Source organism: Nothobranchius furzeri, chromosome 4, assembly GCF_043380555.1.
Source record: "Nothobranchius furzeri strain GRZ-AD chromosome 4, NfurGRZ-RIMD1, whole genome shotgun sequence".
Classification (NCBI taxonomy): Eukaryota; Metazoa; Chordata; class Actinopteri; order Cyprinodontiformes; family Nothobranchiidae; genus Nothobranchius; species Nothobranchius furzeri.
The window spans coordinates 47,182,010-47,470,367 of record NC_091744.1 but is presented as its reverse complement, the minus strand read 5'-3'; the positions used below and the strand labels follow the sequence as shown (position 1 = coordinate 47,470,367).

At 42.6% G+C, this 288,358-nt stretch overlaps 3 protein-coding genes across 11 annotated transcripts; 2 read left to right on the top strand and 1 right to left on the bottom strand.

Moving 5' to 3' along the window:
- The first annotated feature begins 48,215 nt into the window (after positions 1-48,215).
- LOC107395515 (alpha-1,3-mannosyl-glycoprotein 4-beta-N-acetylglucosaminyltransferase C) lies at positions 48,216-168,400 on the top strand. 6 transcript variants are annotated; one of them, XM_054737476.2, is made up of 8 exons: positions 48,224-48,452; positions 48,911-49,028; positions 55,362-55,456; positions 84,050-84,179; positions 89,677-89,732; positions 166,369-166,514; positions 166,621-166,762; positions 166,848-168,400. In XM_054737476.2, exons 6-8 carry the CDS (start codon positions 166,386-166,388, stop codon positions 168,014-168,016), a joined length of 1,440 nt encoding a protein of 479 aa, XP_054593451.1. In that variant the 5' UTR covers positions 48,224-48,452; positions 48,911-49,028; positions 55,362-55,456; positions 84,050-84,179; positions 89,677-89,732; positions 166,369-166,385; the 3' UTR covers positions 168,017-168,400. The 6 variants fall into 6 exon arrangements, 4 of the variants coding, with proteins under 4 accessions (XP_054593451.1, XP_054593449.1, XP_054593452.1 ...); XR_011520297.1 differs by lacking the exons at positions 166,369-166,514; positions 166,621-166,762; positions 166,848-168,400 and adding an exon at positions 86,815-89,257 and having other exon boundaries at positions 48,216-48,452; positions 84,050-86,737; positions 89,677-90,040; XM_054737474.2 differs by lacking the exons at positions 84,050-84,179; positions 89,677-89,732.
- Positions 168,401-171,429: 3,029 nt separating this feature from the next.
- On the top strand, positions 171,430-197,833 carry rnf141 (ring finger protein 141). The gene is made up of 6 exons (XM_054737481.2): positions 171,430-171,855; positions 173,870-174,007; positions 177,636-177,744; positions 178,063-178,244; positions 194,866-194,973; positions 195,069-197,833. The coding sequence occupies exons 2-6, from the start codon at positions 173,871-173,873 to the stop codon at positions 195,217-195,219; spliced, it is 687 nt and encodes a 228-aa protein (XP_054593456.1). The 5' UTR covers positions 171,430-171,855; position 173,870; the 3' UTR covers positions 195,220-197,833.
- Positions 197,834-198,160: 327 nt separating this feature from the next.
- Positions 198,161-272,913, bottom strand: ampd3b (adenosine monophosphate deaminase 3b). Of its 4 annotated transcripts, none has more exons than XR_011520294.1 (17): positions 272,728-272,913; positions 246,774-246,841; positions 234,811-235,033; positions 234,522-234,687; positions 234,287-234,452; positions 233,104-233,323; positions 232,834-232,963; positions 232,559-232,753; positions 231,365-231,496; positions 231,064-231,227; positions 230,755-230,881; positions 230,513-230,676; positions 211,368-211,488; positions 211,001-211,174; positions 210,753-210,863; positions 201,952-202,113; positions 198,622-198,762 (listed from the first exon to the last, which is right to left on the bottom strand). XR_011520294.1 is itself a non-coding variant. In XM_070550221.1 (16 exons), exons 2-16 carry the CDS (start codon positions 246,829-246,831, stop codon positions 198,586-198,588), a joined length of 2,328 nt encoding a protein of 775 aa, XP_070406322.1. In that variant the 5' UTR covers positions 246,832-246,841; positions 272,728-272,912; the 3' UTR covers positions 198,161-198,585. The 4 variants fall into 4 exon arrangements, 2 of the variants coding, with proteins under 2 accessions (XP_070406322.1, XP_070406323.1); XR_011520295.1 differs by having other exon boundaries at positions 198,692-198,762; positions 202,016-202,113; XM_070550221.1 differs by lacking the exon at positions 201,952-202,113 and having other exon boundaries at positions 198,161-198,762; positions 272,728-272,912.
- Between the last annotated feature and the right edge of the window lie 15,445 nt (positions 272,914-288,358).

Here is a 288,358-nt window from a genome sequence, read left to right as displayed (position 1 = left end):
TTAGGTAGGGAATTATCATGAGAACCAGAACAAGAGAGCCTGATAACAGTTATGTGAAAATAACAGTTAAAAAGTATGTATGTGTAATAGAAATAAAAATATAGTAGAATTATTGTAACTCACTGTGATCCAAACAATAAATTCTCCAGGCTATCGCTCCTATAGCTGATTAGTAAATATGACATGAGGTCTGGGAGTTTTTAAGTTTCATTCTTTTATTAAATTTTTTTCTTAGATCTGTTTAAAGGTCACCATGGCAGCCTATGTCTCCAACATCAGCTACACAACGCAGCAAGTGTAAGTTCCAAGTACCTGTCTTGACCACTTCATGTATGGTTTTGTACTTTAAACAATTATGACAAACCTGTTATTTTTTCTCCATAGCCATTTGGATCATCGGAGACAGCTACGTGAGGCGTGGTGCCCAGAGAGCTGCAGAGACCCTCGGAGACAACCTTTTAATATTTTACGTTTTTTTAATGTGTCGACACTTTGTGCCCTGTTGTTTTATAAAATGTAGTGTAAAAAATAAATGTTTTTGCTCAATTACTGGAATTTCTTTGGTTAAGACTACAAAGTGAGGAATAATCATTTACAAGTTATTTGTACAACAGGCCCATTTTAAATCCCAACAGTTTCTTAGTAGCCAATAGAAATGTGTTCTTTACTAACTTTACTTGGTTTAAAAATCTTACTAAAATAAACAGAGTGCCGTATTGCAAAACCCAATCATACGTGTTATGTAAACATTAGCTTTGTAGATATTTGTGTGCAACAAAAACCACTAACTTAAATAATTTGTCATTCTTTATTGAAAAACAACAAAATACAGGTAAACAGAAAGTGTTGGAAAATGATAACATGAAAGTATTGCTCTTTAAATGAAACACTTCTTATTTTTAAATAGAAAAACTAAAAATGTCCTGTACAGCAACATGACAGATGAATGGTGGTCTGTCTGTCAGAATGTGCTGAACAGATTTGCTCTATCAAGAGGAGCCTTAATGTGTACGAGGTTCCCCTTGAGTAATATTGGTTTGGGTTATGTATCGCCACATCAGCATGTAAATGCTGAACCAATCTGGAATAAAGACTGCTGATAGAGGATAAACAAGTAAATAAGAGAAAAATTAATACAACTAGGAAACCAAAATAAAAACAGCAACCAGCAGCTGCACCTGTGAAGAAACATTTCTAAGAGTCATCAAGAAAACATGGGATGAACAACCATAAACATGTAAAGCATGAACCACAAACATCATGAACAACAAACATCAACAAGCATGTGTTCGTGCGTGTGCTGGGATGTGAAGTGTTAGACTGGATCAGGTGCACTCTGGAACGGTCACAAGCGCCAGAAAACCTTGCTACAGAGAACTCAGCAAGGCCACATCCAGAACCGGCTGACACAGGTCATGGGCCACAGGACACAGGAATCACACAGCATTTCCACCTGAAACAGAATAATTAAAATTAGAATCAAATACAACAGTTGTTCAGTCTGACATCAAATGGATTTTTAAAGAAGATAATTGGACTTCTTTGGTTTCATAAATATAGGAGGGTTGATCTTAAGCCTGATTCATGCTTCTCATCCAGCTTCATGCTGGATTTTATCCAGAATCGAGACTTTGAAAATATATAGTTTAATTACAGTTTGATTTATTTGACATCTGTATAATGTTTATTATTTTGTTTTTTCCCCCTAAATGCCTAACGTTTTAGTTTAACATGAATATATGTCATTCATCCCAATACATAAAGTTACACATAAAAGACTGTCCAAAAATTAAATTGTTTCTCTGAGTAATTAACCATAGAATTAGATGGAAATTAATAACATGATTGTTTCCCATCTAAACAGCCCTAGTCACAGACAATTCAACGGTGGGGAAGATTTTCTTCTAGTTACGCAGCAATGTAACGTCGGTATGTTATAAAGCTAATGCTTCAATTTTTAAAATCTCAACCAAAATATGAAGTAATGTGTTTGTACCCTGGCGTCCGTGGTGAAGTGATGACTCTCAAAGTGTTCACTGCACAAGCGGGAGAATGAATTGGGAGTCCAGCACTCTCTTCTTTGGTTGCTCACCCAAAGGTCAAGCCTCTCTGGATCACCTAGAGGAAAGCTTCATACAAAAAACTAATTAAGTATATGGCTTTAAAATACTTACCGGAAATTACTGACTCGAGCGTACTGCGCCTCACCCCCCCAAAAAAGAGCCAGTTTATCTGATGGCATACAGACTTCTAACATCAAGCACTATCTACCAAATCACCAAGCTGCAGTATATCTGTGGTCAGGTCCGGCTTGGGGAGAAAATATGACACGTCTTTCAGGATGGACTTCATCTTTGGTAGCTGGCGAAGCTGGAAAAAGCAGGATCTAACCACCTGGCTAATGTGGGAGTCCATCTGCATCTCTGGGTCCAAAACCACCCCCAGGTTAGTGATGGTTGGCTTCACTAAGCTGCAAAAACAGGGTTGCAGGACAGGACTAACTGCAGTGGGAGAGGGAGGAACAAATATTCCAGTTATAAATATTAAATATTTTTAACAAATAAATATTTGTTAAAAGGAAGAAACTGATGATGACTTTAAGATTAGAGGAATGTTGTAGAACGGGTCTGGAACCAATGATGGCCCTTTGGATCAAATTTGGATTAAAAAAATAGCTCCTGATTTTATTTATGGATGGAATAAAAATACAGGTTTTAAGCATCTTCTCAGTATCTTCATGTTGCACGACTTTCCACAGCAGAAGGACACAAAAACTGCCAGAATTATTAGTGTAACGTGAGGAAATATGGGTTTTCTGTGCAAAAGGTTATACTTTGCCCGGCTGAGTCAAGAGCTGGGTCGCTGAGAACTTTCACCCACAGATTAAGACCTGAACGCCAGCGAGTCTGGGAGAAACCATAACATCTGAACACCTGCAGTGCCAGAAGATGTGTTCTCATGGAAAAGCTAGTCATAACATAACAAAGTCGTAAACTTCCTTTTCTTTATTTTAAATAATCATTTGATCACTTTGCTCATTATAAATGTGTTTTAATCAAATGAATGATTATTATGCTTTGGGTAATCATAATAACTAATGAATCAATGCTTAATTAAATAATGTTTGAAGATGTTTTAGTGGTGGCCTTCACACACTCAAACACTCACTCAAACACTCACACACACACAAACTCTCACAGTTAACTCCAAACACATTTGCTGACGCACAAGTTTTGCTTTGAGAAGAGAACTGGGTTTGGTAAGTTTCAGTCTTATGATTCAGTTCGAGTTTGTCAACGAGAGAGTTCGGACGTGTTGAACACGCACCCGGGGAAGGGAGCCTGCGGCTCCTGCCCCCCCCCCCCCCCCCCCCCCCCCCCTCTCACGCTATTCCTGTCAAGCCAGACAGGATAGCTGAATTGCAACCGCTAACGCAGACTCGTCCAGAGTCTTTGATTTTCTGAGTAATTTAAACTTAAGAAAGTGCATCTGCAAACGCTTCATCATCACGTGTACCGAGGTCATCTCTGGACCAGGTCGGAGCACACCTTCATCTTCTCTGTCAGCCAAGGTGTCACCCCTGGATGAAACATCGTCCTTTGACCTCCCGGGTCTAAAAGAGGGTCCTAATACGGTGAGGCAGTCCACGAGAGATAGCGTTTGATGCATCTTTTCCAACAGAACCTAAGTTTATTCAAACCATCACTTTTCACTCAGACACCTGTTTCTTCCTGAAGCAAAATCAGACGCACATCTCACCTTATTCTCAATTTTCACTACATTTTGCACACACGCATCCATAATCACATCACTCTCAATCTTCAGCACATCCAACACAAGGTCTATTTGAGCAAGTTTACAATATCAACTGTTAAAGATTGTTCAACAAAGTTGCCAATGTTGATTGTTGTTTCCTATGCTTGTCATTTCAAAATCATTAGTTTAATTTGAAGAATTAAATCTTTTAACTTTCAAACTTGTCTCTTCATTGAACTGAAACACAGACCCACGGATATTATCGACAGTTTATCGATGAAAACAACCTTTGAGTCTTCTATCAAATTAATATGTAGAATGTTCCCTCTTTCATAAAAGAGCATAAACCATTACTCTACATAATTGACAGAGCCTAATCAGGTTCACTACATTAGATAGATTTACGTTTTAATCTCAGAATCCCAATTTTTCCCAGAATCCTCACATTATTCTATGAGTTCAGAGAAAATATACATTTTTCAGAGGTCTCGCTCCCTTGCTGTGGATATTTCTCAAAATTCAACCATTTTTTCTTTTCAAAAGCTTTAGTAAGAGTTTGGACTCTAAACAAGTTTTACTTTGCAGACTGCTTGTCTACACCTTCATCAGATCTGCTCATAATAAAACATTTGGGTTATATTTAATGTCTAGAGAAGATGCTCTTCCTGGGCATTAAGTTATCAATTTACTGTCTGCCACTAGATGGATTTCCTACCCCCTTGACGGACCATTAGCATGGATAGGCTGGCATTAGCATTGGAGAGGCTAGCCATTAGCATGTCTCGGAGAGTCACTAGTCAGCTAGTGGCCAGCCTAGGCACGCTAAAGGCTAGCCTCTCCAATGCTAATGCCAGCCTATCAATGCTAATGGTCCATCAAGGGGGTAGGAAATCCAGCTAGTGGCCAGCCTAGGCACGCTAATGGCTAGCCTCTCCAATGCTAACACCAGCCCGTCCAGGCTAACACTAACCTATCCATGCTAATAGACAGCAGAGGGAGTGTTTGAACCAGTCAATGACCAGCCGAGGGCTGCTAGTCCCTAGCGTATCTAGTAGTAACACCCGTAAAGGTGCTATTCCTCAGTAAGCAGCGCAAGCCTCTCAGTTATCGGTGCCAGCTTATCATTAATCAGGTCGGTCGTTTTCTATATAGCCTTCTGCTGCTGGGCAGTAGTCTTAATTTCGGCCCCCATACCGCACCATACACAGACTGGCTCACGCTGGTGAGGAGACACCATTAGTTCTAGTAACACCTGGGCTCCCAAGGCCTATTCTGACAGGATGGACGTTACGGGACCCTCAAGGATTCCAGTTGGATGATTGGAGGATTATTTAGGAGGATTGGAATGAACAAACTGATTTCAGTGGTGAAGGGTTAAATGAGTGAGTGAACCCACTACCAAGGATGAACTCTGCTAACTTTAAAAATCAGCTGCTCTAAATAAGCATGAAGGTCAGAGAGGAGTTCTAGGATGGACATGGATAAAGGAACTGTAATGTAGAGATAAAGTAGGGCAGGGCCAACATTAGCAGCTGTCATACGGTCCATCTGAAATGTTTGACTTTCATTTAGCTTGTTATGTGACAAGTTAGAGCACAGTCTCGTGTTTGTCATGAGAACATTGAGATACCTCACATACTTATGGCATCTAAAAAAAATATTTTTTTCTCAAAATAAAGAATAATTTTAATCACAATTGAAACTTACCGTCCTAGAAAAACATTGTCCAATCAATGTGCACATCCTGTTCTCACTGATTGGATAGAAATCCCTCCTTCAAGCCTTGCGGGTTTGAGTGTGTGTGTGTGCGCACACACACACGAGCGAATTGTGAACTGGTATTGTAATTTAGCACTACTTAGATGTAGCCATCCTTACGCTGACAAAAATGTAACTAAGTAACTTTTACTTTGAGTACATTTTGTTTACGATACTTTTTACTTTTACTTGAGTAAAAATTTAGGCAAGTACTTTTACTTGTAATTGAGTAAAAAATTATCAAAGTATTGGTACTCGTAATTAAGTAGAAAATTTTAGTACTCTTTCCACCTCTGCTCCTTCCTTTTCAACAAAGAGAGCAGCTCATGCCCCTGGCTACTGTTTCGTTTTTATTATTGCTAGACGAGCATTATAAGATGACACTTGTCCTAGATGACCCTTAGATGTGACCAGTAGCATGATGACCTAACAAATGTTCTTTGATGGTCAAGTTATTTTGAGAATGACCTGATTGCATATGCATCTAGTAGTTTTTACGTTTGTCAGTCTTTTATTTTGTTTATTTCTTGTTGTTTTCTGAGTATAAATACTTTAGCTGTTCATAATCACACTTAGTTCAACACATTCTCACACCCAAGGTGTCAAAATATGATGCGTGTGACCGAGCCTCCATATCTGACGAATCGGGACACCCCGGCGCGTCAGGAGATGACGATCAGGAACAAACTGCTGACGTAGCGTCCCAGAGCGTCGGTATCTGACGCCGGTGCTGAGACGGACATTAGAACTACTTGTGAACTACTTAACCTTCCCCTCACCCCCAATCCTAACCTTAAGGTCACAGTTTATGGGCCTTAAGGTTAGGATTGGGGTGAGGGGAAGGTTAAATAGTTGAATAATGTCTGTGTGACCGTGCACGTCAAACAGTGACGCCAGTGGAGCCACGTGACCCAGCGTGTCCCTGATCGTCGTCTCCTGACACGCTGGGGCGTCCCGATTCGTCAATTTTTGAGGCTTGGTCACACGCGTCATATTTTGACGCCTTGAATGCGTTGCTTAGTTATATTCCTCTGCTTGACCTTTAAACTAATTAGGGTTCCTCTTCATGCATTTCTTTGTTTCCTGTAATATAACCATTTTAGACCAAGTGCACTTTTATAAATTATGAATTACTTCTTTTGTTTAGAACGTCTTTTCCTGTCCTGAAACAATTATCATCTTTTCAGACACTTTTAGGGTTGTGTGTATCTAAGAACACCATCAGTTGTTTTTTTGGACGTTCACTGTTTCTATGTGACAAATGAGTTTTATTTTCCTTACATAAATCTGTTGTCCAATTTAACTTATGGAGTTTTAATTTAGCAGTATTTATCTCCTGTTGACAAATTTTATGAATAATTTGAGTGACATTATTGGGCAACATTGTACGTTGTTGATGTACTCTGAAGCAACCTTACCTTACTGAATCTATGTGGAGTTGAAATATTATTTTTATAATTAGGACTGGTTTCGTTGTTGGTTAACTCCAGTGTTGGAAGCAAAGAGATTAAATTAAGAAGTCACTTGGCCATATTCCCTAATTTAGCTCTGATGATGTGAATATAGGTGAACGTTTCTGGCATAATGAGAGCAAATGCATAGGGTCTATGATATTATTATTTTGTGATGTGAGCTTGGGGATGATGACAAGCTCACTCTTTTTTCCCAGATGGGTTGATTCTTTTTGTTTTTGTTAGATTACAATCTTCTGCAACAGCTCTTCTACTGCAATTTGTCCTGTTACTTCTAGGCGATGTGAATCACTTTTTATGTTAATTTTCAATTTTCTTTACACTAATTATGGCTTTTTTGTTAGTTGTTTTGTCTTGTTTAGTTTTGTTGTTTTATGCACACTGTGTTGCACGACTCTGCCCCCTGCTGATGTAAACTGGTAATTGCAAGTTTTTTGGGATGCGTATTTTTAGCTTTTAGGGGAAGCATGTTATGTGTGAGGTCCAACTTTTGCATCGGGTTGGCGCAATGCTTGCCGGTATTGGACCTGTTTTGTTTATGTTTTGTTTCTGGTGAGCCCTGAGTTGTCTCATGCCTCAAATGGAGGGATGGCTGACAATGATTTCCTCACATTATTACACTGCCTGGATGAAAATACATTAAATATTGGATGATAAGAATTTTTGCTGAAAACAATTCAAAATCAACAGTGATCTCTCAGAATTTTCTTGTGCTTTTTCGCCCACAGGTTGTGAAACCAGGAAATTGGGTTCTGATGAAAGTGATGAAGCAAGACAATTGGGGCTGCCCAGAGAAGGTCCATTTGACGTACTCCTCATCACTCCCGCTACAAGCTTATCAACGTCAACCGCTACTAGAGCGGCAACGAAGTCCGGCTGCAAAGAGGTGGGTTACCTCTAGGGTCCACGTCTCAACGCCGGTGAAGATAATATAAAGGTAAAGATAAGATCTGCTTCAAGCTTGCTGGGTTCACCACATTGCTGATGTTGGTGCACGTTCATGGCCTGCATTGGGCTGCCCTCAGCACCTGATGGAACAACTGGGAAAGCAGCATTTGAGGGGGTACTAGAACTGGAACTGAAACTACGGATTGGGGCTCCTCCCTGACCACACACCTACATAACAATGTAACCTGCATCCACCTCGGCTGGAGACCCCCTGGACACAACTACAACAGGACACAGCGAAGAAGAGACGCTGGAAAAGGATCAACTACTTCAAGCACCTGCACCCAAATCTCCAGACTGGTTTCACGGTCAAGGACCTGAAGGACTTTTTGGGGACAAGCTCAGCTCCCTGAAAATTGGACAACCACCTCAACACGCCATGGAAGGACCCTGAAGTCTTCCTTTTGAGAAGCTGAACTGTGCGCTCACATCCTGAACTCCATTATTGTACTCCGGACCTGGACTTCAAGGTACTCATCAACGTAAGACTGAAACCATCCTGATCAACGGAAAAGGACTCTGACTTTCAAACCTATTCTCCAACCGGGACTCTCAGTCCTCGGACAAGCCTTTTGATGAAGAACGCCTGGTTACCCTCAGCTCTGCCATAGTTAGAGCTGCGTAAATTAATATTACACCTTCATTTTTTCCTCATTCACAGAAAGCCTCGTCTGCGACTTCAATTTTAAATTAAATTCATCTGATGCCATGTTCTGCCCCTGCCTTCCTGACTGTGTTCCTCTCCTGCCCTGATTAGCCCTTATTGTTCTCACCTGCCCCTCGTTAACCTGCCCATGTGTTCCTGATTTCCCTGTGTATTTATGCCTCCCTCCTTGTGCCAGTCTTTGTCAGATCATTGTTGTTTGTCGTGTTGTTCCTGCCGTATCCTGTCATTAAACCCATTTTTACTTTATCCGTGCCTGCATTCCTGCCTCCTGGTCAGCTCCACCACCCATGGTCCATCATTTCCACCATCACAACATGACATCTGAAGCTTCCATAAATTATAATGATACTTTCTGCGTATTATATGGTTTTGTTAAACCTTCCCAATCTCCTTACAGGAACTGCCATAAAATGTAGAATTGTGCATCACAATAAATTCCTTTCAACATGTATGAAATAGCTTTTCTTATGGTTATAATTGTGTTTATTTAGCTGATTCTATTCTCTATCTCTGTGAACTGCTGTAAGATATTTTCTGTTGTGTTTGCTTTATTGCGTTATTACCTTATTTGTTCTTATTAGTTTGCTGATTTTTGTATTGGATTTTGTATGGAATGATTGTTTGGACAAAGTTATCAGGATTGAGATGACGATCCGTAAACGAAAAACAAATGCAGCACCTCATGCTGTGTTCCCACCTCATCGTGTTGATTCTGAACCTTTCATATCTGATCGTGGTGTTTATTACTTTAATTATTATTTTTCTTGTTTTGATGTTCATCATTTTTGTCTTGAGTTGCTTGATTTGTACCCTATTGGTCCTTTCTTATCCGGCTCTCAGAGAGTACAGACGCTTTTGCTTCAGTTCCCTTATCTGCTTTTCCCTAGGCTCTCTGTCCTGTCTGCCTACAGAGCAGTTCTCTGCATTTCTCCTGAAAATCACTACTTCTTTTTGGAAAATGGACTTAATTAACTGGTCATTCAACGCGATTGATAGGATTTTTTCTACGATGAGAACGGAGAAGGGGGCTCCCAGCTGTCCTCAAGGGACATACGCAGCGGGATATGCACTCGATTCTTGGGAGGTCTGGCGAATCGTGTGCCTCTCTCAGTTGTCCATCGAGGACGTGGAAGATTTGTGGATATTCGGCCTGATGATCACTGGATTTCTTCTGATTGGAGTGGGTGGATATCTGGTTTTCTGGAAATTTGGGAAGACGGGAGCGATTGGAGTGCGACCCGTACCCACGGAATGTGCCGCCCGTGCGGTGACCTCACAGACTGGGACGTTGCTCGAGGTGAACCGTAAGCTGGACAATGTCCTCGTGGCGTTGCCTGTGTTAGTGTGCAAGATGGATGTCATCTCGGAGAGGGTCGCCGGACGGTGTGAGGATGTTTAGAACGTATAATTGGCTTCACTGGTGGACATGAATGATCACTTAAGAGACTCCAAGGCAGAGAGGAAAATTATCTCTGTCTGCCCTAAATAAAGTCTTGTTATCCTAATCCGACGCCAAGGCAGCCTCCAAAGCTGCCATCAATATCAACCCCCACGAAAGGAGGAATGTAGACAGATGCTGTGACCCGACCTTCCCCCCCCCCGCCTTCGGATTGTGACTTCTGCTTCGAGGTCATCAACCTGCAGGAAACTCAGTGTGCTCTCTGTCCCTCTTCTCTCCCTCCCACCTGTTTGACTGCAGCAGGCTGAGCGCCGTACACTGGCAACTCCCGTTGGAGGATTCAGGATCCCCCAACTCCCCCCCCCCCCCCCCCCCCCGCCTCCCTATCGGAGTCTGATGTTTTGTAACTGTGATGTTTGTGCCTCTATGTATGTATGTTGAGGAGTTTTTTGTATAGTAGAGCTACTCCCTGCTGGGACTAACTCTTGTATGCCTTTTTTACCTTACCCCAATTATCCTCATGTAACACCCGTTTCATCTAATGAAATGAGCGCTGTTCTGGCTGCTCTCGTGGACTGCCTGTACCTGTTTTGTGTACATGTGTGTGTGTTTAACCTTGGTCAGGTTGTGTTTGCGGAGTCAAGTTCCTATGCTCTGGGTCTCTGGAGTGCTGGCATGAACATGTTATGGAAATTTTATATTTCATTGCTTTAATCCTGTTTGCAAATGTCCTGAAGCATTCTCACACTCAGACACACCCACACACTGTTCTCCCCCCCCCCCCACACACACACACACAAGCATGCACACACACACACACACACACACACACACATATCGTCTCACAACAACCTCACTCCCATTTTTATCTCTTTGTTTAAATAAACTCTGTGATCAGATGTTCGGGGCATTTTGCCTCAAGCATGTGCCACATTTATAGCTGTTTGACTTGTCTGCTCATTGTCTCCTACTCTCTTCACTACAGGGAATGGGTTTATTGATAGAATCCATGACAGGCGGCATCATTGTTTTGCAGATGAAGAGAAGAAGCTGGTGGTTGTGCCTCCTAACCAGCCAACAATCAAGGAAGGATTAACAAAACTTTCAGCCTCTTTCTTAAAAAAAAAGGCGTTACTTTGCTGCAAAGCTGAATGGCCCTTTGGTCATTTATAACTGGTCAGCCTTTATTTTCATTAAAAGATTACGTGATGGTGGCATAAAGTGTGCAAGGGTGGTCTCTCTTTTAGTTTGGACGTAACTGGTTTAAATTTTGCACGAGCTGCTCCAAAAGGTGGCTGTACTTCAGTCCAACAAGATCTGTGCTCCAGTCTTCCACCTCAGCTGATTCTGTTCACAAAAGTGAAACTTTTGTGTGTTTAACTTTATTTTCATTAAACATGTTTATGCTGAGGATTTGATACTAAAATATGTTGGGTATGTGTTCAGTTTTACATGAATAAAATAGTGGAGCAAAAGTTATTTGTCAATGTTACAAGCCATCTTCCCAAACTAGCTGACTCTTTAATAAACACTACGTCTCAGGGTTGACTTGTACTTCTATTTATGCGTGAGCGTGATTATCCAGTTGACCTGCACACTAATATGAGCTGATCAGCGATCATCATTAACCTAGATTTAGATCCTGGCACACACACTTCTAGCAGCTCAAAGGAAAACTCTGTTCTAACCCAAACACATCTCAGTCACCTGAAGCTTATTTATGCTCAGGTTAATGACTCTAAACTAAGTGTTATGAACCTCTTGGAGAGGGATTAAAAGTAACCAGCACCTCACCTTTCTGCGGTTACGCGACACCAAGGAGACCCCAGGCAGGAGATCCATTTCAAAGCTCCTTATAAGAAGGAACAAAAGTTTTTATTTTATATGATGAAGTAAAAAAATATTCCAAATTCCCGATGCAGCGGGTCAAAAACACCGAACAGGTACAGACTCTTCTCAGAACTTCCTAAGAACTTCTCCAGCCCCGAACCAACTCGGCCCCCCTCTTTTATTGAACACAACAACTCCCCTCCTCACACATCTTCGTCTCCATGACAACTCCCACCTCGGAAGCATTCTTCGGCCTTCAGACTCCTCCCAGCTCCCTTCTTCTTTGTGGGTCATCAGTCAGATGGGGGAGGTCCCCCCCCTTCCTTCCTCTTCTCCAGCTCAGATCAAAGGAAGTCAACCATAAATAATTTCCAGACATGGGTGTCCCTGAAATTCTTATCACACCCTGGACTTACTCCATAAAAGTCAGTAAAAAGCTAAAACTACAACATATATTTGCCACGAATAGCAGATTAGTGAAACACACTCATTATTTACGACATCAGGAGATCAGGAGTCAAGTCACGCACACACATTTTACACACAGACCTTTTTCTGAACCCTGTAGCCTGGTTACATCAACACACAGATTGAGATGTAATTCAGAACTGCTTTTATATGATAAAACAGGTCTGGAGAAATCGAAAATCTTTGTTCAACACCCCCCTTGGAACCAGGCTGAGTTCACCGGCATCATCTGGAACTGTGGAAAATACTGCATATTCAAATTTCCTGGACACAAGCAAACATGTGGATTTATTGCCTTCATCACTGGTGGCACCATGGCCTGGACTTGTAAAGCCGGAGTAGACACAGACGGAGCGGTCTGAAGCTGCTGACGCAGATCGAACTCCAGAGGGCTCATTTCCTGCATCGGAACGTCCACCTGTGCAGGTGATGGCTGCATTCTGACCACACGCCTTGGTTCTTTGCACTCCTGTACGTAGTCTTTGTAGGGCGTACTGATCCAACACCAATCCACATCACCTTCCCTGAAATGAGAGAGTAAGCAGGGCATGCGCGTCTGGCCCCGCATCATATCACGCTTGACACAGTCATAATGCTTAATCAGAGTTGAGCGTGTAATTCTCTGAAGAATCTCTTCCCTCCTGGTCACTCGAGTTCCTTTATGACTATCACCATCAGAGACTAACACAATACGTTCCAAAACATTTGCATTCCATGGACCATTTGGGTTTAGTCTCATGGGTCTATTATCTATTAGCCCGTAGAGGGAAACTCTTTTGGGTGGCATCACACCAGGCTGACGTCGCCTGTTCACCAGCGGCTTCTGTCCACTGGGTGGCAGCTCCAGCATCTCCTGAGAGTTTGGGTCAGTCAGTAAATCCTCTGACTCATTGACCTATGAGAACACACACACAGACATTTAACAGACCCTGGCTCTGTCTCCATTCATGCACGACCTTCATGACCCCACTAGGGGTCAGCAGTACCCTACCATCGTTTGTGAACAAGAGGTCAGGTCTTTCTCACAAAATAAAATCAGACACTTCTCATTATCAATTCTGTTAGTACAAGACATTCATATAATGATATCAAACATGCCACTAATAGGTATGTAAAAGTCCTAGAGGCCTCTAATGCAGACCACAGGTCTTTACTGCTTTCCAGCAGTAATACACAAGTTACAGCATGCAAACTAATGACCACAATATATTAGTGGGCCTTTCCATCCTGATCAGGAAACAGGATGTATCAACATTCTCTTATCATGCATTAAGTAAAAGGTATCACATCAACATTTCAAGAGTCCTCACTTAGGCCTCCTGTGCATCTTATATTAGCATATCCCGCCGGTAAGATTAGCCAATAGAGACAGTCTCACCGAGGTAAGCAGCACATCCTCATCTGCTTCTCCAAATACCTCACGTGGGGTTCCTGCACGGGCCATTACACCTGAGAGCTCTCTTTAAGGAAGATGATACCTGTGTACAGCTCTGTGTCTGAGTGCCCGTCTTCCACGTGGTCTCAGTCTAATTGACTCAGGAAGCTCCTCCTCTTCCTCTCTGGGTAGATTAGCAGGTCTCCTGCTACAGCTGGCAAAACACTTCAAAAGATGCATGAGTTTAACACATACAGATACCATCACCAGAACCCCTCCTACGATCAAGGGGACCTTGGCGTAAAACCATAACTCAGAGATTACCAAGGAAACGACACTCACTGCCCCTTGAGCGACCACCTTAACAGCCTCCCTGACACCCAGGGTCAATCCTTGGCCTATAATTTAAAAACCCTTTTGGATAAATTGCCAATCAGACATTTTAGCCCTCTCACTTAACCAACATGTCCCTGTTCTATTAGGAAAATGAAAGGAACCAGAACAGTTCCATTCTCTACGACCTCCACCAACAGGAATCCATGCCTGGAAGGGCCACGCACCCAGGTCGTTCCTGTATTCAGCAGCATCTATGTCCTCCTGGCAAAAACAAGCTTTGGGGCCTTTCGAGTTGGCAAAATAACCCCATCCTACTCCTAACGATGGGAAATTCTCTGAGTCCCAGATTACGTAATCGCTCCAATTTGAATGCCACCAGTGGGGGTAACCGTGGGGGTCAATAAAGCCGCCCAGTTCATAAGGATTATACACATTTTTCCCATTTTTAACGGCAATTTTGGTTGAGGGCTGGGCCTGAGTTCTGAAGCATGCATCAGACCTGCACCACCTGGTCAACAGAGAATTTCGCTCCCAATTTGCTTCACTGAATCTTAAAGCTCGTTCGCGATATGCATAATCATACTCCAAATCTCGCAGCTCTCCAGAATAATATCCCCACGTCATATTCTTAAACCGAAACTCTGAATAACCTTGAGTGGAGTACAAATCATCTACATGCGGACCTTGAGATCGGACCATAGTCAGTTCTATTAAACTGCCATGCTTCTCCATCCTCAGAAAAGGAGAAGTCATATTTACACCTCTTTCCACATTTACATCTTTAATCGTTGGGACTGTAGCTGGGTTAAATAACGCCAGTAAATTAGCCATCCAAAAGATAGCAGAGCCGAGTCTCTCTTTCGGCCTGCATTCTAACACTCCTTCTGTCAGATTTGTAGCCCACCATTGTCCAAAAAGGACATCGTACTCTGTCACTTGCCCTGGCTTATCGAACCCATTTGGGGCAAAATGTCCCATTAAGCCATGTACATCCTCCGTCCACATTTCATATGACACATTCAGAGCCCATCTCTTCGATGTGCTATTCACAAGCCATGCATCATGACTCGTTTTTGGAACCATTCCAGGGAAAGGACCCCGTATATGTCCACCTAAGGACATTATAATTATTCCACCATGTCCTGGGGTATTTTGGATCACTAGTTAATTTTTAATACATCTCCACACGCTGTCCGCCTCTCCTTTGTCCCAGGCCAGCCGTGGGATGATCATAAAATATTCTGTCATTCCATCTATCAAGCTCCTATTCAGCACATGAGGAGCATGAATGAAGTTCAATTTAACTCCCTTTGGGGTTACATGCAATGTCATGGCTAACAGTTGTTTTCCCTTTTCTAAAGGGATCATTTTGTAAGCTGAAAAAGCTTTGGTCCTATCCAACCAAAGACTCTGTGGACTAGGAAGCCTTCGACCTTTCGTCTGCTCTTTAGCAGCACGCATCTGCCTCCTTAAGTGAGGTGTCACAGCTGTGTCTGTGTCTTGTGGAGCAATCAGTTGTGCCATGGGGGGTAGGGAATCCCCCTCCATAGCCCAGCTGTCATTTCCAGCCGTAGTCCCATTCGGGAATGCAAGGAGTCTAAATATCATGCAATCAGAAACCTTGTCAAAACCAGTTATATATTCTCCCCAGACAGTTAGCACCCCAAAATGGTACATTTTAGTAATACATTCTACAGGTTGCACATCATTTATGTAGTCCCACACTTTAAGTTTTCCTTCCTCCCATCCTAACAGCCTGTAAGTAGAATTATGGCTGTCGGTGACATTACTGAGCTGTTCTAACCACATCAGCCAGCCGGTAGATGTGAGGGTACAGGCCTCGCCTGGATCAGGGATTGGTCAGCCCTGTGTAACAGCCTTACAATATTCCATCCACTGTATGGCATTATAGTTCTCCTCATGAGGAGTCAGGCACGACACCCTAGGTAGGTCTAGGGTTCCTGGTCTCTTGTGAACCCACCCTTTAACCACAGCCGTGGTTTTGAGTGTTACAACTCGTGAAACAGGCAGCGAGATAAAAGATATCGCTACCACACAGACTAATAAGCCGATACAACATAAGATACCTCCTCTCCAACTCTCCCAGCAAGTCTTATCAGGAGGTTGTGGGAGGGGTCGATCTACCTCCTCTTCCTCCCACTCTCCGCAGGAGTCCATGAATCTCTGCTGCCTGTAGAGACGAGGAGAATTAGGCAGAGAGCTTCATCACATACATTTTCTTAATTCACCTGTGGCCTTGGCGCAGCCACGGTGTCCCTTTTATACAGCCTGGGGGTCTCCGCGTGCCGATCCCACTCCAAGTTCACTGCTATCAAAACACCATCACTTTTCTTAAGTGAGTCTCTCCAGACATCCAGCTTCCTCCAGCCTTTCTGTGTTTTAACTAACACTTGCGTCTGACTTCTGGTTATTGACAGATCATTACATGTTGGTACAGTAGCTGAGGTGTACCAATCCTTATCTGTTGTCTCATGACGCACCTGTCTCCTTTCCCACTCGTCAGTGGTTACAGGAAACTTGCCTCGCCTGTCTCTCCAACACAGTTCTGGTTCAGTAGCTTCACACAGCACCTTTCCTCAAGGTGAGAAAGTTCCACTCAAACTCCCTCCCTTTCTAGTACACACTATCTCTTTAAATCAATTATCCCAATATGCCTGGGAGCATGTCAAGCCTGACAGGTAGCTCATCTCAGGCACCAGCAGCACCACAGGGTAAATTCGCACCCCACATGAACTTGAACAACTGGCGAGTCTTCCTTTGTCCACTCTACAACATTTTCTAAATTCATCAACACTATGATGATCCAAACGACCAATCCTGGTCTTGCCTGCTTTACTCATCCAACAATCTCCGCACCATGCCACTTTCATCACACCATGTAATTCCACAGCATTTGTGGGTGAAGGATTTTTTCTCAGAACTTTGTCTTTAAGAAATCTCGGGCCTTCCCATTTTATCTCAGCAACCTCATTGCCGCAGTTTGCGCATGCTCCAGGTCTATAAACTGACCAGCTGAAGCACTCCTCATTACAACTTTGCCCTTGTACTTTACCTAATGTAATTCCCCCTGAACTTGATGCACTCAGCAGCCATATTGGAGATGCAATTCCACCTTCATTTAGTGGGACCCGTTTCCTTACGGTCTCCAAGCCAGACTGTCCTTTGGTTAGGGGTTGCACATCTGATTGTGTTTCCTTCCTGGCTCCCCTCAATCTTTTCAACTTTTCCATCCTGGGGTCTTTTATGCAGGAAGCTTCTCTCTTGTCCTCCCTGTGGAGAGACAGAGGGTGTGTCTTTAGCAGTTTCTTGTCTCAAAGGCTGTTCTAATAGAGCCTTATTAATAGCCAAAACTGCTCCTGGAGAATCCCATTCCTTCAAGTTCAAGGTTTTTATCGCCTCTTTAACGGTGCGAACTGCTCTCTCAGCCACTCCGTTTGTGTGTGGCTTGTAAGGAATGGACCACTGGATTATTAGTCCTTCATTCTCCAGCAGCTCCAGAACAACTTTATTTTTGAAATGTGGTGCATTATCCATCCTGATAGCTTTGATCTGTGGATAACACACCAGGATTCTCACTAGGCAATCTGCAATCTTTCCTGCTGTCATATTGGGCAAAGGAAACATACCTCCTATGCTCTCCCCCCTGTTTCCTTTGACCACCAGGAAATACTTATTGCCCCTTCGTGTTCTCTTTAGCTCTCCAATGTCACAAGAGACAGAGGTCAAACCTTCCGGACCAATACGGTCACCAACCACTTTTTCTGTGGATTGTTTGCCCAGCTCTAAGCATAGAGCACAGTGTGATTTAACATCTCTCAGCACAGAGTCCAAATGGGGAATGCAAACTGCATTCTGCAAGCACCACTTTTTCAGCCTTTGAAAGCCAGGGTGTCCCAAAGTCTCATGCAACTTCTTCACCAGGTCATGGTCAGACTCTGTACTGTCATGCAAAACCAATCTCACCATCCTGGCCTGAACCAACCTGTCCACCTCAGCATTTCCTCTGGCAGCGGAGGTGTCACACAATGTGTGAGCCGGCTGGTGTCGAACCTGGAAGTTACCTTTTCTCAGACAGTTAGCGACCAAAGCCCACTCGTCTGTAAATTTCACAGGGCCTCCAGACTGACCCTTAGTCATCCCATGCTTCTCCCACGTGGGAAGTTCATTGTTCACCCCTTTACACACCCACTCGCTGTCAGTAATGATCAGCGCAGGAGATTTCCCATGTGTTCGCACATGGTGCACCATAGCTACTAACACAGCTGTGAGCTCCGCTTTCTGAGCAGAACCTACAATCCTCCCTTTTCTCTGAGAGGTCTTCTTGTTATGTACATATTTAATCCATGCCCAGAACACCATAACGTCATTCTGGGTTTTTGACCCGTCGGTGTAGTAGGTAATGCCCTTCTCCGGGTCTCTAGGAGGTTCACTCTCCTTTCTTTTCTTAGGTTTTACATCAGATCCCTCTGGGATCAGTGAAATGGTGGGGTCGAGCAACATCGCAACCCATTTCTCATTCCTGGACGTGAGGGCTTTACCAGGAATCATGTGAGTGGATGTGAAGTTCCAAAGCTCTGGTTCCTTTGTGTACAGTAACACAGGTTGACCATCAGCTAAGCACAAGATTGGAAACAAATATTTGTGCCAAGCTGCAAGTTCTCTCTCCCATGGGAGAAACTTGTCCCGTTCTGGGCCTTTCCAAGTACAATCCCACATGGCCACCGCACGCTCAGACCCATCATTTCCAGCATACACCGTGAATCCATCTTCACGTTTATCCGTTCTGACCCAGAGCGGTTTATCTGTGTCTCTGTGCTCCAAAGCACAGTGATTGTTTTTACAAAACTCAATGACCTAACTCACTCTCTGAGTCTCCTCCTCTGTGAGCACACGGTCATTAGTTATCAGTCTTCCCCCCAGTCTGCTTCTCAGACCTCGCTTTAAGGCCTGGAGTGACTGCATTTTCTCTGACAGCTGTGGTATAATTTCAACAAAAAAAACCAGCTTTCCCAGCACTCCTTCAAGCTGTAACAGGGTTTTTGGCAGCGTGATGTTTTCAAAAACTGTCACATCTACCTCTTTCCCCTCAGGAGTGTACTGATAACCCAGAAACTTTATATCCTGAGTCACCAGCTGAGTCTTGTCCAGGGCAATCAGAAACCCTGCTTCACTCAGCTTCCTCATCACTCACAAAGAGTCCCTGAGCAGAAGCTCAGGGTCATCATTCGTCAACAAAATGTCATCTATATAAATGACAACATCCTCTCCCTGTAACACATCTTCCACGATAGTTTGAAACACATTTGCCGAATTGATGAACCCCTGAGGCAATCGTTTCCAGACAAAGGTTTTATTTCCCACCTGGAAACCTGTTAGCTTTTGAGATTCCACAGAAATCGGTACAGACCAAAATCCGTTTGCCAAATCCAGACTGCTCTTGTATTTCCCAGGGCGCACCTGCGTCCGGGCCCTCTGAGGGTTCACTTTATATCTTAGGTCTGGAACAGTTCGTTCATTCAACGCTCTCAAATCATGTACCAACCGGTATCTGCCGTTTGGTTTAGGCACCATCTGAATAGGTGTCACCGTGAGGCTCTCTTTCACCTCTTCCAAAACACCCTGACGTGTCAGGTCAACGAGTAACTCGTTCAAATCCTCCATCCCCCTCCTTATTGGGTACTGAGGTACACGTGGGGGAGGGGTAGCTCTAATTACATATGGCTCACCTTTGTACAATCCACAGTCATTCTTATTTTTGGCAAAGTTAATAGTTTTCAGCTCTTGTTTGAGAAGGGCTTTCTGTTGCTCATCAATCAAAGCTCCCTGAACAATCCTGTCCATTTCTTTATCCACATTTACAACCGCTCCTCTCACCACCACCTGAAAATCATGATTTGGCACAAGGCTTGCTGGATGAGTAAAATCAGACAGATTATTTTGCACAAGCTCCACCAAGTCTGAAATGCACAGCCAACTAGCATCTTTCGGCGCAGGCATGCATAAAGCAGGCATTTTGTCATTGAACACGGGTTGAAAATCGATATCTGACCCATCTGCTAGACGTGCTGAGTGTAACTCATTAACCTCTATTGCATCATGCGTCTCTTCCAACCCAGACATGTTAGCTCCAGTATCAATAATGAATTTCAATCCTCTGTACATGCAAACCAGCCAAGGATACTCTACGTGTGCCACCTTTGTGATAGCATCTATTGCCTCTGCGAGGGTGAATCTGTAGTTTGGGTATTCACTTGGTATGATTGAGACCCCACTGGGAGCTTCTTCGACCTTTCCGCCCTCATACGGCGATGAGCAGATCGTTGTTCCGGCGTTAATTTTGCATACTCGTCGGCCGGAAGCTAATCTTCTGGTAACCCCCGCGGACCTGGGCGTTGCCGGTCCATCGGTCTGTTCTCTCTGAGACCCCCTCTGTGTGGGCCTCCTCCCTGACTCTCCATCTCTCTCCCTCGCCCCTGCGGGCGAGCTGACTCTGCTCCCCCCTGGCCGCCTGATCTCATCTCCAGGGGGGTTCTTGCGTTTTTTGACTGATCATTCAGCTGTCTCTTGACTTCCCATTCGTCCATTTTCTCGACCTGCTGATCTTTTGTCAACCTTTTCCATTTAACAGCGAGAGACCTCGCTCCAGGAAGTGATGTTAACATTCGTTCCTGGTGTATGATTGATGCTCCCTCCTCTTGCATAGACAACATAGCTGTCCTGAGAGGTATCAAGTTTCTCTTCACCTCATCCACCAAACGATCGATAGATTCGTCCATTAAGTCACGGCCTGGTAACCGGGATACGGTTAACTCAGCCATTGTCTCTGCCTTTGGCAATCTCACACCCTGCCTCAACCGCAGGAGATTAATCATGCCAGGATCTGTTAAATCCTCATCTGTCAAGCCAGCCTGCCTCAAACGTGCAAGGTAACGGGTCTGCGGTTCTCCCATCTTTCTATCAGGCTGGAGGCTGGCAAGGGCCGAGAGGCTCCCGGCTCTTCCTATCAGAGATTGATCTGCAACAGTGGGTCTAAAGTGCACCCCTCCTTCACATTCCTGTGAAGCGGAAGGGTGGGGGTTACTGCCCGCTCTGTGTTCTGCTTCAACATCACAATCCCTTTGAATGCAGCCACTTCGGTAAAAATCATAGCCACTGCTAAGGAACTGACTTTTAAAAGGCTCAGTCCAGTTTGGTTGTTGTTTAACATCCATACTGGTTTTGGCATTTCTAATCACATTTGCTTCCCCCCTGGCTGAGTACCAACTAGGCAGGTTATTTAACACTTCTGGTTCACCATCCCCCTCAGTGAGAGGTCTGAATCCACGACACCTTGGCCCACAGAAAGGGGGGTCATTTTGGTTGTATCTTGCAGTATATGCTTTTGGCACAGTTTTTCTCTTATTCTTCAATGCTCTACCTTCAACACCCCCTTCAGGCCCAATCCACATCTTCCTCCTCTCCTCCTCATCACTACTTGAGTGGCATGATGGGTGAGAACTGTCCCCAGAATAGATAGGTGAGGGCGATGGTAATCAGGCCCACTCATACCAGCAGGTATTATTCCTGTGGAATGACCTATCGGAGTCCAAACAGGTGCGGAGGGGGTTAAGGGCCTTGGTGTTGAAGGTTTTGCCTTGACATGTTCATGTGGACTTTTATTAGGAAGTCCATACCTCGCAATCACAGGTGTGTGAGAAGCAGCCCATGTCACCTCCTTTCGTGGGAGGTTATCCGGGTCTGTTTGTTTCCTATCAGCAAGAGCCCTTGCTGCAGTTTCCATTTTGTGCATCCAGATAGCTGGCTCATACACTCTGCCAGCCCACTGACTGGTTATAGCTGCATGCACCATATCATCTCTGTTATGAGTTTGCTACATCACATTCTTCGTACTTCTCAGGTAAAAAATCACCCTAGAAGGTCGTAAGTCCGCAGCCCGCACGGCTCGTTCTGTTTGTATCCGCCAGCGCTTCAACTCACTTCTGGGAGTTGAGCCCACAGCGTTAGAAATTACCACAATAGCTTTCACAGCTAATTCTCCTGGGTCTAACCACACAGGAGTCCCACCTGAAGGTTCAAAAAGTCCCCAGCTCTTAACAGCTTTTCTCCCTGCCAGGCGCCTTATGGGTGCCAGTGCAGGAACCCGACAGAGATTTGTACCTGGCTTTACCAGAACAGACAAGACCCATTCAGGTGCTGGGAGGGTTTTAGCCCCCAAATCTCCTTCTAGCATGACTAACCCAGAGGAGAGGCAAGAGGAATATGTCCCTTGTTTTAACTGTGCTTCTAGCGCTGATATATCCGTCACCCAAGCGCTGGCTTGGTCATCTGATTCATTCCCAGAACTGTTTCCTGACTCATCATCACTCTCCTCGGATGAAGAGATGCCATCTCTAAAGTCTTTGTTCATAGGTTCAAATCTGGCTGGTGCCACTTCACCATAGACAGGTGGGGGTTGTGGGTCGGGAGACAGCTGTGACGGATTGTGTGAAGCAGCTCTATATGGAAGCCACTCCTTTAAATTCAGCTCTTGGCATGCTGCCCTGAATAAACTCTCCGTGGTCAGAACCACGGTCCAAATATTGTCAGTGTCCATATTTATTACAGCTCTTAACGCTTCCAGTGAGGCTCTAATGGTATATTCAAATTCTCCCGTTCCCAGCAAGCAAGTAGCCACATGCCCCGTGTTACTCGCTCCTCTCACACTGTCATACCAGCTAGTTAATTGCTCAACTTGTACATCATGAGGAGTTCCCGGTGCACATGGATCAATTACTATGTGTAATATTTCACGCACCCCATCCCCAGCTTCAATCGCAGACCGTCTGTACACCATTACATTTCCTATAGCAAATGGAGGATTCTGAGCCATGATTGCACCATGACTTTGTGGATACCTGCGCTTTATCACCAGCGCAACACCAGTTTCTGACGTACCATTCACATTAATTGCATTCACCAATGATGTTGGAGGCTCGAAACACACTCTGGAATAGTCAGAAAATATCGCTCGCACTCTAGCTGGGTCATCACGAGCCCACAAGCTCTCAATATCAGCCATTCTCTCACTGCGTTCCTCCTCCCCGGAGCCATATTCGCTTACTGCAGCCATCCCTAAATTTCCCTCAGTTACACGTGTATCTTTACTCATAAAGATCACCTCGCATCAAAATCGTTGTCCTTTAAAGGCAGGGTGTGCGTGCACATGTAACCTAGGCAACGCCGGAGCGGCAGAGCTCCAGCGTCACACAGGGGTTCACAACGACACAGGTGGGGAGCGAGGGTGCAAAACCAGAGGGACAGAGACACCAGAGAGCAGAAGTTTGCCTGCAACCTCTTTTATTAACTAAATAAAAGCCCCCGTCTAAAAATATACAGCTAAAAAGTTTGAGTCCATAAAAGAAATTTAAAACGTTCTTCAAAAAGATCCCAAAAGATAGTTGGGCTCCTCCCAGATCCACAACGTCACGAACAGGATGGGAAAGGCGGCGTCCCGGCTTCAGCGTCCGACTCCAGCAGTCTCTGGTCTCGCTCTCAGCAGGCACTCGTCTCAGGCGTGATCTCCCGGGGGCTCTCGCCGCTCCTCCCTGACAAGGACAGAACACTGGGGCAGAACTTTTGTCTGTACTGGCGCCGTGCAATCTCTTTCTCGTAGGATCGGCCCATACTGCGCGTCACCCAGCATACAACAGAGGAAGCCGTTTACTCAAGGATGCAGGCAGAGGTCCAACCTCTGCCCTGCTGTCATTCAAAGGCGTTGTTCCCACTCGTTGTCGCTGCACGCCAGGGATGAACCGGTCCTCCTGCGATCCAACGCGTTCTGTGCTACGTCCACCTATTAATCCAGTCCATCTGCCTTCTTGTTTCTTTGGCCTCTTTTTCCTCTCTCTTCCTGCAGTTCTGCAGCTTCGTCCCTTTATCAGCCTGCTAACTATGCGCACCTGGTGCGCTCTCCCAGTCACGCCCACCTCTTCAGGTGACTGTCATGTCAACAGTGGCAAAAACAATCTAAACTAAACAGGCACATAAAACCAACAACACACGACAAAATCATGCAATAACACAAAACTGTTAAGAAATTCCAACAATTAATAAAAGAATTTAAAGCAACAGAAAAACACACATTCCACTGTGTGACACACACACACACCAGCAGCAACTTAGCGGTTCTGCCCCGGATTCCGTCCACGAGGTCAGGAATTGCAACCTGCGATTTAATTCTGTTTTGTGAGAATCTTTTACGAGGCCACTCACTTTCCTGCATGTGAGAATCTGTTAAGAGGCTCCCACAAAACCTCCTCGCGCCGTGTGCACTTGGTGGAGGGAACGCACTCCCACAGAACCGATTCAATCGGACCAGGGCATTCCAAACACTTCCAGCTACTGGACTTCAGAATCAAAACTCATAGGCTTCCCTAAGCGGCCCCTTGACCCATATAGCCGGCTCCTTAGGGACAAATTGTCCGCCCTTGCGGAGAATCTCCCAGTTCCAGACTTTCTAAACTCACAAACATGCTTCTTTCTACCCAACTGCGAAATCACCGCCCCACGTTACGGGCGCCATGTTACAAGCCATCTTCCCAAACTAGCTGACTCTTTAATAAACACTACGTCTCAGGGTTGACTTGTACTTCTATTTATGCGTGAGCGTGATTATCCAGTTGACCTGCACACTAATATGAGCTGATCAGCGATCATCATTAACCTAGATTTAGATCCTGGCACACACACTTCTAGCAGCTCAAAGGAAGACTCTGTTCTAACCCAAACACATCTCAGTCACCTGAAGCTTATTTATGCTCAGGTTAATGACTCTAAACTAAGTGTTATGAACCTCTTGGAGAGGGATTAAAAGTAACCAGCACCTCACCTTTCTGCGGTTACGCGACACCAAGGAGACCCCAGGCAGGAGATCCGTTTCAAAGCTCCTTATAAGAAGGAACAAAAGTTTTTATTTTATATGATGAAGTAAAAAAATATTCCAAATTCCCGATGCAGCGGGTCAAAAACACCGAACTGGTACAGACTCTTCTCAGAACTTCCCAAGAACTTCTCCAGCCCCGAACCAACTCGGCCCCCCTCTTTTATTGAACACAACAACTCCCCTCCTCGCACATCTTCGTCTCCATGACAACGCCCGCCTCGGAAGCATTCTTCGGCCTTCAGACTCCTCCCAGCTCCCTTCTTCTTTGTGGGTCATCAGTCAGATGGGGGAGGTCTCCCCCCCCCTTCCTTCCTCTTCTCCAGCTCAGATCAAAGGAAGTCAACCATAAATAATTTCCAGACATGGGTGTCCCTGAAATTCTTATCACATCCTGGACTTACTCCATAAAAGTCAGTAAAATGCTAAAACTATAACATATATTTGCCACGAATAGCAGATTAGTGAAACACACTCATTATTTACGACATCAGGAGATCAGGAGTCAAGTCACGCACACACATTTTACACACAGACCTTTTTCTGAACCCTGTAGCCTGGTTACATCAACACACAGATTGAGATGTAATTCAGAACTGCTTTTATATGATAAAACAGGTCTGGAGAAATCGAAAATCTTTGTTCAACAGTCAACATGAATTAATGTGTGCTGAATTACTTGGAAATTTTTAAAAAGCTATGATGTGTGAAAAAAAAACATAAGCTGTGAAAAAAATGCATAAAAAATCTCCATGACTCAGGTTCCTCATCAGAGCATGGGTTGGAGGAACGTAAGACCTAGTTTGGACGTCCTATAGACGTGGTCTAGACCGAAACAATTGACGTTGACTGCAGGGAAGCACTCCTCAAACTAATACCATCCATCCATTCATTTTTTTCCGTTCATCCTGAGTCGAGTCCGGGGCCAGTAACCTAAGTCGAGAGACCCAGACTTCCCTCACCCTAGGTATGTGGGCCAGCTCCTCCGGGGGAATCCCATGGCATTCCCTGGCTAGCTGAGAGGTATAGTCCCTCCAGCATGTCCTGGGTATACCTTTAGGTCTCCTCCCAGTTGGAACATGACCGGAAAACCTCACCAGGGAAGCGTCCAGGAGACTTCCTAACCAGATGCCTGAGCCACCTCAACTGGCTCCTCTCGACATGGAGGAGCAGCGGATCTACTCTGAGCCCCTTCTGGATGACTGATCTTCTCACCCATCTCTAAGGGAGAGCCCAGCCACCCTGCGGAGAAAACTTATTTCGGCCGCTTGTTTCCGTGATCTCATGCTTTCCGTCACTACCCAAAGCCAGAGCCGGATTAACGCAAAGGCAAAGTAGGCACGTGCCTAGGGCTTGATTGGCTGGATGGGGCCCAGACAGAGGAACAAAATTAAAACTAAATAAATTAAAAATTAAATGTACAAATTTCCTATGATAGAATCTGTACATAGGACTCCTACCTACAATTTATTTCAATATTTATTAATTAACTAAAAATAGTGACAATGTTTATCTTAACCATAGACCGTTTCATTAGCTACGTCACATTAAAGGCACAGTCTGCAACATTTAAATGTAGAATAACTTTTAAAATGTTTGATTTTGACCATCTGACCCAATTTTATTAAAAAAAGTAAATAATCTTTAATATTTCAATTTTCTCCTAAGTCCCTCCCCTGCCCTGTAGAGCTCAGCCAATATTTCTGCAAGCCTAACGCGTTGACCAATAGCGCTGCGTTTCCACCAGGGGGCAGCTGTCAACCATGGAGCACGAGCAGGTCTCAGCGCACAACAGTGTCACGCGCCTCACTCGTCTTACTGCAGAAACATGGAGCAACAAAACCCCAAATTACCGATTCCTCGACTGCCTTCCACATCTCAAAAAACATTTAAAAAGTTTAAAAGCCCTTCTTCAAAAGTGGCTGTAAGACGTTTGAGACAGTCGAGTAGAATTTACATTGGAGATTGTTTTACACACGATGGAGAGATTTTCGTGATCTACACGGCCTGAAAATGGATGAAGAGTTGGCAAAGTATCTTTTAGACAGGTAAGTTATTTATTGTTTTTCGGATAAATTTACTTATAATCTTTCTTTCACTGAAAGAAGTAATAGAGCAAACAAGCTTTGTATGCTTGGTGTCCTATTGGCTAATGTAGCATTAGCTTGAATGCTAAGTCGACATGAATCGATGCTAGTCGAACTATTTATGCTATATTTGGAAGAAGTTTGAGTAACGAAAGGGGATTTTAGGTTTTTTTTATATGGGAGCTAATGATTAGTGTGGCGTTTAACTATAGGCCACATCAGTATATTGTTTTAAGCTCTTGTTTATAACTTCCCCGTTAACGGGGTTCAGTTAGCATCTTGAAAGCTGAATTAGGTGTTTACACTTTCCTGAGCTGCGTGTTTGATTAAAATGAGTAATCAGCAGCTCATGTAGCACTTGTAGAAGTCTGAGGAGATGATTCAGCAGTTAGAATTAGGTGTGATTGATCAGGAACGTATCCAAAACCTTACGTTTCCATTAGCACCGAAAGACATATTGTGCTAACCTGGGTGGGCCACGTGTACAGATTACCATCTGAGTTTGTGGTCTTACCTACGTGAAAACTCCATATTAAAATAAAAGGAATGATAATCAGCTCGTGCAAAAATCTGTGAAGGCTGGGGAGACTTGTTTAGCTTGTGATCACTAATTTTTGGGCTTTGTTTTTTACAGTCATCAGTCCAAATATGAAGCATCAACATCTACACCATTGAAGCGCCAACTGTGTATTTCTCCAACACCAGTGCCAGCTTTGTCTAGCATTCATGGAGAATCATCTGAAAGGTAAATAGCTGCGTAAAAACCTCTACCAGGAATATTATAATTTTGCCTCTGTCTGTTTTAAGTTAGTGGTGGATTATTTTGAAAAAATTCTAGAAATGGGATAATGAATGACTATAAAAAATGTATAGAAATAAATAGTAAAACTACATTTTATATAGCGCCTCTCAAGATAAAACTCTTGAGGCACTTCACAACAACAAAATTTTTGTAATTGAAGTCTTTATTTACTTTTAACTTTTAACCACATGAGAACATAGAAACGAAAACAGAACAGTCAAAAACAAAACAACAACAGAAAAAAATAAAATAAAATAAAAAGGACAGCTTCCAATTCCATGATAAATTCACCTTTGTATTTTTGGTCTATTTTCAATACCTACTAACATGCAGCGCAGTACGCATAAGATTAAACTGAAGATGATCGCTCCAACCAAATAAATTCCAACTGTCTTAGCCAAAAACCCGTCCCCATGATTTGTCAAAACCCTCCCTATCATCATTAATCATAGCCAGAAATTTTTCATATGCCACCATTTTCAGCATATTTTCTTCCCACCTATTATATTCTGGAGGAGATGGTTGCTTCCATACACTGAGGATAACTCGGGCCGCTGCAATCACCCCCACCTTTATAACCACAAAATCATATTTTGATACCCCAGGCAACACCGACCGATCCCCTAATAAACACAATCTTTGTGACAAGGGTATTATCATACCAATCCACCTACCTATTTTGTTCAATACTTTTTGCCAAAAGGGATAAACTTTCCCACATTCCCAAATAGCATGCAGAAATGTCCCTGGATCTGAACTACATTTCCAACATTTATTACTGGTACTGATTCCCATTCTATAAAGTTTGGGCGGAGTGAAGTACCACCTGTGTATTAATTTGTACTGAATTAATATACCCCTGACCTCTCATATATTTATCCGAGAATGACAAAATTCTACCCCAATTTTCTTTAGAAATTGCACAACTCAAATCCCTCTGCCATATAATCCTCAAGTTTTCACATATCTCTTTCTTAGGATTGTTAAACAGTTTGTAGAAAACAGCTGCTCTATGTGTTGTTTGGGCAATTCTAAAAACTCCACCATCATATTTGAGCTTTGACTAAATTTTCCTTTGGTAATACAGTCCCTTATTTGTAAATACTTCCAAAAATTCTTTTCTCTTATCAAACCATAGTTTTGGATTATTTCAGCGAATGACATAAACACTCCCCCTGAGTAAAGAATACTTATCCTGTGTATACCTTTGACAAGCCATTCCTTCCAAAACACTGTTTTTCGCCCAATCTGTACAGCAGTGTTGTTCCATAGTGAGGTGTAAGATTGTCTTAAGTGAGATGCTCTGCACATCTTATGCACCTCTACCCAGACAGCTTTTGAATACCCGAGCACTGGGTTATCATAAAAGTCTTGTCCATTACTTGCTGAGCCCTGTGAGAGAACATCCAAGGGTGTAAAAGGGCTCACTAGTTCCTGTTCGATCTTCATCCAGCTCAGCTCAGGGTCCAAACCTGTCCAGTGCTTGGCCAGTCTTGACATTTCAAAAGCTAAATTATACAACTTCACATTTGGCAGGGCCATTCCCCCAATGTCTTTAGAGGCCCACATTTTCTTTATATTCACTCTTGGCTTTTTGTTATTCCACAAAAAATCTTTAATTAACTTCTCAAATTCACTAAATATATGTAAAGGAATTCTCACAGGTAACATCATGGAAACATAATTGAACTGTGGGGCCACCATCATTTTAATCACATTAATTTTCCCCATAGTGTAAGATTCAATTTACCCCACTTATCCAAATTTGTTTTTATCTTTAGGAGGAGAGGTTCCATATTTGAAAGCATAATATCTTCTAGTTTTGGTTTTAATATTATTCCTAAATACTTCATACCTGAGGGTAAATACTTAAAATTGAATGGAGTAATGCATCCAGAATGACATGATGCTGAAAGTGGCATGCCTTCCGATTTGTACCAATTTATCTTATAACCTGACAACCTTGAAAATGGCTCAACACATGTGAGTAGCGCTGGTAGAGACTGTATGGGATCCGTTAATACTGCTAAGATGTCATCAGCATATAGAAATAACTTGTGCTCCATACCCCCAGCATGCACCCCTCTGACATCCCTGTTAGCCCGAATAGCCAAGGCCAGTGGTTCCAAAAATATTATGAAGAGCAGCGGGGATAACGAACACCCCTGCCGGGTCCCCCGAGTGAGATGAAAAAACTCTGATACCACTCCGTTTGTCAAAACTGCTGCCCTTGGACTTGCATATACAGTTTTGATCCAATTACAAAATCCAGGCCCAAACCCGAACCTTTCAAGGGTCGTCACAACAACAACAAAATTAAACATATTTTAAAAATTATATTTTTATTTCAAAGTTTATGAGAAAAAAATAACACAATTGTGTTTTTAAAAATGTAAAGAGAGAGACAGGAAATTATTTGTAAAGAAGGAATTCAGTGGATACAGAGAAATGCGTAATAAGTAGAGTGAGAAAAATAAGGAGAGGGTGATGATGACGGCCAATAGACGAGGTCTATTACCTTCAAAATGACAAAATATGTATTGATTCTAATCATATTCTTGTGCTTGTATTTTATTTTCATAGGGATGATAATTTGGAGGAGGTGATGGAACAAGGTGAAACTAAAAAAGAAGGATCTTCACAAATGTAAGTACAAGGTTGTATCTGTATATGGCTGTCACATTTGTCAGGAAAAGTAAACAATAAATACTTTTTTAGGTTATCTTGTGTGGGAATTGAAGCAAACATTGATGAGGAAGAGTTCAACAATATTCAAAACTCTGTGTAAGTATTCAGATGTTAATAAAATGTGTCTAATTTTCCATACTAAAAACTTTATATTGTGTATGTTCAGGATAGAGTCATCAGATGACACATGGTCACCAAACAGAGAACCAGAAGTTGATTCGTCTCCAGAGGAGGACGAAACCATCGAGATGGACAGCGGTACTGATGACAGCGGTGATGAGGACTACACACCTTATATACACATAAGGTAATTCCTTTTGTTTAACATTCTATAAAACTGCAATAGCGCATATTTAATAAAAAGCTTTTGTTCACAGGATTGGAGCGGCATTACAAAAAACATTAAAGCTGCAAGCAGCGTGGTTCGGCCCTCGCAGCTCCGCGCCGCTCCGGCCTGGCCGGCAGCCCGGGGCACCAGGGCACGTCTGGCAGAACAGAAACGTAAACCACTCCGACACCAGAAACCGCAAATGGCCTCCTAGTCTGCACCTCACCCTGACTCAGCATCCCCTCTGAGCTCACCATTAAATTGAATTGTAAGGTTACGGTGTTACGCCAGAATTCGCCATGGCATCAAAGCCCCTCCCTTTCTGGAAAGCTATCAGATCTGAATGGTCATTACAGCATCATAAAGACAGTGCATGACCTTGGTGTCACGTTGACTAAATTAGAGGGGACAAATATGAGCATTTCAGCATAAAAAATTACTTCCTGTAGTCAGGGGCCGGGGCTTAGGTGATGTCAGCTGTCCACATTGTCATTGTTTACAGATATGGTCAATGATCACACAGACAAAGTTCGAAAAAGATCTGATCATGCACATGGGAGTTATTAAGTCAAGTAAAGTAATGGCGAAAGTTCAAAGTTTGAGGCTTAGCCACGCCCACACCTTTCAACTTTTGAAAAATCCGACGGTTGAATTTTTTCCCCTACGTCTTAAGAGTATATTGCAGAAGTTTGAAGGTGATTGGTGAAAAGGGCGACGGAGCATCACTCTCCAAACAATGTGTGCGAAAACCACTAAATCGCGTACTTGCACCAAAATGGCCGACTTCCTGTGCGACTTTGCGCTTGGCTCCAAGAGACTTTTTTGTAGGTCCTGAGACCCCACATGAGTGTACCAAATTTCGTAATCCTCAGTCAAAGCAAGGCTTGGGGCTGACCGTTTTAATGGACCTAGGGGGCGCTATTGAAGAAAATAGGCCACGCCCACAAACTTCAGCTGTCTATTTCTCTTGGGGGTCAGACTAGGATCACTCACCAGAAGTTTCGTAGCGATAACACGATAACTGAAGAAATGAGAGGCAAACGTATTTCCATGGCGTGATGGCGATTTTCGTCATGCTCCCAAAGCCCCGCCTTTCTTCGAAACCTGCCAGTACTGGAGACTAAGTAACCTCAACTTGTCTACTGCTGTTTGCCACAGAATCCTGGTGATTGGGTAAAAGGAGTCCAGTAGGGAGCTGTGAAAAAAAGAGTGGCGTGGCGACAGGTCAAAGTTTGAGGCTTAGCCACGCCCACACCTTTCAACTTTTGAAAAATCCGACGGTTGAATTTTTTCCCCTATGACTTAAGAGTAGATAGCAGAAATTTGAAGGAGATTGGTGAAAAGGGCGACGGAGCATCACTCTCCAAACAACGTGTGCGAAAACCACTAAATCGCGTACTTGATCCAAAATGGCCGACTTCCTGTGCGACTTTGCACTTGGCTCCAAGAGACATTTTTGTAGGTCCTGAGACACCACATTAGTGTACCAAATTTCGTAATCCTCAGTCAAAGCATGGCTTGGGGCTGACAGTTTTAATGGTCCTAGGGGGCGCTATTTCAGAAAATAGGCCACGCCCACCGGATGTTGACATCAGATTTTTTGAGGGGCCAGACTAGGATCACTCACAAGAAGTTTCGTGATGATATCTTTAGAAATAATGAAATGGGAGGCAAACGTAAGGCCACGGCGGTACGCCTGACTTCGCCGCGCCGCCACAGCCCCGCCCTCTGCCGAAAACTCCCATAAAGTGACGCCAAGCAACCCCCACTTGTCTTGAGTTACCAGCTACAAATTTGTGGTGATTAAGTGAAATGGGGCAATTTGGGACCTTTCACAGTAAAACTTGACCTTTTTGGTCCTGAGGGGGCGGGGCTTGTGTGATGTCATCATCCGACCATTCAGTTTACTTTGTGGGTGGATGACGAATGACCACAAAAAGTTTGGTAACTCTATTCCATTCATTTATGAAGTTATAGCAATTTAAATTTTTTTGGCGAGTAGTCAAACTTCGAGGCCTGGCCCCACCCATTCAGTATTTACGAAAAGTCAATTTTATTGTCTCATTTTGTTCGCCCAACCCTTCTGAGCAATTTTACACCACTTTTGAGACGATCGTGCGAAAAATGATCGAGCAATCCAATCAGAAACGGACCCTAAAAACGGCAAAAAATCGCCATTTCAACCCAAAATGGCTGACTTCCTGTTTGATATTGACCATGCTTGTAAGAGACTTTTCTGTGCGGACTGTTGAGTACTACAAGTGTACCAAATTTCATAACTGTAAGATAAACTAAGCTTTATGGAGAGGGTTTTTTTTTCACTTTCTAGGGGGCGCTGTTCAGCCATTTTCTTTGCGATTTTATTGGGACCTTTAAAATATCAAATTTTTCACCAGGCCTGACAAGTGTGCAAAATATTGTGAGTTTTGGGGTATGATAAGGTCCCCAAAAAGCCGTTCAAAGCGGCACCGGAATAATAAATAAAAAAGAATAAACAGAGCAAAAACAAGAGGCCTTCGCAGCGCTTTCGCTGCTCGGGCCTAATTACAGCTTGAGACTCTGCAAGAAATTAACATAGAGGATACAGTTCATGACTGTAATATCCCAGAAGCAACTGACCGACGTTTGACAAGCAAGAAAGGTCTTCCTCGACGCTACAAGCTAAGGCCTGAGGATCCAAGGCATTATGGTTTGCTGTCCGGAGTTCCTGCACCATCAACAGAGGAACTTCTACAACACCTACGGACTTGCGGTGATGGTAAAATAAAACATTATCTGCCTTACATCTTCCACACAATAGTCCATTGCTAATTGAGTTTATTTTTTATTTACAGGTAAAACTTTGCCACAGACATAGGTGTTGGGGGAGGCAAGAGAAAACCCAAAACCTTCTTTATATTTGTTTCCTGTGTTTTTTTTTTTTTTTTTGAAAATAAAGATATATTTTGGGGAAATAAGGACTAATAATTTAAAAATGTATGTAAAATGTTGGAGGTAGACATAATTTTTTGTTGTTGTGCAGGAGTTTTAAAATTTATGGTATTTTTACAAATGCAACACAGAGTTGTGCTTTAGACCACTTTATTAGAGCATCAAACAAAAATGTATAAAAACAAACTTATGTAAAATATCAAATATATACATTTATTTACAATCGTCTTGGAATAAAACCAGTGTAGTTACCATTGGGGTCAGGGAATTTTGCAGAATAAACTCTTTCATGTGTGGTACAGTTGAAATACATGTCTGGGGAGGCTGTTGGCAGCATTTCTTTTCCAAATCAGTTGGCATATCTCTGCAGTGGGAGCATACACACCATGAAGGTTGATTGGGTGTTGGAGGTGTTGTGGCAGGTGGACCAGAGAGGGCAAGTACATCAAAGAGAACACCAGTGTCTGTCCAGCACCATGGTAAGGATGCCAATAGCCTGCTGAGGGTTCAGGTTCTGTATGTTTTGCTACAAAAGTGGAAAGAGATGCTACAGCAACAGTTTTTAGGATAATTTAGTGTAATTTTGTTATGCTTACACGTTCAAAGTCTATTCGCTCGGAACAAAGATTCCGAACTCGAGAGAGATCTTCATCTCCAAGGTCCACAGTTGAGTGTCTCACACTTCTTCGGCCTCTGGATGCACCGCAGCCTCTAGACACACCACGGCCTCTGGATGCACCACGGCTTTGAGATGATGGTGGGCATCTCCTTTTTGCACCATGTCTTGAGGATGCAATAGGAGGTTCAACCTCTTCCTCAGAGGATTCCTCAATCACTGAACTCTAAATTGTATTAGAATAAAAAAAATATACTAATATAAAAAGTACTCTTGCATATTAATCAATTTTGACACAGATCAGGTTTACATCTAGTCAAAATTTGGGCTAAACCAACAATAAACAGAAACCCTATGAAAACAACCATGATTATAGGAGGACTTCACAGAATGCAGTGTTTATTCATGATTTCCACATAAATTATTTATATGCTTTGATATATTCATCCCATCTTGAATGGCAAAGCAATTAAAAATAAGCTAGTTACTTGTAATAAAATGCTAACAATTTGATAGGATTAATTTTATTTACAATATAGATTGCCAACTGTTACTGGTATTTTAAAATATAAATATATTTATAGATATTCTTTATAAAATGCCTTTTGTAAACAGTAAGTGTTTAATGTGCTGGTTAAATACAACTTTCTTACCTCAGATAACTCCATTGCTAACACTAGCTCAGCTCTATTACAAGAAGCAATGCTCCGATGTTGACTCTGCTTTTCCTGCGCGTGCACATTGGGAGGCGTGGCTTTCGGCTCTTTCAGGAAGGGCGGGGGAGTGAGCAACAGCCGTTCGAATTTAAAAATCTCCTCCTCCTCACCCTGATGGCGTCATCCTGCGGACTGTGCCTTTAAGGCACCACCCAATTAGGGATGTCAGAAGTGGTCAGAGTCAGAGCGGGACACAACAAAGCTAGCAGGTGTTTTTGAGTAGGCTAACTTTCACGATGCTTTCGGGTGCGGCAAAACGTAAAAAAATAAATAAATAAGTGAAGAGGAACAAAAGAAGAGACAGCGGAGCACCTGAGAGTGAGACATACGTTTTTTAAACTATTCCCCGTGGATGCTCTCACTTCCACCTGTTTTTGATAAATTTTATTCATGTTTTCATAGAACAGATTAAAAAAAGATCAATAAAATAAAAAGTCCAGTAACATTAAAAATAATGAAAAGCATCACTGCACATGATCGAGGAATACTGAATGTGAAAGTGGCACTGTTCTTAATTCATGCATCGGAGGGTTAAGTTGCTTTGTGTGTGTGTGTGTGTGTGTGTGTGTGTTTATTTTCTCACAGAAGAAGAACCCAACACCAGCAGGCTCAGTACTCCAATCCAACAGCCTGAAGAGACACCATCATCAGCTTCAACAGATGTGTGTGAACATGTATGAGCTGCTGGCCCCATGGATCCTGCTGACTGGCCACAGCAGTTGAACAAAATGGAAAGTAGAACTTTCTTTATGATGACACTGATATTTGAGTTTTGCTTTTGATTGCACAGTTTAATGCTGCTGTTGATTTTGCACCCCCCCCCCCCCCCCCCAATGACATTTGCACAACATTTTGAGTTGTTGGTTATTGTAATATTCTCAGGTTACTTATCTATCAAGCTTACATTTACTCTTTAGGCTGTTGACTTTAAAGAGTTGCTGTGTGAATATTTAAAATAAAAATTTGTAACTAAGGAATAAATGTGGAGTTGCTTTTTCCAATGTGTGGTGGGTGGGTGGACTTGGGTTTGGGTGAGAGGCGTGCGGGCGGGGGGGTGGGGGGGGCAAATGGGCAGTCTCGCCTTGGGCACCAAATTACCTAGAGCCGGTCCTGGTTCACACTCAGAAAATTGACACAGAATTTCTGATTCAGCAGAGGCAATAACAGCCTGAATGAGCATAAAGCAAGATCAAAACTTAAGATAACTTTTTCATTTTATTAAAATACTTTCTTTTAAGATTATAGATTGTATAAAATTTATACTGTAATAATTTAGGCTGCGTGTTTATAGTTTGTTTTTGCGCCTTTAAAACATGCTTCAGTCCATTCAAATTAATCTATTTCTTCTTGAATGTCTTTCCACCATCAAGTGATTAATTTGTCAACATTTATAAATGTAAGCTATTGTATTTAGCAGAACATCTTTTTAATTAAATGTAGTGATTAAATATAAACAGCAAATAAGATAAACATATTTGCTCTGTTTACATAGTATAATGACACCTAGTGGTTATTTACTGGTACTACCGCCTTGACAATGACACTCCCAATGGATAAGATGAGGATAATTTATTAGAATTTAATACAGCTGTGTAATGACGTATAAATTATTGGTATCAAAAAATTGTCTGATAGAATGATTTACATACAACACATGACTTATTTTGGCATTCAAACAACCAATTTGTAACCAAAAACTAGGCTATGTAAAATGTGAATGAACTTTTATAAGTAACTTTGGTAAGTTTCAGATTTCAATTCATTAAATAACATCAATGGGGGGTGGGGCGGGGGGTGGGGATGGGGGGCAAAAAATGCAGCCTGCCTAGTGTAGTCCATTTATTTAATCCAGCTCTGCCCAAAGCTTGTGGCCAAAGGTGAGGGTAGGAACGTAGATCGACCGGTAAATCGAGAGCTTTGCCTTCCGGCTCAGGGGCCTCATTCATCAAGCTAGCTTACGCACAAAACAGGGTCGAAAAACTGCATGAGCAACTTTCCACGCAAACTTTGGTATTTATGAAAGAAAACTTAGCGGATGTGTGTAACTTTAGGTTGACTAAGGACCTGGCTCACGCACATGTTGGACATGGAGGGCACCTGCAGTGCTGCTGCTGAGAAGATATACAGTTATGGAATCCTGCAGCATTATCACTTGTACCGCTTCGTTTTCTCTCTCTCTCTCTCTCTCTCTCTCTCTCTCTCTCTCTCTCTCTCTCTCTCTCTCTCTCTCTCTCTCTCACACACACACACACACACACACACACACACACACACACACACACACACACACACACACACACACACACACAGCCTGAGGGGCAGAATATGGAATGCTGAATATCAGCAGGGGGACAGATTGAAACAGAATGTTATGCGTCTGTGACAGCGTGTGTCCCGTCACTGTGACCCGATTGATCATGCGCCCTGGCTACTCGGTCACAGGAGAAGTCCCTTTGGCTGACTGGTTAGTGTGTGTCACTCTCACTTGGGAGTCTGGGGATCGGATCCTGATTGGACCATTTTTTAAATATCGACCACAGATCTCTCTGAAGAACTCACAACATTGACGGCTTCAGCAACGCTGTGCCACTCCGTGGATTTTCTCTTATTTGTTTTGCAAAAGCACTTCCTGTCATTTCTCCACCTCACTCACAGGTACCTCAATTTCTGCTTCGGTGAACTAGCGCTTCCTTGATCTGCGGTCGCCATCATTAATGGTGGAGCGCTGCAACAAGCCGGCTTATGTATATGCATGAGATACACAAGGCACTTTGCATTGACCATTTGTGGCAGAAAGTAGGCGTGTTGAGGGAGGAATGTGATCCAGAAACACCTGAGAACATTTCTAGGTTAGAGCGTGATTTGTAAAGCAGAGATCGCGTGCAGCTGTGCGTACTCCATGTTTCATAGGTCACAAACCTACTTGGAGTAAGTGCATTATTTTTGCTGAGCTTAAGTACGGTTTTTGTAAGGATTCTACACAATGTTTTATAAATGAAACCCCAGCTCTCTCTTCACCACGACAGACCGGTACAACACTCGCATCACTGCAGATGCAGCACCAATCCACCTATCGATCTCACGCTCCAGTTTTCCCTCACTTGTGAACAAGACCCTGAGATACTTAAACTCCTCCACTTGGGGCAGGACCTCATCCCTGACTTAGAGAAGGCATTCTACTCTTTTCTGACTCAACACCATGGTCTCAGATTTAGAGACTTCTTCAAACTAATACCTGCTGATTAAAACATAAAAAACACGCCTCAGATCTTTTGCCCAGGCATTGGCTTCTCTAGTTTTCTTGATGTTCAGACTCATTTTATTGCATCTTTAGCTGATATTTGAAACTTTGACAGCCCTCAACAAGATCCTGGCAACAAAGAAGAGAACAGAGATGCGTTGTTTGTTTCATGTCATGCTTTAGCAGAAAAACATAAACGCTTTCATTCTGTCGTTCTACAAGATGATCCCTTCTTTGTATTTCCTTTGGTGGTTCACATGAAAACGGTGAAGCTGCCACAACCCTGTTAACATGCAAACATGGAAAGTGGTTAGAGGACGGACCACATCACATTTACTTGCTATTGGGCCTTTTTATTCAGACGCATAAGTGTAATGTCCCCGAACCACAATGTGCAGCAATTAGCCACTGCTATAGTGGATGCAAGCATTTCCACTGGCTGCTAAGCGTAGTGTTGCGTTGCTTTGCTACATTTATGCTTCGAGTTGAATCTTTACCCACTACACTTCCAGAACATATCTTGCTGGGCAGTTCAGGTCAGCCCAGACAAGAAGTTAAACACAAAAGCAGGTAAAACGTCTGGAAACTTCGAAAATAAGTCATGTGCAGATTTCCTGTTGCTTAAAAATGACATCATTTCCTGTGAAACTTCCATAGCCAAGGTAAACAGGACAGAAAATAAACCACAGACATGCTGCCATCTTTCCCCTTGCTTGTTATTGCATGAATTGACCAAATCACGACTGGTCTTGTAATTCTCTGGTCATTGTGTGACCTCGCAGATCCAGCCGCATGGCACGCTTTTGCTGCTGTTTTACATCTGGACCGGTCCTGGTGGGAAAGAAACTCACGGGAAAAACACGTCCATTACGTTACGCGCCGCTCAGGCACACGGTGGGAATGCTGGGTAACTCAGCTCTGTGGCTCCCTCTCTTTTTGGCCCAGATCCAGAAAAGTTGTGGTCAACCTCAGACCAAAACACCAGATTATCAGCATCTTTTGTACACGTAAATGTGGTCATTTGTTTTCTTCCCTGTCTGTGCGGCGCACCATGCTCTTTGTTTTAGAATATTATTCCCCAGTTAAATCCTCTATTAAATGCATCTCAGATGGGGAGAACGGCCATTTCCATTGATTATTCTTGACTAAAAAATGAAGCCACATCCTGATGCTATAAAAATGTCTTACATATCGCCTTCCCTTGCTCCTTCTGTGCTTTCGTTTTATGTAAGTGCCTTCTGTTGACCTCTTAAAATGCCCAGAGCAGCTTGAACTTTCTAAACTGTTAATTGAGACTTTTTCTGACTCATTCTCTGGCAGGAAATCCATATTCGTGTTTCACAGAGGAGCAGGTCACAAAGCACAGCAATTATAGAGAACTCACATGTTTCTGAGCACGACTTTGCTTTGCCTCTTCAACATTTAATGGATTTATTAATTTATCCACAAATGAGCTGAGCTTGTCTCCTAAGCAAGCTTCTGAAGGACTCATTCAGCCCTGATCAATGACCACATTGTCACCAGTAGTCATGGCTACTAATAGGTCCAGCTCGGTTGTAGATCAGAAAATACGTCTGTGATGTTTTAGTTTTAATTATGTTTCTCTCAAGATAACAAGCTTGAAATTAGAACCAACAACTAAAGACTTATCGTAAGATTTATGTGGCAGGGCATGACTGTTTGTACTGCTTTAGGAGCCCTGGAACAATATTTGTCAGCAGTGGGTTTGAGATGTCACACATGCTTTTTAATAATACAGCCAACCATTTGGAAGTGATGTTTTATCTGCACCCCTTCCCTGACCTACAACCCGTTTTTGTCTCGTTCTTGTGTTTGTAGCCTAGCTCTCATGCTAATGTTTCTAATATGCCTGGTTTAGTTACTACAGAGTGTGTGACTGCATTAATGTGCATGTAGACATTTCTGGTCATGTCTCGCGTTTACAAAGATGTTTTTAGAACAAATCAAAATATAGTTTTGGAAAAGTGTCATAATCAGGTTTAAAGCCCAGGATGGGATCGTGAGTGAAACCCCCGTCAGATGCCATGCAGGTGTTTCAGCCAAGATGCACGGGAATGAAAATGCTGACGGAGACTTTGACTGGTTTGCATTCTCCAGATATACAGAAGGGTTTTTAGGATTTAGACTCATAATGAAATTTACAAGAATGCCTTCTAACAGAAACTGTGTCTAAACCACCACTATTTGTTAATATTTCTTTTTCTTGTCTTTATTTCATAGTGTACATTCTGCAGACTAACAACGCTGAGTGGTGAGTTTTTCTCCCTATGACAAGTGGTTTGAGTTTGTAGTTGTTGACTCAATCATCAACATCTGAAATATGCATGTGATAAAACTGTGATTTATAGATATGTAGAGCCCTTGTTTATGTACAAAATGTGCAATAAAATTAATCAAATGTTGACTTTTTATGTATGCATTATTCTCTTTTGCATTATTTATTTGAAGGGTGTTCATCAGAGTTGTTTTTCAGGTAAAAATAGAAAATTAACATGAACCTTCTCACCAGTGCATGAATGCATCTCAGAATAATGAAAAGGAATAAGAAATGAGGTGTGACGGTGCCAATCTCAATTCTAGCGCTGAATCTCTCCACAGCGAGTCTGATCATCTCACTACAATTCTAATAAGATGATTATACCAGATTAAATAAAATCTCCCATCAGACACAATGAGGACAACTCTGGATTTTAACAGATGTTCAGTTCCCCTCTAAAAGCCGGACAGATGTTCCTCTTTACTTAAAGCTGCTTCAGCAGCAACATCTAGAGCCTGGAGGGGTGCTGACAGCCAGGCGTCATGTAGATCCGCCGGGCTGCACGGTGTGATCTGAATGGTTTAGTGCCATGTTAAAAACAGATGTACTTCACACCTCCGCCAGGAGCACAGTCCTGATTGTTCTGTTTTCAGGCTGAAAAACACACAACAACATGGCAGCAAACCAAATCCAGGTCTGAAGGCTTTGAAGGAGAATTATATTTGCAAATCAGTAACTTGACTCTCAGCCATCTCTGGGGCACAGATTCAGTTTGAGCTGATTACAAAAGATCCCTTCTACTTAAAATTCCCAAGCTTTAGTCGGTATTCTCCAAAGAATCATGTGCTCTCTAACGCTAATGTCCTCCATGCATTTTAAAAGACTAAAGGTTAAAAAGACTATTAACGCTACACTGGAAAATCTGCAAAACAAGCTTAAAGAGCAAGTCACACAAAAATCAATTTCTTTTTTGCTGATAATTTGTATAAATAAGTACATTATAGTGTTGTAGACATGTGTAGTTGTTATTTTAGCATTTTGGTGCATTTTCTTTAAAAACTTAAAATTCTGCCTTCAGTCCAGCGACCTCTTCAGCTCAAAATAATTCTACACAAATTTACAACAGCAGTTTGAAATCTGTCTGACCAATGGGTGAAAGGTCCCATGCAACGTAACCAGGTTCCATGTAAGGTGTCACGGCCTGTGGCTGTAGGTTATAAATGCATCACGGTCTCAGCGAGGCTTGTAGCAGTGGACTTGGATTAGCCGCAAGTGAGTGTTTATGCTGAAGCTTAGCTGTAGTTAGCATTAGCATTGAGTCAGGGTCCCAGCAAAGCGTCTAGTATTATAATTATTTAGTTTTAGTAGCTTGGCTGTTAGATTTTGTAGTTTTGTGTTGTTCACATGTGACTTTCACCAACTTGGTGGAGTTTGAACCGGGTTATGCTGGTTTAACCCTTACCCAACGTTTAAATTTTCTAACGTTAAAGTCATTAGAGCACAAAAAATGCTCTAATGTGAGGTAAGGGTTAAAGAGCGTTTCACAAATTAGTCCAGGCCTTTCCAGGAATTAGCCAGATCCCGCCGACTGTCGCTTTGACGCGAGTAAGCTAAATAATTACTTTTAACAGCTTCTAAAGATCGTTCCCTACCTGTAACTTTGAAGCTATATTTGCTATATTTATAAATGCAAAGAAAGAAAGACGTAGACGTGGTTCACCTTATTTAGCTAGTATCATTCCACACTGCCGCAGGCTCGGTGCAAGTGTGGTGTGTGTGATAATGGTTGTTATTTTACAGCATCCATATTCTAACTTTAAGTACATTTTCTGGCCAGCAGAGGGCTGCAGAGTGCTGTCCAATGAGAAGCTGCTCAAGTTTCTGCCTGAAGAACCATTGAAACCAGTTTGAAAGAAATAGTTTTAAGAGCTAAAATTTATTTGGTGTTGCTTTCATGAAGAACTTCTCCTGTGTTATGATCACCAGTTTCTACATGCTCCTGTTTCGCTACTCCCTGTTCCTGCTCCACTTCCCTGCAGAGAGGAGCAGCCCCTTCTCCGCTCCTGCTCCTCCCTCCCGCCTTCCAGCTGCGCTCAATCCCTAATCAGCTTCTGAGCTTTTAAAAAGGGCGCGGCCAGAAGAACCAGGGGCAAGAAGAGTGGGGAATACCTTGAGACCTTGAGAGTGAATGAAATCCAGACACACCTAGTTTGAACCTACCTTAACCAACCTTCATTGAGGTTGGTTTTGGTCTGAGTTCTGTGGAACTTTTGGGGATTGTGCTCAATAGAGGTAGGAAATGGGTTAGTTTGAACCTACTTCCTGTGCTTGCTCAGCGGAGCATTAGTAGAGGTTACGTTAACCTGTTGGCTGTGTGTGCTCAGTGGAGCATAAGTATTGCATTTGGTGTGTTTGCTCAAAAGCGCTTTGATTTAGTAATTATTACTGTTTTGTTTTCATTACTTTAACAGCCCTGTGCTCGCTCTTAGTTTGGTCTGGACTTAATCGGTTTACTTTCTATTTTAGCCCAAAAAGGGAAATAGCTGAATTTGTGAGTCTACTCTGACTTATTGGTTTATTATATTAGTGGAGCTGAGCTCCAGCTGTCGTGTTCCCTCAAGTCCTTGTTCCCTGTTTAGGAGGTCACCTTTAGTTCTTGTATTTAACCGACCTAGTAACCTCACATGAGTTCGGCCATTTATTTGTAATAAAATCGTTTGTTTTTAAAATCCTGACCCCTTCACCGATACCACCAGCAGTCATAATAAGCATAGGTAATCAAACCTTCACTTAAGAAGCCTTCTCTGGATCCAGATGACCCAATGAATTATAGACCAATATCTAACCTTCCATTTTTATCCAAAGTCCTGGAGAAAATAGTGGCCATCCAAGTATGTGAGCATTTAAACACTAATGCTCTGTTTGAGGAATTTCAGTCTGGTTTTAGAGAGTATCACAGCACTGAAACTGCATTAGTGAGAGTTACAAATGATATTCTCATGGCCTCAGATAAGAATCTTGTGTCTGTTCTAGTCTTGTTAGATCTCAGTGCTGCCTTTGACACAGTTGATCACAATGTTCTTTTAGAAAGACTTGAACATGTTGTAGGGATCAAAGGAGCAGCGTTAGGCTGGTTTAAATCCTACCTGTCTGACAGATTTCATTTTGTAAATGTACATGACAAATCATCTTCATACTCCAGGGTTACTTGCGGAGTACCACAGGGTTCAGTGCTTGGACCAATTCTTTTTACTACATATATGCTCCCAATTGGTAAAATCATCAGACAGCATGGGATAAACTTCCACTGTTATGCTGACGATACTCAGCTATATTTATCCATTAACCCTGATGAGCCTAATCGGTTGGGTAGATTACAGGCTTGTCTTGAGGACATAAAAAATTGGATGACTCTAAACTTTTTGCGTTCAAATCAAGACAAGACGGAAGTTCTCATCTTTGGACCAGAAATCCAGAAAAGGAAATTGCTTAGCCAATCACCTGACCTGAATGGCATTACATTAATCTCCGAGAACAAAGTAAGGAACCTTGGTGTTATCTTTGACCAGGACATGTCATTCAAATCCCAGGTTTTACAAGTTTGTAGGATTTCCTTTTTCCACCTTCGGAATATTGCTAAGATTAGAAGCATACTTTCCAGGAGTGACGCTGAAAAACTAGTTCATGCATTCATTACATCAAGACTGGATTACTGTAATTCATTACTCTCAGGAAGTCCACAGAATGTAGTTAAAAGTCTTCAGCTTGTCCAAAATGCTGCAGCTAGAGTTCTGATGAGAATTAAAAAGAGAGATCATATCTCTCCTGTCTTAGCTTCCCTACATTGGCTACCTGTTAAATTCAGAATAGATTTTAAGATCCTCCTTCTCACATACAAAGCTCTTAATAGTCAAGCTCCATCATACATCAGTGATCTGATTGTTCCATACGTTCCTAACCGAGCACTTCGCTCTCAGACTGCAGGTCTACTGGTGGTTCCCAGAATATCTAAAATTAGGATGGGAGGCAGATCTTTTACCAGGCTCCTCTCCTGTGGAACCATCTCCCAGCTTTAGTTTGTGAGGCGGACACTTTGTCTACTTTTAAGAATGGGCTTAAAACATTTTTATTTGATAGGGCCTATAGTTAAAATCTGATGTTAGCCTAGATAAGGACAAGTGGGGGAGTAGAGGGAGGTGGAGTGTACAGTCGGTAAAGACGGCTCTCCCTTGCCCTGCCTCCAACATGCCTCCATCTAAATAGGATAGATTATCCAGAGTTATCTCTGTAGTTATGCTGCTATAGGCTTAGACTGCTGGAGGATACACTGACCACTTTCCACACTCTACTACTTTCTTCTACAATCTGCTCTTTAACTGAGAACTTTCTGCAATTTCAGCTGTTAACTTTATTTTCTCTCTAAGTGTTTTTCTCCCCAGAAGAAGCTACAACGATGTTCTGCTGAGCTGTGGTGGCCTCATGGAAGGAGCCATCGTCTAGCACACTGCTGCTAACCACTAAAACATTCTTCCTCTCCTGATAATAACTTTTTGCTTTCCTTCACGTTGGATGTGCTACTACTAGTTTACCCGTTTAATTATAGATTCTCTAGGATAAATACAATAAAGTTTATCTCTCACCAAATAGAATATTTACTAAGAAATCACAATATAACTATTGTAACGTGAGGAAATATGGGTTTTCTGTGCCAAAGGTTTCATTTGACTCGGCTAGGTCAAAGCTGGGTCGCTGAGAACTTCCACCCACAGATTAAGACCTGAACGCCAGCGAGTCTGGGAGAAACCATAACATCTGAACACCTGCAGTGCCAGAAGATGTGCTCTCATGGAAAAGCTAGTCATAACATAAGTCTTAAACTTCCTTTCCTTTATTTTAAGTTGTTAAATGATCAGTATTATCACTTTGCTCATTATAAATGTGTTTTAATCAAATGAATGATTATTATGCTTTGGGTAATCATAATAACTAATGAATCAATGCTTAATTAAATAATGTTTTGAGGATGTTTGGTAACGACCTTCACACACTCAAACACTCACTCAAACACTCACACACACACAAACTCTCACAGTAAATTCCAAAACACATTTGCTCTGACGCACACGTTTGCTTTGAGAAGAGAAAGGCTTTTGGTAAGTTTTCAGTTCATGATTCAGTTCGTGTTTGACAATCAAAGAGGGGGGACTTGTGAACAACGCCAACGGGGAACGGGGCTGCGGCTCCTCCCCCCAACCCCCCCTCACGCTATTCCTGCCAAGCCAGACAGGATAGCTGAATTGCAACCGCTAACGCAGACTCGTCCAGAGTCTTTGATTTTCTGAGTAAATTAAACTTAAGAAAGCGCATCTGCAAACGCTTCATCATCACGTGTACCGAGGTCATCTCTGGACCGGATCGGCGGCCACCTTCGTCTTCTCTGCCAGCCGAGGTGCCCTGGATGAAACATTGTCCTTTGATGTTCTGGATCTGAACGAGGGTCCTTGTACGGTGAGGCAGAACACAATAGATAGCGTTTGATGCATCTTTTCCAACGAAACCTAAGTTTATTCAAACCATCACTTTTCACTCAGACACCTGTTTCTTCCTGAAGCAAAATCAGACGCACACACGCATTCATCTCACCTCACATTAAATTTCACACATTCAACACAAGGTCTATTTGAGCAAGTTTACAATATCAACTGTTAAAGATTGTTCAACAAAGTTGCCAATGTTGATTGTTATTTCCTATGCTTGTCAATTCAAAATCATTAGTTTAATTTGAAGAATTAAATCTTTTAACTTTCAAACTTGTCTCTTCATTGAACTGAAACACAGACCCACGGATATTATCGACAGTTTATCGATGAAAACAACCTTTGAGTCTTCTTAAAACTATAAAATTTGGTTATTAATTTATTAAAATTAATATCTCAAATTAATATGTAGAATGGTTCCTCTTTCATAAAAGAGCATAAACCATTACTCTACATAATTGACAGAGCCTAATCAGGTTCACTACACTATAGACACATTATTGTGTGTGTGTGTGTGTGTGTGTGTATGTGTGTGTGTGTGTGTGTGTGTGTGTGCGATTGTGCTTGTGTGTGTGCGTGTGTGTGCGTGCGTGTGTGTGTGCGTGCGTGCGTGTGTGTATGTGTGTGTGTCTGCTCTGTCTTCTCGATCCCCAGTGAGTCGTGGAGGATGGCTGTGTTGTGAACCTAAATTAGGCTCTGCCAATTCTGTAGGACTATGGTTTATGAGACGTAGGTGTCCTGCGAGCCCGGTCCAGAGATGCCCGCGGTACACGTTGATGGACAAACGTTTGCAGATGCGTTTTGTTAAGTTTAGTTCACTCAGAAATCAAAAGACTCTGTATGAGTCTGCGTTAGCAGTTGCAATTCAGCTGTCCTGTCTGGCTTGGCAGGAACAGCGTGAGAGGGGGGGGGAGAGAAAGGAGCCAGTGGGCTCCGTTCCCCTGTTAGCGGTTGTTCACACGTCCTCTCTCTTTCGTTGTCAAGCACGAACTGAATCATAAGACTGAAACTTACCAAAAGCCTTTCTCTTCTCAAAGCAAACGTGTGCGTCAGCAAATGTGTTTTGGAGTTTACTGTGAGAATCTGTGTGTGGGTGTGTTTGAGTGTGTGTGTGCTTGAGTGTGTGTGAAGGTCGTTAACAAACATCCTCAAACATTATTTAATTAAGTATGGATTCATTAATCCATTATAATTACCCAAAGCATAAGAATCATTCATTTGATTAAAACACATTTATAATGAGCAAAATGATAATGATTATTCTTTAACATTAAAATCAAGAAAGGAAGTTTAAGACTTGTTATGACTACATTTCCTGGGAACCCATCTTCTGGCAGACTGCAGGTGTTCAGATGTTATGGTTTCCAGCAGACTCTTGCAGACTTCATGTCTGCAAAGGTCTCAATCTGTGGGTGAAAGTTCTCAGTGACCCAGCTCTTTGACCCAGCCGAGTCAAATGACCTTTGTGACAGAAAACCCATATTTCCTCACGTTACAGCTGCTTATACTGAGCCAGGATTCTCTGGAGGTTTCTTCCTGTTAAAAGGGAGTTTTCCTCTCCACTGTCGCTTTATGCTTGCTTAGTATGAGGATTGCTGTATAGTCACTAACACTAGTCAGTGACTTGATGCGATTTGCTGGGTTCCTTATATAGGAAACCTTATTTCTGATTGGCTTAATGAACTGACCTGTATTGGAATGTTTATTATGTGAAGTGCCTTGAGACGACTCTTGTCGTGATTTGGCGCTATATAAATAAAATTGAATTGAATTGAATTGAACAACATCCTCGGAAACTTTATCAAATCCAAAAGAATGTTTTTTTTACATGAAACCAAACCGATTACATTCTATCTGCATGTGGTTTGATCCACAAACATGGAATGAAGTGTGAACCTGCAGTGAGTTGGGATGCATAGCCGAGACAGCTAGAGTGTGTGAGAGAGAAGGGGGGAGGGGTTGAACACCTTATCGAGGAGAATGAGGGGGTGGAGGAGAGGGCAGCTGGATGAGAGAGGTGGTGATGGGGGGGGGGGGGGGGAATCAAAGTGAAGGAGGAGACAGAGGAGGAGATGCGAGAATGAGAGATAGCAGCACTGCAGCGAAGAGGAGCTTCCTCCTGCCGCTGCAGCGACTGTTTACTCCACTTCTCCTGAGAGCCGGTTATCTCCCCCCTCTCCTCCTCCTCACCCCCCTCCTGCATGAGTCATGGAAATGATTTAGTGTAGGTGAGCGGCGACAGAAGCTAGAGACCTGCTCGTGTGTCTGCATCGTGGGCAGGTAAGCTCTGTCTGCGTCTTTCTCATTTCACTCCCTTTATTTTCTCCTCTGCATCCTCGTCTCCATCTCCCAACTTCGCCAGAGTTTGTTCCGGCTTTTCTTCCTTCGCTCTCCGGTTCACCAAATCCCCTCTTGGAGGAAAGGAGTAGTTTCAGCTGGACGGTGTGTGAAGTGAGAGGAACAAGCTGCAGGTTTTCCCTGACAGTCTGAGGAGCGTTGAGAGCCTGTGTACTGATAGGCGGACTCAGCGGGGATGAGGGTTGGAGGAAGATGAGTCAAAGCTCTGCTTGAAGGGATACGGATGATAATACCAGTGGTGATGATGTAAATCAGCGTGAAAGCAGAGAGAAAAAAGGAGAAATCCAGCTGAAGTTAGCCCTGGATGTTCATCCCGTCTGCTTTACTGGTTTAGAAGCTCAGGTTTTGTGTGTGATACTTGTTGGATCTTGTGCCTGCAGATGGCTGGTGAGGGGAGCCCTCCTGAGTGACAGCAGCAGCTCTATCGTGGCTCTCATCAGGACCAGAGCTAGTGAAAACGGCAGCTCAGGCTGACACAAATCCCTCATCCCCTCGGCGGTGAGAGAATAACCTGCCTTCATCTCACGGTGGGATTAGTGTGATTCAGTGCTGCTCCTCCTCAGCCCGCCTGTGTTTGTGTGGGGTTTGACTTATAATGGCAGCTAATTGCATCATATGTTATTTCCAATAGGACACTGTCAAACAGGATGCCGTCTTCAGACACATATGGCAGCTGTAATGAATGTTGGCTCTTCTCTTGACCCTCATCAAAAATACTGCTGGCAGAGGTGCTGGCAGGACTTATTGGAGCCTTTAAATTTTCAAATTACATTTATTGCTGGCTGGATTTACCGTCAGCCACTCTCCGTTGGTTAACTCCAGAGGATGCTTGTATCTTTGTTGGCTGTGAAAATGTAAAAAATATTAGGGTCATCATCCTCACATTGATCTGCAAGCCCTTTCTCCATCCCTGCTCCTATAAAATCATTGATTTGTCTCTTCCTGTGTACCTGCATCCCTTTCATCGTGATTGGTCCAGATTTAATGGGGAGATCAATGAAAGGAAATGGCTTTTACCTGGACTGACCTCATTGGTGTGCTGAGTTTGGAAAGAGAAAATCTCTGCCTTGGATTCGGTTTAGCAGTCTGTTCACTCCTCGAGGTACTTTTAAAATTCAAGACAGTAAAAGTTTTGCAGGTGGTGAAACGGTCCTAATCAGAGATCAATGAGCAGGCAGAGGTAAGGTTAGGGTAAGAAAGGCAGCCGAGGATCGTTCAGCCTAACAGAAGGCACGATTAGAAATGTCCGGGTCATTTCTAAACAGAAAATCATGTTTAGAGTCTGAAGTTGATGCAATTTGCTGGGTTCCTTATATAGGAAACATTATTTCTGATTGGCTTACTGAACTGTGAATTGGAATGTTTATTATGTGAAGTGCCTTGAGACGACTCTTGTCGTGATTTGGCGCTATCTAAATAAACTTGAATTGAAGTTCTGATTTTACGGAAAAGCTCCTGGAGTTGTTTCCTTCACAGGGAACACAGATATACAGTCTGCAGACTAAAGATTAAAGTAACACTCGGTAAGTTCTTTCTAATGGTTGAAATAAGAACTACAACTGCCGTAAACAAACCTGCCGTAGCTCTTGTAGCGCTAACAAGGAACTAACGCTAACATGAGCCAACTGATGCTAAAAAAGCCACAGAGCAAAAAGATCCACACTATTGGACAAAAATATTACTATTTACAGGTCCAGTAGTAACAAAGCCAGGTCACCATCAGTCTGTGATTTTGTTGCATCCTTCAGCTCCCTTCAGCGAGTGAAGGCCGATGTTCACTCTGGTTACTCTTTTACCTTTGCGTCCAAATTTCTTCTTTTTGAGCTGTTTATTGACAGTCGGCGAACTGAAAAAGCTAACTGCTAGCCTTCCAGCACACTAATCAGCTGTTGTCCTAAAGCTGAGACCTCCCACTTGTGCTCCTACTTGAGCCACAAGACTGTTATTTGCTGTTTTTGGTCAGCAGAGGGCTGCAGAGAGTCTTGAAGTCTGTCAAGTTTCTGCCTCAAGAACCACTGAAACCAGTTTGGAACCAGTAGCTTAAAGTATCAAATAGTGATGTGTCGGCCGTGATCTAAACGGGTGTCAGAGCAGGCTAGTTGACGTGACCAATAGGAGCCAGCTACCTCTTGGAGGAGTCAAAGTGAGTAACAGCTAATGTACTCTGGAGCCGCTAAGAAAATGGTCACATGGACAATCATTGCAGTAACTGATGGACCTGTAATTATATGTGGGGCAAAAAAGTATTTAGTCAGCCACCGATTGTGCAAATTCTCCCACTTAAAATAATGGCAGAGGTCAGTAATTTACATCATAGTTACACTTCAACTGTGTGAGACAGAATGTGAAAAAAATCCATGAATTCACATGGCAGGATTTTTAAATAATTTATTTGTAAATCAGGGTGGAAAATAAGTATTTGGTCACTTCAAACAAGGAAAATCTCTGGCTCTCACAGACCTGTAGTAAAAAGCTTTTCTGTCCTCCACTCGTTACCTGTATTAATGGCACCTGTTTGAACTCATTATCTGTATAAAAGACACCTGTCCACAGCCTCAAACAGTCAGACTCCAATCTCCACTATGGCCAAGACCAAAGAGCTTTCGAAGGACACCAGGAAAAGAATTGTAGACCTGCACCAGACTGGGAAGAGTGAATCTACAATAGGCAAGCAGCTTGGTGTGATCCCAAACACACCGCCCGGGCAACAAAGGAGTGGCTCCGTAAGAAGCATTTGAAAGTCTTGGAGTGGCCTAGCCAGTCTCCAGACCTCAACCCCATAGAAAATCTGTGGAGGGATTTGAAAGTCCATGTTGCTCGGCGACAGCCCCAAAACATCAATGCTCTCGAGAAGATCTGCATGGAGGAATGGGCCAAAATACCAGCTACTGTGTGTGCAAACCTGGTAAAGACCTATAGTAATCGTTTGACCTCTGTTATTGCCAACAAAGGTTATGTTACAAAGTATTGAGTTGAATTTCTGTTATTGACCAAATACTTATTTTCAACCCTGATTTACAAATTCTTTAAAAATCCTGCCATGTGAATTCATGGATTTATTTTTCACATTCTGTTTCTCACAGTTGAAGTGTACCTATGATGAAAATTACTGACCTCTGTCATCATTTTAAGTGGGAGAACTTGCACAATCGGTGGCTGACTAAATACTTTTTTGCCCCACTGTATATGTGGGGACAAATCTGTAAAAGAGGAGAACATAAAAACAAGTGAGGACATGATTGAAAACGGATCAGGCAGCTAGATTTGGACACATTTTAACTACAGTAACAATTAAAAGTCAGAGTGTGGAAATGCAAAGGGTAAATATATCCAACAGGCTCTGATAGTTAACGTTAATAAATGTTTTACTTGCAGAGTTTGTTTTATCATCATTTAAAAAGTGTTTTTGTAGCACGCTGCTTCATGTAGAATGAAATAAGTTATTTCAATAACAAACATTTCATACATTGCACATTTGAAGATTAGTAATACAGTTTACGCAGTTTTGTATAAATTCAAGAAACAAAACATTGTGAGGAGCCATTTGAGAACTGAAAGAGACGGTTCATTTTAGTGAGCCGAGCCATAAGAGCAGTTCTTTTAAAAGAGCCGGAGTCCCCATGACCAGTGTCAAAAACTCTTCAGTGTTTCTGGCTATGAGCGCCTTGAATGGCGGCTCTTGTGGTCTGCCTGTATCTGTTTTTTCTATATGTTTTGTGTAACCTTGGTCAGGCTGTATTGCAGACTCAAATATCTATGCTTCGGGATGCTGGAGCACGGATTTAACCAGATAACCAGCACACCGCAGACCACGGCCTCTCTGTGTGAGGATCTAAACGCATTCTACGCCAGATTCGACTCAGCGAACACCATGAGACCGGACAGTGAGCGCACCGCGGATGACGTCAGTGCGCACACTGTGTCTGAAGAGGATGTGCGGAGGTGCTTCAGGAGGGTGAACGCACGCAAAGCTACTGGTCCGGACGGGATTCCTGGCCACGTCCTCGGGTCATGCGCGGCTCAGCTGGCTGGAGTGTTTACACACATCTTCAACCTTTCCCTCTCTCTGTCTGTAGTCCCAGCCTGCTTCAAAATGGCCACCATTGTCCCTGTACGCAAATCCTCCACCATCTCCTCATTGAATGACTGGCGACCTGTAGCCCAGACCCACATCGTGAGCAAATGCTTCGAGAAGTTGGTCAGGGACTTCATCTGCTCTGCACTGCCCGATTCACTGGACCCTCTACAGTTTGCATACCACCACAACAGGTCCACTGATGATGCCGTAGCCCTGACACTCCATGCTGCCCTGTCACACCTGGAGAAGAGGGACACGTATGTGAGAATGCTGTTTGTAGATTACAGCTCAGCATTCAACACCATCGTTCCATCGAAGCTAGACAGGAAACTGCAGGATCTAGGACTGAGCAGCTCCCTCTGCAGCTGGATCCTTAACTTTCTGTCTGACAGATGCCAGGTGGTCAGACTGGCCAGCACCACCTCATCCCCCATCACACTGAACGCTGGTGCTCCACAGGGGTGTGGGCTGAGCCCTCTCCTGTACTCACTCTACACCCACGACTGCATGGCCACGAGAAACTCCAACATCATTGTGAAGTTTGCAGACGACACCACAGTGGTGGGTCTCATCACCAACGACGATGAGACGGCCTACAGGGAGGAGATCAGCGCCCTGACCCACTGGTGTCAGGACAACCGTCTCACCCTCAACGTCACAAAGACAAAGGAGTTGATAATGGACTTCCGGAGGTGCAGAGGAACACCCCCCCCCCCCCATCACCATCAACGGCGACGCTGTGGAGAGGGTGAGCAGCTTCCGTTTCCTTGGAGTTCATCTGGCTGAGGATCTTACGTGGTCAGTGCACACGAACAATACAGTGAAGAAGGCACAGCAGCGCCTCTTCTTTCTCAGGAGACTGAAAAGATTTGGCATGAGCCGCCGCATCCTCAGGACCTTCTATCGCTGTGCCATTGAGAGCATCCTCACTGGATGCATCTCCACCTGGTATGGCAACAGCACCGCTTACAACCGCAAAGCTCTCCAGAGAGTAGTGCGGTGTGCCGAAAGGATTATTGGAGGTGAGCTGCCCTCCCTCCAAGACATCTACAGGAAGCGGTGCCTGAGGAAAGCGGGGAGGATCATCAAGGACTCAAGTCACCCCAGCCATAAACTGTTCAGACTACTTCCATCAGGAAGGAGGTTCTGCAGCATCCGGTCCAGAACCAGCAGACTGAGAGACAGCTTTTTCCATCAGGCCATCAGACTGCTGAACACTTCACAGACACCTCACCCTCACTACTGAAACTCCAACATTACACACTCCATACTGTACATTAATGCCACTGTTTTGCACATACCAACCTCTGTACATTTTATATCTCTTATCTTATGGTTTACTTTATTCATTTGTTAAATATGTATATACACACTATACACACTCACATGCACACACATAGAAAAATAAAAAATAAAATACTTAGCACACACATTTAGTAATGTATATACCTTACATACAATATATATTATTACTTAGATTAGCCATTTTTATATTTTGCTTGTTTTTACGTTATTGTATTTTGCACAACTGTTGCTGTGATGCTCGCACACAAGAATTTCACTCGCATGTACTGTACCTGTGTACCTGCACATGTGACGTGACAATAAAAGTGATTTGATTTGATTTGGATTCTGATGGCTAAATTCAGCTCAGTGAGAAACCCCTTTTCTTCAAACAACTCCATATTCTTTAAAATCTTCTTGTTTTACTATTTTCTTTAAGTTAATTGAATGCCTTTGTAGGGAGCTAAGAAATGCTCTACCGATTAGTTGACCAGCCAGGTAAAGGGCTACAAACTCATTTCTGCATCATTTAATAATAATGTGTAATTTAATGATAGTTTTGCATCTTTATTCCTTAAAGAAATCTCAAACCCAAGAAACATTCGATTGGCTCTGAGTTCATTATTCACGTAACACACACACACACACACACACACACACACACACACACACACACACACACACACACACACACACACACACACACAACCCCAGATTTGTAGCTTTCCATTAGTTAAGAGAAATTTGGAAGGTGGGTGGATGTCCGTACTTGTAGGCAGTCTAGTAAAGTCCATCTGCTCATATCAGTCTGTGTTTTTTTAATCAGGTCTGAAGGCTCTCGGGAATCCAACCCGTTCCCTCCCGTAGTTTAGCATCTTGCATGCAGCAGGAACAGAACATGTTTTAGTCTCACCAAATCCAAACACAACAACCTCTGAGCCCCACACAGAAGATGCAGACGACCAGTACAGGACTTCCTGTTAGTCTAACTTATGTTTCATGCTAAGATGTTAGAAGACCCATCTATTTTTGTGGATCTTTGCCATTTTTCCTCTTTAAAAGTCATATTTCCTGCATAGATTTTAATAACCTCAATGCTCTGCATAAATAAACTGAATGGAATCAGACAGTCACAGTTTCAGTGTTAGTACCTGAATGTGTTAGAAGCTATGAAGGTTGGAACATAAATCTACCCGTGTCTGCATGTTTTAGATGTCAGGAGTGAACTTGTACTTATAATTAATGAGATGTTAGCTGTGGAGGCTGTCAATAATAAGCTGAATATGGATGCATTGTTTTGGAAATGAGCATTTTCACTAGAGAATGTGGTGTCTGAGTGTGACAGAACATGCTGTCCTCCCTGTAATGGGCCAACAGTTCATTAGAGGATGTGTGGCTGAACACAAACAACAGGGTTTGTTGAATGATTAACTCGGATGGGCAGCCTGATTTTCTCTTTCCTTCTTCAGTTTTCTGAAGGTCACCTGTTGGGACTGAAGTATCCATGTCAGGAAAACCAAACCCCAAAGCGACAGAACTACAACCTGACCTCAACAGCAGGCAGGTAGGATTCTGCTTTCACTACCTTCTTCTTGCACTCATGTCACATTTTTGCACATTTTATTTGTTGCAACCAGAAAACCTTATCAGAGTTTGTCTCACCATTCCACCCAGAAGTGTGGACTCACCCGAGTTCAGTCTGGAAGCGCTAACTGTCTGATGCATCTAAAGATTAGTGGAAGAGCTGCAGCAGTCAGTATCCCTGGAATGGCGCATTCTTGTTGATTCCAACACCAGACATGTGAAGATGGTTGATCATGTTTTTGCCTGTGAGTTATTGTGTCTGACTAAATGCCTCACAAAGCACTGAATGGATCCTAAATACATTCTCAGAAAATAATCCTTAGATGCTCGTTTTCCATCTGATCGACTACCAGTTCAAGATGGCTGCCACAAATGATCAGGGTTAGCAAACAGAAATGGCTTTGACTCAGGAGGTTCTGGTGTAGCAGCTTGGAGGCATTTACATCACACACTCTGAACACACAAGGGATACGTTGCAACTTTTCATATTTTTAAATCATTTTCTTGAGCCTGTATGTTCCAAAATGACCCTTTACAGGGTCAATGAAAGGCAACCCAGCCCCCATGGCCAGAATATTCCACTTGCAACTTCAGACTTGTGAGCCGCTCGGTTGGTGATGCAGTCTGCTTGCAGCACGTTTCCTGCAAGTTTCAGATCATGAACACAGCTGATTTGTTTAACTTAGGGATGAATCACTCCTGTAGACAATGAGGAAGGATGGGAGATGTTTCAGCCGTTAGATCAACGTGTTGAATAGATAAATACACAGTGAGGAGATTGGTTTTGCTTTCAGGTCTACAAACGGACACTAGGGGGTGCTAAAAGCCAAAACTGCCCCTTTAAAACTCTACTTTATCATCATCATCATCATTTCTGAACATAAAATGCTTTTAGATAAAAACAGCAAAATGTAGTAGATGTGCAGCCCATCAGCAAAATATTTGCCTTTTAGGTGTTTTATTTGTTTTATTATTGTATTGTTACTATAATATTTTGGTAGCACATTACATTACAGCTTGCTAATAACATGGTAATAGTGTGGTAATGCTACTGTAACAATTGGGTAACAACTGGGTAAAACTGTGTAATTTGACATGTTACAAAGAAATAATCAAAAACTTTATGGTCCAGTCCAGATCAGCAATACAACACCTACTAAGTCCTAATAGTTGTCTAAACTTTAATGAGAAGCAGGAGGACTTTTCTGAGCCTGATGCCACGTGGTTCTGCCGCAGGTCACATGATGTAAGCGTGTTTTCCTTACAGGTCAGTTGTGATCTGACATCTCTATAGAGAATGAGATGATTGCTACTGCTTACATAATGTGCTGTTGGAGTAAATGTTTGGTGGGAACAGTACCAAGAGCGTCTACATGGCGTTTTCTTGTTCATCAGCTGTTGTGGCCTTATCTGAGCCCTTATGTCGGACACGCATTCCTTATGGTGTCCTGTTTGGGACAAACGAAGACAAACACAGCAGGGGTCTCTGCTTCATACCAACCAAAGACACACTCAGCTCATCCCAATACGAAGACTTCACATCACAGTTCTGCCACACATCAGCATACCTGGCAGTAGGGTTGGGCATCGTTTGAATTTGAATGATTTCGATTCCAATTACTCGTTTCAATTCTGGTTCCTATCGATTCCCGATTTCGATTTTTTTCAAGTGGCAGAATCAAAAAACATTACATGTTTTGAACGCGCCAGCTAACCACAAGTCTTACTTGATGAAATAATCTAAAACAACATGAATTTTTATTTCATGATGAATAAAATCACCTTCATTTAGAATAGAAACATGTTTTCAAGAAAGAAAGAAAAAGACTCACAGCACAATCAGTGTGATTGTTTCTGACCACAGCCAAAGTCTGGAAGAAGCCTCCAGGATGAGGGAAAACGTCTTCAACACAACCAGAAAAGTCCAGCTGTTTTCAGCTAAAACTCTCAGGATGATCACGTCCAGGATGACTGCGGGTCTAGGCCGATGCGTTGCAGCAGCCATTCAGTCACGTTGCTGCTGTCCATAACAATCTAACAGTTTAAAATGTCAAAATTCTCAACAGACTAAATACTTCAAATAATAAATAAAAGAACTCACAACGTTATGTGTTGTGAGATGCTTTTATTTATTTATTTATTTATTTATTTATTCATTTATTATCTGCTCCTATACCAGAACGCTGTGTGGTCCACCACAGACAAAGGCTGCTAGCATGATGACTTTAATTATTTTACAGCTCAGTCTTCTGACGGTCACAGTGGCTGCGTTTGACTGTTGATGCTCTGTGTGTGTTTTTATTTCTGCAGCGAGACAAGCTCACCTCACACTGCCCGGAGTTTCTTCTGTCAAACTTGTATTCATTCTTCTGTGTTGACGCATTTTAACGAGCTTCCTCTGCAGCGTATATTTTCGCTGCAGGAGTTAAAAGTTTGTCAGACATGTTTGCATTTTTGCGGGCTGCAGAGTAGTTTTTTTTCTGCAGTCACTGAGTAGGACCAGCAGACATCTGGTATGATCGGCTCTGTAGGACTTGATTAGAATTGGCCGAACAGTTTTTTTTCTCGCAGAGATCAGCTGCAGATTCCTCTTCCGATCGGCACCGTGGGAATTGAAACGAATCAAAACAAAACACGATTCTGAGAAAAACTGATATTTACTCCTGGTTCCAACCGAGGCGATGCTCGATGCCCAAACCTACCTGGCAGAATACACAACTACAATGTTATTTTACAGGCAAATTCAAGTGTTCACGCTTTTAAAAGCTGTTGTTCAACTAAATATAAAATCTTCAGCATTTGAAGACTAATCTGAGCCTTTCAGCCCTACCAGAGATCCTTTTAGTCTATGTATGAAACTAAAGCTGCTAATGGAAATCTTTTAGCTCATCGTTTCCAGATTATAATTTTCAGTGAGAAGCAAAGGAAAAGGCTCGAACAGGAAAAGGATCATCTACACCTGAGGTACGAGGGGTGAGCGGCGCATGAAGAGAAGTTAAAGTTGGAAGGAGAAACAGATAAGGAGGCAGGACTCCTCCTCCTCTGAGCTGCAGTGTGACATGCTTTCCACCTTCACATTTGAACCGTTCACTTAATGGGACTTTTTCAAACCTATACCCACACTTTAAAAATAAGTGACAGGGCTGGTATTTTTCTGAGCTGGGCTTGACTTGAGATGTACCAAAAAATCCTATAAAAAAGTGACATTTTTCCTGCCGTGTTTCCTCTAACTGAATGAAATGTTTGTGGGAGTTATTTCTGATAAACACCTGTAGGATTTATTCATGAGCTAGAAATCTAAATTATTTATTAAATTACGTACCAGTGATTTAGAGCTGAATCGTTGACGTAGTTTGACAGAAACCTTGTCGCCAATTGTTCCTGCTCATAAAACCATCATGGTGTCAAACTGAAAGTAATGAGATGTTTATCTCTACGTGCTCATAAGTCGACATCCTACCCATAATCCACTGGGTTTTATTATGGAATTTGCAGCTATAACAGTTTTAACTCTTCGACGAAGGCTCTCCATAAGGAGCTAGACTGGACCGACAGCAGCGGAGGAGCGGCGTGACAGCGGCGGTGACGAGAGTTTGCTGTTGCTAGCTCGGCTAGCGCTAGCCATTCAACTGAAGATTGGGTTAAATAATACTAAATGCCTAAAAAACACACAAAGATATGCTGGCTACGGAGGACATGGAGGATATCAAGCGCTCCCTAAACTTTAAGTCGGGTGAACTGACAAAGTTAACATCGCAGCAGGAGCATTTGTTTAAACTTGTCAATGAAGTGAAATTGCTATAAACAGTGCTGACGGAACGGGACAAGAAGATAGCTTTGTTGGAGGAGAGGATTGAGGAGTTGGAGCAGTACACGCGGAGAGAGGACCTGGTGATAACCGGGCTGGAAACGCGACATAAAAGTTATGCCAGAGCTGCAGTTAATGCAGACACAACAGAGGATGCACCGCGGGAGGAACTACAGTCGCTGGAGCAACAAGTGGTTGGCTTTCTGCACAGTAAGGACATAAACATTAAAAGTGAGGCAAAATCCATCTGCCACACACTGCCCAGGAACACGGACAAAGCTAAACCAACTATAATAATTAGATTCACCAGCAGGAAGCAGAGAAATGACGTGTTAATGCAAGCTAAAAAACTGAAAGGAACGAAGGTGTTTTTAAGTGAACACTTGACGAAAAAGAATGGGGACGTAGCAAGAGAAGCAAGGAAGTTAAGAAAACTACAGAAAATTACTGGCACTTGGACCCGGAATGGAACTGTATGGATACGTGACCTGGCCGGATCTGTGAAGCCGATAAAAAACATGACAGAACTTGATAAGTACAAGCAGAGAAGGATCCAGGAGGAGGCAGCCAGTACTGAATCATGAAAGGAACAAGGTCGGATACAAACACTGAATGGACTCAATAACTTTTGAATGGACACACATATTAGCTCAATAGATGAAATTCATGATAAAATATATGAATTAGAGAAGAATACAGATTATAATTTGCTTTTTCCTGTTATTAATGAATGTAAATAATATACAGTGGGAGAATATAATGATATAATAGGGCCTGTGATGGATAGAGCACTGACTATTATTCATTTCAATAGCCGTAGTTTAAAGTGTTATTTAGGAAAAATAACAGATTATTTGAATCAAGTTAGTAAACGCTTCAGTATAATTGCAGTGACAGAAACATGGTTAATGGAAACTGATGTAAATGATGTTCAGATTGAGGGTTATAATTTATATTATTCCAATAGCATAGATCAAGGGGGTTGCTTTATATGTAGATGTTAAATTCAAATGTAAACTTGTGGGGCACATGACAACTGTTATTAGTAATATTATGGAAATGGTTACAGTAGAGATAATCAATGAAATGGGTAAGAATATCATCATCAGGTGTGTTATAGGAAACCTGGGTCATGTGTAGAGAAGTTTACAGATAGAATAACTGAGGTGTTTGATACGTCTCAAAGTAAAACTGTGTTTCTTTGTGGTGAATTTAATGTAGATCTAGAGGGAGGGCAGAATATATCAGAGGAGTTTATGGATTCTATGTATAGCACAGGGTTGTTCCCTAAACCAACTAGGATTACAACACATAGTGCAACCATTATTGATAATATTTTTACTAACATGAAAACAGAAGATAGGTTGTTATTAGGTGGAATCTTACTGACGGATGTGAGTGACCATCTTCCCATATTTTCTATTCTTGAGCGCGAACCTGTCCAAGACACAACAGAAGTATATGTAAGAAATAGATCAGTCACAGCATTGGATGCCTTTAAAGAAGACCTAAAGAAGCAGAAATGGGATGATGTGTACAAAGATGACGTAAATATTGCCTATAATACTTTCATGAACTGTTGACTTTGTACAATAAGAACTGTAAAATGATCAAAGCAGGAGGTAATGCCAAGAAAATTAACAAACTGTGGATGACAAATTGTATAAAAAATGCCTGCAAGAAAAATAAATTATTTATATATAAGCTTTTTGAAGTTTAGGACAAAAGAATCAGAAGTGAGATATAAAAAATATAAAAACAAACTATTATGGATTATAAAACATCAGAAAAGGGAGTATTACAGTTAATTGTTAGATAAAAACAAGGATAACACGAAGAACACATGGGGTGTAATTAGTAAACTTCTAAAAAAAGATAAAGTATGACCACAAATACCAAATTACTTTATAAAAAACAAGATGGATATTTATGATAAAAAAGAAATCGTAAATGACTTTAATAAATTTTTGTGAACATCAGCTCAAATTTAGCTAAACAAATTCCTAAAGTTAAAAATGACAATAATACCGGAAAAACAATAAAAGATGTTGTGGATAGTATTTTTCTTGATAAAGTAAATGAGAATGAGATATTACAAATAGTGCAACAGTGTCCGAACAAGACTTCAAATGATTATGTCGACATGAATATGTCTCTTGTGAAAAACATCATAGACCTAGTTATTAAACCATTTGCATATATATGCAATCTATCATTTGTTAAAGGAATATTTCCAGCACATATGAAAACTGCTAGAGTGATACCACTCTATAAGGGTGGAAATAAGCATGAATACTCTAATTATAGGCCAATATCACTGCTTCCGCAGTTTTCAAAAATTCTGGAACAATTATTTGTTGTTAGACTGGAAAAGTTTATTAATAGGTATAGTGTTTTGCATAATAGTCAACATGGGTTTCATTCTAATCATTCAACTGCAATAACTGACTTAGTAGAAGAGATTTCAATAGCAATAGATAATAAACAATATTTGGTGAGTGTTTTTGTAGATATACAAAAAGCGTATGACATGCTGGATCATGTAATATTATTAGATAAATTACACAAATACAGGAGGAGGAGTAGCACATGAGTGGGTCCGAAGTTATTTGACGAACCGACAACTGTTTGTGGAAATTAATAATATAAAATCTTCTATACATAATATTAGTTGTGGAGTACCACAAGGATCGGTCTTTGGACCATTACTTTCTTTTATACGTTAATGATATTGCTTTGGTTTCAAAATTATTCAAGTGCATACTATTTGCAGATGACACTACCTTATTTTATTCAGGAGAAAATATAAAATATGTTGTAAATTTAGTTGAAAATGAATTTACAAAAATTAAAATATGGTTTGATATCAATAGGCTTTTGTTAAATATTGCTAAAACTAAGTTTATAGTTTCTTGTAGTGGTAAAAAAAAAGTGCTGATGCATCAATAAATGTTGAAGGAATTGAGATAGAAAGAGTAAAAGAAGTAAAATTTTTAGGTGTTATTATTGACGAACACTTATCGTGGAAGTCTCACATAAATTACATTCAAATTAACATATCTCGAGCTATTTCAGTACTAAATAAGACGAAGGAATTGTTGAACATAAAAGCTTTGCATATTCTGTATAACTCATTAATTCTTCCATATATGACATAATGTATGGAAGTATGGGGAAGTACCTGCAAAACATATACGCGTTCAATTTTTCTTTTACAGAAAAGAGCAGTGAGAGTTATTAGTGGAAGTGGACACAGGGATCATACTGATCCGATGTTTTCACAACTAGACCTAATGAAATTTGACAAACTAGTAGAATATCATTTTTTAAAACATGTACAAAGCACATAAAGGAATTCTACCAATTAATATTCAAAAGAAATTTGTAAAAAGAAAAATTAATTATAATCTAAAAGGAACTGATATTTTAAAAACACCAAGATTCTGAACAGCGATAATGGAAAGATGTATCTCAGTTAAAGGTGTCTGTTTATGGAATAGACTCAACAGTGAAGCAATCTAAATCATTTTCTGTATTTAAAAAAATGTGAAACGCATCATGATGAAGTAATAAGACCTTAAGTAGGCTGATTGACTTGTTTTGTGTTGAGGTGGGGGTTAGATGAATGAAATTCCTTGAGTTGAACAGCTAATGTCTTGATGTGAAAAGGGGGCAGATATAAGTTTTTTCTTTCTGCTCCTTTTCATTTATGATTATTTGTGAACATGAATTGTTTTAATGTAACTTATTTGATTGATTGAATGAAATAAACAAAACGAACGAACGAACGAAAGGTTCTGACATCCTCTTAAAGGGAAGCTTCCTACAGAAGCACATCAGTGAGGTCAGCGTCTGATGTTGGATGTCTTAATGCCAAATGGGCTTTACTGGGTTCAGATCAGAACTTTTCACAGACCCGTTAAGTTCCTTTACACTAAACTTGCTCATCGATAACTTTATTTAAATGCCTGAACTTGACGATATCACAAAAAACATCAATTAATATTGTGTACATAGGGTTGTTTGAATGCTGTATTAGTCACCTTCACTGAGATCAAACTTGCAGGGAACATTTTTCCCCAAACACAATCTCCCAGGAATTTGGGACTGGAGTGAATGGAAAAGTCACGATTCCAGACCTCAACCCACTTAAACACAATTGAGATCAGCTTTGTCAAATTGCCAGCGTGACCCAAACCGCACATTGTAGTTGTGTATTCTGCCAGGTAGGCTTGAGCTTTAGCAACTCCTGGTAGAGGATTAGGAGGATCATTTAACTGCAGACCAGACTCCTGGCCAGTGTAAGGAGGAGAAGCCAGGCTGTTGTGGCTGTGTGTTGTGAGACTACTGACGCTCCTGACAGTCTAGAATGAATGTGTAAAAGTGACTCAAATGTGTTCTTCCAGCTCAGTCCACAAACTCACAAAGAAAGCCACAACAAGAGTGAAATCGACAGGCTGTTTTGGTATTATGCTGGGATCTCTACCTAGATTTTACTTTTATGTACCTGCTCATTGTACAAATACACAATCCATACAAGTTGTACCTCGATATGAGGAAAACTGGGCAGACTTCCCTATAACTTACCCTTTGCACCCGATGTCACACTACTCATGGGAACACCTCTTCCGCTGTGATGGATGTCAATGGAACTATTTACATCTATTGCCACTCAGTTAATCTAGTCAAAAACAAGCTAGTTTGCAGTCAAATCCAAAAGGCAACTGAACTTCTTTGGTTTTTTTGAAGAAGTTTCAATTCTCTTCCGAGTAACTTTGTCAATTCTACTGTTGCTCAACGAGCAGAAGCTACTCTGAATATTCTACTCTGGGTATTCAGAGTACAATATTCAGAGTAGCTTCTGCTTGTTAAGCAACAGCCGACAGCTACAGCTTATAAGCATGACCCTTCCATATTCCAGTCAGAATTGACAAAGTTACTCGGTTGAGAAGCGAAACATCTTCAAGAAACCAAAGAATTCCAGTTGCCTTCATTTGAACCCTTTTGGATTACCATGACCCGGATGACTGAGAGCCTTCAGCAGGATCCTGCGGTCACATATCACTTTTAGTTTGTTGGTTTTACTGTAAAATAGTAACAGCTAGTCACGCGGCTGGCTGCACTCACAGACAAGGGTGTGAACCCAACTTGTCTTTATATCATAAACTTTTGACAGATTGGTACTTTGACTGAAGGCAGGGATGAACAGCAGCTGTCAATTAAACCGACTAGCAACCCTCAAAGTATTTTTGGTTTTGCAGCGAACACTTTGTACCGGATAAGATCATCGTTCATTTATTTCGTAAGAAAGACGGGGACTGACTGTGATGGACCCCAAATCACAAATGTGATAAGTTTATTTTACTTTATTTGTTACTGATAATACTATATTTCACTATGGTGGAAGTATGTTTATCTCTCCAGTATTGTTCAATACTAATAATATTGTTCCGGTGTAGTTACATTTGTGGAAATATGTTATTTAGTGGAGATGATGAGCTTTACCGTTATGAGATAACTTGTCCCCCTGGTCCTCGTGACTCAGTGACAAACACTGGTAAGGATCTGGGCTTTTCAAGGCTCGTAAATCAGCTCCAGTGTAAAGTCAAATGCTGTTCATGGTATAAATGGTGCAGGGTGAATTCTGACAACGTCAGTGGCTTGATCGTATTGCCAGCAGCTTCACTGCCTGCAGCCATTTCCTAGTTCAGAATCTGAGAAAAAGCTATAAAATTGAGCAGAATGTCCAACGACAACACACTTTTTGTGCAGAGTTGTGTTTCTGTGGAGCTCACAGATAACTTCACACTGTTTACTGATTACCTCATGCTATTTTGTCACAAGTAAAAATCACCCACTCTCTTTGCAGCACTGGCGGTCAAACCCCTCCCTGGCCTACGGGGGGGCGCAACCACTTCCTGTCACAGAGCTGCTTCAGGCTGAGTAGTGCTCATAAAAATCTAGCCCATGTCGGACCCATGTGATCAGGTGACGTTGGTGTAAAGGGTCAAAATAGACCCTTTTACTGTTTGTAAACAATATGACGTCAGCGAGAATGCGCGGGCAGCTTGGCAACAGAGAATGGCGTTGTGTCAGGCTTTATCAAGCTACGCTGCGGGGTTATCACCGGCAAATCTTGAATGTTATATTATTAAACTCACTTTAACGAATGGCAACAGACTCCCGGATCCCTGTGGCATTACGGAATGGGTGGAAGATGTAGGTGTGTGGCCAGATATCCAGTGGCCCGATATATGTATACGTTTTTAGTGGAGAGGCCCAGTAAGTACACACGTGAGAAGCTACGGGCATACAAATCGTTAGCAGCATACAACTATGTTGTCTGTGGCCACGTACAGAAAGTAAAATATCACGACATAGACTCTGAGTTTTGCGTCTTGAAGGCAGAAGTCCTTCCTAGCCAAAGACAAGGACACAAGACTGCTATGTACGAGGCTTGGGTCATAGTAAACAAACCAGAGAACTACGTCTTCACAGCCAACTGTACCTGCATGGCAGGGTGAGTATAGCACAGGTTTCTTTTTTTAGCGTGCTCATTGTACATTCGTGTTAATTTTAGAGAAATACAGTTTATACTAATATGCAGTGGGAAAATACAGATGAATTAGAATGAAATGTTTATTTGAAGCATGAAATAAAGCGTATAAATTTTTTTTCAATTCTGTCATTTTGATGTTCCAGACTTGGGTCATGCTGCAGCCACGCAGCAGCAATTTTATTCAAAGTTGAGCTTTGTGTTAGGCTGGGAAAAACAGAAATGGCTGCAGTTACATCTCAGGCATGTGCATGGAAAGACCTGAGCAGGAAAAATGTAGAGCCAGCTCCACTGAAGAAGATCAGCTTCCACAAACCGAAGAAGTTTTGCATACAGCTCCCAGCTGCTTCCGAAACTGTTAGGAGGAGCAGTGTCACACTAAGAGTCAGTTTCAGTCCACTGCTTGAAGAGAAGCGATTCTGGCATCCATACACGCAACAACCCGACATGTTTATGTGCTCAGAACTTCAAAACAAAGGGTTTAAAACGCTGTTTTAGTATCGAGTGTGAATGAGGAAGCCTTCACTCTCGTTGCCAGGCTGCGCGCGCAACTTTTGATGACGTAGGTAGTAAAAGGGTCTATAAAGTCCAACACAACCTGGAATTTTTAAAGGGCAGATCGGATATAACAAAATCATATCTACAAACCTTCCCTCAAGGGTCTAAAACTTTTCAGGATTTTTCTTTCAACCTAAAGATTTCTATTAGTGTTAATCATCTAATCAACTTTCCATGTTAGAAGGAAGTTTTTGTGTCTCTTTTTCATCGGGAGTGTGTGTGTGTGTGAAGCAGAGTTTTTTATGCGTCAAACATTTCTTTCTTTCTGGGTGTAAATTATTTAGAGGACACAATTTCACACTGACATCTGAATCCGTGTGAACTTGTGCTTTTAAGTACAGGATGAGGGTCACAGAGAATAAAAAGCAACACGTCTGCTGTCTGGCAGATTAGCGTTCTCATTTAGCTTGTTTCAAAGGTGTTTGATGTGCCTCCCACTAACTTTTGACAAGTTAGAAGAGAGGGTCCTAGAGCGGTCCCACAAGGCTTAATTATCCCTCTGACTGATAACAACTTGGAAAAACGGGGAGGTCGGCCAGAATGAGAACAAGAAGTAATGAGGAAAGGGGGTGCTGGGGATTAATGTAGATTGTCTGATATTACCTGGCTGCTGATCAAAAGACTGTGCTGGCAGGAGGAGCTCATAATCCTCTCAAATGTGTCTGGCTGGTGCCAAAAACCTCTGCAGCAGTGTGAAAGTAAGACTAGCCTGACCAGCCTCCTTCCGACGGACTCTATAAACACACAACGGAAGGCTCCTTCAGACGCAGCTCAGGGTGCGAATCCACTTGCTTTGTTTTACTTTGCTTGTTGATCACTGTGGTTTTATTATGTTGGTTTGCATAAAGTTGCATTAGAGACAGATCTGTACAACATTTAATGTAACCGTTTATCAGAAACTCGTATAATAAAATATATCATTTTATTATTTAATCTTGCACCAATGACATGGATGGATATTCAACATTGTGATCATAAACAGGGCCCAATAGCATCATGTTTCCTGATTATTACCGACATTCAGCCATGTTGTTCTAAAACACCGACTCTTTGTTGGGCCGTGCTTTCGTCAACCAACAGAAATGTTATCTCAGAGTTTGTTTCACTTTTGGTTTCTTCAATAAGAAGTCAGATAAAGTGTATTGTCTCTCGTGACAACTGGTTTTATTAACCCTCCCACTGTCTTTATGGGTGGCTCCGCGAGGAAAGTTGACCATTGAGCAGGACTGATGGTTTATCCCTTGAGGTCCATGTGACAGGGGTGGGGTGGTGCTCACTCCTCACCCCTGTCACATGGACCCAAGGGATAAACCATCAACCCTGCTCAATGGTCAGCTTTTCTCACGGGGTCACACCCATTAGGACAGTGGGAGGGTTAAGGCATCAATTTGTAGCAGGATAGACCTGAGATCTGTGTAGATAAACTGTCTCCCTACACTGTGATCCTCTTCACAGACTCACATGCATTGATTTTGATGGTTTTAATGTTCTTCTGGTCTGTAGTCTGCAAGTCTGAGTCATAAGAATAAAAAGCACCAAACTGAGAATCAGTATAAGCAGATTTCCTCTTCAATGACAGCTATCAACAACAAACTTTTAGGAGAGATCCCTTATTAACATCTCACGTGTAGGATTCAGACCCTCCACCAGCTGATGTGTGAAAGGTTTATTACAGCAGCTCTCTGAGCAAAGTATGCCTCAGGATAGGAGCATTAAAGACCTTCGTCCTTGTAGTGTTAAACAAATAAACATGGAGGTCCTGAGCCTACAAGCTTTGGTATACGACTTCATAAACATAAAAAATAAAACATAGTTTTTTAACTATTTGTTGTTGCTTTGATTTATATGAGACATTTAAAGAAAGAGATGAATAATAATTAATTGCAAGCAAAGCTCCCTGAATAAAGACCAGATGGATATAAAATAATACTATGGTACAGGTACCCTTAAGAGGGTTTGGATTGGTGGGACAGTGGTTTGAGACTCCATCTTTCTTTTTTATTCAGAAATTATAACAAAGATTTCTGAGAAAAGACAATAAAATGCCACTACGTTGTTCTCTGTGCTGAAAGTAAAAAAGTCAGAATTTGTCGGCAGTCTTTTGACGGCAGAGACGACGCCGATAGGCCCAGGGAAACCTGCCTAAAAGAGTTGCAGGCAAATATTTAACATGCCAAAACATTTCACTGTTTCATTTCATTTAGCTGAAACCAATTTCCCAACAACGACGGGCTGCAGAGATGCCTCAGAGGTGAGCTGCTTAACTGACTGCAACTCCTGCGGGGTGGCTGCCTGTTTGGGACAGCACCATTAAAACCTTTCTACAGCGAGTCTGAGACTCAGTCAAGGTGAACTTTCAAACGATTTATGGCAACATGAGATATTAGGAGAGGTGAGATGAGTTTGTCTAATGATTCAAATATCTGTTTTCACCTCTGGTGAGAAGAAGTGATGATCACAAATCACACAAAACTTAAGGAGGCCACATAACATAGAGCTACAACCACCAGATAAAACCACCAGTTATTTAAAACCCCCACAACAGCTGCAATATCAGAATGGAAACGCTACATGGACGACACACTAGAAACCAAAGCAAAACAACAAACAGAACTAACATAACACCTGAACAATCGACGACAAAGACAACAGAAAATTTACAAATGAGGAAGAAACAGAAAGCAGCATAACCTTCATGGACATGACAAAAAGACGGGACCATGAACATAAACACATACAGAAAACCAACACATACACACAAATATTTTGCATAAAATGTCAGTGATCAGAACATTATACCACCGAGCAAACACAATAACAGAGGAACAAGGCTGTAAAAAGAGGACCAACATATACAAAATGATTTAAAAGCCTGCGGATACCCGCCACGGGCAATACACGAAGCAAAACAACAACAACAAACAACAAAAGATAGAAAAGGCCAACCAAAACAAAGATTCAAAAATCCAGAAAGACAAGAACCAAAACCAGTGATAACCCTTCCTTACCTCAAGGGCATAACAGAAAACATAATACCAACCAGGGGCGTGTCCAGGGAGTGGCCTGGGGTAGCACATGCCACCCTTGGCATCTGATTGGCCACCCCGGCTGCTAACAAACTAATTTACCTTTAAATAGGCTTTTCATTGTCCACAAAAGGCTTGGAGGCAAAACAAAAAAACATAACCATTGGTGCCACCCATGCACAAAGTTGTGCCTCACCTGGGCCACCCCATTTTAAAAGATCTGGACACGCCACTGATCAACACACCAACAAAACCACATGACAGGCAGAAAGAGACCAGAACACCGAATGGACAGGATATCAGCAGGACTCAAGTGTGGAGTCAAATACGAAATCTCATGCAGACTCTGCAATAAAACATACATCGTAGAAACCGGACGCCAAGTCAACACATGAACTACAGAACATAGAAAAGAGCGTGAGAAAGAAGCAGACCAAAGACCCACAAGAGCAGCAAGACAAGAAGCAGGAATGAGCCTTGTGTAACGAACGTAAGCTGTCCTCACAGCACGTTGCCATGTGTAGCTAGACCGCTAACAAACTGCTAAAACTACAATCTTCACCCAAGGTTTGCTTTTCTTAGCTGAAGATCTGTATAAACGTTTTATTACCACAGCTACACTATACAGAAAAATAAAAGGCACACGACTCACTAATACACACATCTTAGATTCAGCTGCTGTTGGACACTAAATAAATACGGCACGTTTCCTAAAGGGAAGTAATTTTTTGAGTGGATTATTCTTTACCCTTCTCAACAGATTTGGGTTCTCACTTCAAGCTTTCTTCATGAGTTGTCATCTGTTGATGCGGTGCAAACAGGCATCATGAACTTCATATCTGAGATATTAGTAAAACACCAGTATCACGCATCACTAATAATAAATAAATATCTGCATCAGATCAGAGATAACTACATTTACTTTGGTCGTGTTACTTTTTAGGCTGCATGGTGGTAGCATTAAAAACATTGCAGCTGGAAGGTTCAAATCCCAGCTGTAGCAAAGCCAGTTAGGAGTTTTCAGTAAGGACCTTGAAGATCTCCTTTCTTGAGTTTAATTCTGTTATGATGTGAAATCACCTGTAGCAGGTGTACTGAGCAGCTAGGAGCCTCGGCTTATATCTTCTGAAGCCAACAGCTTCTCATGTACCACAGTAGATGAGTGCATCAGTCTTCTTACAACAGAGTCTCGACCCACTCCCTTATGCTTGTCTGTGATGTTCTTATCCCACCAAAAGACAAATCTGCATGAATAAGTAAACTTCAGTATGTGAAAAATTTACATAAACCCACAGTAAAAAACAAAGGCCAAGTTTCCTGAGAAACTGAGTTTTAAAATATTTTTAAAATGACAGGTCACTCTGAGTTTAACATGCAGACTAATCATGAAAATAGTCTCCTACACCTGTATCCTGCGGTAGCTTCTGATAGAAAATAGACGGTGAAACTCTAGGATTAGAAAATCCTGACAGATCTTCGTCTCACTGTCAGTGAACATTTGTGGATTCTCCCATCTTGACCCACGACGGGAAAGGCTGCTGTTGGCTTAGCATCCAGGAAACCGCAGAGAACGTCTCGGTTTAGTAGAAGCTAACTGTTAGCATTAGCAACATCACCACATGGCAGAACTCCTCCAGGCTTGTTTTTTGTGCAGATTCGAAATTGCAACACAGTCCGTGGTAGAGCGGCATTGCTGACATTTTCTGTTTCCTTCCTCTCACTCACCTCTAGCTCCTGAAACAGGAGCGCCAGAGCTTTGATCCCAGAGATTAACTCAAAGCATGTATTTATACTAGAGACCACAGAAATTGTGTGGACAAGAAGTAGTGAACTTGAACTTAAATGTCACCCGTCACATCAGTGCTTTAGTGTAAATGCTGCTATCATCCCAACCTACCTTCCTGATGTTATCACCAGTAGAAGTGTAAATTTGTGCCGACTCTAAAAATCCTGTCCTAGTTTCCTGTTTCAGAGTGGCTGTATGATGCAGAAGTATAGACCACTGATAAACTACATGATATTATTGAGCATAAATAATCACATCGAGCCAGAAAACAATCTCACAATCTTGTGTTTACATCACCAACCTAGTGAGCCGTGGCCATGCTCTGTTGTGAGTTTGAGATGCTGATTCAGATCAGGGATTATTTCTCTAATTAGCACTCAGATAGGTTTTCTTCCTGCACATGCTCATATGTGCCATATCAGTGACTGGATCTGAAAAGCGTTTGACATTCATAGCCTGCTCCTACTTCTCACTTTGCAAATCCCAGCGAGAATTTCATCAGCAGCTTGCTTCCTGCTACTAAGCTCCCAGATTGTATTTTTCTCCTTTCCCGTCCTCTGTCTGCAGCCGTACAACATGTTAGCCGTGGATGGAGGAGTTTTTGTTGTGTTTGTGATTTTGGTTTAGCCACAAAAACACATCTGCAGAAGGAAATGGTTGCATCCTCCAGTTCAGAAAGCAAAACCAATCTAGGGTTCGGGTTGGGTTAGTGTTACTATAATGGTTTCAGGTCTGGACCACCATCATTTTGTTGGGTTGGATCCAATGAGGTTGCAGTGGTGTCTTCTTGTTTCTGTGTAGGGTTAAAAGTGTTTTGCTGCAACCTTTGCTCAGAGAAACGGGGTTTTACATCCAACAGAGCTGAGAGGTCAGTGCACAGTCACTTCTAAAGTTTGTTACTGCAGTTTTTAAACAACTCCTTTGTTTTTATAGCAAACTAGCATTATTTGATCTTCTTCACATTGCTGAGGATTTCTGGCTGAAATAATAACCTGCCCTGGGGTAACACAACTGCACCATCTCACTGCTGCTCTGCATTTACAGTTAACCTTTAAACACATGAAACTCTGAAAAAACATGTTTCAAATCTTATTTCTGATTATAATCGGTGACTCTGAGTGCATTATGCAGGATGAACATGAAAATAGTCTCCTACACATATCTCCTGCATTCGTTTCTGATAGAATACAGACGGTGAAACTCTAGGATTAGAAAATCCTGACAGATCTATGTCACACTTGTCATTCCTGGACTCGCCCATCTTGGCTCCTGACGGGGAAGGCTGTTGTTCGTTTAGTGTCCAGGAAACAGCAGAGAACATCTCCACTAGTAGAAACTAACTGTTAGGATTAACAACTTCACCACACAGCAGAACTCCTTCAGGCTTGTGTTATTTGTGTAGAGTAAACATCAGCGTTGCAGAGCAAACAGTCAGTGGTGGAGTTGTGTTGCTGTTAGACAATGAGAGGCTAGATGTCCAAATATCAGCAAATAAACCTCCAGAAAATATTCTGAAGCTGTCTTCTAGGTCCGTAAAATGGGTCACCAGGGCTTTCCCCTCCAGAGACCACCTCATGAGACATTCCTTCCTAATAGACGAGTGTTCCACACCTTTAATTTTGTGCCGTTAATTGAGTGATGCAACATTAACGGACATGACACAATTTAAAAAAAAAATGATTTTAAATCGAGAGGAGCCAGTTGAGGTGGCTCGGGCATCTGGTCAGGATGCCTCCTGGTGAGGTTTTGTGGGCACGTCCAACCGGGAGGAGACCTAAAGGTAGACCCAGGAAGCACTGGAGGGACTCTCCAGGCTGGCCAGGGAATGCCTTGGGATTCCCCTGGAGGAGCTGGCTCAAGTAGCTGGGGAGAGGGAAGTCTGGGCCTCCCTACTTAGGCTGCTGCCTCCACGACCCGAGCCCAGAAAAGCAGCCGAAAAGGGATGGATGGCAACTTTAGATACTATGAAGGGAGCATTACACTTTGGTTCAAGCTAGTAGTTAGCTTGTCATCCCTGTTTAACATGAACTCTATTTATCCAAACGAAGGCTATTCACGTAGGTAAGATGTCATTTATTTCTAACATTTTACAAAGAATCACGCTTCACATGTCGCTAAATTCCTCTCGTCTCAATATCTTGAGGATTTGGGTGACAATTTGCAGGTGGATATTACTGAATTAATAGATTACATTTATGTCATCTTTACCAGACACTAATCAGTCTCAGTTACATGTTTTATTTAATCCAATATTTTCCCCCCGTTGGATAGACCCTCTCACAGCTCCTCAGATGCTTCCTCCCGTGTGTTCAGACTATTTTAGCTCATGGAGTGACAGCCTTAAATGAGTTTGTACAATCTACCTTTCACATGGTACTCTCAGTACCAGCACCACGGCTGAGCAGGGATTCGTTCAAGGAGCTGCTTCAGACTCTGCTCCTGGTGACATTTGTAAACCTTTGATTTTACTCGTTTACAAGATGCACCCGAGTGTTCTGCTCACTTTCCTGTCTTCTCAGGATGTGTCATCTGTCTTTCACTTTACTGAGGAAGGATCTGGGGAATCAGACCGTTAGTTAGAACACATTCACTTTCACACTTATGTCTCCCACAGATGAGAGGGAAAACCGGTCATTCGTAAAGGTTTTATCTCAGCGTTTGTGCTTTTGTTTGGGAAACGATTTGCGTGTTTTTCTGCAGTTTCAGTGTCCGTAATAATTAACAACTTTTTTCAGTTTACACAGTAAGTTGTATTAATGTATTACACTAATTCAGCTCCAGTTTGTTTTTTTCTATTGGACACGGAGACAGAAGTGAGAGAAAGGGGGAGAGAGAAGGGAGAGGTGGGGGAGGGTTTTTTTTCCAGAAAAGTAAACGATAAAGGGTGAACAAGAATCTGCTACCGGATTTGTTGTGAAGCAGCTTGAAGGGTTGTAGAACCATAGAAGGCTCTATACAAAGTCATGCTGCTCAAGGACCATCACCGAGCAGAAAAAGGCTAGAAGACTGTCTTTGTGTATCATTATTTACCTGCTACTACCTGCTACTACCTGCTGCTACCTGCTGCTACCTGCTACTACCTGCTACTACCTGCTGCTACCTGCTACTACCTGCTACTACCTGCTGCTACCTGCTACTACCTGCTACTACCTGCTGCTACCTGCTGCTACCTGCTACTACCTGCTACTACCTGCTGCTACCTGCTACTACCTGCTACTACCTGCTGCTACCTGCTACTACCTGCTACTACCTGCTACACCTGTTGCTACCTGCTGCTACCTGCTACTACCTGCTGCTACCTGCTACTACCTGCTACTACCTGCTGCTACCTGCTGCTACCTGCTACTACCTGCTACTACCTGCTACTACCTGCTGCTACCTGCTACTACCTGCTACTACCTGCTGCTACCTGCTACTACCTGCTACTACCTGCTACTACCTGCTGCTACCTGCTACTACCTGCTACTACCTGCTGCTACCTGCTACTACCTGCTACTACCTGCTACACCTGCTGCTACCTGCTGCTACCTGCTACTACCTGCTGCTACCTGCTACTACCTGCTACTACCTGCTGCTACCTGCTGCTACCTGCTACTACCTGCTACTACCTGCTACTACCTGCTGCTACCTGCTACTACCTGCTACTACCTGCTGCTACCTGCTACTACCTGCTACTACCTGCTACTACAGCTGAACCTAGTCTGTAGAACTGTAAGGTCCGCACAACTGTAGACCAACTCCCTAGGTGTGGTAAAAAGTACATCGGTGTTCAAACACACTATTCGTCTTTGCTACATGAAGGCAAACAACTGAGGACACCACTGTTGGAGATCGAAAAGCAACTGGAATTCACTCAAATGCGTGTTGACAATGAGCCATGAAGCTTCTGGAAGAACATTCTTTGGACAGATGAGACCAAGCTAAAACTCTGAGAACACTGGACCCACTGTGGAACATGGAAGAGGTTTGGTTCTGGAGCCGAATGTGCTCCACAGGTTTGAAAGCTCGGGTCCTCCAGCAGAATAACGGGCCAGAAACATCAAGACTGGATCAGTTTGTTGTCTGTTAGTTGATTTAGAGCATTTATTAACTTGTAATCAGAAAGTAAAAGTTATGTCACAAACCATCATTTTACTTTGATGAAAGAGACCTGATGACTTTATCACAACAGTTACTGTTAAATGTGGGAAATGACATCACAGAAACTTGTGTTTCATGAATATAAGAGAAGAGTTTGAGCTCAGATGCTGCAAAGGATCTGTAAGACACGAGATTTGATTTAACCCTCTCCATGCACACAAAGATCCAATAAACAATGTAGCTGGTGAGGAGGAGTGATATGAGAGGAGTATTGACTTCAGGAACAAAATTAGAATTGATCTGGTGAGCCGACGGAAGATGCTTTACACTTCCTGCAGTGAATTGTTCTGCTGGTACTCAAGAGTCAACCTCTGGCACCATCTGCCTCTCATTACTCTTCCAGCCTGAAAACGAGGGTGGTCTCAGATGGCTTCCAACCCTTAACTGATGATGTGGAGGTTCTTCTCCGTTGTGTTCTTTTCTCATCAGAACTTCTCTGTGAAGAACGGTCAGGGAGCAAAGCTGCTGAGAGTTTCAGTCGTGAGAATCATCCAGTAAACAAAACTCAAAGCTGTAACTCTGTTCTTCCCTGCTGTAGATTTCTTTTTGAATGGCTTCAGTTTGAAGAAACCCTCAAACTCTGACTGGATTGACAAGCTAACGACTAGTCCCACTGATTACACTCCAACCAGTGATTGGAGATGCTTTAAAGGGGACATTTTATGACTTAATTTTTATTTATTTATTTTTTCAGTGTTATTGGTCTTATGGTCTATAATAAACATGTTCACGAAGGTCTTTCCACAAAATCCCTCTCACATAAAGTGATTTCAGGATTGTTTTGTCTGGTGTTTTTTGAGGACTAAGTAAAAATCTCGCCCTTTAACCCTCTCAGGCTCAAAATAAGTTTTGATAAAAGGACGAACAACTAAGTCCTTCAGGGGAACCTCTGAGTTAAAAAATGTTAATGAAATCCGTATGTGGAGTAACCAGGTAGGCAGGTTTTAACGTTGCAAATCTGCATCGCCTGCCTCCAGAGGGTTAAAGGTTGAATATGGAACACAAACACCACAGCAACATCTAGTGTGTGGAGGTTGTAGTTGCAACAATAGAACAAGGTTTCCAGCCACTGGGATACCTGGTTGGCTGCCGATACGTGAAATGTTTTATTTGGGTCCATCTGTTGTAGTTTCACCTAAACTCACTCAGGTTTTAGATGTTTTATGGTCGCTCCTCTCCTAAGAAGGGTAACGGCATCTTCTGGGCTCAGAAGCAGCTGCTTGACTTGCCAAGTCCGCCATTTTCCTCAGTGCCAGCCCCGCTTTGCCGAGCGGATTGCTACCGCATTTGGCAAACCGCAAAGGTGTCCTCTATGAGGCTGTGAGATGTAAACATTAACCCAGTGCCATACCTGTCAGAATAAATATTTGACCTTCATTCTGCACACCTCTGTAACGTGAGGAAATATGGGTTTTCTATCACAAAGGTGGTGTTGGACTCAGCTGTGTCAAAGCTGGGGCGCTGAGAACTTTCACCCACAGATTAAGACCTGAACGCCAGCGAGTCTGGGAGGAAACCATAACATCTGCCACCTGCAGTCTACCAGAAGATGTGTTTACATGAGTTGTACCCAGACCAAGTCAAAACATAAAGTTTAAACTTCTTTTTTCTTGATTTTAATGTTAAAGTAACCATTATCATTTTGCTCATTATAAATGTGATTAATCAAATGAATGACTATTTAGCTTTGGGGTAATTATAATGGTTTAATGAATCCATTCTTAAATAATGTTGAGAATGTTTGTTACTGACCTTCACACACACTCAAGCACAAACATTCACACACATCCACACACACCTGCTCACAGTAAAATCCAAACACATTTGATGACGCACGTTTGCTTTGAGAAGAGAAAGGTTTTTGGTAAGTTTTCAGTCTTTTGATTCAGTTCGTGTTGGACAACGAGAGAGAACAGACCTGAAAACCAAAGGGGGGGCAGAGCCTGTTGGCTCGTTCTTCCCCCCTTCTCTCACGCTGTTTCTGCCACGCCAGGCAGAATAGCTGAACCGCAACTTCTAACGCAGACTCATTACCGAGTCTTTTGATTTCTGAGTGAATTAACTTAAGAAAGAGCGTCGACAAAACGCTTTACCATCAACGTGTACCGAGGGACAACTCTGGACCGGGTCGCAGTGCATCTTTGTCTTCTTTGCCAGCCAAGGTGACGTGGATGAAACATCCTGAGGTGACGTCCCGGGTCCAACAGAGGGTCCGATTTTCGGTGAGGCAAAACACGACAGATAGCGTTTTGATGCATCTTTTCCACTAAACCTAAGTTTATTCAAACCATCACTTCACTCAGACACCTGTTTCTTCCTGAAGCAAAATCAGATGCACACATGCATTCATCTCATCTCATGTTCAATTCTCACTACACTTGGCACCCACACGCATCCATAATCACATCATATCACTCTCAATCTTCATTCACCTACAGAAGGTCTATTTGAGCATTAACAGCCTATCAACTGTTAAAAAGATTGTCCCACAAAGTTATCAATGTTGATTGTATTTCCTGTTTGTCAATTTCAAAATCATTAGTTTAATTTGAAGAATTAAAACTTTTAAACGTCAAACTGGTTTCCTCATTGAACTGAAACACAGACACTCAGATATTATCGGCAGTTTATGGATGAAAACAACCTTTGAGTCTTCTGAACAATATAAAATTTGGTTATTGATTTATTAAAATTAATATTCCGAATTAATACGTAGCATGGTTTCTCTTTCATAAAAGAGCATAAATCCATAACGCTACATTTAATGGCGAGCGTATCCAGTCTTCTATATCTGCGATATGTCTGATTTCTTACATCTAAAAGCTACAAACAACGCTTTTCTCTGTGTTTCACTTTGATGTCTTATTTTGAACTTAACCGGAAATTGTTCCGCTCACTAAATTCTCCGACCTCAGAACCGAGACTAAATTCTCGGACACCTTTCGTCTCAGTGTGTTGACACTGTGGGCGAGCTATTGTGGAAAATATCTCCATTGCATGAGCGACTTATAGAAGCCGAATCTAAACGGAATGCCCGTAGGCACCTACTGTTGCTTGATTGCACGGTAAACGTCGTAAGCCGGGTTATGGCCGTCACGCGTTACTGCATTCAGATTGCGTGCGCTTTTTAAACGGAATGCTCGGTGACACCTGCCGGAGCTTGACTGCTCGGTAAACGTCGTAAAGCGAGGCACAGCCGTTACGCGTTACTGCATTCAGATTGCGTACGTTTTTTTAAAGTCCGTATTAAAAGTGGAGCGGGATGCCTACTTGTTAATCGGGGAAATTTCAGTCTGGCCGCTACAGACAAAGAACGCTAGGCCTGGCCGGGGAGCTAAGCTAGCGCCACAGTTAGACAAATAGGGCACGCGTCCCGTTAAATTGTCATCATTTCTGGCACAGTCAGTCTGTGTCCTCACAAAACCCGCATTGGCGGTGATTCTTGTAAATCGCTACGGTGTGTAGAATCTACATTTTGCTACGTTTGTCCGTCTGATACCAACACAGCAGCGTAGGGTTTGTTATTTTTTTTATTATTTTTATTTTGGACCGGTGAACGGGTCGGCTTTCACAGCCTCCGTTGCTCGGTTCCATGCCTTTTTCTTCCATCTTGTGAAGTAGTGTGTATTCATTTCTCTATCAACAATTCCTTGTTTTACCCTGTGTCATTAAGTTAAGTAGGCTACGGTCAGTGAGACATATTAAGGAATCTGCCCGGAGTTTTACGTCGGCTCAGAAGGTAAAAACGCGAGTTGCTCTGAACTTAATGGGAGATGGACGAGACACGACAAAATCTTTCTTGCACTGTTACACCTGATGTAAGGTTCTCTGACGTTCTGCTTCCAGAACATGCCAAGACGCAGGAAATTCACCGGCCGAGCATCGCTGGTCCCTCCGCCCGCCCGAACGGGCCCGTTTTAGGCGGGTGCCGCCGGTCGGGAACAGTGGGGACTAGTGGCTGCGGTTCGGTGCCAGCTGCACTGGGTCGGAGGTGGTTCTGGTCTGCACTTCATGTCGTGAATTCGAGCAGCATGCTGTTTACAGTCATAACGCTTTTTCTTTACCTTTGTTTCTTCCAGGGGGTCAAAAACCCACCATCAACATCAAGGTTTGAAATAAACAACACTTTCTCTGCTGCTTTTAAGCTGAATAAATCTCTTGAACCTATGGTTAACCTCTCTGACAAACAGGTTGTGCTTAACCCTTTGGTTCCTAATGCTTCTCCTCTGTCATCCATGTTAGAGGCTGAACATCTCTCCAGCATGGGTGTGCAATCTTCAGGCTGTGATCCACCGCTTCAGTCAGAGGTCTGTTTTACTCGTCAGTCCGCTTCATGCACAAACCAGCTTCTTTATCGGGGCGTGATGGAAACGTCAGCCGCTGTGAAACGCTTGTGGTCTCCGGACGGAGCTACCAGGCCATTTGGGGGGTTTGTGCCCGGACATCTTGACCTTTATGTGAATGACCTTGTCACTTTTCAGTTTGTGACCTCTGCTAATACGGTGGCCAATTCTTTTCTCCTTTCACAAGGGTGTGACTTAGTCTCGGGCCTCTGTGCTCTCTTTCCTGTGATTTCTCTTACAGGTGACCACGACGACGCAGAAAACCCTGCGGTTTCCAGCAGTCCTGTGGTCAGTGGCGATATTAAAGGTGGCTCGGTGGTTGCTGCGCACACCTCTCTCACGGGCTCGGGAAGGCAACCCGGCCCGGGAGGTGTAGGTGCGTGCAGTGATGCTCTGCTCGGGGCCCCTCCTGACAAAGGGGGGGTGCTGAGTGGCTCTGAGTTTTCCGTTGCGGACTTCAACCGGTTCGGGGGAACGCCTCCTCCGAGCGGACGGGTCATTGCAGAACTCGACACTGACCTTCCTCCAATTCAGCTGACAACATTGACCTCCGACCCGGAGTTAGGTGCTGCACCTTCTACGGGGCGGAGTTCTAGTCAGTCTGTAAATACTCTGGTTAAACCGGGTTTTTCTGATTCAGTGTGGGAACCTCCATCATTCTTGGGAATAAGGTATTCTTGGCTTCAGTTTTCAGGACAGACCATGTTCCTAAAGCTAGCGTCATGTCTGTATCTGATGCTAAACATGGCTAGATTTGCTTTGACACCCGTGACACAACCATCCTTGGATCACTCCTTTTCGGAACCTCCAAGTCCAACGCCTCCAGGTCTTTGGACATCTGAACACCTACTCTTTCAGCACGATTCAGGTGACGATGTGCATCTTTTTGGTAATAGAGCTTTTAAGAGCTTAAGAACTGTTCTTTGTTATGCTTCTCCTGTCTCACAGACACGGCATAAGTTTGAGAAAAAAAAGGGGGGTGGGGAGCCTCCTCCTGCTTTGCGAGCATCATTTTCGCATTTCCAGTTCACTACTATTTCTGATCACAACAAAGTCGCCTCCGTAAAGCTGCAACACAACTTTGAGCAGGTAAAATCAGGTTCTGATCTAACAGCTAAACCATCAGCTTCGCTCCAGTTCCAAACGGGACCCTCAGGTAAATTCAAACAAGTTTCCCTGTGGGTTCGTAACACAAGATACAAACAGTTTGATAACCAAATCGCTTATGAGCCTGCTCCCACAGATACGTCCAAACTCGTGTCTCTGTGGGTCCGCAATACCAGATTCAAAACTCTATTCTGACCGACTATTCTGACCGGATTCTTTTCCACTGACTGGTGGACCGTTACAAATTCTCTCGTTTGTGGGATGAATTTTTAACAAATGTGATATCCTTTGTTTTTTTTTTCAGGTTACCTGCCTCCAGCCAGGGTCCTGTTACTAACTCACATCTTTAGGGATTACTAACCTACTGATTTACATTTTTAGAACTGATTTACATCTCTATCTTTTTATTAGTGCTTTGTGTAGCATGATTATATTTGATTACAAAGTTAATTTTATTTTGTTACTATTTCCCTTAAAGGGCCACAAGCCAATTTGCCCTTCATTTTCATGATTATTTCCTTTATATATATGCCTTTAATTAATGCAGCCTGCTGAGTTTCACATATCAGTTAGGATTTACTTTCTTTTATTTGTGTTTTCCCGGCATCACGTTTTTACATGACACGTAGAACAGGGTGCAGTACATTTCTTCTTTAGATAATTCACAAAAGGCACCCACATTTTCCCAGAGGCACCCATAGATAGGTTTTGATTGATTTCTTTGTTTTGCATCAAATGCTATCTGTCGTGTGGGCTGTCTCACTTTGTCTCCTTCTCCGAGCTCGTATGGACTACATCCCATCAGAGGGGCCGTCTTCACCATCCTTCAACTGGTTTTCTGTCGCATGGGGCTTCGGTCGTGGTTCGAGATGGGTCGAGGTCGTCACTGGACTTCGCCTGGACTACGCCTGAGGAATACATCACCTGCCCAGCTCCGTGTGGCACACGAGCTGCTTATCCTTTGCATACCTTTGCATTATTGCTGATGAAATTAACTGCTATTGAAATAGCTCTGCTTTCAAGATTTCCTAAGTGGATTACTTTACAATGATTGCAACAGTTTTGGCCTTAATCATCTGATCAGGATAGACTCCCTTCTACACGAGACCTGTGGTGACACTTCATCGTTCCTGCCTTCATCTGGGATGTCTACCTTCACGAGTACATCACGTTATTGTGTTTGTAACGGCAGGTGGCCTGTGCTTGACCACCATGTCGTCACAAAAAGGGGGGGTATGTAACGTGAGGAAATATGGGTTTTCTATCACAAAGGTGGTGTTGGACTCAGCTGTGTCAAAGCTGGGGCGCTGAGAACTTTCACCCACAGATTAAGACCTGAACGCCAGCGAGTCTGGGAGGAAACCATAACATCTGCCACCTGCAGTCTACCAGAAGATGTGTTTACATGAGTTGTACCCAGACCAAGTCAAAACATAAAGTTTAAACTTCTTTTTTCTTGATTTTAATGTTAAAGTAACCATTATCATTTTGCTCATTATAAATGTGATTAATCAAATGAATGACTATTTAGCTTTGGGGTAATTATAATGGTTTAATGAATCCATTCTTAAATAATGTTGAGAATGTTTGTTACTGACCTTCACACACACTCAAGCACAAACATTCACACACATCCACACACACCTGCTCACAGTAAAATCCAAACACATTTGATGACGCACGTTTGCTTTGAGAAGAGAAAGGTTTTTGGTAAGTTTTCAGTCTTTTGATTCAGTTCGTGTTGGACAACGAGAGAGAACAGACCTGAAAACCAAAGGGGGGGCAGAGCCTGTTGGCTCGTTCTTCCCCCCTTCTCTCACGCTGTTTCTGCCACGCCAGGCAGAATAGCTGAACCGCAACTTCTAACGCAGACTCATTACCGAGTCTTTTGATTTCTGAGTGAATTAACTTAAGAAAGAGCGTCGACAAAACGCTTTACCATCAACGTGTACCGAGGGACAACTCTGGACCGGGTCGCAGTGCATCTTTGTCTTCTTTGCCAGCCAAGGTGACGTGGATGAAACATCCTGAGGTGACGTCCCGGGTCCAACAGAGGGTCCGATTTTCGGTGAGGCAAAACACGACAGATAGCGTTTTGATGCATCTTTTCCACTAAACCTAAGTTTATTCAAACCATCACTTCACTCAGACACCTGTTTCTTCCTGAAGCAAAATCAGATGCACACATGCATTCATCTCATCTCATGTTCAATTCTCACTACACTTGGCACCCACACGCATCCATAATCACATCATATCACTCTCAATCTTCATTCACCTACAGAAGGTCTATTTGAGCATTAACAGCCAACTGTTAAAAAGATTGTCCCACAAAGTTATCAATGTTGTTTGTATTTCCTGTTTGTCAATTTCAAAATCATTAGTTTAATTTGAAGAATTAAAACTTTTAAACGTCAAACTGGTTTCCTCATTGAACTGAAACACAGACACTCAGATATTATCGGCAGTTTATGGATGAAAACAACCTTTGAGTCTTCTGAACAATATAAAATTTGGTTATTGATTTATTAAAATTAATATTCCGAATTAATACGTAGCATGGTTTCTCTTTCATAAAAGAGCATAAATCCATAACGCTACACCTCTAAATGCCCCGTGGAGGTATTATTATTTTTATAAATATAGCTTAATGTTCCATGTTCAACCTTTAACCTTTTTCTGTTCGTGTCCATTTTCTTCAACCAAATATGCTGTGTTACAGGATCTGCCTTCAGGAAAAATTAAGCACCCATCCTCCAGGCAAGCAAATGTTATTGTTCCCCAGAGACCGGAGGATTGGCTGCAAATGCCCTGCTGCCTGTTCATTGGTCTAGCTGTCTGCAGCATGTAAATGGGCAGTGTCTGCACCTGTGGGTGCAGGATAAAAGCCTGCGTAGTGCAACTTTCAGGAGAGATCTGAGTCATCAGAGCGATCACTAAAATACTACAAACTCCAAAATGTGTTCATGTTGTTATTTTATGTTGCAGTGCCACATACCACAGTGGTGCTGTGGTTAGCTAGAGGTGTTGTCTTGCAGCAAGAAGGTCATGGGTTCAAATCCTGGCCTGGGCTCTTTTTACAAGGAGTTTGCATGTTCTCCAAGTGCATGGGTGGGTTCTGTCTATGGCTTAGTCCCACAGTTCAAAAGCGTGTCAGGTTGATTGTCCTTAGGTGTGACTGTGTGCATGAATGGTTGTTTGACCTGTGTGTCTCTGTATTGCTCCACGATGGACTGGTCACCTGTCTAGGGGTCTGTTTGCCCGGAGACTGCAGGAGATGGGCACCAGCCCCCCGTGTTTCCATACAGAAAATGGAAGAATGGTCCCACAAGCCAATTCATAACAAAGCCTAATTGCACCTACCTACGTCCCATCCATGGTATGTTCAATTCAATTCAATTCAAGTTTATTTATATAGTGCCAAATCACGACAAGAGTTGTCTCAAGGCACTTCACATAATAAACATTCCAATTCAGGTCAGTTCATTAAGCCAATCAGAAATAATGTTTCCTATATAAGGAACCCAGCAAATTGCATCAAGTCACTGACTAGTGTCAGTGACTATACAGCAATCCTCATACTAAGCAAGCATAAAGCGACAGTGGAGAGGAAAACTCCCTTTTAACAGGAAGAAACCTCCAGAGAATCCTGGCTCAGTATAAGCAGCCATCCTCCACGACTCACTGGGGATCGAGAAGACAGAGCAGACACACGCACACACACACACACAACACGCACACACACACACACGCACACGCACAATAATGTGTCTATAGTTATATTGTGATTTCTTAGTAAATATTGTATTTGGTGAAAGATGAACTTTATTGTATTTATCCTAGTGAATCTATAATTAAATGGGTAAACTAGTAGTAGCACATCCAACGTCAAGGAAAGCAAAATGTTATTATCAGGAGAGGGAGAATGTTTTAGTGGTTAGCAGCAGTGTGCTAGTTGATGGCCCCCTCCATGAGGCCACCACAGCTCAGCAGCAGAGCCGGATTCACGCAAAGGCAAAGTAGGCACGTGCCTAGGGCCTGATTGGCTGGATGGGGCCCAGACAGAGGAACAAAATTATAAATAAATAAATTAAAAATTAAATGTACAAATGTCCTATGATAGAATTTGTAGCTAGGACTCCTATCTACAATTTGTTTCAATAATTTATCAATTAACTAAAAATAGTGACAATGTTTATCTTAACCATAGACCGTTTCATTGGCTACGTCACACCTCTGGGGTCCACGGACAAGTATACGCGTCTTTTGAACAGGTCTGATTTGGGACGCTGTAGCAGCAAGACTCCGCCTCCCTGAGTTTCGGTTTCAATTCGGCTTTAAAAAGGAGATTATAAACTACACCCCAGTTTTTAAATTTTGTTAATAGGCAATGTAAAAGCGGAGTTATACTAAACTAAAAAATGACCTATTTTTAGACAATCTGATAACTTGTCAAAACAGCGGTTATCTGTGAGCGGGAATGTGCTTGTGAACATAAAAAACCCACAAAAACACGAGATCCTTTTGCTGTTGGTGGAAGTCTCACATATTCAGTTGACAAAAAGCATCATTATGTAGCTGAGAGAGAGAAAGGAAGGCTGCACGAGCAGTGGCGGAGCTTGATATGTGCAACATGTGCGGCCGAACAGGGCAACTACCCCTGACTGCATCCCGGAGATCGGGGCGGGGCTAAATGTGGGCGGGGTCAAACGTTTAGAGGTGGGCGGAGACAACTATTTGACTCCTGCGTCCTGCCCCACTCTCAATGGAACCAGGAAACCGCTATGCTATATGTGTGTGTGCAATGCTGTGACAGGTGTCGGGACAGAGGGAAGTAGCTGCCAAAATGGAGGTAAGCTAGGATTTTTCTTTCTCTGTTTTAACAATATCGAGGACCAATGTTGGGCGAACGTTTTATAAACTTGGAAATTAAAGGTTTTTTTCCCATTATGAGTTTTAGATGATACATATAGCCTATTTTACACATGCGGGGCGACTTACTTTTGAGGAGAAATGTTTACAGGGTTCCCACGGAGTCTTAATGAATTTATGAATTTGAAAGTAATACCTTTAAAAGACTGGCGAAACCCTTCAATTTTGGCATCTGGGTCTTAAAATTTGTGTTGGATGTAAGTTTTCTGTACTGCATTTTTCTTCTGAAGTTCATCAAAATATTCCAAACAAGTGATGACACCAAGAGAAGCACTATTTTTAGACATTTATTTCAATTTTGTGTCTTTACTGTTTGCACTGTTGCTTTTATACAATAGAAATACTGCAAGGAATTAGTGTAATAAAATTAGCAATAATAAAAAAAATGTCTTAAAATTAAACTAAAATATAGGCAACAAAAATTATTAAGGTTCTAATGTCAAACCAGATCGGTTATATTTTTAACCATTTGTTTAAAAATATAACCGATCTTCTACCAAGTGCCCACCCAGTGTTTTGTCAAAATATATTGGTAAAGTTGTATAGATAAATAAATGAAATTAGTTCAATAATTTTATTTTATTTATTTACTTTTTTGCTGATAGTGCCGTGAAATAGGTATTAATTTTCCATATGGCTTTAGAAAGATCTTAAACAGACTTAAATTTAAGTTGAAGAAACCTGTAGGAACACTTTTATAGCTTTGGGGAGATATGTTGTGTAGTCATGATTACTTTTTGGTGGAAAATATATTTTACAGGGGGATATATGTTAGTTTTTTAAGCTTTTTATGTTCGTATCTGAGTTCTACACCTGATGGGCTTTATTATTATGGTTAGAGTGCTAATCTGATGTGTGTAATTATATAAACGTTTTGCTCAGTCAAGTGTCAACAGAATAACATGAATGTTTTCATAGTGAATGAATGTTGTCATTGTATCACCAAGGTCTGAGGAAGACAGAGTGCAGGCACGAAAAAGACGGAGAGAGGAAAGAGTAAAACAGGTGAGAGACAATTTGATTATTTCTTGTAGTTCAACTGTTGCTTGCAGACTGAAGCATAATTCCTTCACTTATTTCAGGGCCTGGAAGTGGTCCCTCCTAAGAAGTCCTGCCATACTGAATTAGTCTGTGCAGCATCAGGTATTGTTCAAACAAGTATTATTGTACACAACCCCCTAGGTTGTCGAAATGGGATGTGGGAAGATTCAAGATTCAACCTTTTGTCATATGCACAGCTAGAAAAACACGCTTTCTGCACAATGAAATTGTTACTTTGCCAAGATTAGAAAATTAAGACCGTTCCAGACAGATCACTTTTTTTTTCAAAGCAAGTTTTTCAGTCATTTCTCTATTTTCATTAAACCAGAATACTAAGCAACTGATCTTTTTTACAACTTGCATCGTTAATATGCTTTTTATGAACCACAATCTTTTTCCTTTCTAGCAGAGGCTGAGAACTTGCTGGAACTGGACTTTTCTTGTGTCATTGTTTCTTCTCCAACCTTTATTTTAATTAGAGGTGTCAAATAATTCCATTACTTGCATTTAATTTTTTACAGCCATGATTAACGTGTTATATATTTTAATTATGTTTATCATTTTTAATCTACTGCTTCTTTATGGGACTTTTAAATAAACCAATTTCTTTTCTTGTTCTTGAAGGGTTGATGTAAACTCATAAGTTGAAGGGTTGACGTTACAGTGACAAGACCGGTGAGAGATTAGCTGCAGCAGTGTTTATTTCAGCGACCTTGTTATCTTTACTCCGTTTTTTTCCCCCTTCTTGCAACTTTTTCCAAAGTTATTGTTACCATTTGGATGTAATGGGTGTGTCGCTGAGTATCAAGGCTGCTGACAGCTTCTCTCCTGTATCAGACGCACCTCCGTGCTGCAGTTTGGAAAGACCACAGCATCAGCTGTTTGGCTAGCTGTTAGCATTGAAAATAAGGCTTATATTATGTACAGTTATTAGATTAAATTAAAAGATTACATTACTTTCAGATCATACATAATTAATGTAAAATATGTTTTTAATCTCTTGACAGCAGTAATTTTAATATTGTCTTTATTTTTGATTAGGAGAATTCTCTGCTTGAGGACACCTTTGAGGCAGCAAGGTGGTGTACCACAAGGTCCTTCAAAGGAAGCCTTTCCCTTCCCCAGGTCATCACCATGGACAGGGAAGCTTGCCGGAGGGCAGTGGAGAGGTTATGCTTCTGTGATGGCCTGGATGAAGAGGAGATGAACGATTGCAGGGAACCGTTCCTGTACATGTTTAGTTTTCAGTCAGACTATGAGGAGTTCTGCAGAGAAATAGAGGACAAAAGGAAGATGAAGGTGTTTTCTGGTTTTGAAATGCCATAGTACAGCGGTGTCACAGTTTTTGCAATTCTTTTTCCTCCTCACATTGTTTTTTTGGAGGTTCTCTTGTTTTTTGTGTGCTTTTTGGTTCATTTGTTTGTACTTTTTTTTTTATTCCTGTGTTGGCTGTTGTTTGCTCTATTAAATTTACCTTTTTTGAAAAATTTAGTCTGCATTCTTGGGTGTCTCACACAATGTCTCACCACCCCGCCTCAAACCCTGGCGTGTTTTAAGAAGTATCAGCACAATTTAAGTCTCTGTTCCTCTTAATGTAGCAGATATAACTGAGTGTACAACAAATTTACCCGTGTCTATACTGTTTTACACTCACTTGGGAAATGACTATTAAAATAAAGGCAGCATTGATAAAATCAACTATTAAAATGGTTTTGACAGGTTCAAAGAATAGTCTTATAAATGCTTGAACCTTTTATAGAGGTACCAAAAGTATAGCTAAAAGACACAAATACCTATGTGCTATAAATACACATACCATACAAAAGTAGAAAAAAGATTAAAAATATCAGAACAGATTGGATCAAAAATGGTGCCTGTAATTATCTGCTCTTTAAAATTATCATGACATCCAGCAAACAAGTCATTTGATTACCAATGTTATGCTTTACATGGGTTTTGTGGGTTTTTAGGGCTTTCTAATCCTTAGAAAGGGGCTACTCGCAGTTTCCTGGTTCCATTGAGAGAGGGGCAGGAGTAAAATAGTTGTCTCCACCCACCTCTAAACGTTTAACCCCGCCCACATTTAGCCCCGCCCCGATCTCCGGGATGCAGCCAGGGGCTACTCGAACAGGGCGGCAGTCTGCAGGGGGCGGCATTTAATTTCCTTTTTTTTTTTCTAAAAAAATTTTTTTAGCATCAACCAATACATAAACAAAACATAGAAATCGCATGTTCTTAATAATAATAGTGATGATAATATTTCTGTAATAAAAGCACAACAAAGTGTAACCCATATCAACTACTCCCTGTCACATGACCCACGTCAGCTGATGTGAGGTCCCTCTTCTGATTGGCTCCTTCCAGTCGCGGCAACCATGAAAGCTGCTCCTGCCTTGGCTGTAAGCTTGTTGCTTGTAGAACGGCATTGGAAAACAAAGCGTTTTTTCCCCCTCAGTTCATTTATACTCTCATTTTACCTCAGCGGTAAGTGTTCTTAACATCTACCAATAACACCCTTTTACTTGTCAGTGACCAGTCGATCGTTTTCGCTATAAAAATGACCTTGTTCGGCGGAGTTCCCACCGCGAGCAGAACTCCGGTTCAAAAACGCTGTTTTTGAAACACTTTTATTTACTTAAGCACTTTAATGGGCTTAACTTGAAACCAAGAGCAATCGAATGATTATTGTTATGTGTTGCCTTGAATTCGGCTATGCTGTCTGTCAGACAGTTGTTTTCCTTTATTGTTGTTTTTATATTTGTTTGTAGCAAACGCTACTGGAATGTATAGATTGAGCTACGTAGCCAAGATGATTAATAATTGACCTGTTGTACATTCGTGATATGTTTACCGGTAAACTGAATAGAACTTGATGTGCTAATGAACGTTTCTCTGGCCTACAGGTCAGGTTTTTTCCCCCATGTTGAACTGATCTTCTTCATATTGAAGTGGCGAGCTGGTAGGACCATTCTTTCTTTTTGGAATCGGGAAATTAGCTATTATTTACCCCATGAAAAACGGAGCGGCAGCGGGCCGCTGGAGGTGCCCTGCTAGTATGATCCCGATTAAACTGTAAACTGCCATAAAATCAAAACTATAATAGCTAGTGCGGCAGTGGCGGCTGGCCAGTAGAGGGCGATAGGGCGCCGCCCTCCCAGTTTTTCCGTGTTTTTAATTTTTATTTTAAAAAATAAATAAATAAAATTAACAATAATCACATATTCTAGGTTAATTGTGTGTTTTGTAACAAAAATAAATCATATATATATATATATATATATATATATATATATATATATATATATATATATATATATATATATATATATACAGGGACGAAATTTTGATTTCAGAAGTGGGGGGGACACAGCAGGCTTGTGCGGATTTGGGGTGGGGGGTTTTATGTAAAGACCCCTTGACACGTCACGTGCCCATCTCAATAATTTTTCCATCCTCTATATATATATATATATATATATATATATATATATATATATATATATATATATATCAAAGTTAAAAAATGTACAACTCTATTATTATTTTTATTATAATTATTGAAGAGCAGTTTTGGCTGTTGACAATGGATAGGCCATTGTATTTATTGTTTTGGGTCTTTTTTTATTGTTTTTGGTGCAACATTTTCTAACAGGGAGTGAGATTCCTTTTTTATTCAATTTTTGTTTGTTATTTTTATTCATTTAGAAGTTCTGGTTCTGGACATTTCAATGTTAAATGAAGGTTTATTTGTTGCATTTTAAAGGGTGTACTTGCATTATTATGATATATTAACATTATATTAGTGGTTATTTTGGTCTAGATAATGTTGACAATGATATCGTTTATCATCAACAATTTGTTGGACAAAATATCGTCCAGCAAAATTTGTTACTTTCCCAGGCCTAGTCAAAAGTATAAAAATTATTTATACATAAACGGTCACTCCTGAGATCTGGCATTTTGTTCATTTGCTGTGTTAGAGGACAAGCTGAACTAATGTTTTACACATGATCATCACCCTAACATTTGAGTGTATAAAAACATATTAAATATTTTTTTTCCCTTAAAAGTGTTTAAACAGTTGTTGCATTTCAACACACAAAAAATAAAAGGAAAAAATAAGATAAATCTAATGAAAAGTGTACATCTTTGACATTAAGCTTAAAAAAATCTGTTGACGATGATGATACTGTTCATTTTTCAGAGCTTTTTAATGTGAACATATACATTGCAATAGATAAGTTTACAATAAAGTTAAATGATAAAAGTTTTGAAGTTACACTTCTACTACTACTACTACTAGTAATAATAATTATGATGATAATAGTAATAATAAAAAAAATTATAATAATACGAATAAATTGTGTCTGAGGAGTCAGTTATGTGGAGGAGATGAGTTTGTAAAAGTTAGTTTTGAGTATGTTTGTGAAGGAGGAGGTGAGTCTGAGCTTAATGCAGGGGTGTCACATGTTCCAACTTACGTTTTGACTTTGAAAGAAGTCTCTTATATCCACTTTTCGTTTTCTTGACATGCTGCCTCCTGGCTGTGCCTAACTACCAAAGACTCACAAATGAACACTTATTCAAATGTTATGTAATGGAAGCTGAGCTGAGCTCTGATATTACACAGCGTCTAGTTGACGATGTGACTCAGTACCGGTGTTCCCTAGCGGCTCCAAACTAGCAAAACAACGTGAGCATGTTCTGACTGTTTACAACTTGAGTGACAGCAGCAACAGCCAATAATACGTTAGCAAGTATCAGCAGAGCCAATAGATTAGCTTTTGGGCGGGTCTAATAGGAAACCGGTTTCCGTTTCGGTCCTAGTGCTCAACCAAATCCATTTAATGGAGCGTAATATTGTTTTTGGACGGAAAAAAGTGCAGGGGACCAAAACTGCCTTTTGAAAAAGTGGGGGGGACATGTCCCACCCGTCCCCCCCCAAAATTACGTCCCAGTATATATATATATCTATATTGGTCTCTGCCGGTCTCTGCCGATCTCTGCCGAGCGGTGGAGGCTGTGTGCTGTTTTTCAATCGCCCAAACAGGACGAGACCAGCTGTCCAATTGATGACAAGAATATCAAAGGGTAGGAATGGGAATCTATCCAATCAGCGTCGACGTTGTTTCAGACCGTTTCAGAAGCATGATGGGCGATGGAGCTACAGCCAAAGGATTCGTTGGTGTTCGGTAGAACTCGGCAGAGTCGTTTTTGGTCGTGACGCAGATGTAACATGGACGCCGCCGGTGACTACAACCAACATGGATACCGGATCTCAGCAGCCTCTGAATTCAGTTCGGTCTCTTCTCCAGTATCCGTTCGAGAGGAGAACTGTGGTGGAAAAACTTAATGTCAAAGAGCTTGGACCAGATCAGCCCGACGTAAAGATAAGCCAGCAGGAGAAGGAGAGAGGTAAACTGTACACACGAGGCTTCTCCCAAAATTGGTACACCAGGAAGGCTTGGCTAGCTGGATGCAATCACGCTAATGCGTTATTTTGCTTTCCGTGTTTGTTATTCAAAACGGCTGGGACAGATAAGGCATGGATGAGTCAGGAGTTACAGACATGAAACATTTTTCTGAGAAGGTGAAGAAACACGAGTCATCCCGGGCACACATGGACAACAACACGGTGAAGCTAGCCATGCTAGGCAGCAGAGCAGGGAACAACAGCAGCTGGGTGCAGAGGTAAGCTGTACATTACATTTCTGTGAACAAGACAATCAGAATCAGAAATCCTTGGTTGTCCCACAAACCGGGACATTTGTTCAATAACATGTTTAATGTGCAATAACTGTAAAAACTAATTTCAACACACATACTTATTATACATATTTAATCACGTAAATGTGTATTTCATGTAAATTTGTACATACATCAATCTGATTCCATTTTACTTGTTACACTTCTGCTGCAGCAAACAAATTTCCCAGCTTTTGGGACAATTAAACATTTCTGATTCTCAATTAGATGTTTTTACCTCAAATGTAAAAACATCTGATTGAGAATCAGAAATGTTTTATTGTCCCAAAAACTGGGAAATATGACATTTGTAAGAGGATACTGATGACATTATTTCCTATGAAAGTGTTTCCTTTGTACTTATCTGTTGTTTTTTATTTATCATATGACAGGTTTTTCACACCATCCTGAGCCATGCAAAAGAAGATTCTTGTCACCACACCCATGACCACAGCCGAATCAGAAAGGTGCTTTTCTACTTTAAAGAGGATTAAGACTTTCCTTGAGGAACACCATGACACAGGATGGGCTGAATGCTCTTGCCATGCTCTCCATGGAAAAAAAAAGCTTGTCACAAACATTCCTGACTTCAATAAAAAGCTAATCGAGAGCTTTGCCACTCAGAAGGACAGAAGGGCAAAATTTCTGTACAAATGAGGTATCACACACACACACACACACACAAATGCATCCACTTGATCTTTGTATAAAGTTGACCTTGGCACAACACTCCAGAAATATTTAACAGTGTAAATTTCTGGCATTTTGTCTAAGTGGTGTTTACTACCATTACTGTAACAGTGACCTGCTCATAATTTTTGGTGTTCACTCAAATGTTGAAATTAAACAAAATGTTTTTGTTACTTGCCTCTTGCATTGCCTATTTACCATTTATGGTCGTGTTATTTTATGTGCAATTTAATGCAGTATTTTTCAACCTTGGTCTGCAAGGCAGCGTGCCAATAGTCAGACACACCTGGATTAATCAGTTTGTCCAATAATGTAAGACAGGAAATAAAAGAGCTGTGCTTAATTCAGGAAATAGTGAAGTTGTGCAGAAAGCTCAGAAAGCACAAGTTTGTTTAAAAATAAAAAAATAGCACAGCCCCACCAAAAATATTTTTCACCAGCCGCCACTGTAGAGCGGTCTTTTTTTAGCTGAAAGTTGAGACTCTCGCCTTTCAGCACATCTGTACTGTACAAGTCGATGATGCCATCATGTTGCGTTAAGTGTGTCTATTTCAGTAGAACTTTGACGAGTGGTGAGAAGGTGGCCAGGAGCTGGATGTTGTATTCAGTTAGCAAACGTTGTTATATATACACTCCTAGCAATTTGAAACAAAGTTGTAGGTGTAATGTTTTTTCGTGTGTGTGTGTGGGTCACAGGGGGATCTCGCACAGGGCGCCATTTAGGCCAGCTCCGCCTCTGTGCACGAGTAAAAAGAGGTGCGCAAAAAGGAGCCGCTTCGCAGGGAAAGTAGTGGCGCGAACGGAGTAACAACAAACAATTAGACAGATATTGACGGTAAACTTTGTATTTTGGAGCGATCCGGACAGATATATTGTCTCTGCAGTTTAGTAGGCTTTTATTAGGGTTATTTAAAGGATGATGAGAAGGATAAATGTCCACCAGGCAGTTCAGATAGTATGGCTGTTTTTTGAACTGGAAGCAGAGGAAGTGGACGGAGACTCGCAGCCGGAGTCTGAGGCAAATAGCGAGGATGTTGATGATGTGGCAGATCCATCCTTCCTCATAGAAGAGTTGGGTCATGATGAGGTAGAGGATGAAGGCAGAGATCCAGCTCCTCGGAGATCCAACAAGAGGAGTGGGCGGCGCCGCGCAGCTGTCAGATCTCGGCGTGAGACGGAGCCACTCTTCTCTCTCCAAAATCCATGTATATTATTGCCAAATTAATAAATAAGTATAAATTCAGATAGTCCAGGTTGTCCTGAAATTAATGATACCCCATAAGGCAATATTTATTGATTTATTAGAAAATACAAAAGAAAAACCAAAATGAGTCAAAAACGGTGATTTACACTCTGGATCCCAGAGAGCTAATAATTTTTTTAAATTAGTTATTTGCTATATTTAGTCATATTTTTATAAATGTACAGTCTAGATTACCAGTCTAAATGATAAAAAACATTCGTCATAAATGTTTGTTGGTTTCACAGTAAAATAAACAACTTTTTTCCTATTCAGATTTTATGTTTTTGAGTGATTTAAGGTCTAATATGCAACCCCTTTATGTCCAAATATAAAAAATAGGTATAGATTCATAAAGTCCAGGTTGTGCTGAAAAGATTGATACCACATAAGGCAGTGGTTATGGTTTTTATTTTGGAAATACAAAGGAAAACTCACGGCAAATTACACCCTGGACCCCAGAAGGTTAAGGCGCCACCCAATTAAGGACGTCAGAGAAGCGGTCAGAGTTAGAGCGGGACACAACAAAGCTAGCAGGTGTTTTTGAGTAGGCTAACTTTCACGATGCTTTCGGGTGTGGCAAAACGGAAAAAAAAATGAAGAGGAACTAAAGAAGAGACAGCGGGGGGGGGGGGGGGGGGGGGGGCTTTACAGAAGTTTCTGTCGGGCTGCTCGGGCAGCCGTCCGACAGCTGTGAACATGCTCGAGTCAGCAGAGCCAGAGGCCGGGCCCAAGTCAGACCCGGAGGAGACACAACCCGAAGACGCAGTGGAAGATGAAATAAAAATGCAGCCTGCCTAGTGTAGTCCATTTATTTAATCCGGCTCTGCTCAGCAGAACATCATTGTAGCTTCTTCTGGGGAGAAAAACACTTAGAGAGAAAATAAAGTTAACAGCTGAAATTTCAGAAAGTAATACAGATAAAGAGCAGATTGTAGAAGAAAGCAGTAGAGTGTGAAAAGTGGTCAGTGTATCCTCCAGCAGTCTAAGCCTATAGCAGCATAACTACAGAGATAACTCTGGATAATCTATCCTATTTAGATGGAGGCATGTTGGAGGCAGGGCAAGGGAGAGCCGTCTTTACCGACTGTACACTCCACCTCCCTCTACTCCCCCACTTGCTCCAGGATCCTCCACTGGTACTATACCATACCACCGTTCTCTTGTCATCCTGGCACCAGTCGTACCATCTCCCTCCTCTCTAGGCCTTCTCTTCATAAAACCTTCAAGGAATACACCCTCGCCTGCCACATCTGTGCACACAATAAACCCAACAACAAGCCTTTCTGGACTCCGGCATCCCCTCCCTACACCCAAGAGGCCCTGGTCCCACATAGCAGTAATATACTTTATTACTGGTTTGCCACCATCCAAAGGTATGACCACCATTCTAACAGCTATTGGTCACTTTTCTAAGGCCTGCCATCTTGTTCCTCTCAAGCGACTCTGCACAACTCTCCAGATTGCCAAACTCCTATTCAAGCATGTCCTCCGACTGCTTGGCATACAGCAGGACATACTATCAGATCTCATTCATTCTCAACATTCATGTTAATTTATTCATTCTTTTTTCTCATTAACAAATGAATCCCATTAATATTTATTAAAATTTTGTTGCACAAATTTGATTTTAAAAGACATTTTATTTATTGTTGGATCTAGTTTGTCATCTAGTGTAGGTCCCTTAAATAAACAAATGTCCAGTCTCTCTAACGTTGACATTTTCTCACACGTTCAGGTTATTTATGTCATGATGTAATTACATCTGCTGAAGATATTTAAATTACTAAGATGAAGGCTGCATGATGACAGGGTTCTGGTTGTTACAGCCAAGAGGTAGACCTTCTTTTATTTAAGTGATTGCAGGAAGACGGGAAAATGCCAAATATAATGATACATAATGGTTTTTCTTGGAAATCTCCCACTGTGAAGATGTGTCTGAGGGTCATCCTGTTCACAAGAAAATAAATCAACGTTTAGATGGACGAGGAGAATGATCTGCTGTTAATAGAAGGTCCAAAAGTAAAGAAGGACGTGAACAAAAGACTCAAAGCAAACCAGAGAAAAAGCACCAAAGTTAAAGAACAAACTCTGAGGAAAGTTATACACAAGAACAACAACAAACTGTTGTCCAGCCGTTTGTGATGCAATTTTCCTAACTTTAAAGCAACTTGTCAAAAGAAATGATTTATAAACTCAGGAGGAAGAAAACAGAAAATAAATGGGAGAAATCAGAGACAGTGACATGTCGGGGGTATAGAAGCACTGCCAGGCTGAGTTACACTGAAGTGGAAAACAAATGTAGCCTCAGTCATCAAATACCGATTCTTTACATCCGACCAAGAGACTGGAGGGAAACGTGAGTGTGGGTTGTACGCCTTTTCAGAGCAAGACGGTTTCTTACTTGTCTGATTGATGAGCATTCTGGGAAACATCATTCTGAAGTCCTAGTGCTCTCCAGGGGATTTATTAGCATCCCATTATGTTCATCTCACAGTAGCAGCCTTCCTTGTACACTTGTGGCAGGCAGCTGAGTGATGGTGGTTTGTTGTTGCTCTGGAACATCCCCAATGTGAGCTTTTGGGCTTGGATCCAAATTGCTGCTCCTCTATGATCTTTTTTGGATCACTGTTCACATCTCTGCTTAGATGTAATAAATATTTTATCCAGTGTGAGGTGACAGCAGTTTCAGGACCTCTACAGAGGGTAGAAAAAGTCTCCTTGCCTTCAGCGCTGCCAGATTTACATCCAAGGTAGATTATAGGTGCAACATGTCACACTGCAGACAGATAAAGAATAGAGATGTTTCTGTGATTTTGCTTTGTGCTTTTATTGTTAGCTCCCTTTTAAGCTCTTTTTAGAAGACAAACCGTACCGGCAAATCAGCGTAATATTGCCGCAAAATGTGTGTCTTATTAACGCGCCATGTCAATGCATGAATTTTGCGGCATTCGTTCCACCTCGCTTGGTAGTAATATTGCAGTAATTAACCACCTTTTTTTTTTTTTTTTTACTGTGTCCTGTCTGGCTGTGAAGCAAGCAGAATTGATGTCTGAATGCTGGTGACAAGCCTTACAGATTTACTCTCAGGTGGAGCATCAAAGCGTCTGCTTTTAATATCACGCCTGATACTTAAAACTTTATTGTTATTGTTTTTGAATGCTTTGTAATTCCGACCAGACACGGAAACAGAGGTGAAAGAGAAAGGAAAAGACAAAAGGTGGGGAGAGGGGGGGAGGGGTTCCACAAAAATAAACAATAATGAACAAGAGTGCTTCTAGACCTGCAGAAAAAGACAAAAAAAAAGATCAAAAAAAGGGACACAGCAACAATACAACAAGATCAAGCTATCACTGCGTCAACTTGATGAAGAAATATATAATCAACATTGCTTAACTGAAGAATCACGATAATAAATCACAGTGCATTTAGTGGCAACGACAGTCTTAAGACATGTGTTGAACGTGCCCAAGCCCATACTTTTGAGAGCACCATGTGAGCACCTGTGTGTGTACACGCGCTGGTTTATGTAAGGTTTCTCTATAGGAGCGTCCAACAGAGAGTGTGAGGGACCACAGATCTGTCCCCCTAAAGATGTGTAGGAGAAGGGGAGTAGCTCCAAGTCCCAGAGATCCAGGCGCTGCCCCAGAACACAGGAACCCCAAGGAGACTGCAACCAGAAAGGCCCCCGCCTCCCCCGAGAGACACAAAGGATCACCCCGGGGGGCCACAACCAGCAGCCGGCAGAGTCCCGGGAGACATCAGCGGCAAGCCCACAGGCCCGCCCGCAGCCTCCCACCCCCTAGCCGGCCGAGCCCTGGACCCAGCGACCCAGGACCCAGGGGCGAGAACCCCCGCCGGGGACCCAGCAGAGCCCAGGGACCCAGACCCCACCAGGCAGCCACTGGGATTGATCAGGCAGATGCCAAAAATCTTAAACCCCCAGACCCGGTTGCCACGAACACTCAGGCAGACCAAGGCACAACCCCTCACACCAGGTGTGGCAGGGGGAGGGGGGACGATGATCTATATCATCAAAAGAAGTTCCAGGAGAGGGGAGGAGTCAAAGGACCCACCTGACATATACAGTCATACACAAACACAGTCACACACTCCCTCCCTCATGCTCAAACATGCACATACAACCCAAGACTTACAAAAATGCCCGCCGGACACCCACTCATGCTCCGTCATACACACCCTATTCACTCTGGTCCCGGTACTGCTGCACATTGGGTACAACCATCACTGGTAACCAGAGTTTGACCCTTTCTGCTGGGGTGCTGATGAGCAGGCTCCCCCGCCCAACGCTGAGAACAGCAACCTATCACCCCAGACCCCAACCAGACTGCCAGATCTCCCTCCTAGCCTCCAGCCCCAGGAAGCCAAGCAACAACATAGGTGGCTAAAACCCCTAGTCTCCCTCCGCCTGCTCCAATATAGTGTTGTGTGATCATGAGGTGTATTCCATGGCTGTGGTGAGCGGGCAGTGCGGGCATCATCCGGCCTATGCCAGCTGATGCCACCGCACCACCCCACTTACACCCTCAGCCCTCGGTGTCTAAGTGTGGTTTAAAATTGGAAGTGGGCACCGGCACCCGGGAGGAGGCTGAGATATCCCCCTGCCAAGTGCCGTTGAATGTGCTCACTCCCAAGGCCCTAAGTGTGTGTTTGCGTGGAATGTCATCAGTGGAAGTGTATAAGGTGCAAATAAAATTGGGGGGCAGGTTGCCACAGGAATGCGGAAATGGGGTCCATACCCGCACTCCCCGACTTGCCCACCCCCCAAGGTCCTATGTGCATGTTTGTGTGATGATGTGAGGGAGCAGGAGGAGATAAATATGCGGGGATGGGGAGGAATGGCTGGTTGGGCTTAGCCCTCCAGGGAGCCAGCTCCCCTACTGGCCCCAATAGGCACCTCCGTTGTCAAACTTCCAACCAGGGCATGGAGACCCCAGCCCATCCTGCCAGGGCCCAAAACAGCAGAATTACAAAGCCTCACGGAGTCCGAGGGCACCAACCCAGCCCCACCCCAGCAGAATATCTATGCACATCCCTGAATTTGCACAACTTCCAGAATATATAAGACATGGGACATCCAGGTAAGGTTGGGTCCTCTCCCTCCTGGACCTCCCCCTCCCCTGTGATGGAACGGCAGAGGAGCCAATGACTACTTGAGGCCCCCGAACCTGGGCCAGGCACTGCTGCATGGTCCTGCCTTCTTCCCGGCAGCATACATGTCAGGAACCGACCCCCAAGGCCCCGCCCAGATCCCCAAACGGGGCCGGCCAGCCCTAAACCCCGAGCCCCCAGGCCCCCACCCAGACCCGCCCAGGGGCAATGCAGCTGCCAGGCAGTGACTCAAGGTCGCCGCCAAGATCCCCAAGGGGCCCCACTCACAACCGCCAGCAGTCCACCCCCCGAGGCAACCCAAGCACCTCCAGAGGGGGGCAACGGCCCCCCAGTCCCAGACACCCCCAGTGAACCCACCTCCAGGGAACTTCCGGATACTCCAAACTCAGACCCCCCACCCCCCCCACCCCCCCACCCACACCATCCCGCAGGACAACATCAACACCCCCCCCCTCCCCTCGCTATGTGATGGAACCGATCAAAGGAGCCCAGAGAGATTGATCTGAAGTGGAAGCAGAGGCTATATAAAGTGTAATATGATCTAACAAAAGATTTCTATACTGGTTAATGCAGAGAGTTTCTCTATTTTTCCAATTCAAGAGGATAGTTTTCTTAGCGATGCAAATGGCAGTCAGAACCACGTGAACCACAGATGTTTCAATCGGGACATCGTCCAGGTTTCCCAGTAAACAAAGAGAGGGGGTGGTTGGGATATGACATTTCAGAGACTTTGACAGGTCTTCACACACTCTACCCCAAAATTCCTTGACAGGTGGACAGGACCACAGTGCATGAATGTAATTGTCAGGAACGTTGTTTGTGCAGCCTATACATGTGTCAGATGACACAAACCCCATCTTGAACATCCGATGACCTGTATAGTGTACTCTGTGTAGAATTTTGTACTGAATTAATTGTAAATTGGAGTGTCTGTCATTTTAAAAGTTTTTAAACAAGTTTGGGACCAGAAGTACTGGTCAAAGCTAACTGATAGATCCACCTCCCATTTTTCAATAGGGATTACTATTCTATCGTCTATTTTGGACAGTGTCTTATATACTTAAGACAGTAGTTTGGGGGGTTTGAGATTATAGAAGTCTAATACCCTTGGTGGTGTTTGTAATTCTATTTTATTGAGCTTAAATTTTTGTTTGACTACAGATTTAATTTGGTGGTATTCTAAAAAGCTATTCTTATCTATTCCAAATTGGGAGACTATTCTATTAAATGGGATGAAGTCCAATCCTTCATATATGTGTTCCAGGTATAAGATTCCTTTATTTTCCAGTCCGTAAGGTTCATCATTTTATCATTTTGCAAAATATCAGGATTATTCCAGATAGGTGTGCGTCTGCATGGTACTAGTGAAGACTGTCATTTTAAGATACTCCCACCATGCTGTCAGAGAGTTGCTGATACTAATACTTTTGAAGCCTTCATGTTTTCTTATGCTTGAGCTAATAAATGGTAAGTCTGAAAGCTCTATCGTATTGCAAAGTGTCTGTTCTATATCTAACCAGGACTCATCTAGTGGGTTATCTTGCAACCATCTTGGCATATATTGCAGCCTGTTAGCTAAGAAATAATAATAAAAGTTGGGTAGATCCAGTCCTCCTCTGTCTTTGGTCTTCTGAAGCGTTTTTAAGCTAATTCGTGGAGGTTTATCCTGCCAAAGGAATTTAGTAATCGAGGAGTCCAGAGATTTAAACCAGTCAGCTGGTGGTTTGTTTGGGATCATTGAAAATAAGTAATTTATTCTGGGTAAGACCATCATTTTAATTGTAGCAACTCTCCCCATGAGTGATATCGGTAAGGATTTCCATCTTGCAAGATCATCTTCCACTTTCTTTAAAAGTGGGATGTAGTTTAATTTGGTTGGATCTGCTAACTTGGGAGAGACATTAATTCCCAGGTATGTGATATTCCCTGACTCCAATTGTGCATTAAGTAAATTGACAAATGAGAAATTAATTGGTAGAACTGTGGATTTTAACCAGTTTATAGAGTAATCTGAAACTTTTGAAAAAGAGTTTATCAGTTCTATTAAATGAGAGAGAGACGATTGAGAATTCCGGAGAAAGAGTAAAACATCATCTGCATAAAGACTTATCTTATGTTCTATTTTCTTACACTTTATCCCTTTAATACCTGTTGTTTACCTAATTGCTGCCGCTAGTGGTTCGATAAAGATAGCAAACAGTGAGGGGGAGAGTGGGCATCCCTGCCTGGTCCCCCTCTGAAGACAGAAGCTAGCTGATATTTGGTTGTTCGTCCTGACACGTGCTGTTGGTGAACTGTATAATGTTTGTAGCCAGTTTATGAAGAAGTTCCCAACGCCAAATTTATGTAAAGTTGCAAATAAGAACTTCCAGTTAACTCTATCAAAAGCCTTTTCTGCATCTAGAGATAATATACTAGTTTCTATGTTTCTACTGTAAGAGAAATCTATCAAATTAAGTAATCTACGTGAGTTTGTGGATGACTGTCTACCCTTAATGAAACCAGTTTGGTCAAGGTGTATTATGAAGGGGGTTACCTTCTCTAATCTTTTTGCCAGGGCCTTCCAAATTATTTTGAGATCAACATTAATAAGGGAATTTGGGCGATAGCTGGTAGGAAATGCAGGGTCTTTGCCCGGTTTTAACAAGAGACTAATATTGGCTGAGTTCATTTTTGGCTGTAATCTGCCGCTCTCTTCGATTTCCCTCACCATTCTGAAAATTGTTGGAGCCAGAATGATCCAGAATTCTTTGTAGAACTCTACTGGGAACCCGTCTGGACCTGGAGCTTTCCTATTCGTCATGGATTTAAGGGCTTCCTGGAGCTCTGCTGATGTTAGTGGCGAGTCCAGGACCGTAACTTGGCTGTCTGATAATTTAGGAAGTGTTATCCTGTCAAGGAACTCATTGATCTCATTATCTGATGGGTTTATCTGTGGTGAGTACAAAGTTTGGTAAAAGTCTCTGAAGGTGTTGTTTCTTCTTTCAGGGTCATAAACTATATTCCCGGTTGAGTCTTTAACAGCAGATTTCTCTTTATTTATTTTTAACTGGCTAGCCAAAATTTTACCTGATTTATTACTTATGTTCAAAGTTTTCTATTCGTAGTCTTTGTGCTAAAAATTGTGTCTTTTTGTCAATAATTCCATGAAGTTCTAATTTAGCTTTACGTAATTTGCTCATTAACTCTTCTTCTGTGGATGCCTCTAAAGACTTAATGATTTCTTCTAACTCCTGAATACGTTTGTTTTCCGTTTTTTTCTTATGTGATGAGAAAGAGATTATTTTACCTCTCATCACTGCCTTTCCTGTCTCCCAGAGAATAGATGCTGATGTTCCAGGCAGGTCATTATGTTCTAAATATAAAGCCCACTCCTTTTTTTAAAAATCAATAAAACCTTCGTCTTTAAGCGGTGATGTATTAAACCTACAGTTTTTGTTTGGTGGGATTGTCTTCTCATTTACCAGAGTTAAAGAAACCGGAGCATGGTCGCTGACAACTATGGGGTGTATCTCAGTGTCTGAAATTTCAGCCAACAATGAGCTGCTGACTAGAAAACAATCCAAACGTGAATGAGAGTGATGGACGTGTGAGAAAAAAGTATACTCTCTACGGTTAGGATGAAGAGATCACCATGCATCACAAAGCCCATAATCACTCATGTACTGTTAAACTATATTAGTGGATTGCCAATTGCACTGAGTCCCAACTGTACTGAGCCTGTCTGTTAAGGAACTCATCCAAAACTTAAAATCACCTCCAAGTATAAGTGGACAGTCCAAGTGTTCGGAGAGTAGGGCTGCAACAACGAATCGATAAATTCGATGAAAATCGATTACTAAAAGCGTTGGCAACGAATTGCGTCATCGATTCGTTGTGTTGCGCAACTCTTCCAAAAGCCCCCTCCCCTCCTGCCCGCCGTTGCGCGCAGACCGGTGGAGAGCCGGTAGGTGTTTGTAAGAGGAACATGGCAGAAGCAGCGAGACCCCAAAAAAGTAAAAACTTCTAAAGTTTGGGAGCATTTTCAGTTAAATCAGGCGAAGACATGCAAAGTTTGTAGGTCAGATTTAGCATGGCACGGGGATACTACGGTGATGATGCAGCGTCTTAAACGCAAGCATGTCAGAATCATCAGCGAGGAAGGAGAGAGCTCGGTGTCCGGGTAAGTTAAAAACTTTCCAAAAGTGATTCACCCAAGCCCCGGATTATTACACAGGCTAGACATGCCCTAAGCTCGTTAAAAAAAAGTCTACAAAATTGTAAGCGCGACGCTATTAGATAGGCGGGGGTGGGGTGGGGGGGGGACTCGCGCCGCTGCGAACCGGTTCCGCCGTCACATTCCCGCAGAAACTGGTTGATCACACCGGGGCCAGACTACCATGTGGCTTTACAAACACAATGTCCTCAGAAGCGAAAACGCTTTTAAAAGGGAAGGAGGAGTCCTAACTGTTGCTGCAGGCGTGTTGTGTGAGTGCAGTTATATACTGGTTAATATATTTTTGGGTTCAGTTGCTTTCATGTGGCCTAATGTGAGTCTATTTGGGATCATTGGAATGATCAGCAGCATTTCTTGATGTGACTTTATGGCAGTTGCCCAGGGCATCATCGCAAGGAGGATGGCATTCATTTACTTTTGTTTTATTTGGTATTTTTCAGTCATTTTTGGAAATAGTGATTAATTTTGATTAATTCACAGCCTATGTTTAATTACATTTAAAAATTAGTTGTTTGACATCTCCAATTATAATAAATGTCTACAGATGAGATCAAACAAAACAGATGAGAATTGCCCTTAAAGAGCAAGTCACCCCCAAATAAACTTTTTTTGCTGATAAACTAAATAAACGAGTGTCTAATCATGCTGCAGACACGTGTCGTCAATAATTTGGCACTTCAGTGCATCTTAGTTAAAATTTAAATATTCTGCCTAAAACTGGCAGTGTTGTGCTGTTGTCAGGTAACAACTCTGCACTGTATTTTAATTTAAATCTGCCACAGCTATTGGCTAAGAAGTATGCTATGATGTAAACTGGTACATTATGATGCCGCAATGCTGTCGTGAGCCTGAGTGTGTGTGTATTTGTTAGCGGCTCCGCCCTCTCGGTCTGCCAGGCAACAGCATGTGTTGCATTTTTCAAACATGAAGCGGGAGTGGAGTTAGACTCTGGTAGGGGTTGACTTGCTCTTTAAGCTGTTTAACTTGGACCAAGCATTTTAGGTCACAGATAGGTGTAGCTTAGGGTCTCTGTCTATACACCTTATAAGACAATTTAGGTGATGGCATGTTGTTTTTCTGCTATGGAACTGTTTTCTAATAATGTTGTGTTTAATAAAGTGAAGGAAGGAGAAAAATAACGTTTCCCTAGCAGTTTTAAAAAATGTTCCTATGTAATCCGATTAATCGATTAATCGTGTCGAGACCCCATACGATTAATCGATTATCCAAATAATCGTTTGTTGCAGCCCTATCGGAGAGTACAGAGAAAAAATTATGAAAGAATGGAGGGTCATCAATATTTGGACAGTATATGCTGACAATACATAAGCTTTGGTTCTGTACAGATATTTTTAACATTATAAATCTACCCTCTGGATCAGAGACTGTGTCCAATACTGTGAAACTGATGTTTTTGTGTATTAAAATAGCTACACCTCTTTGCCTAGAGTTATAGCAGGCAGAGAACATGCTGGGAAACTCAGGTGTTTTAAGTTAATCTGCGGATGAAGCAGATCTATGAGTCTCTTGTAACAATATTACGTCTGCTTGCACTCTCTTTAGCTGATCAAAAATCTTTATTCTTTTCTCTATGGAGCCAGCTCCATGTATGTTCCATGAGACAAATCTTAGTGCACCCATAGATGTGTGTGTGAGTAGCTAAAATATGACTCCTTCATGTGAATAAGATGGAATAAGTAACTAAATGTATAAAATAGTATGTTAATAAATAACAGAAAAGTAAATAATAATAATAATACTAATAATAATAAAGATCCAACAGTGTTTGTGGTGGTATTATTTGACACATAAATTATGATATTGAGCTGTGAATTTAATATCTCTGTGTGTGTGTGTGTGTGTGTGTGTGTGTGTGTGTGTGTGTGTGTGTGTGTGTGTGTGTGTGTGTGTGTGTGTGTGTGTGTGACACGCAGTGTTGGAAAGTAGTGTGGTTGTGCCGTACAGGTGTAAAGGTGCAGAAGCAGGTAAAGAGGAAAGGAAAATACAGAAACAGGTTAAAAAAGAAAAAAGAACTAAAAAGAAAAGTTGATAGGGGTGTGAAGTGGTGATGAACAGGTGATCTTATCATCTAGAATACGGATTTAGCAGCTGTTTAATCCTGACGTGATCAAACCCAGTGAATCCTGATGAGAATAGTAAATGTCTGACCTGATGTTGGGCTAATACAGCCAGTCAGTCACTCCTCGCTCCTTGTAAAGTTTATTGTCCACGTAAAGCTTATCCACCGAGATGACAGCTCTCTTCCCATCTTGGATAACCTTTTTGCACAGCAGAAAGAGGACCCGGCGCCGATCCAGGATTTCCTTAGGGAACTGATCATTAACGCTGAAGTCTTTCCCTTTGAGCTCTCTTCCGTGACTTTTAACAAGATCCTTCTGCTTAAAATGTTCAAATTTAGCCACGATGGGACGAGGTCTTCTGCTGTCCCCTCTTTTAGCTCCAAGGCGATGTACCCGGTGAAAGGTGATGTTTTTTACCGTTTCTTCGGGTATCTTCATTTGGGTCTGGAGAAAGTTCTTGATTGTTTGCTCGCAGTTCTCCGCCCCTCCCGCCTGCTCCGGCAGGCCTGCGAACACCAAATTATCCCTCATGCTGCGGGCCTGAAGGTCCAAAACCGTCTCCTTCAGAGTTTTGTTGTCCAGGGTGATCCACGTCATTCCCTCTTCCAGGGAAGAAACGGACTCCCGCAGAGAAGCGTTCTCAGCAGCGAGCCGCTCAACCTGCTCCTGACTGAACTCCAGAGATGTTCGGAGGTTCTGAAACTCCTGTTGAAGAACCTCGAGCAGATGAAGATGCCCCTTAAATTCCAGAAGCCATTTTTCAATAGAATCTAATAATTCTAATACGTCCTTCCGGGGAGATGAGGCCTCAGGCGAATCCTGAGGACGGCTCCTTTTGATCCCAGGTGTTTCAGCCTCAGCTGCTGATTTCTTCGGACCCATAACGAATAACTCAAAAACTTCGTCAATATAATTTAACAAACTTTCTAAATTTCCTTCACTTACCTCCAGATTGAGCGAGTTATACTTACCAGATTATCTTTTTCGTTGTCAGTAGTTAAATTAGGCAAAAATGCATCTGAATTGTTTGTGGATGTTTGCTAACGAGCTGCCATCAGCTTCAAACGCTGCTGTGTCCGGTGATCGGCCGTCAGCGAATGCGCATCTCCCTCACCTCAGAGCTCAGAGTAATTAGCCACCAAATAAAAGGCTATTGCACCTTGGCGCAACAGAGGGAGGGGTTGGGACAACGTGAGGAGTTGATGTCGAGCTCCAGCCAGCAACTATGTTGAAAAAGAAAGAAAACACGGGTCGTAAGTTTTCCTTTTGTAATCAGAATCAGCTGAGATGGGCCCTAGGCCAATTTCAAGCATATTCCTCGAAAAATGGTAAAAATTGTTTAGATAGCCTTGTAGTGCTGGGTTTGCTGGTTAATTTGATGGGAATTATTACTATTTCTTCTGTTGTGTGAGGGTTGTTTTGGGCCTGTTAAAGACCTAACGTCACAGGGCCCCCCACCTGGGGGACCCTAGGGCTTAAGCGATGCAGCGCTCCTGGAGCTTCTCTCCTATAGAGCTGGAGCTAAGATCACACGGGGCTGTGGGGAAAAGACACCTTTAGGAGCCACTTGTTAAAATAACTTAATGAGCGTGGCTTCGATCGCAATAAAAAGCAAGTTATGTCCTAGATAAACAGAAGCCGGCGGCAGCACAGGGCCCCATGCACCCTTTATGCAGCCATCGCGTAATCTTTTGTAAAAAAAAGACACCATTTCGCCATATTACCCCTGTGGTCTTAGCACTTATAAACGACCTAAAGCTCCCAGATGCCGCCAAGGAGATGTAGCAAATGGACGGCATTGTTTTGCAAAAACAGCTTTAGAGTGCTTTGATTATCCATAGAGTTTAATTATCATGCAATCTTGATTATTAGTATGCTCATGTACATCAGCTAACCCACAATTACATCAGCAGCATGGAAAAGATGGACTACTTTCAGTTGCAGAATAACAGACACTTTTTGGAAGGTATGCAGTGTAATTAGCTTCCTCAATTTCCCTGAAAACAACGTAAACTCCACATCCTTCTGAAGGGTGATCAGATGATTTGTTGAAAGTTACAACACCCCTTATTGTGATAGAAACAAACATGAAACACACTTTCTCTGCACTTGTGAAGAAAGCTTCAGTGTACAAAAGAAACTCCAGTAGCACCAGAACCTTCTTTGTAAGATGATCCAGCTGTAGGATCAGGGATCCACCTGTGCAGGTGTAAGGGTGTTTGGAACACAGTGAGATTTTTGGAATGTAGCGTCATGAATGTCCTGTTTATGACCTAAAGGTCATGATCTGCTGCGTCTGCTCGAGCAGAGACATAAAGTCTCTGACAGCCTAATCTACATGAGATAGTGGCCAAGGTCTTTCACGCACTTTGCTCACCTGAACTGCTTCACCTTTGGCACCAAGATGAAGACGAAGAACTCTTTTGATAAACACATAATCAACATCTTTGTTATTACCAATAATAATGTGAGCCCAATGTTCTATCAACCTGTGAAATGACAATGTTATTACTTGATATTATAATCCTGTGATCAGTAGTATTTTACAAGTAATTATGATCTTGGACATTTGCTCTAGACACTAGACACGTAATATTAAAAGTCACATGACACATTTCCTTTTGTCTGACCCAATCAGAACCTTCATTTCTGGGGCTAGGCGTGGTTCTGTGGAGTTTGTATAAACCCTCTTTTGCATGTCAAATTCTGATTCGCCAGTAAACCAAAACATGACAATTATAAAAGCTATTCCATGCCACCCTTTCTTTAGTTCAAGCGTTCTAGAGAAGTCTCTGACAGGCCATCCAGGGTTCTTCTTCAGCCAAAAGAACCTCAGAAGAGCTGGATAAAATCTGTTGCACGTTACACCTGACCGCAACTGTTCCTTCAGAATAAAAGCTGAACCTCACGACCCCTTCAGGGTCTCGGAGTGATAAGCTGTCGTGACCTGGAAGCATTCCAAGACTAGTTTGGTCGGCACCGCTGCTTTTCTACCGGCTTCGGTACCAAGGACGGTCCACGAGGACCTCGGCATTCTGGATCTAAACGGAGGCTTCCCCTGGGGTACGTAGACCAACAGATGGTGTTTCATGTATGTTATAAATCTCCTACTAAAGTTTAGAGTGAAACATTCACTCCCACTCAGAACTAACCGCTTCTTCGGATCTGCTAGTTCTGAATAACATCCCACACACACCACCATCATGTCACATCTCTCTCCACCTTAGTCCATCAGTACACAGGGGGGTACTTAACTCCTCTGCTACCGTGGTGCTGTGATGAGCTGGACAGGTTGGACTGTCATCATGTGTGCTTTTCTGTACTGTTGAAGTTAACCAGGCAGATGCAGAAATAAAAGTACATTTATTCCTAGATATAGAGAAGGTGCTTTCCTTCCCTTACGCTGCACAATTTTCAAAGTAATCTTTCTGGGACCTTTCTTCTGCTTGCACCAGAACTGTGCTCCTGATAGCTTCATCTACAAAATATAGATTCATGGTGTGTGTGTGGGAGTGTGAGGAAAACTACATTTCAATCATGCATTAAACATTAAAAGTGAACCTTAATTATTTCCTCATTCTTGCAACCTAGTTTTAAACACTGAAACCTAAGTGAGTGGTTTAGGCTGTGCTGCCATCAGTAGACAGCCTGTATCTTCTGGCTGTCCTAATAACCAGACACTCACCAGTAAAAACACTTTTTATGGTGTGAATTTAAGATTTAATGAGCTGGCATATTTATTCATGTCTTTTTTGGCCCTTCATAGCTAAATAAACATCTTTAATTTAAGAAGCAAAACTACATCAGAAGTCCATTGCAGTATTTTTGCAAATAGTGTTTGTATGACAACCGTCTAATAAAACTCAAGAAATGTAAAGTTAAAGTCTGGTTAATTCATCACACACTGCTGAAATTCATGTCTGCATCCGACCCATCCCTGTGGGGAGCAGTGAGCTGCAGCTGTGGCTGCACTCGGGAACCAATTGGTGGTTTAACTCCCAATCCAACTCCTTAAAGCTGAGTGTCAAGCAATGAGGCATTTGGTCCCATTGTTAAGGTCTTCGGTATGACCTGACCGGGATTTGAACTCTGATGTCCCTGTCCCAGTGTGGACATGTAACCGGATTACAGGATACAATAAGATAATTAAAAGAAAAAATAAACAAATGGGCCAATAATTAGGTTCGGGGAGAATTGGAGGTTGTTTAAGAATGACTGGAGTCACGGGTATAGCATGAAACGGTTTATATACTAAATTTTAATAATAATGGGAAATATAACACATAAAGATAACACACAAAAACAGATGAAAACAATCGACAATAGTAAAATGCTCGGTATGAGATTTGATCATATGAGTCACAAGTCAGCCGGCGTCAAGTCAAATCCCCACGCTTGGGGTGAAAGTCAGAGTCCGGTGGTGCGATTTTTTCCTACCGCACCGTTGAGATTGTTCACAGAAGAGAGCAGTCTGCTCTTCAGTTACTTGAGATGTCCTGGTTCGTTCAGTGGTTAAGGCTCGCCATCTCCCTCGTCAGGAAGAAATCCAGTTCTCGTTCCAAGTGAGTGATCATAGGAGTCGGGATCAAACCCAAGGAAAAAAAAAAACCCAGCCTGTAAACAACAGGACTGTTAGCGAGTTGGCATCGACCCTTCTCGTCACATCACAGCATAAAGTCTTACAGACTTAAACAAATGCTTCACTCTATTGGCATAGCCAATCATGTTTGGGTTCACAGTTCAACTAACATAACATCAATTTGATTGTCTATTAAAATAATTCTCAGTAGCTCTGGAAATATAATTACATATGACAACAATTGTTCAGCTCAATAGGCTCAGTTAGATTCTATTACTCTACACTATTCAACAAGAAATACATTCATGACAACAAGGATACATTTAGTTGTGTTTCTATACAGCATTGTGACACCTTGTATATCTGTAACACAATAAATAAATAAATAAATAAATAAATAAATAAAATGTTCTATAACAAAATTCAACAAAATATAAATTCTGGTCCTTTGGTCCACCTTTGTAAAATAATTCCTCCCTAATCAGTTAGCTTTTATTTATTTTTATTTATCTATTTTTTTTATTATTAAATGTTTGGTTAAGGGACGCATTGCTAATTCTATGGCGTTAGCTATAACGCCCCTGAGGACCTTGTACATCTAGGCCGTACCACCATTAACTGGCGGTTTGAGCCGTTAACTCCTGGGAATCCCATATGCCCTACCGCCGTTAACTGGCGGTTTGAGCCGTTAACTCCTATATGCCCTACCACCGTTAACTGGTAGTTTGAGATGTTAACTCCTGGGATCTAACGTCTAGCAGCCCACTGCTGTCACCTCGGTTGCTGTAATTAGCTTTTTGAATTTAATAATTTACTGAATTTAATCTCATTCACTCACCAACGCGCTCCAACGGTTCCCTCCTACAGAGGATTGGTTCACTCTGTCGTCTCCACACAAATCTATAAGAATGGAATTAATTTGATAAGCTATTTAAGTTTCCTTTTTTTTTTTTTAAGTTGCATCGTTAGCTTTTTCTCTTCTTTTTTCTTTACTCACCGCGTTGGTTCCAAGTTCCTAGCTCTTATTAGAAGGAGTCAAGTCCGCCTCTCCCTCTATCTATGCGGCACCCAAATCAGGGTTCTTCACGGCCTCGACCGTTGTTTTTTTTTCTCTCTCTCTCTCTCTCTAACCGCTCAGTCTTTGCTTTCTGTATCTGCGTGCTGCACAGCCGTTTGTCTCTCCTCTCGCTCAGCTGCGTCGCACGGTTTTATTTCGCGGAGGCGGGACTTATTTCTCTCAGCCAATGAAATTTCAGATTCCCACCTGGACCAATAGTATACAGCTTTCCTCTTCTGTTTCTGTTAGTGATGTTCAAGATTCTTGTTTTAACCGATGTTTAATATTAAACTCGTTATTTTAGTTATTCACCCTTCCAATAATTCATTATGAAATTATCTATTAGTTAATTAGATATCTATTAATTAGTATTGTTAATTTCCTTAATTTATATTTTATATTTTATCTAAATTGAGGATGGATCATATTAGTAAGCCAATTAGTTAATACCTCATTAAGGTTCTAGCTTCTGGGTTACAGACACTACCACTAGGCCACTGAAAAGGGGCTGGGTGTGTCCCAATCCAAGCTCCTCTCTTTGGGGCCCCAGGGTTTGTCTTCACCAATTCTCAAAATGATCCATTTAAAGGGACTTAAACCACTAAATCTGGACACCTTCAAAAAACAACTAAAGACCCTTTGATTTAAAGTAGCTTTTACATAAATCTTTTGTTTTCTTATTTATAACACCTTTGTGATCTTTCATTTGTTTATCATATTTCATAATTTTAGGACTTTATTTTTTCTGATGTTGATCTATTTCTGTTTAGAGATCTTTATGATTTTATGTTTTATTTTGATCTTTGTGAAGCACTTTTTGATTCTACGTCTGTGATAAGTGCTATATAAATCAAGTTTACATACTTACTAAATTAATCATAAACCCAACCATCCTTCTGTCCCTCAGGCTGTGTGTGTGTGTGTGTGTGTGTGTGTGTGTGTGTGTGTGTGTGTGTGTGTGTGTGTGTGTGTGTGTGTGTGTGTGTGTGTGTGTGTGTGTGTGTGTGTGTGTGTGTGTGTGTGTGTGTGTGTGTGTGTGTGTGTGTGTGTGTGTGTGTGTGTGTGTGTGTGTGTGTGTGTGTGTGTGTGTGTGTGTGTGTGTGTGTGTGTGTGTGTGTGCTACACCGTTGCTTCCTCTGGCTCATTTGAAGAGGTACTAATCTCACAGAGCAGCTGTGAGATGTCTTCTCATTTAGCATAGGTCTCCACCAAGCCCCCACAATGCGTATCTCTGGCTCAGAAGCTCTGGTGTTGTGCACAGTTAACTCCGGTTGTAGCTAGGTTGCTACCTCCGTTAGCTTAGCTCCCACCTCCGCGTTAGCTTTGGGTTAGCTTCAGGTTAGCTTGTAGCTAGTTCGACCGGGTGTCGTCAGTTGATCCCAGCCTTACAGCCACACCCTCAGCTCCACCTCTCCTCCCTTTTGTGGAATTGTCTGGGCTCAGTGTTGCCAACTGTTTTTGACTGAAAGTAGCTGAAGTCCCCCCAAAAGTCGCTAGATGTCGCCAGAATCAGCTAATTTGCATATGTGATGACGTTGCCACGTTTGCGTCATGACATCACTGGTCTTGTAGAGTAAATCAAATAAAACCCACGCGATTTTATTAAAAATTTATTTAATTAATTTTATATTTTATTAAAATAAAAAACCCATAGAATACAAAACAGCAGCCTTTAAAACATCAAGGAAAGATGGCACAAAAAATGGAAGGAATATTTCTATTTTGTCTGAAGAGAATGCAACTCTTAAACACAAAAATATTAAATTGATAGGAAAGTATGTATGACTGAATTAAAATCAATTTTCTCATGTAGTTTTCAAGTGCCTTGAGATGCCTTCTTCTGTTGTGATTCAGTGTTAACAGATTATATATATATATATATATATATATATATATATATATATATATATATATATGTTTGGTTTTGTTGTTTTTAGTACTTTTGTGTAAAAAGAAGCAGGTCGTATTTAGTATTCAGATACGTTACAGGCAAACTGCCAATGAACTGAGATGTTTGTCTTACAGTATTATTCTGTTTTTTATAAAAGTTTTAAATGTGCTACGTTATTGAACTCATCATAGAGTTCCAATGTTCCTTGAATGCACCACAAGTGGTGCGAGAAGCCATGTGTGAGTGCAACGCTGGTGCCAGTGCCAACCGAGCTCAGCTGCCGAAATGCGGCAGGATGGCGGAAGGAGCGGTCGCCCTTTATGTAGCTCCAGTGGCTATCTCAAATAATGGACTTGTGAAAGAAAACCCACAAAAGGTTTGATTGGCCAACGGGGGCAGCGTGATCATGCTGCACGCACATGCACAGATCATTTTCTTTCTGATCCTCTGGAAGAAAGGACGGTCCTGTCACTTCAGATGCATCGCTAATATGCAGGTAAAGTCGGCTACAAAGTTGTAGTCGAAGTAGCTGAGGGGGGTCAGAAATGTCACCAGAATTGTCACTAGGCGCTTTTTTGTAAAAAAGTCGTTAAGGGGGTCTGAAAAGTCGTTTGAAATGGTGATAAAGTCGCCAAGTCGGCAACACTGTCTGGGCTTGACAGAACCAGTGACGCTGTCAAAATGGCGGTGGTGGCCACCTCCCATTTTTCCTCAAAAACGTGTTTTTGGAGGCTATGGAAACCCATTGTCCAATATTAATAAGTCAATGGTCTCCACCCAGTGGGACAAAACTAAAGCAGATGGTGTACTTCTTTTAGGCCACTTCAACTAGCTCTTTTTGATATTGAGGAACAGCGACTGTTCGCTGAGCTCTTCAACCTGATTAGGGCTAGCCACTCTGGAGCCCATACCAGCCACTGGTATTTGCATCAAATTCGGTGGATAATTTCCCAGAAAGGGTGACCATGGGTGAGTGATTGGACATAGATTCATTGAGAAAGTCACATTTTCAGCTTTTGACTCATCTTGCCTATACTCTTGTGCTACCCTACTCTCATTTATGAAGAAGACCCAAAGATATATAAGCTCTATTACTTGGAAATGTAGCCTACTCCCAACCAAGATGGGCCAGCCCACCCATGTCTGACTGACAACCATGACCTCAAACTTCGTCCCAGCTGATTCACACTCAGCTGAAGCAGTGCCTCCTGAAGGTCCTGGTCTGATGAGGCCAACAGGACCTGAGAGAAAATGGGACAGTAACACAAAAGGCATGACACTTAAATTCTGAAAAATGAAAATCAAACTAAAGAGATGAACAGCTTTTATTTTACTCTTTACTATCGATGGAACAGATTTCCTCCATTCCTTTATCTGTGTGTTAAGTCAGATGTCACATGATGTCACCGTGCCGCCTTCTCTCTGTCATCATGCTGTTCACACACTCCCAAAAAGCATCACTTTCTCTGTAACACTTCTAAAATTATTCTAGCAGAAGCTGAACTGGGGCAGCCTCAGTGGTTCTGGGAGGGATGAAGCACGGTGATTTTCATATCTTTCATTTATCGGCTCTTGGGATTATAAATAAAGACTGGGAACGTGGGATGAGTTTAGCATCATTGAGAAGCCACAAAGATTCTGGGTGTCTCAATGCCATCCTGTCACTGAGCTCTCACTGATGCTTCTATTGCACTTGTTGCCATGGAGACCAACATCTTCTGCCCCCCCTCCCCCCATGTTCCTGTGCATTTCTAAATCTCTGTTTCCTATAAACGTATCTACCCCAACAAAAACTACCAGCCACGAGTCTGTTGCTGCCTTGCCACAGATTTCCCTTGTGTCTGCAGAGCCAAGAGGAAGTGATGGGCTTTGAGAATACTTAATGACTTCGGTATTACCCTCTTAGACAGTTTCATTTCAGATGTGAAGTCTCCCTGCAGGCAGGTGGTGCGTACTTTACAGTGATGCACTCATTGTCATGTGTCTAGAGTGACAAATAGTACGCATCCCACCTTGGGGCGTTGTTGACTTCTCACAGGAGGGCTGTTTGTTATGAAAAATGTGGTTCGGATGAGCTTGACACTTCCCAGTTCAAACCGTGCTTCTGCACTGATGGAAATGTATTATTGGTGAGTCATGGGCAATATTACAACCCCTCAGCCTATTGCCCCTCAGCAAGTGAAATGCAGTAACAGGAGAACTGATTATATGTGGACCACTGAGCAGCATTCAGAAAAGTGTTTACTGTAGTCTCCCTCTCGTCTAAATGCCAAGAATCAGCTCTCAGCAGACGCTCTTCTGCCGAATGAATGATTAATGAGTCAGAGTGCCTCCGTAACGAGCCACACAAACAAATATCCAACCAGTTAGGTCAGCGGTGTGCCACTGACTTCCACCTGCAGGATGATGTTTTAAATTTAGCACACCAAGCAGCACAATCCTCCCATCACAAAGGTTTTAAAACGTGTCGTGTTGACAGGTTCCTCTTTTTATCATCTTTATTTTATTTGGACCTCTTTACTATCTGTAAGGCCTTTTTATGCACATTTTTCCACCCTCAGAGGCACACAGTGAGGGTGAACAAGGTTAAGAAAGTAAAGGTGCGGTTTGCTTCCAGAAGCAAAGAAGTGACAAGCATGAAAAATTGTAATGTCTTTGTTCTCGATCCAGGATTCCAGACTCTAACTACTAAACATGCACTATAAACATTGGTGCACTTCTAAAATAAGGTTAGCAATGCCACATTTAGTAATTATGGGATGGCTACAAGGCCTGGAACTTTGCTTTGGTCGCTACACAACAGGGGCTTCAGCACATGAGAATTAAAGATATCATGTGTAGTTTTTCCTGTTAATCTCTGGAAAGATCCATTGAAATGCTGTTGAAAATGATTAAATGATGCCCAGTTGTAATATATAACCATAAAAATCAGGTCTAAAATACATGGGAGCAGGTCTAATGCCACTTACAGACTAGCATCGGCTCCACTTCACTCCGCCCTGCTCGCCACAGCCAGGCCGCGTTTGTTCCACACTGCCTTAGGAATGCAAATGTGATTGAGCACAAGGGTGGTCTACGGGTTCTCTGATGTATTGAGTGCATCTCCGAGCACATGGGAGGGGCATAAGAGCGCCAAGAAGCCGAGGTGTGGACTCGAGTCACATGACTTAGACTCGAGTCGGACTAAAGTCATTATTTTAAAAGAAACCCAGGTTACAAAACCTTGTGGTTCTTGAACGATAAATGTTAGTTTCAGTTATATTAAAGTGGTGTAAAAACATTCTTGATGTCTTCATTTTAATAAAAGTTGTAAAAATTGTTTAATTCATAGGTCGCCATTGTTGTTAGCGTCACAATGCACTCTGGGAAGTGACGTCATATGGTTGTACCTCGGTTGCACCGGCCGGCTTTGGGACCCTGTAGGGACTGTTCAGCGACATCAACACGTCATCTGTTCAGCCTTTTCAATTTGAACCAGAGCGAAACATTAATGATGACATCACTGATGATGTTTCACAAAACGAGCTTCAACATGAAGAGCAAGAAGGGCGGGATGAAGCGAGAGCAGGACAAAACCGGTGGTGTGTGTGCAGCAAATGCGTCTCCATGGTAACCGAGAGGGAGAGTGCTCACATTTTAGTCAGCAGAAGTTAGCGGTAAACTATCATGTGATCAAACTTATTCAATGATGAATGATTTAGGAGAAGTTAAGCATCCAGAGCTGTCGTGTGCTTTATAGATGATTAGGATATTCAGTGAAACCACTTGAATCATTGTTGCAGGTATTATATATGTGGAGAACACTGTTGCTACACTTACTGCTTGTTTTACTGACGGGAGAGGTGAACGTTCAGCTTCATCCGTGACGAGTGGCGTGTCCGATGGTTGGCTAAACGTGACAGAAGCGGCAGCTGCAGGAGCGGGTTGTCGGCTCAGGACAGCGTCTCTCGTCTCTCAGAGGGCGTTCAGGCTCCTTGTGTGGGAAAATGGTCGGTAAAGCATTTAGTTTCTGCCCTCTCTTATACCCAGCCGCTCTGGTGAGATCTTTAAGTAGTTGTGGTCGACTATAAGTCTCAAGCTCACCAGGAGAAAAATGTTGGGAACACCGCTGCGGATCTTTGGGAAGTTGTGTCCGTCCACAGGCATCTTCCCACTGCTTTCTCCTCTTCCTGTCAGTGGGAAAGCTGTAAACTCACATCACTCCCCTTGTTGCCCTCCGACTGGAAATTACATCCAAAAGCAGCACAATGCAGCATTTTACTTCATTATTAATACGGTGAGCGCGTAAACAAACACCAACGTCAATAGCTATTCTTCCAAGAGCAACCAAAATACGTCATCACCCCCAGAGTGCATTGTGTGTGGAAAACATGGCGTCTTACGCATGTCAAAAATGTACTAAATATTACAGATTCATAAATAAACACCAATATTTTGTGTGTTTATAACAATTTTGGTACAACAGAAAATTGTGGCTTATTAGGGCACACACGTCCTCATAGCCGGAGTTCCTTTTAATGACTTCTGACTTGACTTGATAAAATCTATAAAGACTTACGATTTGACTCGGACTTGAATGTCAGTGACTTGCGACTTGAATCGACTTGCATCTGTTGACTAGATGATGACTTGAGCAAATTTGATATTTTAGCACAAAAGTGGTACGTCATGGACAAAAATCATTCTTGGTTCTGTGTGTGATCTTGTACTGCTAACTGCAGCAGCACTTTGTTATTAATCAGTTTCAGTTGCACTTTCTGCTTGTTTAAGCAAATAAATGAAGCTTTAAGAAGCTTCATTTCTGGAATGTATTTATTGTCATTGTCATCAAATTGAAGTTTGACAGAGGACTTCATTATGACTTGAAAATACAAAGTTAAAGGACTTGGACTTGGTTGTCTTTGACTTGGTCTTGACTCGAGACTTGACTGGAAAGACTTGTGACTTACTTGTGACTTGCAAAGCAGTGACTTGGTCACATCTCTGCCAAGAAGTCCATGGTGTCTTCCTTATTTAACAAAAAGCGGCTTAAGCAGTCTTGATTTTGGAGATTCTCTGACTCTGACATTGCTGGATACTCTGATACTCTGGACTTCCTGAGAGTAATGAATTACAGTAATCCAGTCTTGATGTAATAAATGCATGAACTAGTTTTTCAGCATCACTCCTGGAAAGTATGCTTCTAATCTTAGCATTATTCTGAAGGTGGAAAAAGGAAATCCTACCTGGTGTGGAGTGTGGTGCCTTGGTCTGCCTGGGTTGTGGCTCCCGGGTCAGGGAGTTTAAGATTTTTGGCATCTGCCTGACCAATCCCGGTGGCTGCCTGGTGGGGTCTGGGTCCCTGGGCTCTGCTGGGTCCCCAGCGGGGGTGGTCGCCCCTGGGTCCCAGGTCATTGGGTCCCAGGCTCAGCCGGCTAGGGGGTGGGAGGCTGCGGGCGGGCCTGTGGGCTTGCCGCCGATATCTCCCGCGACTCTGCCGGCTGCTGGTTGTGGCCCCCCGGGGCGATCCTCTGTGCCTCTCGAGGGGAGCGGGGGCTTTTCTGGTCGCAGTCTCCCTGGAGTTCCTGTGCTCTAGGGCAACTCCTGGATCTCTGGGACTTGGAGCTCCTTCCATCTCCTGCACGTCTTTAGGGGGCAGATCTGTGGCCCCTCACACTCTCTATTGGACGCGTTTATAGAGAAACCTTACATAAACAAGCGCATGTACACACACAGGTGCTCATATGCTGCTCTCATGCAGTTTTAAGGCTATGGTGGCCACTTAATGCACTGTGATTTATTATCGTGTGACTGTTCAGTTAAGCAATGTTGATTATTTATTTCTTCATCAAGTTGACGCAGTGATAGCTTGCACCTGTTGTATTGTTTTTGTGTCCCTTTTTTTCTTTTTTTTTCTTGTCTCTTTCTGCAGATCTGGAAGCAGACTCTTGTTCATTATTGTTTATTTTTGTGGAACTCCCATGTTGTCTAATGATTTTATCAATTGGGAGCATACATATAGTCAAAAGAATTTGTCCAAGCACTGAACCTTGTGGTACTCCACAGGTAACCCTGGAGTATGAAGACGATTTGTCATGTACGTTTACAAAATGAAATCTGTCAGACAGGTAGGATTTAAACCAGCCTAACGCTGTTCCTTTGATCCCTACAACATGTTCAAGTCTTTCTAAAAGAACATTGTGATCAACTGTGTCAAAGGCAGCACTGAGATCTAACAAGAATAAAACAGACCCTCAGTCAGCAGTGTATGGGTCCATGTGTATAAAAGAAAAAAACTGACATTTAAGTTGTTTATGGGTGACTATCATCAATACATTTTATATTATTGCTAGTTCTTTGTCATGTGTGTTATTTGGGTGGATGTCTAACCATCGCTTGGGTTAATAAGGTACAAACTCCTCATTGAACCTAGAATAGATATTCCTTCCATGTTGCTGTGTTGCATAACCACAACGCAGGGGTTACAAAAGTTTGGCTCCAGGTAGGCTTTCTTGGGAAGAGGACTGAAAAGACATCCGGTTGCACACGGGAAAAACCAAAATTACCTAAATGAGAACACTCCTAACCCAGTCCAGGTGGAGTAGAGCTGATGCTAGTGTGTAGGTGGCACATGTCTCTGGACGATGCCATATTAGGTGATGCCATATTAGGTGTCATGTTTCCTTCTACAGGAGCCCATGAGGGCAAAATGCATTTAAAGATTTGTAACAAGCGGTTACAAAACGTTGACCATTCATAAATGCTGTTTTACACATTTACCTCATCGCTCATTGCCAGTGATGAAAGGTCTGATGTGCTTGTCATTTTGCTGGAGGTTGTGCTGACAAGGATTTTTGAACCTAACGGCCTTCCGTTTGTAAGATCTTACTCGTACACAAAAGTACAGCTTGCTTGCAATGATTAAGGTATGCACTACTACTGCCCCATATCGCCCTACAGCTAAGGTTTGAAACTGAAATGGAAGAACTAAAACAAAGAATAGCTATTTTGAAAACAGCAGAAAAGAAACATGGGAAATGTATGTATACGGGACATACTTTATACAGAAGTCGAAAGAGCAGGAGTTTTCTTCTAGGAGTGTTGTTGGCAAAACAGTAACACCATCTAAAACTTGACGTATCTTGTGTGAGTCACATGCATTAAAAAGCAAATTGTCCGTTAGAGCCTCCTTTGAAAAAAATATTTAAAGAAACATAACGAGAACTCGTTCTGAATAAAAATGTACACATAAATGGATTATTTAGGCTTTGGGAGTCGTTTTTGTGAGAAAAATCTTTTTTTCTGCCAAACCAGACAGGCAGAGGGAGTCCTGTTAGCTTGATCCAGAGAAAAATATGGATTTTAATGCTAGTTCTAACACAGAGGAAACTTTAAATGTGTATTATTATACTTATGGTGGAGCACAACCATACAGTTAGGAGCCTGCTGCACGCCCCAGAGAGCAGAAACAAGCCAGAGGGAGAAGCGATGGACAAAGGAGAGATTTAGCTGTGGTGTCAGAAGGTTCCGTGGAGGGAGCAGGTGTCTTGGTGAGTGAACGATACTAGCTTAAACTCGTGTGCTAACATCACAATGTTTAACAGATTACTGTCACGTACCAGACAATTAAATTAGTATTGGTCAGTTAATATAATAAACTATGAGCGTTTATCAGCTGTTTCACACTCATTAATATCCGTTCTCGTAATGTAACTTAGCGCTTTAGAGAGAGGGAGAGACGCCTGTCATTGACTGGGCAGAAACCAGCATCCCCGGCTCATTAGAAAATTTTAATAGCTCTGCATCCTGTTCTGGAGGTTGGGGGTGCCGGTTCTGAGCTGGTTCCGACCCAGAAACCAGCTTCCCTGACCTGCTAGGGGCTTTTAAAGTGCCACATCCTTTTTTGGACGTCGGGGCTGGCCGTTCTGAGGTGGTTCCAACAGACAAACCAGCTTCCCCAGATCGCTAGGAATTTTTAAAAGCTCTTCATCAGTTTCTGGAGTTCAGCGCAGACCTCCCTGATCTGGGACCTAGGAGCTGGGAAGTTTGTTTTCAAAACTCGGGCTCGCTTTTGATTTTCAGCTGATTCAAGTCGGGCGTAAGGACCTGCTCTACTGTGTTGTGGTCTATCATCCAACTGGTCCAAGCAGTTATTTCCTTCAGGAGTTCAGTAATGTTTTATCCTCCACCATGAAGCTGCCCAGGCCGGTGATTGTTGGTGATTTTAACATCCACGTTGACAATCCCTCAGACCACTTTGCCGTGACTTTCTCCAGCTAGCAAATTTTCTGCTGCCTTTAATTCACCCTGTTCTTCTGATAACGACCCAGATTCCTTAACTTCTCAGTTTAACGAGCACTGCCTCTCCGTTCTGGACAACATCTGTCCTGTCAGAACCAGATCAGTTCCTGCAGTGAACCCTACTCCCTGGTTTAATGACAGCCTTCGCAGCCTGAAGCGCCACTGCAGAAAAATTGAGCGTTTGTGGAAAAAAAACCCATCTCCACGTCCATCTGCTGCACCTAAAGGATCTTCTGACATCCTTTAACTCTGCAGTCAGAGATGCTAGGGTTTCCTATTTCTCCAACCAGGTGTCCAGAGCAAAGGGAACCCCAAGGTGCTGTTTAACACCATCAGCAGCATCGTGTCTCCTGGCTCTCCTACAGCCTCCATCCACTCTGTTGCAGACGGTGAGAACTTTCTGTCTTTCTTTGTGGACAAAGTCAATAAGATCAGATCTAGCATCTCTCCTTCAGCCTTATCGCCGCCTCTCCCGACTCCAACCAGGCCCATCATCCTAGATAGCTTTGCTCCTGTTTCTTTGCCTGAGTTAACCAAACTAGTTAACTCTATGAAGACCTCTGCATGCCCCCTCCACATCTTACCCTCATCTTTGTTTAAAAGTACTTTTCAGTCCATCGGTCCCAGCGTGCTCTCTATAATTAATGCTTCTCTGGTTTCTGGTCAGGTCCCTGCTTACTTAAATCCTCCCACTGTCCTAATGGGTGACCCCGCGAGGAATGTTGACCATTGAGCAGGGTTGATGGTTTATCCATAGAGGTCCACGTGGCAGGGGTGAGGAGTGAGCACCACCTCACCCCTGCCACGTGGACCTCAAGGGATAAACCATCAACCCTGCTCAATGGTCAACTTTCCTCGTGGGGTCACCCATTAGGACAGTGGGAGGGTTAAGAACGCTGTAATCAACCCTTCTTCTTAAAAGCCAAATCTTGACCCCTCTCTCCATAGCAGCTTCAGACCCATCTCTAAACTTCTGTTCATCTCCAAGATCTTGGAAAAGGTTGTGGCTAAACAACTCACAGCTGCTCTTGATGAACATAACATCTATGATAGCTTCCAGTCAGGTTTTCGCAGAGCTCATTCTACTGCAACAGCTCTTCTTAGGGTCTCTAATGACCTTCTGACTCACAGTGATGCAGGGGACTGTTCTGGTCCTGCTGGACCTGACTGCAGCCTTTGACACAGTTGACCATCACCTGCTACTGGAGAGGCTGAGAGACTCGGTAGGCCTATCAGGATCTGCTCTGGAGTGGTTCTCCTCTTATCTCTCTGAGCGCTCCTTTTCTGTGGCCGTCTCCAAGTTTAGGTCCTCCACCCCCTCTCTTACCCATGGTGTCCCACAAGGTTCTGTTCTGGGGCCTCTGCTCTTCCTCCTGTCTCCTTCCTCTTCAGCACATCCTGAGCTCCTTTAAATGAATCTCCTACCATCTTCACACGGATGACATCCAACTGTACATCTCCTTAAAGCCCCATGAGATGTCTAAGCTGCAGCTGTTACACACCTGCTTAGACTCTATCAGAACCTGGATGGCTGGGAGATTTCTACAGCTTAATGAAGATAAGTCTGAGATCCTCATCTGTGCCCCAGACAAGCTGGTTCCCAAAGTCAGAGACTCTCTTGGTCAGCTTGCTTCTCACACCAAACCTTCTGTCAGGAATCTTGGCGTGACCTTTGACCCAGCACTCACCCTGGATTCTCATGTCAGTTCTCTTGTTCTCTCTTCCTTCTTCCATCTCAGGAACATTGCTAAGCTGAGTCCCATTCTGTCCCGCTCTGAACTTGAGACAGTTCTCCACACCTTCATCTCCTCACGCTTAGACTACTGTAACTCTCTTTTCACGTGTCTGAGCAGAACCTCCCTGAACCGTCTACAGGTGGTTCAGAGTGCCTGTGCTCGGCTTCTGACCAAGTCCTCCAAGCACACCCACATCACCCCACTTCTCCTCCAGCTTCACTGGCTGCCAGTCAACTTCAGGGTTCATGTCAACATCCTGGTTCTGGTCTATAGGGCCTTACATGGACAAGCACCATCATACATTGGTGATTTTCTCAGTCCCTACACCCCCAGCAGGTCCCTGAGGTCCAGTGACCAAAGACCAAATGTGACAGATCATTTGCTGCTGTGGCCCCGAGACTCTTGAACCCTCCCCTGAGACTGAGATCAGTGGACTCAGCAGTCTCCTTTAAGAAGCAGCTGAAAACTCACTTGTTCAAGCTGGCTTTTGTGTGATCTTCATCGTCACCCTCTCCTTATTCTACTCTTATTCCGCCTTTCCCGGGATCCACTGATTTCCCTCGCTCCTATTCATTTTCTCTCTCCCTTTGCTTACATTTTTTAGTCATAATTTTTTTCAAATTTTAAACATATTTTAGAAAACATTTTTACACTTAAATTTTTTGTTTTTGTGAAGCGCCTCGTGATTTTTATTTTGAGAGGCACATATAAAATTGTTTTTTTCTTTCTCTTCTTTTTTTCCAGGGTGATCCCCCGCTCCAGATCACCTCCATCCTCCTGATCACAGCACTTGCATGAGTCAGCCATTTTTCTAACACTCAGCTCAGCTATAACTCCACATGAGAAAAAACACCACTGAGTTAAAGTTTAGTAATCAAGCCCCACCAGTGATCCAGAGTGCTCTGCACTAATCAGTCTGTTTCCTTCCTGCCCTGAACAGAGGTGAACTTCTCAACTGAACCACCTTTGAGCCAGAGCCAGTTTTATAAAATCTGTGGTTACAAGGGATAAGATCTTTAATCACCGGAAATTAATTTATTTTAAACCACCTTTTATGTAGTCATAGAGTTATTTGAGCAACAACCTTGAAGCTGGGAGAGGTTCTCTTCTCATTCTGATGAAGGTCCTCATTCGATCACCTATATTTCAAAGACTGTCTGCTTTTTATGCAAGCTGGCACACGGAGCGCCTTTGAACAACAGTAATGCAATCAGTGTAATGTTTCTCCTGGAGACGGATTCATACTAGAAACCTACTTTGGTCTAAACTCCTCCATTGTCACTAAATTGTCTGAAGGTTGTATGCAGAATTTATGATGCTGCATGTTGTTGGTAATCCGAACAAGTCGAGGTTCCCAGAGAGGATTTCTTTGAAAAGTGTAAAAGAATGTGTGAACCAGGATGTTTTGTTTGGCTGTACAAATGAGCTCCTGCTCCTTCTTTTATCTTCCAATCACTGCTGTAAATAATAGACAGACAAACTGTAAATATTTTATCTTCCTGGTGACTGAATCAATACACAGATGGACTTAATGGGATGGAACTGGACGAACTCACCGACCAAAGGATACCAGTCACCTTCCAACACTCAGTGGAACGCTCTGGGATGAAAGGGGACATGTGTGACAGTAACACGAGTGAGCGACAGGTCACACATTGAACACATCTGAAGCTCTGGAAACAGACGAACACAAACATTCTCTTGGTTTGAACATGAATTTTTGTTTGTAAACTTGATATTTTCTTATCTATTACAGAAGGAACCTGCAGCTTAGGGGAAGAACGTTTTTCAGTAGATTGCATGAATGTTCTAAATATGAGCTGTTCTTGTTCATACATTTTTGATGACTTTGTAGTAATAGAGCACCATTTCACATTTCTGGCAGATCAATAAAGTCACTATTAAATATGCTGACAGCGCTTGAGCCTGAATGCTGCTTCAGGTGAGACCTGAAACACAGGTTCTGTAGCCACAGAAACAAAACAGATGATACATCTTTGCTGGTGGAAAGTAGGGGTTTGCACCATTTGTCACGGCAGTGGCGTCAACTCAAATTTAGCACGTTTTCAGGCCCTTCTAAAGAGAAAAATATCTAGGAACAAGTAAAGCAACATGTCTTACTGAAGACTGTTAGTGAGTCTGACATCACAGCAGGCATCGTTCTCACTCTTCCCAACAAGCAGAGAAAGCTGCCATGAACCCTGCTTTTGTCCTAAAACACTCACAGGTGCCCCAGTCCTGAGATAGCAGTCCATCCTTGCTGCTCTTAAGCAACGTCTCCATATCAGACCGATCATGCAAATGAGTTAAGATGCTGCTGCTGGCTGACCTCATCCTGACCTGTAGTCAGGGCAGGAAGTAACCTTTTGTCTCAAAGGAATTACTGCACCACAATAAATCGGTAAACAAAGAAAAACGGATTGTTCTTCCTCCAGACTGTCTCATGTGGGTAACTTTTGTTAGATGAAAGCCAAGATTATGGAGAAGAGCTGGAGTTACATATTAGAATAAAGTTTATTTGTGTTTATAAACACATTTGCCTTTACTGTTCTCTTCTACTGGCAAGCCATCCTGTATATGTAAAAATATAGTCTAACTGCGACCCATAGGCAGAACTCAGTCATGGAGCGGAATCTACAGTTGTCTTTCAAATGGTCCCTGCACGCAATTGGATGACACTAGAACCAATCAGAGACTTGAATAACATGGCATATCCATCACTACAGAAATCCATCAACAGGGATGTCCACAACACACTGTCATGAAAGAAGAAGAAGAACATGCATCCTTTTTCATAATAAAGGACTTAAGTACTTCTATTTGCTCATGTCTCAAAGAAAAGTCCAAATGTAGCCCAAAGTTGATGCCAAAGCCAAAGTAATTATTGCATTCACAAAAATATGTTAGCATTTCTATTGATGAGTGCCAGATGTTGTTGCATCCAAATATTAAGGTGCAAAAACATGGGAGAAAAAAAGTATTTATTGTTGTTTCACTTCAGAAAATAAAATCCACATTTTTTAAGAAATCATGCATTTTAGAGGATGACAAAGAGAGCCCAAAGAGTTTGTCGTGCAGGATTTATTTTAGGACTTCCCCACACAACCCTCCTTCACACTTTTCATGGTGTGGTGGGGAGGGAGGTTGCAGTGTGAAACAAAAATCACATATCCATCTCAGTTCAAGCTGATTTAGAGACCATACTCCATATTCTTATTGTGCAGAGAAAACACAATGAGAAACTGAAAGTGCCAATTTGTCACAGCTGCTGAACTTCAGAGGTGTGTTTTCATTGCCGTTGCTCTTAGGAGCAAATACACATGGAGCAAAAACAGGTATTGCTTCTCTTTAGTAAAATGGGTGGAGCTAAGGGTTTCCACAAAGGGAAATGTATGTCCAAATTAATTATTGGATATTTTGAATCTTCTTCTTCCTGGTCATGTAGTTCATTACTAAGAAAAAAGTGTATGTTTATATGCTTTTATTATTCTGTTGGGGCAGATGGCACACATATTTCTCAATCATTTCTCAAATATTGTTAACAGTTTCAAATATCTAAAAACGTTCAAACAATATATTAAAGCAGAAAAATGGTAATTTAAGTGTGCTATTCATCATGATTGCCCTGATAATTTTAGCGGTATAAACTCTCTGTGATAAGACCATAACATAGACCTAACTCCCGAATGGCTGGTGTAGCTGTGAGGATTAGCTACATTATTTGTTAAATGATCAATAAGATGTGCTATTCCATATCAATATGAAATATGAACCTTATTGGTCTTTGAATATTTAACTTAATGTTCCTTTAGGTTCTTTGACTATTCAGGGAACACACACTTCATATTAATTCAGACAAAGTCAGTGATATAGTTGATAAAATTATTTAATTCTAGCTTCCTAAACTAAGTGATTATACATGACAGAATGTGAATGAAACAATGGTTGTACAGATAACAGAAAATGGATGAAATGATGTAATGTAAGCTAGATGTTTTAGCAGAACCTTGTAAGTATCTGAGAGATCTTGTGATGTCTCAGTTATAAAATAAGTTTGGCTAAATGGTTTGATAAGCTAGAGATTATTCATAAAACCATCCGATGCCATTTGTGCCGAGTCTACGCACCCTTTTATGAAGGTCCCCGTGCGATCCAGGGGGTCAAGAGATCAGGATGGACACTGCCGGTGGCGGGACCTCTGGGCACGGAACCCGTAGGTAGCTCCGAGCACGACCCGTCTAGTCTGAGATACCGTCAGGTGATAGTAGGAAGCTGGAGTATCTGTTTTGCGTCCGAGGCTGTTCGGTGGCTCTTGAAAGAGCCATTGTGTTTGATATCACTCGAAAACATTGCAAGCAATGTTTTGACCTGAGGTCAAAGAGAGAATTGTCCCCAAGGGCGTCAGTTTGTTTTCAGAATTGCTGGGGACAATAACCATACACTTGAGTGGGTTTAAAAATTGCTGGGGACAATAAAGTAGGCTAGCACAGGGGTTGGCAATCCGCGGCTCTGGAGCCGCATGCGGCTCTTCCATCCATCTGATGCGGCTCTCTGTGTTTGTAAAATAATGAATGGATATTTAAATAAAATGCTTTATATTTTACTGCATTAATTTTACATCTGTATGCCAATTCTAAATGTAAAGATTGTCTGCGTAAACCTGAACAGGTCCAACCCGGTCTTACTGTGAGACCGGGTTGACGCGTCACGCTTGTGCATAATCATAGGTGCTTCCTGAGCTGACGAGGATGTGAGATTCTGGGATTCTCCTCAGACGGCTCCTGGATGTGTCGCCACATTGGAGACAGGAAAAAGCAATATTCAGCCAAAGTTTCATAATCAGGGAACATTTTCTAACTGACAAGTCTCGCTTCAGTCGGAGGAATCTTCCTGCATGCGCTCTGGTTCTGCGACGCGCTCCGCGGAGCAGGTGCGAATTTTAGACGCGTCACGCATGTCTCCGTTTTAAACATGTTTAAACTGTTCAGAATACAAATCCAGGCTCTGTCTCGTTAGAGTGGTGTAACTAAAGTTTGTACTGAATGAAACTTTACATTAAACCATGTTGAAAAGAAAAGGATCCGATTAAATCGTCTCCCCCTCATTTACAGTCAGAAGTACAGCGCAGTACTCATGGCTCTGGGGTTAATCAGGTTTAATTGTTTCTCTTTGCAACAATCTTCACAAGAAGGCAAAACAGTTAAATGGCAGCTTACAGGTATTTCCATTTGACTTTTATTTTGATGGATAAACTCAAGGATGTTGGTTGTTTTGAAAGAATTACCCCGACGCACACTGATGTGCACACAGATGAGCTGACATTTTAATCGTTACGCACATCGCGGAGGTAACTAAATCCATCAAGAAATGATTCCCATCAGAACATCAGAGCTTTATACTGGACACTGTGTTCAGCGCGGCTCGGAGCGCCAACGGTGGACAGTGGGCTGAAGATCTGTAGAGGGGTTCGCAGCGCAGAACCACGGTGCATGCGATAAGATTTCCTCCCACTGAAGCGGTCTGGAAACCCGGTCTCTCTGAGGGATGTGTCACCTGGAAAAATGTTCTCTGATTATGAAACTTTGGCTGAACAGCGCTTGTTCCCGTCTCTAATATAGAGACGCATGACGCATCCAGTCTGAGGCAGAATAGCCTCTTCAGCTCAGAAAGCACCTGTAGAGACATCTGATCACGCACAAAGTTTATGTGGAGCAGAAGCGGTCGGGCCACGGCAGGTGAAATGTTTCTAGCCTTCATGAAGTGAAACTGTTTAATTGTAACATTAATATGTTACTGGACACACTGGTCTGGTTGGTTAGACCAGTGTTTGATGTGGAAAACACACACACACACACACACACACACACACACACACACACCAATTAAAATAATGCTGATAGCATGGACTAGAAGACAGGTGATGGTTTACGTATTTAAATGATGATCAGGCTGATGTAAAATGTAATCTCCATCCACATCCGGACACTGAGGAATCAGGAAGTGATTCCTGTATTTATCAACTTTTGTTATTAAATTTTAGACAAATCAGAATTTGACAAGATTTAAAGGCGTTACCAAACACCTCAGAGAGTCACGCCTTCACTCAGATACTTAAAGCTTAAAGCCCCCTTCAGACAGGCCATGAAAAACGGAAATGTTCAGGACTCTGTCCGTAAGACCTTTGTGTCTGAATACAAACATCCGGATAACCTTTTCCTTAATTAAATCGGACGATGCCCCTAGTAACAGGTCCGGACTTGGCACGGACAGGGTGGCTGCTTCACACGATGATGTCGAGTTCCAGACAGGGAGGAGAGGGAGGAGGAGGGGACCGGGGGACGCTGTGCGCACCTAGATAGCTCCCTCCTGTAGCATGCGGCGAACCATGGCAGCTCGCCTCCTACGGTACCGTCTCCTAGACGCGCGACGGAGCTCTTCACACCGCTTCCGTGATTCCTTTAACAATTGAGCATCATCATCCAGGTCTCTTATGCGTCTTCGTGTGCGCAGAATTATGCTTAATATAAGTCCGATCAGTGTGAGGAATTCTATCTCTCCGTCGGCCATGTTTGACTGAATGGCTTTGTTTGGGTAAATGACGCAAATACGCCCGCCGCACTATGTGCCCCCCCCCCCCCCCCATTCCCTTCCCTGCTGTGTGAAGGCAGCCAAAAGGACAAGTTCCGGTACAAGAGTGGTGTGTCTGGCCCCCCGGGGCGATCCTCTGTGCCTCTTGAGGGGGGCAGGGGCCTTTCTGGTTGCAGTCTCCTTGGGGTTCCTGTGTTCTGGGGCAGCGCCTGGATCTCTGGGACTTGGAGCTCCCCCCGTCTCCTACGCATCTTTGGGGGGCGGATCTGTGGTCCCTCACACTCTTTGTTGGACGCTCCTATAGAGAAACCTTACATAAACAAGCATGTGTACACACACAGGTGCTCTCAAAAGTATGGATTTGGGCATGTTAAACACAGTTCTTAAGGCTATGGTGGGCACTAAATGCACTGTGATTTATTATTGTGTGATTGTTCAGTTAAACAATGTTGATTATATATTTCTTCATCAAGTTGACGCAGGGATAGCTTGCTCCTGATGTATTGTTGTCCCATTTTTTAGTTTTTTTTTTTTGTGCTTTTTTTTCTTGTCTCTTTCTGCAGGTCTAGAAGCAGACTCTTGTTCATTATCGTTTATTTTTGTGGACCCCACCCCCCCACCCCCCTTCCCCCCTCTCTCCCCACCTTTTGTCTTTTCCTTTCTCTTTCACCTCTGTCTCCATGTCTGGTCGGAATTACAAAGCATTCAAAAACAATAACAATAAAGTTTTAAGTATCAGGCGTGACGTTGAAAGCAGACGCTTTGATGCTCCACCTGAGAGTAAATCTGTAAGGCTTGTTACCAGCATTCAGACATCAATTCTGCTTGCTTCACAGCCAGACAGGACACGGGGAGAAAAAAAAGTGGTGTGTCTGAAAACACAGTTCTGGTTAAAAACCGGACTGAATTGTCCACACATACTCCAGAATGTCAATCTGAAAAGGGCTTTAGTGTGAAGTGAAAATGTTAAACATTCATAAGAATCTCATGATGTATGAATATACTGATGGATTAATACAATCAACAAATACTGATCTGGTGTCATTTAAGATCTGAAATGAATCATTATAGGAAAAATATTCATTTTTAACCCATCATTGATTAATGCACACATTATCAGTGACTTTGGATTTAAACACTTTGTTCATTGGACACATTTGATTATGTCAATCAGTAAAGAGTCAAGGAAGATGAACTTTACTCAGAGAGTGAAGGTTTCGTCTTCTGCCGGAGACCTGTGGTTTCAGCTAAGATAAAGGAAATCAGAAGGGTTTATTATGGCTTCCCTTCTTGGCAACAAGGTTGTAGAGCAGTGTGTTTGCTGGTTTGGAGACCAGTGTAGGGGGAACAGCCTGGACACTTCCGTGTGATGACCTTTGACCTTACAGTGGACAAACAACCAAATTGTTGTCCTTTGGTATGCTCCATTGGTTCAATTCAAAACACTTCTATCCAACACATTCTCACTCCCAGCGCGTCAAAAACAAACGCTTGGTCAGCCACCCTCCACCTCACACCCCTGACACCAAAAGTGCCCTTTTTCGTTACTTATGTGCGAAAAGGGGTTTTCCCCTTTCGTAACTGCAGATCCCAATGCAGCGTAAAACTGACGTGATGGGATATCCGCTGATGCGGCACCCAACCAGCTCATTTAACCGCACCTAAACCTTTACGTTTCACTATTTATAACCTTCCCCTCTCCCTCATCCTAACCTTAACCCTCTTGCTACCTAAACCGTTACTCTCACTGTCATCAAGCGTTTGTTTCCCATGCATTCTGACTGTGAATTTTCGTATTTGCCGCCCGAGGGGAACGTTAGAACATACCATCTGGCGAGGGGGAGGTTACACATACCCTCTACTTTTAACCTCCACCGTGGTAGTTGAAACCTCACCCTCGCATTGGCTCGGTCCAAACTCGACCAATGACGAGGCGGCTCCCGCCGTTCACTTGTTTTCCATCTTTGCAGCCACTCAGGACAACTCAGAACATGGCGGGAAGTAAACAGAAGTTATGCTGCTTTCCTCTCCTGTGGCGGAGGATGGTAGCATTACATACCAATGAACCTGTAGCTCAGTTAAAGCGATAAGAAAAAACAAATGCACACAGGTAAAAATATGAATAAGGTCTATAACGAGGGGAAAAGAATGTAAATTAACGATCAAAACTAGAGAATAATAAAATAAAGGGGAAAGATGTGCTGACAAGATGGTGTTTGTTTACTATTTATTTCTGAGATGGACAACTCTGCTCATGCTCAACCTATTTAATCTGACTGAATGCTTGGTGCATGTATACTCATGGCATGATCGGATCATTTTAGTTAATGTCCAGTTAGTCACCATATAAAAAGAGATTTGGAATTTCCGATCAACCACGATTTAAATCAGATAAGGGAAAGTTGGTTCATGAAAACATAGCTATAGTGACATAGATCTGTCAGGGTCTTCAAATCCTAGTCTTTCACCATCTCTTTTCTAGAAGCTAATGGAGATAGGTGTAGGTGAGCCTGCATGAAAACTCACAGTGACCGATTATAATCAATATAATATAAAAATTAAAAATGGTGCTTCAATGATCCCCACCTTTGAGAAGCATGAAAAGATTTAAGCTAATTTTCTTTCCATATTTTCTATAATGGCTTTAAATGAACCATGTTGTTCTCTTGTTTAGGCCTGTGTTCTCGTAAAACTTTGTTTTGGTTTTTGATCCCAACAGAGTTTTTGATGGATAAACACGTGCCTCCCATGGCTGTACACACAGTTGTAGCACAAAGTTCTTTGTTCTGATTTGTATTTGAGCTGGTTGTGCAGGAGCCGAATCAATAAAATCTCAGGATGAGAAAACCAGAGGAAAACACTTTTTAATGGAGTTTTCTTTTAAGAATATTGGGGGGGAGCTATCTTAAGCACAATTTTCAGAAAGGCAAGGGTGAAACTCTCATTCAGTCCAGCTTCTTTAATGATCTGTGTGAGCGGACACATAAACATGCATCATGGTCATGATTATTGCCTTCAGGTTGTTCAGCTGCATGTTTTCGTGCATTTTTAGTTACTCCTCTTGTCCACCAGAAGGAGGAGGGACAAGACGTGTTTCTGTTAGAGTCAACACACACACACATGCATGCACGCACACACACGCATGTGCACACACCCCATGTCCCAACTCACCTTGATGAATAAGTAAACACATTGAACCAGGCAGAGTTGCATTTGGTAAAATTCCCAGCTGGAGGCGAGGTTTGCTTTCTATTGATATTTATGGATTGTGCAAACATGCATTTGTTTTGTTAAAGTGAGGGAGGTATTCACTTAATATGACCAGATTTTTTCTATTGATGTAAACCATATTACTCCATTTGATCGAACCTTAATTCTTTGACTCAATCTATATAACTTTCTTCACATACCATATTTTAGTTACTGAACCAAGCTAATATTTTGAAAAGGAACCAACCTCATTTATTTACATTCAACCAAAGTAACATGACTTGATAAGATTGCATTGACACCAGCAAAGTCATTTACATACAATCAAACTATTTTTACAGCAGCAACATTGAACAATGCCAGCTAACTCTTACCTGGTACCTGCAAACAGCAAACGAGAGCAAAACACAAGGAACTGACTCCAGAGGTTTTAGTGTGAACCAGAACCACCATTTTATATTGGACAGCAGAACAGCACAGCCTTGGCCACCTCTGGCCATCCCTTCAGGGGCACTGCTGCCAACCAGGGATGCAATGACACCACTTTTTCCAAACCAATACGATACAGATGCTACTCACCAATACCGATTACCGATACTTCTACCACACAAAAAATGTCATGAATTGAAATACAGGTTTCATTTTCTTCTCTGCTTTCAACAGGAAAAGACTGTGAAGTTAATTAAAAATAAAATATATTAATAGAAATGATCACAAAACTAAAATATTAGGTGAACAATAATGACAAGTTACAGAGAAGCCCATTCAGTAAACTGCATTGGTATCAATTCCTGGTATCGGTTAACTTTTACCGGTAAAAGGTGAATCCCTGCTGCCAAAACATCCCAGTTCACCTTTTTTATCATTCCACATGGTACAATGAAATTTGCTGGACACTGTGGATAATAAATACTAAAAAGAAATCTGATTCAAGTAGTAGTTTGTTATACTGACTCATTCATTTAAAATAGTTTGGTTAAAACACAAAAGCATCTAAAACATGGAGGATAGCGGCCCAAAAGCTATCAAACTGGCCCTCCAAAATCCCATTCCAACAGATGAAAAGCAAGCTTCAGTCCCCTTAGGAACAACTAGTCTTGACTAGGAAGGCGATTACAGCAGAAAGGGTCCTAAAGACGTAATAAAAACCATGAACACACACACACGTACAGCAGCTTGCCATTGTCCATGTGGGCTCTGATACTGCCTGGATGTCAACAGACAAATGAACAACTGTGTTTACCAAATGGCTTTGTTGTTCAACACGCAAGCCTATTAATTTGGCATCTCATTACAGGCCCCAAGGAACCATTTTCTAACAGATTAATGGCGTTTTTTGAAAGCACCCTCTCTTCATTATCTTACTGTGCTGCATATGGATTAGCTGTGACCATAGCAGCCCCACATATTTATATTACAGGAAGCTTAGACGGGGTTAGGAACTGAGCCAGAGGTGTGTCTGCGTTAGTGTGCACACAGACACGGAGTTTCAAACAGAAGCTTTTGTTCCATGAGTTTTAAAACAGGCTCCAGGTGTTTCCTGCCAAATCAATGACTGTCTAACGAGTTATTTTGCACTGTGCATTCACAATGTTGGCCCTCTAATGTCTCTCTCCTCCTGAAGATAGGCCAGCTGTCACAGGTTTAAATCTTCACGCTACCTTTGCTCAGCTGAAGGAGCTTCTCACAAATGAAATATTAATGGTTGATTTTGGAACCAGCAATTATTCTAAAACAGCACTTATTAGTTTAGACACGCCGCTCTGTAAAAAAAGTCTCAGGCCATTTTTGTGAACCCCCCGAAACCTTGGCTCACAGCCGGCAGATGAAGATATTTAGCTGTGGTCTGAGTTATGTTGGAGGACAAGAACATCTGCAGAGAAAAAATGTTATGGTGGAAGGATGTGGCCATGTGTTTGGTTTAATGGATCTGCCAAAGAGACGCTGAGACATGTCAACGTAGCGTCTGTGAATGCCTGGATGCAGGCTTTCCTCACTAGTTCACTTAATCACTGTGGGCAACGGTGGCACAGGAGTTCAGTGCTCGCCCGTAATCGGAAGGTTGCAGGTTCGAGCCCCACTTAGTCTGTCGCTGTCATTGTGTCCTTGGGCAAGACATTTAACCCACCTTGCCTGCTGGTGGTGGTCGGAGGGACCGGTGGCGCCAATGCTCGGCAGCCTCGCCTCTGTCAGTGTGCCCCAGGGCAGCTGTGACTACACCGTAGCTCATCCCCACCTGTGTGTGAATGTGTGTGTGAATGGGTGAATGACTGAGTGTGTTGTAAAGTGCCTTGGGGGGCTCCAGGACTCTAGAAGGTGCTATACCAAATACAGGCCATTTTACCATCTACCATTTTGTGTCAGTGCCCGTAGAGTCCTGGGTTACAAAAACAAGTTATTGTAAGAGGATACTCGTACCTGATTCCACGAAGCTTTATCAAATATTGCTATTAATATTCACCCCCGAAGATTTAAAAAAGAACAACAAAAGCTACTTGTTGTGCCTTTGTGTGTCCATGACCAAAACTAAAAGAAATACAGCTGTCTACATGTGTCTCACCTTTTTTTTCCAAGTCACTTTCAAACTTTGATTTTGTGTTGAAATGGATAATATTTGATAGGAAACTGCAAACATCCTCAAAGAAAGCCTTTAGTTTGGGAAGAATCTTTAGCCAACTCGAGTGCACCTTCGCTCATGTGTCGTCATCGTGGGGGGGGCGGTGATTCAGCGGAACACCATAGAAAGAAAAATTATGGACATGTAGGTTGGACTTTAGCCTTTTCTTTTACTGAGGAAAAAATGTTAGCTGTCTTTTTACAAAGCTACTGTGTTTCTTGCCAGTAATGTTCATTTAATGCCAACAAATGAAGAAAAATAAAGCAGCACTGCATAAGTCCCATGCTTCTCCCTCCTGCTGGTTGAAATCAGAACTACAACTTTTGAAAACAACCCAGCTAGCTCTAACAAGGAGCTAACGCTAACATGAGCCAACTGTTAGTAAAATGGGCCAGAAAGTGGAAAGATCCACACTATTGGACAATAAATATTATTTCTTACAAGTCCAGTAGCAACAAAAGCAGGTCACCATCAGCCCATGATTTCATGGCCTCCTGTAGCTCCCTGAAGCTAGTTTATGCCGTGCCGATGTTCACTGGTTTTAGTTTTTTGCTTCACCTCCAAAGACATTACTCTATTGCCTTTACTTCCAGGTTCCATGATTCCAGCAAAAAATCAAAGTTCTTCTTCTACTTGGGCTCTTTATTTATAGTCAGCTACCTGAAAAAGTAACTGTCCAGCCTTTACATGAGCTACCACCTCTAGTGTTCCTACACAAACCTTACTGGGCTGCAGAGTGCTGTCCAAGTTTCTGACTCAAATACCACTTATACCACTTTGAAAGCAACAGTTTAAAGTTTTAAGAACTCTTTAGTGTTGCTTTAAAATAATTTGTGGTATTGTAGATTAAATCTCAATCTCCTTAAATCTCTAGATTTTCTTTTATTGATGCAAATGAGTAAATCAGAAGCAGTGGCGGCGCCAGAGGGGCGCTAGGGGGCGCTATAGCTACCCCTGGATTAGTCATTGCACCCCCATTGCATCCCCAAGTAAATATTAAGGTTTTTTTCCAATTTAATTTTAATTGAATGTGTGGATGTGAAAATATTTAACATACAAACAAAAATAATCAGTAAATTATCATATAGATAGTAAAAACTTAAACCAAAACAGGAAATTAATGTTAACCTTTGACCTCATTTTCCACCTGTGAACGAGTGAAAGGTAGAGCTAGTGGTAAAATGGGTCGGTTTTTGTTGCCCATATTTCCACGGGTTCAGTCAGAAACGAATGAATGTTTGGAAGTGATCTCAGACCCACAAAAACCTACGGATCTGGATGAAGAGAGTCAACCCTCAACCGCCGCAGCAGTCCAGGGTTTTGCTGCTGGAAATGCTAACGCTAACGTTAGCTAACCTTGCCACACTATAGATGGTTTTCTGTGTGGCTGTATGTGTTTATGATTTCATGGAAAAGCGATTGTTCAAATGTTTATGATGTATATTAATGATTGTTTCAGGTGTTTTTGAGGTGTTGTGCACGCATGTGTATCTGCTAGTGTTGAAGGTGTTTTAGAGAACAATAGGTACGCATGACCACTTCCTTCATAGCACCCTCAATAAAAAGACTAGCTCCTTCATAGCACCTGCAGAAAAAAAATTCTGGAGCCGCCACTGCTCTGAACTGAAAGTCCTCTAAAGACATTTGTAGCAATGACTAATCAAAAAGTCTGTCTTAAAATGACTCAAGTATCTGTGCATGTGCTTCTGTTGCTTATTGGTTTCTGATAAGCTGGTGATGCCAGAGGCACATGGAGGCCTTTAGTTGGTGCAAAAGCACAAATAAATGTCAACTAAGTTGACCTGTAGCAACAAAGAACATTTTCATTTCAATCCTTTTATATTTAGATAACCCAAACCTCCTAAGTTCTATTATTTAATAAAGCCTGAAATGTGAAATAATATTAATAAAAACTATAGATTTCAAAGGTGAAGTATTTATTGTCTAATGTTAGTAAAATGACTGTATTTTAATCAGTTTTATTTTAATAGGTAGATATTATATTTAATTATTATGGCATTAAGTCGTTATTAAACCACAAGAGTAAGAGAGGCTGAAGTCAAAGTTATACTTTGGGTTCAAATAAGGTGAAACTGTTATTTTTTGTGCTCTTTTCAACAAACACAAAAGTGTCAAGGACATTAGAAAACACTGGGGGTTTAAAAAGGAGGAAATAAATATTACTTTCACAGAAACAGTTTGTTTTGTGTGAAACAGACACAACAAAAACAGATTTCATCTGGTAATGATGTTTTCTGCTTGTGTTATTACAATTTCCCTCCTGAAGCAGGTCTTCTCTTTCTAAACCGAACCACGCTCCAATAGTAAGGGCTGTGGAGAATGTCAACAGAAAACAAAATGATGAAGAAAACTGAAAAATTTGTTTTAAAAACTCTAATTTGTTCTGTGCCTAATTAAACACTGGTTTGTTGACAGATAAAGGAACCTACAGTTAAACCCAGTGAGTTTACTTTGCTGTTTTTAGCTCTGGAATAACTAAATGTCACCAAAAATTTAAGTCTGATTATTATTAAGATAATTTACACCAGGTATTTTTTTCGTTATGAGCAAAGATCCTGCAACCCAATATTAGTACATTTCTGATTGTGTGAGACTGAATTATGTTCTTGATTTGTTGTTGTTACAAATGCAAACGCAATGACTTCCAAATCATGTGTTCATGAGTGCTAGTCACTGAATGGCCTTCAACAAGCATTTCAGCCGGGTGAAAATGCACTTTACATAGTTTTATCTGCAGTAGAGGGCAGGCGAAGGAAGAATTACAAAATTGATGAACATATCTGACAAAATGATGAGAAGATTGCATTTTAACATAAATTAAACAGCTAAAATCATGTTTTCCCACTTGGATTTAAAGTTTTTATCTTGAAAAGCTGTGGTTGAGTTGGAGAAGTCTTTAAGCGTTTCAGTGTACATATTTAAATGGTGGTTGTACCAAACTGGTTTTACCTGGCCGATTAAAATCTAACAGAATAAATGTTATATAATAAAAAAAATTTAACTAAATTTGGCTTTTCTGGCTAATAAACGTATGTCAGCTTTCTGCTGGATAAATGGCTCAATTGCATCACATTGCCATAGTAACAAATTAACACTAATGTCACACAACAGCCTGTCTGTGGTTTTCGGTCAGGAGATGAAATGTGACAATCAAATCAGTGAGTTGAGAGCAGAGTAGTTCATCAGACCTCGGCTCCATCTAATCTCTGTTACGGGCTGTTAGGATCCAGAATAAACAAAAACAATAAAGTACCTGTCTGCTGCAGGATTTCCTAGTGATGATTAATAAGTATACTCAAACAACTGTTTTCCTGACCTTCCTGTTTATCCACTTTTTTTGGTTTCTGTGAGATAGGTGTAAGTTACAGAGGTTGATCAGATCTTTGTGATCAGTGATCGTGGGGTTGCCGCTCAGTATTCAGGAATAAAGCTGGTTTCAGTCTCAAGGAAGCATACTTCCTTTCTTCTAAAGCTGGGCACTTGAGCACAGCGGGCCTGACACATGTAAATTGCATCTGGAGTGTATTTACCTTTCAGGTCAAAGAGGAACATGAAAGGCTTTTGCAGTCCCAATGGTGGTGCCTTTAATGAGGATGGGCTCTCCTCAGCAGTCAGTGCTTTGACCCACATTAGCTCACTGCTCGAGGCCCGTGGAGGCAGGATGGAGATGGAGAATAATAACAGGATATGGAGACTGAGACCCAACACTGTGATTTAGATTATATTTGCAGAGTTCTACAAGACTCTGAAGTTCAAAAACTAGTTGAGACTTTTAAAAAGCCATTGGCTGAGGTCCCTGAACACATCTGAGTGTCACGCTGATCTGCTGTGAAATAAAAGGGAAGCAGCCTGTCTGCAGAGGCCAGCCATCATTACTGTTCAGGCTGCAGTTGGCTTTGAACACTGATGAAGCTTGAAAGAACATCACCCAGTCAGTTCATTTTTCCTTTACTTTGAATGTGACACATGTAAAAGGTAAACTGTGTGGAACATAAAGATGAAATGGCTCATGAATAAAGACAAGAACCCTAAAAACAAAACACCAAAGCTACACTACATCAGTTTCCCACTTCTCCCTCCTAGTGGCAGAAAGTACAATTACAACTGTTTTAAATAACTTTGTCGCAGCTTGCTGTAGCTAGCGCTAACAACGAGCTGATGCTAACGCGAGTCAACTATCACCAAATAAGCCACACAGTAAAAAGATCCCCACAGTTAGACAAAAAAAATCATTACAAGTCCAGTGGCAACAAAGCCGGGTTATCATTAGTCTGTGATCTCATAGCTCTTTTGGATATTCATTCTGTTTTTCTTCTGAATGCATTTTAAAGTTCTTTTTTTAAACACACGAAAGTTTTTTTTTTACTGTGCTAACAGTTTTGATCACTCCAGCTGCGATCTTCATCAGAGCCGCTAATGTCAGACGCACACCTATCTGGAATAATCCTGATATATTGCAAAATAATAAAATGATGAACCTTCCGGACTGGACAAATAAAGGAATCCTATACCTGGAACACATATATGCAGGACTGGACTTCATCCCATTTAATAGAATAGTCTCCCAATTTGGAATAGATAAGAATAGTTTTTTAGAATATCACCAAATTAAATCTGTAGTCAAACAAAAATTTAAGCTCAATGAAATAGAATTACAAACACCACCAAGGGTATTAGACGTCTATAATCTCAAACCCCCCAAACTACTGTCTAAAGTATATAAGACACTGTCCAAAATAGACGATAGAATAGCAATCCCTATTGAAAAATGGGAGAAGGATCTATCAATTAGCTTTGACAAGAACTTCTGGTCCCAAACTTGTTTAAAAATTTTCAAAATGATCAGACACTCCAATTTACAATTAATTCAGTACAAAATTCTACACAGAGTACACTAAAGAGCTCCGGGAGTTGACGTCACGTTTCCCGGCATGCAACAGTTCAAATCGACACGGCGCCATTTGGCAGGCAGAAGCCGGCAGCTGGACTATTTGTTATTGTCAGAAAACTCGATCAAACGGGAAATATGGTAGATTCCTGTTGTGCCCCAGGATGCAGAACAGACACGGACGACATAAGGAATGAGCCATCTACAGGATTCCCCAAGATCCGGAGCGCCGCAAACGTTGGATCATTGTAATAAAATGTGCTAGTGACCGGGCTAAAATGAAACTGTGGGATCCCGAGAGTAAAGGTTTTTGCTTATGCAGCGACCGCTTCATATCAGGTACTTAAACCAACGTTTCCTCAACTGTCTATGGTGTTTATTTAAATGCTTTTATTACGATTCTTAGTGGGCTTCCTAAACTTATTTTGGCGTGGCTTTTTCTGTCTTATTACTCATAGCAACAAGTAAACATCACGTAAAATGTTGCCTCGTGAGTTCTGCGTGCTGTTGTTTACATGTTTTATGATCACAGCAATTAACCGGCTAAGCTGTATTTAATTTTTAAGCAATGGTTGATCAATTGTCAGATCACACATAAAAAGCACTTTGGATTGCTATTATCTGTCTCACCGAGACAGATCTCAGACAGATCCTGAGACGCTCCTGCCTGACATATTTATTTTATTCATGGAAAACAATCAAACTAGTGATTTCTCTTGGTGTTCAGTTTATACATTCAAACAGCACAGCACTCTGTTTAAACTACTGACGTGTAAATCTGTTATTTGTCCATCCATCCATCCATCCATTTTCATCCGCTTATCCGGAGTCGGGTTGCAGGGGCAGTAGCGTCGAGAGACCCTGACTTCCCTCTCCCCATCCGCCGGAGCCAGCTCCTCCGGGTAAATCCCAAGGGGTTCCCCGGCCAGGTCCAGTAAGAAGTCCGCTCCGACAGCTTCTGGCGTTTTTAAAAAGTATCCCAGGGGCACGGTAAGGGTCGGAGATGTTTAGTCTATTTAATTTCTGACTATATAAAACGATTTCTTCAGTTTTTAAAGTGCGAAGTAAACTCCGACGAAGTAAAATCCAAGCGGATCCCGTTCACGTTCATGTGTTTGTTTACATTTATTTACCTGCCAAAATGGCGTCTACTAACTGAGAGTCACGTGGGGTCCGGAGCTCTATACAGGTCATCGGATGTTCAAGATCTTCTCCCGAATGATTTTACATATTTTAGTGTTCCGAGACCCTCGGGGTGTGGTGGAGGATTGACAGTGATATTTAAGTCATCAATTATGTGTAGGCAGGTATATCCATCCTCTGTGCCTACCAGCTTTGAACTCTGCCTCTGTGAGCTGGGATGCTCTCAGAAGCTACTGGTTGCTCTCCTATATCGCCCACCGAGACAAAATTATGATTTTATAAATGATTTTACTGAACTGCTTGGTGAGCTGATTCCTAAGTATGATCAAGTGTTACTTCTTGGGGACTTTAACAAACATGTGTGCTGTCGGGATAAACCTTTGGTGAAAGATTTTTTAAAATCTCGCTGACTCTTTTAATTTGGTTCTGTTAGTGGACCAATCCACACATGTTAGTGGCCATATTTTAGACTTGGTGCTGTCACTGGGTGTAGGAGTCTCAAACCTGCAGGTCCAAGAGGCCTATTTTTCAGATCACAGGCCAGTATTGTTTGATGTGGCCTGGAATCACAAACGTGTGCATCAATATGCTCCAATGAAGCGCTGTCTGTCAGATGTTAAAAGACTACAGCTGCTGAGTTTGCCGCAGTGTTGTCTATGGGGGGTGCGGAGAAGGACTACAGAGCTTGGACCACAGAAGAGCTTGTTATACACTTTGACTCAGCATGCACCATGTCGCTTGATGTGGTAGCCCCACTACGGGTACAGAAACCTAAAGCTAAAAAGGAGCCATGGTTAACTGAAGAGTACTCGAGCACTGAAAAGGATGTGCAGGAAGGCCGAGCAGAGGTGGAAACAGGATGGGCTCCAGAGCTCGCTTGACCTAATAAGAGGACATTGGATTGGCTATCAGAAGGCTGTGAAAGATGCAAGGATAAAGTACTTTGCCAACATAATCTCCTTAAACTCTCAGAATGCTGGGATACTTTTTAAGACAGTGGGGTGTCAATGAGCCCCTTGCGATTGAGTACACCACTGAGTCATGTAACAATTTTTTGGACTTCTTTGTGGACAAGGTAAGGGTGAAAAGGGCCTCTATTCCACCACTCAAGCATGCCCCCTCTGCAGATCTCTGTGTTCCAAAGGCACTGGAGGGTTTTCAACCATTAACTCTTTCAGAGCTTGAGGATCTGGTCATGAGACTTAAGCCAACAGTGGCAGTAACTGATGTTCTCCCGGCAAGGCTATGGACAGAAGTTTTTTCAGTAGTGGGTGATCACGTACTGCAAATAGTAAATAGCATCTTGATATCTGGGGAAGTCCCTATTTCCCTAAAGCAGGCGGTGGTACGACCTCTGCTTAAGAAATCAGGGTTGGACCCAACAATCTTGTCCAATTACAGATCTGTATCTACACTCCCTTTCATCTCAAAGATCATAGAGAGGGCTGTGTTTATCCAACTGATGTCTTTTCTACAGGAATGGGGAATTGGAGAAGTATTTCAATCTGGGTTTAAACCCTTTCATAGCACTGAATCTGCGCTGCTTAAGGTCCTTGATGACATTTTGTAGGCTAATGATTCCGGTGATGCTGTGGTCCTGGTGCTCTTGGACTTGACATCAGCCTTTGATACCGTCGATCATAGCTTCCTAATAAACCAGCTGGAGTGGTCTGTGGGCATTACGGGCCAGGCACTTAAGTGGATACGATCTTACTTGACTGGGAGGAGTTTTTGTGTGAGGTTGGGGGACTGTTTCTCCGATCTGGCTGACCTGCCTTGGGGAGTCCCCCAGGGATCGATTTTGGCACCACTATTTTTCTCCTTATATCTCCTACCCCTGGGTGAACTATTCTGTAAACATGACGTGTCATTCCATCTATACGCGGACGATTGCCAGGTCATTTTTCCAATTAGGCGTGGTGGTTTATGCGCCATTCAACCTCTGTTGGACTGCCTGGAGGACATCAAGCTATTGTTGGCTCAGAACTTCTTGTGTTTCAATGAAAGCAAGACTGAAGTAATTCTGTTTACGCCACCAAAGACCCTAGGAGGTGCCCAAGGGCTTGATTTTTCCACTCTGGCACCGCATCAAAAGGTGGTGGTCACAAACTTAGGGGTAAAACTGGACATAGGGCTCAGATTTGTTGCTCAAGTGAAGGGAATCGTGAGATCTTGCTTTTTTTCATCCACGCCGCATAGCGAAAAATGCCTTTTCAGTACTTGGACCAAGTCTCTGGAATGAGCTGCCAGCTGATGTAAAGCAGGCCAAATCATTGGAAACCTTTAAAAGCAGACTAAAAACACATCTGTTCTCGCTGGCGTTTGGACATTGAAGTTGGGGAAGTAGGCCGGATATGGATTGCGAACTTGCACTCAGGATTTCGTATTGTATTTTAAACGGATTTCTTATTGTATTTTACATGGATTTCTTTTTGTATTTCTAATGGATTGCTCATTGTATTTTAAATGGCTATACAGTATGTCTGTCCTATTGTGGTGCTTTTTATTGGTGTACAGCGCTTTGTTTGTCCATTTTGGCCATGTGAAAGTGCTTTATAAATAAAGTTGATTTGATTTGATTTGAAGATGGGGTTTGTGTCGTCTGATACATGTACACACTGCACAAACAACATTCCTGACCAGGGGCAGATTTAGGACTGAAGAAGATCCGGGGCTTAACACACACGCGCGCACACACACGTGACACGTACTTGTCAACATCATATTTGTCTTGTACCACATAATTTTTAATCTGAAGCTACATATTAAGCATTTTCAGGACAGAGCATTGTTCCTGTTAGTGTTTAGTGTGAGATGATAGTAAACATTCCCTTTCTTTCTCCATCAACTCTACCTGATAAGCTAACTTTAGGCAAACCAGCAGCACAACAAATATTTTCAAATAAGACTCACAAACCTGAGTCAACACCAGTCTCATCAAAGCTGGGGTTCTGTCACGGTACTTTTGGTCTAAAAAATGTCCTTATGTCCATCTTCACTCATGTGTTTCAGGCAGAGAGTGAAGAAGAAGCCAGCTGCTGAAGGGCTTCTTCTTCAGTGGTGGAGGCTCAGGCAGGCTGTATACAAACTACTGCCAGCTGCTCCCTCTCTGTTGGACTTTGGTACTGCATGTTACTTCCACGATTTAGATCCGGGGCTTTCATGAAACATCCGGGGCTTCAGCCCAAGTAGCTGGGCCTAACGCCGCCCCTGTTCCTGACACTTACATTCATGCACTGTGGTCCTGTCCACCTGTCCAGGAATTTTGGGGTAGAGTGTGTGAAGACCTGTCAAAGTCTCTGAAATGTCATATCCCAACCACCCCCTCTCTTTGTTTACTGGGAAACCTGGACGATGTCCCGATTGAAACATCTGTGGTTCACGTGGTTCTGACTGCATTAAGCATCGCTAAGAAAACTATCCTCTTGAATTGGAAAAATAGAGAAACTCTCTGCATTAATCAGTATAGAAATCTTTTGTTAGATCATATTACACTTGATATAGCCTCTGCTTCCACTTCAAATAAATCTCTCTGGGCTCCTTTGATCGGTTCCATCACATAGCGATGATGCTGCTTTGGGCCCTGGCAGGATGGGTTGGGGTCTCCATGCCCTGGGCGGCAATTTGACAACAGAGGTGCCTATTGGGGCCAGTAGGGGAGCTGGCTCCCTGGAGGGCTAAGCCCAACCAGCCATTCCTCCCCATTCCCGCATATTTCTCTCCTCCTGCTCCCTCACATCATCACACAAACATGCACATAGGACCTTGGGGGGTGGACAAGTCAGGGAGTGTGGGTATGGACCCCATTTCCGCATTCCTGTGGCAACCTGCCCCCCAATTTTATTTGCACCTTATACAGGTGCTGGCCAGTAAATTAGAATATCATCAAAAGGTTGAAAATATTTCAGTAATTCCATTCAAAACGTGAAACTTGTACATTATATTCATGCAATGCACACAGACCAATGTATTTCCGATGTTTATTACGTTTAATTTTGATATTTATAGGTGACAACCAATGAAAACATCAAATCTGGTATCTCAGAAAATTAGAATATTCTAAAGGCCAATGAAAAAATGTTTGTTTCTCTAATGTTGGCCAACTGAAAAGAATGAACATGAAAAGAATGTGCATGTATAGCACTCAATACTTAGTCGGGGCTCCTTTTGCCTCAATAACTGCAGTAATGCGGCGTGGCATGGACTCGATCAGTCTGTGGCACTGCTCAGGTGTTATGAGAGCCCAGGTTGCTCTGATAGTCGTCTTCAGCTCCTCTGCATTGTTGGGTCTAGCGTATTGCATCCTCCGCTTCACAATACCCCATAGATTTTCTATGGGGTTAAGGTCAGGCGAGTTTGCTGGCCAATCAAGGACAGGGATACCATGGTCCTTGAACCAGGTGCTGGTGGTTTTGGCACTGTGTGCAGGTGCCAAGTCCTGTTGAAAGGTGAAGTCTGCATCCCCATAAAGTTGGTCAGCAGCAGGAAGCATGAAGTGCTCTAAAACTTCCTGGTAGACGGCTGCATTGACCCTGGACCTCAGGAAACAGAGTGGGCCAACACCGGCAGATGACATGGCACCCCACACCATCACTGACGGTGGAAACATTACACTGGACCTCATGCAACGTGGATTCTGTGCTTCTCCGCTCTTCCTCCAGACTCTGGGTCCTTGATTTCCAAAGGAAATGCAGAACTTGCTTTCATCAGAAAACATAACTTTGGACCACTCAGCATCAGTCCAGTCCTTTTTGTCCTTGGCCCAGGCGAGACGCTTCTTGCGCTGTTTCATGTTCAAGAGTGGCTTGACACACGGAATGCGACACCTGAATCCCATGTCTTTCATGAGTCTCCTCGTGGTGGTTCTTGAAGCGCTGACTCCAGCTGCAGTCCACTCTTTGTGGATCTCCCCCACATTTTTGAATGGGTTTGTCGTCACAATTCTCTGCAGGTTGCGGTTATCCCTAGAGCTTGTACACTTTTTTCTACCACATTTTTTCCGTCCCTTCGCCTGTCTGTTAATGTGCTTGGACACAGAGCTCTGCGAACAGCCAGCTTCTTTAGCAATCACCTTTTGTGTCTTGCCCTCCTTGTGCAAGGTGTCAATGATTGTCTTTTGGACAGCTGTTAAGTCAGAAGTCTTCCCCATGATTGTGGTGCCTTCAAAACAAGACTGAGGGACCTTTTAAAGGCCTTTGCAGGTGTTTTGAGTAAATCAGCTGATTAGAGTGGCAGCAGGTGTCTTCTATATTCAGCCTTTTCAGAATATTCTAATTTTTTGAGATACCAAATTTGGAGTTTTCATTAGTTGTCACTTATGAATATCAAATTTAAATGTAATGAACATTGGAAATACATTGGTCTGTGTGCATTGCATGAATATAATGTACAAGTTTCACGTTTTGAATGGAATTACTGAAATATTTTCAACCTTTTGATGATATTCTAATTTACTGGCCAGCACCTGTACACTTCCACTGAAGACATTCCACGCAAACACACACTTAGGGCCCTGGGGGTGAGCACATTCAACGGCATTTGGCAGGGGGATTTCTCAGCCTCCTCCCGAGTGCTGGTGCCCACTTCCAATTTCAAACCGCACTTAGACACCGAGGGCTGTGGGTCCAAGTGGGGTGGTGCGGTGGCATCAGCTGGCATAGGCCAGACGATGCCCGCACTGCCCGCTCACCACAGCCATGGAATACACCTCATTAACACACAACTCTATATTGGAGCAGGTGGAGGGAGACTAGGGGTCTTAAGCCGGGCGGACACTGTGTGACTTTTTCACTCGTAGCACTCAGCTTCAGCTCAAACTGTACGACTTCCTCGCAGGGCAGATCTCACGAGTCATGCGCTCACACTGCACGACCCAGTTCTCGGATGCGATCTGACTGCTCACACTGTACGTCTGGTAGCAACAGGTCGGCCCTAAAAATATGCTAAAAATAGCCGTTTTTACTCAACACGTCCGGCTTTTTTGTCGTGTTTTGCCTGTTGTCCTTCGGGAGTGCTGCAAGAGGACACACAGGGATTTATGAGGGTTGGATGAGGAAAACGAAATAAAGAAAGTAAATCTGTGTTTTGTGATCAGTTTAATTTGACATGAACACAACACACACGCTTTCTTGACAATCTTTGTGAGTAAAAAACGTGTAGAAATAAAAACGGACAACGTGTGTTATTAGGGAAATAACGAGCGAGCGGTGTTGATGCAGGATTGCGCCGAGAGCGGTTCTGATACATTTTGGGTCGCAGCTGCTCTCTGCTCTGCTTCAACAGTGCGATACCCTCACGAGGGACCAGCGAAATATTAAACACGCCAGAAGTCCGTTCGAGCTCACAATTGCCGATCGGTAGCTGGTCACGTGGTGTTAATCGCCTCTCGTAATGCCCTGTACACTACAACGCTCGGCGCAAAACTCGCACCGATCTCATTGATTCTTGCACGAGCGGAAAATCGGCTCAAAAAAGTGAAAAAGTCGCACAGTGTACGCCCGGCTTTAGCACACCTCTGTTGTTGCTTGGCTTCCTGGGGCTGGAGGCTAGGAGGGAGATCTGGCCGTCTGGTTGGGGTCTGGGGTGGTGGGTTGCTGTGCTCAGCGTTGGGCGGGGGAGCCTGCTCATCAGCACCCCAGCAGAAAGGGTCAAACTCTGGTAACCGGTGATGGTTGTACCCCATGTGCAGCAGTACCGGGACCAGAGTGAATAGGGTGTGTATGGGGAGCATGAGTGGGTGTATGGCATGCATTTTTGTAAGTCTTTGGTTGTATGTGCACGTGTGAGCATGAGGGAGGGAGTGTGTGACTATGTTTGTGTATGACTGTATATGTCAGGTGGGGCCTTTGACTCCTCCCCTCTCCTGGGACTTTTTTTATGATATAGATCAGGGGTGTCAAACTCACACGGGGCCGAAATGAAACTCTGGGACGGAGTCGAGGGCCAAACTTCATATTTTTTGAAAAAGTGACGGCAAATTTGCACATTTTCTTTATCAACATATATGCAATTTTGAACTTTTAAATTTGGAAACAAACTTATTTCTGCATTAACACTGAATGTGGAATAACCAAATTACACACGAGCAGGTCAGTTTTAAATAAAAGGCATCAGTGGTATTCATTACTTGTGGTATAATCAGCATTTTTAAAATCTATTCAGGATTTATGTTTTCTTGTTAATTCATTTTTCTTATTTTTATTCTCCTTTTTTTCTCCTGTAATAAGTGTCATCGCTGCTGTGACGTCTAGCTTTCCCCACTGAGGAACAATAAAGGGATTTTCTATTCTATTCATCTATCTGCAGCCTTTCCACTTCCTGTTTACTGTAGGTTAAATCTTTTCTCACGTGCCAACAACAACATAAAAATATCATTTTATCTTAAATGAAAATGCAACATCTCACCTGTTAACTTTCATGTTTTGGAGCAGAAAAAGAGCATAAAACATATTTAAAGCTCAGATTGCTCCACTGGTTTACTGTGATGCTCACCTGTTCCAGCCAGATACCTGCATCATGGGGTTGATCTGAGCTGAGGAGGAGACTCCTGTTTTGTTCATCTTCATCATAATAATGACAACATTAGATGACAACAGGTGCTCACATAGGTTTGTGCTGATGAACATGTCTGAGCAGCTTGACCACGTTGTTGTGTGTCGGGGAGGAAACACAACCACAGAGCCGTGCTGGTTTGAGCGTGTCGCTGCTCGCTGGAGTTATATCAGCTCTGTCTGGACGTTAGTTGGAAAACTTTCTCTTTTAGTCGTGAACACATTACTGAGCGGCTAGAATCTCCGTTTCTGGGCTTCAACGTCAGGAAACAGCTGAATGAACTCGGCGCTGAGTGAGAGTAGTAGTTTGTCCGAGACAGCGGAGCTGCAGACACGCAACTGCCCCTGACTGCCTCGGGCTGGAAAAAACACAAAGGAGGGGGCGCGTCGCCTCCGCGCTGACGCCGCAAAGCATCATGGGAGTTGAAGTCTTTGCGGTAAAATCGGCCAGCGGGCCAGTTTTAATATATTTTTTATATTTATCTCGCGGGCCACATGAAAATGCTCCGCGGGCCGCATCTGGCCCGCGGGCCTTGACTCTGACATATGTGATATAGATCTTCGTCCCCCCTCCCCCTGCCACACCTGGTGTGGGGTGTGGTGCCTTGGTCTGCCTGAATGTTCCTGGCTCCCGGGTCAGAGGGTTTAAGATTTTGGCGTCTGCCTGATCATTCCCGGTGGCTGCCTGGTGGGGTCTGGGTCCCTGGGCTCTGCTGGGTCCCCGGCGGGAGTGGTCGCCCCTGGGTCCCGGGTCGCTGGGTCCCGGGCTCGGCTGGCTAGGGGGTGGGAGGCTGCGGGCGGGCCTGTGGGCTTGCCGCTGATATCTCCCGGGACTCTGCAGGCTGCTGGTTGTGGCCCCCTGGGGCAATCCTCTGTGCCTCTCGAGGGGGGCGGGGGCCTTTCTGGTTGCAGTCTCCTTGGGGTTCCTGTGTTCTGGGGCAGCGCCTGGATCTCTGGGACTTGGAGCTCCCCCCGTCTCCTACACATCTTTGGGGGGCGGATCTGTGGTCACGCTCACTCTCTATTGGACGCTCCTATAGAGAAACCTTACATGAACAAGCGCGTGTACACACACAGGTGCTCACATGGTGCTCTCAAAAGTATGGGCTTGGGCACGTTAAACACATGTCTTAAGACTATGGTGGGCACTTAATGCACTGTGATTTCTTATTGTGTGACTGTTCAGTTAAACAATGTTGATTATATATTTCTTCAAGTTGACGCAGTGATAGCTTGCTCTTGTTGTATTGTTGTTGTGTCCCATTTTTTTTCTTTCTTTTCTTTTTTTTTCTTGTCTCTTTCTGCAGGTCTAGAAGCAGACTCTTGTTCGTTATTGTTTATTTTTGTGGATCCCCCCCCCCCCCCCCCCACACACACACACACCTTTTGTCTTTTCCTTTCTCTTTCACCTCTGTCTCCGTGTCTGGTCGGAATTACAAAGCATTCAAAAACAATAACAATAAAGTTTTAAGTATCAGGCGTGACATTTAAAGCAGACACTTTGATGCTCCACCTGCAAGTAAATCTGTAAGGCTTGTTACCAGCATTCAGACATCAATTCTGTTTGCTTCACAGCCAGACAGGACACGGTAAAAAAAAAACAAAAAAAAACGCTAATGTCACTTCCTTCTCCGTTTTTCCACGGGCCGTTTAGGCTGTGCTAGTGTCCACTCTTGATTTAGCTCTTTGCTTCACCTCCAAAAACACTGACTCTCTTACTTTTATTTCCAGGCTCCACCATGGTGCAAACAAGAAAAGCAAAATCATTCTTCTCCGTCTGCTGGTTTTTGGTTGGAAGTCGGTAAACTGATCTGCTAGCCTTTATATGAGCTACCAGTTCAGCAAGATAAGATCTGTAAAGCAGGTAGAGACCTCCCACTAGTGTTCCTACACAAAACTGTACAGTTTCTGGTAGGCAGAGGGCAGCAAAGTGCAGCAAACGGGCTTGCTGTGACTAGTTTCACAGGACCTTCAATAGAGCTCCGGGAGTTGACGTCACTTCTCCCAGCATGCAACAGTTCAAATCGAAACGGCGCCATATTGGCAGGCAGAAGCCGGCAGCTGGACTATTTGTTATTGTCAGAAAACAAACGGGAAATATGGTAGATTCCTGTTGTGCCCCAAGGATAATAATAATAATGCATTGAACTTATATAGCGCTTTTCTAGACACCCAAAGACGCTTTTTCACACACTCTCACATTAACACACTGCTAGTGATGGTAAGCTACTTATAGCCACAGCCGCCTTGGGGAGGTCTGACAGAGGCAAGGCTGCCATTTGGCGCCGTCGGCCCCTCTGACCACCAGGAAGCAGAACAGACGCGGACGACATAAGGAATGAGCCATCTACAGGACTCCCCAAGATCTGGAGCGCCGCAAATGTTGGATCATTGTAATAAAACGCGCTAGAGACTGGGCTAAAATGAAGCTGTGGGATCCCGAGAGTAAAGGTTTTCACTTATGCAGTGACCGCTTCATATCAGGTACTTAAACCAACGATTTCTCAACTGTATATGGTATTTATTTTAAATGCTTTTATTACGATTCTTAGTGGGCTTCCTAAACTTATTTTGGCGTGGCTTTTTCTGTCTTATTACTCATAGCAACAAGTAAACATCAAGTAAAACGTTGCCTCGTGATTTCTGCGTGCTGCCGTTTACGTGTTTTATGATCACAGCAATTAACCGGCTAAGCTGTATTTAATTTTTAAGCAATGGTTGATCACTTGTCAGATCACACATAAAAAGCACTTTGGATTGCTATTATCTGTCTCACCGAGATAGATCTCAGTCAGATCCTGAGACGCTCCTGCCTGGCATATTTATTTTATTCACGGAAAAAAATCAAAACTCTTGGCATTCAGTTTATACATTCAAACAGCACAGCACTCTATTTAAACTTCTTACATGTAAATCTATGTTATTTGTCCATCCATCCATTTCATCCGCTTATCCAGAGTCAGGTTACGGGGGCAGTAGCGTTGAGAGTCCCAGACTTCCCTCTCCCCAGCCACTTGGGCCAGCTCCTCCGGGGAAATCCCAAGGCGCTCCCTGGCCAGGTCTGGTAAGAAGTCCACTCCGACAGCTTCTGGCGTTTTTAAAAAGTATTCCAGGGGCACGATAAGGGTCGGAGATGTTTAGTCTATTTAATTTCTGACTATATAAAACGATTTCTTCGGTTTTAAACTGTGAAGTAAACTCCGACGAAGTAAAATCCAAGCCGATCCCGTTCATTTTGTTTACCTCTGTTGCCTGCCAACATGGCGTCTACTCTCTGAGAGTCACGTGACGTCCGGAGCTCTATTGTGTGTAAACATGTAAGGGGGCGGACCCATGAGCAGCGTTACATCAGGTGCAAAAAGTCAATATCGGTGAAAGGTGGATTAAATGAATGCTAGATACACAAACTTTCTTTGTTGAGTAGATTTTTGTCCATAAGTAAATATGAAATAATTCTCATCTGAAAATAGTTCAGAGTTCATTTGTTTGAGGGTTTTTACTGGAACGACAAACCGAAACAGCTAATTATACATTTACGAATCCTTCTTCTCTTTAACAGTAACAAATGAGCCTGAAGCTGAGAGAGAATTCAACGCCACATTTATCCTGGGGCTGAAGATGATTACTGAGTTCTGCTTTAATTGTCAGTAACAGTAATGACTGATGAACCTAGTCGTGTTTCATTCTCCATCCTCATCGTACCGTGAAAAGCACGAAACACAATGATTAATTATTATACTGATTCTATAGTTTCATTTATAGTTCATTGTTGTTGTTTGTTTTCTTGCAAATTCCACTTGTAAACAGAAAGCACTGAGACATCTGGGTGATGGTGGAGGAGTCAGGAGGACACGCAGTAGGTCTTCCTTCCTCTGTTTAAGTTGATTCTTATTATCTGAGCCTGTTCTGAACTAACCTCCTGCCAGCAGCAGAATGAACCAATCATCTGGCCTAGCTCACTCTCAAACAGCTTCTTGCTGAGATTGGGGAAGTGTGTGTCTGCTACTGGGTTACCTGCAGTTACCCATAATGCCCCTCTCTGTGGAGCCTCACAGAGATGTTTACGTGTATGTTTCCAGATGACTGCTCACGGTTTTAGTGACACGGATGGTCAAGAAACAGAAAGCGAAAACAAGCTTTGGAAACATTACAAATATTATAAATATGTCAGGAAGGCAGCACATGATTCAGTCATCGATGCGGTAACACTACAGCTATGAAAATGTGAATTCAGGACAATACAGAGTTAAAAAGACTGACTGGACTTCTCTCATTGCTTGAAGACAGCAAAAGTCTTCTTTATTCAGAGCTGAGCATCATCAAGCAACAGCAATATTCCTGTTGCCTTTTGGACTTTTTCCTCTTTGGATTGGCGGTGTGACATCTAAAAGTGGTAACTCTAGATCATGTAGACACCAGCTCTGCAGAGCATCGAACTAACTCAGGAGTGTCCCCAGAAAACTGATGGTTTTTGTCAAACTTTGATGCTACCAACTGCAGCACCAGGCAGCTTCGGCTAAGGAAGCAGATTCTGGGTTACACGTTCCCATGCAGGAGCACCCCCCATCCACCACCATCCACCCCCTCTTCTGTTGGTGTTGGTGGAGATACTGTTGGTGATGCAAATAGGAAGGGGCACATTGATGGATGATACTGAATGTAAAGCACTCCCCATTTATTTTTTCTATCACTCTTCTATTGCATTCCAGTTATTTAATCTCCAGCCCTCCAGCCAGAAGCTTGTCTCTTCTAGCTCTAATCTGAACTACAGTCTTTCCCCTTTCTCCAAATTATGGCTCAAATCAAGATTTGTTTGCGCAAAGGCTGGTAAACCATCTTTCTAGGATTAGTTACTAGTATGAACTGACGGGGACATTGACAAGTGTGAACAGGGTAGACACTGTCGATAAAAACCTTATTTATAGGCATCGTGCATCTCTGACATTTGGGGAAAAGGCTTCCAAACCACCACCTGAAACAAGAAGGAGAATCAAACTTCCTGTCAATGGCCTGAAGCTCAAAAGGTCTGCAGCCTGTTTACCATCTACTGTGAGGCACACTGAACTGAAGGATCCCTGCTGTACAGATATCTTATATTGTCAGGCTACAAAACCACTGGATTCATCTCTGACATTTCTTTTTAAAATCTCTCTTTTTTTCTTACTATTTATTTATTTATATGCAGCATACATGAGGGGAATTGTGATCTTCCGACACACAGAGTGTAAATCAAACATACAGCAAAGGTTTTAAAACCGAAAAACCCAAATAATGTATAAACATCCTGTTCAAAGTCAAATGTCACACACACACACACACACACACACTCACACGTGGACACGGACACACACACACACACACACACACACACACACACACACACACACACACACACACACACACACACACACACACACACACTAGGTAGGAAGTAGTGCTTAAGTTGGGTACCGCCAGTATTACCAGCAATGGTCAGTTTTTAGGTACAGTTTGGCACTTCAACATCTGGTGAAAATGGAGGCACGAGCCTGCATGTGTTCCCTTTAAATCGGCCTGCCTTCATCCCATCAGCTGGAGCTCAGAGCCTCCCTGCAGCTCTGAACACATGATAACAAATCGTCAACAATAATGTTCACTCCTCAAGGTCCAAGCTTCCCTTATCGTCCTGCAGGATTCTTCATGCCTCTGAATAAAGAACACTCGCAGCTCAGATTAGTTACCAAGTCAAAGAATGATTTTTTAAAATTGATTATGAACTTCTAAAACGTATAAGCTAGATAATCATTAAATAAACATTTGTTTATTGCTACTTATAGTAATTATAATATAATGAAATGCTTTCATTAATCTGTGCTCAGTGATTGAAGTTTGAAATGAATGTTATGTTATGATTACATTGATTGATATCTGAATCAAAAGGAAGTGTGTATAATCCCTGAATAAATATAGAATCCTAGAATCTTCTGATAAACACAGTAAAGACCAAGCAGAGTGATATTCTAGAGTATCACAGCCTACTGGTCATAAGTAGAGGTAATATATATATTGAGCTCTTAAAGCACTCAATTTACCAAACCCTACACCCGGGGCGCCGTAAAGCGGTGAAAGATTAGAAAGATTCTAAGGGCCCACAGCTGTCAGGGGCCCAAAAAAGTTTCAAAGTTGACAAAAAAAAAATAAAGTTTAAAAATCACAAATACTTTACTTTGCAGTATTTTTCTCATTTAATACATTAAACAATCTTTTAGTCTTTATGAAATGTATATCTATTCAGAGATCCCTACTTTATTTTGACCAATTAATTTGAACCCCTGTTTGAACTATAAGTAATAAATCTTGCGGCGTAAAATCAAGGCTGAATATATTTTTAGCTGTTTTTTTTTATTGTTGAGAAAAATGGGTTTCTAGAGACTTATACACGTATTCATGCAAAGTTGTCCAACTTTAAAATGTTATGTAACCCTAACTGACTCTGGTTTGAACTGTGTGCTTATTCATTTTGTGTCTATGATGAAGCCGTGGAGACTTAATAAAGAAGTCACCTTGTGAGCGGTGAATCCTTAATTTTTGTCAGTCATACAGTAATACTTTATTTCAAGAAGAAAGACAGTTGAAAATGAAGTTATGTAAAGCTTAGACACAACATGGAAATTTAATTAGATATCCAAATTTGAATTTTATCATCAAATAAAATCTTAGAATAAATAAACACATTTTAAGAGAGTGATGGGGAAAAGGAGATTATTACCTTTCAGCATGTGCATTTCCTGCTTTTTCCAGCAGTGATATTGCTAATTCTGTTGAAGGAAATTCACCGTTTAATGAGAGACAGCTGGTGAAAATGATATGTAAATAAGTAAGAATGCATGTAGACCTACAAAATGAAGCAAAACTGAAACACTAATATAAAGTATATATTTTTTTTCTCCCTTCGAATCGGGGAGGGTGGAACCCCAGCTCCAGCTATGAACGAGCCCCCAGGGGGCCCAACTTGATATTTTTCATGGGGCCCAAAATCTCTGGCAGCCCCCCTGCCTACACCAAGTTTGGTGAAACTGTAAAAATGAGAATATTGCCCAAAAGTCCATTTATGTCAGTAACACAGCTTAGACCGGGAGACCATCTAAAGGCTCAGGAATGCTTTGCAGGTGATTCATTAGCTAATCAGAGTGAAACTTTGAAAAATGTTGAACCTTTTCACAATATTCAAATTGTCTGATTTTGAAGGTGGGGCTTTCATCAGCTGAAGGCAAAATCATAACAATTATAACAAATAAAGATTTGAAAATCTGGATTTGCATGTAATAAGTCTCTTATATATTTGTTTCATCTTTTAAGTTGAATTACTGACATAAGTGAACTTTTGCATGATACTCCATGGGAGTACCTCTCTCAGAAAGGTAGCAATAGTAATGAGTTAAAGCACAAGCCTTTTACTAAATCAAAAACAAAATACACACTTAACTGTGAGGTCTTCTATTCTTTCAGCTGTTCTGCTCTAAATAAGAATGGTACCTAAACATCGTCCCAGAGGGACTCCTCTAACCATCTGAATACAGTTTGGTGATGGATCAGCATGATGGAGGATTATGGAGCACCTGGCCAGAAGCCTAAAGTCAGAACTAATGGCTCAGGAACAAAACTTAAGGTGCTGGTCCATCTTCAATGTCTAATGCATGGTAGTGATGTCCTTGCTTTTAGCTTTTCAAAGTTTAGTAGTCTATATTATAGACTTCAGGAATTTTTTTAGATTAAGTATCCAATTAATCATAAGATCATTTTTAAAACACCTCGAGGCTTCTGAAGTTTAAGGGTGGAGAGAGTTCCAGAGTCTGGGGGCCACAGCAGCAGATGATCTGTCACTTTGACCTTTAGCCTGGTGCACTGCACAACCAGTAGGCTTTGATCACTGGACCTCAGGGACCTGCTGGGGGTGTAGGGACTAAGAAGATCACCATTGTAAGATGGTGCTTGTCCATGTAAGGCCCTATAGACCAGAACCAGGATCTTGAAATGAACCCTGAAGTTGACTGGCAGCCAGTGAAGCTGGAGGAGAAGCGGGGTGATGTGGGTGTGTTTGGAGGACTTGGTCAGAAGCCGAGCACAGGCGTTCTGAACCACCTGTAGACGGTTCAGGGAGGTTCTGCTCAGACACGTGAAAAGAGAGTTACAGTAGTCTAAGCGTGAGGAGATGAAGGTGTGGAGAACTGTCTCAAGTTCAGAGCAGGAAAGAATGGGACTCAGCTTAGCAATGTTCCTGAGATGGAAGGAGGAAGAGTGAACAAGAGAACTGACATGAGAATCCAGGGTGAGAGCTGGGTCAAAGGTCACACCAAGATTCCTGACAGAAGGTTTGGTGTGAGAAGCAAGCTGACCAAGAGAGTCTCTGACTTTGGGAACCAGCTTGTCTGGGGCACAGATGAGGATCTCAGTCTTATCTTCATTCAGCTGAAGAAAGTTCCCAGCCATCCAGGTTTTGATAGAGTCTAAGCAGGTGTGTAACAGCTGCAGCTTAGACATCTCATGGGGCTTAACTGAGATGTACAGTTGGATGTCATCTGCGTGAAGATGGTAGGAGATTCCCTTGAAGGAGCTCAGGATGTGCTGAAGAGGAAGCAGATAGAGGAGGAAGAGCAGAGGCCCCAGCACAGAACCTTGTGGGACACCATGGGTAAGATAGGTGGTGGAGGACCTAAACTTGGAGACGGCCACAGAAAAGGAGCGCTCAGAGAGATAAGAGGAGAACCACTCCAGAGCAGATCCTGATAGGCCTACCCAGTCTCTCAGCCTCTCCAGTAGCAGGTGATGGTCAACAGTGTCAAAGGCTGCAGTCAGGTCCAGCAGGACCAGAAAAGAACAGTCCCCTGCATCACTGTGAGTCAGAAGGTCATTAGAGACCCTAAGAAGAGCTGTTTCAGTAGAATGAGCTCTACGAAAACCTGACTGGAAGCTATCATAGATGTTATGTTCATCAAGAGCAGCTGTGAGTTGTTTAGTCACAACCTTTTCCAAGATCTTGGAGATGAACGGAAGTTTAGAGATGGGTCTGAAGCTGCTATGGAGAGAAGGGGTCGAGACTCGGTTTTTTAAGAAGCGGGTGGATTACAGCATTCTTAAAGTAAGCAGGGACCTGACCAGAAACCAGAGAAGCATTAATTATAGAGAGCACTCTAGGGCCGACGGCCTGAAAAGCACTTTTAAAAAAAGATGAGGGTAAGATGTTGAGGGGGCATGCAGAGGTCTTCATAGAGTTAACTAGTTTGGTTAACTCAGGCAAAGAAACAGGAGCAAAGCTATCTAGGATGATGGGCCTGGTTGGAGTCGGGAGAGGCGGCGATAAGGCTGAAGGAGAGATGCTAGATCTAACCTTATTGACTTTGTCCACAAAGAAAGACAGAAAGTTCTCACAGTCTGCAACAGAGTGGATGGAGGCTGTAGCTAGAGGCAGGAGACACGATGCTGCTGATGGTGTTAAACAGCACCTTGGGGTTCCCTTTGCTCTGGGACACCAGGTTGGAGAAATAGGAAACCCTAGCGTCTCTGACTGCAGAGTTAAAGGATGACAGAAGATCCTTTAGGTGCAGCAGATGGACGTGGAGATGGGTTTTCTTCCACAGACGCTCAATTTTTCTGCATTGACGCTTCAGGCTGCGAAGGCTGTCATTAAACCAGGGAGTAGGGTTCACTGCAGGAACTGATCAGGTTCTGACAGGACAGATGTTGTCCAGAATGGAGAGGCTGTGCTCGTTAAACTGAGAAGTTAAGGAATCTGGGTCGTTATCAGAAGAACAGGGTGGATCAAAAGCAGCAGAAAAATTGGTAGATGTGCTCTCATTAAGAAAACGAGAACTAACCATACGGCGAGCAGGAGGTGGGGACGCAGAAACTGACAAGTTAAAGAAAATGCAATGGTGATCTGAAATATAAATGTCCTCAGGACAAACACTGTCAGCATTTAGACTCAGGGTAAAAACAAGGTCCATAGTGTGCCCCCTGGTGCGTGTGGGGCCAGAAACATGCTGGGTAAAGCCGAAGGTGTCCATAAGGCTGGAGAAATTCATGGCAAAGTGATCGGAGGGATCATCAACGTGGATGTTAACGTCACCAACAATCACCAGTCTGGACAGCAGGGGCGGCGTTAGGCCCAGCTACTTGGGCTGAAGCCCCGGAACTTTCATGATAAGCCCCGGATCTAAATCGCGGAAGTAACATGCAGTACCAAAGTCACACAGAGAGGGCGCAGCTGGCAGTAGTTTGTAAAGTCCCATTTAGTCGTCACACACACAGGTGTGTGGTGAAATTTATTCTCCGATTTTGACCCATCCCCTGAGTTGCAGACACGCCGCGCTCGGGAACTATTTGGTGGTTTAACCCCCCAATCCAACCCCAATCCAATGCTGAGTGTCAAGCAGGGAGGCATTGGGTCCCATTTTTCTCAAAATTTTTGGTATGACCCGACCAGGAGTCGAACCCCTGATCTCCCGATCTCAGGGCAGACACTCTACCACTAGGCTACTTAGTCAGTATACAGTTTACCTGAGACTGAAGAGAAGCCCTTCAGCAGCTGGCTTCTGCAGTCTCTGTCTGAAATGCATGAGTGAAGATGGATATAAGGACGTTTTTTTAGACCAAAAGTACAACGACAGAACCCCAGCTCTGATGAGACTGGTGTTGACTCAGGTTTGTGAGTCTTATTTGAAAATATTTGTTGTGCTGCTGGTTTGCCTAAAGTTAGCTTACTATCAGGTAAAGTTGTTGGAGAAAGAAAGGGAATATTCACTATCATCTCACACTAAACACTAACAGGAACAATACTCTGCCCTGAATATGCTGAATATGTAGCTTCAGATTAAACATTATGTGGTACAAGACAAATATATATGATGTTGACTAGTGCGTGTCACGTGTGTGCGCGCATGCGCGTGCGTGTGTGTGCGCGCGCGTGTGTGTTAAGCCCCGGATCTTCTTCAGTCCTAAATCCGCCTCTGCTGGACAGCTTCACAGTGGAGGATAGAAAGTCACTAAACTCCTGAAGGAAAGAACCATTTGGACCAGGTGGACGATAGACCACAGCACAGTAGAACGGGTCCTTACACCCGACTTTAATCAGCTGCAGTTCAAAGGAAGCAAAGTGACCAGAGGTTGTAGAGCTACATGGAAGATGGTCTCTGAAAACAACAGCTAGGCCTCCACCACGACCAGAACCCCGGGGCTGGCTAAGTAAAGAATAACCACTCGGGCAGAGTTCAATCAGAGCAGAATAATCAGATGTTTGCTGCCAAACTTCAGTCAGAAACAGAAAATCCAGGTTTTTAGACAGAATTAGATCATTGAGCAGGAAGGTCTTATTGTTAACAGAGCGGGAATTCAATAGAGCCATGCTGAGTGAGGTGGAGGAATCAGAAACTACAGAAACAGCTGGAGTTAGTGGATGTAAATTAGCAGGGTTAGATCCACAGTGTTTATAAAAACCACTTATGGAGGGAACAGGAGGAGAAACCACTGAGGAATGAGGATAAACCGACCTTAAAAAACTTGGACGGATGAACCGCGTCCCAACGCGGCCTGGCGGGAATGCGGAAGTGGCGCTCAGGTCACCAAACAAAGGAAGAGAAGCTAGAAGATCGCGCCGATGTTTACTAGATAAACCACACTTTAAGAGATGTCTTATTCTCACTTGGATTCCTGCTCGTTTACCTCTTTTCCTCCGACGTTTTCCCAGGACCGGACAAATATCGCTAGAGGTGCGCAGCTCTGGATCGTCGATTGCTTCCGGGCCGGTGCGCCGCTCAGGTAAACAAACAGGATGTTACATCCTCCGTGCATCTTGGGCGATCGTGAACGAACGGAAGGTTAAAAGAGTCTGGCGATCATAGGAGATGGTAGCAGGGTCACTACTGAAGAGGATCGCAGACAGGAGCAAGGTGGAAAAGAGGAGGTTAGTGGAGAAAAGTTTGAAAAAGTGGCCGGTGACCGCAGCTAAGCCAAGCACAGGCGCCATCTTGCCGACCGGGACTACAACAACAGACTAATATTGGCTGAATTCATGTTTGGCTGTAATCTGCCGCTCTCTTCGATTTCCCTCACTATTCTGAAAAATGTTGTAGCCAGAATGATCCAGAATTCTTTGTAGAATTCTACTGGGAACCCGTCTGGACCTGGAGCCTTCCTATTCGTCATGGATTTAAGGGCTTCCTGGAGCTCCGCTGAGGTTAGTGGCGAGTCCAGGACTGTAACTTGGCTGTCTGATAATTTAGGAAGTGTTATCCTGTCAAGAAACTCATCGATCTCATTATCTGATGGGTTTATCTGTGGTGAGTACAACGTTTGGTAAAAGTCTCTGAAGGTGTTGTTTATTCTTTCAGGGTAATTAACTATATTCCCGGTTGAGTCTTTAACAGCAGATATGGTAGTTTTCTCTTTATTTGTTTTTAACTGGCTAGCTAAGAATTTACCTGATTTATTACTATTTTCAAAGTTTTCTATTCTAGTCTTTGTGCTAAAATTGTGTCTTTTTGTCAATAATTCCATGAAGTTCTAATTTAGCTTTATGTAATTTGCTCATTAACTCTTCTTCTGTGGATGCCTCTAAAGACTTAATGATTTCTTCTAACTCCTGAATATGTTTGTTTTCTGTTTTTTTTCTTATGTGATGAGAAAGAGATTATTTTACCTCTCATCACTCCTTTCCTGCCTCCCAAAGAATAGATGCTGATGTTCCAGGCAGGTCATTATGTTCTAAATATAAAGCCCACTCCTTTTTAAAAAAAATCAATAAAACCTTCGTCTTTAAGCAGTGATGTATTAAACCTCCAGTTTTTGCTTGGTGGGATTGTCTTTTTATTTACCAGAGTTAAAGAAACCGGAGCATGGCCGCTGACAACTGTGGGGTGTATCTCAGTGTCTGAAATGTCAGCCAACAATGAGCTTCTGACTAGAAAATAATCCAAACGTGAGTGAGAGTGATGGACGTGTGAGAAAAAAGTATACTCTCTACGGTTAGGATGAAGAGATCGCCATGCATCACAAAGCCCATAATCACTCATGTACTGTTTAACTATGTTAGTGGATTGCCAATTGTGCTGAGTCCCAGCTGTACTGAGCCCAGTCTCTTTCTGATGGTGGAGTCGTGAACACTGACCTTAATTGAGGCAAGTGAGGCCTGCAGTTCTTTAGAATTGTCCTGGGGTCTTTTGTGACCTCTCGGATGAGTTGTTTCTGCGCTCTTGGGGTAATTTTGGTCGGCCGCCCACTCCTGGGAAGGTTCACCACTGTTCCATGTTGTTGCCATTTGTGGATAATGGCTCTCACCGTGGTTCGCTGGAGTCCCAAAGCTTTAGAAATGGCTTTATAACCTTTACCAGACCGATAGATCTCAATTACTTTTGTTCTCATTTGTTCTTGAATTTCTTTGGATCTTGGCATGATGTCTAGCTTCTGAGGTGCTTTTGGTCTACTTCTCTGTGTCAGGCAGCTCATATTTAAGTGATTTCTTGATTGAAACAGGTGTGGCAGTAATCAGGCTTGGGGGTGGCTACAGAAATTGAACTCAGGTGTGAAACACCACAGTTGGGTTATTTTTTAACAAGGGGGCAATTACTTTTTCACACAGGGCCATGTAGGTTTGGATTTTGTTCTCTCCCTAAATAATAAAAACCATCATTTCAAAACTGCATTTTGTGTTTACTTGTGTTATCTTTGACTAACGGTTAAATGTGTTTGATGATCAGAAACATTTTGTGTGACAATCATGCAAAAGAATAAGAAATCAGGAAGGAAGGAATAGTTTTTCACACCACTGTATAGGAGGCTTGTTGCTAGTTTAGATTCAGACAGAAAGAAAACAGAAAACTAATCCTGCAGAGAAAGTGTCTGGGCCATCAGCGCCCTCTGTTAGATATTCCCTAGTCAACAGTGTGTGTGTGTGCGTGCGTGTTGGTGTGTAACTCGTTACAGCTCCCTCTGTCTTTCCACTTGATCCTTGCTGCTGCTGCTTCTCTGATGGTGCCACCTTGGAGCCTTTTCATGACAGAAACACAAGATGGCTTACTTCTCTAACAGATGGTTGAGCATTTTCTTCCCAGAATGGAACTTGAGAAATAAAAAAGCACAATTAATAATAAGTTCATTTATTCGTAAGTGGGTGTGGATGGATTCCCCTCATCATCTGGGAGCTCACAGCTCCTGTTGTGTTTTACAACAAAAAATTTGGGAGGATGTCATGTTTTTTTAGCCCATTTCTGCCACTCTAATAAAAAATATTATGAAATGGGTCATAACATGAGATACTATCTTACAACTAAGTCAAAATAATAAGACACAATTATTTTAAAGTGATGTGAACGGGCTTCCAAATGTTTCCCCTCGTGAGCAGACAGTTTAACAACTGAAATGATCCATTACCAGCAGCTGTTTAGCTTCATCTAATGATAAGCCTACTTCCAGCCAGCTGAGGGGGGTCTCTGCGCCATCTTGAGTAGCTCATCAGAAACCTAATTAAAGATGAAGATCTGACCAGCTTGGTGATTGATACCTCAGGGCGGAGACGATTATCCTTTGTGTTAGAGCTGCAAAGTCAATAGTTCTGGATAAGGAAGGACTCAAAGCAATGAGAATTATATTGACTACAAGTTTGAAAGTTTCCTCAGCAGTGTTTGACACACACACACACACACACACACATACAGAAATTCACACACACACACACACACACACACACACACACACACACACACACACATGCATACAGAAATTCACACACGCACACACACACACACACATACATACAGAAATTCACACACACACACATACATACAGAAATTCACACACACACACACACACACACAAACACATACAGAAATTCACACACACACAAATACACACACACACACACATACAGAAATTCACACACACACACAAATACACACACACACACACATAAAGAAGTTCACACACAAATACACACACACACACAAATACACACACACACACACACACAAATACACACACACACAAATACACACACACACATACAGAAATTCACACACACACACATACATAAGTTCACACACATCACAAATAAATGTATGTTTATGTTTTATCATTTTCACAGCTGCATTTTGGAATTCTTAATTCCTCATATTTATCACTCTTTCACACGTATTTCAGAAATTACATTATGTTCAATCATAAAATCTAATCAGTATGTTAATGATAAATATTTATAATAAAATTTCAATAAATAACGTTAAATCCAAAGGTAAAAATTTATGTGAGCATACAAACATGTTTAAATGTTTAAGTTTAAATATAAAGAAGTTGATGGTCGGCAAGCTGTTCCCATCAAAGAGCCATTATTACCCGTTTCCCACAGTAAAGAAAACACTGGGAGCCACAGCAGCAGCGGCGTTGTGGGCGGGGCCTACCCTCAGACAGCAGAGAGCTGCTTTAACCAATCACAGCAGGTGACAGCAGCCAGTACCGGTCACTCGTGTACGTCAAAGTTATCTTTCATAAGACGATAATCAATAAAACGATTTATATAAAATGGATCCAGAAGTTGTTGCCCGTCTCTGCCTACAATATTTTGATAGTTTTCACCCTGTTGGTGGTTTTACTGAGCAGGTGCCACTTTTGTCATACGTTTCTTTTTAAAACATGTTTAGACTGTTCAGAATACAAATCCAGGCTCTGTCACGTTTGATTGTTGTAATTAAACTTTGTAGGTGGGGAAGGTCAGAAAAGGATCCGATCATTTTGTTTTTCCCTCATTCACAGTGACGGAGATAACGGCGCAGTGCGCCTGGCTCTGGTGTTAATCAAGTTTAATTATATCTCTGCAACAATTTTCACAAGAAAACAGAACAGTTAAAAGCAGGGCTTGTGTTGACCGGATAGTTACCGTATTTGACCGTTTATTCTGATGGAGAAAGAATAGAAAGAATTACCCCGACGCATGCAGACAAACTGACACTTTATTAGTTTCGCACATCGCAGATGTAGCTAAATCAGTCAAGAAATGATTCCCATCTGAACATCTGAGCTGGACACTGCTCAGCGCAGCTCACTGTCAGTGTGAACTACATAAGGTACACAGCGAGCTGAAGATGTGGAGAGGAGCTTGGAGCACGTTGCAGAACCAGAGCGCATGCGGGAAGGTTCCTCCGACTGAAGCGAGTGTTTTCCAAACCCTGTCTCTCAGAGAGACTTGTCACTTATAAAATGTTCCCTGATTATGAAACTTTGGCTGAATGGTGCTTGTTCCTGTCTCCAATATGGCGACACACCCAGGAGCCGTCTGAGGAGAAGCCTAGAATCTCACATCCTCTTCAGCTCAGAAAGCGCCTATGATTACGCACAAGCGTGACGCGTCAACCCGGTCTCACAGTAAGACCGGGTTGGACCTGTTCAGGTTTACGCAGACAATCTTTACATTTATAATTAGCTTACAGATGTAAAATAAATGCAGCAAAATATAAAGCATTTTATTTAAATATCCATTCATTATTTTACAAGCACAGAGAGCCTCATCAGATGGATAGAAGAGCCGCATGCGGCTCCAGAGCCGCGGGTTGCCGACCCCTAGCTAAAGATTTAGCCTACATGCTCATTCATGCTGTGTAACCTGGAAGTAACCTACCAAAATAAAAGCAGGTTGATGAGATTCCCTACCTACCCTGTGTGGGTGCTATCAAGCATGGATCATGGATTCATGTCTGTGTTCTCCTGCACACTGATAAATTACCCAAACAGGAACTCACAATCGTACCATCAAATAGACTCACTGACGTTAGATAGATTTCTTCATCATGCTTTTATTTTGGTAGGACAACTAAGCAACATTAATCTTTGACTGTATTACTTTAAAATGGCTGCCTCGTGCTAATTCTGGCTATTTATCACCCAACATGTGCTCCTCTGTGGTTTCCAGCTGTGAGAGACGGGATCATGAGGCTGCTGTGGAAGTCTGTGGATAAAATGAGATTCTTCAGGAAAAGGTCCACGCTCCCAGTCCTCAGCTTCCTTGTCACCTCTCTACTCTTTTTCAACCTCTACATGGATGATGGATATGTGCTGGTAAGCTTTTTTCTTTGAAATATTTGGATGCATACATGGAGCTTTTGGTTGATTTTTTTGAAAGGTTTATTTTTTTAGCAATGTTTTTGATTTATTTGGAATTTAGGATGCTGAAAAGAGACAGCTGGGTGAGATACATCCTTCAACCTCTGAGAGATATGTGCACACATTCAGAGACTTGTCCAATTTCTCTGGGAGCATAAATGTGACATATCGCTACCTCGCTGGAATTCCTTTGCCACGTAAAAGTAGGTATTTCAACTGAACAGAACAATCTAAAAATCGGACCAAACCATTGGAACAGTTTTAATGAGAAGTGATTTATTTTCCCAGAGTTCCTCACCATAGGTCTCTCATCAGTCAAGAGGAAAAGAGGAAACTACCTCCTGGAAACAATCAAGTCCATCTTTGATCAGTCCAGTTATGAGGAACTGAAAGAGATTGTGGTTGTGGTCCATCTGGCAGACTTTGACCTGGTCTGGTGTGAGAACCTGGTCCAGGAAATCTCCAGGAAGTTTGCTCACCACATCATAGCCGGACGTCTCCTGGTCATCCAGGCTCCTGAGGAGTACTATCCTTCTCTGGACGGGTTGAAAAGGAACTACAATGACCCGGAAGACAGGGTCCGTTTTCGCTCCAAGCAGAACGTAGACTACGCTTTCCTCCTGAACTTCTGCACAAACCTCTCACACTTCTACATGATGTTGGAGGACGATGTACGCTGCTCCAGGAACTTCCTGACGGCGCTGAAGAAGGTGATCACCTCCAGAGAAGGTTCCTACTGGGTAATGCTGGAGTTCTCTAAACTGGGATACATCGGGAAGCTGTACCACTCGAAGGACCTGCCCCGTCTGGCTCACTTCCTCCTCATGTTCTACCAGGAAATGCCTTGTGACTGGCTCCTCATCCACTTCAGAGGTCTGCTGGCTCAGAAGGACGTGATCCGCTTCAAACCCTCTCTGTTCCAGCACATGGGCTACTACTCCTCCTATAAAGGAGTAGAGAACAAACTGAAGGACGATGATTTTGAGGAAGACTCTATCGACATCCCTGACAACCCTCCTGCCAGCATTTACACAAACATCAACGTCTTTGAAAACTATGATGCAACCAAGGCTTACAGCAGTATTGTTGATGAGTATTTTTGGGGGAAACCACCGTGCACTGGGGACTTCTTTATCATAATCTTTAACAGATCAGCAAAAATCAGCAAAATTAAAATTGTGACGGGTACAGAGGACCGACAGAACGACATTCTTCACCACGGCGCTCTAGAAGTAGGCCAGAAGTCTGTGGAGACCAAACAGGGAAGACACTGTTCCTCCTACATCACATTAGGCGAGTTTAAAGTTGGCAGCATTGAGGTTCAGGATGTGGACCACAAGATTGGCTTTGGCATAGAGTGTGTGAGAATAGTTGTCACAGCCAATCAGAAAGAATGGCTGATCATCAGGACTATCAGCCTATGGACCACACAGCCCATTAACCAGTTAACAAAGTAACGCTGTTCCCATGTTGAGGTCCTTTCCGTATGTCCTGATTCGATGCATCAAGTTGGTTTTGGATTTTATTTGTTTGGTGAAATCAAATCGATCCATATTTTTTGGGTCGATCAGAGATCTGCTAAAAGTTTCTATGGTGATGTATTAAAAATATGCTGGTGTACATGGAGCCTTTATACTGATGTTCAATTTCTATAAAACTATTTATACAAATATTCACAATTTGTGTTGGTTGCTTTTCTTTTGTCTTAGTCTAAAAAGGTAGTTCTTCAACTTCTGGTTCATCCTATAGTCTTTAACCTCTCGTAAACTAAGAATAAGCATAAAGTTCTATTTTAAAAAATATTCATCAAAGTTAGTTAGAATATGGAACATTTTAGTAAAAAGTTAAATATTTAAAAATAATATCTTCATGGGCCTTTGGAGGTGTGAAGAACGAATGTACACTTTCTCCTTTAAAAGCTATATTTAAACAAATAATCACAATTTTATTTTGTTGGGCATGACACTGGATTTATGTTTACCTCTACCAGCCACTAGAGGACACCGTTGCTCCAAAAAGTCCGCTCTGCAAGGTGAGGCTGGGGCCGTGTAAAATTCAATTCAGTTCAAGTTTATTTATATAGCGCCAAATCACGACAAGAGTCGTCTCAAGGCACTTCACATAATAAACATTCCAATTCAGGTCAGTTCATTAAGCCAATCAGAAACAATGTTTCCTATATAAGGAACCCAGCAGGTTGCATCGAGTCACTGACTAGTGTCAGTGACTATACAGCAATCCTCATACTAAGCAAGCATGTAGCGACAGTGGAGAGGAAAACTCCCTTTTAACAAGAAGAAACCTCCAGAGAATCCTGGCTCAGTATAAGCAGTCATCCTCCACGACTCACTGGGGATCGAGAAGACAGAGCGCGCGCACACACACACACACACACACAAGTAATGTGTCTATAGTTCTATTGTGATGTCTTAGTAAATATTCTATTTGGTGAGGGATCAACTTTATTGTATTCATCCTAGTGGATCTATAATTAAACGGGTAAACTAGTAGTAGCACATCCAACGTCAAGGAGAGTAAAAAGTTATTATCAGGAGAGGGAGAATGTTTAAGTGGTTAGCAGCAGTGTGCTAGTCGATGGCCCCCTCCATGAGGCCACCACAGCTCAGCAGAACATCGATGTAGTAGACTTGACAAGTCAAGCAGCTGATTCTGAGCCCAGAAGATGTTCTAACAGCAAATACTGTTGTAAAATAAACTTATTAGTAGAAATTACTCCTTATCCTGTATGATTCGCCTCTGAAAATGATGCTGGGACAAGCCAGCAGTGAACCAACATCCCGACGGCTGGAAAATTAATCGTGTTGTTGCAATACCACCTCTGAACACCACAGTGTCCGTATTCCATATTCAACCTTTAAACAACTTTTATAAATTTCCCAAATATTTTATTTTGTAACAAAAAAAGCTCATTTTAAGAAGAATAATTGGCATTTTTAGTACTGAGATCTTCCACAAGGCGGACGAGGTAAGGTTCAATAGATGAAAGTACTAATAAGCAAAGCTCCTATCAGATATAGTTGGCATTATGGAGCTAAAGGTTATAGAGTAGTTGAGTTTACCCTTAGTGCTGTTTTTAAAAGTATTTATTTTACACCTGACACTGAAGAAACTAAAAACTGGAAGGCTTCAGATGAGGTTTTGATGGCTGTAAGGACCGACTCTGTGGGTCGGTTCCTGTGCATGGGCATGAAGTTAATGGAGCAACACTGAAAGATGTCCAGAGGTGTAATCACAGAAATAATAGTGAAGAAAACAATATTACAATACCAAATAAACAGATTTCTTATTCATCTTGTGTTGTATTCAGGTCCAGATTATTATGTAAATAAAGATTATATCATGTTGTAATGTTTTCATTCAGTTGAAGGGCACTCACTTATTGCTTCAGTTGTCTTTAACTGCCCTCTGTTGGTCAAATTATAAACACACACTTTTCACGTTTTAATTATCATCGACCCAACCTTACACTTTACAATATAACATAGTAATATAACAAAATTAGAAAAATATACCTGAAGAATTTTTAAAAGGACCCTGCCCACTGGCACAAGCCCAAAATCATAATACTGGGGTTGTGTTGGGGAGACCACCCAAAAATCATGTTATTAGGGTGACATAAGGTGATCACCCAAAAATAAGACACCAGCGATCTTAATAAAAAGATGGAGAGTTGTCGCTTCATGAAATAGGAACCAGACGAGAAGATCTCTAAGCACCTGGAGGTCAGCTGGAAGAGAAATCTTCTCTCTGTGAAAAATCAAGTTTTCATAAAGAAATGCAGCTGAGACTGAGCCGTGAGGTGGAACTCAGCAACAACAGAGCTCTTATCTATGAAAATTCGGATCCCCAGGAGAAGATCCAGGATTTAAAGCAGATGCACTCTGAACTCAGAGAGGTGACTAACAAACACCTCTCTGAGAAGCTGGAGTTTGACCAACAGTTCGCCCAGGAGCTCCAGAAACGTGACAAGCAGCTTGGAGAAGAGCAGGACAGGAGACTGAGTTTAGAGTCTGAGCTTCTCCAGAGCCAGGAGACAGCCAGACTCAACGATGATCATCCTTCCCACTCATGTTTGTTTAGGCAGAGTAAAACCATTAGCTGACATTTCTAGAGTACATTAGTGGCATCTGCTCTCTGTTGCATTACCGATGAGCCTCTCCTGTCGGACTACTCATGAACCAGAACATTCCAGAAGAAATTTTAAAATATTTATGAAAAATTTTGAGAGGCACATACTCAAAATGAAACATTTTTCCAATTTTTTGCTAATAATTTCACCACGTTAACCCGGATCACTTACAAAAGTAATAGCGCATCTCCCACAACTGAGCCAGTCATTTTGATGCATGAGTGATGGGGGTGCACACTGGAGCTGCATTAATGTCCAAACAAATCCTCTGGTGCATAACAAGAAGTGCATGTCCCTGGCAGAGCAGCAGGGCCCTTAATTAATATGATATTGGATCATATCGTATAATGAAGCGCTCTGACGGACTCTGGAAACATCCTTAGAGTTAGCATTTTTATGTTAAATAGAAATTCTAACATTACTTAATGTTGTTTATACACATTTTTTCCACATGTTTTGATCTTTAAACATGTTTTTTCTACAATCATTCACAGATCTCCTTTAGGTGAGAGGAGAAAAATATAAATCTCCTCTGAGTTAAAGTTTTATTTAATTGAAATAATCCAACCAAAACTAGTAAATTATCACTTTTATAAAAGTTTTGTTCCAACAAGAATAATAATCAGTGCTCCTTTAGAACATTTGCATGAGAACCAAACTGCGGTAACAAGGAACACTACTGTTTAACCCTTTGATGCATAATGGTCACTACAGTGGACAGGTACTCAAAATTGTTATTTATTTATTTTTGCTATTAAGCACAGCTGTTGAAGACTTTATTGCATGTGAGCCCCTCCCTTTGGACTTCAGTAAGGCAATCCAACATATTTCATGTTCAGAATGCACGCTGTCCACTGAGGTGGACATGTAATAAATTATTTGTAAATTAACAAAATGTCACAAAAAATATTTGTTGAAATTTGTTTCATTCACACCTAAAGATGAATGAAAAAAATTGTTTAAAAAATCATGGTTGAAGATTTCATAATTCATGCATCAGAGGGTTAATAATCTTGTCTGTTTATTGTTGGGTGCGACTTTTGCTGACGTCATTAGCCGGCGCCGCTGTTTGTAGCAACTGAAGCTAACGGGGAAGGCTAATAAAGGAGTTTGGCCTCAGCTCCTTTTTCTGGAGTTAAAAGCGAGGTGAGTTCGAGCTTGTGGCTTTCTCAGAAAATAACAAGTTAGCTTCATTTTTAGAGTTTGGGAGATTTCCCCCATTGCATGTTGACTGGTAAAGGTGCGCTTAAAGCACCTACGCGCGTCTGTAAAACAGTGAATTTAATCTGGATTATTCCTTAAATAAAGAAATTGTCAACAAACATTATAATCTCTGATATTTACCGCTTACTTTGTCGGGTCGTACGTGATGTAGATTTAGCCTTTTTAAATGGCTGAAATAAAAAAACTGCCGTAGTTTATTCAATCAACATTTTTATATTGTAAACGGAAAACTTGGTTATGTCTGTTTTACTGTAAGCAAGTCAGAATGAACGCGGTACCTTTTTGAACAGTGCTCACTTTAGTCAAACAGTCCTGCTCTGGACTCAGCTCCAGTTTCTGTTTTACTCTAGCACCAGTAGGTCCAAAATAGATTTAATCAGAATCAGAATAGGTTTATTGCCATTGTCAGTGAACAAACAATTCACAAACTAAGAACTTGCTTCGGTACTAACGTGCTACATATAACATGAATAATAAGATTAAAAATAGAATAAAATATAATTAAAAAAAACTAGAATAAAACTTTCAGCTATAAAAAAAGGCAGGTAATGGTAACATGGCCGATAACGTGACGCTTTGTCGAGTACAGAAGACCAGCATGGTTGTGTGTTTATAATCTATTCACAAGTCTAACGGCAGATGGAAAGAAGCTGTTCCTATGGCGAGAGGTTCTGGTCCGGATGGACCGTAACCTCCTGCCTGAGGGAAGCGGCTCAAAAAGTCTGTGACCTGGGTGAGAAGGGTCAGCTGCTATCCGACCTGCACGCCCCCGAGTTCTGGAGACGTACAGGTCATGGAGAGATGGAAGGCTGCAGCCAATCACCTTCTCAGCAGAGCGCACAATGCACTGCAGTCTATGTTTGTCCCTCACTGTGGCTCCAGCGTACCACACAGCGATGGAGGAGGTGAGGATGGACTCAATGATGGCCGAGTAAAACTGCACCATCATCTGGGTCGGCAGCTTGGCCTTTTTCAACTGCCGCAGAAAGTACATCTTCTGCTGGGCCTTTTTGAGCAGGGAGCTGATGGATGGCTCCCACCTAAGGTCATGTGTGATGGTGGTTCCGAGGAAGCGGAAGGAGTCCACAGTGGTGACGGCGGTGTCCGTCAGGACGAGGGGGAGAGACGGGGCTGTGACTTTCCTGAAGTCCACAATCATCTCTACTGTCTTCTGAGCATTGAGCTCCAGGTTGTTGCTGCTGCACCAGTACACCAGCCGTTCCACCTCCCTCCTGTAGGCGGACTCATCACCGTCAGAGATGAGCCCGATGAGGGTGGTGTCATCCGCAAACTTGATCAGTTTAACGGAGTCATGGCTCGAGGTGCAGCAGTTTGTGTTCAGGGAGAAGAGCAGAGGAGAAAGTACACAGCCCCGTGGAGATCCTGTGCTAATAGTCTTAGTGGTGGAAACATTCTTCCCCAGCCGCACGCACTGCCTACGGTCTGTCAGGAAGTCAGTGATCCACCTGCAGGTGGAGTTGCTGACAGAATATTTAACAGAAATAAAGCATTCATTTATGCGTAATTCCAGAGTCTAGGGTTTAGAAATGCTTAAATTAAAAATATGTTCACACACACACGTACGTCCTGTGGATATATGTTTTTGTGTAATTATTTATTTTTCAGTCTATAAATTAGAAATGTGACCCCAGCAGCTGGAGCAGCCGTAATCATGAACCACACCCTTCTCTAATAACAGCCTTATCGAGCTGAAATGTTTACACGTGTGCTCTTTAACTTCTTACAGAACAATGAACTCTTTTCGTTTTAGTGTTGTTATGACCACGTTGAGCCAGATTAGTCCAATACCATCAATACTCACCCTTCCAAAGTAGCTGCAGCTGATTTCTGGAACTAGGATTTCCACCTGGCTCCATGGAGCTGCATGATGTGTTCCTTTCTGCTTCTGCCACTTTCTAAGTTCTGCTCTTTTCAGGATGGGCCAGCAGATCTCAGGTCAGGCGGTGATGAACCATCTGCCTGAGAAGCTGGTGAAACATGTTGGGCTGGTCCGTGAAAGTGGCTACCTCACCTACGAGGAGTTTCTGGGAAGAGTGGCTGAACTCAATGATGTGTAAGTTGTGTTAAAGATGCAGAGCTGTTTAATGTGTGCTGGCTTCCGTCTGCCCGTTATTCCCCCCGGCAGTTTAAACCCAGCCCTCCAGCTCTCAGACATCTCGTCTCGTCTTCCTCCGCTTATCCGGGTCCGGGTCGCGGGGGCAGCATCCCAACTAGGGAGCTCCAGGCCGTCCTCTCCCCGGCCTTGTCCACCAGCTCCTCCGGCAGGACCCCAAGGCGTTCCCGGACCAGATTGGAGATGTAACCTCTCCAACGTGTCCTGGGTCGACCCGGGGGCCTTCTGCCGGCAGGACATGCCCGAAACACCTCCCCGGGGAGGCGTCCAGGAGGCATCCTGACCAGATGCCCAAACCACCTCAACTGGCTCCTTTCGATCCGGAGGAGCAGCGGTTCTACTCCGAGTCCCTCCCGAATGTCCGAGCTCCTCACCCTATCTCTAAGGCTGAGCCCGGCCACCCTACGGAGGAAACTCATTTCGGCCGCTTGTATCCGCGATCTCGTTCTTTCGGTCATTACCCAAAGCTCATGACCATAGGTGAGGATTGGGACGTAGATCGACCGGTAAATCGAGAGCCTGGCTTTCTGGCTCAGCTCCCTCTTCCCCACGACAGATCGGCTCAGCGTCCGCATCACTGCAGACGCCGAACCAATCCGCCTGTCGATCTCCCGATCCCTCCTACCCTCACTCGTGAACAAGACCCCGAGATACTTAAACTCCTCCACTTGAGGTAGGACCTCTCCCCCGACCCGGAGGTGGCAAGCCACCCTTTTCCGGTCGAGAACCATGGTCTCAGATTTGGAGGTGCTGATCCTCATCCCAGCCGCTTCACATTCGGCCGCGAACCTACCCAGCAAGAGCTGAAGGTCAGAGCTGGATGAAGCTAGGAGGACCACATCATCCGCAAAAAGCAGAGACGAGATTCTCCTGCCACCAAACTCGACACACTCCACACCACGGCTGCGTCTAGAAATTCTGTCCATAAAAGTGATGAACAGAACCGGTGACAAAGGGCAGCCCTGGCGGAGTCCAACCCTCACTGGGAACAGGTCCGACTTACTACCGGCTATGCGGACCAAACTCACGCTCCTCTGGTAAAGGGACTGAATGGCCCTTAACAGAAAGCCACCCACCCCATACTCCTGGAGCGTCCCCCACAGGGTGCCCCTGGGGACACGGTCATAAGCCTTCTCCAAATCCACAAAACACATGTGGATTGGTTGGGCAAACTCCCATGCCCCCTCCATCACCCTTGCAAGGGTATAGAGCTGGTCCACAGTTCCACGGCCAGGACGAAAACCACATTGCTCCTCCTCTATCTGAGATTCAACTATCGATCGGACCCTCCTCTCCAGTACCTTGGCGTAGACCTTTCCAGGGAGGCTGAGGAGTGTGATCCCCCTATAGTTGGAACACACCCTCAGGTCACCCTTCTTAAAGATGGGGACCACCACCCCGGTCTGCCACTCCCTAGGAACTGCCCCCGATGACCACGCAATGTTGTAGAGACGTGTCAACCATGACAGCCCTACAACATCCATAGCCTTGAGATACCCAGGACGAAGCTCATCCGCCCCCGGGGCTCCGCCGCTGTGTAGTTGTTTGACTACCTCAGCAATTTCTGCCCCCGAGATCGGACAGTCCATCCCCAGGCCTCCCAGCTCTGGTTCCTCCTCGGAATGAGCATTGGTGGGATTGAGGAGCTCCTCAAAGTATTCCTTCCACCGTCCGACTATAGCCTCAGTTGACGTCAGCAGCTCCCCATCCCCACTGTAAACAGTGTGAGCGAGTTGCTGCCTTCCTCTCCTGAGGCGCCGGACAGTTTGCCAGAACCTCTTTGGAGCCGATCGATAGTCTTTCTCCATGGCCTCACCAAACTCCTCCCACGCCCGAGATTTTGCCTCGGCAACTGCCACTGCTGCACCCCGCTTGGCTATCCGGTACCTGTCTGCTGCCTCCGGAGACCCACAGACCAGCCACGCCCTGTAGGCCTCCTTCTTCAGCCTGACGGCTCCCCGAACCTCTGGTGTCCACCAGCGGGTACGGGGGTTGCCACCACGACTGGCACCGGCCACCTTACGGCCACAGCTAGCAACAGCCGCCTCGACAATCGCAGAGTGGAACAAGGCCCACTCGGACTCAATGTCCCCCACTGCTCTCGGGACGTGGTCAAAGCTCTGCCGGAGGTGGGAGTTGAAGACCGTCTTGACAGGTTCTTCTGCCAGGCGTTCCCAGCAGACCCTCACATGGAACGTCACCTCGCTGGCGGGGAAGGAGCCGGAGCTTGTGGCAGAGGTTGAGCGGTACCGGCTAGATATAGTCGGACTCACCTCGACACATTGCATTGGCTCTGGAACCCGAGACCTGGAGAGGGGTTGGACACTCTACTTTGCTGGAGTTGCTCCGGGTGAGAGGCGGAGGGCTGGGGTTGGCTTTTTGTTAGCTCCGAGACTCTCTGCCTGTGTGTTGGGGTTTACCCCGGGGGACAAGAGGGTAGCTTCCTTGCGCCTTCGGGTCGGGGAACGGGTCCTGACTGTTGTTTGTGCTTATGGGCCAAATATCAGTTCAGAGTACCCACCCTTTTTGGAGTCCCTGGGACGAGTGCTAGATAGTGCTCCATCAGGGGACTCCATTGTCCTGCTGGGGGACTTCAATGCTCACGTGGGCAATGACAGCTTGACCTGGAGGGGTGTGATTGGGAGGAACGGCCCACCTAATCTGAACTCGAGTGGTGTTTTGTTATTGGACTTCTGTGCAAGCCGCAGTTTGGCCATAACGAACACCATGTTCGAACATAAGGATGCCCACCGGTACACTTGGTACCAGGGCAGCCTAGGTCACAGGTCGATGATAGATTTTGTAGTCGTATCATCTGACCTGCGGCCGTATGTTTTGGACACCCGAGTGAAGAGAGGGGCGGAGCTGTCAACTGATCACCACCTGGTGGTGAGTTGGATCAGATGGCAAGGGAACATGCTCCTCCTTGAACCGTCCTCCTCCTTGAACCGTCACCTTATCGTGGTGGAGGAGTTTGAGTGCCCTAATGATCCTAGGAGCTATGTTGTCTGGGGCACTTAGTGCCCCTGGTAGGGTCTCCCATGACAAATTGGTCTTAGGTGAAGGGTGAGACAAAGAACGGTTCGAAGGATCTTTCATGGCGGTTAAAATGAAGAGTCGGAGTACCCGGCCCGGAGGGTTACCGGGGTCCCACCCTGGAGCCAGGCCTGGGGTTGGGGCCCGTGAGCGAGCGCCTGGTGGCCGGGCTTTCGCCCATGGGGCCCGGCCGGGCCCAGCCCGAACCGGATACATGGGCTCGTCCAACTGTGGACCCACCACCCGCAGGAGGAACATGAAGGGTCCGGTGCAATGCTCTCAGACATACAGGATAAAATAAAGGAAGTGTCACACTTCTGAAATTATATATATATATTCATGTAGAAATGATGTTTACATGTAGTAAAGACAAAATAATTAAAAACAAACCAGTTAAGGAGTGTGGATGATGAGACACACACTGTTTTATTAGGACAGAAGTTGTGTTAATGGTAACATTGAGGGTATCTGTATCGTTTTTCAGCGTTGTAGTGCTGCTGTAGTGAGCCACTGTAAACTTTTGTCTCCTCAGAACGGCCATGTTAGCAGCTGGGCAGCAGAAGCACCTGCTGTTTGAAGTGCAGCCTGGGTCAGATTCCTCCGCCCTGTGGAAGGTGGCCGTCAGAATCGTCTGCACCAAGGTGTCTACACCTCTGAGTGATGAGTAGAGCCATTTAAAATAATTTTTAGATTCTTCAGAGGTTTTTTCCCCATCAAGTTTTTTTTTCTTTCAGTTTTTAGATTAGAAAACATACCTGAAAAATGAAAAACAAAAAATATTAATATTAAGCCGGGGTTTATGTGAGGAAGGCAGAAAAATAAACAAGTTATGTTCCTGATAATTAGAGAAGTTCCCTCCTTACTGTAACGAAAGAGTAGAGGATTTGTTAAAAACTCATTCATATTTCCTAACATCCATCACGCTAGGTCGCTTGTGTTTTTTCATTTTTTTTTCATAGATCAACAAAGAGGCGGGTACGATGGAAGCATCACGGATCATGAACCTGTACCAGTTCATCCAGTTGTACCGTGACATCACCAGCCAAGCTGCTGAGGTTCTGACTGCAGATGGACCCATGAAGTACCCGTCTGCACCACTGTCCTCCACAGACTCCTGTCAGGCCAGCATGTGGATGGGGAGGTTAGTCGGGTTGGGAAAAGACACTCTCTCACACTCACACACACACACATGACAGGCTGAACAGCACAAATCAGATTTTTTTCAAATCCATGTCACTTTCATATGTGGTACTGATTGTGATCCATATCTGATGTTGTTGAAAGCTGCGGCAGTCTGAACAGTCATGTCGCAATAAATCCGCCTTCTACGTCACTGAGTCAGCGGAGGTGAGCATCGTGTGTCGACGGTCCGGGGGGGCTGCCGGAGCAAGCGTCTCACCAGTCTCTGTGATCGAGGGAGGGGGGTTGTTTCCGTGACAGCGGGGGTTCTTCGTGAATGAACGTAATATCGGAACACTTTCAGTGAATAATAATTTGGGAAGATGGCGGAAATAAGGATGGCTGGGAGCTTTCTTCAGCTGAATGAAGATAAGACTGAGATCCTCATCTGTGCCACCTTTGACCCAGCTCTCACCCTGGATTCTCATGTCAGTTCTCTTGCTGGCTCTTCCTTCTTCCATCTCAGGAACTTTGCTAAGCTGAGTCCCTTTCTGTCCCGCTCTGAACTTGAGACAGTTCTCCACACCTTCATCTCCTCACGCTTAGACTACTGTAACTCTCTTTTCACGTGTCTGAGCAGAACCTCCCTGAACCGTCTACAGGTGGTTCAGAACGCCTGTGCTCGGCTTCTGACCAAGTCCTCCAAACACACCCACATCACCCCGCTTCTCCTCCAGCTTCACTGGCTGCCAGTCAACTTCAGGGTTCATTTCAAGATCCTGGTTCTGGTCTATAGGGCCTTACATGGACAAGCACCATCTTACATTGGTGATCTTCTTAGTCCCTACACCCCCAGCAGGTCCCTGAGGTCCAGTGATCAAAGCCTACTGGTTGTGCAGCACCAGGCTAAATGTCAAAGGTGACAGATCATCTGCTGCTGTGGCCCCCAGACTCTGGACCTCTCTCCCCCTGAGCCTGAGATCAGTGGACTCAGTGGTCTCCTTCAAAAAGCAGCTGAAGACTCAGCTGTTAGGCTGCTTTTTGTGTGACCTTCTTCACCCTCTCCTTGTTCTGCTCTTTCTACTTATTCCGCTTTCCCAGCGATCCACTGAATTCTCTCTTTCCTGTTCACTCTCTCTCCCTTTCCTTCCATAATTATTTTTTAATCAAAATTTGTATTTTTTTTTCTCATTTTAAACATATTTTTAAATATTTTTTATACTTGAATAGTTTTTTTTGTGAAGCACCTCTTGATTTTTATCTTGAGAAGCGCCAAGATTGTCTTCTTTCTTTCTTTATTAAAACACTTCAACGCTTTCTAAATATCTTTTTGTTCCATTTTGTTTTTGTTATATTTTTTCAGTTCCACTGCAATAAGGACAAACCGATATGTTGGTCGTTCAGTATGTCTCTAGCAGAGCTGATTTAAAGTCAGGCACATCCACGGGCAACCCGGTGCTGCAGAAGTTTTTTTAAATGTATATATTTACGTTCCTTTACAAAATCAGCTTCAAAATACTTTTAAACATTATTCAATTCAGTTTAATTTATGCATTTATAAAGCACCTTCTACCACCTTAGCGGAGGCCCAAAGTGCTGAATAGGACATAAAAAACAGAATAATAATAAAATAAATATCGAATAAAAATCAATAAAAACAAAAACAGCTTATTGTCAACTGGTGTGTATTTATTTATTTACCTGTTTTGTATGTTTAATTGTTGTTAACTTTTTTATATATTAATTGTTTTCTTAATTTATTTGATTAACTTTGGTTAAATATTAGATTTTTAGACAGAGCGGTTCACATATTTATGATTCAGGAGTTGGTTAAGTTCAGAATCTAAAAATTCAAACTCCCACAGCTAGGTGGCAGCAGTCTTACACCCTTCTTTCAAATGGAATAACTAGGTCTTATGGTCACACTGGATGTGTCTTGGAAGCAACTGGCCCGAGTTTTCATTTTCAATTTAAATTAAGACTTTAAAAATGCAAATATAGTCTTATCTTTTAGTGTTGCAGTATATTCTTATTGTCGCTCCTGCACAGTGAAGTATATTATATCGCCAGATCCTTGCAAATACACACTCCCCTAGTCTGGTTGGAAACTGTCCAGGAACAACTGCAGTGATCCGCTGACTGCCAGCAGGAACTCACTAATACACTAATAGCAAAATAATATGACGTGTCAGTAGTTGAGTCACTTTGCTGTTTTCTGTCTGCTGAAGCAACAGGTGGATTTTCAGAAGTGTATTCCCTGGATGTTCATCCATTACTGATTCACTTTCAAGTACCGATGCACCGAAATGAATATTCTTGGCCAAAACTGAAAATAAGGAAACCAAGGCCGAAAACCGAAACACTAAAATTAATTATGTCCATAGTTAGAACTATAGCATTTATGGCCATGAAAAAATATAATATTAATAAAAAAGCACTAGCTTATAACTGAAAGACTTGCTGAGAAGAACAGAAAAATTAAGTCTTTAAGCCCCAAAGTCGCAATATTGCGTTTACCGAGCCACAGCTGCTAATATAAACCCTCATAAAGTTATTACTTTACACCAGAAGATGGTGGAGATGTGTAACTTCAATCTGAAAAACACTTTTGGGTGTTTCTACTGAAATTTTTGTGGACTTTATGAAGTTTGAAAGCCGCCCCTCGCTGGGAGGCTCCCGACTGAGAAGAGGAGACGAGTGGAGCTCACAGAGTGCGAATACTATTATATATTAGAGAAGAGAAACTTACGATGCTGACAAGTCTGTTTATTGTTGACAACACTCTTTATCTGGTAATGGCTGACTCTGAATCTGAAGAGTAATATGATATCTGATGAAGACATTTACTTGTCCATTGAGAAAGAAAGTGACGCTGCGCGCAGCACCAGAGTCTGTGTGCTTCTTAAGGGTAAACACACTTCACACACATTATCAAAATCTTATCTCACCGTGTTCAGGACATGATGGGTGTAGAAAGATGGTAAAAGCACAGCTAATTGTGACAAACGTAGCAGGATTGTAAAAGGATGGTGTCTTTTAAGGAGTTTAAACATTATGGTCAGTACGGTTGGGGGAAGATAGCATCAGTTCAGTCTCATACGGAGAGTGTAGTGTTCACGTGTAGTTCGAAAAGACTGGTCAGAAATGCATGAGCCTGTGGACAGCATTTAAGACGTGCAGGAAAGTCTATGGTGTCCTCCATCATAAGATAAACAAAGGCGGGCATGAGCTGTGTTGTTTTTGGAGACACTGAACCACATTTTTTTTATACACTCAACAAAAATATAAACGCAACACCTTTGTTTCTGCTCCAGTTTTTCATGAGATGGACTTAAAGATCTAAAATTCATTCCAGATACACAGTATTACCATTTCTCTCGAACAATGTTCACAAATCAGTCTAAATGTGATAGTGAGCACTTCTGCTTTGCTGAGATAATCCATCCCACCTCACAGGTGTGCCACATCAGGATGCTGATCTGACATCATGAGTAGTGCACAGGTGTACCTTATACTGCCCACAATAAAAGGCCACCCTGGAATGTGCAGTTTTGTCTCACAGCAAAATGCCACAGGTGCCACCAGCATTGAGGGAGCATGCAATTGGCATGCTGACAGCAGGGATGTCAACCAGATCTGTTGCTCGTGCATTGATTGTTCATTTCTCCACCATAAGCCGTCTCCAAAGGCGTTTCAGAGAATATGGCAGTACATCCAACCAGCCTCACAACCGCAGACGACGTGCAATCACACCAGCCCAGGACCTCCACATCCAGCAGGTTCACCTCCAAGATCGTCTGAGACCAGCCACTCAGACAGCTGATGAAACAATTGGTTTGCATAACCAAACTATTTCTGCACAAACTGTCAGAAACCGTCTCAGGGAAGCTCAACTGCATGCTCGTCGTCCTCATCGGGGTCTTGACCTGACTCCAGCTCGTTGCCGTAACAGACTTGAGTGGGCAAATGCTCACATTCGATGGCGTCTGGCACGTTGGAGGTGTTCTCTTCACGGATGAATCTCTGTTTACATTGTTCAGGGCAGATGGCAGACTGCATGTGTGGCGTTGTGTGGGTGAGCGCTTTGCTGATGTCAATGTTGTTGATCGAGTGGCTCGTGGTGGTGGTGGGGTTATGGTATGGACAGGCATCTGTTATGGACGAAGAACACAGGTGCATTTTATTGATGGCATTTTGAATGCACAGAGATACCGTGATGAGATCCTGAGGCCCATTATTGTGCCATACATCCATGAACATTACCTCGCGGTCGGCAACAAGATGGCGCCTGTGCTTGGCTTAGCCGCAGTCACCGGCCACTTTTTCAAACTTTTCTCCACTAAGCTCCTCTTTTCCACCTTGCTCCTGTCTGCGATCCTCTTCAGTAGTGTCCCTGTTACCATCTCCTATGATCGCCAGACTCTTTTGACCTTCCGTTCGTTCACGATCGCCCAAGATGCACCGAGGATGTACCATCCTGTTTGTTTACCTGAGTGGCGCACTGGCCCGGAACCAAACGACGATCCAGAGCTGCGCGCCTCTAGCGATGTTTGTCCGGTCCCGGGAAAATGTTGGAGGAAAAGAGGTAAACGAGCAGGAATCCAGGTGAGAATAAGACTTCTTTTAAAGCATGGTTTATCTGGTCGCGATCGGCGCGATCTTCTAACTTCTTGTCCTTTGTTTGGTGACCTGAGCGCCACTTCCGCATTCCCGCCAGGCTGCGTTGCGACGCGGTTCATCCATCCAAGTTTTTTAAGGTCGGTTTATCCTCATTCCTCAGTGGTTTCTCCTCCTGTTCCCTCCATAAGTGGTTTTTATAAACACCGTGGATCTAACCCTGCTAATTTACATCCACTAACTCCAGCTGTTTCTGTAGTTTCTGATTCCTCCACCTCACTCAGCATGGCTCTATTAAATACCTGCTCTGTTAACAATAAGACCTTCCTGCTCAATGATCTAATTCACTCTAAAAACCTGGATTTTCTGTTTCTGGCTGAAGTTTGGCAGCAAACATCTGATTATTCTGGTCTGATTGAACTCTGCCCGAGTGGTTATTCTTTTCTTAGCCAGCCCCGGGGTTCTGGTCGTGGTGGAGGCCTAGCTGTTGTTTTCAGAGACCGGCATCTTCCATGTAGCTCTACAACTTTTGGTCACTTTGTTTCCTTTGAACTGCAGCTGATTAAAGTCGGGTGTAAGGACCCGTTCTACTGTGCTGTGGTCTATTGTCCACCTGGTCCAAACAGTTCTTTCCTTCAGGAGTTTAGTGACTTTCTATCCTCCACTGTGAAGCTGTCCAGACTGGTGATTGTTGGTGACTTTAACATCCACGTTGATGATCCCTCTGATCTCTTTGCCATGAATTTCTCCAGCCTTATGGACACCTTCGGCTTTACCCAGTATATTTCTGGCCCCACACGCACCAGGGGGCACACTCTGGACCTTGTTTTTACCCTGAGTCTAAATGCTGACATTGTTTGTCCTGAGGACATTTATATTTCAGATCACTATTGCATTTTCTTTAACTTGTCAGTTTCTGCGTCCCCACCTCCTGCTCGCCGTATGGTTAGTTCTCGTTTTCTCAATGAGGGCACACCTAGCAATTTGTCTGCTGCTTTTGATCCACCCTGTTCTTCTGATAACGACCCAGATTCCTTAAATTCTCAGATTAACGAGCACTGCCTCTCCATTCTGGACAACATCTGTCCTGTCAGAACCCGATCAGTTCCTGCAGTGAACCCTACTCCCTGGTTTAATGACAGCCTTCGCAGCCTGAAGCGTCAATGCAGAAAAATTGAGCGTTTGTGGAAGAAAACCCATCTCCACGTCCATCTGCTGCACTTAAAGGATCTTCTGACATCCTTTAACTCTGCAGTCAGAGACGGTAGGGTTTCCTATTTCTCTAACCTGGTGTCCCAGAGCAAAGGGAACCCCAAGGTGCTGTTTAACACCATCAGCAGCATCGTCTCTCCTGCCTCTCCTACAGCCTCCATCCACTGTTGCAGACATCGAGAACTTTCTGTCTTTCTTTGTGGACAAAGTCAATAAGGTCAGATCTAGCATCTCTCCTTCAGCCTTATCGCCGCCTCTCCCGACTCCAACCAGGCCCATCATCCTAGATAGCTTTGCTCCTGTTTCTTTGCCTGAGTTAACCAAACTAGTTAACTCTATGAAGACCTCTGCATGCCCCCTCGACATCTTACCCTCATCTTTGTTTAAAAGTGCTTTTCAGTCCATCGGTCCCAGCGTGCTCTCCATTATTAATGCTTCTCTGGTTTCTGGTCAGGTCCCTGCTTACTTTAAGAACGCTGCAATCCACCCGCTTCTTAAAAAACCGAGTCTCGACCCCTCTCTCCATAGCAGCTTCAGACCCATCTCTAAACTACCGTTCATCTCCAAGATCTTGGAAAAGGTTGTGGCTAAACAACTCACAGCTGCTCTTGATGAACATAACATCTATGATAGCTTCCAGTCAGGTTTTTGTAAAGCTCATTCTACTCAAACAGCTCTTCTTAGGGTCTCTAATGACCTTCTGACTCACAGTGATGCAGGGGACTGTTCTGTTCTGGTCCTGCTGGACCTGACTGCAGCCTTTGACACTGTTGACCATCACCTGCTACTGGAGAGGCTGAGAGACTGGGTAGACCTATCAGGATCTGCTCTGGAGTGGTTCTCCTCTTATCTCTCTGAGCGCTCCTTTTCTGTGGCCGTCTCCAAGTTTAGGTCCTCCACCACCTCTCTTACCCATGGTGTCCCACTAGGCTCTGTGCTGGGGCCTCTGTTCTTCCTCCTCTATCTGCTTCCTCTTCAGCACATCCTGAGCTCCTTCAAAGGAATCTCCTACCATCTTTATGCAGATGACATCCAACTGTACATCTCCGTTAAGCCCCATGAGATGTCTAAAGCCAGGCGTACACTGTTAACCTTTTTCACTCGTAGCACTCAGCTTCAGCTCAAACTGTACGACTTCCTTGCAGGGCAGATCTCGCGAGTCATGTGCTCACTGCACGACCCAGTTCTCAGATGCGATCTGACTGCTCACACTGTACGTCTGGTAGCAACACGTCGGCCCTAAAAATATGCTAAAAATAGCAGTTTTACTCAACACGTCAGACTTTTTTGTCTTGTTTTGCCTGTTGTCCTTCGGGAGTGCTGCAGGAGGACATACAGGGATATGCGCATGCGCCGTGTGCGGTTTTGATACATTTTGGGTCGCAGCTGCTCACTGCTCTGCTTCAACAGTGCGATACCCTCACGAGGGACGAGCAAAATATTAAAAACGCCAGAAGTCCGTGCGAGCTCATGATTGCTGATGGGTAGCTGGTCACGTGGTGTTCATCGCCTCTCGTAACCCCCTGTACACTACACAACGCTCGGCGCAAAACTCGCCCCGATCTCTTGGATTCTCGCACAAGGGGAAAATCGGCTCAGAAAAGTGAAAAAGTCGCACAGTGTACGCCCGGCTTAAGCTGCAGCTGTTACACACCTGCTTAGACTCTATCAAAGCCTGGATGGCTGGGTGCTTTCTACAGCTGAATGAAGATAAGACTGAGATCCTCATCTGTGCCCCAGACAAGCTGGTTCCCAAAGTCAGAGACTCTCTTGGTCAGCTTGCTTCTCTCACCAAACCTTCTGTCAGGAATCTTGGCGTGACCTTTGACCCAGCTCTCACCCTGGATTCTCATGTCAGTTCTCTTGTTGGCTCTTCCTTCTTCCATCTCAGGAACATTGCTAAGCTGAGTCCCATTCTGTCCTGCTCTGAACTTGAGACAGTTCTCCACACCTTCATCTCCTCACGCTTAGACTACTGTAACTCTCTTTTCACGTGTCTGAGCAGAACCTCCCTGAACCGTCTACAGGTGGTTCAGAATGCCTGTGCTCGGCTTCTGACCAAGTCCTCCAAACACACCCACATCACCCCGCTTCTCCTCCAGCTTCACTGGCTGCCAGTCAACTTCAGGGTTCATTTCAAGATCCTGGTTCTGGTCTATAGGGCCTTACATGGACAAGCACCATCTTACATTGGTGATCTTCTTAGTCCCTACACCCCCAGCAGGTCCCTGAGGTCCAGTGACCAAAGCCTACTGGTTATGCAGCACCAGGCTAAAGGTCAAAGGTGATAGATCATCTGCTGCTGTGGCCCCCAGACTCTGGACCTCTCTCCCCCTGAGCCTGAGATCAGTGGACTCAGTGGTCTCCTTCAAAAAGTAGCTGAAGACCCACCTGTTCAAGCTGGCTTTTGTATGACCTTCTTCACCACTCTCTCTTTATTCTGCTCTCCCCACCTATTCCACCTTCCTCAGGATCCACTGATTTCCCTCTTTCCTGTTCACTCTCTCTCTTTCTTAACATTTTTTAATCACAATTGCCTATTTTTTGCTCATTTTCAATATATTTTTTAAACATTTTCTAAATGCTTTTTTATATTTTTGCATTTTTTGTTTTTGAAGCGCCTCGTGATTTTCATCTTGAGAGGCGCTATAGAAATGATATTTTCATCTTCTTCTTCTTCTCATGTTTCAGCAAGACAATGCACGGCCCCATGTTGCAAGGATCTGTACACAATTCTTGGAAGCTGAAAATGTCCCAGTTCTTGCATGGCCAGCATACTCATTGGACATGTCACCCGTTGAGCATGTTTGGGATGTGCTTGACCGGCGTATACGACAGCGTGTACCAGTTTCCACCATCCAACAACTTTGCACAGCCATTGAAGAGGAGTGGACCAACATTCCACAGGCCACAATTGACAATCTGCAATTTGCATGAGGCAAATGGTGGTCACACCAGATACTGACCGCTTCTTAGTCCCCAAACCCCCAATAAAGCAAAAAACTGCACATTCCAGGGTGGCCTTTTATTGTGGGCAGTATAAGGTACACCTGTGCACTACTCACTATGATGTCAGATCAGCATCCTGATGTGGCACACCTGTGAGGTGGGATGGATTATCTCAGCAAAGCAGAAGTGCTCATTATCACATTTAGACTGATTTGTGAACAATGTTTGAGAGAAATGGTAATATTGTGTATCTGGAATGAATTTTAGATCTTTAAGCCCATCTCATGAAAAATCGGAGCAGAAACAAAGGTGTTGCGTTTATATTTTTGTTGAGTGTAATTTGCTGTGTGTGTCCTCATTAAACTCTTGTCCTCCCCTGCTGTGGGCCACACACACACACTACTTTCTCCTTCCACTGTGCAGCTGTCTGCCGGCTCGCTGGGGCGAGAGCTTCATGCAGTTTGCTGCTCTGAAGAAAGGGCCACACATACACACATCTCTCTCTCTTTCTGCATTTACACTGAGTGGCAGCTCTGTGCTAAAGACCGTTTACTCAACGGTATCCAGGATGAAAATGAATCGCACATGCAGGAATACCCCACTGAATGATTCTACATGCCAAACGGAGTTGGTGGGTGGAAATATCAGCTGGCCAATCAGTCCGTAGGGTCTCTTCAATCCCAGTCGGACCTCTAGGGAGGAGGTCTGAAAAAAAGTTGTCCAAAAAACGTAAAACTCGTGTGACCCATGTGTGAAACCAAATTCTGGTCCCGTACTTGACCATAAATCCATCCATTCGTTTTTGGCCGCCTATCCGGGCTTGGGTCGAGGAGGCAGTAGCCTAAGCAGGGAGGCCCAGTCTTCCCTTTCCCCAGCAAGTTGGGCCAGCTCCTCTGGAGTAACCCTAAAGCCGGGCGTACACTGTGCGACTTTTTCACTGTTTTGAGCCGATTTTCCACTCGTGCGAGGATCCACGAGATCGGGGCGAGTTTTGCGCCGAGCATCGTGTAGTGTACACGACAGCTACCGATCAGCAATCGTGAGTTCGCACGGACTTCTGGTGTGTTTGAAATTTTGCTCGTCCCTCGTGAGGGTATCGCACTGTTGAAGCGGCGCTGCGAGCAGCTGCGACCCAAAAAGTATCAGAACCGCTTACGGCGCATGCGCAATCCTGCATCAACGCCGCTCGCCCGCTATTTCCCTAATAACACACATTGTTCATTTAAATTTCTACACGTTTTTTACTCACAGATTGTCAAGAAAGCATGTTTGTCATGTTCATGTCAAATTAAACTGATCACAAAACACAGATTTACTTTATATCGTTTTCCTCATCCAACCCCCATAAATCCCTGTGTGGCCTCCTGCAGCACTCCCGAAGGACAACAGGCAAAACTAGACAAAAAAGTCTGACGTGTTGTGTAAAAACGGCTATTTTTAGCATATTTTTAGGTCCGACGTGTTGCTACCAGACGTACAGTGTGAGCACATGACTCGTGAGATCTGTCCTGCGAGGAAGTCATACAGTTTGAGCTGAAGCCGAGTGCTACGAGTAAAAAAGTTGCACCGTGTCCGCCCGGCTTAAGGCGTTCCCTGGCCAGTTGAAAGACAATCCCTCCAGCGTGTCCTGGGTTTTCCTTTAGGTCTTCTCCAGGTTGGACGTGCCCGGAAAACCTCACCATGGAGGCGCCCAAGGAGGCATCCTAACTAGATGCCCAAGCCACCTCAATTGGCACCTCTCGATGTGGAGGAGCAGGGGATCTACCTATCAGCTGCTTCTGGCGTCCCACAGGCCAAAAAGCCCTGATAGGAGTCTTTCTTCAGCTTGATTGTATCCCTAGCTGTCTGTGTCCACCAGCGGGTTTCAGGATGCTGTTGGGGTTTACCCCGGTGAATTAGAGGGTCGCCTCCCTATGTGTGGGTGGGACGGGTCCTGACTGTTGACTGTTTTCTCTCTCTCTCTCTCTCGCTCTCTCTCTCTCTCTCTCTCTCTCTCTCTCTCTCTCTCTCTCTCTCTCTCGCTCTCTCTCTCTCGCTCTCTCTCTCTCGCTCTCTCTCTCTCTCTCGCTCTCTCTCTCTCTCTCTGTGTGTGTGTGTGGTGGTGAGGGCCGTGCGAGTGGCTGTGAGAGTGGTGGATAAAGTTGTTTATTTGTTTGTTTCTGGAGGTGGAAAAGTTCTTTCAGATAACTTTTTTCAACCTTTCTTGCTTTCCTTGGTGTTTGGAGGTTGTGTGTGGTTTTGTTGCGGTTCTTCTGTGCCGACGCCATCCCTGTCTTTGAGACACGGAGCAAGAGCCGAGCCTCTGCCCTCCACTCCGGTGGAACAGGTGTTGTTGGCGGTTGGAGACCAGGTGGGTCATGGAAACATTTTGTTTGCCTCGCGCATGAACAAAGGGCTCGTGGTGTTTCTCGAGTCAGGAGCAGGTGGATCAGCTTGTGCAGAATGGGATTCATGTAAGTGGTGAGTTTTTACAGTTTTCTCCATTAGCGCTACTGTCTACCCGCATCACCGTGTCAGGAGTTCCTCCCTTTGTTCCTGACTCTGCTCTGGAGCGGGAGCTCAGGCGTTTTGGGAGAATGGCGAGTGGATTCCGTACGGTGAGCCTGGGGTGTAAAAACGATAAACTGAGACATGTCCAGTCCTTGCGGAGGCAGGTGTTCATGTACTTACTCTCCATCACAAATGCTGCACGTCTCATTCAGAGTGAAGCATGAGGAAGGGTATTACATGGTGTATGCTAGTTCTGGTGTGATGAAATGTTTTGAGTGTGGAGATGTGGGTCACAAGCGTGTAACTTGTCCCCACCGACAAAATGCAGCAGGACCAGGAGCGGAGACCGAGGCAGAACCCGCGGTCCCCTCTCTTCTGGCGGGGATCAGGCCCGGTGTCACGGTGAGTGACACCATGACCGGTGGCCCGCAGGGAGAGAGCGAGGGCGCAGCAGGGACAAAAACAATGGCCGGCAGTTTTTCAGTTCTGGATGGAACGAAAGCCGGTACTGGCTCTGACCCAGTGGAGCAGCAGCCAGAACAGGCGGAACATGGAGGCCTAGAGCCGACTGGTGACGCGTCTGCCTCTTTAGTCGTTTACCAGAGGAAGGGCTAGAGGATGAGGTAGGAACAGGCCAAAAGGCAGGAATACAGGCTGTAACTAGCAGAAGACAGCTAGACTGTCGGGATGCACAGGTTCCTGAGCAGAGGCAGGTGGAACCAGAGAGCGAAGCGGAGGGGGCGGGGTTGCCTGCTGCTGGTTGCCATGGCGATTCTGTAAATGATGTGGTTAATGAGTGTGATTTGGACTCAGACAATGTTTTGGTAGCAGACAGTGAGTTGCTGGAGGAGAGCTTGTACTCTGGAAGAGATCAGTGAGTTTCTGGATGAAACGTATGGACTTACAGCAATATTTTCCTGATGCTGTAAAGTTTATCAGGTCGGCCGCCACACTGCAGAAAGAGGTGGGCCTGGATCGTTTAGATGAAAAGAAACGTTACCGTTTAAAGAAACATGTTTTGAGCTTAAAGAAAAGTTTAGGGTGGACTAAAGTGGGGAAGAAAGGGAAGATTATAAAATAGGACTCATGAATAGGAATCACTGGGTGCCTCTTTTTCTGCTGGTGATCTGGGCTATTCTCTCATCTTCCTTGTGTATGAAGGGCATGAGAGTTGCATCCTTGAACATAAATGGGGGGAGGGATCCACAGAAAAGTGCCTTGATTAAGGAAGTTTTTAGAGATAAAAAGTTGGATGTTATTTTTCTACAAGAAACACACAGTGATGCTAAAAACGAATTAGACTGGAGGCTGGGGTGGAGAGGTCAATGCTTCCTAAATCATGGCACAAACACAAGTGCAGGTGTAGCTATTTTAATTTCCCACTAAATTGCTGATAAACATTATATCAGTAACGACTGTAGTGCAGGGTAGGGTCCTATGGGTCAAAGCCACATTAGAAGGCTTTATGATGAATCTCATTAGTGTTTATGCACCCAACCAGGGATCAGAGAGGGGAGAGGTGTTTAACATACTTGGGGAGGAGTTGAGTAGCATTACTGCTGACGAATGTACCATTTTGGGCAGAGACTGGAACTGTTGTACTGATTTTACTTCAGATAGATCTGGGGAGGAACCACATCTTCAATCTTCTACCCTTTTGTCAAAAATCCTAACAAAAACAGACTTATTGGATGTGTGGAGATTAAAGAATCCATCAAGTAGAGAATACACATGGGTCAAAAAGTCAGGTGGAAGAGTTAGTGCTGCTAGATTAAACAGATTTTATGTCTCTGGTACCTTTCTCTCTCGAGTGATGGACTGTCAAATAGTCCCAGCTATTTTCACAGACCATCATTTGGTTATAACTGAACTGATGCTTCAATTTGTTGGGACAACAAAATCCTACTGGCACTTTAATGTAAAGTTATTACACGATTTTACCTTTTGCTACAATTTTAAGCTGTTCTGGGAGGCTTGGCGGTCCAGAAAGAATGATTTTAAGACCGTCAGTGAATGGTGGGAACAAGGGAAGGCACAAATTAGAGTTTTCTGTCAACATTACACGCGGGGGTCTACAATCCAAACAAAAAAAGACTATAGCAGATCTAGAGAAGGACATCAGGGTACCAGAGACTCTCTACTACTCAACAGCAGCACACATTAGACCAAAAAAGACAACAGCTTGGGCATTTCCTGCAAGAGAGGGCCAAAGGGGCCTTGATCCGGGCTCGTCTCACCACAATACAGGACATGGATGCTCCAACATCCTTCTTTTTTAACCTGGAAAAGGCTTCAAACCAGAAAAAACAAATGGTTGGCCTTCGTCTCCCAGATGGACAGTTATCCACAGACCCAGTGGAGATGAGGAAGCATGCAGTAGTTTTCTATACCAGCCTGTTTAAAGCCGCCCCATGTGATGTGAACTGTGCCAGAGAGCTGTTGCAGGGGCTTCCTTCCTTGTCCACAGCAGACCAGGGAATCTTAAATGCAGACATAACCATGGAGGAGCTAACAACGGCAGTCTCCCAGATGGCTGCAGGTAAATCTCCGGGGATTGACGGTTTACCTGCTGACTTCTACAAATTCTTCTGGAGCAGTATGGGACCAGACCTGATGGATGTTTTTAGAGACTCGCTTCAGACAGGAGCACTTCCTGCATGTAGGCGGGGCGTTCTGTCACTGCTGCCGAAGAAAGGGGACTTAACCCAACTAAAAAACTGGAGACCAGTCTCCTTGTTGTGTTCAGACTATAAGATTTTTTCTAAGTTCCAATCTAATAGACTTCAGGGATTCATCGGAGGTCTGATCCCAGATGATCAGTCCTTCTGTATACCAGGAAAGTCACGAATGGACAATTTATTTTTAATGAAAGACATGTTTGATGTTTGTAACCTTTATGATGTAAATGCAGGTATCATCTCTATTGATCAGGAAAAGGTGTTTGATAGGGTTGATCATGAGTTCCTGTTCTCTACGCTACAGGCTTTTGGTTTTGGGGGGTCCTTTCTGGAAGGGATTAAGATGCTGTATAGGAATGTCAGCTGTATGGTGAAGGTAGCGGGGGGCCTGAGTCAACCCATACCAGTTCTAAGAGGAATCAGACAAGGTTGTCCCATCTCAGGACAACTGTATATTTTAGCTATTGAACCGCTGCTATGTCGGCTAAGGAACAGGCTGAAAGGTCTACACCTACCTTTACCTGTCTCTACTCCTCCCTTAGTTGTGTCTGCGTATGCAGATGATGTGAATGTTTTTATCCATGATCAGCAGGATGTACAAGAACTCAGATCTAGTTTACTTTTATATGAGAATGCATCCTCAGCTAAGGTTAACTGGGACAAGAGTGAGGCATGTGTAGTGGGGGGTGGGACCTTAGTAATGTCCCGCCTCTGCCAGAAGGGCTGAGGTGGGGAACGGGAGGTATTAGAACACTAGGCCTGTACTTGGGTAGGGAAAGGTTTGAGAAACAGAACTGGGAGAAGGTGCTGGAGAAGGTGGAGGCGCGGTTGTCTAAATGGAAATGGCTTCTCCCTCAGCTGTCCTATAGGGGCAGGGTTCTGATAGCAAACACCCTGGTCGCCTCGTTTCTGTGGCACAGACTGATTGTACTGGTTCCACCACCGGGTCTGCTGGAAGGTGTTCAGAAGCTGTTGGTGAAATTCTTCTGGTCTGGTCACCACTGGATCAGAGCTTTGGCTCTTTGCCTACCCGTGTCAGAGGGAGGACAAGGACTAATAGACGTGGTGTCTAGAACTCCAGCCTTCAGGTTACAGACAGCTCAGAAGCTTCTTTATGGTGACAGACTCTGCTGGCTGCCCATGGCGCATCTCCTGCTGCAGAAGGTTGGTCGGCTTGGGCTGAACAAACACCTGTTCCTGTTGAATCTGAAGTTTGTGGATCTGACAAGGATTAGTCCGTTCTACTCGGCAGTGCTGGACTCTTTTAAGCTGCTGACAGTTTCCAGAACGTGTGACACGGGACCAGGGACATGGCTGCTACAAGAACCCTTGTTTGACAATGACCTTCTCTCGAGCTGACATTTTAACTTTGTCTGCGTTGAAAGGGAAGTTCACTGGTGCTGGGATTGTAAAGTTTGGTCACTTACTGAAGATCCCGGCTGGAACCCTTGGTGAGCGGGTGGATGTGAGGTCCACCAGAGTGATGGAGAGAGTGGTGGAGGACGTACGGAGGTCCTTGTCTGTGTCGCAGAGAGCCTTCGTTGAGACTTGTACTCTATCTGACCAATGGGATGATGACAGTGAGTACGTTTTTCCATCTCTGGAGGTTAAAGCCGCTGGTGAGGGAGGGCAGCAAGAGAGTGGATTACTGCTGAACCCGAACACGCCAGTGTTGGGCTCCTTCCAGTCTTGTGGGAAGAAACAGATCTATCAAACTTGTGTGAAGGTTATCAATAGGAGTTAGGAGTCAAGGTGGACTCAGGTGTTTGCTGCGGACAATGCCCCTGGGGGCAGCTGGAGGAGTCTGTATAAGTCTCCAGTGGAAAAAAGGATGGCAGACCTCCAGTGGAGGATCATACATGGAGCTTTAGCTACGAACAGACACAGAGCCCGCTTTGATCCAAGCACCGGGGAGGGATGTCCTTGTTGTAACTAAACAGAGACCCTAGAGCATCTGGTGGTAGCATGTTCTAGGTTATCAAGGATGTTCAGGGTTTTAGAACGGTGGGTCATTGCACTGGGGGAGGCTTTTACCCTACCCTTATTTGTTTTCGGGCCCAAGTACAGTGTCAGAAAAAAACGGACAAGATTGTTAATTAACTTTTTATTTGCATGTGCAAAACTAGCCATCTGGAAAACCAGAAAAAACAGATGCTGGGACAGAGCTGGACTGATGCTGAGCGGAGTCTGAAGGGCCTGGTGGAAGCTCGCTTAAAGATCGAACTTACTGGGAACCTGGACTTGTTTAGAGCGGTGTGGGGGATCGGGCAGGTGCTCTGTCTGCTGGATGGACAGGGCTCCCTAAAGATCAACTTCTAAACTGTGGGTTTATCAGTTTTCCTGGTTTTATTAGTGGAAAACAAGTTACAGTCATTAACGCTGATTGTTGATCTGTAAAGAAAAATAATTTAAAAGTCAAAAAAGTCTCGCTCTCTCTCTCTCTCCTCTCTCTCTCTCGCTCTCTCCTCTCGCTCTCTCTCTCTCCTCTCGCTCTCTCTCTCTCTCCTCTCTCTCTCTCTCTCTCTCTCCTCTCGCTCTCTCTCTCCTCTCGCTCTCTCTCTCTCCTCTTTCTCTCTCTCTCTCTCTCCTCTCTCTCTCCTCTCTCTCTCTCCCCTCTCTCTCTCTCCTCGCTCTCTCTCTCTCCTCTCTCTCTCTCTCTCTCCTCTCTCTCTCTCCTCTCTCTCTCTCTCGCCACAGAGTGAAGCAGCTGACTGATGAAGAGGAGTGCTGTATCTGTATGGATGGAAAGGCTGACCTCATCCTGCCCTGTGCACACAGCTTCTGTCAGAAATGCATTGATAAATGGTGAAGTGATACAAATCTAAACTTTAGCCTCAGCAGCTCATAGGATTCACACGACAAGCTGTGGTCGTTACACACACACTTTTCTGTCTGTGCAGGAGTGGACAGAGTCAAAACTGTCCCATATGTCGTCTGCAAGTGACCGCTGCCAACGAATCGTGGGTGATGTCTGACTTTCCCACAGAGAATGACATGGCCAACTACATCCTCAACCTGGCTGATGATGTGGGCTACCCACACATGCCTTAACACACACACACACACAGACACACAATTTCTGAGCCAAATAGTAAGAAGAATGACTACTGATGAGTCTGATTTACACACTAAAACACACATCATGTCGGCTTCATTGAGACAATTTCCTCTTTTTTTTTTCTTTAAAAATTCTAAATGTGAGGTTTTGTTTTGTGTTTTTAACTAGAAACGTTGAAGATGATTCTCCTGAAGTCAGGACGCTGTTTGCACCTCAAGTATTACATATGTTGTCTTCTGGGCAGGTGTGTGCTTTGCTGTCAAACATAAAACATTTTTCCTGCCTGCTTTAAGCTAATGTACACACAGTAGCGTACAGGACAAAACTAAAGAGGAGGCCTGGTTTGTCTGAGCACTTTGTACAACAAACCCTGAAGAACAGGGCAGATCCTCACATCCTGATGGCTAAACTTTACATAAACTGTTTGATATTTTGTGAAATGTTTGCTTCAGCACAGAAGTGTTATTTCCATTTGCCTGTTGGCACCCATTCTTCTGGATAAGCATTTTGGCTGACCCATCTTTGCAGCAGTAGAGAACATTATCCCAATAATAATGACCTTGATGGAGAAAAAGCTAAAGGAAATGTGTTTCCTAGCGCCTCAAGTGCTAATCTAAGGCACCAAACACGTTCCTTGTTCTCTCTGGTGTGAGGCGGTTGGTTCTGCAGAAACCTGCCTGCTCAGGTCCATGTGAGCCCTGATGGGTCAACCTGATTTTAATGTGGTGTTTTATTAGCCCGTCTCTGTTATCTAAGCTGTTCTTCTAGTTTCTGTTTTACTCAGATAAATATTTTTTTGCACATACATTTGTCAGAAAGGATTTATTCTGATTATTGTGGGATTACAGTAGTTTTGCACTAGTAACACACATTCATGCCTGCATCTGTAATGAAAGCGTAAGAAGCAGCCCTTCTGTGTAACCTGGCATTCAGCAGAACTGTGGTCTTGTTCATTTAAACCAAGTGTTTTCTCGTTTGCGGAGGTTATTTTGCGTCTGGTGGAAGGTCCCTTTATCTGCTCATGTCTCTAAAGAAGCCCAAGTTTAAATCGTCCAAAGTTGATGCCAAACAAGCTGATGTCATCTTTGTAGGTTTTCTCCGTTGCAGCTCTAGCACTAAGCCCGTCTCTGCAAACAGAGTGGTCTGTGATTGGACAGACCTAAAATAGTTTAGGCGACCGGTAGACCTGCTGAGGCTCAGTGGGGCGTGGCTAGACCGACCTGCAGAGCAGATTCTGCTACAGTCTGTCTGGTTTTTAGGCTGGACTGTTGCTGTAAGGCTAAAACCTGCTATCTCCAAAATTAAAACTAAATGAAACTTCTTTAGTTTACAATAAATAAACTCTAACTTTTTGATTGTTTTTATTGTTAATTCGTGTGTAGAAAGACTGAATGATGTCCAGTACAGTTGAGTTATGTAACATGGTGAAAATGATGACAAATGCAGGAACAACGTTTTAGACCTACAACAACTATATGTGCCGTCACTATAGTTTAATACATTTATGTTTCACTGAATTGAAGGTGTTAATTAACACAAGATATCGTTCTGCATGATTTAAGAAGTTGTCGTTCCCCGCAGCATTCTGTTCAGATTACCTTAACTCCAGACTGAGTTCTCTACCGAAGCACCAGGGAGGTAACGGCACCCCTCACCCCCCTTACATCAGTCTAAATGCTACCTTTTTATAGAAATGTTTGATGAAAAATCATTACTGGAGCTTACAGGATCCACTAATGGTTCTATCAATTTTAAAGTGTGGAGAAGCTTAAATCAGTTGCAGCATTTGCTTGTGCTCAGGCTGGGACAGTTGGAGACATAATTGTGAGAAAAAAACCTAAAGTTGAGCAGCCATCACACACCTTGTGTTTAAGTTAGGATTTTTGTTGGAGTTTGGTCACAGCGTGTCTTCATTTATTTGCATTGTTCCTCATTTCCCAAAGCTTGAAGTGTCTGGCTTAGTTTGTTCTCGTCTCCAATCAGTCACACCCTACTTTCACAGACGGTTAACCTCTCCTAAGGCTGGCTCACTACTTTCACACAATCTGACTTGTAAACCAAGAGCTGGGTTCAGGCATCTGCAACGACTCGACTAACTTTCTGGCCCTGTGACCTCCGTAACGGATGGAGAGCGCTGCTTTGTGAATCGTTTTCGTTACCTACGGACCAGAGTTGGGTGAATTTCTACCAGAACCATAATCATTATTATTGTAGCAGTGTAAACGCGCAGCTGATCAAAGAGCTGATGTTGCATGACTATACATGGTTTCTTGTAAATATTAAAAGCAGAGCTGCGCATTTAAAGCACCTGATACATAAACGGGATACAATTCTGTTTTACTGTAACTCAAGGGTCACATTAGCCTGAACTCTGTAGCAGTGACTTCATCATCGAGGCTAAAACTAAACTGTAATAATATCCTTGTTACTGTAATAATGAACAGGATGTGAAGTGTACATTGACCGTGTTCTGGTGATTTTACACCATTCTGCTTTTTTTTGGTGTTCCAGGCTGTAACCATGTAACCACTTTATATTCTGCATCTTTTTCTGCATATTTTCTGTCTCATGTTATCAGAAAATTTATGCTATAAAAACTCAAAAGTTGTGCTGTGTCTGTTTTATCTCAGAGTTTCCATTTTCAACCCAACTCCATTTGTTTGTGATTTGTGGCATATCAGCAAGACGGTTAACAAGCATCGTATTAAAATGTTATAGTTATTATTAGAGTTCAGGTCCTTTGAATTCCTTCATGAGAATAAATCAGATGATTAGCTGTGGAGATTCACGTAGAACCAGACAAGATGGTCTGTATTTGTTGGCCCGTCGCCTTTTACTACGCCAGAAATTGTGTGAGTGCCAGATCTATTACCTCTTGGCTGCAATGATTTTATTTGAATGACGGTTTAAAAAAGTTAAACAGACGCATTACTGTTCATTTTACAACCTTTATTTTTAGTGTGAAAAACAATGAAATGTGACTGAATTATTTAAAGAAAAATACAAGGAACCCTGCTGATCCGTGAAACAAGTCTACCATTCTCTAATCACACCTGCTTGTCTGTGAGGGTTTAACTGGCCTCTCATCAGATTGTGTATGAAGGACAAATTCATCCCAACAGAATCTGAGTGTCTCTTTCAACATCCTGTGAAGAAACCCTCTCGGACACAGGCAGGTCCTGTTTTGTGCAATTAGGAGAAAATAAACTTGATCTTTATAAGAAAGCATATTCCAAATCTAAAAGAATCCAACATTTTCTAAAAGTAACCCGTTTTCCCTCTTGTTTCTTTTTTTGGTAAGTCATTCAAAGAACTGTTTAAAACCTAAAAATCATCTCTGTAGGCATCCGTGATGTTTATCACACAGCTGGATTCAGACCAAGCTCCGTCTTCACCACGTTCACCAGGAAACTCAGCTCATTGCACAGAGTCTCATGGCGGTACGCCATACGGATCTGAGCCACATTTGTCCTCCGGATGTCATTCCCCTCCGGTCCATCCTGTAGGTAGCTGGAACCAATGAAGTGTTTCTTCTCCTGTGGATTCAAGGGATGAAAAGATGGAGGCTGGTTATGAAAAAATACATTTCCTTTTGTTTTTCAGAGAATCTATAATTTAATCATTTGAACAAGACATGGAGACACGAACTGTAGAAAAACACTCAATGGGAAAAAAGTGAGAAAATTTGCTTTACTATCGACTTATGCATGTTTGCTACGAACTGATAAAATGGCTTCTATTTGATAAAGCAGCTTCTACAGTTCTACATATCATTCACACGCTGGTGGTTATGAGTTATAATGTACACAGCTGCCCTGGGGCTCACTGATGAAGGCAAGGCTGCAGTAAGCAGGCACCAACGGTCCGTCTGACCACCAGCAGCAGGCACGGTGGGTGAAGTGTCTCACCCCCAAAGGGTAAAGGTTGGTTACACCTTAAAACTTAATCTAATTGATGAAATTACTATGTGTGTATATGTGCTTGTTCAGTGTTTAAAAATTCCATTGAATATTTTCTAACACACACATTTATATAATTGGCAATATTATGCGTTGGGAGATAGAACTACTAGGTGTAGTTTAGCTGCAGACACAAGATGGCAGTATATATGTGTGTATGTATGTACTGTATATACACACACACAAACACACACATATATATACATACATATATATATACACATACGTACATACACAGTTTCACCAGAAACTGTCATAGACACAATCTCTGTCACACCGCTGCATCTTTCCGATCATTACTTCATCCATTTCAGCTCGACTCTACAAGGGAGGTCCACTGCTTCCTCCCCAATGGTCTCATTCCACCGCAACCTCCGCAATCTGGCACCCATTTACTTCTCCTCTCTTGTTGCCTCCACTCTTCCATCTCCCAGCACATTCTCTGCTTATGAAGTGAATGAAGCCACCAAGTCAGTCTGCTCTTGTCTTAATAACTTGTGTCCTTTAGCCACTAGACCTGCTAGGTCCTCTCAGTCGCACCCTTGGCTAAATGATACCCTCCGGTCTCTACGCACCAATCTTAGAGCTGCGGATCGGAAATGGCGCAAAACAAGAGATCCTGGTGATCTATTGAAATTTCAGGAATTACTGTCCTCATTCTCTGCCAGCATCACTGATGCAAAGAAAGCTTTCTACACTGACAAAATTCTCAGCTCTACTGACTCTCAGAAACTATTTTTAACATTCAAAACTCTGCTCACCCCTCCATCTCCACCTCCTACCAACAATCTATCAGCTGACACCTTTGCCTCATTCTTCACTGACAAAGTGGCAGCTATAAGCAAACAGTTTACTCAACTGACCACTCCTGAACATTCACTACCACAAACTCCTTCTAGCCCACCCATCTCAGGCCCTACTGCTTCATTTTCCTCTTTTTCCCCTCTCACTGAGAACTGTGTGTCCAAGCTTCTCACGTGCAGCCGCCCTACTACATGCCCACTTGACCCCATTCCGACTAAGCTGCTCCAAGCTATTGCTCCTACAGTAGCCGCAGCAGTCACACATGTGATCAATGCTTCACTGACATTCGGTACATTTCCCATCTCTCTCAAGCATGCTCAGGTTAAACCGCTGCTAAAAAAACCCATCTCTTCCTTCAAATCATGTGGAGAACTACCGACCTATCTCTCTCCTCCCTTTTCTGTCCAAAATCATTGAAAGGGTGGCTTTCAAGCAGATCACAGAATACCTCTCACAACACTGTCTGCTTGACCCTTACCAATCTGGGTTCAAAAATGCCCACTCCACTGAAACTGCTCTGTTAGCAGTGACTGAATCCTTAAAAGAAGCTAGAGCGACTGCCAAATCCTCAGTGCTTATCCTGCTCGACTTATCGGCTGCATTTGACACTGTCAACCATGGCTTCCTTTTGTCCACACTCTCTAGCATGGGCATCACAGAGAAAGCACACGCCTGGTTTGAATCGTACCTCACAGGACGATCATTCAGTGTATCTTGGCTTGGACAATCCTTTACCGTGCACCATCTTGCCACAGGAGCCCCCCAGGGCTCTGTACTAGGACCTCTTCTCTTTGCCATATACACCACCTCACTGGGTGAGATCATTCGATCACATGGCTTCTCCTACCACTGCTATGCAGACGACACCCAGCTCTATCTGTCATTTCCACCGGACGACCACACTGTCTCTGCACGAATATCAAACTCTCTCTGACATATCAAAATGGATGAAATCCCACCATCTCCAACTCATCTCTCTAAAACCGAATTACTTGTCATCCCAGCAAAACTATCCATACAGCACAATATCTCAATCCGAAATGACTTCCTATCTCTGGCTCCTTCAAAGGCAGTTCGAAATCTGGGTGTTGTGATTGATGAACACCTGAACTTTAAAGATCATGTTGCCTCTGTTGCCCGTTCATGCCGCTTTGCGCTGTATAACATACGAAAGATCAGACTATACCTAACACAACATGCCACCCAGCTCCTGGTGCAATCTACTGTCTTCTCCCGCCTCGATGCAACGCCCTTCTAACTGGTCTTCCAGGCTTTACTGTGAGACCTCTTCAAATGGTCCAGAACGCAGCGGCGCATCTGGTCTTCAATCAGCCAAAAAGAGCACACGTCACCCCTCTGTTCATTGAGCTCCACTGGCTACCGCTAGCAGCACGAATCAAATTCAAATTGCTAACACTAGCATACAAAGTCCGAGATGGTACGGCTCCCATCTACCTGAATCCTCTTGCAAAGGCTTACGTCTCGGCCCAGCCGCTCCGGTCATCACAGGATCGTCGGCTAGCAGTGCCTACACCACGCTCAGGACAATCCAAACTTTTCTCATGCATCGTTCCACACATGTGGAATGACCTTCCAAGCACTACCAGAACTGTGGCTTCCTTTTCAATTTTCAAGAAACTCCTGAAGACCCGGCTCTTCAGAGAGCATCTTCTTAACTAGCACCCTGCCTGCACCCGTCCCCCCTCTCTACTGTCCACTCCTTGTTCCCTCCTCTCCATGACTGATGTCAATGTTGTTGTTGTTATTGTTGTTGTTAGCCTCAAGGGCAATATGCCGATTATCACTTGTAAGTCGCTTTGGACAAAAGCATCTGCTAAATACCTAAACATTAACACACACACACACACACATATATATATATATATATATATATATATATATATATATATATATATATATATATATATATATATATATATATATAAACATCATCTACTGTACAGTCACAGGTGGGAGGGAGATCTTGGGAGAAGCGAAGAGCACATTGACTCCTCCAGCTGATGACCTCGCCAGGCTGAAGTCCACCAATCCGAAGGCAGGTCGGGTTTTCACAGCATCTGTCTGCATTCCTTCGTGGGGGTGTTAGTTGCTTGCAGCTCAAGGCTATCAGGGCATAGATTCGGATAACAAGAATTTGTTAGGGTCAGGCTGAGATAATTTTCCTCTCTGCCTTCAGTCTTTAAACTGATCATTTCCAGTCCTTCAGTGAAGCCAATTTTGGGTTTTTAAACTCGTCCATACCGTCTGGTGACTCTCTCCGAGATGACATCCATTTTGCATACAAATATCGGTATCGCAGCTAGAACATTGTACAGCTTAAGATTCACATCGAGTAACGTCCCAGTCTGAGAAGTCTCCACACGGTGCTTTCCGTGGGTGCGGGTCGCCCTCCAATCACTCCCGTCTTCCCAAATTTCCAGAAAACCAGATATCCTCCCACTCCAATCAGAAGAAATCCAGTGATCATCAGGCCAAATATCCACACATCTTTGATGTCCTCAATAGACAGCTGGGAGAGGCATATGATCTTCCTCCAGGAATCCAACATATATCCCACCGGGTGTGTCCCCTGTGGACATGTGGGAGCCCCCTGCTTCGTCCTCATTGTTGAATAAATCTTATCAATCGCGCTGAATAACCACTTTATCAAATCCATGGTTAGTAAAAATTGAGTTTTTCAGAAGAAATGCAGAGAAGCGCTCTGTGGGCAGACAGGACAAAGACCCTTGGGAAAAAAGATAAGGGAGCGAAAGAGGGAAGCATCTGTACTCCTCGAGTGCCTGAAGTGAAAAAAAATTATATATATATATATATACATATATATGTATATAAAGGGACATCCCTTTGGCTGACTGGTTAGCGTGCATGACTTTCGCCCGGGAGTCTGGGAATCAAATCCCGCACGGGCCCTCGTTTCTCCACCTTGCCACATACATTGAAGAAGAAGAAGAAGAAGAAGAAGAAGAAGAAGAAAATAGCATTTCTATAGCGCCTCTCAAGATAAAAATCACGAGGCGCTTCACAAAAACAAAAATAAAAAAATATATAAAAATGCATTTAGAAAATGTTTAAAAATATATTTAAAATGAGCAAAAATAAGCAATTGCGATTTAAAAGAAAAAAATGTTAAGAAAGAGAGAGAGAGAGTGAATAGGAAAGAGGGAAATCAGTGGATCCTGAGGAAGGTGGAATAGGTGGGGAGAGCAGAATAAAGAGAGAGTGGTGAAGAAGGTCATACAAAAGCCAGCTTGAACAAGTGAGTCTTCAGCTGCTTTTTAAAGGAGACCACTGAGTCCACTGATCTCAGGCTCAGGGGGAGAGAGTTCCAGAGTCTATATATATATATATATATATATATATATATACATATACATATACACACACACACACACACACACACACACACACATATATATATATACATATATATATATATATCTACATATATATATATACATATATATATATATATATACATATATATATACATATATATATATATATATATATATATATATACATATATATATATGTATATATATACATATATACATATATATACATACATATATACATATGTAACGTGAGGAAGTATGGGTTTCTGTGCCAAAGGTCGTATTTGCCCAGCTGGGTCAAAGCTGGGTCACGCAGCACCTTCACCCACAGATTAAGACCTAAGTCGCCAGCAAGTCTGAAGGACGCCACAACATCCAACACCTGCATCTTCAGAAGAAGGACTTCTCACACAGTCTAGTCATAATAAAACAGAGTCTTACGCTTTCTTCCTTTATTTTTGTTAAATAATCATTTGATCACTTTGCTCATTATAAATGTATTTTAATCAAATGAATGATTATTATGCTTTGGGTAATCATAATGAACTATAATGAATTAGTATACTTAATTAAATAATGTTTTTGAAGATGTTTAGCGATGACCTTCACACCTGCTCATACAGGTCCGGATCCATAGTAACTTCAAAACACATTTGCTCTGATGCACAACAAGTTTGCTTTGGGAAGAGAAGTGGTTTTGGTAAGTTAGTCAGAACGAGAGAGAGAACGGAAGAGAGCAGAAGTGTGGAACCAACGCCACGGGGAAAGGAGCCCTGATGCTCCTTTTCTCCCGCCACACTATTTCTGTCCAGCCAGACAGAATAGCTGAAATGCAACCCGCTAACGCAGGCTCGTCCCAGAGTCTTTTGATTTCTGAGTTAATTTAAACTTGAGAAAGCGCATCTGCTAAACGCTTCAGCAACGTGTACCGAGGTCAACTCTGGACTGGACCGTCACACACCTTCGTCTTCTCTGTCAGCCAAGGTGGCATCTGGAGAAACATCCTCCTTCGGTCCGGATCTAAAAGAGGGTCCTAAATGCGGTGAGGCAGAACACGACCAGATAGCGTTCTGATGCTGTTTTTCTAATAAGAACTAAAGTTTAATTGCTAAACATCATTTTTCACTCAGTTCACCTTCCCTCTCCCTGAAGCAATCTCAGACACCTGCATGCACGCATTCATAATTACATCATCCTCAATCTTAGCACATCCAACACAAGGTCTATTTGAGCAAGCTTAAAATATCAACTGTTAAAGATTGTCCAAAAAGGTTGCCAATGCTGATTATTTTTCCTATGATTGTCATTTCAAATCGTTAGTTTAAATTGAAGAATTAAAACTCTTAAAATTTAAACTTGTCTTTGCATTGAAGTGAAACATAGACAAACGGATATGATCGTCAGTTTATCGATGAAAACAACCTTTGAGTCTTCTCATCTCTAAAACATTTGGTTATTAATTTGCTAAAATTAATATTCCAGATTATTATGTAGAATGGTTCCTCTTTCATAAAAGAGCCAACAACCATTACGCTACACATATATACATATATACATATATATATATATATATATATATATATATATATATATATATACCTGCCTCACGATTCGATCCGATTCCGATTATCTGCCTAAAGATTCGATTTGAGTCTGAAATGCATCACGATTCTTCACACAAAAATTTTCATTACTTAATAAAAGCAGTAGAATAGTTTTCAATTTCTTTTTGATTTCCAAATCCCTGAAAAACAGAACATTCATCTATTCACTATAGTGAGCAATAATGTTTAAAGTGTGCTGCCTATAATTACTTAAATAATATAAGAAATAATGTTTTCGGTATAGCTTTAAGATAGAATATTACTGAACTTAAAAATAGTAAACAAATACTGTGTTAAGTGATTCTTTCACATCCAGGATCCCAAAACCGAAATTAGCCCAGACATCTGATTTAAATGTAACGAGTACATCTTTGATTACTGGTAATGTTGGCCCTGTATCCCTGTCCGCCTTTTCTGTTTTAAATTGGCGCTAGGACAACGCAGTGCGCATGTCATTGCAACTCTGCCCCCAGAAGTAATTGCAAAACCTCAAAACTTTATTGTCCTCGCATAGACATAGACCAGGGGTCGGCAACCTGTTCCCATCAAAGAGCCATTATTACCCGTTTCCCACAGTAAAGAAAACACTGGGAGCCACAGCAGCCGCGGCGTTGTGGGTGGGGCCTACCCTCAGACAGCAGAGAGCTGCTTTAACCAATCACAACAGGTGACAGCAGCCAGTACCGGTCGCTCGTGTACGTCAAAGTTATCTTTCATAAGACGATAATCAATAAAACCATTTATATAAAGTGGATCCAGAAGTTGTGGCCCGTCTCTGCCGACAATATTTAGATATTTTTCACCCTGTTGGTGGTTTTACTGAGCAGGTGCCACTTTTGTCATACGTTTCTTTTTAAAACATGTTTAGACTGTTCAGAATACAAATCCAGGCTCTGTCACGTTTGATTGTTGTAATTAAACTTTGAGGGGAAGGTCAGAAAAGGATCCGATCATTTTGTTTTTCCCTCATTTACAGTGACGGAGATAACGGCGCAGTGCGCCTGGCTCTGGTGTTAATCAAGTTTAATTTTATATCTTTGCAACAATTTTCACAAGAAAACAGAACAGTTAAAAGCAGGGCTTGTGTTGACCGGATAGTTACCGTGTTTGACCGTTTATTTTGACGGAGAAAGAATAGAAAGAATTACCCCGACGCATGCAGACAAACTGACACTTTATTCGTTTCGCACATCGCAGATGTAGCTAAATCAGTCAAGAAAAGATTCCCATCTAAACACCTGAGCTGGACACTGCTCAGCGCAGCTCGCTGTCAGTGTGAACTACATGAGGTCCACAGCGAGCTGAAGATGTGGAGAGGGGCTTGGAGCACGTTGCAGAACCAGAGCGCATGCAGGAAGATTCCTCCGACTGAAGCGAGACTTATCACTTAGAAAATGTTCCCTGATTATGAAACTTTGGCTGAATATTGCTTGTTCCTGTCTCCAATGTGGCGACACATCCAGGAGCCGTGTGAGGAGAATCCCAGAATCTCACATCCTCTTCAGCTCAGACAGCGCATATGATTACGCACAAGCGTGACCCGTCAACCCGGTCTCACAGTAAGACCGGGTTGGACCTGTTCAGGTTTACGCAGACAATCTTTACATTTAGAAATGGCATACAGATGTAAAATTAATGCAGTAAAATAAAAAGCATTTTATTTAAATATCCATTCATTATTTTACAAGCACAGAGAGCCGCATCAGATGGACGGGTTGCCGACCCCCGACATAGACATAGGGAGAAAATCTCATTATGTCACGTTGCTGCATCGATACGGAATCATGCACGGCTGAATCACGATGCATCTTAGAATTGATCATTTTCCCCACCTCTAACATACATATATATATAAATATGTATATACATATATATACATATTTATGTATATATATGTATATACATTAGGGGTTGTATGAACTAGTCGACTAGTCGACTTCATGGCTCTGTAGTGACTTTTTATGCCTGTCATCGACTAGTCGCTGTCACATGATAATGACTGACAAGATGCAGTCCTCGGAAAAGACAACAGGTGACAAGCTCCTGCGCGTCGGGAGGCAACGCGCTGTGCCAGAGCGTCGTATTGACACCCGCCGTAAAACAGACATTTAACCAAATTGTGACCTTTACCCTCTTGCAATTTATCCCTCCCCTCACCCCCATCCTAGCCTTAACCAGCTTGCGCATGCAAAGCTCTGATCATTGACGCGCTCTAGACATCTGAGTCCTGAGCACCGCCAAATCGGGTGTCACCACCTCAAAAACAAATTAAACACGCGGTCGTTCATGTTGGCTCATTTCCTTTGATGTTTTCTGTCTGTGATTTGTGCCTGATGCGTTTCGCTGCTGCGGAACGAGGCGCATCACCTGTTTTGTCCTCCGGTGACGCACCCCCAAAATTCCACTATCTCCGCTCCGCTCCGGCACAAACTCCGCAGCAAAAACGGTCCCGTTGTAGTCGGCCGGTGAGCAGTGGAAACCCGCTGTTTTTGTGGTCGGTGGATCTTTTAGAACTGCAGTTCAAAGGTAACTCATGAGGTGAATATATATGAACCCAGGTAGCAGTTTCTCTTTAGGATTGAGAGGAGATGCAGGAAGATAATAAACAGGCAGGACAGAAAAATAGTCAAATAAATACAAGTTAGTTTTTGTACCTGGTGGTTGCAACAAACAGACACCATTGAAGGTAATCAGAAGTGAGGAACATAAAATGAAATAATTATTTTAGTGTTTAGAGCAGCAGGAAAGGCTGCAGGCGCATCAGTGAGTTTGCAGCTGCTGCGCAGGGGGAGGGGGAGAGGGCTGAAGTAGGATGCAGAAACTACCGTTGTTAAAAGAGATATGTTAACTTAGAAAATGTGGGCGCAATTTTAATTGTCAAAAACTCCAGTGAACCTACCGACCCCCCCCCCCCCCCCCCCCGTGCCGCTTCAGGTGTATGACGTCATCAACGACTAGTCGAAGTCGACTCGATTTTCATTACTTGACTGTCGACTTTAAAAAGAACTTTAAGTCATGCAACCCCTAATATACATATATATGTATATATATATATATATATATATATATATATATATATATATATATATATACATATATATGTATATATATACATGTATATGTATATATATATATATATATATATATATATATATATATATATATATATGTATATATATGTATATATATACATGTATATGTATATATATATATATGTATATATATGTATATACATATATATGTATATATACATGTATATATATACATATATATATATATATACATATATATATGTATATTTGTACATATATATTTATATATACATGTATAGGTATATATATATATATATATACATATATATATATATATATATATATATATATATATATATATAGATAGATAGATAGATAGATATATATTAGGGCTGGGACTTGATTAGAAATTTTTATCTAATTAATTACAGGCTTTGTAATTCATTAATCTAAATTAATCGTATTTTAATCGTTCAGGAAAATGTGCTCTCAAAGTAAAACTTTTAATTAAAATTATGAGACAGAGAATCAAACATTAGACATGGTTATTACTGTAAACTAAAGCTTTTAATTAAAAATGCATTTTAAATATTCAAATGTCACTGTGTGATATGAAACAAAACCAAAATCAACTAAAATTTACAATTACAAATAGAAAACACCTGCAAAGGGTTCCTGAGCCTTTAAATAGTCTCTCTGTCTAGTTGAATGACTGAAATAAATTTGACTTTGCACCAGATTCTAATTTTTCCAGTTTCACTTGTTTGTATAATTGGGAGTTTTTATTAGCATTTCTACTCATAACGTAGTAAAAACACATAAATAATAATCCTTCAAAATGACAGTAGAACAGGCACAAATATGATCTAGGACTTAAATGTACTAACTTTTAACACCAGAGCAGGCATGGCATATTCTGAGAATGATCAGGAACACTAACTGGTTCCAGTTGGATGACTGGAGGATGATGGGATGATAAAAGATCATGGCGAGGAAATAATGATGTGACAAAAAGGTGAGCGGACCTTCCTTACATGGGAAGTAGGGCTGGGCGATATGGACCAAAACTTATATCTCGATATCTTTAAGCTGAATTCCGATATACGATATATATCTCGATATTTTTCCTCCTGTAAACTGTTGACAAGTTAACTCACTTCAAGCTCTTGAGAAATTATATACATAAATCAGTAGGTTAAATGCATAAAAATGTATTGATTCTGGTCAAACTTTAACTGTAGTGCCTATTCTCTACCAGTCTGAGCTTTAGTAACACAGGTACAGCTGTCTGCTAACACACACACACACACACACACACACACACACACACACACACACACACACACACACACACACACACACACACACACACACAGTTGAGAGCCAGAGGTGTATCAAATGTCCCACAGGCACTTTTTAATTATATATTTATAATTAATGTCAAATTATTTAAATTTCATCTAGAGGTGGCCCATATTGTATAGGTCTTGTCCAGAGAAAAAAAATCCATCATGTTAAGCTAAATGTACGATGATGTAATTGCATCTACTGAAGATCACATGGGTCATGCACCATGGAGTTATTAGTTATTAGAAAAACTAGTTATTAACTAGTTGTTAGTTATTAGTTAGCAGTGTTGGCTCATATCAGCGATTATACTGTAATGATTCAGAGTCTCTGGTTGCTCTTTTATGAGTGTTATTTTCGGGCTACTGTCGCCATAACCCACACCTTACAAACTCAACTTTTTGGGAAGTCCTGATGTCACGTTAAGAAGGGGATGCTGCAGACCCGCGGATTCACACCTGCAGCAGCGAATCTGGTGTGATCTCCAGCCTGATCACAACTTTCTCATTCCTCGCTGCCCCTGATGCACTAAAGCATCCGCCCCTTAGCTGATGACAGCTTCAGCACACCTCGCAGCTTATTGATAGTAATGCATGTGGTGCTTAGACAGTGACTCGTCTCAGAAACACAATACCCCGACAGCATTGTTTAGAAAATCATCAGAAAAGTTTCAGAGTGTTTCTGTTTTAACTTAAACTTCTGTTTTCAACTTTAAGACACGTTGTCTCTGATTGTTTACAGAGTAGTGAGAACACGGAGCATTCTCCCAGCTGCAGCCAGGTGCCTCTCGTTTGTCTGACTACTTTCATAAACTACTGTTAGGGCACAGAATTATTCTGTCTGGTGCTTTCAGCGCTGCACAGATGTTACGTAAATGTTGAAAATATAGCTTACCGCAACTTTTGTAAAGTTTCCGGTGCCACCGGGCAGCCGCAGCAGAGACGATCTCTGAAAAATGTCCGCGACACGGACTCCGTTGTTGTCTGGAAGTTTTTTTTCCAAGTTAAGAAAAGAGGCGGACCTGTTTCCTAAATCCTGCATCAGTACAAGCAAGGCAACTACTTTCTGTTTTTATTCCGTTTTAGTAGCCATTAGCACTGTGCATTGTTGTGTGCGTCAGTGATATTCAGTCTACGAGGAAATCGTGCAATGACAAAGGTTCCGCTGTGCTTCAAATGCAAGCTGCAATTAAATGCGTTAAATTTTTTTAACGTGTTATTTTTTTCGAATTAATTAATCATAATTAACGCATTAAAGTCCCGGCCCTAATATATATATATATATATATATATATATATATATATATATATATATATATATATATATATATATCATTATTATATATATATATAATATATCTAAATGTGATTAACGAGAGTTCTTAAAAGTGAAGTGGTGGTTCATTCTGTGTGTCTTATCTCTACCTGATGCGAGAGTCCACTCTGCAGAACGCTGTTCCTGGCTATCTCACACAGATCGCACGTGCTCAGCTTCCACAGCTGTGCTGCTATGGCATACTCCTCCATCAACGCTTCCTGGGTGTTTAAAACAATAAAATGATGGATGATTTACCTCTGAACACTCCAGTGCTGTAAAATATCAGAATAGTGATACTGGTTACCAGTTAAGTTGTCAGTAAGATTACTGGTATTTTTCTTTCCTAGCTTCTGACCTTGGTGTAGTGGAACTGCATAGGATCATCAGTGGACAACGACACACACAGGCCCTTCTGTAGAAAGTCTCTCAGCGGGTTCTTTGAGTACTGCAGAAACAGGCTGTTGTTGCTCAGTGGGGACATGGCGATCGGGACCTGGCCCAGGTAGTACAGGTACTGCAGCACTGGACTCTGCAGGGTCAGGGAGAATTACACATGCACCTAAATCAGTTTAAATGCTACCTTTTTATAGAAATGTTTGATGAGAAATCATTACTGGAGGTTACAGGATCCACTAATGGTCTACTACTTTTGGATAGTTGATTTCTAATCTAGTTTTTGAGGTGTGTAACACCAAAACTAAAGCATGAATTTAAAGTAGCACCATCTTGAGGTTGAGTCCATGAGAGATGTTGTCGGCCGTCAGGAAGGCAGAGACCAGGTGGGTGATGGAGCCTGCCTCACCACAGTGAGGACGGAACTGGAAGGTGTTTAGTCCTCGATCCCTATGAGACATTTTTTTTTTTTTAGAATTGGTGGAAATGACCAGCTGATGGAACAAAAACATGGTATGAAAGTTTGAATAACAGCCACTTGAACCATTATTAGATGTTTGAGCTTTGGGGTTATTACTCCAAGCAGAAACACATCTGACAGCTGTCTACTGCAGGAAAACGCTAGTTGAAGAAACACTTACGGGTGTATGATGTAAGATTGACGCCGTGTTGTCAAATGAGGGTACTGAAATCCAAACAAACCCACTCTGAGCAACTGTTGCCAGCTACGGCTCAGCAACAGATGATTCCAGATGATGAGTGAAGACGAGTTCACTGTTAGCTCAATGTTAGCTCTACGTTAGCCTCTAGCTGATGTGACAGTGTGAGTGTCCTGTCACTGTAACCTGATCGAACATGCGCCCTGGCTACTTGGCCAAGGGGATATCCCTTTGGCTAACTGGTTAAATGATAAATGATAAATGACCCGCACTTGTATAGCGCCTCTCAGCGTAAGGACTCCAAAGTGCGTTACACTACAGTGCATCAGTCATCCATTCACACACACATTCACACACTGGTGGTAATGAGTTACGATGTAACCACAGCTGCCATGGGGCGCACTGACAGAGGCCGACCACAGGCACCACCGGTCCCTACGACCACCACCAGCAGGCAAGCAGGTGGTGACCAGCAGCTTGCCCAAGGACACAACAACAGAATTCTCTGTCCAGAGCCGGGATCGAACCTGCAACCTTCCGATTACAGGACAACCCGGTCAACCTGTTGAGCTACTGCTGCCCAAGCCCCCACAATGCGGCTCCAAAATTGAGGCCAACACGGAAGTACCATAAATTGCAGTTCTATCCTCATCCAGTAGGGGCTGGTGTCAAAAGCGAGCAAATCCTCATTGACTCCCATGTTAAAAATACCAATTTCACAGCAGAAATAAACATGTTTACAGCCTGGTACCAGAACATGTTTTAGGTTTAAATGATCTAGTTTACACTCATGACAACTCTGAGGGGGTGAATTTTTTTCTCACTCTTCTGTTTAAGGCCTAGTCCACATGTAGCCGGGTTTTTTTTAAACGAATACCCGCCCCTCCAAAAACTTGCATCCACACCACCTCGTTTAAAAACAAAACTCTGTCCACACGTACCCGGATAAATACGTTGTTAAGGACATGCCAGACCTGTAGGTGGCAGTACTTCCCCCGCTCTTAACCTCGTCCTTCGTCTGTGGTCTTCCGCAAGGAGCAGTAATTCCGCTTGCAAAAACAAACAAGCAAAAAGCGCTTGTACAGTTGATAAAGCGAGCGCAGCTCTGAGGGCATCCATGCTGTCGGCCAGCGCTGGACTGACCATAGGGCATAGCGGGCAACTGCCCGCTGGGCCGACCCTTTCATCTTTTATGGGCCGGTGTCTGTTTTTTTTTTTTTTTTTTTTTTTCTGGCCTCTAGTTGTTGCGGACAACTTGTCCCAACTACCCCTGACTGCATCCCGGAGATCGGGGCAGGGCTAAATGTGGGCGGGGTCAAACGTTTAGAGGTGGGCGGAGACAACTATTTGACTCCAGCGTCCTGCCCCTCTCTCAGTGGAACCAGGAAACAGCTATGCTGTGTGTGTTCAATGCTGTAGCCGGGACAGAGGGAAGTAGCTGCCAAAATCAAGGTAAGCCAGGATTTTTCTTTCTCTGTTTTAACAATATCGAGGACCAATGTTGGGCGAACGTTTTATAAACTTGGAAATTAAAGTTTTTTTCCCCATTATGAGTTTTAGATGATACATATAGCGTATTTTACACATGCGAGGCGACTTACTTTTGAGGAGAAATGTTTACAGGGTTCCCGCGGAGTCTTAAAAACATTGAATTTATGAATTTGAAAGTAATACCTTTAAAAGACTGGAGAAACCCTTCAATTTTGGCATCTGGGTCTTAAAATTTGTGTTGGATGTAAGTTTTCTGTACTGCATTTTTCTTCTGAAGTTCATCAAAATATTCCAAACAAGTGATGACATGAAGAGAAGCACTAGTATTAATAAAGGCTATTTTTAGACATTTATTTCAATTTTGTGTCTTTACTGTTTGCACTGTTGCTTTTATACAATAGAAATACTGCAAGAAATTAGGGTGATAAAATTAACAATAATAAAAAAACGTCTTAAAATTAAACTAAAATATAGGCAACAAAAATTATTGTTAAGGTTCTAATGTCAAACCAGAGATCCGGTTATATTTTTAAGCATTTGTTTAAAAATATAACCGATCTTCTACCAAGTGCCCACCCAGTGTTTTGTCAAAATATATTGGTAAAGTTGTATAGATAAATAAATGAAAACTAGTTCAATAATTTTATTTTATTTATTTACTTTTTTGCTGATAGTGCCGTTATATAGGTATTCATTTTCTATATGGCTTTAGAAAGATCTTAAACAGACTTAAATTTAAGTTGAAGAAACCTGTAGGAACACTTTTATAGCTTTGGGGAGATATGTTGTGTGGTCATGATTACTTTTTGGTGGAAAATATATTTTACAGGGGGAAATGTTAGTTTTTTAAGCTTTTTATGTTCGTATCTGAGTTCTACACCTGATGGGCTTTATTATTATGGTTAGAGTGCTAATCTGATGTGTGTAATTATATAAACGTTTTGCTCAGTCAAGTGTCAACAGAATAACATGAATGTTTTCATAGTGAATGAATGTTGTCATTGTATCACCAAGGTCTGAGGAAGACAGAGTGCAGGCACGAAAAAGACGGAGAGAGGAAAGAGTAAAACAGGTGAGAGACAATTTGATTAATTCTTGTAGTTTAACTGTTGCTTGCAGACTAAAGCATAATTCCTTCACTTATTTCAGGGCCTGGAAGTGGTCCCTCCTAAGAAGTCCTGCCTTACTGAATTAGTCTGTTCAGCATCAGGTATTGTTCAAACAAGTATTATTGTACACAACCCCCTAGGTTGTCGAAATGGGATGTGGGAAGATTCAAGATTCAACTTTTTGTCATATGCACAGCTAGAAAAACACACTTTCTGCACAATGAAATTCTTACTTTGCCAAGATTAGAAAATTAAGACCGTTCCAGACGAGCACTTTTTTTTTCAAAGCAAGTTTTTCAGTCATTTCTCTATTTTCATTAAACCAGAATACTAAGCAACTGATCTTTTTTACAACTTGCACTGTTAATATGCTTTTTATGAACCACAATCTTTTTCCTTTCTAGCAGAGGCTGAGAACTTGCTGGAACTGGACACAGGGAACAGAGTATGTTTTATATTGTTGGCTTTTCTTGTGTCATTGTTTCTTCTCCAACCTCTATTTTAATTAGAGGTGTCAAATAATTCCATTACTTGCAATTAATTTTTTACAGCCATGATTAACGTGTTATATATTTTAATTATGTTAATCATTTTCAATCTACTGCTTCTTTATGGGACTTTTAAGTAAACCAATTTCTTTTCTTTTACGCTTCTTGCTGGTGTTCTTGAAGGGTTGATGTAAACTCATAAGTTGAAGGGTTGACGTTACAGTGACAAGACCGGTGAGAGATTAGCTGCAGCAGTGTTTATTTCAGCGACCTTGTTATCGTTACTCCGTTTTTTTCACCCTTCTTGCAACTTTTTCCAAAGTTATTGTTACCATTTGGATGTAATGGGTGTGTCACTGAGCATCAAGGCTGCTGACAGCTTTTCTCCTGTATCAGATGCACATCCGTGCTGCAGTTTGGAAAGACCACAGCATCAGCTGTTTGGCTTGCTGTTAGCATTGAAAATAAGGCTTATATTATGTACAGTTATTAGATTAAATTAAAAGATTACATTACTTTCAGATCATACATAATTAATGTAAAATATGTTTTTAATCTCTTGACAGCAGTAATTTTAATATTGTCTTTATTTTTGATTAGGAGAATTCTCTGCTTGAGGACACCTTTGAGGCAGCAAGGTGGTGTACCACAAGGTCCTTCAAAGGAAGCCTTTCCCTTCCCCAGGTCATCACCATGGACAGGGAAGCTTGCCGGAGGGCAGTGGAGAGGTTATGCTTCTGTGATGGCCTAGATGAACAGGAGATGAACGATTGCAGGGAACCGTTCCTATTCATGTTTAGTTTTCAGTCCGACTATGAGGAGTTCTGCAGAGAAATTGAGGAAAAAAGGAAGATGAGGGTGTTTTCTGGCTTTGAAATGCCATAGTACAGCAGTGTCACAGTTTTTGCATTCTTTTTCCTCCTCACATTGTTTTTTTGGAGGTTCTCTTGTTTTTTGTGTGCTTTTTGGTTCATTTGTTTGTACTTTTTTTTTTATTCCTGTGTTGGCTGTTTGCTCTATTAAATTTACCTTTTCTGAAAAATTTAGTCTGCATTCTTGGGTGTCTCACACAATGTCTCACCACCCCGCCTCAAACCCTGGCATGTTTTAAGAAGTATCAGCACAATTTAAGTCTCTGGTCCTCTTAATGTAGCTGATATAACTGAGTGTACAACAAATTTACCCGTGTCTGTACTGTTTTACACTCACTTGGGAAATGACTATTAAAATAAAGGCGGCATTGATAAAATCAACTATTAAAATGGTTTTGACAGGTTTAAAGAATAGTCTATCAAATGCCTGAACCTTTTATATAGGTACCAAAAGTACCTATTTTAGCTAAAAGACACAAATACCTATGTGCTATAAAATACACATACCATACAAAAGTAGAAAAAAGAATAAAAATATCAGAACAGATTGGATCAAAAATGGCGCCTGTAATTATCTGCTCTTTAAAATTATTATGACATCCAGCAAATAAGTCATTTGATTACCAATGTTATGCTTTACATGAGTTTTGTGGGTTTTTAGGGCTTTCTAATCCTTAGAAAGGGGCTACTCGCGGTTTCCTGGTTACATTGAGAGAGGGGCAGGAGTCAAACAGTTGTCTCCACCCACCTCTAAACGTTTAACCCCGCCCACATTTAGCCCCGCCCCGATCTCCGGGATGCAGCCAGGGGCTACTCACTTGTCCGCGCCGCCCCACGCGACAACTACCCCTGACTGCATCCCGGAGATCGGGGCGGGGCTAAATGTGGGCGGGGTCAAACGTTTAGAGGTGGGCGGAGACAACTAGTTGACTCCTGCGTCCTGCCCCACTCTCAATGGAACCAGGAAACCGCTATGCTATATGTGTGTGTGCAATGCTGTGACAGGTGTCGGGACAGAGGGAAGTAGCTGCCAAAATGGAGGTAAGCTAGGATTTTTCTTTCTCTGTTTTAACAATATCGAGGACCAATGTTGGGCGAACGTTTTATAAACTTGGAAATTAAAGGTTTTTTTTTCCCATTATGAGTTTTAGATGATACATATAGCCTATTTTACACATGCGGGGCGACTTACTTTTGAGGAGAAATGTTTACAGGGTTCCCACGGAGTCTTAATGAATTTATGAATTTGAAAGTAATACCTTTAAAAGACTGGCGAAACCCTTCAATTTTGGCATCTGGGTCTTAAAATTTGTGTTGGATGTAAGTTTTCTGTACTGCATTTTTCTTCTGAAGTTCATCAAAATATTCCAAACAAGTGATGACACCAAGAGAAGCACTATTTTTAGACATTTATTTCAATTTTGTGTCTTTACTGTTTGCACTGTTGCTTTTATACAATAGAAATACTGCAAGAAATTAGGGTAATAAAATTAGCAATAATAAAAAAAATGTCTTAAAATTAAACTAAAATATAGGCAACAAAAATTATTAAGGTTCTAATGTCAAACCAGATCGGTTATATTTTTAACCATTTGTTTAAAAATATAACCGATCTTCTACCAAGTGCCAACCCAGTGTTTTGTCAAAATATATTGGTAAAGTTGTATAGATAAATAAATGAAATTAGTTCAATAATTTTATTTTATTTATTTACTTTTTTGCTGATAGTGCCGTGAAATAGGTATTAATTTTCCATATGGCTTTAGAAAGATCTTAAACAGACTTAAATTTAAGTTGAAGAAACCTGTAGGAACACTTTTATAGCTTTGGGGAGATATGTTGTGTAGTCATGATTACTTTTTGGTGGAAAATATATTTTACAGGGGGAAATATGTTAGTTTTTTAAGCTTTTTATGTTCGTATCTGAGTTCTACACCTGATGGGCTTTATTATTATGGTTAGAGTGCTAATCTGATGTGTGTAATTATATAAACGTTTTGCTCAGTCAAGTGTCAACAGAATAACATGAATGTTTTCATAGTGAATGAATGTTGTCATTGTATCACCAAGGTCTGAGGAAGACAGAGTGCAGGCACGAAAAAGACGGAGAGAGGAAAGAGTAAAACAGGTGTAAGGTTATGAAGTTCATGGTTTTCAACTCCATACAGCTGGCCCCTGGGCACAATAACACCGTGTAGAAAAACCAAGGTCGGGTTGTTCCTCAGACTGTTTACATTCCAGGAGAAGAGTCCGAAGGAGAAGAAGAAGCTTTACCTAATCAAAGTACTTTATTTGTGATTAAAATTATTAAGCAAAACAGATGTTGATCAACAATAATCAAGTGAATGATCTGTGAAATAAATATGTCATGAATTATGTTTAATGAAACCAGGACTACGGTGCAGACATACTGATCCTCATCTCCATAGAAATGCATGACACATTGTTCCAACCAATCAGAGCTTTCGGCTGCCGCAGGAGAATCTGGTGTTGACTTCAAGTGTCCAATCTACTTTACTGAAACTTATCAACAATTCAGAGATATAAAACAAGGCAACGCCATTTTAAGTCAGTTCCATTTTGACTTCAGTTCTATTCACCATCATCCTAAAGACAAGCGCAGCCTGGCCGGATGCGTTTTCTTTAAACTAAGAACTGTGAAACGGGAGATTTTCGTCGTTTAACAACCAGACGACGTCCTTTCAAAATAAGAGCAACTGCTGACGCTGCTGAATCGTACCGGGCCGACCCTCCAGACGGGTTTTGAAACGTTGTGACCGCTGCACCGACAGCTCCATCGTACATCCGAGGTTTCCAGACCTGGCAATTCCTGATCTACTTGGGAGACCCCACTGGGTACGTACACGGCAAAATAGCGGCTCATGTCATCACTTTATAAGCCTCGTGATATCTAGTCATAACAAAGACGACCAGATTCGATTACGTCATCCTAGAGAATCTGAACCAGACCCACACACACACACACACACGCACCAACACAACATCCGAATCCATTCTCATCCATCACAGAGTAGTCCTGGTAGATTGTTTAGAATTTATAATTCAGAAATTAAAGATTCTCAAACGATCCCATATATCTCTCTTTTCTTGTCTCAAAGTCAATACAGAGTGTTTAATTAAACTCCCTGATGATAAAAACAGCCTATTCTTCTGTTTATAAAAGTGAACTACTAACAGTGTATTAAAATACAACTTTGGTTAGTTACATCACTTTGATTCCGTTACACAGGTGAGAGACAATTTGATTATTTCTTGTAGTTCAACTGTTGCTTGCAGACTGAAGCATAATTCCTTCACTTATTTCAGGGCCTGGAAGTGGTCCCTCCTAAGAAGTCCTGCCATACTGAATTAGTCTGTGCAGCATCAGGTATTGTTCAAACAAGTATTATTGTACACAACCCCCTAGGTTGTCGAAATGGGATGTGGGAAGATTCAAGATTCAACCTTTTGTCATATGCACAGCTAGAAAAACACGCTTTCTGCACAATGAAATTGTTACTTTGCCAAGATTAGAAAATTAAGACCGTTCCAGACAGATCACTTTTTTTTTCAAAGCAAGTTTTTCAGTCATTTCTCTATTTTCATTAAACCAGAATACTAAGCAACTGATCTTTTTTACAACTTGCATCGTTAATATGCTTTTTATGAACCACAATCTTTTTCCTTTCTAGCAGAGGCTGAGAACTTGCTGGAACTGGACTTTTCTTGTGTCATTGTTTCTTCTCCAACCATTATTTTAATTAGAGGTGTCAAATAATTCCATTACTTGCATTTAATTTTTACAGCCATGATTAACGTGTTATATATTTTAATTATGTTTATCATTTTTAATCTACTGCTTCTTTATGGGACTTTTAAATAAACCATTTTCTTTTCTTGTTCTTGAAGGGTTGATGTAAACTCATAAGTTGAAGGGTTGACGTTACAGCGACAAAACCGGTGAGAGATTTGCTGCAGCAGTGTTTATTTCAGCGACCTTGTTATCTTTACTCCGTTTTTTTCACCCTTCTTGCAACTTTTTCCAAAGTTATTGTTACCATTTGGATGTAATGGGTGTGTCGCTGAGTATCAAGGCTGCTGACAGCTTCTCTCCTGTATCAGACGCACCTCCGTGCTGCAGTTTGGAAAGACCACAGCATCAGCTGTTTGGCTAGCTGTTAGCATTGAAAATAAGGCTTATATTATGTACAGTTATTAGATTAAATTGAAAGATTAGATTACTTTCAGATCATACATATTTAATGTAAAATATGTTTTTAATCTCTTGACAGCAGTAATTTTAATATTGTCTTTATTTTTGATTAGGAGAAGTCTCTGCTTGAGGACACCTTTGAGGCAGCAAGGTGGTGTACCACAAGGTCCTTCAAAGGAAGCCTTTCCCTTCCCCAGGTCATCACCATGGACAGGGAAGCTTGCCGGAGGGCAGTGGAGAGGTTATGCTTCTGTGATGGCCTGGATGAAGAGGAGATGAACGATTGCAGGGAACCGTTCCTGTTCATGTTTAGTTTTCAGTCAGACTATGAGGAGTTCTGCAGAGAAATTGAGGAAAAAAGGAAGATGAAGGTGTTTTCTGATTTTGAAATGCCATAGTACAGCGGTGTCACAGTTTTTGCATTCTTTTTCCTCCTCACATTGTTTTTTTGGAGGTTCTCTTGTTTTTTGTGTGCTTTTTGGTTCATTTGTTTGTACTTTTTTTTATTCCTGTGTTGGCTGTTGTTTGCTCTATTAAATTTACCTTTTTTGAAAAATTTAGTCTGCATTCTTGGGTGTCTCACACAATGTCTCACCACCCCGCCTCAAACCCTGGCATGTTTTAAGAAGTATCAACACAATTTAAGTCTCTGTTCCTCTTAATGTAGCTGATATAACGGAGTGTACAACAAATTTACCCGTGTCTGTCTATACTGTTTTACACTCACTTGGGAAATGACTATTAAAATAAAGGCAGCATTGATAAAATCAACTATTAAAATGGTTTTGACAGGTTCAAATAATAGTCTTATAAATGCTTGAACCTTTTATAGAGGTACCAAAAGTATAGCTAAAAGACACAAATACCTATGTGCTATAAATACACATACCATACAAAAGTAGAAAAAAGAATAAAAATATCAGAACAGATTGGATCAAAAATGGCGCCTGTAATTATCTGCTCTATAAAATTATCATGACATCCAGCAAATAAGTCATTTGATTACCAATGTTATGCTTTACATGGGTTTTGTGGGTTTTTAGGGCTTTCTAATCCTTAGAAAGGGGCTACTCGCAGTTTCCTGGTTCCATTGAGCGAAGGGTTGTCTCCACCCACCTCTAAACGTTTAACCCCGCCCACATTTAGCCCCGCCCCGATCTCCGGGATGCAATCAGGGGCTACTCCCACGCGACGCCTCGTAAAAGTTGGTGGATTGGCCAATTGGTAATAATACACTGGGCTGGACCAATAGCCAGAGGTCTGATGCACCCGCCAGTTGTTTGTGAATCTCAGTAAACAGACAGACGAGCTTAACAAAATGGAGAACAAAAAACGGAAAGGAGGAGCGGAGAAAATTCGACTAAAAAAGAAACTGGCCCTTCAGGCTGATGCTGGCACATGTGTTAAAATCTCACAGTTGTTTGGTAGTGAAGGTTCAAGTAAAATCAATTTAGGAAGTGATGGAGCCTCAGCCCAGCGACAGGTTAGAGAAGAAAAGAGGGAGGAGGAGGAGAAACCCGAGCCGGTGTTGTGCCATAAATTGACTCGCTGCCAAAAAATGATTAGCCACCGCGGGATCGCGCACGGTTAGGTAATTGCATTTCTAGACAAAATTCCCCAGGATTTCGCCCTAAAACTCAGCATATCTAGCAATATGGACATTCAGAAAGCAAAGATAACCTCTTCCGGTACTTAAACAGATGTTTATCGCGGATATTAGTGTGACAGTGTTTGTGGCAGCCTGTGCGGGAGCACGAGGACGTGCTTGTGGAAAGAGGGAGGAAGATGTGGCAGTGTGAGCATCCACAATATCCCGATTGATGATGCGCCCTGGCTATTTGGGGAAAGAGATGTCCCTTTGGCTGACTGGTTTGAGCGTATGACTCTCACCCGGGAGTCTGGGGATCGAATCCCACCCGTCACTCGTTTCTGCACCTTGCCACGTTAGTTTTTCCAGTTCGGAAGTTGTTTTAAGTGTTGCTATTTATCTTAAACGTTCACAATGAGGATATATTAATCCTTTTTGCAATATTTGCGATTGAAAGATGGTTTGTGCCACAAACTTTGTGGTAAGAACTGGCTTTCTTTATGTTACAGCCTTGATACTAAAAAAATAAATAAACAATGTAAAATGGCACCCTGTATTGAATGTAAACGTTGTATAAATGGAAATAAACAATTCTCCAGCGATTTAATTTTTCCCCCTTCCTTTCTTTAGTCCACTTGACATGGAGCCACAGTTAACTAGTTCGGGGCACATTTTTACTTGAAAAAAAGTATTTAAACTGATCAAGCTTTGGCTTTACAATGACACTGTGTAGGTTGCTATTCATTACATTGCTCTATTTAAAAGTAACAAGATAAAAGCACTTCAGCACATAAAATTAAGATTGTCACTTGCCAAATAGACTACACCCTCCCGTTTACCTATAAGAAATGCCTCAAAATATCTTTAAATTCTTTATTGATGATTTAATCGTAGACAAATAAAATGGCATTTTACTTGCCAAAAAGTGATTGAATCACTAAGATTTTCATGGAGGCTAAAATTGACCAAATAAGGGTTTTATGTATTATCTGTTGATGTTACTGTACTCATACTGCCTACTGTGTCATCAAAAACACCCCAAAAATGGCAAAAAAAAAAAAAAAAAAAAAAAAAGAAAAGAAGATAATTTCCCTTGCCAAAAATTGATTACAGTGTCCTGGTCACCTGTAAAGGGTTACATTTACCTAAATATTACTTTATTTATTATTTCTTGATGTTATTGGTGCCATCACAGGATGCCGGGTGTCTTTCGCATTCATAAACACCTCAAAAATGGCAACAAATGATCATTTCCCTTGCCAAAAATTGATTACAGTGTCCTGGTCACGTGTAAAGGGTTAAATTGACCTTAATATTACCTTATTTATTATCTCTTGATGTTATTAGTGCCATCACAGGATGCTGGGTGTCTTCCACATTCATAAACACAGAGTCCTGGTCACCCATAAAGGCTTAAATTGGCATAAATATTACTTCATTTATTATGATGCTGGGTGTGTTCCACAATCATATTCGAATAAACGTGAAAATATTCTGTCCGAATATCTGTTTCTTGTTATAAATATAACAGCTAGAAGGATTTACAGTTAAAATAGGAGAAACACGTGACTCCCCAGGAAGGGTCGTAACACCACTTGCCTCACACACATAAGTGAACAAAACAAAGCAGCATGGAGACACTCCGTCTCCAACCACCTCTCAGGCAGCAGCCTGCACTCCCAAGTTCTACACGTCACCAGAACATAAACAACCGCAACACAATAAAAGCAGTGTTATACAAAATGGAAGGCCTGTAGTGTTTATTCTCTTACAGTAACGACTTATCAATTTTTTGGAGGAATTTATTTGAGAATTTTTTGGTTTTTATTAATTGTGCAATAGAAAAATAATCGCTAGATTAATCATCTAAATAGTCATTAGAATAGTCGACTATTCGATAAAATAATTGTCAGAATAATCATTTTAAAAATAGTCAGTTACCCCCAACCCTACTTTTTAGAATACCAGGATAGGAAGCATGGTGTAGGTTTACGTTTATTAGATTGATACATAAATACTACCAATAAGAAAGTGTACGTTGGTGTGTGTCAGAAACAGCGTAAGGCTTAATGTCTTTTCCAAAAAAAACAGGTGATGGGCCGGTCTCCAGTCAAAATGCCCGGGCTGAATTTTTGTCACAGTCCAGCCCTGCTGTCGGCTAGTGTAAACACAGGTCGCACACGTGATGTCAGCATTTTTTTGTCGCGGAAAGTGACGTTACGGACCTTAAAACTCCGGTTTTGTCTGTCCACACGCAGACACCCAAAACGGAGAAAACGCATATCTTCACTTTGGCCGGAGTTTTTAAAAAGATCTGTTTTCGTGTGAAAAAACTCCGTTTTCGTGTGGATGACAGGCCAAAACGTAGAAAAATATCTATGTTTTGGCAGGTCCCCGGCTACGTGTGGACAGGGCCTAAGTGTATTAAAAGCCTAAAATTCTGTATAATTAATGAGCATCAGACCCACGTGACCACAGAGCTAGCTCCGTGGAAAGGCCTCAGTAGAGCCTCGGTCTGGCCTGGAAACTGCTCCGGGATTTTGAGTTTCTGTGTTTGTGTATTCTGTTTTGGATGTTATTTGTGCAATTGTTGGACAAAATGACTTGCTGTGGCATTAATTGCACTAATAGAGCATCCAAGGAGTCTCCACTTCATTTTTTCGGTAAGTAAAATTATATTTATGTATTTTAGGTCACTGCCGAGCTGAGCTTAGATTTTAACATGTACTGTTTAACCATGAAATTTAAATGTAATAGGGTAAAACCCAGTGCATTTAACATAATGCTGCACTTTAGAAAATGGGTTGAAATATAACATGCTGGTGGAGCTGGGTTCCCACTATCGGCTTGTGGAGCTCTCGGGAGACCGATGTTTTCCACCCGGTTCTCCCCTCCCCGCAGCTCGGCGCATCTCAGATCGCAGCGGCGCTTGTCTGCTGCGCGGCTGCCGGCTTGTGCAGCTCTGGATGGAAACCTTTCCACCCGGTTCTCCCCAGCGGCAGCTCTGCGCATCTCAGATTGCATTGGCGCTTGTCTGCTGCGCGGCTGCCGGCTTGTGGAGCTCTCGGGAGACCTCTGTGTTCCACCCGGTTTTACCCAGCGGTCAGCCCGGCGTATCTCTGACTCAGAAGCGCTGGTGTTGTGCACAGTTAACTCTGGTTGTAACTATGTTGCTACCTCCGTTAGCTTAGCTCCCACCTCTGCGTTAGCTTTGGGTTAGCTTCAGGTTAGCTTGTAGCTAGTTCGACGGGTGTCGTCAGTTGATCCCAGCCTTACAGCCCCACCCTCAGCTCCTCCTCTCCTCCCTTTTTTGGAATTGTCTGGGCTTGACAGAACCTGTGACACGGTCAAAATGGCGGTGGTGGCCACCTCCCATTTGGCCTCAAAAACGTGATATTAGAGCCTATGGAAAGGAATTGTCCAATATATTTATGTTGATGCTGCTGCCCCAAGGTTAGCGTGCTGTAACGTGATGAAGGAGTTATTCCTCCAAGGTTATTTAACCTCTCTCCACAGATGCCTCTGACACAGTACTAGAGTGCATGAGACAGCCTCAAGGTCATGCATTTGCTTCTAAAACTGTTTACTTTCCAGCAAGAGAAGAATGAAGATAAAAGACTCTTTTCTTTTATTAAATCAAAGAACTCTATTTTTAATAAAGCTAATCAAAAAAAGTGTTAGTCAATAATACATTGTTGACCGATCTGTGAAATAACAATGTTATGAGTAATATGCTTTAATAAGTAAATGACTTAAATCTAGTTCACTAGACACGCTGATACACGTAATGTAAATGCAGGACACATTGTTGTTACTGATCCAATCAGAACCTTCCTTTCTGAAGCGTGGCATAGTCTCTGTGGTGTTTATAAATCTGCCAACGTTGATTCGACCAGAATTCAAAACATCCAGATTAATAAAACCAGTTCCAACGCCATCTTAAGTTCAGTTCTCAAGATCAGTGGTGTGTCCAGATCTTTTAAAATGGGGTGGCCCAGGTGAGGCACAGCTTTGTGCATGGGTGGCACCAATGGTTATGCTCTTTTTGTTTTACCCCCAAGCCTTTTGTGGACAATGAAAAGCCTATTTAAAAGTAAATTAGTGTGGTGGCACCTGGGGTGGCCAATCAGATTTCAAGGGTGGCATGTGCTACCCCAGGCCACTCCCTGGACACGCCCCTGCTCAAGATCTCACTGGAGTTCACCGCATGCTAAGCAAAGTAACGGACCGGCCATCCGGACTTCCTTCTTTTTAAGCTGAGAACCGCCAAGCTAGATAAAATCTGTTGCATTTTACCAACCAAGCAACTGTTCCTTTCAGAATAAAAGCTGAACTCACTGACCCAAGGAGGGTCCCTTTTGACACTGTGAACCACCTGTCGCTTTTTACCTGGAGACAATCCAAAGACTAGTTTGTCATACTGCTAACGCTGTTCCATCGACTCCAGTACCAAAGGAGGGTCCGAGGACCTGGCGATCTGGATCTGTACGGAAGTCTCATTCTGAAGGGTATGTGTGGAGCGACAAAAATGGCGTCTCATGTGTTTATGAAACTCCTTCAAAGCTCTGATCATAGCTAGAAGCAAAACATCATTACATCATTCAGACTTGCTTCTCTGGATACGAGAGTTCTGATAATAACACCACTCACACACACCATCCATCTCACGTTTCATTCACCAGATCCATTCATCATTAGAGTTACAGTTAGTCTTATTTAAAATTGTTTAAATTGTTTAGTAATAAATCATCTTAAATATTTTAAAGGTCTGATTCTTCTCTTGTCTCTCAGTTAATACAAAGTGTTACAAAATCCCTGCAATAAAAAGTTCCAATCTTCTGGTTAAATAACTCAGCGGTCCGTAAGATTGATTTCATATTCACTTTGGAATCTCAATGTCTCACGGGTCCTAATTAGATGTAAATTAACTTCTTTTACAGCGCGTGACTCTCACCTGGGAGTCTGGGGATCAAATCCTACCCCGGCCCTCATTTCTCCACCTTGCCACATTTTCTTTACCCAATATTAGAGTAAATCAAAAGGATCCCATGGCTTCTTTGAATTGCAAGAAGTAACTTGTTGATCGCTCAGTAGCATCCAGAAATGGTCACTTTTTCCTCTACAGTTTGACCTCTTCAGTATCCAGTCAGATGGGGACATGAGTCTACATCTAGTGCCTTTAATCTGCTGGATCCTACTATTCTATCAGCTGGAGTCCAGGCAGGGTCCAAAATTAACACTCGCCACTCACCAAATGTGAGCAAATTGCTCCATTTGGCGAGTAAATTTTTTAGCTCTACCTGCCACATGGCGAGTAAATGTTTGCACCAAATTAGTTATGTTTATCAGTCATCTTCCATGGATTTCTGATACTCCTCCCGCCTGCATGCAACGTACACAAACGTACGCGAAACGTGAGCGCCGCATCCAACGTCATTTCCACCTATCCCATTCAATCAGTTTATCAAGTTAGCAGATAGCTTCGTGTTAAAACTAGCGGTGAAATGTGGCGGTTTTTAACGAGTCAGCCAGCCTTCCAAAAGAAAACTCGTCGAACTGGAAGAAAAACCACCAGGACCAGTAGCAACCAGAAGATTTTGTGAAAAGTGGCGAACTGGAGACGGCGGAGTCGTGAGACAATGGCTACATTATGATGGCCACGTAGCGTTGCTGCCTTTCACAGATAACTGGCCCTCGGCATTCTTCAAATATCCAAAAATGCCCATACTTCCGACTTTGTCTTCTTTGAGGGATAATAAATGTCCCGAGTGCTGCAGTCTCCTCCTGCTATTATTTCAGCTTTAGCTTAAAGAAAGTTTTGGTCGTAAACAACAAAGTGCGCATGTGCCGCCGGCAACTTCAGCAGATGATACGGTTGCTGGTAAGGGTCACCGCGCCTACGCCGCAGCCACGGTAATCCACCGAGATAATATATATTTTTAAAAACAGGACGGTTATTATTATTGTCTACTTTTTTACCGGGGTTTACTGCTACACCGGTTACCGTGACAACCCTAGCCCTGACACACCTTCAGATATTCTCATGGTGCAGCTGTGTTCTCCAGAGATCAAGAACTAGGACCCAAATGAGGCTGTAATGCTTTGGCACAAAGACGATGTCAGAAGCAGGAGGCCAGACTTCATGGACAGAGAAAACAAGGAGTCTGACTAGATTTCAATGAAAGAGACATAAAAACATCTCTAAAAATAAATAAATAAATAGTAAAAATGACAAAAGAGTTGTTTTTCTTATTAATTGATGTTTTAATTATTTTGTCACTCTGTTTGGAATCAACATAATATAGAATAACATGCTTAAGGTAGATCTAAATCATTTAGCATTTTGGCCGGTAAAAAATATGCTTGGCTGGTAGATTTTGATCATCTACCAGCCAACTTGGCCGGTGAGTAAAAAATTTAATTTCGGACCCTGAGTCCAGGCCTCTGCAGCTTTGAACACAGGATAACATACTGTCAACAAACTGTTCCCGTTTTAAGGCCATACGCTTCCTCTTATTGCTTCTACAGGATGAGTTAATTAATCATAGAATGAATGAACAATATGGTTACATGAAATGTTTTTATTAATCTGTGCTTAGATTAATAAGGATGAAATGAAATATATGACCCATATATTTAATCAGCGTACGTGACTGGACAAGCACACACTCACCATATGTCCATGACGCAAGTTAAAGTTCATGCCACTGCACATAGATATTTTCTTATTCACAAATCAGAGCATCCTGTATCTGGGAAAGGTGTGGTTCTGATGTTTGTTAACACCTCTTTACATGTCAAATTCTGGCTGGACATGTAATCATAATATGGCAGTTGTTAAAACAGGATCACTTGCTGAGTGATTCAGTTAGTTTTTGAGCCGAACTCCGGACTGGCCACTGGAGAAAAACTCTTTAACTACCGCACCTCTTGACAAGCTGTCAAACCTGTGACACGCTGCAGCGACACAGAAACTTGCTCCTTCAGAACAAAGCTGACACAGCCAAGACTCCTTCAGAGTCCATCTGTCTTAGTCGCAAACACCACCTGTTGTGACCTGGAGACAACTCGAAGACCGGTCTAGTGGTGCCACAGTTTCTCTTACGGACCTCGGTGCCTTGGAGTCCACGGACTTCGGCACATTCCGGATCTACCTGGGGGGTCTCTGAAAGAAAGGGTACGTAGGCACGACGGATTGCGTCTGATGCCGTTTTATTAGCAATCAACTTTCTAGTTTAATGCAGACCAAATTCAGTCACACTCAGAACTCCGCTTCTACAAATATGAGGGTTATGATAACATCACATTCACAGATCATCACCCCTCACATTCCATCCACTTATATTCTGAACTTATAATCCATCACATTCATCTAATTTATAACTTGTCTTGTTTTTAACTTGTTTAGAAAATAAATTTCTTACTTTTTATGAACTTGACTCTGTCTGAATGAATACGAAGTGTGTTATGATCACTGAAAAAGCAAAGAATCCTAATTCTTCTGATTAAACATTCAAAGATCAATCAGGTTGATATTCTATAATTATATAGAATATCACATCTTATTGGTCATAAGTAAAGGTAATATATTAAGCTTAAAATCAACATATTTACCCCTCTTACAGCTCCTTTTACTGGATAACACAATGCTGATGTTTGCCAGCCGGTGTCAAATTACGAATGGCGGCGCAGACTTGGCAACCCTTTGGGCTTATATGATTGGGACAGATTGCAAACAATGATTATATCCCCTTTTAAAAGGAGGAAAACTGACAACCCCCCGTCCGGCTGAAAAGGAAACCTATCTCAATGTAATATTCCTTCCAACATGGTTGAGTCAGACTGTTTTGTGATTATTTTGTTATTTTTAATTTCTTACTTATTGCGCCTTTAAAGTTGGTTTGCTGAGAGGCTTTAATATACTTGAAAGGACATGTTTAAGATGTCCCTCTTGATCAAGTTTGTGATGGTTTGAGTTCAGTTTTGTGGTATTTGTGGGAGTGGCTGCGCAGTTGAGCAGTGGTTAGAGCTGTTGCCTTGGAGCAAGAAGGTCCTGGGTTGGCTTCCCGGCCTGGGATCTTTCTGCATGGAGTTTGCATGTTCTCCCTGTCATGCGTGGGTTCTCTCCGGGTACTCTAGCTTCCTCCCACAGTCCAAAAACATGACTGTCAGATGGACTGATCTGCCTAGATTTTCCTTAGGTGTGTGATAGTTTGTCCTGTGTGTCTCTGTGTTGCCCTGCGATGGACTGGCTCTCTGTCCAGGGTGTAACCCCCCCCCCCCCCCCCCCCCCCCCCCCCGAATCGATTCACAAAGGTCCAGAATCAATTCCAGGAATTCAAATATTTGGCATGTTACAGGTTTGAGATGCACTTTTGTATGTTTTCTTGGTCTTTGTTAGGAGAGTTAGTACTCCGTTTACTTTTGTGGTCCCATAAATTGGGATGATTCATTTTTTTAATATGCTGGGACTAGAATGTAATTTTTTTTCCCATACTCAGAAATTTGAGAAATTCTCATATTTATTTTCTAAGTTGAAGTTATTGATAAATGAGAGAAAACAATTCCCTTAGTAAGAAATCTGAGGCACTTTTTTAAACAGGTTGAGGACTCAAATGTTAAACTTGTTTCCACACATACTTGAAAAGTATTTGACCGTATTACTTTCAAAGCTACTGTTAGGTAACTATAGATTTGTTATATTTTACAAGGTAAGCAAAAATAAATTAGAGTCACGTTATTTTACCTTGTGAATTAGCTTTTTTGACCATGACCAGTTTAAAGTAAAATAAAAAAAATTCCCATAGCTTTAACTAACTTGTACAACAAAGTAGTTCATCCTGGAACTGACACTCTTTGTTAATGCTCTAATTTCCCTCTGGGATTAATAAAGTATTGATTGATTGATTGATTGATTGATTTAAATCACAAATCGATTCTGAATCGAATCGGCACCCTGAGAATCGGAATCGAATCAAATCGTGAGTTGCTCTGAGATTCACATCCCTAGTTGTTTGTGTTGAGGAATTCATCAGATTTTGTTACAAGACTTACTTGCGCAGGTTGTTGAGCACCATGATGTTGGCGTACATGTGGAAGAGGTAGTAGGTGTAGGGAGGGTTGTCATCTGTGGTCCACTCCTCAGGCTTCGGGCTTTTGTAGGAGAACATGTGGTCACTGTGTTTGGACTCGTCGTCCACGCTGTCGAATCCTGTCACCTGGAAGGCAACAAGAGCATCTCAGCTGTTATTAGTCCAGCACTGCTCTTTGAGTCTGTTGACTGTAAACATACGCACATATTTCAAGAATAACTGTAAAGATTTGTGCTTTTGAGGGTTGACTGTAGCCTCAAAAAGGGGGAGGAAAATGTTCTCCAGCATCTTGGCAAAGTTTGGGATCAGTTTTTTTGACCTGAAGATGTCGCTGCAACACACAACCATAAAATAAAAAAATTTAAATACCACACACACACACACACACACACACACACACACACACACACACACACACACACACACAGGGCTGATTTAGTAATGTAGTTCAGATTAAAACTGAATATTTGTCAATAAATGGTTCCACTTCATTTTTTATTTAGCATAACGTACTAGATCCTTGGAACTTGGATCATCCATCTCATGTTGGGCGAGTGGACCTTGTGCTGGATGAACCAGGTTGCTAGGCTCTCCCACTCGGACGCAGATCGGCCGTAGATGGACAGACGAGGCTCGGTGAACTGATAAGTGCTCTCCTCCAGTTCTGCAGCAACTTCCTGAAAGGGGCAACAGCACGACAGGAAGTTATTGGTAGATGAAACAGAATGACCCAGCACACCAACTGAGATTATTGATTTACAACACTACTTTACTGTATACAGTCATGTTATTAGTTCCGTCTCCTGCTCTGCACCTTGATGAGTCGGGCAAAGTACTCTCCTTTGATGTAGTTGTCCGTTTTCAGATAAATCTCTCTCAGCTCACTGGCTCCTACAGGATTGTACTTGGAGTTGAACTTGTCAAAGCGGTGGAACGTTTGTCTCCCCTGGGAGAGTCCAGAAAGAGTCATTCTTTCCTACTGGTAATGACACCGTCTTTTAAATTCAGAACAAAGCAACTCAGACTTTAAACACCATTTAGATTCACTTGTGTTTTATATCACATAATAAACATAGATCTGGTCCTCATCTGGTTAAATTATTCTAATCTAACCTTGAGTGAATACAAACAGAACGGTTTCCACTTAGTTGTTATTTACAAGCTAAAATGAAGTCAAAATGTAAAAGGATCCAACAGTTTGTTGGACCTCAATTAGCAGCAAGAACTCTCAATAGTTGTTTTCTGACTTTTTGAGGTTCTCGCTTGATTCTGGAGGAGTTCTGGCCCACCCATCACAGCATTTGAGCCAGGTTCTGGTCTAGACTTTAACCGGAGCATTTCAGCACCTTCGTCATTCTGTGTTTGGATCATGGTTTTGTTTTCTGACTCAGTTCTGTCACTGTGACTCTAGAAGACTTTGGTCTATAGGAGAGCCACAGGTGGACTCAGAGGCTGTAAGAAGCCCAAACCATCAGCCCTTCACCACCGTGTTGACAGATGGGATCATATGGTTTTGCTTTTATCTGGTAAATGGCCTGTTTTCATATAGGTCATTCTAGAGGCCTAGAACTCCCCAGGGGGCTTTATAACACAACAGTCAGTCACCCATTCACACACTGGGGGTGATAAGCTACATGTAGCCACCACTGCCCTGGGGCACACTGACAGAGGTGGAGTTGCCTTTTGCCTCCGTCCACCACCAGCAGGTAGGGAGGGTAAAGTGTCTTGCCCAAGGACACAACGAACCTGCAACCCTTTGGGGACAGGGTAATCTTTCAACTCCTCTGCCACCATTTTTTCCAATATGATGCTTTTCATTACAGGTATTGTTCTAGATATCTGGCATTTTATCTAGATGCAAACCTAAGTGGTGCCGCCATGTTGTTTTTGAGATAAGAGCTTTTCTCCTGCAACCCTTCCTAACAATCCAAACTTGCTCAGCCCATATGTGACTGTTATGTCATGACCTTATATCATACAAACATATGAGCGGTGGATTTTCTCTCACAGCATGTACATCCAGTGAATCTACGGTGAGGTCATAGGGGTCCATGTGAAGATTGTCAAAGACTTGTTTGAGGGTGATCTTCTGGCCTCCTTTCTCCAAGACCACGCGGTCCGCCTCTGTATGGTATGTGGTCTGTATAAACTTCAGCAGATGCTTCTGGTTCATGCAAGCTGCGGCATGTATGTGTGTGTCAACCTGTGTTAAAGAAATGATGACATCAATGACAGCTTAGTGGATAAAAACCTGATGCACAAAAATGGAGCATAGACACCAACCTTTCTGACATTGTAGAAGTCTCTGTGTGGGACACTTTTCAGCTCTTTCAGCTCTGCCATTTCATTCAGCATTTCATGCAGGTAGAATTTAGAAGCCAAGAACTTAAGCCGTCTGTGACAGTAGGTCTTTCTGTGAGGACATATGAGAGTGTCAAGCAGCAGGAAATGCTTCTCAGCCTGTAAAGCTGCATGATCACTTCTCAGGGTATGAAATGATTGGTTCTATCCGCTGAGATGTCGGTCTCATAATGGCAGTGCCTGTGAACTCACGTTGGGCCATCGGCTATCATTGCCAGAACATGGCTTAGGTCTATCGCAAAGGTCTCAAGGTCAGGATAGGGTAGGTTGAGGGGTCTGTCTTGTTTCAGGGCCTCTGCATCAGTATACACATGAACTATTCCATCCTTCATCTTTAGCTCAAAGTTCAGGTTTTCAGGAATTCCCTCCATGGAGAATGGATCCTCTCCTTCTTGAGGTGATGGCCAGATGTCTACGGTGATTGGAGAAGATGAAGAGAACAGTGTTTTAAAGCAGAATAGCAACATAATAATACTGGTTTGGGCCAAACAACCAGTTCTGATGATGACTGGAGCTCTTTCTCTGTATTTGTGAAAGGTGGCACAACAGTCAGTGTGCTGCTGTTCTGTCCTCGTTGTCGGTTCCATGTCAAAAGTACTTCTGTGGTGTTTCAGCACCACCCTTCCTCAACACTACCCAAAAACTCAGTTCTATTATAGTCTTTAGACATAGATCTCATCTTTGTGATTACATGAAATATTTACCAATAATAGAACAAACATTGTATTTGCTCTTTGACCTCAAATGCTTTGATAAAAATCACATCATCAGTGCTGTTTGAAGACGGACACTTCTGGATGTGTTTTGTTTATTATCAGGAGTCAAATAAAGTCTGAAATGGCAGCACCTAGAATGAGCTTCCTTTAAATATCAGACAGGCCTCCTCACTGTCTGATTTGTAATCACTGCTTAAAACTGTTTGGTTTTATTTTAATTATCCTGTTTTTGCTGGTTCTGTGTACAGCCCTTTGGTCCTGTGGGTGTTTTAGGTGCTATACAAATGTGGTATGGTATGGTATGGTATGGTATTATATGGTATGGTATGGTATGGTATGTCATGGTGTGCTATGCTATGTTATGTTATGTTATGTTATGTTATGTTATGCTATGCTATGCTATGCAGTGCTATGCATGGTATGATATGGCATGGCATGGCATGGCATGGTATGCTATGCTGTGTTGTGTTGTGTTGTGTTGTGTTATGTTATGTTATGTTATGCTATGCTATGCTATGCTAGGCTACGCTATGCTACACTGACTGATCTTTTCTCACACACACCTCATTCTAATAGCTGAGACATAGTTTATCTGCTGCCATACAACACCTGTCGTGATTACTGTTAAGCAGCTCTGTCACACGTTTAAAAATCCGTACTTGGCAGGACCTCATCCTCCTCGGACCACTTCACGTTGTCAGCATCACGAAGGAATCGAGCTGCTGTTCTCGGGAAGCGGTGGTATGCCAGCTTGGAGTATTTCTCTCGGATGCGAAGGGCATGAAGGAGATCCTTTGCTGCCTTTTCGTACTCACCCACTGTAATCTTGAAAGAGATATGCATTTAATAATATGTTGTTCAATGATAAAAGTATATTTTTAGGTTTCTACATGCCCCTGCACAGTAATCCCCACTGATGGTAACTCTCTGGAACTCTGGAAACAACTCCAAGGGGAAAAGATCAGATGTTCCTGGGGTGGGAACGGGGGAGGCTGCAGACCGGATCCAGTCGTCAGGCAGCTGCAGAGAGACTGAACGCTTCTGCAAGAAATTCTTCCTCCTGATTACACACAATAAAGACATCACTGCTATTTCTTAGTTTCAAACAGTTAAACTAGAGTTTTCTGCTGTTGGTTATAGCTCATAGAGCAAACGTTAGGAGAATCGTCAATCCAACTCCTACCTTTTAACAGACTTCTCAGACTGCTCCTCAGCCAGCTCCTTCTGCAGCGCCCTCTCCCTGTCCTCATGCAGGCCAATCGGACAGTCCTCTGGGACCGTGAACAATGACAGAGCATCCTTGTTGTCTTCTTTTTTCAGGGCAGAGGCATACACCTTCTCTGCCATCAAGCGCACCCTCTCATCGGCGTCATTCATTGACATCTTCTTGAAAAGCCGCGGAATTTCTGGGGAAAGGTTGGACTCAGTGAGGTTTTTTTTTTGTTTTTCCTGCCAGTAAATCTAAAATCTAACTAAGACATGTGTCTATTGAGAAGATTCAGGAAAAAAATGGTAAGAATAATACATAAACCTCCTTGTTGTGCACCATCCAACAAATTATTCATAGAGAATATGTATTGTGTTTTTTAAAAATGTCTGCAAGAGGAAATATTTAAGAACTATAAAGTAACAAATTGAACATGGGTATGAATGAATAAGTTGGCATCATTTGAGTTAGTATGTTGTTCCTTTATGTCTTTCCTTTGATCTTGTTTCATGACTGATCTGTAGATCAGTATACAGGATAGGCACGTAATAAGACTTGGCTTCAGCCTATTCCTTTCCCTTTTCGGTTACAGAGATTGTAATTTCTTTTGTATGTGGCTGAAAACTAAACGTGTCATAATTCATAAAGGGCACTGAAAGAAAACATTTAAACAGGTGAGAATGAGGCAGGTCAACACAGCGCTTTGGGATTTTTGGCAACATAGTGTCATGGTCTGCATCTTCCTTATGTGTCTCCTGATGTTTCTCCATCCCTCTCTAGATTCCCTTCTGTGTCTCATAGCGCCCTCATGTGTCCTTTGTCTGTGTCTCATTTATGTGTCTTCTGTTTGTAGGCCTTCATAGCATTCCCTCAGGTCCGGTGTTCATTTAGTCATCCTCAGCCCCTTCCAGTTGTAGCTCCAGCCTCTTGTTCCCCAGCTCAGTGTGTGTGTGTGTGTGTGTGTGTGTGTGTGTGTGTGTGTGTGTGTGTGTGTGTGTGAGTGTATGTTTGTGTTAGTGTGTGTATGTGTGTGTGAGTTTACGTGTGTCAGTGTGTGTATGTGTGTGTATGCGTGTGTGTGTGAGCTCTTTCCTCTGTCTTGAGATAATTGTTGTTTAGTTTTGTGTTTTAGGTTTATTTGCCCTCCTCTCTTTCTGTTTTCCCATTTAGTTAAGTATACTCACCTGTCTTCCCTCCAGCCCTCACTCCACACATCTGCTGCCATTTTCCCTAATTACTCCTCCCTTTGTATATAAGCCCTGTCTTGTCTCTGTCTTGTGTCGGTCCATTGTGGTAATTCTGTCAGTCTCAGCGTTCCACCTCTCTAGTATTACTTGTGCTTCTCGCGTCTCTGTTTGATTTCTAGTTTTTGGGTTTTTGGACATTTCTGGACTTTTGGCTCCCTGCCTTGGATTTATTCTTTTGGTTCATCCTTCAAAAATAAAGGATTTTCTTTAAATTATCTCCTGCCTCATGTCATCTTGGGTTCCTGCATTTTGGGTCCTACCATCCTCGTATCGTGACAGAATGGACCGACCAACCAGGACCCCGCAGACCCAGATGTACCGGTACGATGGAGATCCTGAATCCTGTTGGATTTTCGTTTAGGATTGTGCAGACTGCCTGGACTTGAATTCATCAGAATTCAACAAGGTGTCCTTCATGGTGCATTGCCTGGGAGGTAAAGCCCTGTGGTGGGCCACCAGCAATTTCTGCTCTTCACCCCATTTAAGAGGTTTCTTTTTGGATTTTCGCTAAGAACCTGTTCGTATCCTTCGGTTCCACACCACCACTACCTTCCATCCACATCTCCACGATCCGGATATCTCCAGCCTCCTACCCTCACCCGGTCCTGACGGCGCTACCTATCCATCTCCGGTGGGCTGTCACCACTCATCTTCTTCTGTGTCTGCCGGCGTCATCTCCTCAACTCCGATGAGCCAAATCACTCCACGCAGACGTCATCGCCATCACCAGCAGACTCCTGAGGCCAGAGCTGTGCCGCCTGTCCAAGAGGCCCCTGCTCTGCAACCTCAGCCCGAGCCCCTCCCATTAACCAGCAGATCATCCGCTCGTTGTAGACGTCACCACCATCACCAGCAGTCTCCCGAAGTCAGAGCTGCGCCACCTGTCCAAGAGGCCCCTGCTCTACAGCCTAAACCAGAACTCATACAACCATCTGTAGCCAGAGTTGTGCCGCCCCCAAGAGGCCCCTGCTCTGCAGCCCGAGCCAGAACTCCTGAACCCGTCAGACGCCAGAGCTGTGCCGCCTACCCAAGAGGCCCCTGCTCTGCGACACGCGTCTGAGCTTCATCTGCCATCTCTGCATCCAGTTCCAATGGTGGTCTCAGAGGAGGCATCGTATCCTGCTTCAGCGGTGGTCCCGGAGGACGCATCGCATCCTGCCTCAGCGGTGGTCCCGGAGGACGCATCACATCCTGCTTCGGCGGTGGAAGACGCACAGGCTCCGGTCCAGCCCATCCAAGAGGCTCCGGTCCAACCAGTCCACGAGGCTCCGGTCCAGCCAGTTCCCGGGTCGTAGTTTCCTGTTCCCGAATTGGAGTCCCTGTCTCAAGTCTCGAAGTCCCCACAAGTGTCTACGTCCCCAGTGTTCCTGTCTCCAAAGTCCCCACAAGTGTCTACGTCGCAGTGTTCCTGTCTCCACAGTCCCCACAAGTGTTCCTGTCTCCACAGTCCCCACAAGTGTTCCAGTCTCCACAGTCCCCACAAGTGTTCCAGTCTCCACAGTCCCCACAAGTGTCCCAGTCTCCACAGTCCCCACAAGTGTTCCAGTCTCCACAGTCCCCACAAGTGTTCCAGTCTCCACAGTCCCCACAAGTGTTCCAGTCTCCACAGTCCCCACCAGTGTTCCAGTCTCCACAGTCCCCACCAGTGTTCCAGTCTCCACAGTCCCCACCAGTGTTCCAGTCTCCACAGTCCCCACCAGTGTTCCAGTCTCCACAGTCCCCACCAGTGTTCCAGTCTCCACAGTCCCCACCAGTGTTCCAGTCTCCACAGTCCCCACCAGTGTTCCAGTCTCCACAGTCCCCACCAGTGTTCCAGTCTCCAGAGTCCCCACCAGTGTTCCAGTCTCCAGAGTCCCCACCAGTGTTCCAGTCTCCAGAGTCCCCAGCAGTGTTCCAGTCTCCAGAGTCCCCAGCAGTGTTCCAGTCTCCAGAGTCCCCAGCAGTGTTCCAGTCTCCAGAGTCCCCAGCAGTGTTCCAGTCTCCAGAGTCCCCAGCAGTGTTCCAGTCGCCAGAGTCCCCAGCAGTGTTCCAGTCTCCAGAGTCCCCACAAGTGTTCCAGTCTCCAGGGTCCCCACAAGTGTTCCAGTCTCCACAGTCCCCACAAGTGTTCCAGTCGCAGTCCCAGTCTCAAGAGTTCCGGTCTCAAGAGTCCCCTGTGTTCCCATCTCCAGAGTCCCAGTCTCAGTCCACGTCTCCAGAGTTCCAGCCCCTGTCTCCAGAGACCCTTCCTTGTCCTCTGAAGTCCCATCCTTGTCCTCCTCCTCCAAAGCCCCCGATCCCCAGAGTTTCCTGTTCCCGGCTCCTGACTCCCCATCGCCAGCCCCCTAGGCTTACCTGGTCCCGCCTCCTGGTTCCCCGTCGCCGGCCCCCTAGGCTTCCCTGGTCCCGTCTACTGGTTCCCTGTCGCTGGCCCCCAAGGCTTCCCTGGTCCCGCCTCCTGGTTCCCCGTCACCGGCCCCCTAGGCTTCCCTGGTCCCGCCCCCTGGTTCCCCATCGCCGGCCTCCTAGGCTTCCCTGTTCCCTTCTCCTGGTCCCCTGACGCCGGCCTCCCAGTGTCTCCTGTTCCCTCCTTGCCTGCCCTTTTTGGGTTGTGTTTTGTTTGTTCCCTCCTCTCCCTCCCCCTGGTTTTCTCGTGTCCTGTGTCGTCTTGTCTTGTGCTTGCTGTTGTTTGTTCGCATTTGGGCGTCTGGTATCCGCCCCTTGGGGGGGGGGGGGGGGGGGTACTGTCATGGTCTGCGTCTGCGTCTTCCTTATGTGTCTCCTGATGTTTCTCCATCCCTCTCTAGATTCCCTTCTGTGTCTCATAGCGCCCTCATGTGTCCTTTGTCTGCGTCTCATTTATGTGTCTTCTGTTTGTAGGCCTTCATAGCATTCCCTCAGGTCTGGTGTTCATTTAGTCATCCTCAGCCCCCTCCAGTTGTAGCTCCAGCCTCTTGATCCCCAGCTCAGTATATGTGTGTGTGTGTGAGTGTATGTTTGTGTTAGTGTGTGTATGTGTGTGTGAGTTTACGTGTGTCAGTGTGTGTATGCCTGTGTGTGAGCCCTTTCCTCTGTCTTTAGATAATTGTTGTTTAGTTTTGTGTTTTAGGTTTATTTGCCCTCCTCTCTTTCTGTTTTCCCATTTAGTTAAGTATACTCACCTGTCTTCCCTCCAGCCCTCACTCCATACACCTGCTGCCATTTTCCCGAATTACTCCTCCCTTTGTATATAAGCCCTGTCTTGTCTCTGTCTTGTGTCAGTCCATTGTGGTAATTCTGTCAGTCTCAGTGTTCCACCTCTCTAGTATTACTTGTGCTTCTTGAGTCTCTGTTTGATTTCTAGTTTTTGGGTTTTTGGACATTTTTGGACTTTTGGCTCCCTGCCTTGGATTTATTCTTTTGGTTCATCCTTCAAAAATAAAGGATTTTCTTTATATTATCTCCTGCCTCGTGTCATCTTGGGTTCCTGCATTTTGGGTTCTACCATCCTCGTATCGTGACACACAGCACATTTATTAGACTGCAGAAGCTATTTCCTGTTGTTGCACGCTGCACCTCATCAATTGGAAGGGATCAAGTATGACACGCCTTAAAGATAAAATAACATTATCTCCGTTACAGCAGTAAAAAACACAAACCACAAAGGTGTGTGTGTGTGTATGTGTGTGTGTGTGTGTGTGTGTAGCAGGTGGTTGTTTTTCCTCGCTGTCATTTGTAAACATGTCCTGAGAGGTGGGCTCATGTTTCTGCACTTGCTACACATTACAGTCAACACGTTTAATCGCCATTCTCAGTGTCCCAGCGCAACATCCTGACCTCCCAGTAAGACCATGCTGGGTGGAAAACTGGCCCATTCTGGCTACATTCTTCTTTCATCCAGAGTTGTCCTGCCTTTACTAAAGTCATCTGTACTTTGTGCCCTGTGCTAATACATGTACACTAAAGGGGCTCGTGGATGACCTGTAGCATACCAGAACTTTGGTTCCCAAGACTTCATAAAAGGGTTTGTTTTTCTAAGTGACCTGATTTTTGAGGGGCATGTGGCCCAGAGCTATTTTTACTCTAACACTGTGGATTTTATTTTCCCCAGAGCAGTGGAACAACAGTGCAGTCTGTTTTAGACAGCCTGACCCTTTAATCTTCCTGGTGTGAAAGCCATGTTGCTGTCCAGCATCTGCCCATGGTGGAGATGTTTGACTATTCTGATCACCATCACCGATATTATTGTTGCATTTGTGTGTGTGTGTGTGTGTGTGTGTGTGTGTGTGTGTGTGTGTGTGTGTGTGTGTGTGTGTGTGTGTGTGTTGCCACCTCTGCACATGACAGCAGTACCAGTTGCTCTCTCACTGAAGCAATTTGCTGTCTGTGCCTCGGCCAGTCATATCTCACAAGCTGCCACTCAGGCTTTGCCTCTGGACACGAGCACTGGAACAGCTGAGAGTCTTTGTTAAAGCACGTCAGCTCAACAAACACCTACACCTAAGAGTCACTGTTACCCTGAAGGAGAAATAACTCATGAAACTCTGTACACACCTGTCACCACTTTATGACTGGACTGACTCTTACCTTCTGCCATGATTTGGGTCATGATTACATGACTCTCTGCTGAACGAGTCTGTCTGCTTCAGATGCTGAACTCTCAGCTTCAGCGTCACGGCTGAATAGATTTGCAGCTTTAGATGTGTCTTCAGCTCTGCTGTCTGTCTTCTTTATGTCTACGATGCTTCTCTTCAAGCTGCTCTTGGCGTCTACCTCTGGTTGGCTTGGCTCTGCTGTTAACGTAGTCCAGTTACCGTATCTATAATGCAGCTGCTAGCTGCCGCTGTCTTAAGTGTCCCTTTCTGTCTCTATTTTAGGATATTAGGAGCATCACAGCAACCGGGACCTCTAATCTAAGCTTGTATGTCCAACCTGGACAGTAACGTGTGAAGGACAGCATTGAGGGGATTAAACTGAATTAAATCTTGTTCCATGATGACACCAACGGGTGGTTCAGAAGTGTTGGAATGAGGACTCGACTAAGAGCTCTCATGCAGAATGTAGAGACGTGCCTCTCACTGCTGTAGGACTTGTGAGTTTCATTTCAAACTCCTTCAGAGTGCGGTGTTATATTTTAGATCTGATTCTCCTTTTCCAAAAAAGTGAAGTGTCTTCATCTCATCATAACTCTTGTAAACATGTTTTACACGTGGCCATCAGATCCTTCTAACAATTACAGTAAATGATCGATTATTTCTGTCTTCTTTCATGAAGAATCCGGTCAGAGAGTAAGCGTTGCCATGGTGACCCTGATCAGCAGCAGCTTTGTTCCTTTTCACCCATCTAAATGTCGTCCCTCTGTCCTAGAACAGTAAATCCTGTGTTATGTTTGGGATTTGCAGAGGGAGGCTAATGCATGTTGGCATTTGATGAGATTGTTATTGTGTTACTGGATTATCGTGTGATCTGTGAAATGGTATTGGTTAACAATAGTTTCACTATGATGATATTCTGAAGTCATTCTGCAGAGGTGATGTCTCAGCATGACTCTGCCTGAGATTTTAGTTTGTTTTCTGTTTGCATGTTTGGTTTTTCTCTGCATTTCATTGATTTTCAAACTGTTTCTTCATCTGTGGCTGAGGCCTACTTTGTGTTTATGCCACACCTGGTTTAATAATGAAGTAAAGAAACCTGCAGCATGTTTGTTATTATTTACATACACTCAGAAGGTGTTAGCTGTGGTTTTCAGTCCAGTGGTACTTGACTGGTTTCTGGTGATGTTTTCTGTTCCTCCCATCTGTTAGAGTTGACATTGCCATACCTGCATGCCTGTGGACTGCTGTCTGAATTCTGCTACGTTGCCCCGGTTCTGGATCAGCTAAATGTAGTGACCTGGCCACTCATAACACCAGATTTTTATTCTCAGTTTCTGTTTCAAACATTGGGCCAGTGCGTACCCTTTCCTCCGTACGGGCACAAGTAAAACTCTCATTTCTTTCTTTATTGAACATGTAAATCAATAGACAAATTAAAGTATTCAAAAAGAAACCCATACATATGTATATGCATATATAAATGTAGTACATGTTCAATAGGAAGGAAAGAAGCTCTGGTAGCTTATATAATCCCCCCCATATCAAATTTCAAGGACGATAAAACAAAAAAATTATTTTAAATGGTAAATGGCCTGTATTTGATATAGCACCTTCCAGAGTCCTGGAACCCCCCAAGGCGCTTTACAACACAACCAGTCATTCACACATTCACACACACATTCACACACTGGTGGGGATGAGCTACGATGTAGCAACAGCTGCCCTGGGGTGCACTGACAGAGGGGAGGCTGCCGAGCACTGGCGCCACCGGTCCCTCCGACCACCACCATTTTCCCTACACTGAGTGTCATTGCCATTTTCTTATAACATGTTTTATCCTCAATCACACAAACAAAATTTACATTTTTTTGTTTCACCCCCCCCCCCTTCCAATATTCACAGCTCCCAGTTCACCAACAATAGACAATTACAATCAAATGCAACACCCTTACAACTTTCCTCCTCCATGTAATTAATTATTATAATTTTTTTATACTTCTCTTTAAACTCATGCAATGAGGGACTTTGCTTTAGATCCCCACTTAGCTTATTCCAAACTTTTACACCTGTAACAGAAATACAAAATGACTTTAATGTTGTTCTAAAATATGTATGCCTAAAGTTAAGTTTGTATCTGAAATTATATACGTGATCTGGTTTTATAAATAGCATTAATAATTTGTTTGGTAATAATTTCCTATGCACTTTATACATGAACGTCGCTGTATATAGTTGAAGTAAATCTTTAAATTTTAGTATTTTAGAATATATAAATAACGGATTAGTGTGTTCTCTAAAGCTAACATTGTGAACGACTCTCAGGGCTCTTTTCTGTATGACAGACAAGGGTACAATAGATGTTTTATAAGTGTTACCCCATACCTCTACACAGTAAATAAGAAAGGGATAAATCAATGAATAATAAAGGACATGGAGTGATTTATAATCCAAGTACTGCCAAGCTTTATTCATAATGTAGATGCTTCTCGCAACCTTATTATATACATGTTTAATTTGTGGTTTCCAACTTAATTTATTATCTATTATTATTCCAGGGAACTTATGTTCTGTTACTAGCTCAATTTCACAGCCATCTATTTGCAGTTTAACCTCAGTTTTATTAGCCATACCAAACAACATACATTTTGTTTTTGCTATATTTAATGTAAGCTTATTTTCGATAAACCACTCCTTAATGATACACATTTCAATTTGGACCATCCTTTCTAAGTCGCTAATATTATCTCCTGCACAGAAAATAGTGGTATCATCGGCAAACAAAACAAATGTCAGTGTATTTGTTACATTACTCAAATCATCAATACATAATAAAAATAATTTTGGACCGAACACAGACCCCTGTGGTACTCCACAAACAATGTCCAACCATGAAGATGAACATTCTCCAAATTCACAAACTGTCTCCTCTGCTGTAGATAGCTTGTCAACCAGCTCAACTCTACACCCCTAATCCCATACTGCTCTACCTTTTCAAGTAACATTTTATGATTAACTGTATCAAAAGCCTTTTTAAATCAATAAATATCCCTAGAACATGTTTCTTCTGATCAATTGACGTTGTAATTTCTTCCACAGAATGCACCAGAGCTAGTGATGTTGAACTATTCGGTCTAAATCCATACTGACAGTCTGATATTATCTTGTATTTATTAAAAAATATTTTGAGTTGGTTATTAAACAATTTTTCAAGAATCTTGGAAAATTATGGAAGCAACTTTCATTTATTTTGGGAATACACCTGACTGAAAAGACAAATTGCAAATATATGCAAGTGGTTTTGAAATCCCTTCTATTACCTTTTTTACCGTCATCATGTCAATGCCATGATTGTCAGTTGATGTTTTACCTTTACATGTTTTTACCATTTGTATTATTTCTTGTTCCTCTACAGCTGAAAGAAACATGGAATGAGGATTAGCTTTAATTTTTTTAAGAATGGTGTATGCGATGTTCAAGCGCTAGATATGTTTTCTGCCAATGACGGCCCTATATTTACAAAGAATTTATTAAAGCTATCAGCCACATCACCATAATTGTACTTTACAATACTGTTTTCAACAAAATATTTAGGAAATTTATCATTACCTAAATTTGGTCGAACTACATTATTTAATATTTTCCACACTTCTCTAATATCATGTTTAGCATTATTCAAACTTTTATAATAATACTCCCTTTTACATATTCTTATTATATTGGTAAGCTTATTCTTATATATTTTATATTTATGTTCAGCTTCTGGAGTTTTTTTATTTATAAACAACCTGTACAATTTTTTTTTCTTTTTGCAGGCACACTTTATCCCCTTCGTCATCCATGGTTGATTATCCCTTTTTTGAGCTACTAAATTTTGTTAAAGGACAATTCTTATCATACAATGACATAAATATTCTTACAAAGGTCTCATAAGCCTCGTCAACATCAGTTTGCTGGTACACTTCCTCCCATGTCTGTCTTATCAATTCGTTCTTCAAGGCATTAGTTGTATTAACTGTTCGTATACGTCTGTACCTTATACTATTACCTGGATTATTATTCCTATAATTATCATCATAATTTATAAAAATTGGTAAGTGGTCAGTAATATCATTAACTAAGAGGCCACTTATTATATTATTCTCTATGTTATTTGTTAGTATATTATCAAGTAATGTTGCACAGTGTGAAGTTACTCTAGTTGGTTTAGTAATTGTCGGGTAAAGGCTTAAACTATATGCTGTATCAATAAATTCATCTGTTTGCTTCAATTTGTTAGGATTTAGGAGATCAATGTTAAAGTCACCACAAATGAAGATTGTCTTCTGAAGTGTTGAATAGGTTCCTTCAAACCATTTTAAAAAGGCATGCACATCAGACCCAGGTGCCCTGTATACACAACTGACAACAATGTTTTTCATATTAGACTTTGATATTTTTATAGATTTACACTCTAATAAATTATCAACTGAAAATGACATTTTTTTTACAACTTTGTAATATAAATTCTTATCAACATATAGTGCAACACCTCCTCCACTCTTATTTTGTCTATTAATATAACTGGCTTCATAGCCATCCAGTTCAAAGCTATGGTCACAATCATCCTTCCGCCATGTTTCTGATATTGCTATTACGCTGAATGTGCCATTGATGTCATCCAAATATTCTTTAATTCTATTAAAATTTGCATGAATACTCCTACTGTTAAAGTGAATTACTGAAAACTTGTCCTCAGCCTTTATAAGCTGGTTAAACCGATCATCTGAGTAATACTTGCTACAACAAGAGATCCTTGAAAGAAAATTAGTTTCCGGATCCAAGTCACTTTCCATGTCCATAAAATTGTATTCAGTGTACTGAAAAATCTCAAAATCTGTATCCTGACTATCCAGATTAACATGATCAGAGTTAGTAACTGTTGAATCAGTTGATTGTGAGTCCACCATAAGATTTATCTCAGTTTGTATGTCATCATACCTCCATTGGTTTAATACTTGTCCAACTCCTCCATATTCCTGATATGCAACACCTTCGCTTGTTCAGGAGTTCCCTTCAGTTTGATATATATTTTACAGTTTGAAGTCCATGTATGTTGAATTTTTCCTTCTTTTTTGAGGTATCTAGCCTTTCTTGCAATATCTGCGTTCTGTTTTGTGAGATGATCGTTCATGTAGACATTGGTTCCTTTCAGCTTTTTACCTTGTTTGATGAGAGCCATTTTGTGCTTCCTATTGGCAAATCTTATTATCACAGCTTGTTTTTCACTGTTACTCCTTCGAGACAGCAGGTGACATGCTTCAATGTTGCAAGAGTCCACTTCAACAGCCTTCGTCTTGAGGAAGGTAACCACCTGTTGTTCCACAGAAGTATTTTCTTCCTCATCAGGCTGTTGACCATTATTGGTATTAGCTACTGCTCGGGCGTATGTTTGGGGTTTAATCCGTAAACCACTGACAATGACATCATTAAGTCTGGTGTACTGCTCCAATTCCGCCACTTTTGTCTCTAACAACAGACGCTTATCTTTTTCAGCATTCTGCAGGTGGAGAGTCTTTACTTCCTCCACTAAGTTCAAAATGGTAATCTGCTGCTTTCTGATAGTAGAAATTTCCTCTGTCATAAATTCCAGGGATTTTTTAATGTCATCTCCTTCCTCAGCTGTGATTCCTTTCTTTGACCCCATGTTGGATCAAGCTGGCACCTGGTGTAGCCAAAAACCTCTTGCCCACACAGTGGCTGGTAGGTGGACTGTGGCCTGGAGCTTCTGGCTCCGACAGGGAGACGATCTTCTGATCACAGTAAAACAAAAAGCTCAGCTCATAACTCTCCATTATGTCCACACAGCTGACATACAACTGAGTCTGGGTTTATAAATAGCCAAACATGCTGGCTCTATCAGATTCACAATGTTTTCTTCTGCTTATTCAGGTCATGAGGGTGGTGCTACACTCATGACCCATCTCCCTGCCAACCTCCGCCAGCTCCAGAGGTGGGACCCCAAAACGTTTCCTAGAGATTTAATCCCTCCAGCGTGTCCTGGGTCAACTCGGGTCTTCCAACCAGTGGGACACGTCTCCTGGGAAGCGTGCACAGCAACATTTCCTGTTTGGTGTTTATGACTTGCTTTGTGTTGACTCACCCCTTCCGTAGCTTGGTGTGGACTGCTGCTTACACAGAGACTTGTCGCTTTTCTTCATTTTGACCGACCTGAAAGAAACAAAGCTGAGTCAGTTTTACATGATGCAGACTTTAAAAATATTTGTACTTAAATTTGTTTTCTTTTTCTTTTCTTCTTTTTTTTGTACAATGATTTTATAAAAAATCATTTACAGACACTTCAATTACAGCATTCATACTCTAGGCCAGGACTATTCAATTCCGGGCCTCGAGGTCCGGTATCCAGCACGTCTTGGTCTTAACTCTGCTTAAACTCACTTGATTTCAATTAGCAGGTGATTAACAGGCTTCTGCAGAGCCTGATGAGCTGCTGCACAGGTGATTCAACCACTGAATCTAGTGTGTTGGAACAGACAAACCACTAAAACATGCTGGATACCGGCCATCGAAGCCCAGAACTGAATAGTCCTACTGTTAGTGATAAAAATAACATATGCAGCTGGACCAGGGCCCACGGGTCAACTACATCTGAAGCATTAGGTTCAGAGGAGCTGCCGGGGGGTATTTTTTTGGAGACAGAGAGGATCTCAGGTTGGAATTGAAGATTCATCTGACGAGCCTGCAGCCTGCTAAGAGAATTTGCGAATCTTTTGTTATATTGAGAAATAAATGTTTCAGCCTCCTTATCTCACTGGAGCCATACCAATCTTAATCTTTCTTGTTGTTCTCTTGGGATATTAATATAAAGGCGGATAAAGAGGAGGGGTAGATAGTGAAGAAGAAACTGGATGTTTAACGTTAAAGACTTCTTTAGCAGAAACGCTTCCACTAAATTATTCCAAACACAGTGTTTTGTTGCCTTGAAAAAAAGGGGAATTTGCACCCTCTGCTGGCAAAAAAGAACTACACGCTAGTTTCAAACAACATTTCGAAAAAATGGGAAGATGGGGAATTGCTGCCCTCCAGTGTCTGAAACTGGTACTACAATTTAAATCATTTTATCAATTTAGAGACTATTTAGCCCTATCTTATTAAAGCTTTTAAAATGTAAATCTGTTTTGCAGCTAGCTGCTATTAGCTCTATCTGTGACTTCTTCATTTAATTTTGTTTAACACAGATAATATAAATAGATTTCATGATTTTAAACTGTTAAGTAGTTTGTATAAGCAAAGACATCCTGGTGTTCTACTTATTTATATTATGATGTTAACACTAATTTAAAACTAGCAGTACTTTTATGTGGCATATTTATTTTGAAAGAATTGACAGGAAGTTATGTTGAGTTGGTTTTGTGTTGTTTAGCTTTATGAACGCAGCCCCTTGTAGTTTTGGTCCAGCAGAGGGCAGAAAAAATACTTAATCTAAAAAAACATGAGTATTGGGATTTTTGTGTTTCCTCCAGTTGACCCGAGTTGACCTAAACAATACATATACAGTAGACAGTGTGGCCTTCAATCAAACCAAATGTCAAATTACAAGTAACTAAATAAAAATAACACAGTAGTTAATCATTAAAACAATACAGTAGGTTGAAATGTTACATTTAAAAACAAAAATACAGCTAACCTCCCCTGCTTCAAAAATGGTTTGACCCTGATGACCTTTCCCATCTGAGCGCTCTGTGCCTCCTGAGTGGCTGATATGCTGCAACCAGGGTAGCCAAGATTCCTGCTTCGTGCTGAACAGTCTCGCATTTCTATTGCTTTTCACATGTCCTGCAAATTGAGACACTGTCCCGCATTTTTGACAGTCTCCTGTTTGTGTTTAAATCTTGCACGAACTGGTTGTGTGGTGGAAGCACGTGCTGTCAATCAAACTAGGAGGCAACACTTTAAAACCGGTCTGGAGTCCACACAAACCACCAAAACAAAAGGAAACAACAGAGTGAGCACTGAGGACAGAAAGGTGAGCGCGGTGTAGAAAATGCTGTAACAATAAAGGCTGAAGGTGTTTACTCGTGGGTTAAAGCTTGTGAGGGTGACTCTGACAGTCACACGTTGATCACAAGCAGGCTCCTCGGTGACTGGACAGGTTGGTGTTGAAGTCCAGAGATGTTTAGGTGCTGGGGTTCTGTTTCATACAAGCCAGACCTTTTAAAGCACATTTCAGAACAGTTGAAATAACTGAATTAAAGCTTTGAGGACTTATTCTGAGACCTCAGAGAAAAATGCTGAATAGATTTGACTTTTTTCTGGTGCTGCTGTAAAACTGCAACATCTGGACCAGTGGTTACCAACCTGGGGTCTGTGACCTGCCAAGGGTGTTTCCACAAAAGTGCCTGTGCTGAGATTGTGAGATTATCAGCATTATATTTGTAGAAATGGCATTTATAATGAACACACCCAATCGTATAATCAAACCCTGTATAAGATGTATGAGTCTGCTATTCATCCATCTCTTCAGAGGGCTGGGCACTACCACTCTGGAGTTGCCCCGACCGAGAGGCGCCAAGCAGGGGTGGGCATACAAGTTGTCCCCCATCTTGCTGCTGTACGTTGGGGTTTACCCCTGTAAACGAGAAGGTACCTTCCCTCCGCCCGACGTGTGGGGGGAGGGGTCCTACGTGTTGTCTGTGCTTGGGTACAAAACTGCAGCTCAGCCAGCCCACTCTTTTTGGAGACCTTGGAGGGAGTGCTGGACAGAGCTTCTTCCAGTGACTCCCTCGTTCTGCTGGGGGACTTTAACGCTCACGTGGGCAACAACAGTGAGACCTGGAGGGGTGTGTATGGGAGGCACCCCCCCCCCCCAGTCTGAATCTGAGTGGTGTTTTGTTATTGGACTTCTGTGCCAGTCATGGATTGTCCATAATGAACACCACGCTCAGACATAAAGGTGTCCATATGTGCTCTTGGCACCAGGATACCTTAGGCCGCAGCTCGATGATGGACTTTGTTGTCATTTCATCTGACCTGCGGCTGCGTGTCTTGGACACTCGGGTGAAGAGAGGGGCGGAGCTGTCAACTGACCACTACCTGGTGGTGAGTTGGCTCAGATGGTGGGGGAGGATGCCGGTCAGACCTGGCAGGCGTGAATGTTTTGTGAGGGTCAACGCCTAAAGATTCCCCTCTCAGTTTAGGCTGCTGCCCCGCAACCCGACTCCGGATGAGCGGCTGAAAATGGATGAATGGATGGAGGTTGAAACCTCTGACCTTGACTCTTTAAACTTGGACCAGATTATATTACACTGACAGCAGAATCTGTTAAACCCAGGTTGTGATTTATAATACCACAGTTTGATTTGTGAAAACAGTGTTTTTCTTTTCTTTCACAAATGAAATTGTGTGAAAATGTACAAAATGTTGAAACTCATCTTGTCTGGCCGAGCAGCTCTCTTGGTGCTCAGCACCCCTAAACCTCGGTAGCAGGGCTAGTACCTTCATCATAAATCTGTCCACCGCCCTCTGCTGTAGAATCTGCAGATGGTACAGCCCAATTGGATTTCTGTTATACCGTTTTATGAATACATAATAAGTAACACTGATTATTGTGTTGTTATAGTAACACAAAATGATAAATAGTTCCTTTTTTAAAGCTAAATGTTCCATAAACAGTTCAGGCTTTAAAGGGTTCATAAATACAACTTTGGTAAAGTAACACAAGGTGGTTAGTGTCAACATCCACATTGCACTAATATTTTAATAAAGCTGTTTCAAAATTAAAGGTCAGGCAATTCTTCAAGGCACCCCTGCCTTTCAGGCGCTTCAGTTCACATAAAAACGGGAAACAGGCGATGAGTAAACACATGCAACATTTCTTCATTTGTTCTAACCGCTTCTCGAAAAACCTGAGAAATCCTCCAACGTAGTGTTTGGGCTGAACTCAGTTAAACCCACCAACAGTCTCAAGAAAGAAGTTAAGAACTTCTTAAGAAGTTCTGACGTGCTCACATGAAACAGGAGGAGTCTCTGGATCTCAATCACCTCCTTATTTGGGCAGGAGGGGATAAGGTCACAGAAGTCCACGTGGAGTTAAGATGGGTCTGAATTTGGACTTCTGCTGAGTTTTGTTTCTGTCCAATTAAAAGAAGGAACTATCGACACATTCTTGTTCTCTATTGATGTGGCTGGGTTTCGGAAAACCCAGGTGTCTGTACTAAAACAGCAGGTCGCATTGTTTGAGCGAGGGAACTATGGTGTTTGACAAAGTCTCACTGGGACCTCCCTGCTGGCTTTAAAAGTTTCCTGTTTGTTTGTTTTTTTGGGCTCCTTGAAGCTCTGTTGTGGTGTGATGAATGTTGTCTCTGACAAAAACCTTCTGATAATACTGAGCTAAGGACATGTACTGTTGGTCAGGGCCTTAAGCAGGTTGTATTAATTCAGCTGGATTAGAAATGACACAGAGCTGTTCAGCTATATCTTGAGTCAACGTGTAGCTTCAGTGAGACGTTAGAAATAGTGCCCATAACTCGAGAGTTCTACTCATTATCTGGTGCTAAACATGACTATGTAGCATACCCCCCAATGAAGGATGACACTTTACTGATGACGTTTTGGATTTAATGACGATGACCCTCAATTTCACCGTAAGAGATGGAGATGTGTACAAAAAACCATGTAAACAGATCCACACTCTTACAATTAATTCAGATTCAGATTTATTGGCCAAGTAAAATTACATTTACAAGGAATGCAGCTTCGGTAGATGTTCGCTCTCTAAAACATACAACAACTACAATAAATGAGAATAAAAATACATAAAAAACACATGAGAATATGTGTACCCACACACATGTACATTTACACACACACATATATACATATATGCATACACATACCAGAGGTGGAAAGTAATGAATTACATTTACTTGCGTTACTGTAATTGAGTAGATTTTTTGCGCATTTATACTTTTTAAGTAGTTTTTTAAATCTGTAATTTTACTTTTACTTAAGTAATGTTTTTTTGTAAGTATTGTACTTCGCTACATTTTTTATCTTATTCGTTACCGAGTAAATGTCGGCACGGTTCGCACTGGATTCAGACACAACCACAGAGACGAGAGTATAAACACATACATATGTAGAAGCGTCTTAACGCACTCGAGAGTGATCCAGCGCTTAATGAAGTGTCTCTGTACATATATGTCTATACTGGTAAGACCCAAACACGGAAGTGCTGAGGATGCTGAAGGCACGCGCCAGAAGAACTGAGTGCTTCAATTTTTTTTATGAACCTTTATTAACAAAAATAGAATATACAGTGTGACAATGAGGTTACAAGCTCACAGTTGACAACGTATAAGAAAAGTGACAAGTGCACAAAAATAAAACAAAGTGCCAGGGGGATTTAAAAAAGATGGGTGTACAGGAAAAATGCCGATTACAGTAGCATATATCTAGAGAGAACATTAACACAGAGATAATAATAGATCAGCATCAGATTATCTTAAAGCGGGGACATATTTGAGTAGTCTTTACAGCCTTCTGGTTTTGTGAGAACCGCATAGAGTCCATATAATGCTTGACCTCCACTAAGAAACAGTTAAAGTTGGGTTTATATTTATGGATATGAAATTTGGCCAAAAGAAATAACAGATTAATAAAAAATTTAATAGTTATTAAAAATATTCTGGTGATGGCCAAACAAAACCTGCTTCCAATAAATGTTAAAATTGACAGAGAATTTACAGCAGATGGTCACAGAAAGACTGCCAAAAGCAGAACCACCGTAACTGGTACCCAGCTAAACCAATAAGTAAACTGCAACACATTAACTTGAAATTATGTTAACATACCCATATTAGCAGATGGCCAAAAAGCCACTCTTTGAATAGAAGAACCGAGTGATGCCAAAAGACGAATGTGAGGCTCTAATTCAGTGTTCCATTATGGCGATCTGCGAGATTTCAGTACCGTCAACAAAGCCCCAGCCTCCGATGAAGTACGCCGCTTTTCCTTCTTCTCGAGCTTTCCGGATGGAGGGCCACAGTTTTTGACGTGAGTCGCGGTCGACTTTACATAAGTCCTCCGAGAAGTGCAAGTTATTCCTCTGCAAGAAGCTGCTGCCTTTGGCTGCTTTCCAGATGTTATCTCAGTGTCTTCTGGCAGTGAAGCGCAGGATGATGGCTCTTGGTCTGGGATCACCTGAGCGCTTCTTTCCTACTCGGTGTGCCACATCAATGAAGTCGGGAATCTTCTCTTTCTCCTGGGGCAAAATCTCTTGGCAAACACGTATTATTTCCTGTCGACAGTTTTCTCTGTCAGATTCGGCAACACCATGGAGTTTTAAATTCCACCACCGCCCGTAACGCTCAAGTTCTGCTACTCGGTCCATGCACACAGCGATGTTTTTTTCATTTGAGACAACTCTTTTCTCAACGCAGCCTATCTTATTCTTTATCTCAACAATTTCTTCATGCACACTTTCCACTTTTTTCTCTAGCAGATCACTTCTGGAATTTATCAAGTTAGCAAGCATTGAAGCGGCATCTTCAGAAATTAGGGAATTGTTGAGCGGGGAATTACCAACAGCTGGTTTCTTCGCACTTGGGGGTTTGCTCGGTGTAACCGGTAGAGGAGGGAATTCGTCTTCATCCACTACTTGAGAGTTGCCGGCCAATGTACCGTCATAGTTATGGTCGTTGTTGTTAGCTGCCAAGATAACTTCCATCTTGTTGCCATAGCTGCCTCTTTAAAGAGCTGATTTAGGCATGGTTACCTGCCCAGAAGAAGCCAGAGAGGCTTAAAACTGTTGGTAGACTGTTGGGTAGGTTATTTTTAACACGAAAAAGCAGTTAAATGCATTCAAAAAACGTTTGGGTGTGACCAGAACGGCGAAAAAAGTCCTACTCGGCCGCCATCTTGTTCGGCCTCCTGAGTGCTTCAAGATGAACTTGTGAAGCATGTGTTCAGTGACCTTACAGTGCAATGAATGATGGGTAGGAGAAGAAAATAGGCGCTAATGGTACGAGAAAGATAGCCTGGCCTGCCAGACTCCTCCTGTTTAATTCACGTCATACACGGCGATGCTCAATTTCTCATAAACAACGAAGACAGCGGCAGAGTTTGCTGCGGCTCTTTCCTCTGTTCTACGTTGTCATCTCGGTGTCTGGGTCAGTGCGTCGACACGCAACGCCATTATCCGTCCTTGCGTAGGGCTCCGGCAGGCACGCAAGTACGTACGGAGTCGAGCCCACTTTTTTAAACATCCGTCGAACGAGACGGATTACGCAAGCTTGTGATTGGTCAGGACGCCGCTATTGTTTACAGCGCCGCCTTTGCCCCCTCAAAAACATAAAGAGAGCCAAGGATAACTAGCGGCAGACACAGAGAAGCTTGAAGAATATCTCGCGAAAAAAACTCTAAAAATATGAACGTTTAATTCCCCCGTGACTGGAGGAGTGAAAAGATGTGTAGCAAGCGTTTTATTTGTGGACGGAAATGACAGAAAACGTGGGTTTAGAGGTGGGGAGCGCATGAAGAGGTGGAGGAGAATGAGAGACAAATATGTCCGTGTTAAAAGTATCTTATGTTGTACTCGTGCCAGCAGGTGCATCTCTCCCTCTCTGGTCGGTCGCTCCCGACGCCTCAGCAGGAGTGGACATCCTCTTCTGCTCACACTGGAAGCTGCCGTTTTAACTTAAACTAAGTTAGGGAAATAAGGACACGATTTTACAGAACACGTGCACATGTCCTCAACTCTCCCAGTGCATGAACAAGCTCACAGCGCCCCGCGACGCCACCTGCAGCCTCACACATGCGCACACACACAGGGGAGGAGGAACCCGCACTTCCCTTTTTATTGAAGGACTTGAACTCCATCCACATAGTAGTGATAGACATCGCACTACAACACCCCCACTCGATGACATCACAATAACATTTATGTCTGCTTTCTTGTTTCCTCACATTCCAAACAAAAACTTGCAGAAACATTCCAGTTTAACCTTTGTAGCAGATTTTGTGAACATATCTGCTATCATGTTTTCTGTTGAACAATAAACAAGGACCATATTACCACGTGACACATTGTCCCTCACAAAATGGTACTTAATGTCCACGTGTTTGCTTCTCTGACGGTTTGTTGGATTCTTTGCCAAGCTTATTGTTCCTTGGTTGTCCTCGAAGATTTTAACTGGACCATTTTTGACATGTAGTCCCATGACCGTGAGCAGGCTTCTTAGATACAAGGCTTCTTGAACTGCTGCTGCTAGAGCCATGTATTCTGCCTCGCATGTCGACAGCGCAACAGTCTGTTGCTTCTTTGTCTTCCAAGAAACCACAGCGCCGTCTTCCTGTAGACTGAAGCAGTCACTTGTAACACTCTTTCTGTCCCCTGGATCGTTTGCCCAGTCTGCATCAGAAAATCCAAACAGTTCTAAACTGTCCTCAGTCTTTTTGTAACATAACGGGTAATGTTGTGACCCTTTCAAATATCTGTACACATGTTTGACAGCCGTCACATGTTTTTGTCTAGGATCAGACATATACCTTGACAGATTGCTCACAATCCAGCAAATGTCTGGCCTGGTGCAGGTCATGATGTAAATGAGACTGCCCACCATAGCTCTGTACTCTTTGGGATCTGTGGGGTCTCCTTCTACAGTGAGATCACACTTGGTTTCACAGGGAGTAGCCCTGGTTTTGCAGTCTGACATTCCTGATCTTTCAAGTATCTTTTGTATATACTTAGACTGGTCCATTTTTATCTCATCCTGTGTTTGTACAAAATCTATCCCAAGAAAATGGGTAAGTTGCCCTAAATCTTTCATTTGGAAAAGATTTTCCAGTGTTGTTTTGACTTGTTTCAAGATGTTATCATGACTGGCAGCCACAATTATATCATCCACCCACACCAATAAGATCACACTTTCACCTTCTGACTGATATGTGTATATACAATTGTCTGTTGCACTTTGAACAAAACCGTTTTTGATCAGAGAGCCATGGAGCATTTGGTTCCAATTTCTCCCAGATTATTTTAACCCATAAATTGATTTGTTCAACTTCCAGACCATTTTTCTTTCTCCCTTTGGACCTTCATGGAAACCTTGTGGCTGTTCCATATATACCTCACAATCAATAGGTGCGTGCAAATATGCAGCCTTAACATCCATCTGATGTAGTTTGAGGTTGTGCTGAGCTGCTAACTGCATGAGTACACGTAATGATGTGAGGTTAGCTGTAGGTGAGAACGTTTCATAGTAATCTACACCCTGCACTTGTGTGTAGCCCTTAGCAACGTATCTTGCCTTATGTGTCTCATTCCCTTTTGCATCCTCCTTCAATGCAAAAACCCACCTACCTCCAACTGTTTGTTTCCCTTCCGGTAAAGGGACAAGAGAAAATGTGTTGCTGTCCTTTAATGCTGTCATCTCATCTGTCATTGCTTGTTTCCACTTTTCCCTTCTGTCTGATTCTAAAGCTTCATCATAACTTTGAGGGATGCCTGTTGCAATACGGTAGCAGTAATCGATATCTAGCTTGATACTCTGAACTGCACACTCATAGTCTTCAAGATATTTAGGCTTCCTTCTCTCCCTGCCAGATGTGCGTGTAGCCTGTGTGTCTTCCTCCCTGTCTGTGTCATGTTCCTCTGTAAACTCGGTCTGGGACTCTTCAGGTTGTTTCACTTCAGTTACAGTCGTCTCCCATCTACTTACGTTACCCCCACTTTTTTCCAAATCGGTCTGTGTGTGTTTTTCTGCTTTGCTTTGCTCAAGAAAAGTCACCAGCCTGTGTTTTTGAACGCTATTTGTTTCTGGAAAGAACACCATTTTAGCAGGAGAATGAGTGTCAAAACCCACAAAGGTCCCTCTCTTTCCTTTTGGATCTAATTTCTTCCTGTCTCTGTTAAACACTACGCACTCAGATCCAAACTTTCTCATTTCAGATAAGTTTGGTTTTCTACCTGTAAATAGGAAATATGGGGTCTCTCCCGTTCTGTTGCAGTAGCACCTGTTTCTTATCACAGTAGCTACCTTTGCTGCATGGGGCCATAACTCCTTAGGTAACCCTGACTCTATCAGCATGCACCTGACCATTTCAAATAAGGTGCGCCAATTTCTTTCCGCCGTCCCATTTTGGTGGGGAGAGTATGGGGCTGACCTTTCATGTCTGATGCCATTTTCTCTCAACAAAGTTTGGTACTCTGACATGAACTCAGTTCCATTATCTGACCTCAGGCGTTTAACCTTTCCGAATGGTTCCATGTCTGCTAGAAACTGCTGTGTAGCCTGGACTGCTTTGCTCTTGTTCCTTAGAAAGTACACATGAATTGTACCAGAATAGTCATCAACAAAAGTAATAGCATACTTAAAACCTTCAAATGACTCTGGAGAAATAGGACCCCCTAAATCAGTGTGCACCAGCTCTAAGGGTGCTTTAGCCCTTATGTCAGCTGTCTTGATTCTTGTCAACGTAAATTTCCCTTTTACACAAGTTTCGCATTGGTTAGTTTTGTTACCTTTGTCTCTGATTTCCATCCCCCTCTACTATGGGTTCGAGCTTCAAAATATCCCCATAATTTCAATGACCCATAATCTCATGCCATTCCTTCAGATCAAGACATACATTACAGGAATCCTTGCTGTTTGAAACAGTTGCTGGTGTAGCATCCAAATAATATAACCTGTCCTTTACCTTCAACCTACATGTGGAGCCATCTGGGAGGATCATCTTGCTGCTGTCTTTTTCAAAACTGAATTTTACTCCCCTTGACACTGCTGCCTCCACAGACAAAATGTCTTGTGGATACTCAGGAATCAGTAGAGCACTGGTCAGTATTATCTTCAGAACTTTTCCCGTGTCGTCAGTCACCTCCAGCTGAGCGTCTCCCCGCGCTGAAACACTGCCAGTGTGCCGCGTGCCGTCTGCCAACTCCATCACGTGCCTCTTCTGCTGGAACGCCTTGTCGAACCGGATGAAAGCTTTTTCATCTGTGATGTTGTGAGTGGAAGCACCGCTGTCAATCAGGAGTCCTCTCTGCGTTGTGTCCTTAGGTTTGTACTCATTTACTTTCAGTAGAAAAGAGCTATTTTCTTTAGCTTCACACCTGTGACCTGTTTCTGGAGATCTGTTCCCCTGCGCAGTCTCTGTAACAGTGGAGGTCTTGCTGTTGTCCCGCGTCACAGTGCTGGACTGTTTCCAGTTACTCTTCTTCTTTAATCTGCAGTCTCTTGCTCTGTGACCAACCTTCTCACAGATAAAACATTCTCCATCAAAATGTTTTCCTTGTTTTATTTTCTCTTTGGGCTGAACATTTTTGTGCTTTGTCACCATCACTTCATCTGCACGAGGTCTGTTCCGGTAGCGTAACGTGCATTCGAAACTTCTCAGCCGGGCCTTGAACTCATTAAACGTGAGCGAGTCTCTCGTCTGTGTTACGTGCACTGTGAACGGGTCATATTCTTCCGTCAGGCCTTTTAACACCATTGCCACCAAGAGTGCGTCGCTTAGCGTCTCTTTTGCTCTGTTTAATGCCGCGATAATTTTCTCCACACGTGTCAAATAGTCCACCAGCTCCTCACCAGGTGCCATCACCACGTTAGTCAGCTCTGTGTAGAGTCCCACGATGCGCGTTTTTTCCTCGGACTCAAAGTGACGTCTTAATATCTCTAGACTTTTCTCTCCGTCGTCTGGAGCTTCATATAGTATTAGCATTAGCGTTTTGTCGTCTAGACAATAGCAGAGTTCAGCATATGCTAGCTCGTGCCTCTTACCGACTTCCACAGCCTCTGGTGTGTTTGGTGCCGCTCGGTCCTTTCCGAGTATTGTGTCCTTTAGGCCTAACGTCTTCATATAGGCCAAAAACCTCGCTTCCCATATATGGTACCCCGCTTCATCTCCGTCGAAGCGGGGCGGCGGGCCGCGTCCATATACTTGGGTGTGCTGCTGGGCATGCCTGGGCCCATAACCTGTTGTACTCGTGCCAGCAGGTGCATCTCTCCCTCTCTGGTCGGTCGCTCCCGACACCTCAGCAGGAGTGGACATCCTCTTCTGCTCAAACTGGAAGCTGCCGTTTTAAATTAAACTAAGTTAGGGAAATAAGGACACGATTTTACAGAACACGTGCACATGTCCTCAACTCTCCCAGTGCATGAACAAGCTCACAGCGCCCCGCGACGCCACCTGCAGCCTCACACATGCGCACACACACAGGGGAGGAGGAACCCGCACTTCCCTTTTTATTGAAGGACTTGAACTCCACCCACATAGACATTGGTAGTGATAGACATTGCACTACAACATCTTATATACACAAAAAACACAATATAAACACACTATCTTGGACCGATACATGACAGGATACCACAGAACAGCGCTACGCCCTCTGTTGTCCTGGTGGGGAATTGCTTTGCAACACTCTCCAGGAGACGGAGAAGTATGAGAGCAAAACGCTTCCGTCAATCCGTGTGTGTCTGTCCCTTGCGGAGCTGACGGAGAAGCATGAACCAGCCTTAAGAGTTTCCAGGTGAGGGGTGACGGCTGCAGCTATGCAGGAGTGGAGGAGGGGTGTGACTTTCCTTTCCTCAAAGCGACAGTAAAAGCCATTTAGCTCCTCAGCAAGGCCATGATTAGCATCAGAAATGAAAGATGGTCTCCTGTAGTTGATAATGTGCTGAATGTTTTTTCACAGTAATGTGGGGTTGTTGGCTGAAAACTGGTTTTTCAGCTTTGCTGCATACTTAAGCTGCGAGGCCTGTCTCCTGCCCTATAAGCCTGCCCGTCTCAACTGGCTCAGTGTTGCTGTAAACCATGGCTTGTTGTTATTAAAAGTGCGAAAAGTCTTTGTTGGCACACACACTTCCTCACAGAAGGTGATGTAGGATGTCACAGTGTCTATTAGCTCGTTCAGATCGTCTGTGGCATCCACAAATACTCTCCAGTCTGTACAATCAAAACAGTCCTGTAACTCCTCTTTTGCTTCATTTGTCCATTTCCTCACTGTCCTGATGGCTGGCTTTACAGAATTTAGTTTTTGTTTATAAGTGGGGATAAGATGAATCAAATTATGGTCAGAGAGGCCGAGAGCTGCACGAGAGACAGAGTGGTATGCCCCTTTATCTGTGCCCCAGACAAGCTGGTTCCCAAAGTCAGAGACTATCTTGGTCAGCTTGCTTCCCACACCAAACCTTCTGTCAGGAATCTTGGCGTGACCTTTGACCCAGCTCTCACCCTGGATTCTCATGTCAGTTCTCTTGTTCGCTCTTCCTTTTTCCATCTCAGGAACGTTGCTAAGCTGAGTCCCATTCTGTCTCGCTCTGAACTTGAGGCTGCTATCCACACCTTCATCTCCTCACGCTTAGACCACTGTAACTCTCTTTTCACGTGTCTGAGCAGAACCTCCCTGAACCGTCTACAGGTGGTTCAGAACGCCTGTGCTCGGCTTCTGACCAAGTCCTCCAAACACACCCGCATCACCCCGCTTCTCCTCCAGCTTCACTGGCTGCCAGTCAACTTCAGGGTTCATTTCAAGATCCTGGTTCTGGTCTTTAGGGCCTTACATGGACAAGCACCATCTTGTCAGTCCCTACACCCCCAGCAGGTCCCTGAGGTCCAGTGATCAAAGCCTACTGGTTGTGCAGTGCACCAGGCTAAAGGTCAAAGGTGACAGATCATTTGCTGCTGTGGCCCCCAGACTCTGGACCTCTCTCCCCCTGAGCCTGAGATCAGTGGACTCAGTGGTCTCCTTTAAAAAGCAGCTGAAGACTCACCTGTTCAAGCTGGCTTTTTTATGACCTTCTTCACCTCTCTCTCTTTGTTCTGCTCTCCCCACCTATTCCACCTTCCTCAGGATCCACTGATTTCATTCTTTCCTATTCACTCTCTCTTTCTTAACATTTTTTCTTTTAAATCCCACTTGCCTATTTTTTGCTCATTTTCAATATATTTTTAAACATTTTCTAAATGCTTTTTTATATTTTTACAATTTTTTATATTTTAACATTTGTTTTGTTTTTGTGAAGCGCCTCGTGATTTTTATCTTGAGAGGCGCTATAGAAATGATATTTTCTTTCTTCTTCTTCTTTAAGAAGCCTCCCGGCTAAATTGGTGCGTGACTCGGTGTCTGCGCTGAGCCCGGCACTCATGAACATTTTTAACATTAGCCTCAGCACTGGAGTGTTCCCTAAGGTTTTTAAAGATGCGGTTGTTCAGCCGATATTGAAAAAACCTGGTATGGATCCCTCCACTTATGAGAACTTCCGCCCTATATCGAAAGTCCCGTTTCTCTCGAAGGTCCTTGAGAAAATTGTGCATGGCCAGATCTCTGCCCATATGAATAGCAACTCGTTGTTGGATGTATTTCAGTCAGCTTTTAGACCAAACCATAGCACTGAGTCTGCTTTGATTATGGTGCTAAATGACATTCTGGTGGCTTCTGACTCTGGGTCTACGGTACTGCTGCTCCAGCTGGACCTTTCAGCGGCTTTTGATACGGTCGATCACCATATTTTATTGGATCGGCTTGGGTCTTGGGTTGGGGTCACGGGGGTGGCACTTAAATGGTTCCGCTCCTACCTATCAAACCGTACCATCTCTGTACAGATTGGTGACTGTGCATCCTCCAGTCTTCCACTGCCTTGGGGGGTGCCGCAAGGTTCCGTTCTTGGGCCATTGCTGTTTTCAATCTACCTTCTGCCTCTGGGCAATATCCTGAATCAGCATGGCCTGAGCTATCACATCTACGCAGATGACTGTCAGCTATACGTGGAAATGGACGAGAAGAATGCGGGCTCGAAATTGGCTGCATGTATGGATGACGTGAAGGGCTGGCTGGCATCCAACTTCTTAAAACTGAATGAAAAGAAGTCTGAGTTTATTGTTTTTGACCCCCGCAACCACCATGGCTCTCACCCTGTTTGTGACCTTTTAACCCTTAACCCCAAACAGTGTGTGACGAGTCTCGGAGTCAAGCTGGATGCTGGACTCACAATGGCCCCACAGATAAACTCTGTAGTGAGGTCTTGCTTTTATCAGCTTCGCCGCCTTACTCGCCTCAGACGAATCCTGAAACGGAGGCATTTGGAGTCAGTCATTCATGCATTCATTACCTCTCGCCTGGACTATGCAAACACCCTCCTCATTGGTGTTCCGGACTCTGCCCTGAATCGGCTGCAGGTTGTTCAGAACGCTGCTGCCAGGTTCTTGACGGGTACACACCGACGTAGCCATATTACCCCTGTCCTGGAACATCTTCACTGGCTCCCTGTCATTTTCAGAGTGCAGTCTAAGTTACTGACTTTTGTTTTTAAAGCACTCAATGACCTGGCACCTTCCTACCTCTCTGCCCTTCTCACTCCATATGTGCCCACCCGCTCGTTGAGGTCGGCTGACCTTTTGCTGCTGTACACGCCGCGGATGACACTCAAATCGCGGGGAGATCGAGCATTTGTCCATGCTGCCCCAAAGCTATGGAACTCATTGCCCATTGGAGTTCGGCAGGCTCCATCTCTGGCGGTTTCTAAATCTCGTTTAAAGACCCACTTTTACACTTTGGCTTTTAGACAGTGACTCGTTTTATTGTTTTATTGTGTCATTGTTTTAATGTGCTCTTAGTATTCATCATGTTTTCTCTGCTTTTAATTGAGATTTTTATCCTTTGTTTTAGCTTCTTGTAATGGGTGTGTTTTGTTTTAGCCTGTGCAGCACTTTGGGCAGCTCCCATGCTGCATTTTAAATGTGCTATATAAATAAACTATGCTATGCTAAGAACTGTATAGCAATGATCCAATATGTTTTTGCCTCTAGTAGGACATCTGATGTGCTGTCTGTATTTCGGTAGTTCGATATTAAGTTCAGCCTTATTGAAATTGCCCAAAATAATGAGCACTGAGTCTGGGTATTTGTTCTCTGTGGAGGTAACTTGATCGGCGAGAGTCTGCAATGCAACACTCACATCTGCTTGAGGATGTATGTATACTCCAATCAAAATGAATGAAGATATTTCCCGCGGGGAGTAAAACGGCTTACATTTCAAAAATATTGTCTCTAAGTTTGAGCTACAATGTTTACTGAGAACTGTAGCGTCTGTACACCAACATTCATTAATGTAGAAGCAGATTCCACCTCCTTTCGTCTTCCCTACCAGCTCTTTTTCCCGGTCTGCGCGATGTAAACAAAACCCCTGGCAGGTATAATCCCCATTATCAGGAGTCAAGTCACTGAGCCACGTTTCAGTAAAGCAGAGGGCAGCGGAGTGTGCAAAGTCTCTATTAGTCCTGTTCTGAAGGAGCAGTTCGTCTATTTTATTAGGTAGGGATCGAACGTTCGCTAGGTGTATTGCTGGGAGAGGCATACGAAATACCCGCTGGTGGAGTCTCACTAGCACCCCTGCTCATTTACCCCTCCTGCGTTTACTTCTCCAACAAACAGTAGCAGTTCCTCCGATCAAAACTTCCAATAAACTTCCCGGGTCCTCAGATTTTTGAAAACCCGTCTCGGTGATTTGTTGCCTGATACACAGTGGTTCATCTTTACTGAAAGTAATCCATTTTGCATCGCTGATTTCCAAAAAATAGACAAAAAAAAACACAAACAAAAGAGAGCAATGTACCGAGGCTGCCATCTGCCGCGCCATCATCACAACATCACATACAACTGTTATTAACAGTCTAGTTCACTAGGCTAGCAGTTTACAACATACACCATAAATTACAATTTCCTTAGCTTTATAATATAAATCAATACATTTGAATCTAACCATTTTATCACAAAATATTTAAAACATAAGTACATTAAGATAATAAATTTACTTTGTGCCTCTATCAAGGGGGCTGTTAATAAAATCCAAGCCCCCGCAATGCGGGTGAAAAATTGAGGCCAACGCGGAAATGAAATAAATTGCAGTTCCACCCTCATCCACTAGGGGCTGGTGTCAGAAGCGAGCCAATCCTCATTGACTCCCATGTTAAAAATACCAATTTCACAGCAGAAATAAACATGTTTACAGCCTGGTACCAAAACATGTTTTTGGTTTAAATGATCTAGTTTACACTCATGACAACTCTGAGGGGGCAGGAATTTTTTCTCACTTTTCTGTTTAAGTGTATTAAAAGCCTAAAATTATGTATAATTAATGAGCATCAGACCCACGTGACCACAGAGCTAGCTCCGTGGAAAGGCCTCAGTAGAGCCTCGGTCTGGCCTGGAAACTTTTCCGGGATTTTGAGTCTCTGTGTGTGTGTATTCTTGTTTGGATATTATTTGTGCAATTGTTGGACAAAATGACTTGCTGCGGCATTAATTGCACTAATAGAGCGTCCAAGGAGTCTCCACTTCATTTTTTTGGTAAGTAAAATTATATTTATGTATTTTAGGTCACTGCCGAGCTGAGCTTCGATTTTAACATGTACTGTTTAACCATGAAATTTAAATGTAATAGGGTAAAACCCAGTGCATTTAACATAATGCTGCACTTTAGAAAATGGGTTGAAATATAACATGTTGGTCGAGCTGGGTTCCCACTATCAGCTTGTGAAGCTCTTGGGAGACCGATGTTTTCCACCCGTTCTCCCCTCCCCGCAGCTCGGTGCATCTCTGTCTGATCGCGGCTTCTGACTGCTGCGCGGGCTGCCGGCTTGTGGAGCTCGGGGATGGAAACCTTTCCACCCTGTTCTCCCCAGAGGTCAGCTCTGCGCATCTCAGATCGCAGCTGCGCTTGTCTGCTATGCGGCTGTCGGCTTGTGGATAGTGTTGCCAACTGTTTTTGACTGAAAGTAGCTGAAGTTCCCCCCAAAAGTCACTATGTCGCCAGATGACGTCATGTGCTAATTTACATATTGATGACGTCATCACGCCACATTAGAGTTCGTTTTCCCCATAGCATCTAATATATATATATATATATATATATATATATATATATATATATATATATATATATATAATAGGACTAAAAGGGAGGAAAATAAAAACTATGTTATATGTTAAAGTTATTAATTAGTATGATTAAAATGGCCCAAATTGCTTTTATATGTACAATAAATTCCAAAACTACCAATAAAGTGGCATTAAGACAGATATGTTGTGGTGATCCAAACAGTTATTTTTGTAGGATATAACTCAGACCTCCTGCTCTCCTCGTTCTCACACATTTTCCTAAAAAGCTGTTTTTTTACACCTCATAGTTTCTCAACTTCTCTGTTGTGTACTCTCTCCATCGTGATAATAACGGCGCACCGAGCAAAAGGGAGCGGGTGTCTCATAGTATAACCATCCCTGTGTCACTGAAGGAAATTCAGATGAGCCACAGAGCTGCGTGTGTAAACGGGACGGTAGTTGAAACTCCCGTTGACTTTATTTGCCAAATGCAGGAAAAACCAAAGTGTCTGATGGCTGCAGAACCAGAGATGGCAGGTTGACGCCTGCACCGTCTCTAGTAGAAGCGTGAGCCTGCAGCAATATGAAAGCAGCAGACGTAAATCGGCGGTCTCCAGCTCTGCAGCTGTACTCTGTCTTCAGCGAATCAGACCGGCTGAAAACGGTTTATGATTGGTCAGTCCTCGTGCACATGTGCAGATTATCGTTCTCTTTCCTTACTCCCGGAAGAACGGTTCAGAGTGCAAATGGTTTCTTTGTTGCTAATCTGTAGGGAATATCTACATGAAAGTTCTACAGAAAGTAGCAACGGGTCCTGAGAAATGTCGCTAAGTTTGTCGCTAGGCGCTTTTTGGAAAAAAAGTCGTTGAGGGGGGTCAAAAAGTCGTTAGGAACAGTGACAAAGTCGCTGAGTTGGCAACACTGCTTGTGGAGGTCTCGGGAGACCTCTGTGTTCCACCCGGTTTTACCCAGCGGTCAACCCGGCGTATCTCTGACTCGGAAGCTCTGGTGTTGTGCACAGTTAACTCCGGTTGTAGCTAGGTTGCTACCTCCGTTAGCTTAGATCCCACCTCCGCATAGCTTTGGGTTAGCTTCAGGTTAGCTTGTAGCTAGTTCGACCGGGTGTCGTCAGTTGATCCCAGCCTTACAGCCCCACCCTCAGCTCCACCTCTCTTCCCTTTTGTGGAATTGTCTGGGCTTGATGGAATCTGTGACACGGTCAAAATGGCGGTGGTGGCCACCTCCCGTTTGGCCTCAAAAACGTGATATTGGAGTCTATGGAAACCCATTGTCCAATATTTATATGTCAATGATAAAATCCAAGATCTCCGTCTAAGCTGCTTTGGTCATTTTTATCGCTGTTAAGCTAGCTTGCATTAACTGTTAGAACAGGAAATGGACCCTTCAAAATAAAAGCATTTCATTCAAACAGGAAGTTTATTAAAACGGATTATAAACAAAGGCAAGTTGTGCCAAATGAAGATGTCATTTTAGGGTTTATTACAACTAGTCCATGAGTTCGATACCAATGTAACACTCTGGGTGAGCTGAATGTTACTCCTCTCAATGGTCATGGGTAGAGAGAGATCGAAGAAACGACACGGGGAAACATCTTCATCAGAGCTGCAGCCCATACTTTATACTCGAGTTATGGGCACTATTTCTAACGTTACACTGTTTTTCTAAATAAAAGCATGAATAATGTTTTCAACACCTCTAAACCAGAGGCAGGACTTTACCTTGCACATAGCTGAAAGAAGCCTAATTTGACCACATAACTCTCTAACTTCTCTGGTTTTAAAAAGCTGTTGAAGACACAACTCAAGTTTATTTACAGAGGACCGAGGTGATGTACCCAAGAACCTTACTGTTTTGGAAATTGTTTTATTAATTTACATGTGTCAACGTACGGTCGTGTTACTGCTAGTTTACCCATTTAATTATAGATCCACTAGGATAAATACAATAAAGTTGATCTCACCAAATAGAATATTTACTAAGACATCACAATAGAACTATAGACACATTATTGTGTGTGTGTGTGTGTGTGTGTGTGTGTGTGTGTGTGTGTGTGTGTGTGTGTGTGTGTGTGTGTGTGTGTGTGTGTGTGTGCTCTGTCTTCTCGATCCCCAGTGAGTCGTGGAGGATGGCTGCTTATACTGAGCCAGGATTCTCTGGAGGTTTCTTCCTGTTAAAAGCGAGTTTTCCTCTCCACTGTTGCTGCATGCTTGCTTAGTATGAGGATTGCTGTATAGTCACTGACACTCGTCAGTGACTTGATGCAATTTGCTGGGTTCCTTATATAGGAAACATTATTTCTGATTGGCTTAATGAACTGATCTGAATTGGAATGTTTACTTTGTAAAGTGCCTTGAGACGACTCTTGTCGTGATTTGGCGCTTTATAAATAAACTTGAATTGAATTGAATTGAACGTACGTGCCCCGGATCAGGGAGGTAGGGTCAGCTTTATTCCAACCAGTTCTAACTGGTCTGGACTGTCTGGACATATATGGGCCATTCCCATCTGTACTGGGTCGGCCCGGGCCGGGTAGCCCCAGTCGGCCCCAGCCTGGCCCGGTTGATTCCACACATCCTTGTCTCAAGCCCATGTGGGCTGATTCTACCCACCAATCAGAGGCTTGCTCTAATGGAAGGTGTGAATTTGCTGTCAGCAGTGGGTGTGTTGGCCCTGGTCGGCCTGAAGCAGACCCCCTCGAGAAGAGGGCTGAGAATGAGCCTTGGTTGGCCCGGAAAAATACCAGGCCACCCAGATATGTAAACAACCTACGCTACCCGGCCCGGGCCGACCCGGTACAGATGGGAATGGCCCTATAGTTGCCAGCCTGTGAATCCTATGAACAATCAGTAGATGTAGAACAGAGTCAGGGAAAGAAACTATTCTGGTTTGTGTGAGTTCTCCCTCATGCACAAGCCTTGTAACCAAGGCTGATGTTATTTTTGAAAAATCCTCAACACTAACAAACTCTTCTACCCAAAGGTAAATCTGAAAGTCATCTGCTAAACAATTAAGTGAGATAATAAACTTTCTGAAGATAGACCCCTAAGGCAACATGTGCGAAGAAAACAGGACAGGATCTAGATAGGACTTTGAGGAACTCCACATCTTAGATGTTCTGTAGCAAAATGACTGAAAACTCCTGTCAGTCAAACATGACTTTAGCCTCTGTAGAACAGTCCCCTTTGTGCCCACGCAGTGTTCAAGCTGGGACAAGAGGACACCGTGGTCATCACAAGCTGCACTCAGATCCAAGAAGGTCATTATAAATAAGCAAGGCTGTTTTGTTGCATTGTCTTACATCTTTTTCTTGAGCCAGTATAAAATATTGATAAAATGACACACCAGACCGGTGACCAGAAGTTTCACAAACTCACATAGCTCATGAGAAGTAGTAACTGTATCCATGTTTAAACCTCAGAACAGACTAGCTACAGATGATGGGCGTTTATTGGATTGTGTTCAACATAGAGGATCCTCTGAAGAAACAAGAACAACTTTTATCTGATGAAGCTAAAACGAGAAGGAACGTCCAACTGAAAAAGGGGTTAAACAAAGGTCAACACTGGGAAAGCATTGCTTGAACGGTGAGAGCTCAGACAAAGTACAATTCTGATTCGAGGCCGACCTCACAATCATGTTGTAATCTGTAGTCAGCTTCGACAGTGATTTAAAACAGACGCTAGTCGGTGTAAAAGCAAGCTAAAACTGTCTGGCGTGTAATTTGCATTGGACTAATACGTAAACATTTTTTGGGACATTTGACTCAAACAAGTATCCTCATTAGCATTTACATTACTTTCCTTTTATGCTTTAATAGCGTTGAAACCAGCACTTTTTATCTTTTGCTTGAGTAAAAACCTTGACTTGACGCTTCAACTTCCACAGACGTCTTTTAAGTATCTAGACTCTGTACTCTTTATTCAGCTACCAGCTCTCTGATCCAGGATGGTACCTGATCAGTCAAAATCCTGTTCTTGGCCCAAAAATGGGGTCCCAATTCTCTTTGTCACTGTTACTGTATAAGTGTAAACCTAATGTATGAACTTGTGTTGTCACAGAAGTAACAGAAACAAAATGTGCAAGTTATAATTTTGCTACTTCTTTTAGTAAATTTTTGATAGTATTTGAGGCACAAGAATGGGTTTTTATAAATTAAGTCAGTCAGATGGTTCCAGGGTTTGGATTGCACATCAAACTTGCATGTTGGAGCATGAACGATTTCCACTTTAAAATGAAAAGCCTATCATTACTTGGAGGAATGTACATCAGCTGATGGGAGATTCCTGTAACTGAAGCTGAATTCCAAAACAAACAAGGCGTTGCCTACATTCTGCCTTTAGGCAAAATGTCCTCTATGAATGTGTTTCTAATAAGGATTATGAATCAACTGCATTTCTCATGGTAGGAAATGCTGAAGCCCTGTGTTTAAAGGTCAGAAATATAGAACATGAGACATTTCACTACAACACATCCTTACTTTCTCAACTCGGGTGCCCTACAGCTTCTGGTGATTTCAGACTGGGCTGCATAAAAGAATAAGTGTTTTAGTTCTTATGCAACAAATAACTGGTTCCTTCTCCCTCCGTGTTCCCCCCATCATGTGGAAGCATTCATTTACTGACTTCTGTTTATTCCACCTTCCTTGTTCTTGTGTGCTACTGTCAGATTAACAACATTAACTGATGCAGAACCTAACAGAACAAGTCAAATTTCCTGTTAGTTGGTGTCACTTGCTGCACTACAGAAACTGTTCAGGCATGGAGGGGGAACCATGATGTATCCCTTTTTTTGTATAGGTCTGTATCACACTCAAACTTTAAACATTATCAGGGTTCAAACTCCTGTTTTATTTCAGCCAAATCCAAACATTAACATTTTTGTGTATAATTAGCTAACAGTTGTATGTCTTAAACAAGCAAAGACATAACAAAAAAATGTGGCCTAATTACAAAGTGATGATGTGACGTTCACGAACGAATCAAATCTTTTGAACCGGTTTTCTAAGTGAATGATGAGATGCCAAGTCCCTGTAGAGAGCCGTTCATCTTAACAAACCTCCCCGGAGGTCAGTCAACCGCACCCACTCAAACCCCACCCACCGCTGTGACGGAGTAGGAGGAACCATAGATATGTATATAAACACGTGTTTATGTATATAAACACGTGTTTATATACATATCTATGGGAGGAACACTAACCAACCCCATGCGCGCTCACGGACACCGCAGGAAGACGTTGCTCAGAAGGAAGAAATATCTTATATTATCTGCCCCATTTACAAACCAAACTTTTTAATAATGCTTCCATACAATTCTCAATAAACAACAAAACAAAACGAAACACAGATTCATTTTATATTCTTTTAACTTACAGACCTAATCAGACACCAACTGGATGTAGGTTATTGTAGTTCTGTAATACACTTGATTTGATACATTTTTAAAATATATTTAGTGACGTTGATTCTTTTATGTCTTTGCTGAGGTTGTTCCATATTCTCATGCCATTTACAGAGATAGTCATCTCCTTCATTCTGGTTCTAAATTTTGTTTTTTTATACTTCATTTCCTTTTAAGAAATAATTACTGACTTTTTTTTCAAACATTTTCTGGATGTTGGTGGGTAACGTATTTGTATTAGCTTTATACATTGTTTGTAATATTTTCATATTAACAAGATCATAAAATTTCAGTAGTTTATATTTGATGAATAACGGATTAGATGGATCTCTATAGTGATTTGTTATTAATGATTCTCAATGCTCTTTTCTGTTGTAGCGACATGAATGGCCTCATATTTGTGACCCCAAGGTCACAATTTCCCAGCTGGGTCAAGCCGTAACTTTTGTTCCACAGATTATCCATCAGGAGCCGGGAAGTCTGCCAGACATCATCTTTATCTGTCTGCTGTTCCGTCCCAACATGAAGGAAACTTCAAGATTTTAAAATAATAATTTTAAGATTATAATCTTAATAAACTGTTTTTACTGTTTATTACAATCATACAAGATTCAGTGAAAGTCAGTTTATGTCAAACCAGTTGATAACTTTTATCAGTTCGTCATTTATCACTCCAGTTACTTCATTAATATCTGACCCTAAATAGAACAATGTTGTGTCATCAGCAAATAAAACGGTACCGAGCAGCTTAGATACACTTACATGATCATTAATAAATAGTCTCCTCCTTGAACCGTCACCTTATCGTGGTGGAGGAGTTTGAGTGCCATAATGATCCTAGGAGCTATGTTGTCTGGGGCACTTTGTGCCCCTGGTAGGGTCTCCCACGACAAATTGGTCTTAGGTAAAGGGTGAGACAAAGAACGGTTCACAGGATCTTTCATGGAAGTAAATTCAAAGAGTCGGAGTACCCGGCCCGGAGGGTTACCGGGGTCCCACCCTGGAGCCAGGCCTGGGGTTGGGGCCCGTGAGCGAGCGCCTGGTGGCCGGGCTTTTGCCCATGGGGCCCGGCCGGGCCCAGCCCGAACCGGATACATGGGCTCATCCAACTGTGGACCCACCACCCGCAGGAGGAACATGAAGGGTCCGGTGCAGTGTGGATCGGGTGGCAGACCGAGGTGGGAGCCTTGGCGGTCTGATCCCCGGACAAGGAAACTGGTTTTTGGGACATGGAACGTCACCTCGCTGGCGGGGAAGGAGCAGGAGCTTGTGGCAGAGGTTGAGCGGTACCGGCTAGATATAGTCGGACTCACCTCGACACATAGCATTGGCTCTGGAACCCAGGTCCTACCTCACGTGGAGGAGTTTAAGTAACTCGGGGTCTTGTTCACAAGTGAGGATAGGAGGGATCGGGAGATCGACAGGCGGATTGGTTCAGCATCTGCAGTGATGCGGACGCTGAGCCGACCTGTCGTGGTGAAGAGGGAGCTGAGCCAGAAAACCAGGCTCTCGATTTACCGGTCGATCTACGTCCCAATCCTCACCTATGGTCATGAGCTTTGGGTAATGACCGAAAGAACGAGATCGCGGATACAAGCGGCCGAAATGAGTTTCCTCCGTAGGGTGGCCGGGCTCAGCCTTAGAGATAGGGTGAGGAGCTCGGACATTCGGGAGGGACTCGGAGTAGAACCGCTGCTTCTCTGGATCGAAAGGAGTCAGTTGAGGTGGTTTGGGCATCTGGTCAGGATGCCTCCTGGACGCCTCCCTGGGGAGGTGTTTCGGGCATGTCCTGCCGGCAGGAGGCCCCCGGGTCGACCCAGGACACGTTGGAGAGGTTACATCTCCAATCTGGTCCGGGAACGCCTTGGGGTCCTGCCGGAGGAGCTGGTGGAGGTGGCCGGGGAGAGGACAGTCTGGAGCTCCCTAGTTGGGATGCTGCCCCCGCGACCCAGACCCGGATAAGCAGAGGAAGAAGACGACGACAATTAATAAATAGTATGAACAGTTTAGGTCCAAGGACCGACCCTTGTGGCACACCATAATTAATCTCCCGCAGTTCTGATTTAGTGTTGTTTAGTTGGACAAATTGTTTTCTATTCTTTAAATAACTTCTAAACCATTGATGCGCCACACCTATTATTCCACACTGATGTAATTTCTGAAGAAACTTCGAGTGATCGATAACATCAAAAGCTTTCTTCAAGTCAACAAATATACTGATGAAGCAGTTTTTATTGTCTATTGCTGTAGATATTTTGTCTATTAGTTCCATTATTGCCATTGCTGTTGAATGAAGGAGCTTTTTGAACGGCTCTTTGAGGTAAATGACCGACAAACGAACGGCTCCCATGAAAGGGCCATAAATCCCATCACTATTACAATGTGTTCTTATCCAAGATCAGCGTGTTCTCTCGTGCACCTGCCCAGGCTTGCCTCAGTGCAATAAAAACATCTGTAGCAGGTTAACATGCTGGACAGACTCAACAAATGGAGCTTCAGCACAGAATAAAACTCTTGTTTGGAGGCAGCTGTGAACATTAAACACTGGATGTAATCTTTAATAAACAATCTAGGTAAATATTTAATTAAGCCATTATAAAGATGTCCTCTAAGACAAACAAACAGAACTGAAAATAGCAAGGTAAAGCACACCCACGCTGTCTGTGTTAGCAGATAACATGCAAACTCAGATAAGTGCCTGAAAGAACAGGAAATGTCATGAAAGAGAGAGTGACTATAAATAGACGAGTTGGAGTTTTGAAACCACTAAGATAGTTGTTCTAACTGTAGTTTACTTACTGTTGGATGAACGTGGTGCAGGGTTGGGTGTAGAGATAGGACCTCTTGGAAATGCTGAGAACCTTATTAGGAGTAGACTTGTCAGTGCAGCCTCTTGCAGACTCACAGCTGTTTTACTCTTCCGCTGCCGGTCAGAGACGAGCTGGTGAACAACTGTTTGAGAAAGTGATCTGCATTTCTGCCACAAGGTGCAAGAGAGGAAGTGCTGGGGGAGGTTTTAGTTTGAACGTCTTTGTTATTATTCTAAAAGCATGAGAACTATTTTTGGACACCACCCATTTATGTTTAATCAGTATGGGTGTGTGGATCATTGTGTATCAAACAAAGAACATTTACCAAGTTCCCATTAGGAGGACAGGAAACAACATTTAGCCACTTAGCTGTGTCACACAGCTGAACAAGGACCATCATAGCTTTTCAGTTTAGGAGTTTTTCTTCAGTTTTGACTTTGTGTTTAGTTTATTTTACTGCCTTACATCCAATCCTCACTCCTCCCTGCATTAACAATATCTTTGGTTTTTGGTCCCTTTGTCCAGTTTGATATTCCTTCTTTTGTTGCTGCTACTGATAGACATTTTTGGCTCTTTCTGACCCACCAAACATCTCCTCATTTAACAGAGACAATATGTCATTTGTGAACAAACTGGCTCTCCATCACCCAGCTGACTGAAGCTTGAGCGCTGCAGTATTTTTGCAGGATTTCACCATCAAGTTGAAAAAGGGAGAGATGTCTGCTGGTGCGATGGTACGATCTGTTGGGAGTCACCCATCAGAAAACATAAAAACTATACATTGAAATGCAACGTGGGAGCTAAAAACAACTCAAATGCCATCTAGTGGCTGTCTGCAGTACAAGTTTTTTAGGGCAGCAGTAGCTCAACAGGTTGAGCGGATTATCCAGTAATTGGAAGGTTTCAGGTTCGATCCCGGCACCAGACTGAGAATTCTGCTGTTGTGTCCTTGGGCAAGACATTTAACCCACCTTGCCTGCTGGTGGTGGTCAGAGGGACCGGTGGCGCCTGTGCTCGGCCTCTGTCAGTGCGCCCCAGGGCAGCTGTGGCTACATCGTAGCTCATCACCATCAGTGTGTGAATGTGTGTGTGAATGGATGAATGATACACTGTAGTGTAAAGCGCTTTGGAGTCCTTATGCTGAGAGGTGCTATACAAGTGCGGGTCATTTATTTATCTTTTTTTTCCCCACCCTCCCCGAGAGGCTAAAAGAATCAGATCAGAATGAGAGGGACACCAACGTAAAGATGTTTTTTTTCTTTTGCTGCTCCCAAACTCTGGAACAGTCTTTTTGAAAGGATGGCTAATGCTTTGAATCTTTCTGGTCCCTTTTAAAGATTTATCTTTTTAAATTGGCTTCTGATTAAAGTTGAGCAGCAATGATCAAGCTGTTTTGACCTTTAATCCTTTATGAAGTCGTGTCAGTTTTATTTCTGAAGCACTTTAGTGTGGCAGCTGACCCAAGTGATGTACAAAATATTTTCAAACAGAAGAGTAAAAATTTCTAAAGGAGTACAGACAACAGGAGAAAAAGAAAGTGGCAGTACATAGAGTATTACACAAATAACGTCACTGCTAAAAGCACTAAACTTCAAAACATTAAAAGACTGGATTTAGTCTTGATTTAAAACAAGAAACAGAGGGGGACTGTGTCACAAGAGGAAGCTCATTCCAAAGTTGAATAGCAGCGAACACAAAACCAGGTTCCTTATGTGCTCTCAGGTTCGGTAGAAAGAGTTGTTCCGCAGACCTCAGTGATCAGGTGGGTGTGTAACGGGTGAGTAACACTGAGAGAGATAGGAGGAAGCCAGTTCATGAAAGGTGTTAAGACCCGGCTCATAAAACTGCAACAGAAAATGGAGGATGAATACATTTACTTGACTCACACTCATCTATCCATCCATTTTTTTCCGCTTATCCGGAGTCAGGTCGTGGGGGCAGGAGCCTAAGCTGAGAGGCCCAGACTTCCCTCTCCAGCCACTTGGGCCAGCTCTTCCAGGGGAATCCCAAGGCATTCCCTGGCCAGACACAGACCCTCCAGCATGTCCTGGGCCCTCCTTTAGGTCTCCTCCCAGTTGGACGTGCTCGCAAAACCTCACCAGGGAGGTGTCCAGGAGGCATCCTGATCAGATGCCCGAGCCACCTCAACTGGCTCCTTTCACACCACACCAAGTTATTAAGTCATTGCAACAAATCAGTGAGCCACACCCACACAAAAAGATCACAACTAGTGGTTCTTCAATCTTCACCACATACAGTTACTGCTCTGCTTCTGTATTCAGTGAGTGACCTCCAAAAAGTAGGGTGACTTCACTGCATCCACAACACATATCACAAACACTTACTTCAGCCTTTGTCAACCGAAAGCAAATCAAACTGAACAAATTTGATGCTAGCCAATTTTTTTTACCTCAGACAGACAGTCCAAAAATAAGAGTATGGATGCCTCAGGATTTATGGATATTTAGATTTGACAATCGTCAGCATAAATGTGGTAATTTACTGCTTGCCTTTTCAGAATAAACCCCATGGGGAGGATGTAGATTGAAAAAAGGAGGGGTCCCAGTATTGAACCCTGAGGAACCCCATAAGGATGAGAAACACACAATGAGGAACAACTATTAAACTTCTAGCCACTAAATATGACTCAAACCAATCCAGTGCTGTCCATTTGATCCCAATCCATGATGTAAGACATTGAATCAGGGTGGAGTGATAAACAGTGTCAAATGCAACGGAGAGGTCAAGGAGCAGAAGTAAAACATGAGAACCTTCCAGTAGCTGTCAGAATGCCATTTAGTACATGAATATGGGTGTATTTTGTACTACACAGGGACCTGAAACTAGACTGAAAGTGATCCAAAATGTCATATTCTTCAAGGTGTTTGATTAATTATTCATGCACAGCTTTTTCCATGACAGGGGTGGAAGTTTTGAAATGGGGCTGAAATTAGAAAGGTTGTCAATATTTAAACCTGTTTTTTTTTGTTTTGTTTTATTGTTTATTTCAGTAGCAGCTGTATGACCGCATGTTTGAAGACAGATGTAACTACACCTGAGAGTACACTGTTAGACTTTACCTATCCACTTTACGGTAATAAACTGGCAACACTGTTGCCAGCATGATACCGTGATGCATGGTTAACGGTAACTTACCAATTAGTGTTGATCCCAGAATTATATCGTATATTTTATTGCTGTAAAAAACCCTCTGACTGCATGGCGGTGAGATACTGGCAACACTGTTGCCAGTAAAATACTGTAATATATTTCACAAGAAAATTACATCAATAACGCAATATTATACCGTGATTAATAAATATGTGTTGTGCTGTATGTTTATGGTATGTTACCGTAAGCTCATTTCAAGGTATGCTGCAATACCTTTTCCAGTGATTTACCGTAAACATACACTTTTGCTACTGAAAATAGTCAACGCTGTCAGAGGTTACTGTGTTTTTGTGGGCAGTAATTTACCTTTTTCATGTCATATTTTACTAAGATACGAGTAAACGGTAACATACTGTAATACAATAAAGGCTCCCAAAATAAAAGGTTTATACTTGTGCGTGCACACACACACACACACACACACACACACACACACACACACACACACACACACACACACACACACACACACACACACACACACACACACACACACACACACACACACACACACACACACCTGCACACTTGTTTGTGTAATAGTTGGATATATTTAAGATCAAGATGTAAACAAAATGCACTGGATTATCTTTTTTTATTTGATTGCTTCCATTAAAACAGAAAAACATAATGGTATAGTGAGAAGAAATTGGCAACTGATGGTCATAATGTAAAAAACAAATGAATCAGTGACCTGTGTGACCTACAGCTGATAAATAGTCAGATGTATACAAAATGTCTACAAACCTTTCTTAAATGCAAGTAGTAGTTTACGTATTTGAATTGGTGTAAGAAAATGTTTGCGATCATCTGCCTCTACTAACAGAAGGTCACTTTTTTGTTGGACACCAATGACATCTTTCAGGTGGTCTGCGATGGACAGTACTTTCTGTCTCTCCAATTCCGGCAGGATGCATGTGATTTCATCTTCAATTTCCATCACTGAAATTTAAGGGGAAAAAATCATGAAGAAACTGAATGGTGCAGGGAAACAACAAAAAGATCTGCCATGTTATAAAGGGGTATTGGGTAATAATCCATCAGACTGTCAGCATTTACACACAAACTTCTGTCTGTAGGGCAGTGTAGGCAATAAAGTCCAAGGTCAATAAGGCGTACTGACTGATGCAATTCTAGCACAAAGTACAATTTAGAATCATTAACAAGTATCACAACTATCTACCCAAAGTCAGTGCTCTCACTAGTGTGATCTACTACAACAACATGACCTTTGACATATTTGGTACCTTTGTAGACAACTGCTGACACATCTAGCATGTTATGATTAGAGACATTTGCTTTTGTCACAGCATCCTGAGTGGCAGAGTTGTAAAGATGATGCCTATAATCATTCACTTCTCCAATGATTTGAATTGTAGGTGGAAATATTTGCCCTGGCATAATACTTTTTTTACATCTTTAATATGGATCCTCAGATGGACACAAAGAGTTTTAATATTTTGTCCAACATACCCACATCCAGGAACTTGTCAGCTAAGATTTCCAGTGAACTTCCAGCTCTCCTCGTCAGTGTTCTCCCCTCGTCTATGATTTCTGTGCATATGGGAACGAAAGGCAGTGAATGTTTTAAAAGTGGCTTTACAATTCTCAATTCCACAAGAAAACATGTAATTTGCATTGTGTTTATGGCTTCTAACATGTGAACTGAACAATATAAATTTGTGTGCACGGAATCTATAATATTTACAGAGAAACATTTTAAGTACCCTATATCTTCAATAGTTTCTTTTCCAGGGATATTTTAAGCAATACAACAAAAATGCATAGAAAACTAAACAGTACCTTAACAGTAGGCTAAATAGTCATAAAAGGCTCAAATATGCCTAAAATGTAACATCCCCTCAAAAAACGGAAAGTAGTATAGCTTTCACACTGGCCACCAAAAGGAAAATTATTTGACCTCAATATCAGAGTTAAACCTCTCCAACCTGTTCTGCATATCACAGCATGCACTGCCAGCAGCCTTCACCTGCAAACACTTACTGCCAAATTAGCATTTGTTTTTTTTTTGCTCCTAACCTTATTGAAAACAAATGTCATACACAAGAGAAGTCAAGGAAACAAACTGACTTTGATAGCAGTCTCCATTACAGAAAATGTGAAGCAAATCATTTTACCTTTGAAAAGAAAAAAAAAGAAAAAGAAAAAATGATCAAGAGCAAAACAATAAGTAGCAGAAACATTTTGGCACAAGCAGTTTTCTTATTCATATCTGAGATGTGCTTGAGTGACTAAAAATATATTGAAAAGTTATTCAAGAAAAGGATAAACAGAGAACTGTTTTTCCAATTACATGAATAAATAAATTATTTACATAGAATATTTACAAAAAGAAAACATCAGATATTTTAAGTAAAATCTAGCTTTGGCTATCAGTCCAAAATACAATCACATGCTGACAATTGAAAAATAGATTATGCATTGTTTGTAGATCTTAACAAATTTGGTTTTAAGCATCACATTACTTTGCATGGGTAGCAGCTGAAAATTAATCACCTTGTTTGTCAGTTTTTAAAGCATTCGGGTAACTTCAATAAGGTGTTTACACATTTATGGACAAGGACCATTTTGCAGAATTTGCATGAAGATCACAGCTATAGCTAGTTTAAAAGCCAAAACATGCAGTAAAATACTTACCAGACTGACCAACTCCCCTGTAATGGGTCACATTCGGGATACGCGTTTGGAAAATGTTTTTATTTCTTCTTTTCCTAAAAGTGCAAGACAACGATCATATATTGTGTTTCCAATGTTGTTGTTTTGAAAGCAAATATCCAGGTTGTAACAGGTGAAAGTGATGAATTCTTTTTCACTTAGCTAATTCTGGGAAACCCAACAACATAAAACATACCTAGGGGTGGAAAATACCTTTGATGAGTTCTTCCTTGGCCCATTTCCTTAAGATTCCATCTATAGCTGTCTGAATTTTTTGTTACATCTATAGTGAACACAATAGATAGACAACAGCATAATTTTGGTGGCTGTAATTATCCTATAATATTGCTGTGAAAACATGCAAAAAAAAAACAAACAACTGGTGGAATTTTGAAATGATCAATATTTTATGGAATATTTTACATAAAATTTCTTACAATTATAAAGTCGTAAACTGGTATCATGTCAGTTTTTTGATAAAATTCTGTAAACATTTATCAGTTTAAATCGCCCACCAGGCAGATGTCAATTACTGTCATTTAGGCAGTAGGACTAATAGATTAGCTTAAATATGATTTTATCAATCTGAGATGATTTTTTTATTTACAATGTAGGCTTGGTTAAAGCATCCAATCTTTTGTTTTATATTATAATTAAAATATTTTTAAAGAGATTTTAGTGAGTGTTTACATACTGTATGCTTTTATAATAGCTCAATTAAAACATTTATTCTTGGAGCATTTTCTCTTTACTATGGGGCATAGTGTTTTTTCAAAGAATTGTTTTGGTAATGCACTCTGAATGAAGATTTGAGCAAGGTATTTTAAAATGTCCACTGAAAAACCACAGACAGAAAAATGTGAGAGGTATACCAAATTTTTATATTTGCTGTACTTTACCTGTTTCCTTTAAAACAGTGACATACCATGAAAAATATGTGATGTTGTTGAATTTACTCACCATTACATGCCAAATACAGTACTACACTGCTAAGATTTTAGCTGTATTTTCCTTTTGATTTTACAGTAATATACTAGCAAATGCCAGCAAAGTCTAACAGTGTAGGCTGGAATTAATAATGTTATGGATAAGGGGACCAATGACAGGAAATGCCTCAGCTAACAATCTGGGAGGAATGGGGCCCTCTGGGAAACCTGAAGACATTGCTCTTTTAATTTCCAAGGCAGTGAGTGAGATGTCATGAAAACCATGATGAACTTGTGTGAGTTGTCATCTTCGGACCAGGACCTCAGAAAAAGAAACTGCTTAGTCAATCACCTGATCGGAGCGGCATGAAATTTGCCTCCAAGAACAAAGTAAAGTACCTTGGTGTTATCTTAGACCAGGGCATATCTTTCAAATCCCACATTAAACAGCTTTGTAGAGTTTCCTTCTTTCTCTTACGAAATATTGCTAACATTAGAAGCATCCTGTCCAGGAGTGATGCTGAAAAACTAGTCCATGCATTTATTACCTCAAGACTAGATTACTGTAATTAATTACTATCGGGAAGTCCACAGAAATTAGTTAAAAATCTTGTGCTGGAGGGATCAAAGGAACAGTGCAAGGCTAGTTTAAATCCTACCTGTCTGACAGATTTCATTTTGTTAATGTACATGACAAATCTTCTTCATACTCCAGGGTTACTTGTGGAGTACCACAGGGTTTAGTGCTTAGTTTGTCCCCTTTTCACCCAGTTTACTAATATATACATAATAATTGGTAAAAATCATTAGACAGCATGGGATAAATTATGCTGATGTAGCAACATGAATGGCCTCATTTGTGACCTAAAGGTCACACTTCCTCAGCTGGGTCATGCTGTACTGACTGTACTTCTATCTACAGATTATCCATCACAGGAGACACAAAGTCTGCTGTAAACCATCTTTAATCTGACTGCCTTTATCTGACTGCTGTTCCATCCGCAAGATGAAGGACACTTCAAGATTCAAAAGAATCTTTTTTAATAAACTCTTTTCACCGTCTATTACAAGGTTCATAAATAATCATCATGGTTCATTATAAATGTATTTAATTACTGAAATGAATTATTATTCTTTGGTTAATAATAATTATTATTTATGATAATCAGTAATGTTTAACAGTGACAAGAAGATCATGTGCACTTATACACACCATGCAGGACACAGACATCAGGGTAAAGGTAACTGCACTCACATGTCTTTGTTCCATAACACCAAAGCTTTCTATTTCTGAGAGGTCGTGTTCTGAGTTATGTTATAACCAAAACTCCTCAGTTCTAGTTCAGTTCTTGAGCTCACCAAAATCTCTCCGTGGCAACGAGAGTTCCAGGGGATCGGGTCGGCCACTCGAAACCTCTACTAAAGTTTTTCTGTCACGCTGATAGAATTGCTTCAACAAGAAACGCCATCTGCAACAAGGTGACGCAAAACTCCTTCATAGTTAATTTAAGACGCAAAACCATCCACCTGTGTACCTGCGGCAACTTTAGGAACAGAGAGTCGGTTACCACTGGTCTCCTCTACCGGACCGGGTACCCCAAAGCTGACCAACATTCTCCCTTGACCTCCAGATCCAAACAGAGGGTCGTCTGAATGGTGAGGTAGAACACAGATTGCGTCTGTATGCCTGTCTTATTAAGAAATAATTTAACATAGTTGAATAGCACAGAGTTAAATTCTAGTTATGTAGATTAACTACGCTACACTGACGATACTCAGTTATATTTATCCAATAACCCTGATGAACCTAATCGGTTAGTTAGATTACAGGCTTGTCTTGAAGACATAAAAAATTAAATGACTCCAAACTTTCTGGTTTTAAATCAAGACAAGACTGATGATCTCGTTTTTGGACCCAAAATTCAGAAAAGGAAACTGCTTAGTCAATCACCTGACGCGTGATTGGGAGCCGGGCTAACGGATGTAGCCACCTAGCTTCAACCCTACCGGAGCTAACTGGAACACCCATGGACCTGAACCTAACACGAAGTTTAGGTGGAGGTTTTCGGCGCCTGTTCGTGAAAAGTACCTGGATTAAAAAAGGATTAAATCGGTAAGTTTATAATTTATTTCCGTAATGAAAACATTTTGCTTTGAGCAAGTTTTCAGTACCGTATTCTCCAGGCTATCGCTCCTGAGTTGCACCAGCCATTAAATGTATAATGAAGAGAAAATATATTTAAGTTGTATTTTGGGGGGACATTTTATTATTTTTCTTACAAAATCTGAGACCAAGCGTTTCACATTGCAAGACAAGCACAGGTAACCATAACAGAAAGATCAGCACGCCATGGTCTCCAGCCAGCAGAGGAGAGGATGGCTGTGTTTCAAACCCTCCCGGCCGGCGAGGAGAGCTCATTCCTGGGCTGGAGCCGGCCCTCAGCACCCCGCCACAGGCTCCAACAGATGCTGGCGGTGTTTGAAACCCTCCCAGTGGGACAGGGGAAGTCATTCTTGGGTAGGGTTAGGTAGGGAATTCTCATGAGAACCAGAACAAGAGCCTGATAACAGTTATGTGAAAATAACAGTTAAAAAGTAAGTATGTGTAATAGAAATATATTAGAATTAGTGTAACTCACTGTGATCTAAACAATAAATCAGCCATAGCTGATTAGTAAATATGACATGAGATCTGGGAGTTTTTAAGTTTCATTCTATTACATTTTTTTCTTTAGATCTGTTTAAAGGTCACCATGGCAGCCTATGTCTCCAACATCAGCTACACAACGCAGCAAGTGTAAGTTCCAAATACCTGTCTTGACCACTTCATGTTTGGTTTTGTACTTTAAACAATTATGACAAACCTGTTATTTTTTCTCCATAGCCATTTGGATCGGAGACAGCTACGTGAGGCATGGTGCCCAGAGAGCTGCAGAGACCCTCAGAGACAACCTTTTAATATTTTACGTTTTTTTTAATGTGCCGACACTTTGTGCCCTGTTTTAATAAAATGTAGTGTAAAAAAATAGATGTTTTTGCTCAATTACTGGAATTTCTTTGGTTAAGACTACAAAGTGAGGAATAATCATTTACAAGTTATTTGTACAACAGGCCCATTTTAAATCCCAACAGTTTCTTAGCAGCCAATAGAAATGTGTTCTTTACTAACTTTACTTAAAAATCTTACTAAAATAAACAGAGTGCTGTATTGCAAAACCCAATTATACTTGTTATGTAAACATTAGCTTTGTAGATATTTGTGTGCAACAAAAACCACTAACTTAAATAATTTGTCATTCTTTATTGAAAAACAACAAAATACAGGTAAACAGAAAAGTTCAAGTCCTTTAGAGGCTGAAGTAAAAACAAAAGCAGTCCTAAAAACAGTCTAAAACATCCTGTGCAGCACCAGGGGTGGGACAGTGTCCAATACAAGGAGCCACCTCTTGGCTCCAGCTGACCCATGTTGACCCACGTAGCTGGGACCCAGTCTGCCCCACCTTGTCCTTTGGCTGACAGGCACAAAGTCGACCTCCTGCAGCAACCTGTCTGTGCTGCCGCCATGGCTCCAGCGTTGTCCTCTTGCCCGCTGGCTGCTGCGCACACCGCCAGTCTCTCTGCAGCCCCGTGGCACAGCTCCGCTCCTTGGACACGCCGCGCCCTCCTCTGCCCAAGGCCCTAACAAGATGCAGAGGCACCAGCACCAACATAACACCACTCACATGGGGGAGGAGAGGGCAACTCACAATCCTCCACACTTGGTCGCTTGTCCACATCCTGGGACGGTGCTCCAGGTGCCGTTCTGCGTTCCCGGGTGGTCAGGCGTTCGTGTCCTTGCCAGAGACATCACCGTCCAGGGGCATCTCTCACTCTCAGACCTCATGCATGTCTCAGGTGTCTGCTGCTCTCTTGAACTCTCTCCTCAGTTCCTTTTATACCTCCATTGCACCTGTTGCCATTCCACACCTGTTCCCACTTGTTCCAATTAGTGTCTCTGGGAGGTACCACAAAGGGAGAAAAAAAACATTCAAAACACAAAATAAGCATGTCAACAGCAAAAAACAAATCATGCAACTTAAACTAAATCCAAACTTTTCCACTTTGTGACACTTGCGTGCATGCATGTGTGTGTAAAAGCCATGTGTAGTGTTTGTTATTTATAAAGCATATGTTGTTGGATTTTATCCAGAATCGAGACTTTGAAAATATATAGTTTAATTACAGTTTGATTTATTTGACATCTGTATAATGTTTATTATTTTGTTTTTTCGCCCTAAATGCCTAACGTTTTAGTTTAACATGAATATTAGGCATTCATCCCAATACATAAAGTTACACATTTTAAATTTTAATAGGGGAAGACTGCAGGAGGGAGCCGTAAAGTACAGGGGGTCCCCAGCAAAAACCAACTTTACGAGTCTGATGAAACCTGCTGGTGTTCCTTCAGCAGGCCTGGTGGCAGCTCCAACGACCCAGTGGCTGTGCTTGGTCAATGTTATCGAGCTCAGTCCGGCTCGGCCGTGAATGAGCCGAGGCGACATCCTACTCTGCTTAAGAAGAAGTGTTATTTTCCCGCTTCAGAAGAAGCGTCCAACGTGTTTTTACGCTTTCTCAGAGACATGTCACGTCGCTAAAATGTTAGCGCCGGGCGCTAACACATCAATAGTGCAGCGTAGCCTGCTGGAGGTTTTAAGGGTTCAGATGAAAACACCCGACCTCTCAGGCTGCTTACACATCGATATTAAGTTGTCGCTGTTGCGCTCACGCCGTAATACAGCATTAGATGCGGTTAAAGTCAGACATGAAAAACTCCACGAGCGGTCAGACCGCGCAGCAGCTAGGCGCAGCAAGTAGGCGCCGCATCGGTCAGGCTGCCCGGCCTGACCGCTGGGGATTACCGGATGGAAGAATGGACACAGAAGTCTCACTCCAAGCGCTCCGTCATATTGCAACCCATTTTTATCTTAAATGCACTGGGTTTTACCCTTTTACCCATCGAAATATGCCCTATTAATTATTTTACCGTATTTTACATTTAAATTTCATGGTTAAACAGTACATGCTACATGTTAAACTGATAGTTGGCTAGCTACTTCGGTAAACTCAGCTAGTTTAAAGGCGGCAGTGACATAAAATACGAATATAGATTTTAACTTAACGAAAAAAATGAAGTGGAGACTCCTTGGACGCTCTATTAGTGCAATTAATACCACTGCAAGTCATTTTGTCCAACAATTGCACCAATAATATCCAAAACAGAATTCACAAGCACAGAGACTCAAAATCCCCACACAGTTTACAGGAGACACCGAGGCTCTACTGAGGCCTTTCCACGGAGCTAGCTCTGTGGTCACGTGGGTCTGAGGCGGCGGTCACGTGTGTCGAATGCTCATTAATTATACAGAATTTTAGGCTTTCAATACACTTAAACAGAAGAGTGAGAAAAAAATTCACCCCCCTCAGAGTTGTCATGAGTATAAACTAGATAATTTAGACAAAAAACATGTTTTGGAACCAGGCTGTAAACATGTTTATTTCTGCTGTGAAATCGGCATTTTTAACATGGGAATCAATGAGGATTTGCTCGCTTCTGGTACCAGCCCCCAGCGGATGAGGGTGGAACTGCAATTTCTCTTACTTCCGGGATGGGACCATTTTTAGAGACGCATTGTGGGGGCTTGGGGTCAACGGGGCCTCCCTTCGGAGCTAGGCCTGGAGGTGGGGCATGTCTGTGAGCACCTGGTGGAGGGGCTTTCATTCATGGAGCTCAGCGGAGCACATCCCAAGGAGGAAATGTGGGTCCCCCTTCCCATGGGCTTTTGGGAGGGGCCAAAGGGGTCGGGTGCAATGTTTGATAAGTGGTGGCAGAAGGCAGGGACCTTGGCTGTCTGATCTTTGGCCACAAAGGCTGGCTCTCGGTGCATGGAATGTTACTTCTCTGGTGGGGAAGGAGCGTGAGTTGGAGTGCAAGGTTGAGAGGTTCCGACTAAATATAGTTGGACTCACCTTGATGAATGGCTCTGGCTCCAGAACCAGTTTCTTTGAGAGGGGCTGGACACTCTAACACTCTGGAGTTGCCCCGACTGAGAGGCGCAGAGCAGGGGTGGGAAGCTACTGGTGGTTCCAAGAATATCTAAACTTAGGATGGGAGGCAGATCTTTTAGTTATCAGGCTCCTCTCCTGTGGAACCAGCTACCAGCTTTAGTCCGTGAGGCAGACACTTTGTCTACTTTTAAGAATAGGCTTAAAACATTTTTATTTGATAGGGCCTATAGTTAAAATCTGATGTTAGCCTAAATCTGGACAAGTGGGGGAGTAGAGGGAGGTGGAGTGTACAGTCGGTAAAGACGGCTCTCCCTTGCCCTGCCTCCAACATGCCTACATCTAAATAGGATAGATTATCCAGAGTTATCTCTGTAGTTATGCTGCTATAGGCTTAGACTGCTGGAGGACACACTGACCACTTTTCACACTCTACTGCTTTCTTCTACAGTCTGCTCTTTAACTGTACCATTTTGTGCAATTTCAGCTGTTAACTTTATTTTTTCTGTAAGTCTTTTTCTCCCCAGAAGAAGCTACAATGACATTCTGCTGAGCTGTGGTGGCCTCATGGAGGGGGCCATCGACTAGCACACTGCTGCTAACCACTTAAACATTCTCCCTCTCCTGATAATAACTTTTTGTTTTCATTGACTTTTGATGTGCTAATACTAGTTTATCCATTTAATTATAGATCCACTAGGATAAATACAATAAAGTTTATCTTTCACCAAATACAATATTTACTAAGACACCACAATATAACTGTAGACACATTACTTGTGTGTGTGTGTGTGTGTGTGTGTGTGTGTGTGTGTTTGCCTACTTGCTCTGTCTTCTCGATCCCCAGTGAGTCGTGGAGGATGGCTGCTTATACTGAGCCAGGATTCTCTGGAGGTTTCTTCCTGTTAAAAGGGAGTTTTCCTCTCCACTGTCTCTGCATGCTTGCTTAGTATGAGGATTGCTGTATAGTCACTGACACTAGTCAGTGACTTGATGCAATTTGCTGGGTTCCTTATATAGGAAACATTATTTCTGATTGGCTTAATGAACTGTGAATTGGAATGCTTATTATGTGAAGTGCCTTGAGACGACTCTTGTCGTGATTTGGCGCTATATAAATAAACTTGAATTGAACTGAATTGAATTGAATACTTGTTGTACCCCATCTTGGTGCCTGTACGTTGGGGTTTACCCCGATGAACAAGAGGGTAGCCACCCTCTGCCTATGTGTGGCGGGATGGGTCCTGACTGTTGTCTGAGTTTATGCACCAAACTACAGTTTCGACTACCCACCATTTTTGGAGTCCTTGGAGGGGGTGCTGGAGAACGCTCCTTCCAGTGACTCCCTTGTTCTGCTGGGGGACTTTAACGCTCATGTGGGCAACAACAGACAGACCCCTCCCCCTTGATTTGAATTTGAGCAGTGTTTCATTTTTGAAATAATGTGCTAGTCATGGATTGTCCTTAATGAACACCATGTTCAGACACGGAGGTATCCATATGTGCTCTTGGCACCAGGATACCTTAGACCGCAGCTTGATGATCGACTTTGCTGTCATGGGGAAGGATGCCGGTCAGACCTAGCAGGCCCCAACGTATCATGAAGGTCTGCTGGGAACGTCTGGTAGAGTCTCCTGTCGGAAAAAGTTTCAATTTGCACCACCGACAGAACTTACAAAATGTTCTGGGGGAGGCAGGGGACATTGAGTTCGAGTGGGCCATGTTCCGTGCTTCCATTGTCGAGATGGCTGACCAGATCTGCGGCTGTAGGGTTGTCGGTGCCTGTCGTGGTGGCAATCCCCAAACTTGCTGGTGGACACCGACGGTTAGGGTTGCTGTAAAGCAGAAGAGTCCTATAAGGTATTTTTGGCCTGTGGGACTCCAGAGGCAGCTGATGGGTCCTGGCAGGCCAAGCGGATTGCGGCACGGGTTGTCAAAGAAGCAAAAACCCGGGAATGGGAGGAGTTTGGTGAGACCATGGAGCAAGACTTCTGTACGACTTCGAGGTGATTCTGGTCCACCATCCAGCGCTTCAGGAGAGGAAAGCAGTGCACTACCAACACTGTTTATATCCTGTGATCACTCAGCCTACTAGAATCACCAGTACCTGTGCTACATTAATACAAATGAAATTGAGAAGACAGCTAACAGTGGTCTCCTAATTAGTGATATAAGTGATCATCTACCAATTTTTATAGTACATAAAAATGTACTCAAAAAACCTAAGGAGTTAGATCAGATAAAACATGTTAGAATAAGGACAGAGGATGCTATAACAGCATTTTGTAATGACTTGTTTAAGGAGAACTGGAGTGGGGTTTATGTGAAGGATGTGAACTTGGCATATGATACGTTCTTAAAAACATATAAATCTTTATATGATAAGAACTGCCCTGTAGTTGTCTGCAGAAAAAAGATAATTATGAATGTAGAACCGTGATTAACTAAGGGATTACTAAAATCTTGTAAAAGGAAAAACAAATTATACAGAGATTTTGTCAGATACCGAACAAAAGCCACAGAAATGAAGTACAAAATATACAAAAATAAATTGACATCATTAATAAGACAAGCAAAAAAAGATCATTATAATTTAAGGCTGAAGGAAAGCATAGGTGACATGAAAAGAACATGGAGAATTCTGAATAGTGTTATAAGATCCAGGTCTCAGCATGCCCGTTATCCAGATTTCTTTACTAACGGAGATAAGATCTTGAGGGATAAAGCTGAGGTGGTGAATGAACTTAATTCATTTTTTGTAAACATAGGACCAAGTTTGGCCAAATCTCTAGAAACACAAACTAA

Excerpts from the sequence above, each read along its gene's own strand:
- LOC107395515 (XM_054737477.2), top strand. The coding sequence starts at position 166,386 with ATGAGGCTGCTGTGGAAGTCTGTGGATAAAATGAGATTCTTCAGGAAA. Across the intron at positions 166,515-166,620 it reads TGGATGATGGATATGTGCTG|GATGCTGAAAAGAGACAGCT; the intron begins GTAAGCTTTTTT and ends TTTGGAATTTAG. Across the intron at positions 166,763-166,847 it reads AATTCCTTTGCCACGTAAAA|AGTTCCTCACCATAGGTCTC; the intron begins GTAGGTATTTCA and ends TTATTTTCCCAG.
- rnf141 (XM_054737481.2), top strand. The coding sequence starts at position 173,871 with ATGGGCCAGCAGATCTCAGGTCAGGCGGTGATGAACCATCTGCCTGAG. Across the intron at positions 174,008-177,635 it reads GTGGCTGAACTCAATGATGT|AACGGCCATGTTAGCAGCTG; the intron begins GTAAGTTGTGTT and ends TTGTCTCCTCAG. Across the intron at positions 194,974-195,068 it reads CAGAAATGCATTGATAAATG|GAGTGGACAGAGTCAAAACT; the intron begins GTGAAGTGATAC and ends CTGTCTGTGCAG.
- ampd3b (XM_070550221.1), bottom strand. The coding sequence starts at position 246,831 with ATGAAGAAAAGCGACAAGTCTCTGTGTAAGCAGCAGTCCACACCAAGC. Across the intron at positions 230,677-230,754 it reads TACAGTTATTCTTGAAATAT|GTGACAGGATTCGACAGCGT; the intron begins GTGCGTATGTTT and ends GTTGCCTTCCAG. Across the intron at positions 210,864-211,000 it reads TGCAGTTCCACTACACCAAG|GAAGCGTTGATGGAGGAGTA; the intron begins GTCAGAAGCTAG and ends TTAAACACCCAG.